Source organism: Globicephala melas, chromosome 2 (genome assembly GCF_963455315.2).
Source record: "Globicephala melas chromosome 2, mGloMel1.2, whole genome shotgun sequence".
In the NCBI taxonomy this organism is placed as follows: Eukaryota; Metazoa; Chordata; class Mammalia; order Artiodactyla; family Delphinidae; genus Globicephala; species Globicephala melas.
This window is the reverse complement of record NC_083315.2, coordinates 166,126,378-166,359,142: the sequence shown is the minus strand read 5'-3', so window position 1 is coordinate 166,359,142 and position 232,765 is coordinate 166,126,378. Positions and strand designations below refer to the sequence as shown.

The following is a 232,765-nucleotide window of genomic DNA, read 5'->3' as shown; positions in this document are numbered from 1 at the left end:
TGCTCCGCAACAAGAGAAGCCACCGCAGTGAGAAGCCCATGCACCGCAACGAAGAGTAGCCCCCGCTCGCCACAACTAGAGAAGGCCGGTGCATAGCAACGAAGACCCAACGCAGCCAAAAATAAAATAAATAAAGTAAAATAAATTTAAAAAAATACAAACAGAAACTCATGAACTTCAAATTAACATTAAATCAGCGTGATGGATGGTGCTTTACCGACATTGGGTCACTGTGAATCACTGGTGTGCGGTTTAATGGCAGAAAGATGTATTTTCAACTTGACCTTTTTTTTTCGGGGGGGGGGCAGGTAATGGACTATTATTTGAGTTACTGACAGTATCAATGTTGATTTTTGGGGGGGGGGTTGAATAATAAACTCCTTTTTAACCGCCTATCCATTATTTTAATGAGCCAATCAGTTTAATTGTGCACCCTGCCAAACATAATACAGGAAATGTTTTGAAAGCATTTAGTGAAATTCTTTTATTGTTTATTTCTACCACACTTAACTGCTAATGCGTATCGTCACTAGTTGGATGGAAAGGAGATGAGAGCTGCAAAATCCATCATCTCGCAGGACCACCCAGTTCTCTTGCCATCTTTCTCTTTTTGAACTCTGGTGAAATATTTGCCTTCAATGATACAGCACACTGATTCATCTGCCATGAACGTGACCTTAATCCAAATGGAAAAGCAAGTTTAAAATGGTGAAGTGGTGCTTGGTTCTGGGGTGGTCATCTAGATGATCCAAAAATGAAACCACAACTTTCAAAACTTTTGGTAGAACCCATAGACCCCCAGTAATATGCCTACAGACCCCAAGATGAAAAGCACCACCCGAAAATAGATAGTTAGTGGGAAGCTGCCGCATAGCACAGGGAGATCAGCTCGGTGCTTTGTGACCACCTAGAGGGGTGGGATAGGGAGGGTGGGAGGGAGAAGCAAGAGGGAGGAGATATGGGGATATATGTATATGTGTAGCTGATTCACTTTGTTATAAAGCAGAAACTAACATACCATGGTAAAGCAATTATACTCCAATAAAGATGTTAAAAAAAAAAAGTACAGTAAAACAAAACAAACTTTGCTTGAGGGAGCAAATTAGAAATACTTTACATAAAAATGAAAATTTTGCCATCTTGTAAAAAACCGTCAAACAGTAACAAAACTTCCTTACATATTTCTGGCGTTCATTCACTTCTGCAAAATCTCACAAATAAAAATATAAATGGAGCTGGAAAAAAGAAAAGAAAAGCACCACCCAGGGTTTCATGGGGAGAAGAAAAGAGAGATTTCTCAGTGGCCACATGCATGGGCTCTGGAGACGTCCTCTGCTGACCTGCAGAAACAGCTTGGGAAGCCTTCAATAGATGGAAGGGCCTGGGGGTGAGTTTCCAATGACAAATGCAGACAGCTCGTATACATTCAAGGAGGAGGCTTGATGCAGTCCTGGTCAGAGTGAGGTTCCTTCTGGAAGTAAACAACATAAGATATGATTGCCTTTCCTCTGTGCTTCTTTGAAACTTGAGCTGCAAATTTCCCCAAGAAGTCTGACATGAGTATGGTCTGAAAAAAAAAAAAAGAAAATAAACAGTTAACAATGCTTACCTCTGGAAAGTAGGAAGGAAGTAGTTAAGGAACTTCCTTTCCACCCTACTATATGCATTTTTCACATAAGCATGTATAATTTATTTTATAATTCATTTTATTAAATAATAAAGAGTGCCTCAACTCTCCAAGACCAATACTGTCCAGAGTGACAGGCAACCAGATATCTTGGATTTTCTGACTCAGCTCCAGTCTGTTCTTCTTTCGATGAAGTAACTTTCCTTGATTATACGAGTTAGATTCATAGTAGAAAATTGGGAAAATACAGTAAAGTGGGTAAGAACCAAACAAATTCCTACTAGTCAGAGATAATCATTACTAACTTAAAAAATTTTTTGTTAATTGAAATACAGTTGATTTACAATGTTGTGTTAGTTTCTGGTGCACAGTCAAGTGATTCAGTTATACATACATACATACAGATAGATGTATGTATGTGTATATATATATATATATATATATATATATTCTCTTTCAGATTCTTTTCCATTACAGGTTATTATAAGATATTTAATATAGTTCCCTATGTTATACAGTAGGACCCTTGTTGTTTATCTATTTTATATATAATAGTTTGTATCTGCTAATCCCAAACTCCAAATTTATCCCTCCCTGTCCCTCTTTCCCATTTGGTAGCCATAAGTTTGTTTTTGAAATCTGAGTCTGTTTCTGTTTTTTAAATAAGTTCATTTGTATCATTTTTTAGATTCCACATATCTGATACCATATATTTGTCTTTCGCTGTCTGACTTACTTCACTTAGTATGATAATCTCTAGGTCCATCTGTGTTGCTGCAAATGGCATTATTTCATTCTCTTTTTACGGCTGAGTAATATTCCATTGTATATATGTACCACATCTTTTTTTTTTTTTAACCACATCTTTATCCATTCCTCTATTGATGGACATTTAGGTTGCTTCCATGTCTTGGCTATTGTAAATAGTGCTCCAATGAACATTGGGGCATATGTATCTTTTCAAGTTAGAGTTTTCTCCGGATATATGCCCAGGAGTGGGATAGCTGGGTCATATGGTAGCTCTATTTTTAGTTTTTTTAAGGAACCTCCAGACTGTTTTCCATAGTGGCTGCACCAATTTACATTCCCACCAACAGTGTAGGAGGGTTCCCTTTTCTCCTCATCCTCTTCAGCATTTATTATTTGTAGACTTTTTGATGATGGCCGTTCTGACCATTCTGATGGGATACCTCATTGTAGTTTTGATTGGCATTTCTCTAATAATTAGTGATGTTGAGCATGTTTTCATGTGCCTGTTGGCCATCTGTATGTTTTCTTCAGAGAAATTTCTACTTAGGTCTTCTGCCCATTTTTCGATTGGGTTGTTTGTTTTTTTGTTATTGAGTTCTATGAGCTGTTTGTATATTTTGGTAATTAAGCCCTTGTCGGTCACATCATTTGCGAATATTCTCTCCCAGTCTGTAGGTCGTCTTTTCATTTTGTTTACGGTTTCCTTTGCTGTGCAAAAGTTTATACGTTTGATTAGCTCCCATTTGTTTATTTTTGCTTTTATTTCTATTGCCTCGGGAGACTGACCTAAGAAAACACTACTATGGTTTATGTCAGAGAACGTTTTGCCTATGTTCTCTTCTAGGAGTTTTATGGTGTCATGTTTAAGTCTTTAAGCCATTTTGAGTTTATTTTTGTGTATGATGTGAGGGAGTGTTCTAACTTCATTGATTTACATGTAGCTATCCAGCTTTCCCAGTGCCACTTGCTGAAGAGTCTGTCTTTTCTCCATTGTATATTCTTGCCCCCTTTGTCAAAGATTAATTGACCATAGGTGTGTGGATACCACTAACTTTTCAAAGTACTTTCCTCCACTTCTTTGTGGTAAAAATGTCCTTTCCTTGAATATAGTTGTAATCACGACTTGCAGTGAGGGCAATTCAGTAGACTTTTTTTCCCCCAAGCAATATTATGACATAAGCGTTTCTCCCATGGTTCAGTAAAGACCAGGAGATCACTAACATTTGAAAATATATTCTGCAGATTCTGTCTTTATCAATTCATTGCCTAAATTAAAAAAAAATGTTTGCATTGAAAGATAATTATAGTCTCACAGGAAGTTGAAAAAATAGGACAGAGAGTTCCATGTACTCTTAACTAGCTTCCCCTAATGGTGACATCTTACACAACTACAGTACAATACCAAAACCGGGAAATTGACGTTGGTACAATGTACAGAACTTATTCAGATTTCACCAGCCTTTTCACACGCTCGTGTGTGTGCGCATGTTTTTATTTTCTTTATTTTTTTATTTTGTAAAGATTTAATTTTAATTTTTTTGGCTGTGTTGGGTCTTTGTTGCTGTGCACGGGCTTTCTCTAGCTGTGGTGAGCGGGGGCTACTCTTTGTTGCGGTGCGCGGGCTTCTCATTGTGGTGGCTTCTCTTGTTGCAGAGCACGGGCTCTAGGCGCGCGGGCTTCAGTAGTTAGTTGTGGCACTCGGGCTTCAGTAGTTGTGGCTCGCGGGCTCTACAGCACAGGCTCAGTAGTTGTGGCACACGGGCTTAGCTGCTCCGCGGCAGGTGGGATCTTCCTGGACCAGGGCTCGAACCTGTGTCCCCTGCATTGGCAGGCGGATTCTTATCCACTGCACCACCAGGGAAGTCCCTGTGCGCATGCTTTTAACCTCAATTTTATTTGTAAAGGTAGAGAAACCTAAGGCTCAGATTGCTTTAGCCTCTGCCCGAGCTGCACTGCTGCTGAAGCTGGCATATAAGCCTAGGTCTGTCTGATTTGAAGCCTGCATATTTCTCACTTATTCTGAGGGGTGGAAGGAGCATCGGGAGACAAAAAGTTTTTAAAGGCACAGCTGAAACATCGAAAGCTTAAACAGTGTCTGAGGATTAGTATCCAGGAGATCCAGGCGTTGTTCCAGTAAGATGTTGGGGAAATCTTTTACTTCTCTATTGGCTTCAGGGTCCTGATCATAAAATAGGAGTGACCCCCGCAGCGCCCTCCTCCTAGAGCTGCTGTAAGATAGACACAATGCCCACAGAAAGACAAGTGTATCACACACACACACACACACACACGCACACACACTGTTATTTTAATCCCCAATTTAGTAGCGCTCCTAAAAATGTTCTGGATGGGAAAACTTTAATAGAAACTTCTGAATCTGGAGTTAAAAGGTTTAAGTAAATCGATTATAGTGTAGTTCCATGTGATGCTCATTTGAATTGTGGAAATCCGAAATAATGGAAGAATATGAAGAAAGCCTGATACTATGCCTCATAATTGAAATACAGAACCCCACCCAATTAAAATATTAGTCAAGAATCCCTTCATGGGCTTCCCTGGTGGCGCAGTGGTTGAGAGTCCGCCTGCCGATGCAGGGGACACGGGTTTGTGCCTCAGTCCGGGAAGATCCCACATGCAGTGGAGCGGCTGGGCCCGTGAGCCGTGGCCGCTGAGCCTGCGCGTCTGGAGCCTGTGCTCCGCAACGGGAGACGCCGCAGCGGTGAGAGGCCCGCGTCCCACAAAAAAAAAAAAAAAAAAAAAAAAAAAAGAATCCCTTCATTTCAAAAGTGCTGAGACTGGGTATTGTACACCGTTCATGACATTGCCACAGGGTGGCGCCACTTCAACAGGTAAACAAATACGTAGGCTGCGTCAAGTGTGGGAACCACCGTGGTGTGAAGGTGTATTGGGACTTTGAGTTCAAGTGGTCTTGGAAGGGCTGAGGCTGAACAGTGCATTAACGTTGTGATCACTTTTGCAGAAAGGTTAGCTGAGATAAAGCGCTATGAAGAAGGCCAGTCACTGTGATAGCTCTTGCTATTAATTCATGTGTGAGAGTTCTGCAAAATATTAGAGATGGTGCAGAGAGCAGAGGTCCAATGAAGGCACAAGACTACAATGGTTGTAAAATCTGTGCTCTGAGGATTGTGCCCCCAACTTTAGAATTATTCGTGTGGGAAAATTATCCTTAGACTACTGAGTTTTTTTTTTTTTTTTTTACTGAGTTTTAAATAATGCAAATCTTTAGAAGCCCATCATTCTCATGACATATGATTGATCAGACTCGGATCCCTAGGAGTAGATCAGCTCAGCTAGAAGGGAAGCTCTGCTCTCCCAACCTGGCCCAGAAAACCCAATTGCCTCCAGGACACAAGTGAAGAAACAAACACTTTTTGCTCCATTTCATGTTAGGTTGTGCTTATTCTCCTTCTCTTATTTAATCCTTATAACTCTACCTGGTTCTAGTACCCACCCAACCACCCCGATGGCTGATCTTCTGTCAGTGTCTTTTCCTTCCTTCAATCATGAGGAAACCAAGGCTCAGAGAGGTTAAGGAATTTGCCCAAGACCCCACAGCTGACAATCAGTGGAGCTGGAATTTGAACCTAGGTCAGGTGATACCAAAGCCTGCTTTGTTCCTGTGCAACAGGGTGACTCTAAGCTATGCTTGTGCTGCACCATCAAAAATTCAGCAGGAGCGGACTTCCCTGGTGGTCCAGTGGCTAAGACTCCACGCTCCCAATGCAGGGACCTGGGTTCGATCTAGATCCCGCATGCCGCAACGAAGACCCGGTGCAGCCAAATAAATAAATATTTTTTAAAAATTCAGCAAGAATAAACAGGTGTCTGTCTTTGATGGAGGCGGAGGGAAGGTATTTCTCAATAAGATATAATTGCTCTTTCGTAACATATTTCAATGTTCAAAGCGTTCTTGCACAGGATGATTTTGAAGATTGTTTAGATGGAAGCAGTCATTCCTTTTCTCCAGACATAATGCCGCTATCTGTAGTTCACATAGCAATGGCATGTCTATCAGCAAACCTCTCAATCAGTGATTCACTTGCGAGATTTTATTTTAGTTGAGTCAGCAGCCTTTTAGTTTCCTGGAGTCAAGGAGAGGTTGATGTAGGCGGGGCAGAAAGGGTAGAAAATTGTGACATAGCAGCAAGGCAGAAACGGCAAGTGCTTCCCAATTCTTTGGGAAATCGTAATGTTAGTTTTTCCATCCACTCACCAAACACCGATGAAGAAGAAAGCATGAGACCCTGGATAATTTACTCTTATTTGCCAGATAACAGCATCTGCCTTATAAGATCAGCATTATTCTGGAAGTCGGGTGGCTGTGTTCCTGATTAAATCGAAGCAGAAATGCAATTGAATTGCCTAAGTATGATGATAGGGGACATACATAACACGTTCTTCTTTTCGAAATGCTTTTACATCCGTTATCTTACTTTATCTCTGCACAGCCTCCCTGCCTTGAACAAACTTTTATTATAGCACTTATCGCCCTGTAGTTAATGTTCAGTGTATATGTCCATCTCTCCCGCTGGTTGATGACCTTCTTCAGGGCAGAAATCCTGCCGGATTTATGCATCTATAAAGCTCGAGCACTAAAGTTAGGGTTTGTTTCGTTGCAAAAGATAGAAACGCACTGGATGCAATTTAAGCAAAAAAGGGGCTTTGTTTCAAGGATCTCCAGGGTAGGGGTGCAGCCACTGCTCGGCAGAACAGGAACCAGGCTCTCTGGCGATTCCTCATCTCTTGCATCTGCCTCATTAACACCTCCTCTCTGTAGAAGTATCTTTCACTCCTTTCTGGTCGCCTCGGCTGAGAACTCGGCTGCCAGCATCTCCTGAGTGGAGATGTAACTTGTCCAGCCCTGAGCCAAGAGCCTTATCGCTCTCTCTGTCCCAACCTCGCCAGTCTCCAGGAGTCAAGACCCTGATTGGTCCAGCCTCGGTGAGGTGTTCACCTCTAGCCCAATCAACTGCGACCAGAGGGGTGTGGTTCAATCTGGGACCCAGGTTGTTCCTAAGGTAGGGCACCCGGTGGGGCAGGAAGGAACAAAGCACAGTTCTCTGAAAACAGTGTGAAGGCGCGGGGCAGCTCAAACTATAGGGGGCCTCCTCTTCGTATGTACTTAGTGCTCTGTAAATGCTTACCGACCTGCCTGGCTCTACGTGCTGCAGAATACTGGCCTTCTTTTAGTTCCCCAAACCCACCGAGCTCTTTCTGGACTTCAGGCTTCAGGATGGCTCTTCCTCGCCATCATGCCCGTGGCCTGGCTAACTGCAGCTCCTCCTCTGGAGCTACATTTCGGATTCACCACCTCTTCATCAGATGGCCTTTCCTGACCCCGCCCAGAATATCCTGCTCTCTTTCTTCAAAACACTCATCACCTTGCAGTTACTTGTTTAATTCCTGCCTCCCCGCCTCTCTCCCCACAAAGACTCAAAGTTGCAGTGTTCCCAGGAGCCCCAGTAGCTCCCGGCCCCAAGGGCAGCCCTACGACTTGGATGTGGGGCAGCAGGGGCGTCAATGCCCCGCTAGGCAAACCTTTGACCAATGGGAGGTGGGAGAAGGGGATAAATTCTTACCCTTTTTCCCTCAGTGGACTGTCCTGAGATGAAGTTTATGAGCTTTTGAGAGGACAGTCCTGGAAGACGAAGCACCCTGATATTGCCAGCGCCCCCTTCTCGCCCACCTGTCTTGTGGAGGGACAAGGATTTCTGCTCTCTGGAATTGCACTCCCTTAACGAGTAGCAAAAGCCTTTGCCTCATGCTCTGCTTTCTGGGGAACCAGGCCAAGTGGCTGACTCTAGCTGGCAGACATGAAAAATTAAGTGTATTGGCTTCTGCTTAGCACAGTGCTTCAACAATGGACCAGAAATCCCACTCTTGCTAGGCTCTGCTTTTCTCCACTTTAGTTGTCTTTTTTTTTTTTTTTTTTTTTTTGCCATGCTGCGCTGCTTGTGGGATCTTAGTTCCCCAACCAGGGATCCAACCCGTGCCTCCTGCAGTGGAAGCTCAGTGTCCTAACCACTGGGTTCCCAGGGAACTCCTCAGTTTTCTTCTTATTCAAGCTTTCTCTGAATGCAGGCAAGGTTGCTACCCCCAACTCCAGCTTGCTCTCATGCAAAGAATGCTTCTTACCTCCTGGCTTCACCTTGAGTCCGGAAGCTGACCCTCATGGTCTCTGACCGGCCCAGGTAGGGTCACACGTCTTCCTCTAACCCAGTCTCTGGGGGCGGGTGAGGTCCAAGCTTCCTCTCCAGGTATTCTTGTCTTTCAGATTTCAGGAGCAGTGATGATGTGGGCAAAGAGGCAAGATGAGGCCCAGGAAATGCCAAATTGGGTTTGGTGTTGGGTAGGGGAGCAACACAGATGCAGATGGCAGGGAATCTATGAACCCTCTCCCCCCGTCCAGTACAGACAGGAGGAGGAGAGATCTGGGCGGACAGCTCTCCAAGCAGTCAGCTGGGGAGGCCAGAGCTGGGGCTAGCCAGGCTCACTTCCACAGCGGGCTGTCCCCAGAACAGGCTCTGCAGTCAAGGCCCAGGAGCAAAGCTCAGGCCCCTCCAACCCTGATGCCCAAGGTGGCACTGGCCGTCTCCACTCCACGGCACCATCAGGTCCTGTCTACCCTAGAGCTCTCAGACCAGAGCTTTCCCAGGGGCCCAGGAACACCACTACCAAGCACTGGGTTCAGACAGAGCTGGGGCCCCCAGCCTGGAGGTTCCTCATTCACCACAAGCTTTCAGCCAGCTAGATCCTCCCCCTTCCCCGGGGAGACACTACCTTAGGTAAGTCACCTTCTAGAGGACAGCCAGAACTTACCCTGAGGCCGGGCCAGAGGCTCCCTCTGGGCCACCTGCTCAGTTACGGGGTCACCACCCCACACTTTGCAGGCCTTCTGGGCCTCAGTGCTGCTTCTCTTGACACTCTTATTCCCACTGTGATATGGAGTGTCTGCAGTTTCATGGGTCCTGGGGCCCCATGGAGTTAGTTCTCAACCCCCAATTCCTAATGAGAAGTGTCAACACTCACAGAGCACTTAACCATACCAGGAACCATCTAAGAATTTCATGATTCTCAAGTTCTGGCCACACCAAGCTACTGTTCCCCACTCATGTCCTGCACTTTCTTGTTTACAGATTTGCACATGGCATTGCTAGAACGACTTTCTTTGTTTGCCTTTCTTTGTTTCTGCTTGGTGAGTTCATCCTTTAAGATCCACTTCAAATTTCGCCTCCTGCATTAGTCATCTATCGCTGTGTAACAAATCACCCCAAAACTTTGCAGCTTAAATCAAAAAATATTTATTATCTCCCATCATTTGTGAGGGTCAAGGATCTGAGAGTGGCTTAGCTGAGTGGTTCTCGCTCAGGGTGTCTTATGAGACTGTAGTCAAGCTGTTAACAGGGCTGCGGTCTCCTCTGAAGGCTTGACTACCCACCTCGCTCGCCTGGCTGTTGGCAGAAGGCTTCAGTTCCTGGCCCCCTGAGCTTTTGCCATAGGGCTGCTCATGACCTGGCAGCTGGCTTCCTCCAGAGTGAGTGATCCAAGAGAGCAAGACAGAGGGGACCCAACACGGAAGCCAGTCTTTCATAACCTGTGCTCAGAAGTTTCCTATCATGACTTCAACTTTATTCTATTGGCCACACAGACCAACCCTAAGGCAGTGTGGAAGGGAACTACACAGCGATGTGAATACCAGGAGGCAGGGCTCGCTGGGGCTGTCTCAGAGGCTGCCGGCCACCACTCCCCCGTGCGGTCCTCAGGGGATCGGCAATTCGAATGTACTTCTGTGAAGCCTGTGTCATGGACGTTTTGTCTCTCTCCCAGATGGCAAACTCCTGGAGGATGGTTACTAAATCTTATTCAACTTCCCCTTCCTTTTTAGCCCCACATATCCTCTAATATAGAGTATATATTCAATAAACCTCAAATTAATGCTGAATGCATGAATAAATGAGTAAATAAATGAATGAATTAGTGATTCTCCAGGTGGATAGTTCAAGACTAGAGGAGACAGCATGAACTATTATATGATTAATTTCCCCTGTTTCCTGTCTCAAGATACCTAAGGAGTTGGTGGCTCAGAGCTCGCTTCCTTTTCCTCTGGTTACTTCTCCTTCCCCAGCACCCCAGACTTGCAGCATCAGAGGGCTTGCTTGCCATCTTGGTATAATGATGGCCTGCCCTCTCATCACAGCTGATTGGACCAGGGCCAAGCACCTGACCCAAGCTGGGCCAATGGACTCCAAGGAATTTGAAATTGGACTAAGAGAGGCCAAGCTTCAGTCTGGCTGGTTTCTTGTCAAGAGGGAAAATCTGGAAACTGTTGGCAGTAGCAGTTCTTTGATCCATGGACTGGGGAGCAGAGAAAGCCAATCTGCCTCAACAGGAGACAAGAGTGCAAATAGAAGAGTGAGAAGGAGGAGAGAGGGGAAGGGTAGCCGAGGTTGCAGAAGCTCTCAGTTCCTGCTTCCAGTCCTATCGGAAACCTGGCTGCAGCTCCAGCTTGGTCCCCATGAGATACACATATATGTATACGTATTTTTAAATTTTTATACAATTTTTAAAGGTTACTTTCCATTTACAGTTATTACAAAATATTGGCTCTAGTCCCCGTGTTTTAAATATATCCTTGAGTCTGTCTTACACCCAACAGTTCGTACCTCCCAATTCCCCACCCCTATACTGCCCCTTCCGCTCACTTATATTCTTATAATAAATGGGTTTAAGCAATGGTGTCCTGGAGCTGGTTCACACTAGCTCCTGAAAGCTAATTGTCCATCTTTCTCCATGACGTCACGTTGGGAGCTCCACATAGGCCACAGCTGCAGTATTTACACCACAGAAATTGGCAAATGCTACAAATCAGTGTCCCCCACTAAAAACTGGTTATTAAACATTAACAAGCACATCGATGGTTTTAAGACAATTCCAGGGGGTTTCCGTAACATACAGTCCAAATAGTCTTTCTGACTATATCATCGGGGCAAACTCCTACTCATGCTTCGTGACCAGTGCATCTTCTGTGAGAAGCCTCATCTGGTGTTTGCGGGAAGCTGATTCTCTGTGTACTCACATAACCTAGGAGACACCATTAGACAATGCAGAATTCTGAGGGCTACGTGACATAGGCCAGGCGTAAGACAGACACCCCTCCTAGGCAGTAATTGCCTATTGGCCTTGGAGTGAAGTCCAGGCTCCTTATCACGGCAGAGGCTCTTCCTCTGAGCAGGGGCCCGTGCCCTCCTCGCATCTTGTTCCTGCCCACACCATCCCCACCCCATCGCCACACCCTGACCTCCTCAGCCTTCTCGATCTCTAGCCCAGAGTCTCTACCCCATGAGTTGTCAATCATTTAGAGAATATGATAAAGGTCATGGACCTTCACCCTGGAGGAAACACACATACAGACACACAAAGATTTGCATATAGTTTCAGGGGATTCATGGACCAAATAACTTCTTTTCTCTGAAGCCCTTCCTGACTCCTACGTCCTGTGTGCCCTGCTTTACCCCAAACATACCTCTCTCTTAGCACCTTCAGTGCTCTTAAACTTATGTTTAGTTTTGAGTCTTTTGCTACACTGGCTGCTCCTTGGGGAAGTATCTATCATTGCCTTATTTAGAGTACATGAGTGACCGAGGGATGGCTGAGGTGTGTCCTAACACCCAAGTTCTAATCATGAGATCAGGGTGTAGCTACAGACACAGCCTACGTCTAAGCACAAATGTACGTCATTGAGGCTGGCGTCAACATTGCTAAAGGGAGAAGATGCCAACCATAGACAGATTGAGACACACGTGGAAAGTGAGAGGCAGGCACTGCTATGGCTGGTGTATTCCCAGCACCAGTGGGGCGAGGCGTGGTTAGGGACCTGGGGGGTGTCTTGGGCAAAGGAAGAGCACCCCAAGTGTGGTACCATGGGAAAAGCCAGAACTCTGGGTCTCAGAGATCTAGGTTCCGATTCTAGCTCTGTCACTCATGGCTTGTGACTGCGAGCACATTACTTTGTCTCTCTGAGCCTCAGTTTCCTCACCTGTCAAACCCTACTTTATTGAGTCACTGCTAAGATTCAAAGAGATGATCTGTGTGATGTGCCTGGGACACAGGAGTTGGTCAATAAAAGTTAGTGTCTCCTTTTCCTGTACTCCTCTCATGTTGGCCACATGCAACAGAAATCAACTCTGTTTAACTAAAGCGAAACAAAGAATTTATTTGTAAGAGTGGCAGAGACTGCTAACTGTCCCCCAGTTCCTGTTATCCCTTTCTAACATGGTAAAGTAATTTTTAGCTAGGTACATAGTTGCTTAGCTAACTACTACATTTTTTTCCACCTGCTTCCCTTGCAGATTGGCACAACTTGGTAACAATGTCCTGGAGAGTGTGATGTAACCAGAAGTGATATGTACGACTTCTAGGTCATGTCCTTAAAGAGGGCAAAAGGCGACAGGTCCCGTTACGTTTCTTCCAAAAAAAAAAAAAAGAGAGAGAGAGAGAAAGGGCATATACTCACCTCTTCTCTCTTTTCTTCTGTCCTTCTGGCTGGAAGAGGGATGTGCTGGCAGGAGATGGAGCAGCCACTTTGACTCATGAGGTAGAAGCTGAGTGTTGAGGATGCGGAGAAAGAAGACAGAAGGAACCTAGGTTCCTAATGACTTAGTGGAGGAGAGGCACCATACCAGCTCAGACTTTTTTTTTTTTTTTTTTGGCGGTACGTGGGCCTCTCACTGCTGTGGCCTCTCCCGTTGCAGAGCGCAGGCTCCGGACGCGCAGACCCAGCGGCCATGGCTCATGGGCCTAGCCGCTCCGCAGCATGTGGGATCTTCCCGGACTGGGGCACGAACCCATGTCCCCTGCATTGGCAGGCGGACTTTCAACCACTGCGCCACCAGGGAAGCCCCCAGCTCAGACTTTTAAGGGCAAAAGAATTAAACTTCTATTTGTTCAGCTATTGTCAATCTTAGGGTTTTATTATAGCAGCCAAACCTATACTCTATCAAGTACTCAGTGCTATAGACCGTATACCGCTAAAATTTGTATGTTAAATCCTATCTCCCATATGATGGCATTTGGAGGTGGGGGCTCTGGGAGGTCAAGAGGACAGAGCTTTCACGAATGGGATTAATGCCCTTATAAAACATACCCAAGAGAGCTCCCTTGTCCCTTCCGTCATGTGAGAACAGAGGGAGAAGACGGCAAGCAGGCTCTTGCCAGAAACAGAGTCTGCCAGTATCTTGATCTTGGACTTCCTGACCTCCAAACCTGTGAGAGAGAAATTTCTGCTGTATATAGGACACCCAGTTTATGGTATTTCTGTTATAGCAGCCAAATAGACAAAGATACTTAATAAACTATTAAGGTGCTCATGGTATCCAAAAAAGAGCCAGACAAATGCTTACATTGTTTTGACTTTGACTATTGTCAGTTTGACAATTATCTATTTGACTATTCGGTTGACTCTTGTGTTACTTTGATATACACACATCATTTTGCTTTTTTGAATATTTCCTTACATTTGGCACAAGATGTTCCAGGCTCATCTTGTAATTTCCATGCCTCAGCCTTGGACTCAACCATTTGAATAATGAGTTTTAGTGGTTTTGGTGGAGAATGGTGATTAGAAACCATGACCTGGGGACTTCCCTGGCTGTCCAGTGGTTACGACTCCGTGCTTCCAATGCAGGGGGTGAGGGTTCGATCCCTGGTCAGGGAACTAAGATCCCGCATACCATGTGGTGAGGCCAAAAAAAACCAAAAAGAAAAACACCACGACCTGTGTGCTATGTGTGCTTATTGATACAGAGCTGACACTGCTTCCAGGCTTTCCGGCAGATAGGAGTAGGAAATACATGTGTATATACGTATGTGTGTGTGTATAGGTTAATACATGCATCTAATACAAACTCCTGCACCTATACATCCATTTAAAAACCATGAGTTTACACCAACATTTCTAATTCCAATTCAACACTCAGGGTTTACTCTAGTCTTTTCCTCTTTTTTTTTTTTTTTATAATTTTATTGCACAGTTAAATGTTACATTTTGTATACTTCAATTATTTCGCCATGCAGCTTATGGGATCTTAGTTCCCCGACCAGGGATTGAACCCCTACCTCCAGCATTGGAAGCGTGGAGTTTTAACCACTGGACCGTCAGGGGAGTCCCCGCCGCCTTTTTTTTTTTTTTACTATGGACCGCTTCACGAACTTGCATGCCATACTTGTGCAGAGGCCACGCTAATCTCTGTATTGTTCCAATTTTAGTGTACGTGCTGCCCGAGCGGGCACTCCCTCTTTTCCATCAGACGTTACTCTCTTCTCTGATGGTGAGAAACTGGATCCCATTGTCTCCACACTATTTCCATGTTTGCTTGGTCTGCCTGTATGTACCAATCCCTTGACCACTCAGGTCCCTCCTCGAGCCTGGCCCTACCATGGCCCCAGCCTGACCAAGGGCAGGGGGAAGAGACCAGATGCACATCTTAAGATATTATCAATCCCTTTACTTCCCCCTGCTCATCAAATAGCCTCCTCATTATAACTTGGCCTCCTGTTTAGCTTGCTTATAGGTACAGAACGAAGTGACCTTCTGGAGAAAACATTTCCCCCTTAACTCTGGGCCACAGGGAAGCTGAGATTGGATTTGCCTTCTGCTTGAAGAAAGAAGATGCTAGTCAAAGGGCCTGGACTGCAGGACGCCTTTGAAGGAGGATGCTGGAAGCACGAAAACTGGATGCTTCTCCAGCAAGAGCCCTGGGTGGGGACTCCTATACTTACTGGGGAGCCCGGCGCCCAGGTAGCTATTCTTCAAGAGCATCCAGCTAACACCCTTCTCGTCTTCTGATCCCATCCTCAAGTACAGCAGCAACCACAAAAGCGGCATCCCTGCCAGGCATTGTGCTGGTGGCTTTGCATGTCTTATCTCTTTTTAGTCCTCACGGTAATATTAGGGGGAGTCGCTGTGATGGTCCTTATTTTACAGATGAGGATACTGAGTTTTGGAGACGTGAGTGAGGACTTCCCTGGTGGCACAGTGGTTAATAATCCACCTGCCAATGCAGGGGACATGGGTTCGAGCCCTGGTCTGGGAAGATCACACGTGCCGCAGAGCAGCTATGCCTGTGAACCACAACTGCTGAGCCCGTGTGCCGCAACTACTGAAGCCTGCGTGCCTAGAGCCCGTGCTCCTCGACAAGAGAAGCCACTGCAATGAGAAGCCCACACACTGCAACGAAGAGTAGCCCCTGCTCGCTGCAACTAGAGAAAGCCCGCGCACAGCAACGAAGACCCAACACAGCCAAAAATAAATAAATAAACAAAAAAACAAAAAAAACCATATAATCTTAGAGAAGTGAGTGAACCTGCCCAAGGTCACGTGACAAACATCAAGGCCAGAGCTTGAGCCGTTGAAGTGCAGCTCCACCGGCTGCATTATCCTGCTCTGAGCCCTTGACCTCTCACTTCAGTGTTCTCTTGACCTCTGACGCTACCCATGCTCTGGCTAGTTCTGTCTTTGTCCAGGAAATAGAGTCCTGGGCGCACAACAGATGTCAGTGCCAAGCTTTTTAAAAAGTACCACTGTGTGATATTTAACAGGTGCCCCCCCCAAAATATGTAACATACATATGTAAGTGATAAGACATAGTAATAAAATAATCCCCAGCCCGCAGACCTACTGCCCAGCTTAAACATATGCTAACAAGTGCTTTTTAATTAGACTTAATTTTTTACATTTTTAGAGATCCTTTGTATTTTCAAAGTGCAAAACTTCTCTCAAATTAATCTCCTAACTGGAACGCTGAATATCCCCTATAGATTAGCCAGCTCCCTCCTTTTGTCACACTTTCTCTGAGGAGTGAGTCCTTGACTACTGTGTGTGTTTTTTCAATCACATTTCCATCAACAAATTCTGTGGGTTTTACCTTCAAAATATATCACAAATCTGACCACCCTGGCCTCCTCGCCTAATCCAAGCCACCGTCAAGGCTGGACCTCTGCAGTAGCCTCCTAGCCACTGTCCATCACGCAACCACAGTGAGCTTTAAAAAAAAGAAGGAGTTAAATTATGTCCCTTTCCTGCTTGGTCCTGGCCCCTGGGACATGTTTGTCCTGCCAGCTCAACCCTGAATCCTCAGCGCTGACCTAGGGCCAGGGACAGAGTCCATGGTCTTTGCCATGGCTGACAAGGCTCCCTTCCATGGGTCTTCTCTCCACCAACCCCCCGCCCCCATTCACAGACCCTGTTGCTTCTGCCTGGAACACTCTTCCCCAGATATGCTCATGGCTCCTTCCTTCCCCCTGTAGGGCCCCTGCTCATTAGCACATTTGCCCCCTTTTATCACATTTTATAAGCATAAAAGAAATTCACGTAAGCATAAAATAAAACCTACCTAAGCACATACTTTTTTTTTTTTTTTTTGTGGTATGCGGGCCTCTCACTGTTGTGGCCTCTCCCGTTGCGGAGCACAGGCTCCGGACGCGCAGGCTCAGCGGCCATGGCTCACGGGCCCAGCCGCTCTGCGGCATGTGGGATCTTCCCGGACCGGGGCACGAACCCGTGTCCCCTGCATTGGCAGGCGGACTCTCAACCACTGCACCACCAGGGAAGTCCTAAGCACATACTTTGAAAAAAATCAATAGAATGTACAATAATTTAAGGGAAAAATAAAAGGAAATGAATATGTAATATGTATTTTAACAAATAGATGTTCTGGCAGCTCTCTGCACTTATACCTAGAGTTCTTATAAATGTGACAGCCACAAAGATACAACGTGTTGACTCAGATTCCACAGAGATGTGATTTCTTAAAACAGTGAACAACTCTTGGTGGAATCCCAAACAAAACATAGTGTAACCTTCCCTCTGTATACATAGTTCTTGAATTCCTGAAGATGCAGTGAGTGATAAATCTGTGTATAAAATACTTACTGCTTATTTATAAAACCAAGTTAGGTTCTAGGTTCATATAATTATAAGCAGGTTTTTCGCCTACATAGATGTCTGCTGGGATATTCCAGAGTTTCATGAAGGAGGTCAGTTTTCAGCCCCTCATTGCTTCACGTGTCTTGTGCACTGCAGGATGTCTGGTGTGCCCGCACCAGCCAGCTAAACACCGGGTATGCACCTGCCCGCCCTTATTGTGACAAGCAGAAAAAGCCCTGGAAATTGTCAGAATGTCCGCTAGTTGGCACAAGAGTCCAGGGTGAGAACCAGAGGTGGGCCCCCGTTCTGATTTTTCCTCTCTGCACACACCACTCCTTGACCTTGTACAGTGGTCTACATTTTTTGTTTCTGTTGCTTGTGTCTGAGACCAGAATGTGAGCTGCAGGAGGGCAGGGCTTTGTTTCTTTCGATGCCACATCTCCAGTGCCCAGAACAACACCTGGCACATGGAGGGCGCTCAGTGAGGGAGTGGATACATGAGTGGTGTCCAAGATCACCCTAATTTCCATCCCTAGAACTCAGCATTAAAGTGTGTGCAGAATCATCTCAGTAGAGAGGCTGGGAAAGGTTCTCAATGTCATGCCTCCACCAGGCGTAAGGCCTGGGTTTTGAGTACCAGGCACTCACCAGCCACATGCAGAGCCACCAGGCTATATACCTCTCCTGATAGACTCTGGGCAGGACTGTGTGTGACAGCAGAAAGAAGGCCGGCTTAGGAGCCAGAGACCCGGTTCAAGGTGTTGTTCCGCCACCCATCTGCTGTGTGACTTTGGGCTGGGTACTTGGCCTCAGCCTCCTTATCTATGAAGGGCAGTGGTAGAACCAGTCCAAAAAGCTAATTTGATACGAGGTCACGTAAACAGACATATCTATCTCAAGGGAAGAGATTTTGACTCTGCCTTAAGGCAGCCAGGCAGACCTAGGTGGGCTCAGGTGAGCCTGGAGCAGGCTCAGAAGAGAACAGCCAGCTGGAGGAAATGGGGCCATTCTGGCCTGGAGATAGAAGACCAGCCAGTGGGTAAGGGTGGGATGACTATCTGCTCCTCCCTGAAGGGCAATCAGAGGACAGAGAGTCTTGTTGGGTGTCCCAACGATGCCTGGTACTCCTGACCAGGGGTCAGAGTCCAGGAGGGAGGTCAGTGCTCACACTGCAGAAGTTGGAAGAGAAGGCCTCCTCAGGGTGACCTCAGCTTCCAGCAGGCTTTTAGAGTCCTTTCACACCAAAACGTTGGGGAGATGGTCCCTGATGTCTCTTTAAGCTTGAACACCCCCCATCCCTCAGCCCCCAACTGTCTGCTTCTTAAGGCTAAGATGCTCTTTTCTCTTTCCACTGGCCTTGAAAATCCATAAGGAACTTTCCTCAAGGACACCAAGGAAGAAGCTGCTCTGACCTATTCCATCAAGCCTTCTGGGGCCAGGCCTGCCTGGATATTTCTGGCTCTCCCCAAAGAAAACAAAACATTTACCCACTAATATAAGCAGGCAAAATCTTTACCCAACAAAACAAACAAAGCCAGCTCCTCTAGGCCATGCCCAGCTTTCTTAATCTGGCATCGGGGAGAGGACCCTTGGCATCCAATCAACAGGGATAGTCCCACTCCCAGGAGAACGGAAGGAACTAACCCCAGGGGGCAGATGAAGGTCACATTCGCAATGAGAGGGCTTCAAATGTTGGATGGGCTCTTCCTGGGTAGGGTTAGATACATCTGGGTAAAATACAGGAGGCCTAGTTACATTTGAATCTCAACAACAAATCCTTTTTTAAAGTATAAGTGTACCTCACAGCCCATTTGGGACATACTTATACCAAAAAATTATTCATTGTTTCTCCGAGATTCCAGTGTAACTGACCTCCAATATTTTTATTTGCTTGATCCGGCAACATTTGGGAGCTGCACGTAAATATGGTAAACAACTGGGGTCTGACTGGTGTCTTAAAAGGGAGTCAGCACCTGTCAAAGAAGGACTTCGTGCAGGTAACTCAGAGACTTAGTACCTGATGTCATTTACATATGAAAACTCAGCCCCTTTGCACTAAAAAACAGCTGAAAAACTGAGCAAGGCTGCTTCTGAGTAGGTATTACCATTTTAAAAGCTGCCCAGGAAGTTTGAAATCAGTTGCAGCCTTTGGGAAATACTTTTGACTTTTTGATACTGAAGGAGTTTGGACCCATTATTCCCCTCATTTCCAAGGACAAAAATCATAAGTAAGCTTTAGGGATAAAGACATTCATCCAGAACTATCTATAATAATTGCTAACACGTTCATGGCAGTGCTGTACGTAAGAGAACTGCTGAATCCTCACAATAAGATTTAAAACCAGAGAATAGCTCAGGTCCAATATCAGGGGATTAGTTACGTGAGTTGATGGTCTAGTCACCAGACAACTAGGCAGTCGTTAAAACCAATGATTCTTAAGGCTGTTACAACATAGAGGATGCTTAAAGTCTGACGACGAGAGAGGCAAAAGCAGGACACGAAATTAAAATAAAAACTTGTTACCTGTTGAGAGAAAAGACACTGGAAGGAAATAAATGCTAATCCTGATTGTTAGGTAATTTTTTCTTCCATAGTTTCCTTTTTCCAAATGTCCTTTAATAAATGTATATTCATTTTATCGTTAAAACAAAACAAAACAAAGCTGAAAAGTCTTCCACGATCCTCCCCATCTTCCCAGGTAGCCAGGCAGAATCCAGAATCTACCCAAGGTTATCTCCCAGAGGCCTACACTGTGATTCTCTCATCTTCCTTCCCTACCTTCTGATGAATTAAAAATATTTAAGAAATGCCTCTCAGGTGCCAGGCAGAGCCCTGCAACAGAGCAGTTGGAATACGGAGCTGAGAAACACACAAAGCCTGCCCTTGAGAGTCTTACAGCCACACTTCTATGTAGTACCTGCTAATTCACCATTCTAGACTCACCTCCTCCAGGATGCCCGCCAGGATATCCACTTCTCATGGTCTCATACAGCTCTGTACATACTCGCCTGATTTTCCCACTAGATCATGAGCTTCTTGAAGCCAAAGTCTGTGTTTCTTTCTTCTGACTCCCCAGAGTATGTAATTGGCCTCAAGAGATATTTGCTAAATGAATGTTTCATATATCCTACAAACACATGGAAATAACTTGGTGGGTACTTCACCCTCTTTAGTTTGTCATTTTGATTTTCTTAGTCAGCTGCTTACCTCTTCCAGGCCTGGTCTAGCCTCTTCCAGGCCTGGTCTAGCCTCCAGTTGCTACATACCCATATATGAGAAAGGTTAAGATTTCCTTTTGTTGTAAATGTTTTTATGGCCTCACACATCTGAACACTGAACACGTTTGTATTCATGGGCTTGAATTCATCCTCCAGAAATCTCAGACAATTAGTTTATTGTTATATGACCCTATAAAAGCTACTTTATACATGCTCGAATTTAGTAGTTTTAGGATAAAAACAGCGCTCATTTAAGTATAAAAAAAGAAAAGCGGAGAATTTATAAACGGGGTAACCATTCAGAGCAGAGGTCAGCAAAGCTTTTCTGGAAAAGGCCAGATGTAAACATTTTCAGCTTTGCTGGCCATACGGTCTCTGTCACAATCATTCAGCTCTGTTGCTACAGGAAAGCAGCCATGGACAAGACAGAGAAGAATGGGCGTGGCTGCGTGCCAGCAAACCTTGATCGGTACACACTGACATCTGAATTTCGTGTAATTTTCACATGACATGAATTCTTCTTCTTTGGACTTTTTTCCCCAACCATTTAAAAATGGAAGAACCATTCTCAGCTCATGGGCTGTACAAAAACCAGCATGAGGCCAAGTTCAGCTCCAGCCTCACCAGTCACACCGACCTTGGGGCAATTCCTTAATCTCCCTGCCCCTCAGCTTCCTCGGGTGTAAAATGGGAGGAAATAAGTGAACCCAGCGTAGGGCTGTTACGAGGACTGACAGTGATCCTGCATGAGCACTGTGTATGTACATATATAAGGAGACTTATAAATGTATGCATAGTAGCTATTATTCTTTTAAACTGTAAAGAACATTGGGTACCTGATTATAAATGATGATGATAATTTTGTGATTCATTTCTTTCTGTATCTTGGTATAGTGTTCAGTCCCCGCGTGCATCCAAATATCTTGGGGAAGACTCTTCTCTCTCTCTCTCCTCTCTCTCTCTCTCTCCCTCCCTCCCTCCCTCCCTCCCTCCCTCCCTCTCTCTCTCTCTCTCTCTCTCTCTCTCTCTCTCTCTCTCTCTCTCTCAGACTCTAATTTCTTGGATTTCTTTACGTCTTAGAGGAATAGGTCTTAGAGGAATAGGGTTTTAGAATTAGACGCTTCGTTTCACTGTACATCATCATCATGGTCTATGCTAGGTGCCACTCATTTATTTTTGAGTCTCACTCTCTCTCCATGTTCCCTTCCCCTCATCAAGAATTCTGATCCATTGGTCTGGGGTAGGGCGCAGACAGAGGTATTGATTGTTAAAATCTCTTCAGCGATTCTAAGTACAGCCGTCTGTGTTTCATTACAGTTTCTAGTGTCTTGTCAGAGTGGCATGTTGACCAGCAGCAACAGCATCGCTGGCTGGAAGTGCAGGGTCTCAGGCCCTGCCCCAGGCCCAGTGAATCAGAACATGCACTTGAACAGGATCCAGGTGATCGTGTGCTCGTTGGAGCTGAAGAAGCACACAGCTCTTGGGTCGTGTGTGTATGCTTCCCTTTCTGCAATCGACGTGTGCTTGGAAGTGGTGTTTGAGACTTGCTGCTGTAGATGGACTCATGTTCTAGACCCAAGGTTGGCCTGGGAAAGCGTCAACTGCTGAGACACGTGGGTTGTGAGCTTGTTTATACTTTTCCTTTTAAATCTTGGGTTCTTGTAAAGTGAGGTCCCTTTGCAGGCCTCTGACAGAGCTCAGAGGGCAGGACTGTGCCAGGAAAAGCAATTTAGGACCCGAGAGGCCACCAGGGGCCTCTTTCCCCATGACCCCAGAGGATGGATGTCACTGGGGCTCATGGGGCTGCCAGGGGTGGGCTGTGGGTGGCATTGCTTAATATAGTTGGTCAATAGCTGTGTTTTCTAAGTGCCACAGAGGACTAAAGGGATGTCGCTAATGTTTGGCATGGAGGTTACTGATGGCTTTGAGAGGGACGTTTCCCAGGCCTTGGAAGGAGAATAGATGTCATAGAAGGGGGGCATTACGGAGACAAATCCCCATGCACAGGCCTGGTCCCTGCTTTTTCACCACTTTGGCTTCGGGCATGACTATAATGGTGTGAGCAGAGAGCTGGCATCGCCCAAGGAGACTTTGGCCTCGCAGTTCTTGGAACTTGGCTTTGCTCAGGGCACAGGCAGAGCTGGATGCTGCTGGCTTTCTCCCTCTGCCTCGGTTTATTGGCCTGTACAAAGGGCATGTCGCTGCAGGTGGCCGCATTGCAAAACTCGATTGCACTGCCTCGTTTCTCTGAGTGTTTCCTTCCTTCTTTCCACCGGAGGTCTTGAAAAGAGGGTTCCTGTCGTAGACCTCTCTGCTTCTTCCCACAGCAACAGGGAATGGTGGGGAAAGCCCAGCAGGAGGCAGCAGGTCCCACTCTGCCATCACTGTGTGGCCTGCAGCTGGGCACTTTGCCCATCAGGGTCCTCATTCAGTATCAAGACGGGGAGAACACACCCTTCTTTGCAGGTGGCTGTGGAAGTCTGTAAAGCAATGCACTGGGGAGTTCTTTGAAAACCAGTTTCATGGTCTCAGTAGCTGTGTATACTCTCTCTTGAATTGAATCGTCTCTCTCCCACTAGACCTGCCATGTCAGTTTAAACCTCTCCTATGCCACTTTTTTCTGGCAGTGAGAGCTGATTTAGAGTCTGATCAGTTCTGCAATCTTCAAGGAAATCAACAATTCTGGCAAAATTATCTATTGGTGTTAAAACCATTAGGAAGTCTATCAGCAAGGGAACGGACAACAAAATTGTGGCATATTCATCTAATGAAATAAGACAATCACGGGGGAAAAACCTTGATACCCACAAAAATATGTGTGCATATCACAGATAATGTTGAGTGAAAGAGTTCATATTATAAGACGCTGCTTATATGGAGTACTGAAGCAGGCCCAACTCATCTGTGTGAAGAAAGTCAGAATAGAGGTTTCCTTTGTGTGTGGGCTGTTATCTGGGAGGGGGCATGCGAGGGAGCCCGTTGGGGAGCTAGGAATGTTCTCAGTCTGGATTTGGGCTGTGGTTATGTGGGTGGAAACATATGTAAGCATCTCAGCACAAGAGGACCTTATGCATTTTCTGGTAAACATAACACTATCTATAATGTATTTCAGCCCAAAGCTTTTAACTTGAATCTAATCAAGATTTTAGATCTAACTTCTCGTTTCCAAGAAATGGAGAGATAGACGGACAAGCTAAATGGTACCACGAGGAAGACGCTGAACAATCCCAGAAAGTTGGTCCTTCTGTAGGACAATCAACTCAGTGTCTTTCACGAGGGGAGTTGGTTGAGGTCAGAAGAACTCAAGAGACATCACAACCAAAGGCAACGCAAGGCCTTGGTCTGGATCCTGGTTTGGACAAACCAGTCATAAAGAAAACTCATAGAGGCAAATAGGGATATGTAAATATGGATCAAGTTTTAGATGTCATTAAGAAATTGTTTACCCTGTTTTTGTTTAGTTTTATTTCTTTGTTTTTCATGTTTTAAAGTATGATAACACTAATTATTGGAAAATGTTATTTTCAAAAGATGCATACTGGCAAAAAATCCGGATTCATTATCATCTTGGTGAAGACAAGCCAACCCACGGGACTGCCTTGGAAGTTTCCCTTTCTGTAAACAAACCTTTCAACAGGAAATGGACATTTACTGGACTTCTGTTATAGGTCAGCACTTTATATATATTTCTCATTTCATAATATCCATGTGTTTTTCCTTTTTATAACTATGTTTAGTTGGAAAAGCAATATAAATTTGATGAAAAATATTTTAATCACTTAACAAATATGCGATGAAATATGATTCCTCTCACTGTAGGAACCTCCTTTTCCCAGTTCCTCTCCCTAAAAGCAGCCACTGCTTTTTGTGTATCTTTTCAGAAAACAGACATTCTCTGTCCATGCAAATATATACATGGATATGTGGTCCCCTACGTTTTTTACTCAGTGGCAGGCTACCATCCACACTGTATTACACCCGGGTGTTTTGATTTAACGTATACGAGACAGTCTTCCATATTTGCTCTTATGAAGGCCACCGATGATCTCCCTGTGTTCAGATCCAAGGCCAGCTGTCAGTAGTCCCCCTACGCCACCAGCTGATGGCTCTGTTCCCCAGCCAGGCATCCTGCACGAGGCTTCCGGGGCTAGTACTCTCCTGGGTTTTTCCTCCTATCTCTTCAGCTCTTTTGCTGTCTCCTCCTCTCCTCCCTGACCTCTGAATATTGTCATGTCCCTGGCCTTGTCCTTGAACTTTTCTCTGTCTACACTCACACCCTCGGTGATCTCATCCGGGCTTTATACCACCCCTATACTGACAACGCCCGATTTTATATCTCTAGCCTGAGTCATGCCTTGAACTCCAGATTTCTTATCAAATTGCTTGCTTGACATCTCCATCAGATGTTTGACCGATGTCTCAAACCGAAACTGTCTAAAACAGAACTCCTGACTTAAGCTCCTAATGCATCACCTCCTGCCGTCTTCCCCATTTCACCCTCATTTTTCCAATTGCTCGGACTCTAAACCTCAGACATCCGTGAGTTTTCCCCTGCTCTCAAACCCTATATCCCACCCACAAACAAATCCCATTGAGTCAATATCTGACCAATTCTCACCATCTTTGCTGCTGCCTGGGTCTGAGCCACCATCATTCATTACCTAGATTATTGCAAGAGAACCCTAACTGGTCCCTCTCTCCTCCATCCTTGCCCCCCCACCCAGTCTCTCCTCCACACAGTAGCAGAGTGATCCTGGTCCTGTATTCCTCCAAGGAATCCTATCTTTGCTCCGAGTAAAAGGCAGCATCCTTGCAGTGGCCCAGGAGCCGCGTGTGGTCTCTTTGTGGACTCACTTCCTGTTCCTCCTCCGTTGCTCATTCTGCTGCAGCCCGTCTAGCCTCCTGACTGTCCCTTGTCAACACCAAGGCGATCTGAGAGCATTTGCTCTTCCTCTGCCTGAGAGCTCTAACCCCAGATATCTGCATGACTTGCTTGCTCACCTTTGACACAGTTTGGCTAAATGTCACCTTCCAGTGGGATTTACCCTGACTACTGGATGAAGGTGGCGATCCGCCATTTCCCATCTTCCTTGTACACTTTATTATTTTTTGGTAACGTGTATCACTTACTAATGTACTAGGTCATTTATGAGAATAGAAGCTCCACAAGGACGGGGGTTGGGGGGGGATCCATCTGCCTCCTATTTTTGCACTGTTTTCATCACTGCAGTAGCCCTAGTGCCTAGAGTAGTTCCTGGCACATAGCAGATACTTAATAAATATTTACTGATTGAGTGAATGAACAGATATTATCCTATTGGATTGTTTAAATGGCCATAGGGGTCCACTTATGGATCATGGTGGCTAACACTCAATAAGGCGTGTCTGATACAGTCCTTTATGAATTTAGACTCATCCAAACTTCTCGCTAACCTTGTGAGCTACATTTGATAATCACTCCCACATAACAGATGATCAGGGCTTCCCTGGTGGCACAGCGGTTGAGAGTCCGCTTGCCGATGCAGGGGACGTGGGTTCGTGCCCCGGTCCGGGAAGATCCCACATGCCGCAGAGAGGCTGGGCCCGTGAGCCATGACCGCTGAGCCTGCGCGTCCGGAGCCTGTGCTCCGCAACGGGAGAGGCCACAACAGTGAGAGGCCCGCGCACCGCAAAAAAAAAAAAAAGAAAAAAAGATCAAACTGAGGTTTAGACAGATGTATTAACTTGCTCCCAGTCACACAGATAATAAATACTCATGCCTCTCACTGTTGTGGCCTCTCCCGTTGCGGAGCGCAGGCTCAGCTGCCATGGCTCACGGGGTCAGCCGCTCCACGGCATGTGGGATCCTCCCGGACTGGGGCACGAACCCATGTCCCCTTGCATCAGCAGGCGGACGCTCAACCGCTGCGCCACCAGGGAAGCCCCACGTTAGCTATCTTGAGCTAGCACATTTAACTTTGTGTCAGACTGTTGAAGAATGGGTTTACTTAACCAGTCTCCTACAAATGGACACCATCTTATGGTTCTCAGGTGAGGCAAGCAAGGCTCAGAGAGGTTAAGAAGCTTGCACAAGGTCACACAGCTAGAATGCTGGTCTATCGGCTGAACCCTACGTCTAAATTCTCCATCACTACATTATCTCACCTCCCAAAGCCTCCTCTCCCAGAGGAAGGATTGGGGTTAGGAGGCCTTCCCTACTTCCCACGTAGGAGGTGCCCTTCCTCCCCAAGGCCCTCTCTCTACTGTTCCTCTCCCCGCTCCAGAATCCTCTCCCAGATGGCCCTAGGCCATGGACACACACTACCCCATTTAATCCCTTAATGGTTCATCTGCCTCCCAAAGGGAATGTAGATGTCTCCAGACTTCCCTTCTGGAGTTTCCCACCTCAGAGAGGTCAGGGACCACCTGGAGGGACTTACCTGAGGTTCATTTAATCAGTCACTTTTAACGAGCACTTCTGCAGGTAGGGAACTGTTAGAGGCAGTTTGGCTTCCTCTAGAATCCAGATAGCGCCCAGCCAGTATTATCTACTGTTTTTTAAAAATTATTAATTAATTAATTAAAAAGTTTTTGGCTGCGTTGGGTCTTCCTTGCTGGGCGCGGGCTTTCTCTAGTTGTGGTGAGCGGGGGCTACTCTTCGTTGCGGTGTGCGCGCTTCTCACTGTGGTGGCTTCTCTTGTTGCAGAGCACGGGCTCTAGGCTCATGGGCTTCAGTAGTTGTGGCACGCGGGCTCAGTAGTTGTGGCCCACGGGCTTAGTTGCTCCGCGGCCTGTGGGATCCTCCCGGAGCAAGGATCGAACTCACGTCCCCTGCATTGGCAGGTGGATTCTTAACCACTGCGCCACCAGGGAGGTCCCAAGTGTTATCTACTGTTGTGTTATGGGAACAATGGTGAGCAGAGAAAAGCACGGTCCCTGCCCTCAAGGGGCTTACAGTCTAGTGGTGAGACAAACATTAGTCAAGTATACCACTCAAAGGGGCAAGTGGGATGACGATCCTCATTGGAGGTGCAGAGAGCTAGATGGTTGAGATGCCAGAGGGGACACCTGGGCTAAGAGCTGGTGGGTGAGTTAATAAGCAAAGAGAGGGAAGAACATTCCAGAAAAAAAAGGGCTGCATAGCTAAAGGCTCTGGGGACAGCAAGGACCACAAGAGGAGGCAGCAGGGTGAGAGGAAGGTGGTGGGAGATGAGGGTGGGAGGCCTTGACCTTATCAGGGAGTTTGGGTTTTACCCCAAGTACAGTAGAAAGCCACTTCAGCAGCGTGGGGTGCGGGGAGGGCAATGGTGCAGTCTGATTGGACTGATCAAATCTGACTTACATTCTGAAGACTGCTCTGGCTGAAGGGTGGAGAACAGACTAGCTGAACTAGTGGGCACAGAGAAGTGGGCAAGGGTTTTGGGGAAGGGTTGATGGGCTCTGTGGCACTGAAAGAAAGGAGAAAGTGGTGAATCTGAGAAATATTTGGCCCGAGATTGTGCCTCTTCCTTAGGTCAGCCCATATTCAAAGTCTGGTTGATTGAGCAGGGATGGGGCAGGCAGAAAGGCCCACTCCCTCGGTCAAGGTGGGACAGCTCTGAAAGGTGGTTCTAGCCCTGGAGCTCCCTGAGGGATGACCAACAACTTAAAACAGAAGTAAAAATATATAGTTTCCCATGCTCAATGGAGAGGAGGTTTGAGGCCATGAACTGCCCAGGGTTCCAGAGAAGTGTGGGTAGGTCCCTGGTCTTACCAATGCATGGGAGGATCCTGATTTACCCTGGGCTGGGGTCCTGGCCCTCAGAACCTGTCCCTCTCCTCTCACATCCCTCCCATCTCCAGAATGATGGTGAGCCATGGGGGTGAGGGGCCTCTTGACCTTGGGATGCTGGTTCTAGCTTTCCCTCTTACCTGCTCTGTGATCTTGGGCAAATCCTTTTCCCTCTCTTGGTCCATTGCTTCATTGCTAAGACAGGAAGTTGGAGTAATCAGTGACTCAGACTCTGAGAGTTTGTTGAAAGCTACGGTCATTATACATATAATTTCTGGCAGCTGCAGGGGTTCTGGAGGGGACTTAATTGGGCCTCAAGTTAAGAATCCTTACATATACACACTACTATATATAAAAATAGATAATCAGCAAGGACCTACTGTATAACACAGGGAACTCTACTCAATATTCTATAATAACCTATATGGGAAAAGAATCTGAAAAAGAATGGATATATGTATAGTATAACTGAATCACTTTGCTGTACCCCTGAAACTAACACAATATTATAAATCGATTATACTCTAATATAAAATAAAAATTAAAAAAAATAATCCTTGTATAGAAGCAACTTAAGTGTCCATTCATAGATGAATGGATAAAGATGTGGTACACACACACACACACACACACACACACACACACACGAATATTACTCAGCCATAAGGAAGAATCTTACTGTTTGTGACAACATGGATGAACCTAGAGGTTATTATGTAAGTGAAATAAATCAGACAGAGAGAGGCAAACACCATATGATTTTACTTATATGGTGAATCTAAGAGAACAAAACAAATGAACAAACATAATAAAACGGAAACAGACTAATAGATACAGAGAACAAAGTTGTGGTTGCAGGGAGGGGGCGGGGAATGGGCAAAATAGGTGATGGAGATTAAGAGGGACAAACCTCCAGCTCTAAAATAAATAACAGCACAGGGAATGTAGTCAATAATATAGTCAATCATATTGTAATCACTTTGCATGGTGACAGATGGTAACTAGACTTATCATGGTGATCAATTCCTAATGTATTGAATCATTATGTTGTACACCTGAAGCTAATATAATATTGCAAGTCAATTATACTTCAGTTTAAAAAGAAGAGTCCTTGGGTGAGACAGTAACAAGCCCCATGTTTGATGACCTGCTGAGGACCAGTCGAATACCCTGTCTTAATCCTCCCCAAATATTTCTCAGGTTCACCACAGTTCTTTAAGGCAAGCATTACTTTCTCCACCCAGAGCTCAGAGGCAGAACTTAAGTGACTTGTCCAAGCTGGGAGGAACTGAACTAGGACCCCCCCCCCCACCTCAAGCCAGGTCTTTCTAAAGCCAAAGGCTGTTCTTCCCATTTCAATGAGAGACATCTCTCCTCTCCTTCTGTCCCCACTCTGCACCACACCCCCTCATAACACCATACATTTTAGACCTCATAGCCACTGGTCTTTTGCAGCCTGAAGTGCTCTCATGAGGCAGGGCTTACCTCCTAAGGTAAGAGGGAGGACCTGAGGCTCAGAGAGGGTGAGTGGACTGCAAGGTCACCCAGCAGGGGTGCAAGGGGAGGGGAGATGGGGGAAGGGTGGAGCTAGCTGAGAGGTGGACACAGAGGACCTGTGTGCTCACTCCTAGTCAGGTGTGGACAAGCTTCACCTGGTTGTAACTGGGAAGCCCTGCAGGAAGAAGGATGGGGGAAGCTGTAATTAGGAGAAGAAGGCAGGCGCCTAGGGCTGGGCCTTAAAGAATGAGCTCCAGTTTGGTCAAGGAGAGTCTGTAACCCCTAACAACGTTGTTTTCCATTTCTCCCTGCCTCTATTCAAGCTATTCCCCCTTCTCAGGCCCGTCAACATCCTCCTTATTTTTCAAGGTCAGCTTAAATGTCTTCCCTGAAAATCTGAGACCCCTCCCACCCCCCATTCATTTTTTCTGCCGGGGCCTGGGGAGAGATGCCCACTTCTCTCAGACTCTTTGAAGGCAGGATGCTTCCCTACCGCCTCACAGGGCTTGGGCAGGCAGGGTGGGGTTAATATATCAAGAACGCTGAGGCTGCGGCCGCCCTGCACCCTGAAAGGAAAGTGTCTTCTGGGAGTGTCCCACCCTGATCCCTGATACTTCTAGTCTCTCCCCTCCCCCCCTCCGTTGGAGGGGGCCCAGAGTGTGATTGGTGGTTAACTTCCTAAGCCTGAGAAGGCCCCTGGGTGTTCATGTCCCCACCCTAGGGGCCCCCATCCTGGGCCTGGGTCTGTCTCCTCCGGGGAAGACAGATGATCTCATTTATTGCATCCGCCGCGCCCCCCCGCCCCCGCGCCCCGCTCCTCCCGCGCCCTCTGCAGCAGTTGGGACTGAATAGTGCTGGGGGTACGGAGATGCTTTTGATGAATGAAACTCAGTGGCTCGATCACTCCCAAAGGACAAGCAGAAAATGCCCACACCACGACTCCTCTTGCTTCTTTAAAAAGTAAAAGCACTTGGCAAGGGCTGCCCTAAATTCAGTCCCGCGCCCTCAGTCCCCAAGTTCAACAGCCAGAGCCTCGACACAAACACGCACCAAAGGACTAGACGGGGGAAGGCGCGGCGCCTTTAAGAGGCGGCGGGCGGTGCTGCCCCCTAGCGGCCGGTGCGGCCGCGCTTCCTCCGCCCCGGCGGGGTCCAGCGGGCCGCCCGGCCGGGTCAGCACGGCGGCGCCGGCGGGCTGCGGGCTAGGCCGAGGACGGGGACGAGGAGGAAGTGGCGGCAGCGGCGGGTGAGGACGACTGGGCGGGGGGAGCGGGCGGCCGCGTGCGCCACGCCGGGGTCCGAGCGCGCCGGGAAGGGCACGCGCCCGGGTCGGATCGGCCGAACGCGCCGCCGGGGACTCGGAGTGGGGACCGCGGGCGAGAGCGAGAGGGAGGGAGAGGAGGAGGAACTCGGGGGCGGCGCGCAGCCAGAGCGCGGGGGCGATCCGCCGTGGCCGCCGCTGGAGGGCGTGTTTCTCGGTCTCGAGCGCCGGGAGGGCGGTGGGCTGGGCGGCGCCGGCGAGGGAGGGCCTCCCTCCTCTCCTCCCCGGCCCGGCCTGGCGCTCGCGAACTTGCGCGCCGGGAGCCCGGCTGGCGGCGGGGGCGTGGGCGGCGGCGGCGCGGGCGGCCCCGACGCGGCGGCAGCCAGTGGAATGCCGCGCTGAGCGCCGCTCCCTCCGCCTGGGCGCCCGCCCCGCCCCGGCCCGCCCCTCCCGGCAGGACTGCGCGCCCGTAGCCCCGTTCCGCGTCCCCGCCGCCGGGAGGAGGTGCCCGCAAGCTCGCGGCGCGCGCCGGGCCGCCAGACTCGGCCTGTGGGCGATTTCCTCCGGACCCCAGCTCCCCGCCCGAAAAGGAAGATGCAGACCTTTCTGAAAGGGAAGAGAGTTGGCTACTGGCTGAGCGAGAAGAAAATCAAGAAGCTGAATTTCCAGGCCTTCGCCGAGCTGTGCAGGTATGGAGGGACGGGGCTCCGGCGTCCGGGGACCCCCGGCCTGAGCCCAGTTCAGCCTCAGCGGCTGTTTTGGGAGGTTAGAGCGAAACGGAAAGGAGCGGTTCGCGGGGACACTGAGTCCGAGTAGCCAGGTGGCGGTGGTGGCCGCCGGCTGTGTTCGAGAGAAGCAGTGGCCAGTATGGGCGGTGTGGCACGGACCAGGGCTCTCAGGTGCACTGGGACCCCGGGTGGGGAGACCCCTGGCTCCCCAGGGCACGGTGGGAGCGCTGCTAAAGGTGGCAGAGGGACCTGGGAAATCGGGGGGTCCACGCTGTCTGCCTGTGGCTGGAGGTTACTTTCGGACTGGAGTGTTTTTCTTCCTTCGTCCGCTTCCCTTCATGGAGAAGGGCACCACTGTTTGTATGTTTGCGGACCACCTACTGTGTGCCCCGCCGGTGCAGCTCTCTTTGCAAGAAGCTGTCATTGCATGTCACCGGATTAAGCCTCTTTGAAGCGAGTAGCAATACTTGGCATGTATGTGATTTGCTGTCTCATTAGAGCCTCGCACCAGCCTTGGGAATTGGCTGGGTTGGTGATTCAGGGCCACGTGTCTAAGAAGGGGAATCTGTCCGCAGAGAGATGGGGTACCTGGCCCCGGGTCCCACAGCTAGGGAGTGGCTGGTGCAGAGGAGGTGCTGGGTAGATGCTTGCGGTGTAGAATGGCTTTCCTCCCTCTGGGCTCCACCCCCCCGCCCCACCTCCCCATGCTGGTCCTCAGTGGGGGAGACTCCGGGTGTTTTAATAAGATCGCATTCTTAGTCCATTACAGATGCATCCAGTCTTGGGTCAGGTATGCCTCACCTTGTTCCACCACGGTGGCTTTGCCTCTGAGAAGCTGTTAGTTAAATCCTGCTCTCAGTGAAAGCCTGAGAGAATCAAGCTCCTCAAGCCTTTTGCAAACTCTAGGGGGAAAACCCTTTTGTTATGCAGTGTCTCCACTTGGTAGCTTTGATTCTCGAAAATGGGTCCCACTTGCATTTTTGTCCCTGTTGGGTCACCAAACATAATGATGAATTGAACAATTGGGTTTCCTTATCTTCTGGTGTGTGGAGCAAGTGGCCAGTCTGAGCTGGCCCGCGCAGGCTGGCCTGGCAGTACCTCTGTGCCCCTCATGCCTGTCCCCCGGGCCTGTTGCTCCTTTTCCTTGTTCCAGCCCCCCAGGAGCTCTTCTCCCCACCGCCAGAGGGGCGCACCTTGTATAAAACAGCTCCTGGCTCTGCATCCCTTGGTCTGGGGATGGAGTTGGCTGCCTTCTCTCATGCTGGCTTCCCCAGGAGAAAGTAAGCTTTTCATGGTCAGTAGGGCATGCCGAGTGGCCGGGGAATTCACAAGGAAACCAGGAGGAACTTGCAGCCAGAGCTTTGAAAGTGGGTCTGAAGACTTTTGCAGCGTCAAAAAGGGGCACTTGAACATTGCACCGCAGATACGCACACTTGTGGAAAATGTGCCCTAGACACTGAAGAAATGTGGAGAAGCCCCTTTGACGTGTTCTCGAAGTCTGGTGCTGGTGTTAGGTGCCCGAGCTCCCCCTGCAGTCATCTAAGACTTGGGAAATCCCCACTGATACCTTGCACCCTTTTTCCTGAGGTCTCTCTGTATTTGTGTCATCCTGTGTCTGCAGCTTAAAGCATGAGGCTTGTCATCTGGTTGGTATGTTTTGCTTGGTAATTAGGAGGCTCTCGCAAAACAGTTCCAGCCGAGACTCGTGGCTGGGTCCTCAGGCTGGACTTGCGGATTGGCTTTCCCTCCCCGTGGACCCTCCTGTCTTTAAAGAGGGGGCTTCAGGGCAAGCCGTGATGTCAACCGTTCTGGGGGAAATCCAGCACGGAGTGTTGATTTCTCTGAAGGGGTTATTGTGTTCAAAGTCTAGTTGCGTTCTTCTGGCCAAATGGGCTTCAAAGAGAGGAAGGGAAACATCTGGGTCATTCTAGAACCTCAGGAAACCCACTTTGTGTTTTCATCAGGGGTGCTTTAGATATTTTGTCACTTAAGCTTGGGAAGGAAAAGAAAACACCAAAAAGAATTTTTCTGTTTCTTCTCTCCTTTATTACTTTCAGGGCAGCGCCCCCTGGTGGCCGCGTTTTTGTACTGGGTGCAAAACACTCCCACCCTCGAGAGAGTGGCCGGAGTCCTTTGCTGCTCTCGTGTTTGATATGAATGCTGGTGCAGTTTCAGTGGCCGAGAAGGGGGTGTAGATGGACATTGTCCTGTGTGTGACTTTCACAATCCGGGGGTGCAGCGCTCCCATTTGGATGGGTGATGAATTGTCTGTGAGTTCCACAGTTAAGAAGTCCAGAGATGTTTGAAAATGGCTTGAGGCTCTGCTCCGAATGTTTGGGGCAGTGGCAGTGGCAGAGAGGATGACCTGAGTGGATCGGGATGAGTTGTTTGTTTAGTCGAATGTCAGTCAGGCCTTGTAAAAATCTTAGAGCAGGAAGGGGTGTGGGAGATCATCTCACCAGCCCCCCCACCCTGACCCCCACCGCTCCCATGCCCCTGTTTTTTTTGGCCACACCGCCCGGCTTGCGGGATCTTAGTTCCCCAACCAGGGATCAAACCCGTGCCCCCTGCAATGGAAGCACCGAGTCTTAACCACTGGACCGCCAGGGAAGTCCCCGCAGCCCCTCTGTTTTACAGATGGGGATATGGCATGAGACGGAGCAGGCTCCATACTTTTGTTCCTTTTGTTCAATTTCTAGAATGGATCCAACCTGGGCACCTTGAGACCCACACGGAAAGCAAGTCCTTTCTCCTTGGGCATCTCCAACAGTTGGGCGGACCCCCTCATTATCTTCATGGGGTCCAGCTGCTGCCGTTTTGTCTTGGAGACACTTCCTTGCAAGGCTGAGATGTGACCTCAGCAGGTGTAATGTCTGCTCTCTGAGGGTCATCACCCGCTGCAGGCATCCTTGGGCCGTTGGAGCAGGTCCCGCTGGGACACCTTAGCAGGCGTGAGGGCCAACCCTTTGGACCCTGGTGCACCTCGATGGGACGGGCTTTCTGGCTCCTCGACAGATGGGCCTTGACTCAGCTTGTTTTTCGTGGCACTGTTTGTTCCGCCCCTCTCCTGCGTGTCTTCCCTTCTCCACGGGGACGGCTCTGGTGTTCTCTTACCCTCCTACCTCCCTTCCCCTTCCCCTCACACTGGAGCACGCTTGCAGCTCCCTCACGTCTCCCTTTGTGCCTTTTTGAGAAGTCCAGAAGGAACTTCAGGTGGGGAGCAGAGAAGTAAAGCTGTTAGTTGGAAATGTCTGGTAATTTTTTTTTTTTTTTGCTGCGTTGGGTCTTCATTGCTGTGCGTGGGCTTTTTCTAGTTGCGGTGAGTGGGCTTCTCATTGCAGTGGCTTCTCTTGTTGTGGAGCACGGGCTCTAGGCCCGCGGACTCAGCAGTTGTGGCGCACAGGCTTAGTTGCTCCGCGGCATATGGGATCTTCCCGGACCAGGGCTCGAACCCGTGTCCCCTGCACTGGCAGGCAGATTCTTAACCACTGTGCCACCAGGGAAGTGCATGTTGGGTGATTTTTTAATTTTTAGTTTTCTTAGTTCTCCACGGTGCCCCGTGTGGAAAGGCTGGCTGACCTGGTTCCCTTTGTCCGCGTTTTCTGTGTCAGCCCTCCAACGCCTCACCCCCCCACTCCTCTTTCCTGCGGCTGAACTTATGTTGCAGGAGGTAGTAGAAAGGCGCAGGACATCACAAAGCATTTTGGTGTAGAACATGGGTGAACCTCTGTCTGTCTTTACTGTCGTGTTACCTTTTTTTTTTTTTTTTTTGCGGTACGCGGGCCTCTCACTGTTGTGGCCTCTTCTGTTGTGGAGCACAGGCTCCGGACGCGCAGGCTCAGCGGCCATGGCTCACGGGCCCAGCCGCTCCGCGGCATGTGGGATCTTCCCGGACCGGGGCACGAACCTGTGTCCCCTGCATCGGCAGGCGGACTCTCAACCACTGTGCCACCAGGGAAGCCCTACCTGACTTTTTAATGCTGGAACCTCATCTCACATCATCCTCCCTGTAGCTCAGGGTGGCAGAATGGGGAAACTGAGGCTTGGGGCATATGAGGGAATTGCATTCAGAGTGGAGGGCTTCCCTGAGCCCAGACCCCAGGTCTCTACACCTGGGGATGTGGCTGCCTTGTTTATTAAGAAGTTCTTTGCCCAGCTTAGGCCTGGGCTCTTGGAGGCTCCAGAAGGAGGGAGCTGGGAGTTTGGTGTTAACAGTACCCTGGCCTCCAGGGTACCCCCAGGCCATCCCTTCCCCTCAGGGCCCCTCAGGGCCTACATTCCTGTCTTTATTTTTATTTTCTTTTATTTTTTGCTGCGCGGCACGTGAGATCTTAGTTCCCCGACCAGGGATCGAACCCGCACCCCCTGCAGTGGAAGTGCGGAGTCTTAACCATTGGACTGCCAGGGAAGTCCCCATTCCTTTCTTTAAATGAAGGAATCCAGAAGGTTCGTTTTTGCTGGGCTGGTTTAGCATTATTCCGTGCCGGGATTCTTTTGGGAGATTCATAGTGGGGAGGATGGAGAACCTTTTCCTAGGTTAAGTGCTGCTGGTCTGTGAGTGGGTATTTTTCTGTTTGTCTTCGTGTCTGGATCTGGCACCGTTTTGGGGGCGTGGAGGTGGGAAGAGGTGCTGACTTAGGTTTTCTTTGCAGCTGTGCATCGGGACTGTCCATACCCAGCCTTGCAAGTAAACACTTTCCAACAGCTTCCGAGGGAGCGAACTGGGCTTCCCACAGGAGAAGACGGCCATCTGGGCGCTGCTGTCTGTGGATGAGCCTGCCTGGGTCCCAGGCCTGGGTCTACAGCAGGCCACCCATGTGACCCTGGGCATGTGCCTCAGTGCCCTCATCTTTAAAGTGAGGATAATGACAGTATTAGCTCAGGGTCATGAGCCTTAAAAACGTCAGTATGCAGATGCATACTGTGCCTGGAGCTCTGTGAATGCTGGTTGCCGTCCTTGGTGAGGGGGGAGTGGGCTTCCGCCCACGAATGCCTTTTTATTCCCAGATCTTTGGCATTTGCAGTGTCCCCGGCCTGGGCAGTTTTTGAGTGACCCTGAAGTCCGGGAGGGATGCTGACTGCTCATCCTGCCTGGGTGTGGGTCCAGCGGGCACGGCTAAGGAGGGGCTCCCCTGCCTGGTGCCTCCCAGCATCTCCCTTCACACCCGGCCTGTGGGACTCTTACAGCCCCTTGGGGGGCGGGGCTGCTGTCCTCACCTATTTTATGGATGGGGGAGCCTGAGAAAATTACATTAATGCCAGATGATACTTCCCTTTTTTTTAAGTTCTGAGATTCAAGAGGAGGTTGTGCCGGGTTTCCTGAAAATGCCAAGAGTCTCCATGAGCAATCATGGTGCTGTTATTCATTAACATTTATTGTTTTATCTTTTTGAATATTAAATACATGCATATGTTAAAATAAAACCCAGAGGATTCAAAATACACAATGAAAAGGACTCAAAATACACAATGAAAAGTCAGTCCGTTTCCTTCTTGTTCTTGAGTTCCGGTCACTCAGGGACATGTGTTCTTGGCAGTCTCTTTCTCTGGAGGTGTATTTTTTTTTTTTCCTTTTTAACTTTTTTTTTTTTTAATTGAATGAAAGATTCTTGAAATTCTGTAGTGCTTTACAACTTTCACAAGTTTCACACATATGATTTGATATAATCCCATAATAACCTTTTGTAAAAAAAATCCCCTACTCCTATATTGCCCCTGCCCCCTCTCTCGAGGTGTTTTGTGCAAAACACAGAGTGCGTGTGTGTGGGGGTCTCTTCCGCCCATATCGTTCTGCCCTCGGCTCCTTTCACGGAACACCATGTCTTAGAGAAATTGAACATCACTGCTCCTTTGGAGACAGTTCTGTATCACTTGCCTCGTTTCTTTAACGGCTCTGGGGTCCAGATCTTAGAACAGTGGACCGTATTTCTTGCCCTGTGGTTGGCTTCTGCCGGTGTGGACAGTGGGGCAGGGAGTGCTCTGCCCCATCGCCCGAGTGCTCATTGCTAGATGAGTGAGCCCTGGGTCAAAGGGCAGAGGCGTTTTACTTTTTCGTGGCAGTTCTGAAACCACTCACCAGGACAGGGCACTGCTCACAGATGGCAGCGCATGGGAGGGCCTGTCACGCACACCCTCCCCGGCGCAGCTCGTGGACAGATATTTCTGATCTTGGCCACACACATGGGTGAGAAATGGCACTTTTGGTTTGCATTTCTCTTATGACGGTGAGATTGAGTTCATGTAGGCGGCGCTGGCTGTGCTTGGGCAGGCGTGGGGCAGAGCTGGGCCCGCGGGTGCATCAGGCTGGGGCCTCCCATCCTAACCCCTGGGCCCTCCTGCCTCCACGGGTTATGTCCCCCTCGTGATTTAGCAGGTTGGGGGCATTCAGTAAGTGCTTAGTGAAGTGCTGCATGAGTGCAGTTCCTGAACAGTGGGATGTCAATAGGGTTTCTGTTCCTACTTGTATTTTGAATTCAGCTGGTAAGCTAGCTTTTTGAGGGAATGTTCTGGTACCTCCTTTATAGAAAGTAAGATTCATTTAGAAAGCAAATCATCATTCAGGACCTGAGCACCTACTCCCTCCCTGGCAAGGCCGCGGTCTTAAACCCCTTCCCTCTTGGTGCGTGAATGGGGCCCATCCCGACCTTTCCCCCTCCGCTGGCCCTCAGGGACCCGGCCTGGGTGTGTGGCCTGCTTAGGGGAGAGTGCCGTGCTCCCCAGGGAAGCCCAGGCAGGGTGCGGTGCCTTGTCCAAGGCGACACAGCGGGATGTGGTAGGGGTCGCGGGAGGGGGCCCTCGCCCCACTCCAAGACCAGCGCGCCCTCCCCGCTGCCTGCTGAAGCCTCTTTTCAAACAGCGCTTCCTCTGGAGCCGTGAATGAGGCCGTTCCCATTGGGCTGTTTGAATTCCGCCTGCTGCTTTGTCTTGCCTGCTCCCAGCTGCCCTCAGAAAGCAGCTGCCCTTGTGGCCTGTGCCTCCCCAGCTGGGCCTCATGGGCAGGATTGCGTCGGCCTGACGGGCTGACAGCTCCCGGGGGTGCCCCATTTTTAGGGCTCAGGGGGGTGGATCTGTCACTGGCTGTGCCGATTTGAGAATCATTCTGTGAAGGATCCCCGGACTCCTGTCCCCTTCCCTCCCAGGCCCGTGGGTGCGGGGTGCCCACCCTGTTAACTGCCCTTGGTGTTCCCAGCAGCCCTGCCGTCAGAGCCCGCTGGGTAGACTCTGCTAAGCCGCCAGCTGCCCCGGAGGGAGAAGCAGGACACACAGGCCAAAGTTCCTCCCAAAGATGGCTTCTGGGAGACGCCTTGTTTTTCTTTCCTTTTGCTCAGGATCCTAAACCCTTAGTGCCCCCTGGCTGCCCGTGTTCTTTCCCTCTGCTCATTGTCTGTCTCTCCTTTGGAAAGTTGGTTCCATAAAGGTCGAGACTTTGACAGTTGTGTTCCCTGCTGAAGCCCCAGTGCTTGTACCAGGGCACACAGTAGGGGCTCAAGAGAGCATCTGTTAGCGGAGGAAGGAACTGACTGGAGGGTTTTGGAAGCCTTTTCTGTGTCCCTGTGACTCAGCCAAAGCTACCTGTGACTCTGGAGTGCTCTGGGCCAGGAAGGAAGACCCAGGGTGAAGGTGGTAGGTCCCAGGTCAGGGAGGAGACCGTTGGCTGCATTCCTTCATTCCTTCATTCACTCAGCAAGTCCCGAGTGTCCACCCTGGCTTGCCGTGTGCTGGTGCCGGTCCCTGCCCCCCTGCGCCTGGTAAGGAGATGAAGGGAAACCAGCCCACAGATACGTGTAAAACGCTGCGAGGTAGAACTAGAGCCAGGAAGCCTGCAGATGGGAAAAAGCCATGACGGGAGCAGCTGCGGCCACTTCAGCACTATGCGGTCAGAGAAGGCCTCTCTGAGGAGGCGACGTTTAATGAGGGTGAGTGCCTGTTCCTCTAGGAGCTAAAGAGCTACAGGGCGGGTGGGGTCTGCTGCCCGGAGGTCACACGCCCTGGCCTGCCTCTGCCATGGCCCTGGGTTCCCTGAGGACCGAGGGCAGCCGTCTAGGGAAGAGCAGGCCAGTTTCCACATTAGACAGGCAGTGGTCAAAGGAGGCAGCAGGGTGTCCTGCAGTAGCATTGTTCCCTGACAGTGTGACAGGGGACCAGGGGGGTGGCCCTGGAACCTTCCTCCACCTGAGGCTGCAGCTGTGCTCTGGGGGCCAGACAGGAGGACAGATGCTCCCCTCTGGCCTCGTTCAGTCCAGACTTTGTGTTCAGGAATGAGCAGTTCTGGGCTTTGGGGGGCTGGGGCGAGGATGGGTGGGGGACCCTATGGCCCTGGTAGGCCCTAGGCCAGCTGACCTTTCCTAAAGCTCAGGTTAGGCCTCAGGTGCCCAGGGAGTGGGGGGAAGGATGCTTGCTCTCTTTTACACTCATTTACCTTCCTCCAGGCCAGTGTTTGCTGAACTCGCCCAACAGAAGAAGCACTGGGGGCACCAGGGAAAAACGTATCCTTGAGTCCACCCCCTCCCCCTTAAAATTCTCCAGGGAAAGGGTCTGGGAGCCTCCTCTTAACAAGTGCCCTGCTGATTCTTCTGGGAAATGGACACTGTCATTTCCCGAACAGTGTTACTAGGCCTCACCCCCGAGCCATCAGGCACGTTTGACGCTGAGTTAAACAGGCAAAGGAAGGAAGTAAGCTTCCTTACTGTGGGGCTTCGCTGGGACAGGGGCTTCCCAGGAGGGCACCTGGGATGTAAAGTTTCCCAGGCTGGTCTGTTCGCGGAGTCCCTGTGCGGGACTCGTGTTCCCCGGAGCCCACCCTGGGAAAGTCTGGTGAGGCACTCGCCATCTGCTGCCTCGTTTGAGCGTCATCACACGGGAGGGGGGCAAGGCAGGGGTACCAGGCTGCCCGCCCAGCTTCCCCGCCTGCTGGTTGCTACCTTTTGGGCAGTGCTGTTTCCCCTTTTAAAAATGTCTCGCCTCTGGCTGCTGGTTTGCACCGAAGTTCCTTAGAGATGGATCCTGAGGCTAGGGAGGAGCTAGTTTTTGCACCGGAGACATTCCTGGGGACCGGCTCAGCCAGGTGCACGCTGAGCATTGGGCCAGGGCCCGCAGCAGAGGCTGGAGCACAGCCTGCGGTGCCTTGTTCTGCAGCTTGGTCTGCAAACCCATGGGCTCCTCATCAGGCTCTGGCCTCCCCGGGTCTTAGAGCCTCTGAGCCATGAAACCAGAACCGGGGGCTTGTCCAGGAGGCCCTCCACGCTTCCGAAGGGCTGTGTTGAAGTTCCCTCCTGTTCCCTCCTGGATCAGTGGCTCATACCAGATTTCAGAGCACAGGGAGAACTTACCACGGGCCGGGCGCTATTGTAGGTCGGGAATCTACTCTCCAAGACAGCATATCTCCATTTGCTAGATTTGAACACCGAGGCCTGGGGAGAGGTGTGATGACTTGCCTACTCACTCAGCTGTGAGTGGCAGAGCTTGGATTCACCCTCGGGGCTCCCTGACTCTTGGAACCCTGCTGTTTCTACCCTGCCAGGTGGCTTTTATCTCCGTCTTGAACGTGACATCTTGGTACCATTGGACTGACACCCAGTTTCAGAAGAAAATCAAGGCATTCTTTTCTGAGCATCCTCTGTGTGCAGTTTTGGGGCCCAGAGGGGTGGTGGGTGGTGAGATGTCTGTAAACTCGGAGCACGAGACTTGCCTGATTGACTGTAGATGACTGACAAGCCATTCTGCCTCCCCAGGCCTCTGCTCCTCCATCTGTAAAGCGGGCATAGTACACCCACCTCTAGGGCTGCTGAGCATGGCAGGTGCTTCGGATGTGACAGGACTCCCCCTCCCCGTGGGCCACCTCCCACGCCCTCCTACCCGGCCAGGCCAGGGTCTGGGGCCTTTGACACATCTCTGGTGGAGTCCCCAGCCCAGGGCAGGCAGAGAGCCTCCCTGCCCGGCTCCCCTATCCTTTTCTGGTGTGGGGGACCTCCAGCGCCTGTGCCCAGGACGTGCCCCCAGCCTCTCAGCTCACTGCTTCCTGGGAGGGGCTGTGGGTGGTAGGTGGCTGCAGAGTGGAGGCCCCTGTGGCAGTTTTGCTTTCATTTCTGCCTCACACCCTTTATCCATGCAACAGTCGAGGGCTGGGGTGTGGAAACCTCTGGAGCCCTCCCTGGGGCCCTCGTCCCAGTGCAGGTTGCTAGGCACCCCGCTTCCCGGTGGATGAGTTCGGGTGCTGTGGACTGTGCAGCAGTGAGCACCCCGGGGGTGGCCCGGGGCCACGGAAGGCTCTTCCTCGCAGTGCATTGGGCTGGGTCCCATGGAGGGGAGGGTGGTAGCAGGGCGCTGCAGGTTGTGTGTGGCTCTCTTTCTGTTCTCTAGGGGGTATGGGGGGGCCTTGGAGAGGAGAGAAGGGGGCATGTGTGTGTGGGGGTATTTGTGAGTCCCCAGGGGCTGCTGTGCTGTTTCCCGTCCTCCCGGGACCCTGGGCGTCTTTCTGAGGAATGTCTCCTGGTTTCTCTGTGGATGGGGTTTCCTCTTTGCTCCCCAGCCCGTGTTACAGAGGCCCAGAAGGAAGATGCAGAGCTAGTAGGTGGGGCAGCTTGGATTTGAACCTGGCCTTGTTGACGCTAAAGCTTATATTCTTTAAGATTTTATTCTAAACGTCCTAACATTCACTGTGGGATCCTTGAAAAGCAAAGGAATTCAGGCCATTCTGTCAGAGATCTGTTCCCGCCTCCCTGTGGGCAGGTCTGGGCAGGGGCTCCAGGGTCCTGTCGGGAAGGAGTTCGGCTTCTTGCGGAATCAGCCCCCAAGCCCCCCCCAGCCTGCACTTTGAACCGGGCGCAGCAAGGCGTGGCCTGTGCCTAAGGAGGTTTGGTTGCTCAGAGCCTCGCTGCCTGAGCCTCTGGGCCTCAGTGCCCCTGCTGGTGAGGAATGTGCTTATTCCCTTGGGGGAGCTGCTGTGGCTGCCCTGGCATGGAGCGGGCAGTGGGGTCCGTGGCTTGAGGCCGTGGATGTCGTGGCGTCATTTCCAGGGTTACGAGAACAGCTGAGCCCTGCGCGTGACAGTAGCTCCCGATTCTGGAGCTCCAGCCACGGGCCTGACCCTGTGCTTTAAGGCTCCCAGTGCCCACGCGGAAACAGGCTCAGAGAGGGTCAGGGACCTTCCCCGGGTTTCATAGCTGGTCACTCCTGGGGGTGCGATTTGAACAGCACTTTCTGTGAATCTAAAGCTCCGACCCTTGACCATTAAGAGTTTCTTTCTTTGTAAACGGAGGCAGAGGATGAAAGGATGGCTTTCCTTTTGTCTGAGCTCTTTTCTAATGACCCGTCCTCGGTGCCCTTTAGTTTTTAACTTTTCTCCTTTTCGTTTTCAATTTCAATTGGATGCATGGCTTGCCTGGAGTCAGGAAATTTAGGTGCTGGCTCCGTTGGTGTCCACTCAGGCTGGGTATCAGCTGAGTCACCTTTCAGCAGCGTTGCCGTCCGTCCTGTGGATGCGGAGTTTGGGCCGCCCAATTTGCGACGTGCTCTATCCAGACAGCGTCATTCAGATTCCCAGGAGCCTGCCATTCCCGCCTCACACGCGCCTCCCTTGAAATCCTCTGAGCCTATGTGGATGAGGCCCCATGGCCTACTCTTCTGTTTAAATTGCCATGCATGTCCCTTTTTGGGGTCACCTTGGTGCTTTTTCTACTGAAGGTAGAGGGTTTTGGAAGCACCTTGGAAAGACCCCAAAAGCCTGGACGGCTCTTGGGAACATTCTCATTGGAGCCATTCCTTGGCTTCAGAAGTGGGGGGATGCTTGTGAAAGAGCTTTGAGATCCGGAGCAGGAACTTGCAGGCTGAGGTGCTGGGTTCTGGCTGTGTGACTTTGGGCCAAGTCACCTAACCTCTCTGAGGCTTTTGTTTCTATACCTGAAATGGGAGTTTTCTACCAACCTGCAGCAGAATAGTTCTGCAGATTGGGTGAGCTGAGGCAGCTTGAGTCTTTTGTAGCGCAGAGCCTGGCTCTTGGTGGGCAACTGGTAACTCTGTTATTCAGAGTCAGCCATTAAGGGGTGATGGAGCTGTTGACGAGGAGCTTATGTCCAAGCAGCCCTCACATCTGGGAAGAAGATGGGCAAGCTGAGTTTCCGCTTAGGAAGCCGCTTAGGTAGGGCTGTGCTGGATTCCTTGTGATGTCCCAGGGACAGTGTGTATCTTGGTCAGTGGTGGGATGTGAAGGCTGACCCAGCCTCTTACTGGATGGGTGACCGGGGTGTGTTTTGGCCCCTCTCCGGGCCTTAATTTCCTCCTTGATAAGAGTCAGCCTCGTGCGTGCGCACAGGAGGGGCTCAGCACACAAACTTGCTCCTTTCTTGTTCAGGCCAGAGGCCATCTCTGACAGAAGCAGGGGAGGGCTGCCCTTCACGCCCCCAACCTGTAGTCACGCCCTCTGTGTCGATGGGTGATGGAGAGTAAACTTCCCCTGCTGGTGAGATGCGGAGGTCCGCCACCTGAGAGGAGGAATTTCCCAAAACCTCGGAGCCAGAAGGGGTCCTTGCAGGTGAGGATTTGCAGCTCAGAGAGTCCAGCCTTGATGGTTCGTGCACACAGGGGATCGGCCCGATGTGCTGGTTCTGAGCCCTGGAGCCCACAGGTGCTTCTCCTCTGACTTCTGGGGAACCGCAGGTCGGATGTGAGGCCAGGGTCTATTCTTTTCTGTTCCATTCTGAACCATTGTTGGCAGACCCCGCCTCGTCCAGGATGAGTTCTTTTGGTTCCTGGGCCCAGGCAGTTGGGGGTAGGACCCCCAGCCTGGTGGTCTTTCCTGTCCTTCCTCCAGCCTTGCCAGGAATGCCGAGAGGGCAAGCTCTTTGGATTTGGGTTGCTCCCCTGAGAAGGGCGGGGGGCTGGGCGGGTAGGCATATGGGACATGGACAGTTCTGGGGTGGGGGGAATGGGGACTCCCCTGGGAGTGAGACCTGAGGACTGGCCAGGTGCCTGCAAATCTGTCTTCACTGCTGGAGGACCCAGTGGGACTGCCGGAGGACCCAGTGGGGCAGCCGGGGCAGCCGTGTCCTCCAGGCTTCTCTCTCTCAATCAACCAACAGACGTGGAGAGTTGCTGGGATGAAGTTAATGATCTGAGCAGAAGAGCGATTGTCTGACTGATTTCTGCAAGTGGCAGCAGTGTCTTGGTTTCGGTAGAAGCCTCAGTGCCAACTGGGTTCAGTAATAAAGGGGCTCCTGTAAGTGGTAACTCCATGCAGAGGTCTGGCTTCAGGTATAGGTGGATTCAGGGGCTCTCGTGGTGTCCTCGGGACCCAGTCTCTCTGGGTCCCTGGCCTCCCTCGTGTGGCTCCATTCTCAGGCCCACGTGATACAAGGTGAGTCCTCACAACTGACCTTTATTCTGAGTGCCGAGTTCCTTGTGTGTTATCTCCTTTGAGCTGCGTTACACCCCATGAGGGTGTGGGCTTTTAGTACCCCTGTTTCCTAACAGAAGGAGTGAAGGCACAGAGAGGTTAAATAACTAGCCCAGGGTCACAGCTGGTCGGTGGCAGGACCGGGATGCAGACCCGGGCTGGTGGCTTCGGGCCCTCCCTCCACCTGGGACGTAGGTCAGCCTGGGCCACATAGATGTCAGCCAGGTGCTGGGGCCGGGGGAGTGCCCCGTTCCCTACCACGTGATCTGCGTGTGGGCTGGGTGGACCCCACGCGGGAAGCTGGGGACTGCCCTGAAGACAGTGGGATTGGCCGCTGGGCAGCCAGGGGAAGTGGGGATACTCCCTGGTTCTGGGCTCCGGGGCCAGGGCACTGTTCCCAGGGGGGGAGTGACGGCCACCTCCACGAGTGAGAGCCTGAGGCTGGGCCCCTGGCTTCCTCTTTCCCCTCAAACAAACCCGAGCTGGTTCATTCCCACGGCCAGTCGGACGCAGGCAGATTCTGAGGGCCCTGAGCCCAGTGGTCACGCAGGGGCATCCTGGAGGAAGGGCTTATGTAACCCTGCCTTGAGGGATGGGGTCTGGGGCCTTGGGCAGAGGCTGTTTTGACACCGAGTGTTTGGGGTGAGACAGTCTTGCGTTACGTAAACACGCCGTCGCCCTGTTGCCGTCTGGCCCTGCCCCATGCATGCCGGGGAATGTTTGGGTGCCTTTTTCCCGGGAGCCTGCGGGATTTCGCTGCTGTGAACTTTGGCCTGGGGGCTCATTCCTCCCGCCGAGGGGAGCATTAGCGCGGGACGCGGGCCCTCCTGCCTGCTCTCCCGCACCCGAGCGGGCCTGCTGGGAGTGGTTCCTCCTGGAAGGGGAGGAAGTGACTGGTGGCCACACACCCAGGCCCTGCACACCTCAGGGCCCCAGTTCTGAGGGCCCCTGGCGAAGGGGCAGGGCTGGAGGCCGGGAGAAGGCTCAGGGTGGTAGGGCCTGGTGAGGGGTTTTGGTCCCTGATGGTTCCTTTCTGGAACCAGTGGGGGAGCAAGGACCCCTGGAGAAGCCGGTGGGTGCCCTGCTCAGTGCCCTTGCCCTGCCTGCCAGGTGCCTCTACTTGGGTGTTCCCCAATTCTCATAGGCCAGCGGTTCTTGTTAGTGGCGTGGCCTTTGGTGGCAGGTAGATAGAGGGAGTGGTGGTGGGAAAACAGTGTAAGGGAAGGCTGTCCCGGGCCCTCCCCTTTGCTGTGGCCACCGTGGACTGCAGGCCTGGACTGACATCTGTCAGCCCCCCGGTAGCTTCCTGGGGCTGTGTGATGAAGCAGCCGGGTCAGGAAGCTCACGTCTGTCTCATTCATTCTCACTGTCGAGCTGTGTGGCCTTCATCAGAGTCCCTGTTTGAGGGCCCCCAACTCGGAGGTCCCAGGGAGCGAATACTTCTGGTTTAGCTGGTCGGACTGCCGTTTGGGCCCGAGTTGTCAGCTCCTCAGGTCTGTTATGTGAGGCTGCGAGGAGGGGTCATTTCAGTTTATCAGCTGATTAAAAACAGCACTTGAAAACAGAAACCAAGCCGGAGCAGGTCAGTGACTTGTCTGCATGAAAATTCCATAGTTTCTTGTGGGCAGGTTTACATCTGACTTGTGAATAGCACTAAAAAGCTTTTGTTAAAAAAGAATAATGTACGTGATCAAAATTTAAACCACACCTAAGAGCGTGCAGTGAAAACTCGGTCTCCCTTACACTTCACCCCAGGCCCTGGAGGCCGCCGTGTTACCACATTCTCGCCTGTCCTCTCAGACACTTGTGTACGCACACACACACACACACATGCACAGCCCCCTTTTTTGTTTCTGAAACAGTGATGGCCATTATCCATGCTCTCATACAATTACCTTTTGTTTTTCGTTTCATACAGCTTATGGGTGATTCTATACTTGTACAGATGTTGAACTGTCATTGCCTAGGAAATACTATATGAACATAGCTTTACTCTTCTGTTTTAGTACAACCTCAGGCTTGAAAAAGACCCCTTGTCAGTTTCTCTTGGGGGTTCCAGGCTTGCCCCGGGGCTCATGGTTTGCCTTCTCCCTTAGTCTGCCTGGGCGGCCGTAACAAATGTCATAGGCTGGGCACCGTAAACAGCAGACGTTTATTTGTCACAGTTCTGGAGGCTGGGAAGTCCGAGATCAAGGTGCCTGCCAGTTTGATTCCCAATGAGGGTCCACTTCCTGGTTCATCGATGGCCACCTTCTCTCTGTGTCCACACGTGGCGGGGAGAGAGCTCTGGTCTTTTCATCTTGTAGGGGCAGTAATCCCATTGTGGGGTCTCTGCCTTCATGACCTCATCTAACATTAAGTACCTCCCCAAAGCCCCCCCCATCCCAATACCATCACGTTGGGGGTTAGGGCTTTAACATGAATTTTGGGGGGACACAAACATTCAGTCAGTAGCATCTCACCTGACAGAGGTTGTACAGGGGTTGCCATCCATCTAAGGCTGGGGGTCCTCAGTGTGTGTGGGTCTCTACCTCCTGCCCCACATACATGTGACCCTTAGTGGAGGTGCTGCCTGGAAGGAAGCCAACAGGTGTGCTGGTCCAGGCCTGCCGCTGGCTCCTGAACCCAGCCCCAGTGCCCAGGGCATGACTGACCTGGGGCAGGTGATGGGCCTCCTTTTCCTCATCTGTAAAGTGGGCACATTAGCACCCAGCTGGGAAGTTCGGGGGATCAGAGGAGGTGATGGCTGAATTGGTGGACGTGGTCTCTGACACGTGATGGGGGATCTGATTATAATTTACGCTCTTCCCCAAATAATTTTTTTTTCTGCCTAGAGATGAATATTTAGAGAGCTGAATATCATCTGTGATCTCAAAACTGGTCAAAGGAAGGGGTAGCTGGTGTGGCCCCTTAAACTGGGAAGGACCAATCTTGGTTGATAACCTCCTAACCCAGCACTCTTGCTGGGGCCGGTTGGTGGGGGGAGGGGGTCCTCTCTAGCTCCGCCAAGTCTGGATTTCCTCAGCTGCTTCCGTCAGAGTCTTCCTCCTTCCCAGCCCCACGTGCTTCTGGGTAGGGTCCCCCACCAGCCAGCCCCTCACTCATGCTGAGTCCCAGCTGAAGGAAATGAAAGAACGTCATCTTTTCTCTTGGCATTTTTGGTCCTCTGTAAAGACAGTGTAACACCATGAAAGCAAAATTTGAAGAGACAAATCATTCCTCTACTCCTCACCCCACCATGTCTAGTTCCTTTTTTGTATCTAAAGTTGCAGAGTTGAAAACATTGTATGGGTAGCTTTTTGAGTTTTGCTTTCTGCACACAGCCTTGTAGTGTAAACTAATTCCATGTTGCTACAGTCTTTTTTAAAAAATAAAGAAATAAACTCATTTATTTATTTATTTATCTTTGGCTGCTCACGGGCTTTCTCTAGTTGCAGCGAGTGGGGGCTACTCTTCGTTGCGGTGCGCGGGCTTCTCATTCCAGTGGCTTCTCTTGTTGTGGAGCACGGGCTCTAGGTGCATGGGCTTCAGCAGTTGTGGCACACGGGCTCAGTAGTTGTTCTCTGCTGACTCTAGAGCACAGGCTCAGTAGTTGTGGCTCGTGGGCTCTAGAGCGCAGGCTCAGTAGTTATGGCGCACGGGCTTAGTTGCTCTGCGGCATGTGGGATCTTCCCAGACCAGGGCTCAAACCCGTGTCCCCTGCATTGGCAGGTGGATTCTTAACCACTGCGCCACCAGGGAAGTCCCGCTACAGTCTTTAGAGTGATCTTTTAAAAATTTTTATGAAATTTTATTATGAACATTTCCAACATGTATAAAAGAAAGAATAATAAAATGAACTCCCTCCCCCCATACCAAGTATTAACCATTATTAACTTATGGCTCATCTTGTTTTATTTATTTCCCTCGTATTATTTTGAAGAACATCTCAGCCATAGTTCATATGTAATTTAGTATGATCCTTAAACGCTAAGGACTTACATAATCAATATGATCATGTATTTATAGTTTAATTTTCCTTTTCATAAACCAAATATCTTAAAAGATAATAAAAGTGTCATCATTCCCTACCCTGTCCCCCGCCTGCTGGCAAAAATGCTAAGGACTTAAAACATAATCCCAATGATGTTACCCCACCTGAAAATAAAGTACAATAGACGATGGTCCTTTTTCATTGCTATGTGATAGCTCTGTTGGGTGTCTACGCTGTGATATATTGAGATATAATCTTATGATTGAATAGTTAGATTATTTCCAGTTTTCTTGCGGGTGTGGATAATGCTGCATTGGATATCATTGTGAATATAATTGCCTTGCTTCCCTTTCTGATTCCATTACATGTAAGTAAGAGTTTTATCAGTTATTGTGGAATAACAAACCAGCACCAGCGTAGCGCCTTTAAACAGTAACCACTTGTGAACTCACTGCTCTTCGGCGCGGCAGTGCGGGCTGGGCTCCCTTGTGTATCTGCGGTCAGCGGCTGGTCAGTCAGGATCTCTGCTTCTGCGGCTTGGCCTCTGCTCAGCCAGGGTGATGGGGGTGACCCGGCCATGAGTGTCTCATCGCCCAGCAGGCTGCCTGGGTGTGTGCTCTTATCCAGGGGGCAGGGGTCCAAGACAATGGGCGTTTCCAAGGCCTCTGGAGGCCTGGTCTCCCCACCACAGTCTGTTGGCCAAACAAGGTTCAAGGCCCACCCGGATTCAGGGGGTGAGAAAAATGAACTTCACCTCTTTCTTTTCTTTTCTTTAGTGTAAAAATGGAATTTCCTCAGGGAAATATTGAGGCTGTCACATAAATCACCTGTTTCTGTAGAACAGTTGCTTCTTAACCTTTCTTAGAGGTTGTGGAGATCTTTGAGATTCTGATGAGAGCTATAGATCCTATTCTGAAGAAATGACATGTGATAATACACATATACCAAAACACAGAGAATGCCACAGGCTCTCTGAAGCAAAGGTTCTATGGATCCCAGGTGAAAGCTGCGTGTTTGACACAGTTGGCCTAGATTTTCAGGAAGGATGACGTGTAAGTATTCTTTAGAACAATTATCTTGTAAGATTTCTACAAGATAACCCACCAACGAGCAGTTCCATGGTCACATAAGTTTGGGGAGCAGTGCATACCTGGAGGTTTAAAACATACAATAGCATATTAGAGATCCTAAGACATCTTGCCAGAAAGAAACCTTATTGTCTTTGACGTAGCGTTTTGCGTTTGACATGTTAGCATCTTAGAGAAGACATTTTGGGAGACACGGCTCGGTCCAGTATCCACTCCGCGACTTATTAGCTTTGTGACCTTCGGCAAAGAGCTTAACTGTGTGAACCTCGGTCTTCTCGTCTGTGAAATTGGGACAGTGATACTAATGCCACTCTGCTGGCTTGGTCGCAGCGGCAAAGTCATTGCAAAGGGTGCGGATGGCCAGGATGGAAAAGGCCTCGTCCTTTGGAGCTCCGGTCCATGGGGGGAGGTGTGTGTGGGCAACAGACATGTCACAGTGAGGTAAAGGGGTGATTTCAGGAGGGAACAGGAAATGAAGTGATAGCAGTGATGTGAAGCCATCTGGGGACTGTCCCCAGGGTGGTGAGCGAAGGCCTTTCTAAAGGAGAGACTCCTTCTGTGACCTGACTGGTCAGAGAGAAGCAAGCTGTGGAGAGTCTGGAGCATCTCAGGCAGCGGGAGGAGCAAGTGCAAAGGCCCTGGGGTGCCTTAGGGCCAAGGAGCTTGGCGTGTTTGTGGAGCAGCAGGGAGGAAGGCTTGGCTGGAGCCAGGCTTGTGAGGTGTGAGGGAGGGAGCAGTAGAGAGGGAGGCGGAGCCAGATTCTTCAGGGCTGCCCACGCCGTGGCGTGCAGCTTGAGTTCTATTTATGTGAGAGGGGACGGCAAAGACTCCCATCCAATCACCCCACAAGATGGCCCTTGAACATGGATGACGCTTTGAAAGCTTTGGGCGGTGTTCAGAGCTCCAGGGCAAGGTGTTGAGGCTGTCTGTGCGTGTTATTCTTGAGAATGTTAAATGTCAGCTGAAAAGCATGGGCTCCTTGCGCCCCGGGGCCGTGCTCAGCCCTCAGGTGGGCGAGGACCTGTGTGTGTGACTGTGTCCTGGAGCAGGCCGTCCTCCTGGCTGGGCGGTCACAGGGACACTTCTTCTGTATGCTTGGGACAGCCTGGGCTCCCCTCCCTCCACCTGAATAACAAAGTGCCCAGAGCTGGCTTTGGAAGGAGGGACCTGGGTTTCAACCTTGCTTCTGCCACTTTCTAGCTCTGTTGTTGAACTTCTCTTGAGCCTCAGTTCCTACATCTGTAGGATAAGCAAAGCACTTTTTAACATTCACGGTTGATGTGTCAGTTGAAATAACGAATGTAAAGCCCTGTCGTTCACCGCCTGCCGCATTTATTTATTTATAAATGTTGGAAGTACCCCATCCCAGGTTCTTTGGTAAACCGGAGGCGGATGGTATGAAAGTTGTGGAGGTGGTGTTATCGGTGGTGCTGTGGGTCTGGGTTAGAGCCGGTACTAAGCTGGGAGCACCCGGGGGCTCAGCTGTGTGCGGGAGATAGAAGCCTTGAAGGGTTACGCTAGTTGTGCTCATGTTCGGAACAGCGGTAGTGGTGGGGGGCGGGGGCAGTTTTCTCCGTCTAGGAGGAGCCAGGAAGGCTTCCGCCTGGTCTTTGAGGGTCTGGAGGAGCTCACTGGACAGAGGAGTGTGGATTTAAGGAAGTCCACGTAGCGAGCCGGCATGTGGGAAGGTGTGATCTGTGAGGTCAGGGGTCCTCAGACAGGGACTCTGGACATGTCGGGTCAGGGGCAGATGGGGGCTGCGGAGAGCCACTGGAAGCCTGGGCTGATGAGCATCTAGAGAGCAGTGAGGTGGGGTACAGGGGAAGGAGCACCTCTGATGCGCATCCCCACTCTGTGAGCGGCAGGTATGGCTGTGCAGGTGAACAGGTGTGGTGAGGAGCCAGGAGCCTGGAGGTTCCCCCCCACCCCACCCCCGGCGCAGATTCTGGCTGCCCTGCTGGGAGGTCCGTGCAAGTCCCTAAGCTTCTCTTGGGGATGGTGACAGTCCCCCCACTTGCAGGGCCAGTAGGTGGACAAGAGGTCCACGGATGGCACTTAGCACATGGCAAGCACTTGATGATGAAATGGTGGCTTTTAAACGGGGTCCTGGAGGGCGAGCCCGTCTGACAGCCTCTTGTTGATTTAGGCGAGGGGTGGTGTGCAGGGCTGGGGGGACGTCCCTCTTAGCCTCCTCTGAGCTGTGGGCACAGATGAATTTCCAGAGCAGACCGACAGATACAGCCCTGCTGCTTGTTTCCTTTCTTTCTCATTGGGAAGCAGCGCAGAGCAGCTACCTTCCTCTGTCTGCCTCCGTCCCCTGCCTGGCAACCCCGCCCCCTGCCCCCCTCCCCCTCCCCCTCCCCCACTCCCACCCCCGGCCTCCGGGAGGCGGGGAGGAGGAGACCCCACAGGCCCTCAGGCCTGAACCAAGGAGGAAACGGAGGCTGGAGGCTCTTGCCGAGGCTAAGTGACCTCTACTGGACCCCTCAGGGTTAGAGCTGGGTGACCCCCAGAGCCTCCCTGCTGGGAGGGGTGGAGCGAGGCCATGGACGCTGGAGGGAGTGTCCCGGGAGCCCAGTGCCATCCAGTCCATCTGGACCTTGGCATTTGGGGCAGGCTTGAGTCAAGGTCAGGTGGCACAGGACCCCGTGAGCCATCCCTGCAGGAGTCTGGGCCTGTCCCGAAGGCTGTGGGAGCCCCAGCAGGCATGTGAGCTGGGCCACTGGCCAGCTCCCATGGAGGACAGATCAGAGGTGGGCTCTGGGTGTGGGGAGGGGGAGGCACCCATGGTTGTCCAGGCGAGAGGTGACGGGGGTCCAGAGGGTGCGGTGGCAGATGGCGGTGAACTGGGCTGGTGCCTGGGGACGCTTGAGAACCTCATGCTCAGGGTGTGGCAGGAGCCTGCTTGCCCCAGGCCCGCTGAGCAGAATCTGCTTTGTGGCGGGGTCCTCGGGAGGTGCCTGTGCACGTTACACACTCACGTCTGAGAAGCACTGTGTGGAAACCTGCTGACCCCTGGCTGTGGGGCTGGGGGAGGGGAGGGAGAGTTAGGCCAAGGCCCGACCATGTAGGGGCAGCAGGGGGAGGAAGTTGTGTAGGATTTGGGGTGTTCATTGCACTCAGGTTCCTCACTGGGGTAGTTGAAGGTCTAGAGGACTTCCTGCAAAGGACTGAGAGCAGTGGGCAGCTCTGCTCTTGGGGCTCCAGAACCGGGGGGCCTGTCCTCTGTGAATGAGGTCGGGCCTGACCCCCAGACTTGGGTGCTTGTTCATCTGCCTACCGGGTCAGGAAGTGGGCATTGAGTCCATAGATTCACGGCTGTGGGTCGTGAAAGTAAAGAGAGTCCTGGGACTTCCCTGATGGCGCAGTGGTTAAGAATCCACCTGCCAGTGCAGGGGACACGGGTTCGAGCCCCGGTCCGGGAAGATCCCACATGCCACGGAGCAACTAAGCCCGTGCGCCACAACTACTGAGCCTGCGCTCCAGAGCCCACGAGCCACAACTACTGAGCCTGCGTGCCACAACTACTGGAGCCTGCGTACCACAACTACTGAAGCCCGCGTGCCTAGAGCCTGTGCTCCGCAACAAGAGAAGCTACCGCAGTGAGAAGCCTGTGCACTGCAACGCAGAGTAGCCCCCGCTCACTGCAACTAGAGAAAGCCCACGCACAGCAACGAAGACTCAATGCAGCCATAAATAAATAAATGAATGAATGAAAGAATTAAAAAAAAAGAAGTAAAGAGAGTCCTGCTTTTATGAGCGTCATTTTGGGGGCAACAGGTGATGGCAAATGTGAAGAGGAGAGAGCTGGGGGTGGGGAGCCCTGCCCTGTGGGGACAGGCTCGGAGGGGCAGATCAGGGGGTGTGTGGAACTCTCTGGGGTTTGTCCTTGTGCCTCTGTGAGCATCTGAATCCAGGATCTAGTCACGGCGTTGTCAGGAAGACATTTGGGAAGGCTGACCTCAGGTCGTCTTGCTCCAGAGGCTTTCAAACCAGAGGCTGGATAGTTAAAAGAGACTCTACATGCAGGGAAGTGTTATTTTTTTATTTTCAGAGGATATAAATGTATTGAAATAGACAGTATAGTCACACGATTCAAATCAAAAGGCAAGAAAGGACTTAGAGTGCAAAGGGTCTCGTCCTAGCTGTGCCCCTTCACCCCTAGCTTCCCCCTTGGAATTGTTTCTAGTTTTGTATGCTTCCAGGATATTCTAGCAAATGCAAGCAAAACACGTGTGCATACCTGTATCCATATTTATATAAACACACACACACACATATGCATATTTATTTATTTGAAAGTCTTGTTGTTTTGAACCAACCCCATGTCCAGGAAGGTCCAAATCCTTGTTCACAGATTTCTGTCGCTCAGGGTTCCTCAGCCTTCGTACGACTGACGTTTCGGGCTGGATCCTTCTGCTTGTTAGGGGCTGTCCTGTGGATTGTGGCAGCATCCCTGGCCTCCAGCCACTGGGTGCCACCCCTTCGCCCCATTGTGACTACCAAAAATGTCTCCAGGCATTGCCATATGTCCCCTGAGACAAAATTGCTTCCAGTGAGAACCACTGCTAGGCTGGCTTTGTTGCCACCCAGCCACCAGGTGTGGGTCTGGCCTGCTCCGGTGGCCGCTCTGGTGGCGCACTGTCCTCACACATCCGTCGAGGCCCGCATAGCAGTGTGCTTGTGGGCACTCCGTGTGGCTGGTTCTCTGGCCTGGGGGTCATGGCTCTCCTGTGCCCTTGTTGGAGACCCTGAACCTATCCCTTTATACTTCTCCAAACCTCGATTTTCTCATCTTTGAAAGGGGGCTCTTAGAGCCTTTCCCTTCCTTGGGTGCTGGTGCGGACTGGGGATGCCGGTGTGGCGCCCGCCACCTCCTGAGTTCCAGGCTTCTCCTGGGTGTGACCTCCCTGTGACCTCAAGTCCCTCTCAGTTCTGGGCCTTGGTTCTTGTGTATTAAATGGGGGGACCCTAGGAGGCAGAGGGCCCAGAGCTAAAAGGCATCCCCTGGGGAGAGAGCGGAATAGTGGAAGACAGCCGCCCAGCCAGAGCCCGTGGCGTTTTAAAACCCAGAGTCCCGAAGAGGGTTGTGTGCCAAGGTTGGGGAGAGCCGGGCTGCGGGCTGAGGTCAGAGTGCACACTGGCCTGGCAGCTCTGCCAGGAGGGGCACACTGAGGAGTTTGGACTCAGGCCGAACTGGGTTTGCATCCCTGCTCCTCAGCCACTAGCCGAAGAGCTCGTGTAGCCTTTCTGAGGGTCAGGTTCCACGTCTGTAGGGCCGGCAGTGCTGTTCTGAGGCTTCAGTGGGAGAGGGAGGCTTGTTGACCGGCTGCCCGGGCGTCATTCAGTCCTCAGCACGCTGTGAATTACACTCCATTGTCACGCCCAGTTTACAGATGGGAAAACTGAGGCACAGAGTAGAGCACCTGGGTATAGGAGGCGTACAGAGACTGAAGCTGTCCTTGTTATTATTAACTGGCTGCTCTTGGGATTTGAGTCTGAACATCAAAGACCCTAAAGATAGAGAAAAAAAGAAGAAAGACACGCCTCTTGCCTTCTCGGGGAGGGCCCTGAGCCAGATGTGGAGGGGAGCCGGGCTGGTTCTGGGCTGGGTTTCCTGGGCTGGTGCTTCCCCTGGGCAGCTGGGAGTGCTTCTCGGGGAAAACTGGTACCCCTGTTGGCTTCGTTATTTTTTGCCTTCAGGGGCCTGAATGATCTGTGCTGGTGGTAAAACATTCCTTGGGCTGACATTGTAACCCCACTGCAAGGGACGCTTGAAATTATATTCGCATTTGGGAAGCTAATTTTAAATAACGTTTTTCTTTCATAATTATATGCAATCAGCCAGCCAGTGTTATTGGGGGTTCTCTTTTTCCCTCAGCCAAGAGACCATCTGCTTTTCTCTTCCTGCCCCTCCTCCCAGCATGCAGTAGGCCACCTCCCTGGGAGAGGGACCACCAGCCCTTGGCTGTCTAGAGGCCCAAATGAAACCTTTCTTTGGTGACTGATGGGACAGCGGGAGAGAAGTGGGACAGCGGGAGAGAAGTGGAGGGTGGTGCAGGCTCTGGCTTGGGCGACTGGATGGGTGGGAGTGTTTGCTTTCAAGATTGAGGCCCAGGTTGGTGGAGAAGGTGATAGAATATGATGTGTTGGTTTGGATGTTGTAGGATTCTGTGGATGCAAGTGACAGAAAACCCAATTCAGATGAGCTTAAGCAGAAAGAAAATTTTTTGGCTCAGGGAAGCAAATGGTACAAAAACAGCCCCTCAGGGCCCCAGACACACCTCCTGCCCCTCTCGATCCTCACCATGGATCAGCCTCCATGATCTTTTCTGAGTTCTTCAGCTGCTGTAAACTCCTTCTACCTACCTCAGGACGTTTGCACATGCTGTTCCTGCTGCTTTGCAGGCTCTTCCCCCCACCACACATCTGGCTGCTCCTCAGCCTTTTGATCTCAGCACAGTCCCCTCTTCTCTGTCAGTCCCTCGAGTGTTCCTTTCAGAACATGTCACAGCTTGTTGTACTTACTTCAGTTGTTTGCTTGTTCACCCTCCCCTCTATGCTGTAAGCTCCTTGAGGACTGTGTGTGTCCACCATGCTGGGCATGTGGTAGGTGCTGAAGAAATAGGCATGAAATAAATGAATGAGTAAAAGAACGCCTTGGATGGAAAGCAAGCCATCAGGAAGAATCTGGTTTAAGAAAACCTTGGCCAAAAAAAAAAAAAAAAAAAGAAAAGAAAAAAGACAGCCTCCTCTCCCCACCTCCTGCAAATTGGACCCTTGAGTTCTGTATCTTGAGTTCTTATCCTGGCAGTTAAGGTGATTCCTGGAGAATTGTCCAGCAGGGTAACGTCCTGCCTCGGGGAAGCGGGCCCCCCACTCCCCACCAAGGACTGGAACAGTGTGCTGTGTGCATTGTTCTTACGTAAGGGGGCACCCAGGTCAGGAGAAGGCACTCTACTGGCCCTTCCAGCTGGGGTTTATCTCCTTGGGCTCCTCAGCCACCTTCTTCTTGGGCTGCCCTCTGTGTGAGGAAGAGGCTTCCAGTGCTGTGGATGGTGGGCAGGGGTGGGGATGTTCCAGCGTGGGCAGGTGGGGGAGGGCACGGAGTCAGGTGTGCTGGGAGCAGACGGGGTGCATGAGGAGGCGGGCACCTGCTGCAGAGGTCTTGAATGCTGGGGGTGTGGCGTGGGCAGCTGAAGGAGTGGGGGGCAGGGAGGGGATGAGTCACGTCTTAGATGTAGAGGGTCGCAGGCTGGACCCCTGGGGGGTGGGCGGGGTCGGCAGGATGGTGGCCCTCGGGACGGAGGCCTGTGTCTCTTGGGGCGGGGAGGCTGCCCTTTGCTGGCACTGAAGCATCCTTCTCCTCTGGCTGGACTCGGGGCTTCCTCTTTTTGGTGCTTCTCACTTCTGCCCAGGGCCCCGGCTCTTGGCTTCGGGTTGGCGGCTGCTGTGACACCCTGCGTGGGGCTCTCGGAGGGCTTTCTCGGGCTGTTTGGGGCCTGTTGCCATGGCTCCCAGCTGCAGAGCCTGGCAGGGTGGGAGGCCGGGCAGGAAGGAGGTGGGGCACGTGCCTGCCTGCAGGGAGGAGGCTCTGGGCTTCAGCTTTTGGTGGTGGGGCCCTCTGAGGCCCCGGACTCATTCTGTCCTCCTCGGGGGGCCCAGAGGGCCAATTGCTCCTTCTCCTTGAGGGTCAGAAACGTTTAGAGATGGGGAAGGCCTCCTAAGACGTTAGCCCCATCCCCTTCCCCATGTACCTGTCTCCCCTCTGTGACACGGGCAGCCAGCCTTGGCTTGAGTCCATCCCGCCACGGGGCAGTCGCCACCTGCCTGGACAGCCTTCCTTGGGGAGCCGGCAGCCTCTCCTACAGTTGAGCCAAAATCTGCCTCCTTGTCCCTCTGCTTTGTAGGAGGGGTTCCTCCTGCTTGGAAAGTGAGGATTTCAGGTGACACAGTGGCCAGAAGGAGCTGTCCGCCCCTTGGAGGGGGGGAAACAGGCATGCCGGCTCCCCTTGCTTCTGGGCCTTGGGTGACCCAGGCGTGTCCTGTCCCCACTGCACAGTGGTCTCGGGATGCCTGTGGCCAGTCACAGCTCCTCAGGCCTCCCAGGGGCCATGACACCCCTCCTCCAGGCTCCTGGAGGTCAGGGGTCTGAGGAAGGATTTCAGCCCAGACTTGGGGCAGTGGCTGGGCTAGGTGGGGGAGCAGAGGCAGGTCTGTCCAGAACAGTTCCTCCTCCGGAAATCCCAGAAGCTTCACCCCTAGCAGACCTGGCTGGACCCGCACCCTCATAGATCGCTGGGCAAGGATGGTCTTTGCTGACAGACCAGACCTTAGACTGTGGTTCTGCTTGTTTGCTGTGAGTCTTTGGGTGAGTTCCTTTTCTTTTCTTTTTCTTGTTGTTTTTGCGATGCATATGCATTTTTCCCATCTTTATTGAGGGTTAGTTGACAAATTGTAATATATTTAGAGTGTACAGTGTGATGATTCGATATTCCACATTGCGGAAGGATTAATTGAGTTAACTAACACATCTGTCCCCTCACATATTTACTCCTTTTTCTTGGTGAAAACAGTGAAGTTCTACTCTCAGCAAATTTCAGTTATATAATGCAGTATTGTCAACTATAGTCACTGTATTATTCATTAGATCCTCAGACCATATTCTTCTGATAACTGAAAGTTTGTCTGTTTACCAAGTTCTCCCCATTTCCTCCTGACCCCAGCCGCACCCCCAGCCCCTGGAAACCACCATTCTGTTCTCTGTTTCTTTGAGTTTGATTTTTTTTTTTTTTAAGATTCTACTTAGGAGTGATGCCATGCAGTATTTGTCCTTCTCTCTCTGGCTGTTTTCACTTAGCATAATGTTTGGGTGAGTTTCTTAACCTCTCTAAATGTCCTCACTTGAAGAAATAGGACAGTCACACCCCCTAACGCAGCCTTTGAAATGAATGCTAAGTGGTCATTGTTGCCCATCTCATAGCCCCTCCTGGCCCCTGCCTCCTACCCTTGCCTCTTCCTCGATCCCCTTTTTCCTTGAGTGGGGGGTGAGGGGCTCAGGAATTACAGGTGTTGCCAATCATTTGTTTGGGTTGTATCCAGGCCTTTGGAACCTTCCCTGAAATTTGAGGGTCTCAGAGGCACCAGGTGAAGCCACTGCCTGTTTCTAGAGTTTGCCGCTCAGTGCATCTGAAGTGGGCAGGGGCCAGGGCCTGATACCCCGGGCCTGTAAAAGGGGGCTCTGCAGGCCCTCTCTGGCCCCGGTGTGCCTAGGTGCTGGGCTCAGGCCCCAAACGCCTGAGTTTGGAGAGTGTCTCTTGCATCCACTTGGCAGCTTGGAGCTGTGGCCTTCGCTGGAGCCAGGTGGCCTTGGAGCGGAGGGTGGGGAGGCCTAAGTGGTCTGGGCATTTCTCATAGACCTTGAGGTGGACCCAAGGGTCAGGAATATCACCGCTTCCCCCAATTTACAACCAAGCCTTCCAGGCCTGGGGCCTTAGGTCTTCGCCACCCAGGCCCTGGGTGCCTCTTCCCATCAGGGACCCATGTCAGTGTTTGGTTATATCCATTGCCCCTTTGGAGTCCTGCGGGCACTGCGCGGGCTGAGCCCCAGCCTCCTCCTTGGTGACTGTCGAGACCCCCAACGAACCTCTGGGCAAATCTTAATCTGCCACCAGCCCACATGTGGGCACTTTGAGAGAGTGTCTGAGATTCCGGAGTGGCAGAGCTGCGAGAGCCTTGTTGTTGGGCTAGACAGAATAATGTCCCCCTCCGCCCAGTTGTCCTCAGAACCTGTGAATATGGTCCCTTACGTAGCAAAGGGACTTTGCAGATGTGATTAAGGTCAAGGATCTTGAGATGGGAGACTATCCTGGATTATCTGGGAGGGCCCAGTGTCATCACAGGGGTCCTTATAAGAGGAAGGTCGGAGGGAGATGTGACAGTGGAAGCAGCGGTCAGAATGATGTGGCCACAAGCCAAGGAATGCAGGCAGCTTCTAGAACTGGAAACGGCAAAGGCATGATTTCTCCCCAGAGCCTCCAGGAGGAGCACGGCCCTGCTGACGCATTTTAGACTCCTGACCTCCGGAGCTGCAAGAGAATACATTTGTGTTATTTTCAGCCCTACTTTGTAGTAATTTGTTAAAACAGCAATAGGAAATGAATATACTGTTCTGATGCACCGCCTTTTTCAGAACCTGTCAGGAGGGACTAGGTCAAGGTCAGAGCCAGGCCCTGACTCCCTGCCCTTAGTCACAGACCAATGGGTAAGGTTGTTACTTGGCTCCCTGGGCCTGTCTTCCCAACCCCCTATCCTGAAAGTAGTTGGGGGTTGGGGAAGTATTTGGATAAGGTGCTTGTGGTTTAAGTTTTCAGAGATTGGGGATGGGGCTAACCTCACCTTTGCTTTGATGTGACAGCAGCCTTGGTGCTTATGGCAGAGGGGCCCAGGGAACCCCAGTGCCCAGAGGCCCTGGCATTGCCCCAGCTGTAGCGGCAGCCTTCTCCCGGTACGCCTTGGCAGCCCCCCTCCTGGCCACCCCTGGGGCTCAGCTCAAGCAGCAGTCTTCAGAAACCTTCCCGTGCTCACCGCCATCGCCCAGGGGCTTGCTGTGTTCAAGGGCCCCGTGGCCAGCAAATGTCTGATGAGAGTCAGACGGGGAGCTCTGTGCTCCTGTGTTTGGAGTTCCAGCACAGCGCAGGGCAGAGATTCCCACCCCCGCCCCAACCATGGTGGCTCAAAGAACCCTTCTCTTGGTCTTGGATTCCAGCCCTGGGGCTGGAGGGAGCTTTCAATTGTAAGGGAGTGCTAGCAGCAGGATCTGGGTGGATGGAGATATTTAATCTGCTCTGGAATGCAGCCTGTGAAAGAGTGTCAGTGTCCCAGAAGCAGTCCTGGGACACACACTTGTGCAGTTATTTTGAGAGCGTGTGGCACCTTGAGGATAGGTGCTAAAAACAATTCAGAACTTCTTGGGCAGGCTTCTCCCTCCCCCAGTGGGTCCAAAGGGCAGAAATATCAGCACAGGGGTTCCTGTCTCCCTTCCTGCTGGAGCTTACCTTGTTCACTGGGCTGATGTTAAAGAGACTTCGCATTCCTGGGAATAAGAAACTGCTCTGAAGAGAACCGACTGAGTCATTAGCCCTGAGGCAGGTCGACTGACTGCTGGGGCTGGGGGTGGGGGAAAGCGCTGGAACCAACCCCTCCTGATGCCCCTGTGGGTCTCCCGCTCCTAGGGCCCATCCTTAATAATGAGAAGGAAAAATTTTAGCACCTGCAAGGGGGTAGTGAAAGACCTAAAAAGAATTTCAAGTAGAGAATTTTTATATTGAAAAGTGGAGGCGTTAAGGGAATTTCAACATTTATTTTCAGATGAAAAGTCAGGGCGATTTCTAATCTGAAACGTGACACTTTGGATGCAGCAGAACACATTCTTGGGTAATCTCCACCCATGCCTCAGTTTCCCCACCCCGAAAGTTGAGGGGGTGGGGTTTTAAAGTGCCTCAGCCCCTGTGCTGCCATGCGCCTCCACAGCAAAGGCCTGTTGGCCCTGGTGGTTCTGTTTTCTTCCTGGAGATGCCGGGAAGGTGAGTCACTAGCTCTGCCTCTTGCCCACATCCTGGGTTCATGAGGAAGAGCCACTTCCAGGCATCCCCTGGGCTCGTTCTAGGTCGGAAGGGACACGCTGACTCATGCCACTGCCGGGACCCTCTGGCCCACCTCCTGCAGGTGGGGCACCTAGTATGGGGGAAGGTCTTCAGTTACCGGAGGTGGTGACTGTGCAATCAGGGGAAGGGTTTTACATTCCCCCTGACCTCCCACCCGCGCCACCCCCCCCCCCAAGAAAAAAAGACATATGCTAGCTTCCAGTTTATCTGGTTCTTTCTTGGAGCTGTCCAAACAATTCAAATGTTTGCACTGGCTTTAAAATTCTCTTTGTATGTTGCCTTTGTATTGGGCCATTTCGATTTCTGGCACTGCCAAGAGAAGACAAATCCAAATTATGAAACCATCGACGAGTGAACCGGGCTGCCGAGGACGCAGACGGGCAGGGACACTCAGGGATGGACTGGAGGCTGTCAGCCTCTTTCATTCAGGAAGTGCTTGCAGAGTACCTGCCAGGTGGGGGGTGTCGGTGGTGGGCACGGGGCACTGGAATAAAGGACAAACTCTCAGACCTCGGGGGCTCACGGCCCAAAACTGAGCACAGAGCAGTCTTTTGAGTGTCCATGGCTGTGTGGCTAAAGAGCCATTACTTCTGCCCAGGGAAGGGGCTGGGAGCAGCCTCTCGGCAGGTATGATGTCTGAGCTTCCCCTGATGGACGAGCAGGACTTTGCCAGAGGAGGAGGGGCGTTCCAGCAGAGGGGACAGCTTGCGCAGAGGCACAGACTTGGGTCAGGCCTGAGTGTTTTTGTAGCATAGGGTCTCTCTTGAGGGGGGTTGATAAAGGGAGGGACTTGTGCCACTCCCCCCACCCCCGATGCCTTGTGTGCTGCGCCTCCAGATGCCTTGTGCTAGGAATTTGGGGTGTAGACAGAGGGCACAAGCCCCGATTCCTCAAGGAGCGTTCATCAGTCAGGTTAGGCCCGGTTAGGCTACAGTAACAGGCATCCCTGAGAGGTTTGCAACAACACGTTTTTCTATAGCTCATTCAGAGTCCCCTCTGGGCCTGCGTTACTCTCCAGGGCTGGTCCTCTGCATCTCGGCGTTTCTCATTCTCGGTGCTGTGTTGCAGATCATTCTCTGTTTAAGGGCTGTTCTGTGCGTTGTAGGGCCTCCACCCTCTGGATGTCAGGAGCACTTCCCCGAGGTCTGACCATCAAAAATGTCTTCGGATGTTGCTAAATGTCCCCTTGGGGCAAAATTGCCCTGGTTGAGAGCCACTGCTAAGCTGAAGGTCCTCTTTAAATAGAGTTTTTTCTGGTTCCCAGCCTGGCTTCATAGCCACCCAGCCAGGTTTCTTTCCAGGAGTGGGTGTGGGATGGCTTTGGGGGCCGTCTGTGCCCCCCCCGTGCCCCCACAGCTGCTGACGACCAGGAGGACTGGCTGGAGAGCCGACCACTGGCCATCGACTGCTTCTCCTCAGGAATGACATGGGGCACTTCTGTGCACATTTCCTTGGCCAAAGCAAGCCACATGGCTATGCCTAGCCTGCTGAGTGAGTGAGCGTGTGTGTGTGTGTGTGTGTGTGTGTGTGTGTGTGTGTGTGTCCAGGGGAGCGCCCAGGAGGAGGAGAACTGTCATATTGGTGGTCACCATTAATGTCCACTTTACTAGCTCTTAGCCTAGCAGGGGTCAGCGGCACGGAGCCAGGCGTCCTTCACATCCATGCTCTGTGCTGGGGCGTGGGGTCCCTGAGGAGGACGGAGCCAAGGAGGGCTCCTAAGGGGCTGTCCTGGAGCGTGGGTTAGGTGGTGGTGCCGGTGTGGCATTTGGGGTGGTGGGGACAGCGTGTCCCTCTGAGCACTCGGGTGAAAGAGAAGGCCCAGCCGCCTATTCGGGGAACCCTGAGTCCTTGGGAGACATTTCGAGGCCCTGCCTTCTGCAGGCTGGGGAGAGGCGGGGGCAGGGGCTTTGCCTGCAGGCCTCGCAGTGCGAAAGGGCCTGTTATTCGGGGCTCCTGAAATCTGGTGATTACCAAGCTGTGCTGCAAATGGCTGGGATGTGAATGTGCCTGGCTTTCCACTTATATAATTACACACTTCCCGTCTCTAAGTGGTTTTTAGCTCTGGTGCAGGTGCAGCTTCTTTCTCCCTGCCTGTTGGCCTGGGGGAAACCTGTGTTTCCGGGTTGATCCCCTCTGCTGTGAAATTGCTCCGAGGCAGCCTGGCCAGCCTCCCTCCCCAGCGGGATTATCCTTCCTCTGCTGTGCACTGTGGCCAGCCCTCTGCTGTGCCTGGGTGGGAGGCAGGTGGCTGTGGCTTTGCATATCGTGAGAAAGCAATTCTTTTTTTAAATTTATTTAATTAATTTATTTTTGGCTGCGTTTCGTCTTCGTTGCTGTGCGCGGGGGCTTTCCCTAGTTGCGGAGAGCGGAGGCTACTCCTCATTGCAGTGCGTGGGCTTCTCATTGTGGTGGCTTCTCTTGTTGCTGAGCAGGGGCTCTAGGCACGCGGGCTTTAGTAGTTGTGGCACGCAGGCTCTGGAGCGCAGGCTCAGTAGTTGTGATGCACGGGCTTAGTTGCTCCGTGGCATGTGGGATCTTCCCGGACCAGGGCTCGAACCCGTGTCCCCTGCATTGGCAGGTGGATTCTTAACCACTGCACTACCAGGGAAGTCCCTAAAGTTTTTTTTTTTTTTTTTTTTGATGTGGACCATTTTTGAAGTCTTTTATTGAATTTGTTACAATATTGCTTCTGGGTTTTTTTATGTTTTGGTTTTCTGACTACGAGGCATGTGGGATTTTAGCTCCCCCCACCAGGGATCGAACCCCTACCCCCTGCATTGGAAGGCGAACTCTTAACCACTGGACCGCTAGGGAAGTCCCAAGAAAGCGATTCTTGATGAACCCAAGGGCCCCCTTTTTGGCAGACTTCACTCTTCTTTGGTCGCTGCTCTGCTCTCTCAGAGCACCTGGAATTCTCCCAGCTGTCACGGGACTTTTCTTTCCGTGTTGGTCAGAGGGTACCGCTGTCTCGGCCTAATCCCCTCTTCCCTGCTGACTCACCATTGCATGTGCTTCACTTGCCCGCAGCCCTCGGTTCTCATACTTGCCCTGGAAGGTCTGGAAGGGTCAGACCCATTTAACAGATGTGAAAGCTGAGACCCGGGGCTGCTCAGCAACACGTCCTGTTCTTGCTGCTGGTTTTCGCGGGCCCCGCTGTGCTGTGAGGCAGGCCTGCTGGTGTCCCAAGGTGTACCTTGTTACCCTTCCTGGTGCGGCACCCGGCAGCTGAGTCTCAGGCCTTATGGTGGCCTCTGAGTGGTTTGGGCTGGTGCCTCTGGATGGTCCTGCCTCCCTGGCTTCTGGGACCTTGCTCTTTTCTAGTCCTCTTGCTTTTGGTCCTCTTCGCTGGACTCCTGTCCTGTATTGTCCCCCCCCACCGACACCGTGTCATTTGGGGTGATTTTTGTCTTCAGGAAGTGGGTGCTGCTCTCACTTACTAAGCTCTGCTGTATTAAGCAAGACAGTGGCCAGTGACAGAAACTCAAAATCCACAACTGAAAGTCTAGAGAGGGCAGGCTCTAGGCCGGCTGGATTGGGGCCTTGGCCTCTGGCAAGGGAGAGCTGGCCTTTTTTCCTGGTGTAGCCTCCTTCTTGAGAGTCTGCCCACGGTGTCCTCTGACGTTTCCGGGACGTGCCCTTCATGCTGCTGACACTGCCCCAGGAGCCGTCCTGGAAAGGCCCCGGTCTGGTCTGGCTGGGGTCCCGCGCTCATCCTGCAGCTAAGTGAGGTGCTAGGCCACGTGCCCACCCCTGGAGGGGCTGCAGCGCCTCAGTTTTCTGTTTGCCCATCAGAATCACATGGATAGAGGAGGGGCAGTTCTGAAAGGGCAGGAAGGCAGGGCAGAACAGAAGTAACAGGCCCCCAGCCCCAGCGTGGGCCCAGCAGTCCTATGCGGTGGGGTCCAGGATTCTCCTCGCTTGACAGGTGAGGAAAGTGAGGCACGAGGTACAGTTGGGTCTGGTTCCGCGTTCTCCTCGTGGGGACGCCCCCCACCTCTTCCACGTCTGCCTGCCTCCCAGACAGGCCTGAACTGTTTGCTCAGCTCAGTGGGGGCTTCTGACCACCTCCTGGCACCACTGCGGTCAAAAAATGGAGAAGTTACTGTCTTCCTGCTACGCTCCGTCCCTGGTGCTGGCGTGTGTTCTCAGCCTGCTGCACCCAGACTGTGAGCATCACAGCTAGCTCTGGTTCTTTCGTGACCTCTACTCCTGTCCCCAAGACCTGGAGGGGCTGCCCCTGAACGAACAGGCCCCCGCCCCTTCCCGGGCATATCTGGTCCTACTGCTCCTCAAGCGGCAGGAGTTGCTCCTTGGGGACGAGCAGCTGTTCCACACCTGGCAGCTCCAGAGGACACCTGGGAGCTGGACGAGCCCCGAGTTCCTCTCAGACCCTGCCCTTCGCCTCCTGAATCAGAGTCTTTGGGACCGGACCTTGAATTTAGTATTTTTGACAAGTTCCAGGGGTGATTCTTAGTCATCTGTCCTGGCATTTGGAACCCACTGGCCTGTGGGGTGACATTCTGGGCCCCTGGGCTGTGCCCAGCCTGCATCTTGTATCCACTTCTCATCGCCCCCGCCTGCCCTCTCAGTGGGGCTTATGCTTCCACACTCCCAGATGACTTTTGGGAAGGGGGAACACTCCTCGTGTTATTCCTCTTTAACTTCTTCTCCCCAGTGTCTGTCTGTAGTTGCCCTTCAGTTTTTGTTCGAATGGCAAATGCCGCCTCCTCCTTGAAGCCTTCTCTGATTGCTGTGTCTTCTCCCCTGAAAAGATACTCCATTTTGTAAGTATTTTAAATTCCCCAAGGGTATGCTCTCCTTGGTCGTCTGGAGAGGGAGGTCCCTTTTGCAAAATGGATCCTCCCTTATGGGATATCCAGCTTTTGGAAAAGCAGGTTTATATTATGAGTTGTGAGGTACACCTCTGTCCAAAACTTATTAATCCAATATTTATCAAGGAAATGACAATTTAGGGCCTGCATTTTCTTGAGATGCAGGTTTTAAGTAAAATTCTTTAACTTTTATTGTTACTTTTTCTATAATTTTAGAGGTAGTATCTATGCTCATTGTCGAAAACTTAGAAACTGCCAGAAAATGAAAAGAACCACACATCAGTTCACTGCTGCAGCCGCAGTTAACACTGCAGTGTGTTCCCTCCCGATCTGTTTTCCCGGTGCCCAAGTATTTAAATGGGCTTAGCATCCAAACTGGGTGCTCTGATGCGTGACAGTCCCGTGGCCCCGGAAGGGGTGTCATGGCGGCTCCTCTTTGAGCAGCACAGGGGAGCTTTTCTAGATAAATCCTGAGCTCCTCTTCTTCACTCCATCAACTGGTCGATTGACCCATGCCTTCACCAGGCATCTACTCTATGCCAGACCCTGGGAATGCTGACAACTGTTATTTTGTAAAAAAATATAAATTTCCCTAGTTTTGGGGCATGCGTTAGAGGCACCTGGCACAAAATTCAAGAAGTGCACGAGGGTGCACAGTGAAAAGGAAGTGTCCTCACATCACCTCCCAGCCACCTTTGCCCTCGCCCTTGCCTAGAGGCCAGGCCACAACTATTTTCTGGTAGTACTTTCAGATTCGTTCTGCATATACGCAAGCATGCCTTTTTTGTCCTGGGTGTTGTGCTTAACCCAAATAACTGTCTACGGCCCACAGGGTTTGCACGTTGCTTTCCCGTAGCAGTGTCTTGGAGATGACGAATGCATTATGGGGCCTGGAGCACTTCCTTGTTCTTTTAACTGCTGCGTAGTATTCCTTTGACCGCATGTAGTTTGTTAGTGGCCCCTCTTGGGGGGTTTAGGCGCTGCCAGGCTTTTGCTGTCTCGGGCAGTGGGGCAGTTAACGTCCGCAGCCTGAAACGCTTTGCCCGTTCAAGTGTGTCTGTGGGGTGAGGTCAGGGAGCTGGGGTTTTCAGGAGGAGCAGTTTACTCAGTTGACGACAGGTTTGGTTTCTCTTCCCTTCTCCCCCTCCCGTCTCCCTCCCTCCTTCGCCCCCTCCTCCCGCTTCTCCTTTGGTGTCATGATTCAATTTCTGAACTTTCTGGTTAGGGCCGGGTTTCAGGAGCCCGCTGCTCGGGAAATGAACATTCTTGGTACCTTTGTTCTGCAGAGGTTTCAGGTGCAGAAGGGAGCCCCGGCAGGTTATACCTTATTTTCCTGGGTGGGCGGCGATGGGGTGCGTGGCATCCCACCACCCTAGGGAACGTGGTTTTCCGCTTGTGTCCCTAGGCTTCCCATTACACCGAGGCCCTGGGGCATGGAGACCAGGATTGCCCTCTTGGCACCTCCTGAGCCAGCTGCGCCACGACTGCGTGGTGTGGGGAGCCCAGCTGCAGAGCCAGCACCCGCTCTCCTGAGGCAGCCGGGCCTCAGCTTGCCGGTCAGAGTAATGGGCAATCACCGCGGAAGGTGCCGTGAGCACTCAGTGGGCCTTAGCTCCTCTCACCACGAGGGTGTCTGGTGTACGTGTGGCCGGACGTGTGTGGAAAGGGGACCCGAGCCCCGTCTTTTCTGCCAGAGGTGCAGTTTATCCTGTTCTTGGTGCTCTGAGCTGCAGAGAAACTGCACGGGCTCCTGGGAGCTCAGCCCCACTTCAGGTTGTCAGTCTGTCCTCGAGACCACTTTTTTTGTTTCTTTTATTTTACGTGTTCCATCTGTTTTCAGAGTTAGAGTCCTGTTTGTATTTTAGGACAGGGGTAAGGAGGGTGGGAACTGTCTGGGCTGATGTCTGATGTGGATGGATCGGAAGTGACCGCAGCTGCCTTCCTAAGGACATGAGAGCCACACGCCGGGATAACCTGGATGCCGAGAGAATTAACTTGGAGGGAGAAGCCGGGCCGGGCCCGGCGCCTGGCCGAAGCCCTCTCCACCTGGCGTGGGTCACGCACACACGGGCCTGTCTCCTGCAGGCCGTCTGTCTGTCCCCGAGACTCGTCCCCTGAGGCTCCCCCCTCAGCTGTTGAAGATCCCCATCCAGGGCTGCGGGTGGGGGCGGGCAGGGTGAGGAGGCGCGCTGCGCCTAACCTAGCCAGTCACGGCCACAGGCCACGTGACCATGGCGGGTTACCGTCACCGATGCTCCCTTGGCGCCAGGATGGTCTGGGGGTGAGTCAGGGGCTCTGGGGTGTCCACAGGGCTCAGAAATGAATGGCGTGGGTTGTGAGCCGACGCCTGGATGTGACATGGGTTCTAAGTGACGCCGTCTGTCCCCCTGCCGTGGGCTCTGGTGGCCCAGGGCGGTGCTGTCGTGTCCAGCCCGTCCCCTCATGCAATCGTGGAAGCAGATGCGTATCGGCTGCCATTCCTTCCAGAACTGCAGAGAAAGCTGAGTGACGGCGAGGACCCCGAAAGCATCAACCACTGTGGTTTTCAGATGGGGTTCCTCGGGGCCTGGGGTCCTGGGAGGTGTCCACAGAGAAAGCTGAGTGACGGCGAGGGCCCCGAAAGCATCAACTACTGTGGTTTTCAGATGGGGTTCCTCGGGGCCCGGGGTCCTGGGAGGTGTCCGCAGAGAAAGCTGAGTGACGGCGAGGGCCCCGAAGGCATCAACCACTGTGGTTTTCAGATGGGGTTCCCGGGGCCCGGGGTCCTGGGAGATGTTGGGTGTGGAGGGACGGGCAGCCGGGCACGTCCTGCAGTGTGACCTGGTCACCTGCTGTGTCCTGCTGTCTTACGTGGTGGCCTCCTTGTGAGTTCCACTCTGTGCCCCGGTGCTCGGAAGGTGCTGGGAAATGCCTGTTGGGAGGGTTGGCGGGTGTCACCCCTGCTGTGCCGTGTGAGGTGCCACGCCGGTTCACCGTGGCCTGGAGGTTCCTCTGGGGCTTTGTGTCGTCTCCTCCCTTAGGCTGTGAGGCTCTCGGGGGCCCAAACCGTGGCTGTTGCATCTGTATTGTCCCCCAAGGGCCAGGCCAGGCACAGGAACCGAGCTGCGGCTCCTGTGTCTATGTTCAGGGGCGTCTGGATGCCAGGCGGGCGCACAGAGAACTTGCCTCAGACCCTGCTCCAAGGAGGGGGTGAGGGCGAGAGAGCCCCAGGCCTTGACCTCGCCTGATCACAGCCTCCTCTGAGTGTCTGTGGGGGCTCAGCCTCTGTTCTCAGGAAAGCGCACACGGCCCGGGCTGTTGGCGTGCTGTCTGCGGTCCACACGCGCTCCGCCCCCAGGGGACAGCCGGTCGGCGCTCCGGAACCATGGGCTGGGAAGCGGTGCCCCGAGTTGACCCGGCATGTGCGGGCCGGGAGAGGACACCGTGAGTCTGGGAAGGCTTCCTGGGAGGGCGTCTGTCAGAGCTGAATCCTGAAGGCTGGGATGGAGGGTGGAGACCGAGGCTTGGAGATGCCACGCAGCCCTGTGTGTCCTGAACCGCTTGCAGTAAGGGCTGTGGGTGGGGGAGTTGGCAGGGAGCCTTTGTGTGCTCCTCTGGAGACACGGACCCCAACCCAGGCTCCACGGGGTGGGGTGAGTGAGGGCACGCGTGTGGGAGCACGGCGGCCTTGGGATTGTGCGGGGAGATACGGGGAAGCGAAGTCCAGGCCTGGAAGGATATTGGCGAGGACCGTGGTGGTTGAACCAGGCTCAGAGGGCGGGCAGGATGTCAGTGGGGCAGAGATGACCAGCAATGGACAAGCAGCCGGGCAGGACTGAAGGGCCTGGGGCCTCTTGCACGTGGGAATGTGGATGGGCTGCGGTGGGATGGGCTGAGGCCGGCCTGAGGGACTGGGCCAAGGTGTCCGACCTGACCTGACCCGGGAGGGAGTGGGGTTGGGGGGTTGGGTTAAGGCCATCGGTGGTGGGAGGGTCTTGGGGTGGTCCAGGTTGGAGCTGTGCCCCCGAAGCCTTGGCCCCGGGATTGGTGTGCGGGACGGCTGGCCGTGAGTGGCCTCTAGCCGGCTTCCTCTGGGCACCCAGCCCTCTCTTTCAGCCGCAAGGTGGCTTTGAGGGCTGGCTAGGAGTTCATAAGCCTCCCCCTTGAAAACAAGGCCATTCTGGGGACCATGGCCTGAGCGGTGCAGCTGCAGTCTCCTCGCTGCTCTGCCTCCAGCTGGCCCTAGTGAAGTTTCTGGAAGGATGCTTCCTGCCTGCTGGAGTAACCTGTGTTTTCTTTGTTTTTCTCCACAGGAAGCGAGGGATAGAAGTCGTGCAGGTGAGTACAGACCACACCCTCGCCGTTGTTCATCTGGGGGGGCCTTCAGCCCTCACTGTTCCCCCCTCCCTGAAGAGTCTGGGCGCTTGGCCTCTCCTTACGTGCTCTCCTTTTTAACTTCTCTCCCCGTGCAGTGGACGTGATTGCCGCCCCGGCGGGACCGAGCTGGAGCTGGCGGTGTGTCGGGGTTGAGGAACTGCTCTGCTTTGCTGGTGCGGGAGTTGTGGCGCCCTTGGTGGGGGCGGGGATGGGCCGGGTGAGGGGCGTAGCCACCCAGCCACTCGCCTGTCCTCAGGCTCCGCTGCGGGAGCTCCAGCCCCCAGGGGCTCTGCTTCGGCTGTTAGAGCTCTGGGGACAGGCCTTCTCCTACCCTGGACCATTCTTGTATTATGGCTGACGTGGTATCGTCTTCTCCACCGATGCTCCTCCCCCTGCCCCAGGGTTCGTCCCCCTCCCCCTTGTCACCCCTTTTCTGCTCTCAGTGGCCATATCTGATCCTCCCGATGTACCCCTGGCCCCTGGAGTGTGGACTGAGTCAGTGGGGGCTCCTGACCCCTGTGTTGCCTCACCCTGGGTTGGACTTGGGTCAGGAGCTCACTGGGGAAGGGAGGATGTTGGAGAGACTCTCCTGGGGGGGTGGGGTGGGGTGGGGCAGGGTGGGGCTTGCCCTGTGGGCCCCAAATAGATGACAAGCTCGGACCGCATTGGACCGCAGCAGTAATGCCGGGAGGTTGGACCTGCCTGAGAGTGGGGAGGCGGGGGGGGGGGGGGGGGGGGGGGGGGGTTGGGTGTGTCACGCCAGGGAATCCCTCTGGCCAGCTGCATTTGTCCTGGCAATGACAACTCATGGGGGATGGGAAGGGGGCCGCTGCTCTCTGTGTCAACGTGACGATTCCCTCAGCTCTTGGTCAGGGGCAGGCTGTGACATTTGCCCCAGAGGTTTTGCCTGCTCCCCAGCAGGTAGCGGTGGGTCTTGGTGAGACCCGAGGGTGGCCTGGTTGTGCTTGCTGTCGCCCTCTCTGTCCCTGTCCAGGATGAGTCTGCCTGTCTGTGCAGCTCGGCGGGCGGCCCTTCTTCCAGCTGTAGCTGCAGAGAGGGTAACCCAGGCCGGGGCTACCTCAGGGCCGATGGGGAGCCTGGCCCTCTGATACAGTATCTGCAGTAGGTTTTCATAACGCCTGCTGAGAAGCTCTCGGAGCCCTCCGTGTTAACTCCGGCCCCAGTCCCCCTCCCCACACCTAGTAGGTTCTGTGGGTGTTGGTCTCAAGCTGCTCTGTTCCTGGGACCACGTGGCCCTGGCTGGTGGGGTGAGGCTGGGGGCCTCTGTCTGGCTGCCAGAGTGGCCGGCTGCTGAGTTCTTCCTCCTGGCCTCGCTCTTCATAGCTTGTGGGTTGAACTTGTCACCCCAAGGCTGAGGTTTGTTTTGGGAGAGGAGGTAGTTTCTAGAAGCCTCTGAGCAGCTGTGTAGTTTTCATCCTGCCTCATCTTGGCTCTGCAGTTTCATGATCTGCACTGAGCTTTTCTGTGGACCTCAGTTTCTCCATCCATCAAAAGGGGGAGGTCTGAAGCCTACTAAAAAGTATGCTTTCAGCGTCATTTCTGATTGATTAGTAGTGGGTGCCTGGAGGATTCTAAAATCCGTGAATGGCTGAGGACAGGGATCGATTGGTAATGCCTGCTAGGGGTCCAACAGTGGGCAGAGGAGGTGCGGTTGTATTTGTGTCATTCTGGAGCTTAGGTGTTTCCTGCTCCAGGATGCTTTGGCTTAGTTTTGTCTCTCAGTCCTTTTTGACGGTTACCTTGGAAGCCCCCAGATCCTTTGTAGATGCTCCTATACCCACCACCAAGGCCTAGACCCATAGTTGGAGCGATCGTTGGAGGTTACCTGTGTGAAGGGCCAAGTGCTTCCCTGAGGTTAGCTACAGCCTCCCATCAGGGTCCATGAGGAAATTTCTGTTGGGAGCTGTTTTTAGAGGAAATGAATTCGCATGCTCACGAACAACCACTGCTTAAAAGGTGAAGAGATACGCTCTACCTCCAATACCTGATTTCTGTTCACACCAGATCCTGGACTATAGCACAGTGGGATGCCACCCCTCCCACGGGAGGGGAGAGGAGGGGGGATGGGGGAGGGTACCTTGGAGCTTCAGGATGTCAGGGACAACCGAGGGGTCAGTGTGTTCTCTTTACATGGCTTCCTGGGAAGATGAAAACCTTTAATCCACTTTGTGGGTGGAATGAGAAACCGAAGCCATTGTTTTAGAATCTACCAGGCAGAAGAAGAGTTATGAAATCCTTTTTGATGGGTCTACTGTTCATTTTGGTGATGCCTTGAGGGAGGGAGGAAGTGGTGGCTGGGGACCAGCGTGAAGGCAGGCTGGAAGCTTTCCATGCCGACATCTAAAAATAAAACCCACCACGACACCTCTCTCTTCACCTCCTCCTAGCATCCCCGAGTGTTTGGAGAACTTGAAATTTCAAGACGTAGAGAAAAGGTTCTTTGCAAAAATTGGAAACCAAGCCACTTGGCTTTTTTTTTTCAAAATCAGCCGAGCCTCTGTGCACCAGACCCCAGGCTGGTGGGCCACTGGCTGCTGGAGATGGGCGTTTGCCAGTCACTGGGTGGCAGTGACTGAAGAGGGTGAGAGTAAGCATACCACCAGCCTCCACCCAGCATTTCCTGTGTCAGGTGCTCTGAAGGCCATTGTCCCATTTTGTGCAGCCACCTGGTAATGTGAGTGGTGTTTCACGTCCATTTTAGACATTAGGAAACAGGTTCAGAATGTTGTGACTTCCCTCAGGGAACTCAGCTGGGAAGCGGTCGAGTTGGATTTAAGTTCAGTTGGTTTGTCTGTAAAGCCCATGGTTTTTCTGATAACTGGGTCTCCCCTGCCTGTTAATAGATGGCTCGGTTTACTCCTTGCTTCCATACCTGTTACTACCTGGGCTTTGGCTACTATTTAAAAAAAGCATGCTGGCACCTAGGGACAGGAACCAAGACTGTAAAATGATGGTAAGACCTGCAGTGTTTGTCTTGGTCACGAGAGCTGTTCTTCCAGCTATTGAATGGCAGTAGTGACACTATGGGTGCTAACATCTATGGGGCACTACTGTATACCAGGCAATGATGCCATTTAATGGAAGGAAGCATTTGTGTGTAACCTCTCCAAGGAGGGGGTGGGAGCACATTTAAGAAAGTCACTCTTGCAGATCTTCAGCCAACTCATGTGTTAGTTCCCACAGCTGATCTGCTTGGGAAGGAGCTTGTAAACTCTCCCGTCGGCCCTCCATCCGTCTCTACAGAGGCAGTGCACGTAGTGGGGGCGGGAGCCAGATGGCCTGGGTTCATGTTTCTGACCGTCTGACCTCGGGCCAGTTTCCTAACCCCCAGGTACCTCAGGCTCCCTGTCTGTAAAATGGGGATAGTAGTGGTGCCTGTCCCCTGGGATTGCTGTGAGGACAAATTGCATTAATTTGGGTAAAGCAGTTGGCACCGCTCCTGGCATACTGGAAGCTGGTTGTCTACAGGAGAAGCACACACTCTCATTACCCACAGGCAGATCTGCACGTGATGTGTGACCCCGGGGCATACATCCTTCTTGGGCAGCATGTGACTGGTTGTTAGGATCCTGGGCAGGTGAGGTAGGTCCAGTTCTTTGCTTGCAACAGAATTGAAAGAGGGCCTGATTGAGTTGTCAGATGATAGAACATTAAAAATGAGTTTTGATAATAAATTACTGTAATTCTTGCCATATAATTCTAAAGGAATTCAGAGAATTTGCTATGGTAAATCTCTTTCCTTTCCATTTTTTAAATTTATTTGAATAGGTGGTTTCAGCACTATAAAAATTGAAAAATGGAGATAGAATTGATAATAAACACTGCTTTATTCTAGCAGTCGGTAATAGTCATCTCTGGATATGTGAAATAATTTAAAAAAAATTACCATTCATCTCTTCTGAGATGTATTTCTAATAAGGTTTAATTTTTATGATTCTTACTTGTACAAATTTATATCTCTGTGATATTGATCAGTTATGTACTAATAGTAATAATAATTCAATCCAGAAGAAAACTTTTGACACTTAGAGCTTTATGGTCACATGAAATTAAAAAATTAAGACATTTATACTCTTTTTTTTTTTGGCCTCATACTACAATAGACTAATCAATGAAAGGCCTTCAAACATGAAATACACTGATAGTGGAAACACCTCTGAGGGATGTGGATTGGAAATTGGGGTTTGAGGAGGCGGAAGGAGCCTTGCTATCTTTCCACGTGTTTAAGAAGCGCCCGATTCTGTAATTTTAAGATGGATGATGGTGGATCTCAAATCGCTATGGTATTTAGATTCCACTATATCCATTTAAAAGAGAAACAGTAACAGTTTTATTCTGAAATGTTAATATTTACAATATGTTGGAAATTACATCCTCTACAAGTATTTAAACTTACGATGAGAAATTTTAGATGTCAACTTGAAAATGTGCAAATTGATATATAGTTTTAAACATTTATTTTGGGAGGTTTGGTTTGAAGGCCACTGCTTTAGAGCGTTACCCCGTTTGCTTCCCAGAACCAGGCTCTGAGGCAGACACCGCCTCGGAGCGGGGGACGGCAGGTCGGCTCTCAGGCCATCAGAGGCCCCGCTGGGACTGGGCCACTTGGCCTCTGGGGCCTGTGTGTCTGAGACTCAGAAAGGCTTTGGCGGTGGGCTTGTCTGCGGGCCAGCTGACCTCTCCTAACGTGGGCCTGTTGGGCCAAGTGATGCTTGATAATAATAAACACCTGCCGTTACCTGCTCAGGTAGCGTGAGAAGGCCCAGGTAAGCCCGAGTCCAGCAGGGCTGGGAGGAATGGAAGTCCTGCTCTGTGATCAGCATTGGGACTTGACTAGAGCACAGGGGGAGAGTGGGACAAGATGCCCTCCACCCCTGTGTCCTCAGGGGCTACCTGTCATGACAGTGACGGTCCTAGGTACCTGTTTGCCTCAGTTGTCTCTTCTGTACTGTTGGATGCACAGGGCCCCTTGACTCCTCCATTTCAGGCGTTAACAATTGGCCTTGCTGAGCCAATGAGGTGAGGGCCCCTCATCACCGGCAGGTACCGATTGGGAAGACTGGGCCCCCCCCCCTCGCAGCAGGATTCAGCAAACCTTCACTGGGTGCCTGCTGTGTACCAGGCTGCAGGCGCTGGGAACTCACGTGGGCCCAGGCCACATCCCTGCAGCTCTCTGAAGTCTGCAGTTGGCAGCCAGGGGCCAAAGTGGTGGGGATCATGGGCACAGGCACGGAGGAGGGTCCTTACCCCGCCTGGTAAGTCAGGAAGGTTTCCTTCCTGGAGGAGGGCAGGGTGAGCCTGGCTAGTGGCGATGAGCCTTGGCCACCTGACAGAGCCCGGCTGAGAGGTAGGTTCAAGCCCACAGCCCCGGTCAGGGCTGGACCTGCTCCCGAGGCCCTGCTGCTCCCAAAACAACTAGGTGCTAAAGGGACCAAGTGTTGAGCACGGCACAGCCGTCACGGCCCTTCCACCCAGTGAACCTTTGTTGGTAGAAAACATTCCTTGGCCACTTGGGTCATCTGTGGCCTGGGGCTCTGCTGAGGGCTGGGCAGGAGGCTTGCATCAGCCTTGCAGGGCGCCTTCCCCTGGGAGCATTTTCCACTCTGACCTGATCTGTGGGGAAGGCTTGGGACGGAAGCCTGTGGGTTCTCCATCCCTGGACCCCATGGCCCCTGTCTAGGACAACCCTGAATTCAGTGGAAGAAGATCCGGAGAGAACAACATGCCTACTGCCCTGCCCGCCTCCAGCCTTGGCATCCTCAGGAACGTGTACATCGCATCCCACCCCCTGCCCGCCAGGTTCCCAGGGCTGTCTTTCACCAGTTCTCTTCAAAGCGCCAGGGGAGAGGGAGATGACTGTTAGCCCGAGAGGGGTTGGAGTCTTAGTTTAAAATGCAAATAAGCAAGCTGTAAGTGTGAGAAGTACAGCTGCTGGTTCGAGATTCATTGTCCTCCTTACAAATTCCTTGAGAATTCAGACATTACGAAACCCCAGTCTCTGGAGCAGCCACTGTTTCTCAAGCCGGTGAGGAAGTAAATACATTTCCCCAGCTTGCAAAAGAGTGAAGGGTGGGCTGCAGGCTTTTCCTGGGGGTTCCTGCAGAGTTGTCGCCTGCTTGAGATGTTGGAGTTCTTTGTGTGTTGTCTCTCCCTTTCTGCACAAAGCATTCAGGGCAGGAGGTTGGGTGGCAGAGGATAAAGCAGAAGAGGAAAGACTAAGAAAGAGAGACAGACAGACAGACGCCGAGAGCAGGCCACGTGCCCAGGGCTGATAGAGGACTGGATGCTGGGCACCTGGAGTTGGAGGGGTGCAGTGACAGGGGCCCCGAGCCCGCGGGCAAGCCTGGAGGGTGGGGGGGCTTGTCTGTGCCTCTGTGGGCCCTGCGAGGACACAGGGGCAGCAGGCATGAAAGTGGGGAGTGGGCAGGTGGGGGAGAAGGCCTTACGGGGACGTTGATGCTTCTCGATACAGGATAAACGAGGCGTACGTGTGGGTGGGGAGGTGAGGTATGTGAATGTCATTTCGGGCAGGGAGCACAGCCTGTACGAGGACCCAGGGGCTGGGAAAGGGGGTCTTTTGACTGTCAGTGGAATGGTTTGGAAGTGCCGAGGCCTCGGCCGTGAGGGAGTCCGGAAGCAGCCAGGTCAAGAGGGAGGCGGGGCCAGCCCACAGGAGGGCCGGGTGAGCTGACTGCGGGATGCTGGGGGCATCAAAGGGCTTCTCATCAAAGGACTTCTCGGTGGGAGAGGTGTGCGTGCCAGTTAGAGGTGATGGGGGAGGGTCCCACTGGGAGGGCACATGGTGGGGGATTAGACAAGCCAGACTGGAGGGTGAAGAGCTGGGTCTTCTGGTTGGAGGCTGGGGCTGGAGCCTAACGGGGACCCTGGGTCTGGCTGGCATGGACGCAGTAGTGGATGGCAGGGGACACAGAGGGCGGGGTGTGGTACCTGGGTTGCGGGGGGCGACAGAAAGTGCGGAGTCAGTCCTCAGACTGGGGGGCTTAGGAGCAGCAGCGGGGAGCGAACGCTGGTCAGACAGGTGTGTTGAAGGCGGGCAGCTAAGTTCAGTAGCGGCTTCCTTACTGAGAGCCGGAAGGAGAGTCACATGGCTGAGTGAGTGGTACGCCTTCCTCCAAGGATTATAGGTGCTGGATTCTCCATTCACCTTTAAAAAATGTATGTTATTTAGTTAATATTTTCACAATTCAAAATTGTTTTAATAAGTACGTTGTTCAAGGTGTCAAATGATTAATCCCCAGCTGGGTTCCCTCTGCCACCCAGTCTGTCTCCAGGGTGCCAGCTGGCTGACCTTGGTGCCTCCTGGATTTTATTTCCAGGTAGTTGGGGCCCAGGTAGGGCTGGACACCTCTGAACATTCTTCCTTCCATCTGCTCCCTCTGCTGGGTGCGCTGGAGCCCAGTGTAAGGGGCTTGGGGAATATCGGTTGCCTTGGTGTTTCTTGGGCCCCTGACATCCTTGCAGCTGGAACAGCCCAGGGCAGCCGCCACTTCCTTATGGGCAGGGGCTTTCTGAAGGCCACCTGAGTATGACCCTGATGCTGACCTCTGGCAGCAGACCCCAGCACCTCCAGGGAGGGTGGCCATGGGACTGGGAAGTTGGCTCTGCACAGAATGTTTCCATGTGGCCGTTTGGAACCATAATTGGGATATAGATTGTTCTTGGCTGGGTTCAGCCTCCACGTGGATTCCAGAGGTCTGGGTTTGAGTTTCCGTTAGTCTGTTTTCTGTCTGTGTGTGATCTCACTTTCCTCATCATTAAATTGGGATGACACTTAGCACGCAGGACCTAAGACGCCTAATAGAAGTGCAAGGATTGTGGGCTTATTCTCCCTGATCCTTTGTTATGAACGGTGTGGTTTATATGTGTGTAGGGCGGGGGATACAGCTGCAGGTGAAACTGTGCTGCTTAGAAAAATATGTTGAGCAAAGAATGTGATCTTTCTGTCCCCCCTGCCAAAGTAACACTTTTCGGTTTCTAACTGTTGTGGATTTTAACTTAATTCCTTTTTAAAAGATAGATTTCATTTTTAAAAAATTGAAACACAGATATTTGTATCATTTTCAAAACTTTGAAAGTTGTTTTTATTCTTATTTACTTAACTTATATTTAATGGAGTTAGTCACATTTATCTGTAAGCATGATCATCAAAGTATTTTTATAATAACGATACATGGGGCCGGGGAAGTGTTATATGTTGGGGAGCGTACCAGCTGTTCATAGTAGCTGTTCATAAGGGATCATGTTTTGGAGGGCAGCGTGGGAAAATGACGATGTAAGTGCTGTCGACGTCGACTGAATGGTTTCAGTTCTGCCAGTTTTATTTTTATTCTGGAGCTTTTTAGACTTGCTGTTACAAATAGCAACGCTCTCCGGCGTCAGTGCAGTCCTGCGTGGCTTCAGAGGGCTGTGAACCTCAGTTCTGGGGTGTTCCTTCCTGGCCTTTGACTCGCTGAGTCAACTTGAGTAAGTCCTTAAACAGAAAGCTCTCCGGCCAGGGAAGCTGGAATCCGGGTGCCTGGGTGGGCTCTGCGGGAGCCAGGCACCCACTCCCAGCCCACCCCCACCCCGGCTGCAACACTGGTCCACACCGAGTCAGGGTTCCATCTCCTTGTCCCTCGGCCGTTGGTGGGCCTTCCGATTTCACTGGCCACCTCGGGGGATACAACAAGTAAGCACGTGAAAGCAAAAGGAAGAAGGAGCGTGGCGAAATAAGAAGGGCTTAAAAGGGACAGGAAGAGCCAGCAGCAGAGGTTCTGCTTTGGAAGTAGTCACCTGTTTTGAGGTCGTTGTGGGGTGAAGTTGTCTAGAGTGTTACTCAAAGTGTGGTGCGCCAGCCTTTGCCTGGGAGCGGCTTAGAGGGCCAGCCCAGAGCTGCCGAATCCACGTCCCCAGGTGAGCCGGCAGCACGTTTCCAGTTGCAGAAGCTCCATTGCAAATAGCTGGTGCCCATTTGAGTTGGGGAGGGTGTGCCTCCTGGGGTTGAGACTCTGTGTGAAATGGTGAATTGACTTGAGGACCCCGGGTGCACAGCTGGCACTGGGAAAGCAGGAGTGGAGACGGGCGTTGCCATCTGCTGTTTCGCGGATCACGAAACGTCCTTAAATCTTTCGGTGGCTAAGAAGCTGGCATCTCCCTCTCCAGCCCCCTCCCCGCTCTCATGTTTCTATTTGTGCTGTTAGACCTGTTCAGATGTCACCTTGCCGGTGACAACTTCCCTGCTCCCCCAGCAGACCCCCTCGCCCCAAACTGGAGCTGCCTGTGGACTCGTGCTCCTGGACCAGAACCCTCCTCTTCTTTTTTTCATGGTATATCTCATTGTATTTATTTATTTATTTGGGTATAGTTTCTTTACAATGTTGTGTTAGTTTCTGCTGTACGACGAAGTGAATCAGCTATATGTATGTATATATCCCCTCCCTCTTGAACCTAGCCCCCCCACCCCCAGCCCATCCCCCCCATCTAGGTCATCACAGAGCACCGAGCTGAGCTCCCTACGCTATATAGCAGGTTCCCACTAGCTATCTATTTCACACATGGTAGTGTATATATGTCAATCCCAATCTCCCAATTCATCCCACCCCCCTTCCCCGCCGTGTCCACACGTCCGTTCTCTACGTCTGTGTCTCTATTCCTGCCCTGCAAAGAGGCTCATCTGTACCATTTTTCTAGACTCCACGTATATGCATTAATACACGATATTTGTTTTTCTCTTTCTGACTTACTTCATTCTGTATGACAGACCCTAGGTCCATCCACCTCACTACAAATAACTCAATTTCGTTCCTTTTTATGGCTGAGTAATATTCCATTGTATATATGTGCCACATCTTCTTTATCCATTCGTCTGCCGATGGACATTTAGGTTGCTTCCATGTCCTGGCTATTGTAAATAATGCTGCGGTGAACCCTCCTGTCTCTGAGGAGGGCAGCCCCTGGCCCTGTGTGTGCTCTGTGTTTGCTGGGTGAGTGAATGAAGGACTGAGCCGAGAACTTTCTATTATGGAAGACTCACGTGACATAGCAGATTAGGGAGGGCAGTATAGGGCACCCTGTGTGCCCATCGCTCAGCTTGCTGTCCGTGACCACCTGGCCAGTATCACTTCCTGGAGACCTCGTTCCCCACTGGACAGTTTGAGACCAGTCTTACCATTCTGTCAGTTCATCCATGAATGTGTCACTGCATGTCTCTGTAAGGTAAGGACTAGCCCTTGTTCTGAACCCTCTCAGTGGGCCATTCAGAGGTGGGTTGGGGTGCTGCCAGGTGATGGGCCCAGCTTCTGGGTCCGGCCCCTGTGCTGTAGCAGTTCCCGGCCCCTGGGAGGCAAATGAGAGGCAGCGCTGGGGCAGGTCCTTGGGGCCCTGCTGTCTTCCTGCTGACTTCAGGGCCACTGGTGGCTGTTAGAAACCCGGGATGTGCGTGAATTGCTTGGGTTCATATTGGTCCCTCCCTAGGGTGGTCGTTATAACGGTGTTGGGGAGATGATCAAAGCAATGTGGACACAGCCTTACTGTGTTCTGGGAACTTCTCTAAGCGCTTACGTACGTTAACTAATCCCCGCAACAATCCAGAGAAGGACTATTATTTAGTGCAATTATTAGCTCTATTTGATGGATAAACTTTTTGTTTGTTTGGTTTTTGTTTTTGGCTGTGCCGCGTGGCTTGCGGGATCTTAGTTCCCTGACCAGGGATTGAACCTGGGCCCTCGGCAGTGAGAGCGCTGAGTCCTAACCACTGGACCGCCAGGGAGGTCCCGGTGGATAAACTTTTATTATCCCTGCTTTACGGATGAGGAAACTGAGTCAGAGAGAGCTTGGCCCAGCCTCTGAGCTGGTGCGAGGCAGAGCCGAGCCCAGCATGCAGGCTCTGGTCCATCTCATAACCTCTGCAGCCCACTGCTGCTTGTGCCTCATCTCTGAAGCCAGCGCTTCCTTGCAGTTCCTTTGCCCGGGTGTCTTGACCTCTCTCCTGGACTGGTCCATCTGCTGCCCAAGTGCTCTTTCCCAGACAAGCTCCATCTTGTCACAGCGTGGCTGCAGGGCCCAGCCTACAGGGTGAAGAGCCTTCCTTGGAGGGATCCACAAAGCCTTTAGCCGTTGGTTCTCACTCTGGGGAGCCCAGCCCGGGCCACGCCCTCACATGCACCCCAGAGCACCCTCTGCAGAGCCTCAGCCTGCTCCTCCGTGTATCCTGTCCCGGCAGCCCGCCGCGGCCTTCCTCCTGTTCCATCTGGTGGACACTCATTCATCTGTGTGGCCAAGCTCACTGCCACTAGCTCCTCAAAGCCTTCCTGGGTACCCCAGGACCAGAGAGCCTCTCCCTCATCTGGGCCCCTCCCCCCTGTGCCCCCAACCTCCTAGGCACAGAAGCGCCCATTCCATGGCATAATCACATATTCTGGCAGCTTCTCCTCTTCTCTGGAAGCTCCTTAAGGCTGTGGACCATGTCTTCTTCTGGGGTCTGTGCCAGCCGGGCGTGCCTTCTGGTTTATAGGCACATCTTACCTCTGAATCTTTGGAAATCAGTGGAAAATAATTAAATATTGTAGAAATATATGCATTAGAAAAGTTCCCTATCATTTTATTCTCCAGAAATAACCACTGCTAAGTTTTCCTCTTTTTTTTTTTTTTTTTTTGCGGTTCGCGGGCCTCTCACTGCCGTGGCCTCTCCCGCTGCGGAGCACAGGCTCTGGACGCGCAGGCTCAGCGGCCATGGCTCACGGGCCCAGCCGCTCCGCGGCATGTGGGATCTTCCCGGACCGGGGCACGAACCCGCGTCCCCTGCATCGGCAGGCGGACTCTCAACCACTGCGCCTCCAGGGAAGCCCATCTCTTTTGGTTTTCTAACACCTATTTAAAAATCTTTTAGTACTTTCAAAACTGGTATGTGAAGATCTAATGAGCCTTTGAGTGGAGGAAGTAGAGGAATAACATATTTGTATATTGTGGAGGGTTCTTAACCTGTGCTTAATGGTGTGTGAAGGCTGAGGCCGGGTGAGGGGTCTTGGAATTTCTTTTTTTTTTTTTCCCCAGCACTAGGATGATACGTCACGTAGCACCACTTTGGAAGGTCAGAAAATATACGTAAACCGGAGAATTTCCCTTGTGCTTATGAAGTGCTAACTTGTTAGTTTGTCATTTTAGCTATTTCCAGAAAGAGAAAACTGTGTTACTTTCGTAGTCTAGGGATATTCCTGCCTTTTAGTGTTCTGCTCTAAACTCTACTGTTTACACTCTTATCTCTTTCCCTGAAGGCAAGGTTAGTAAGATAGGATTAAGTCGAGGCTGAGGAACAGAGGAGGATTAATATTACCTGTCAGGCCCGCTGCTGTGAGGGTACAGCAGGGTAGTTCTGAGCTTCTTGGTAGCCAAAGCGTGCAGGGAAATGAGATTAGCTGCCATGGAGGAGAAGAACTCTTAAGTTCCCAGGAGGGGGAGTAAAAACTATGGAGAAGATTGAACGTTCCTTCCTCAAATATTGAAGAACCTCGTCAGTGTCACAAATAGGAAATTATTCTCTTGACCTGGACAAAAAGGGAGAATTCCAAGAGAAGCAGAAGTATGGTGGCCTGAGTACATCCTCCATGAGTCTGTGGTGCAGGGACATTGTCCTTCTGGCGGGGGGAGGGGGAGCTCTCCTGGGCCACCCCCACCCCCAGCCCCTCTGCCTGGCCAGCTCTCGTCCGCCTGCAGCCTCACTCTGGAGCCATCGGGATTTGCATTCATCTGCCAGCAGCGGATTGGAAATAATGGTGGCTTAAAAGAAATACCATGTTTATTTCTCTCCGTGTGAAAGAAGCTGGACGCAGGAACTTAGAGCTGGTGTGTGTGCTCCGTAAAGCTGCACAGAACCCTTTTCTCTCTGTGCCACGCCATCCTCCGCTCTGGCTTCTAGGCTCCAGATCACCTCCTTGCCGAAGACAGCTGCTGGGGCTTCAGCCATCGTGTTGAGATTCCAGGCCGTAGGAAAGTGGTCAGGGAGTAGGGCACCCTGCCTCGCACCTGAGTCTGTTCTCCCTAGGTGGCCTCCCCAGAAGTCCCACGTTACACTGCTGCCTATCTTGCCTTGGTCACGAGTGTTCTAATAGGCACTCGATCCTGGCGGCCAGCAGGCTAGAAGTGCGGTCTTTTTGCTGGGCATGCTGTCACCTCACATGAACTTGGAGAAGAGAGTGGGCATGGGTGTTGGGCTGCAGCTAACTCTGCCAGCACACTCGGGCTCTGGACTTATAACTGGACAAGTTACCCCCAAAGAGCCGTTGACAAAAAGGCAATAATACTGGAACCGGCCTTGCAGAGTTGTCATGAGATTGAGCCAGTGCAGGGAAGGAACAGCGCAGAGCCTGGTACATAGCCGTCCTCAGAAGCAGCTGTTTGTTATTATTTACTGGAGCCATTATCCTCGTCGTCCTTGCGGCGCATGGAAATTCATATGAATCTAAAGTGTTGTGCAGGTGAACGATTGGGTTGGTAGCTGAGCCACAGTGAAAGGATCTTTCTTGTTTCATTTATTATCACAAGTAAAGAAAAAGAAAAGAAGCCAGAAATGTCTACAGTGTCAGTTACACCTGTCTGGTTTGCTAAGAGCAGGGCTGACAGGGACGATGCTCCTGCTGTGGTCCCATGGGGTCCCCACTCGGGGGTGCCCTCCTGGACGTGGCAGCCCGAGGCCTCTCCTAGACTGGGACGTGGGCAGCCTGGTTTGTGGTGCCCTCTGGGATTGGAGCCGAGTTTGCCCTGGCTGGGGGAGGCTGATTTACCTCCTGTTCCGAGATCTCCCTGTGCCCAGCCAAGGCATCACCTCTGAGGGTTGCTGACCCCTGACCCTGGCTACATAAGCCCTCCTCCCCAACCTGGCATGCTAGCTTCCCCTTGGCTGGGGGAAGCCCCAGGAGGCATGTGCACAGCTGCGATTTCATGGCTTTTCCAAAAGTTTGTGAACCCAGAGCTGCAGCTTGGCTCCCCTTCAGCCATCCCCCCCTTGAGAACCCCCCGGGAACCCCGCAGTCTCCACCTCGCCTTTCTCCCAGGTTCTCTGACGTTCTGTATGGGTGACAGGCAGGGGCAGACCTGTCAAGGACCCAGTCGGCCTGGCTGCCTTGTCCCCCTTCCCCGCAGGCCGGTTTTCCAGACGGACCAGCAGTCTGAGTCTTTCTCTTTTTGAACATCCTGCCGTGCCCTCAGAGCATACCCTATAAGGAGATCCCGGCTCACGCTGTGTCCCAAGAACTTGGCGTGGAGCGGGGCTCACTCATCACTTCCACAGAAGCCACTTGGGAGGCGCTCAGAGGTCCGATGGGAATGGAGGGGCTTTCATCAGGTGTCCTGGGGGAACATTTAGGGCTCCCCGGTTCTCAAAAGAAAGTGACCAGCCTGGGCACCTGGGCAACGATCACCTAGTGATATTGCTTCAGAGCTCTGAAATGCCCACGTAATGATTCCACAGTGCTGTGATGTCTTTGGGCTGCGCTCCTGTGAACCAGCCAAGGTGGCAGCAGTGATAGTCTGGGCCTTGCCCACACTCCCGCTTTCCAGGTGAGAGCGCTGAGGTTCAGGCGGGTGGAGTGGCTTTGCCCTGTGCTGCCCAGAAGGTGAACAGCAGAGCTGGGATTGGGTTCCAGGCTGTGCAGCGGCAAAGCCAGTGCTTGCTCTGCTCCTTCCCACCTTCCCCTGGACCGAGAATTCGGTGACTGGCCCCTGGTCCAGCTTCTCCCCTTCGTAGCTGTGCAACCCTAGGCAAGTGGCAAAACCTCTCTGAGGCTCATCTACCAGACAGTGACAAGACCGATGAATGTGATGAGACCAGGGCAGGTGGGAAGGCCTTCCTAAAGGAGAGCCGTGAGTAGCCTGAGGTCAGGTTGGGGGCTGGTAAGGATCTTCCAGCAGCTCACTGGTTTTCTGGCTCCTGAGATCACTTGAAGGGTCTTCTGAAGCCCATCCCTTTGTCTGATGGGGCAGAAATTTGGCCTCGACTTGGAGTCTCTCCGATCCCTGGTGGGTGGGGCCCCTGGATCCCTGGGCAGGCAGGGTGTGGGTTTCCTGGCCTGGAGGCAGCCCTTGCCTCCCTCCCTTCTCCCTTCTGGGCAATATTTTTGCTGCAGGCCCTGCCACGTGGAAATACGTTATTTACAGTGTTTTGACAGGAGCATCAAAAGCCTGGATGAGAAAGGATGCCTTTGGGACTGAGCTAATGGCCTAGGAGTGTGGCCTGAGGGGAAGGGAGCCTGGCACAAGAGGAGGGGGAGATACACAGTGGAGGGCTGGGGGGACCCATTTATTGAACTTGATAAATGTGAGGCCCAGCCCTCCCCTGAGCGCAGTGCTTAATAAGAGTATGGACCGAGTGAATTTATTTATTTGGCTGCACCGGGTCCTAGTTGCGGCACGCGGGATCTTCACTGCGACATGCAGGCTCTTGGTCGCGGCCAAGAGATCCCTGAGCAGGGATCGCAGCCGGGCCCCCCTGCGCTGGGAGCGTGGAGTCTTAGCCTCTGGGCCGTCAGGGAAGTCCCACAGACTTGTTTTCTTAACGGCTGCATAATGTTCTCTCTGTCGGCAAAGTTACTGAACTCTGTGGTTCTGGTTTGTCACTTGTAAGTAGTGCTGTGATGAACATCTGGTTCTGATGTTGTTGGGGCAAGTTGGTGATTATTTCTGTGGGCTATATGAATAATAAATCATATTTGTTGTTTTCACAGTTTATGAAAAGTAGTATGTAGTCCTTGGGGGGGAAAAAGCCAAACATTATAGGGAATTGTAGAAAGGGACATTGGTTTTGGAGTTTGTCCTGCTGGACTTTGGGGTGCACCCAGGTTCTGTTTCTCTCTCAGGCGTCCTCTCTCCCCTCCTTCAGTTCTCACCCACGCCCCGGAGCCCCCCTCTCTGTCCTTCATGGCTGGAGGCTGTTGCCCATGTGTGTTCCCGACCTTGGGAAAGGGACGGAGAGTGTGGACACATGCTGAGGTGTTGGCCCCTGGGTGGGTGGTCTCCAGCACCGCCGGGCTACAGGCTGCTTCCCTGGGCCATCCACCATCTGCACCATGGTCTTCCCGCCCTCTCTGCGACCCCTCCTGCTTCCAGGTGCTTTGCTCTTCTTTGCACATACCCGCGGTTTGCTAGCCAAGCTGAAGTTCAGACCACTTCTGAGAGTGGAGCGCTCCCGTCTCCCTAACACCAACCCGCGCCCCCCCCCACCCCCACCAGCAGAGGCGGCGAGCATCTCCGTCAAGGGACCAGCCTTATCCTCACAAGTGCCGGTGGGCGAGTCATTTGCCTTCTGGTCCCAGCCTCCTCATGTGGAAGGGGATGTTCACGGCACCTGCCTCTGAGGTTGGGAAGATTCACTGAGCTAGAGTCAGGACATCTACTACAAGGCCTGGCACGGAAACCGCGTTCAGAAATCTGTGGCTGGTGCGGGTGTGTCAGGATCCACCCCTGTCCTTCGGCTGCCAGTTAGTTTTCAGGGAACTGAGGACTGGAAAGTTAGTTTTTGAAAAAGAGTATCAAACACCAGCTTGCATGTCAGGTTCCCTTCGGGGTGGGCAGTGCTTCTGGGGTGGAAAGGGCCCAGCCCAGACTTCGGAGGAGAATTTCTAGTGTGGATGTGGGTCACTGTCCTACGGAATCCTGACCACGTGACTTCGAACCAGTTCCTTGTCATTGCTGAGCCTGGGTCCCCATCTTTCTTGGACATTTAGACTTTTATCTTGGTAGTTCTGGGAGGTGGGAATCTATTTATCATTCTCCCTATTGTGCAGATGAGGAATCTGAGGCTCAGATATGTCACTTGCTTAAGGACATATCTAAGGCCACAGAGCTAGCAAGTACCAACCACTGGGGTCTTTGAACCAGAGAGACCTGACTCCCATAGGCCTGGGCTTTTGCTACTCTTACCATTCTCCCCGCCTGCCCCAGTGCTAACTGGACCTCCCTGGTTTCCCATAAAAACCTATTGTGCCCTTCGAGACTTTTCCGAGGATGCCACACACCCAGCCCTGTTGTCTTGCATGGGCCTTTGCAGCAGAGCAGAGTCACCCCCATTCCTGAGCTCTGTCCACTGTCCCTTCCCTCCCCACCCCCACTGATGCTCGCCTGTTCTAGCCTGTGACCCCTTGTTGGGAGAAGGCCCGCACCTGCCCGCCCTGCTTGGTGGTTCTGCACTCATCTCTCCCACCCAAGTTTGTTCCCGTTGTTCTAATCCTGTAATGTTCGGTGACCTGGAGAGTCTGACCAGGCGGCACCCGCGGGTGTTCCCAAGTTGTGTTCCCCGGGCTCATTGCCCTCGTGCAGCCGGGCCAGCTTTGGTTCCTTCTCTGTGGAACAGGCTGCTGGCAATGATGCAATCTCTGGGGTTCCATCTCACCCTCCCCTCCTGTGAATCTCTGACTCTTCAGAAAGCTGGGTAGAAAACCTCCCAGTCATTCTCTCCATCTGTGCCTCCTTATTTCTTAGCCTTTCATCTTGAAGACAGCCTGGTGAGGTTGCCACGCTTGCACTGCAGAGTTGGAGATCTGAGCCCTCCTGGGTGGCGCAGGAGTGTGAGTGAGAATGCGTTGATCCGTTTGAAACAGGCCCCTTTGATGGTCTTTAAATAGGGCAAATTTCTAGAGAATTCAGCCAGCTCCCCACATCAGACCCCACTCGGGTGCACTTGCTGTGGGTGTGGCACATGCACACGTGGCTGCCTCTGTGCGCACAGTGGTTTGGAGTCAGCTGACCGGGGTTTGCATCCTCTCTGACTTTGACCAGCCGTGTGACCTTGGGCAAGTCACTGTGCTTCAGGCTCATCATCGTAATGGTGTCAGTCAAACTCACCCCTCTGGGAGGACCAGATGGGCGACCGCAGGCGCAGGCGCTGTATAAACTGTAAAGCGCCCTATGAGGTGAGCAGACGTGCGGATGCCCTCTCCCCAGCAGCACCCAGCTTCAGAGGCTCAGGAAGCATTCCTGGCCAAGCCCAGTTTTCAGCCTCGCAATGTCACGCTCGAAAAATGCTCGCACGTGGTTTATTCAGCTTTAAGTGGGGGCAGATTCTGCAATGGGCTGTTTATTGTCCGCGTTGGATTTTTAATTTCTTATAAATTCCCCACAAATTGCTGTAGTACATCTCTATTTATTGAATCTGTCAGGATTGTTTATGGTGCTGAGGCCTGGGCTCCCGTGTTTGTGGGCTGTTGCCCTGGTGACGCCAGGGTCTGAGACTCCGGAGGGGAGGCCCTGCCCCAAGGTGGCGTGGAAGGTTCTGGAAGGGCTGGCAGTGTGAGGTAGAGAGAGCCACGGCTGTTGCACGGAGGGCCAGCCTTGGGTCAGGCAAGGTGTTCAAGACTGTGGATTCCATGCCAACTTTACCTCCTTCCTTCTGGCTCCCGCCTTCCCATGGGGGGTGCACTGCTCCAGCCTCCTAGCTCTGCCCCTCCAAGCCCTTGCTGCTCCGAGTGGGTCTGGGGACGGGCAGCGCCTGCACCGCGGGGCACCTGTGGGAAAGGCATACACTCCCCAGACTTGCTGGCTCACAGCTTGCGGTTCAGCAAGATGGCAGGTGCCCTCTTGCCTGTGCCCGACACACTGCCATCGGGTGACCTCTTCAGGACACCCCTGGGGCTCCCGGTCCTTAGGACAGAGCCCAGGGGCCTTGGCCTGGCAGTCCTTTGTCTCCACCCACCACCATCTTACCCTGAGATCTTTCCAGCTCCATCTCCCCCATCCCCCTCGGCCCTGCTGCATCTATGCCTCCACCCCTCCAGCTCTGCACATGCCCATCTCCACTTGCCGTGGCTGCCCCAGCTTTCTCTCTCTGGGGATTTATAGGCATCTCGGAACAGGCAGCTCCTGAGAAACCTCCTCCTTGAAGCCCTCTCTGCTTTCCCTGGACTGGGTCAGGTCCAGCTTCTCCGGAGCGCTCCTGTGATCCAAAGGCCTCACCTGCCTCAGCCCCATGGGGCTGCTTGACCCACTTTCCCGGCTCTCTCCCCTCACTACCGGGTGCTCTGGCTGCCCCTCCTGACTCCTGCGGGCTTGGCCTGCAGCCGGCACTCAGGAATGCACTGCAGTCAGCCGGCCTTCACAGGACCGAGACTTGAGGCTGGGCTTTTCCCAGGAGGCTGGATGCTCCGTCCTGGGGAAGGGACGCGGCATGGCGTGGATTGCCGGGAGCTCTCGGCCTTCAGTCGAGTCCTGATCGGCATCTGGGACTGGGGACTGGATGAATAGAAAGGCAGCTGCGGGAGGAAGGGCAGAGGGACAGCTGAGAGGTGTCCCGACGCTTGTGTGCAGGTGAGAATGCAGAAAAGCTCAGAGGCTGGCCTACAGGTGTTTGTTGAGTATCTTCTCTGGGTCAGGCAGTGTCCCCAGAGGCCCTGGGGACTTAGCAGTGAACAAAAATCCCTGCCCTCATGGAGCGTCGACATCTAGAAGGGCAAGAGACTAAAAAGAGATAAACGTCTGAAGTGAGTGAGATGGTGCAGAGCGATAGGGAGAGAAATAAAGCAGCGTAAAGCACTGGGGATTGGTGTGGGGTTTTGGAACATGGCTTGATTAAAGCTGAGCTATCCCTGCCCTTTGACCCCACAGTTCCACCCCAGGTATCTACCCAAGAGAAAGGAGTGCTGTGTCTACCAAAAGACAGGCATAGAAGGTTCAAAGCAGGAGTAGTCATAATAGCCTCAGCGTGGAAACAGCCCAGATGCCCATCTGCTGGAGGCTGGGTACATCAGGGTGTCATAGTCACATATGCAGCGATGACAGCGAACCAAAGACCACCACGTGCAAAACACGGATGTCCCGTTGACATGCTGCTCAGACCTGGAAGAGCACTGATAGTAAAGTTCCTGAACAGGTGAAACTACTCTGGGGCGGGGGTGGGGGGAGCTGGAAGGCAGGCTGGCGGTTACCTCTGGGGACAGGGACCCGGGGGACCTGACGGGGCTTGCTGGGGTCCTGCAAGTGTTCTCTTCTCAGTCTTGATCTCGGGCATCCTTCTGTGAATCTCCGTCACACTGCTCACTTGTGATACGTGCTTTTTCTGTTACCGTGTGGTATACTTCAGTAAAAGGCTCATAAAACATAAAAGGCAAAGAAAAAAAAACCAATGGGAAGCAGAGGGTGTGCTGTTTTCTGTAACACGTACCCTTGGGCTCTCTCTAGAGCATGGGTTCTTAAGCAGCAGTGCCTGTCGGGACACAGGCATCCCTCCGGAGGCTCCCTCTGGGGAAGAGGCTCCCCTCGCCACAGTGACAGGCTCCAAGGAGAGACCACCTGGTGGGAAGCCAGCAGCCTCAGGGACGTCCTCCTTGCCCTTCATGGAGGGACTCGAGCCTCCCTGGAGTCAAAGGGGTGCAAATTCTGTACCCCCAGCCTCTGGCCCGGAGCAGGCACTAGTGAGCATTTATGGAGTGAAGGGTGTTCGGACGTGGGCTCCAGGCTGTAGCAGCTGCGTATTACAACCTGCATTCCCTGTGGTGTGTGCTTACCCTGTGCCCTGCGCCGTATCCCACTCCAGCCTCTCAATACCCTCCATGTGCAGATGAGGAAACGGAGGTCAAAGCAGGTACACGTGGTGACTTGCTCCAGTTCCCCACCTAGAAAGTGGGGACTGTGGTTGACTCCGAGTGGAGTGACTCAGGCCAGCGCTTGATGTACTGACTACACCAGAGGGAGGGGTCAAGGCGGATGTGGGGAGGGAAGACGGTGAAAGCTCAGTTGGATGAATGAGCCATCGGATGGGCTACAAGAAAGTGCTTTCAAGAAAGCCCGCCTGTCCCCACCCAACTTGCCCTCTGTCAGTTGTGACTGTTAATTCCCTCCTTTCGGTGTCTTCCCTGTGGTCTGACCTGCCGACTCCGAAACCTGGCTGTGCTGCCCTCCGCCCGAGCATCACCCCCGGCTCCACAGACCACCTGCATCACAATCACCTTCTTCTTCTTTTTTGTGTTGTATTTATTTTATGGACTACTTTTTTTTTTTTTTGCGGTACGCGGGCCTCTCACTGTTGTGGCCTCTCCCGTTGCGGAGCACAGGCTCCGGACGCGCAGGCCCAGTGGCCATGGCTCACGGGCCCAGCCGCTCCGCAGCATGTGGGATCCTCCCGGACCGGGGCACGAACCCACATCCCCTGCATCGGCAGGCGAACTGTCAACCACTGCGCCACCAGGGAAGACCCTTTTTTTTTTTTTTTTCTTTTTCTGCCGTGCAGCTTGTGGGATCTTAGTTCTCTAACCTGGGATTGAACCTGGACCCTCAGCAGTGAGAACACGGAGTCCTAACCACTGGACCGCCAGGGAATTCCCAAGATTTTTTTATTTAGAGTGGTTTTAGGTTCACAGCAAAATTAAGGCGAGGGTACAGAGTTCCCAGGTACTCTCTGTCCACACACACACACGCGCGCGCGCACACACACACACACACACACACACACACACACAGCCTCCCCCATTACCATCTCCCACCAGAGTGCTGCATTTGTTACAGCTGATGAACCTACACGGACATGTCATCATCTCCCAAAGTCCATAGTTCACACTGGGGTCTGCTCTTGCTGTGGCACAGGATAATGACACGTGTCCACCATTATAGTGTCGTATCACAGTATCAGACACCATATAGTATCATGTCGTTTTACTGCCCTAACAGCCCTCTGTGTTCCTTGTATTCTTTTTAAAGTATTTGAGGAAAAAAATTCGCACACGTACTGTTGGGGGCAGCATTAATTAAATCAAAATCTCGGGGGTTGGGTCCTGAGCATTGGTTTATGTTAAAGTTCCCCAGGCGATTCTGATAGACAGCCAGGGTGAGGCTCAGTGGATTAAAGCCGTGGTTCTCAAACTTGAGTGTCACTAGAATCCCCAGGAGAGCGTCTTCCACCGGGTGGCCAGCCGCACTCCAGAGTCTCTGAACCGGCAGGTCTGAGGGGCCCGAGAATTTGCATCTCTGATAAGCTTCTGGGTGTGTCGACGCTGCTGGTCGAGGACCCCCGTCTGAGGACCACTGGTTTTAAGCAGTGGTGGTGAAGAATGTGGCGGGGCCATGGAAGCTCCTTCTGAGTCCTTTGGGGGCACCCAGGGGATTGTGCCCAGGGGCCCTTCCCTAGACTGCGCTGCCTGCTGGCAGAGTGGGGGACTGAACCTGGGAGGGGAGAGGCGGCACCTTTCTTCTGTGCCTGAGCTCATGTACTCCGGTCGTCGGCCCCTGGGGATCCTGGGTTTGGGAGGAGGGTGGTGAGGCAGGCAGGTATTACGTGAGTGCAGGGTGGACCAGGACAAGGGGTGGTTTGCTCGCAAGCCGGGAGGCTGGTGACGTCCAGGCCCCTGGATCGCTCTCAGGCAGGCTCTGGGCATTTCTTTTTACGCTCCCGCCGGGACAGATGGGACCCCCAGGATAAGGACAGCCCAGACTAAGCCTCCCTGGGTGGGGGGGTGTCAGCCAGTGTCTGACACCAGGACGTAGACTTTATACAGAGTCCAGGATCATGGGATCCTGGTGGGAGAAGCAGGCTGCCGTAAATCTGCCTGGCATCTGTAATAAAAGACCTTCAGGAGAAACCCAGTCTGCTCTGCTTGGCCTTTAGAAGCCCAGCAATAAAATCAGTGTAAATATAGCTAACATTTGGGAGTGGTTTATAAAGCACTTGAAAAAAATCCCCATGTAAACCCCAAGACAGTCCTGTGAGCTGTAGAGATGATTAATCACCCTGTCTTTTAGATGTGTGAATTTTAGGGTCCCAGAGCTACTAACTGGCAGAGCTGGGATTTGAACCCATGGTGCTTTCTGTTCTCTCAGTTCTCCCCTACCCCCATGTGAACCCTCAGGCAGAGGTTAAGGCTCCTCCCAAGCAAGCTCTGGTGACCAGGGTGAACTGAAGATACTGGTGCTCTCAGGAGTGGAATGTGCTGGAATTTCTCATGACAGAGCTGTTCTTGACAGTCCTCACTCAAAAGGTATAGAAACCACTGCCCCATGTGTGCTACAGTGGCAGGGACTGGCAAGGTACTCAGCTTTCAGATTGAAAGACTTCTGCTACATCTGCTGTTTTCCATTTCCCACGCTAAGGAATTGCGAGGCACAGGGTGGTTGCCCAAGCTCATTGGATTAGGGCTGGCAAGAGGGGCTAGCACAGTTTGAGCAGAACCCTCCAGAACCTGCTTTCTGAGGGTGGCGTTGCTGACCCCTGCACACAACAGGCTCCCTTCAACCGTAGCTGCAACTCTTTTATCTACGTTTGATTTGTGGGGGATTTCCTTTCAAGCAAGACATCACAGGTCAGAGAAGGTTTGAAAGTCACTGGTACAGGGAGCAGAGTCGGGAAGATGGGGATCGGGTCCAAGAAAGCCAGGGCCCTGGACCCCGGCAGCCTACTCCCCCCAGGCCTCAGTCATTCAAGGTACTGTGTGTGCAGAGTACTGTTGAGCAGTGAGGCGAGCGGGATGGCCAGGGCGGTGAAGCCCTGGGAGTGGAGTCTGGCCGTCATTGGCTTGATCCATTCATCAGGCATTCGTTCATCTGTGTGCCAGGCCAGCTGGGCTCTGTGCCGAGCACTGGGATATAGTTGAGGGCAGAGCTGCCCCAGTCTCCGAGGAGCTTCCCATCAGTGGGAAGACAGAACCTGGCTTTGGGGAGACTCTGAATCTCTTTCAGTACCCTCTGGTCACCATCATTGGAGAGCGTAGCATTTTAATCTCCTGCACAGGTACTGTGCACGTCTGGTGTCTGCTGACTCCTTGGCGTCACTCACTTCCTCCCAAGACCATGGTGGCGCCACCTACTGGACACTGTTGGTCATGGCGGGCTCTGCAGTGGGTCGGCTGTGAGGTCTATCTAACCTGTCCCCACCTGACCCCATCTTTCAAGAATTACGCTTGCCAGACCTCTCCAGGACTGTGATTTGCCACCTGAGTGGGTGAGGGAATAAAAGGAGGAAGCGTTAGTCATGCGAGGAGAGGAGCGGGAGCTAAGAAGGACCTCGCAGCGTGGATGGAGGGGATGCTCTCAGAGACCAGCTGCAAGAGACGCCCCCTTGAGACCCCTGACTCCTGGTGTCAGCCTTTGCTCCCTTCTCTCTTGCGGTGGACTTGGCAGAAGTAGCCAATCGGGAATCTTGGAGAACCATTTGGAACAAGTGATGCTCACGAGTGCAGGGCTCCGTGTGCAGGACAGGGACCTGGTGGATCACAGGGCGGGCTGGAGTGGAAGGACCTACCTCTCCACTGCACAGACGCGGACAAGATAAGAGGGGCTGTATCCTGCCCACTCGAGGCTCTTGGAAGACAAGCCTTTTACAAACACAGTTCACTTCTGATTCTACACACTGGCAACACGGACGAGAGAAGTAGCGTAACCACTGGGCTTTCTTGAAAATGTGCTTTGTGGGGGTCCCCAGGGCAACCCAGCCCTCCTTGTGTCAACTTGCAGATCAGGCAGATCTGCTTCTATTTAAGGCAGTGAGAAGCTCTCCTGCAGCCCGCCGTTCCCCTGGCTTTTGCTTTGCCCCAGGAAGTCTGATCCTTGCATGGTCTTCTGCAGCCGGGTGAAGCTGAGTGGAGCTGTACTTGTCTGCCCCTACCCTCGTCAGGCCTCGAATGTCTGGGAAGCATCTCTGCCTGGAGGCACCGTGTTCTGTATCTTGACTCACCTCCGTCCTCTCCAGACTTGCTTCCTCTCCTGTTTTCTTGAGTCATAAAGAAGCAGTGCCTCCCATCTCCCACCCAGGCAGCCGCCAGCCCACGTCCCTCTGTCCCTCCACATCCACAGCTCGTCAGTTTGGGGCCCTGGTGGTTCTCCCTTTGGATGTTTCCTCGCCGATCCCTACCTCCGCCCTTCGGTCGCAGGTCCCCCGTCACCCCTTACCTAGCACGGCCACACCTCTGACCGGCATCCCTGCTTCTTGGCCCAGCTTCCACCTTGTGGCATCGTCTCTCATCGGGACTACCTGAGTCACTCCCCTGCTTTCCTTCTCTTCAGGTGAAAGTCTAGCCCCCGAGAACCGCTTGCCATGCTCCTCCCAGGTTGGGCTCTGCCACTCCCCGAGTCAGACACGGCGAACCCCTAACTGCCCCATCTCTGTGCCTGCACATGCCTGTCGTGACCCACCTTGGCACACCGTTTTCATCCTAAAGATGCAGGTCAGGTGTCACTTCCTAGTGGCAGCCTTCCCTGACTTCCCATATGCGCCCCCCACCCCCAGGAGACGGCTCACTCCTGGGGGCTGCCGCGGGCCTGGCCCAGGATCCCTGGTCTCCCTCCAGACGCTCTGCCGTTTAAGGTTGACCAGCTCCTGCCCCCCACTCCCCCTCGCCCATGAGGTCCTTGAGGGCATTCGTCTAAGTACTTAGCAGAGAACCTGGCACGTGCGGGGGTGGGGGGCTTGATAATTGATTCTTCCTATTTGTTGACTTCACCCTAAGGTCACGTAGAAGCCACAGAAGTGTTTTTTTAGGATTTGTAAGGGGCACGTGGACTCCATTTTTCTTTAGCATCTGGGAAGTTGCCTTCCTGGCACACCTTCACTCTCCATCTTCCACCATTTCTCTTTTGCCCCAGGTGGCATTGGTGATTGACTTAGGCCTGTCATGACAACATAGTTCCCTTTGTCCAAGACTTGCATCTCAAGCCTCCCTTACAGCTAGAGGCACCCATGTCTTGCTGTTCTGACCAGTAAGATGTAAGGGGGAAGAATATTTCCTGTGTTACATGAAGGTAGCAGTTTGACCTTTGTCCCCCTTTTCTTGCCTTCCAGATGCCCTCTGGGGACAGGGTACCTAGAGCTATGGCAGCTGTTTTGTGACCAGGAGGCGAAAGGCATGAGGACAGAAATCTGTCATAGGAAGCATGGCAGAATAAAAACCTGAAAAGAGCCTGGGCTCTTGCTGACATCAAGCTGTTGAAACCCTCTAGAGACCCACCTCCCTCTAAACTTTCTGTCCTCAGGTTCAAGCCATTTTCAGTCAACATTTCTTAAAATCAAACACATCTTCACTGTTTATTCTGAACTTGGCTGAGCTGGTTTTTGTTAACAAAGATCAAGTGTACCTTTGGGATGAGTCCTGGCCATCATGGAAACAAAACTTTGAAGGTGGAAGGCACGTGCCAAGGAGAAGGACACCAGTGCTGTTAGTGTTGAAAGTTTAGATGCCCAAGGGGTTGACTATTGGGGCTCATGTTTATTTGGACGTACGTTATGTTAAAAAAAAAACAAATTGTACTTCGTGTATGATAAAACTTAAAAGCTCTTTAGGTAGTTAAGTGACAGATTTTCAACTTGAAAGGAGACTTAAGGAAATGTGAATAAATAGAATTTATTAGCACGTATGTCTGAAAAAGTCTAGGTTGATGGGTTTTAGGCCATCAAGGACTCGAATTTATGTCATCGGAAGCATTTCTTCACATTTCAGGCTCCTTGTGTGGGTTCCGTTGGGGCAGGCTTTGCCAGGTCGTGTGAAAAAGGTTGCCAGCAGCTCCATCCCATAAGTTTAACAACTTCATAGGAAGCGAGTATGACTTTCCTTTTGCCCTGGGTTCCAGCAGAAGTCCCTTGGCTGGCTGACGCTTGCTGGTTCTGATTGGTCCGACTGGGGTTACATACCTATTATATTAGTTACCCGGGGCTGCCGTAACAAATTCAAACAGCAGAAATTTATTCTCAGTTCTGGAGGCAAGGAGTTGGAGATCAAGGCGTTGGTAGGGCCACACTCCCTCTGGCTCCTCCTTGCCTCTTACAGGTTCTGGAGGCCCCTGACCTATGGCTGCACCACCACAACCTCTGCCTCCGTCTCCACCTGGCCCTCCTCTCCCTGTGTGTCTGTGTCTTCGCATGGCACTTTTCCTCTTCTTATCCGAACACCATTATACTGGATCGGGGCCCACCCTAATGGCCTCATTCCAGCTTGATTACCTCTACAAAGACCCTGTTTCCAAATAAGGCCACATTCACAGCTGTGGGAGTTAGAACTTAACCTATTTTGTTGAGGGACACAGTTCAACCTGTAACACCTGTTCTTGAATCAGACACAGGTCTGGATGATGCGATGTTCTGATTGGCCAGGCCTGAGTCCCATGCCCATCCTGACGGAGGAAGGGGTAAACCCCTGGGAATTTAAAGTAGGCGAGAAAGGTTCTCCCCTGGGACCCTGTGGAGGGTGGGCCGTGGATGCAAGGCTGGCAAGAGCAGTCGGTGGTTCACCAGCAACCTGCCTCGCTCGAGGACCCAGGCTTTTCGTTTGTGTCTTCTCGCCCGCTTCAGTACCCGCCCCTGCCCTTCCATTTTCTGACTTTGGTTAGCTGAGTTGGGAGGAGGATGGAGAGAGAAGGCAGAGGCCATAGGGATTTCCCTACTCGCTGTTCACCCTGGACAAAGGCTTATGGGGGGCATCTGATGGCGGCAGGTGGCTGGACGCCAGGTCGTGTACACTGCTTGCCCGTCCACCCTCTGGGTAGTTCCGTTGACTGCTGCTGATGTGGGGACCCGTCTGCGTCGGTTCCTCAGCAGCCGAGCTTTGACGATAACGACCGATCCGTTTGCCGGTTTTGTTTGCTCGAGAGTTTCTCAGCTGCCGTGAGAGGCAGTGTCATGGCGCAGGAGAAGGTGGTTGGAGTGTCCCGTCCATGGAGAAATGGAAAAGTACTGATTCCCTGATTCTGCCCCTGGCTTTCCTGGTGACCACTCACTTGGAGGTATTTTGTTTTGTGCTCTTTTCCCCTAGTCTTTTGGGCTGTCCCTCCCTACCTGGCCCTTCCCCGTGGGTCCCGAAGCTGCAGAGCACCCGGGAGCCTCTGGGCACTAAATCGTGTCCAGCCGTTTCACCACTTCCTGTAGGCAGGTCTTATCTCTTTTATGACAGGGACATGGTTCATGGTTTCCTTTTATCAAGAGCACCCGGTGGGGGACACGCTGGGGAGGAAATTCGAGCCAGGCGGTGGGAGGCAGCACAGATCCTGGTGCCCCTGCCCTGGGGCCCTGGGTTAGCACAATTCCTCCTCGACAAAATAGGAAAGGAACTAGCCCGAGGCTTGCTCAATGGTTGTGACTTTCCTGTAAGCGACTTCCTGTAAGCAAGTTTGTGCGTGTCTGGGACCCTGAACACAGCCCACAAAACGGTCTTAAGTTGAGTTTATGGTCGGCCTGGGAGGTGAGATCAAGATGGCCTGAGAGTTAAGATTTGAGTTGTGTTCAGACCACACACAGGCAGAAAAGAGCCTGGTCAGGGAGGGGGTGGCAGGGGAGCTGGGGATGTGCAGGCCACAGGGCATGGGGCCAGGTTCAAGGACCCGGAGGGGCCAGAACAGGGAGCCGCTTTGGGAGGCAGTGAGCTGGGAGTGGGGAAGGAAGGCGGGGGCAGTGCGGGTTTGTGTAGGGGCACTGGGGAGCCATGGAAGGTTTTTGAGTGGGTGAGGAGAGCAGTTCAGGAAGGATGCTCTGGCAGTTCTGGCCCAGGGCGGACTGAGTTTCTCCCAGGCTAGAGACTGGACTCAGAAATAAGTTCCGAAACAGTGAAAAGTCTGAATTAGAGAGTTCAGTGAAAGGTACTGAAAACATAACTTAATTTTAATTACTGGTTCTTGTTAATCAGTCCCCTGATTTGCCTGTAACCAGGGCCTCTAACTGGCTCTTGAGTGCTGTAGTACCTTTCAAGAAGACACAGCATCTCCCTTCCTCTAACCTTTGCCTCCATCCTGGTGATTTGTTGAAGAGCCTTGTTATGAGGCAGCGCAGCATACTTCAGGCCTTGTGCTCTGCAGCAGGGCTCTTTGGGGTCATTAGATGAGTTGAATTCAAAGGCTGCACTGAGGGCTTCCCTGGTGGCACAGTGGTTGAGAGTCCGCCTGCCGATGCAGGGGACACGGGTTCGTGCCCCGGTCTGGGAAGATCCCACATGCCGCGGAGCGGCTGGGCCCGTGAGCCGTGGCCACTGAGCCTGCGCGTCCGTCCGGAGCCTGTGCTCTGCAACGGGAGAGGCCACAACAGTGAGAGGCCCTCGTACCGGAAGGCTGCACTGAAATCCGCCCCCCAGCACATGCACACACACGTTAGAGGAGTTGAATTCAAAGGCTGCCAGAGGAGCCTGAGGGTTTGCCCGGAGACATACCTGGCCCATCTGCCTATTTCTGAGAGGTGAGGCTTGAAGATTTGATCTGATCTTGAAATGCTCTGCGTGCAGTGGTGAGGACCCGGCGCCTGGTGAATCATCGTCATCAGACCTGGAACTTCAGACGCAGACTTTCATCTCAGGCTGAAAGGCCGCCTGGCCTGGGCTGTGAAGTCAGGGTTCTTTAGGGGACAACTTACAGGGATGGGGCCCTTAAATGTGCCTTCCCCCCACCTCTCTGGCTCCATAGCTGGACTGGTGCTGGCCCTGGAGCCCCAGAGCCTGCCCCTGGCTGGGGTCCCTGGGCTGGACCCAGTTGGCACAGTGTGGATTTTCCTCCTCCTTCCTTCCTAACCAGCCTGGGTACCTGAGGCGGCCCTTCCCGCTGGTGTGAGACAACGCCCCTCGTCCCACCCCCACCCCCCCGCACCGACCCCACGCCCCCGCTTTTCCTCCTCCAGAATCTGAGATCCCCATGGAGTTGGGGGGTGGTCAGCATTGATCTGTTATCGCATATCATGAACCCCAGGCCCTCTGTGGGCAGCTTTCAGTCCTTTATCTGGAGGCCCTGTGGGTTATCCACGTCCCAGTTTCCACCTGCTGCCAGCCTCGTGCAGCATCACTCGCCAGGGCCGTAGCTCAGCAGGTGGGGGAAGGTGGTTAATTAGCACTGGCCTAGGCTTCAAGCTCAGTGTTATCCTGGACTCTCAGTAATTACTGCCTGACCTTCATTCCGTTCCCCCCACTCCCTTGCGGCTGGGCCTCAGCCTCCGCAGCTGTGTAGAGGGGGTGGACCTGGGGACTTGGACAGTACCTGGCCTGCAAGTGACACACTTGGCCCACACAGGACATTTACGTTTTTCTCTTTGAATTCGTTGCCACTTGCCCGCAGTCCCCGCTGCTCCCTGTTACCCCGCACCGGCCGCCTCGTTGTTTATGTTTCTTGTGCTCCTCCATTTGCTCATAGGCTTGTCCCCGTGGAATTCCCCTGCGGCTGGTGGCTCTGGCCTTCCTGGGTGATGGGGCCAAAGGGGAGAGCGGCGAGAGGCTGGTCCTTTACAAGCCAGATTCCAGAATGATGGGAGCAGAGAGCTCTGGGGGAGGGGAGAAGGTTCCCCGTGGGCTCAGAACTCAGGGTGGGGATGGGGTCTGCATACTGGTCTCTCAGGCAGCAGCTGTGTCAGGGACAGAGTTGAGAACAGAGCTGCAGGAAGGTGTGGGTGGGCCGTCAGGGGTCGGGGGTGTGGTGTGGGAATGGCCGTGGGCAGCTCCCTGCAGGATGCTGGGCAGGGGCCAGGCCTGCCCCTGACAGGTCATGGAGAGATTGTGGTTTGAGCGTGGCCCCCAGAACCCTGATACACTCCAGGAAGAGGCACCTGATTATAGTGCCCCTGGCCTTAGGGCTTAAAGATCTTGGAAATCCAGTCTGGCTTTAATCGGGCTACAGATAAGAACTAGCCTCCTCCCAGCCCGGCTGGGGCCGGCCCAGGCCGGGGTGCACAGTCCCCACCGGGCGTATTTTGTACTTTGCTCTTCCAGGCGCGTAGGGCTGGGCAGGTGGAGCTGCCTGTTGGTGTGGCCTCAAGATGGCATTGCCCCTGCTTGACAGGGTCGCAGGTTTCCTGCTGGTAACAGCCCCAAAGGGAAGAATGGTCAGTGGGTTGACCCACACGTGTGTTAAATGTTTCCTGCAGTGACCCAAGAGAGCATGTGGGCTTTCGTCACCTCCATCCCCACTTGTGCTTTCCCGCTGGTATTCCTGCCTTCAGAAGCCCACCTGGCCTGTCTTTTACCTGCCTCCCCCAGGGAACCCTTCCTTACCTCTCGCCTTTCCTCTCGCCTCTCTGCACACACTGGGGTGGATTTGAATCCTGGCCTCTCTTAGCTGTGTGATCTTGGGCAAGTCATTTTACCTCTCTGAGCCCCAGCTTTACAGCTGTGTGTGTCCTGAAGCCACCCGTGGCCCAGGTGGCTGACCTGGGTTAGTATTTTGTGCCAATACCAAGCTGTTTTTAAATTAAGACTTTTCTCAAAGTGTGGGCCTCGATGGGCAGCCTGGCTTTCTTATCCTGGGAGTAGCTGCGTGAGAAAGGTTTTAGGGATAGGGCTGAAACTTTAATTTTCTTCTCCTTGTCTGAGGCTCCTTTCCCTTTCTCTGCCCACTAGCATCTCCCTGTGTTCCTGAGCCCCACAACGTCCTGAAGCCAGGACCTGGGTCACCCCACCAGCCCCAGTTCCCCCTGAAATGAAGACAAGGCAGACAGAAAAGGGACTTTTCTTCAAAGCCCTGTTAGGGCCCAGCTCTACCTGGCCCAGTTCCAGCCACGTCCGTGGAAAGGGTGTATGCTCAACAACCTCAAACCAGTGAGATCGCAGCCTCAAACAAGTCCTTTTGCCAAATCCTTTTACACGTTGCAGGGGGGCGGTGACCTGACAAAGTAACAGGCGTTTTCTAAAACTTCCAGCATCCAGGCCCACCCAGGGACTGGCATTGAAGGTACCTGGCTGAGGAGAGAGGGACTGTCTTTGTTCTCAGCTGTACTTTCTGTTCATTTATGGCTGTCATTCATTCAGTGGACGTTTATTAGAATATCGGGGCAGCAGTAGGAAAAACATGTTTCACATGTGTTAGATCTGTGTTTCAGTCCTGGCTCTGTTCCTCTGAGACCTGGGACATTTATGGTATTTGTACTCTAGAAGGTTAATGTCCTTAACTTAAATGACTTGAGCTGCCCCCGCTGCGGGGGGCGTCCTGAGGGTTGAGATGGGCCTGAAGGTGCCCGCACGTGGCAGGTGCGCGGTAGGCCACCACCGCTGTTGTCATTTTGTAGATGGTGTGCAGTATTAGACACCGTGGGGGGCACAGGCCGGGTGAGATGGGGTCCTTGCTACCGGAGCTCATGGTCAGAGAGGGGCGGCCACAGTAGAGCTTTGCTGTATTTTGGGGGTTTCCAGCATCTGAACTTCTCAATTTACATGTCTTCCCGTGGATCACGGAGGCCAGGCCATCCTGCACTTGGACGTGGACACATGCTGGGTGTGGGCACATGCCAGACCACCTCCTGGCCCTGCTGTCCAGGAAGCAGGGACAGGGAGCATTCATGGCCGCGGAGGCAGGTGCCAGCCGGACGGGGAGGGCACATGCCTGGGTGTGGGCCGCGCAGTGCGTCCTCTTCTGACTGCTGCAGGGCCCGCTTTGCTTGTGCTTCAGGGTGCAGCCTCCCTTGCCGGGGTCCGGTTTCCGGGCGTGGCTCTCCTGGCTTCCTGCCGACTCTGGGCTGCACGCTGGCCTTTTTAGTGGGGCCCTGTTCATGGCAGGCCTGGGGCAGTTCTGCGCTCACACCCCAGAACCCACTGGTCTCTGGGACTCGGAGTAACACATGCTGAGAGCAGGGAGGGGGAGAATGATTGCCATGCCTACCTGCGGGGAAGGGTCAAGGAAGACTTCTTGGAGGAGGGGGCATTCAGAGGGAACTTTGTGGGATAAAAGGCCTGCCGGGAGGAGGTTGTGGGCAAGGTTTGGACAAGTGTGACCGTGAGGAGAGAACATAGAATTCAGTTATGCAAGGGGTTCCTTCCTCCCTCCCTCGTCTTTCCTTCCTTCCTCCCTCCCGCTCCCCTTCCCCTTCCTCCCTTCCTTCTGGTCAGCCTGCCTCATTCAAAGCCCAGCTCTGCCACTTGCCAGTACAGCCTGGCCCTGGCCTCATAGCCTCTTAGAATCTCTTTCCTCATCAATCAGATGTGAGTGACAGGAGTGTTCACCTGCTGGGGTCTTTGAGGAGTAAAGAGTCGAGGACAGTGCCTCGTGAGTGAGTGAGTCGTGCTGGAAGCCAGGACCGTTGGTAAGCAGGTAACCCTGACCTCAGGCCTGCCATCGGCAGTGGTAAGAAAGGCCAGGGCAGGCACAGAACCCTGTGCCCCTCAGACTCCTGCCCAGGGTTCGTCCATGGCAGCTGTGCAGGATCAGCTGACACCTGCTGCCCCGACTCTGTGTTGACGGGGAGGAGAAGTGCACGCGGAGCGTCTGCCCTGCGCTCTGTGCGGCTCGCGTCCTTTCTCCTTCCAGCCACTCGACACCTTGTGAAGCAGGTACCCTCCTTCCTTTCTAGCAGGTGAGGTTAAGTGCCTCGCTCCGCCCCAGGGCCATCCAGCAGGTGGGCCAGGACCTGCCACCGGCTCCCTCTGCCTCGCAAGCTTGGCTGTTTCCACAACCCCATGTGCCCTCCGCGCCGGGGGTGGGGGGAGGCAGGCTTGGTGGGGGACAAGGGCAGCACGCCAGAGTGGCCACAGAGCCACGGCCTGCCCGGGCCCCCTGAGGAGGGAGTGTGTGAACATCCCCTCTGGGGAAGGCTGGGAGCTCACCAGCTAGAGGAGACGGAGGAACGGGCCCCCGAGACCTGACCCAGCGCTGACCTTTGACACGTACTGCGTTCATGGTCGGTGGCGGGGAGGGGGGAGCGGGCACGGGCAGTGTGACAGGGGACCCTTGTGCTGTGGCCGGGGGCTTGGACCTCACTCTGTCCTTGGTGGGAGCTGGTGCAGGTGGGGGTGGCATGGTGGGCAGAGACCTGCCTCTTCCCCTCCCCCTGCTCTGTCCTTGTACCTTAGGGCCACGCCCGGGACCCTGGGCCCAGGCCCTGTTCGTAGCAGGAAGCACACCTTGGTTCGTGAAGTCCCAAGGATGGGCCTCGGGCTTAACATCTGCCCTCACGCAGACCCTCAGAGTGCTCAGTTCTCTGGTCTGTAAAATGGGTGTGGAATCACCTGACCGTTCTCTCCTCCCAGGGGAATGGTAAGGATGAAGAGCCTGCCAGATGTGTGAATAGGTAGGTTTTAAAATTAAGGCAGTTTTACCCAAAAGGAACAAAACGTTTCCTGAAACCATGGGAGATGCGCTGGGCGTTCCTTGGGTAGCCTGTGTTGGAGGTGGGGGGACCCCAGTGTGTGCTCTCACCCCATCCAGAAGAGAATGGTCATTTGGGGGTCTGGGGAGCTGGATGCAGAGGCAGTGGGTCTGCAGAGCAGGGCCCCCTCTGGAGGAGTTGCTGAGGGCAGAGAAGGTCCTGGAGGAGAAGTGAAAACGCCCCTTTCCCTCCCACCTCGGCTTCGTGGACGGCGACGGTACCAGCCAGGGGCTGGGGTCAGCCCATCCAGTGGTATTGAGGCCACACACCGGCCCGGGCACTACCGGCCTGCTGGAGGTGCCAAGTGGGCAGGGCACGTTGATCCCGAGAGGCCACCAGGTGTCAGGAGCCGCTTCAAGTGACCCTTTCCGGGGCTGGTGCCTCCTTTCCCCCCTTCAGTGGTAGCTGAAGCACAGGGGGGTTGAGTGGCCACCCAGGCAGGGTCTGTGGGTCTTAGGTTTATAAAGAACTAGACACAGAGCGAAGGAGGATTCTTACAGAAGTTCATGGGCCGATTAATTGAGGAAATCCTATTCCAAACAAGGAGGTGGGGATGCAGGGTGTTCCTCGGAAGCAGTGAGCAGGAAGGGGTCTTGCTTGGCCGACAGGAGCCTGGGGAGGGCAGATTGGGGCCGGACCCCAGCTGGAGGCAGGCACTCAGGAACTCTGGGCTTGGGCTTCCTTTGGTAGCATAAGGGGAGTCATGGGTGGGCTTTTGTCGTGGCTGGGCCCCCTCGGGAACTGGGTGCAGGAGGATGCCCTAGCAGCCGAGGGGGGCGGTCAGTAGCACAGGGAACTTACTGCAGAACTTGGGAAACATCTTTTGGGGCTCAGTTCAGAGAAGAATTGAGCAAGAAACAGGGCACAGGTAGCAGGAGTAGTTGTCGAACATCTTATTTTCTGGCAGGATCAAGAACTGAGGTTTCCCACTAAATGCATTGTTTTAGGCAGTTGCTTGGAGCTTACCTCTTTGTCTTCTGAAAAGTGGTTTTACAGGTTTAACCATATATATTCCACTCCTCTTTCCCTTTTTAAAAAAGAGTATATGGGATACAGTTTAATCCTTTTTCTTACGTTATTGTACAATTAGAAACAACCAAATGTTAAACGGTAGGGAGCTGGTGAAATCAATGATGCTTTATTGGCCTTTAAATGGCAGTGACTTAGAAGAACGTGTAATGCCATAGGAGAATGTCCATTATAGCACTTACTGAAAAGTAAGGTCCAAATCTGTTTATGTAGTGTGACTCCAATTTGGGGAGATATATCTGAAAATTGGAGGGATGTATACCAAGGTAGTATTGGCTACCTCTGAAATCGAGGAAGAATTATCTGGTGTGAATAAGTAACCATCTCTTACAAGGAACAGCTATTCATTTGATCAGGAAGTCGCATTTCTTCATAGCCACATCTGATATCTTTCCAGTCAGCCTGATTTTCTTTGTCTCCGCTGTGGAACACTCTAGAACCTGAGCTCCTGGCAAGCAGAGGAGCCCGAGTCCCATCTGGGCTTCGTGGGGCGCCAAGTGGCATTACTGTCTTGGGCTTTCAGACCGCACCCTTCTGGAAGCTGTGTTTGTGTTCCAGCCCCGCCATTTCTAGCTGCTGTTCTTGAGTCCTGGGCCCGGCTCCCCTGTGTGAAGGGGCCGAGCCTGCAGGTGGCTGCGAAGGTCAGGCTGCTCTATCCTGGAGTTAGATCGAAGCCTGAGCTGGGCCTTCATCTGTGGTTGCCATTTCATTCCAACAGTGAGACCCAACCTTCATGCTTCTTGAAATACCTTAAAGAATCCTTGCTAAGTTTTGAATTTTTGTTAAGAGTCAGTGTGAGTTTGACCCCCGGGCCTGTCTGAAATAAAGGCAGATGCCCCCTCCCCGCCCTTACGAGCAGGTGGGGTCTGACCTCCTGGGTGAAGAAGTGCTCTCCATCTCTTTTCCTGTCATTCTTGCCCTGCTGGCCATGTGAGGGACATGGAGGTGGCTTTGTCCTGGGGCCAGGGGCTTGGCGGGGAGATGTGCTCTGGTTGGGGGGTTGCTTTGCGGCCCCCAGGGATTGGGATTGACTCAGCCAGGCTCTGCCCCAGAGCAGGGAGCCACCCAGGGAGCAGGGGACAGCCCTCAGGGCCAGCCTTGTGCAAGAACAGCCCTGACATGTGGGGTCACTGCCCAAGAAAAAAGGAGCATTGTTGAGTGGATGAGGGTGGGGAGAATATCGGGGTTTTCACTAGCCGGAGGCTCTGTTCTGGGGTTTTCCCAACTCCCCCGCGATCCCCACTGTGGTCTGGGCTGCACCCCTGGCGGGTACAGCCTTTTTCTCCCCTCGAGGTAGCCTTGCTTTGGTAGCTGTCCATCTCTTCCAGCCCCTCCTGGCTCTGCTCCAGGGAGATTTTTCTTAGCATTTCCCAGCTCTGAGAGCCATCCTCTCCCTGCCCCCTGGTACTGAGATGAGTGGGAGAGAAGGCAGCTCGTGTTCTGGGTCATGATCCCAGAGCGGAGAGAATAGGGTCAGTGTTCCCAGGCGATGGGTCCGAGCTTGGGGGGTGGGGGCAGGGGGGAGAAAATATGGAGCCGGACAGAGGAGCCCTCTGCCCCAGGGACCTGCACTGCTGATTTGGGACCTGTGGGGGGAGCAGTGGGGAGGGGCCACCAGCCAAGAGAACAAGTCTGGAGGGTCAGATGGGCTGTGTGCCCCTGGCAGCGTCTTCGAGAAAGCCGTGTTTATTAACCGTTGGTGACGTCAGAAGAATGTGTCATCAGCTGCTTATAAGAGGAGCCTAAGTCCCATTTCTGTGTGTTCTCTCCCTGCCTGGAGTTTATCTTAAACCTCCACGAGACGTTTGCAGTTTTTCTCATTGTGACCTTGACCGTATGCCCTTTGGACATTGCGGTCCTCCGCACCCTGCAGGCATCCTGGGGCAGGGCTGCCAGCAGGAGGGGACAGTGTCTGTCCCGTGTCCTCGTTTGTTCCCCGTGGCCCTCTAGGCTGCCGATCGTGAGCTCCTTGGGACGGGGCAGATTTCACTCATTTCGTAATTGAGGCTTGGGGAAGGGGTGGCCTTGGTGAACACGCCCTCCTACGTGTTTCCGTCCTCTCTTAGGATGCTCTTTGGGAATTAGAGAACCATGAACTAGTTATCAAAAGTGCTCAGGCCAAGGCTGGGAAGCGGGTAGCCACCTGGTACCACATACTTCTTCCCACCAAGTTTTGTCTGGGACATCCATGCCCATGGTTCAGTGCCGTGGGCCCCAGAACGTTATGGACCCCTGGCCGGGCCACGCTCAGGGTCCAGGCCTTCAGGTCCCGGGCTGACTCAGGTTTGGTTGAACCCTGGCTTTCCTGTCTTCTAGTACCAAGGAGGGTTAGACGGGTGCGGCGCTGCAGGGCACTAGTCACCGCTCAGCCTATGGTTATTGCTGTCCTGGACGGCCTCGGTGGTGCCTGGCGGACCACTCCTTCCCATTCCTGGTGTCAGGTTCAGCCATGCCGGTTTCCGCTGCCCCTTCCAGCAGCCCTACTCTTCAAGCCCTGTGTCCGAGGCAACGCTGCCTCTTTGGCCATCTGCTGACCTCCCATTCTCCCTGGATTCCAGATGCAGGATTTCCCTGGCGCTTTGGTCTGCACTGCTGATTTGGGACTCCCTGGTAAATGGGTGCAGATGTGCGCCCTCAGACATACCTTCACGGCTCAGCCCACCGGCCACCTCCTCTGAGTGGACTTCCTGACTGCCTGCTTGAATAACTGCACCTTCATTTGCATCCCTGCCGCACTCTTGGTCATTCTGGAAGAGCTGCTGTTCTCTTATGCCTCACTGCCCCATGGTGCCTGCGTCTGCCCCCGAGAGCCTTCCCTGCCACCCTGGCCTGGGGTCAGGTGCATACACAGCGAGAGCTTGGTTCCTGTGTGTTGAATGAATGACTGTGAAGTAGCCTGGCCAGGTCCCCGGCATCAGCGAGGGGATGAGACAAGGGACGGTGCGCAGGGGCGAGCAAGGCATTGTCCTGGGAGATTCCAGGGGAGAGAGGCGTGTGCTCAGCAGCAGGCTGGCAGGTAGGCCATGGATGCCCAGAGAACCAGCCCCTCAGTGCTGCCTGCGGTGGGGCGGGGAGGGAGAGGCCTGCGAGGAGCCGCCAGGCCTGAGAGGTGAGGGGTTTGCAGGAGGGTGGGGACGTCCAGGCGGAGGGGCCCACCGAAGCCTGGGCCCAGTGGAAAGGGCCCGCTGCCCCGTGTGCTGCAGCTGTCCTCTCCCCCCGGTGAGTTCACTGCCGTGGCTCTCATCTCAGTTTCTGACTTGATCTTGCTGGGCGGGTCAACACGCATCCATTCAGCCAGCAGGGACGTTTGCCGAGTCCCCACCTCACACGGGTGACCAGGACACGCCCCGCCCTCTGAGGAGGAGAAGCAGAGCAGACAGATCATCTCAACCCAGGATGGTCAGTGCTACGGCAGAGCCCACCTCCCATGTCCATTCCTGGCAGAAGGTTCTGGAAATGCACACAAATAAATGAGTATAGGCATAACCGGGCAGAGGGACTGGAGTCACCTTCTGAGGACGCTTGTAGGCTCCCCAGAGAGAAGTCGAGTTTTCTGGGTCAGGATCAAGGAACTCAAGGGTCTCCTTGCCTTCCAACAAATCCCGCTGCTTTACCTTTCGGTAAAGCAGAGACAGGAAGGGGTGGTTGCCGTAGGAACTGCTGGATGCTGCGGGATCTCCCTCCTAAGTCAGCCAGCCTCTGACTGACTGGCTGGGGCAGGATGCTGAGGGAGGGCACCGCAACCAGGGTGTTGGATCAGAGGTTAGGAGGGACCTATGGGGAAAATATTAGATCGCTCTTGGGGACTCACACTTTGGGGGTCTGGGACCCCGGTGTCAGAGCCCACTCTTTTTTTTTTTTTTTTGGCTGCTGGTTTTTTTTTTTTTATGTTGGGTCTTCGTTGCTGTGCGCGGGCTTTCTCTAGTTGCGGCGAGTGGGGGCTGCTCTTTGTTGCGGTGCGTGGGCTTCTCATTGCGGTGGCTTCTCGTGTTGCGGAGCGCGGGCTCTAGGCGCGCGGGCTTCAGTAGCTGTGAGAGCCCGCTCTTTTCTTCCACTCCTGGCTTTGGAGAAAGGCTGTGGGCAGCACCCCGTACCCCTACTGCTTGACAGGCATCTGTCCTGTGCGCACCCCCCCATCCTCGGCCCCCAGCCACTTGGTCCCTGTGCGTTCCTGCTTCTTCCCCCCCTACCGCCATTACTGCCCTGGTTGTACACCTTTCTCTTTGCCCCCGTGCAGCCCAGGAGCCCTCCTGTGCCCTGGTCTTATCCTGCTGCACACGCATACATGGCCTTTCTCTCCCATTACAAACCCTCCCTGGCTCCTGAGACCCCGAGGGATCTGTGTGACCCTCTTTCTGGCTTCTCCTCTGTCCCCAGACTCCCACCTCTTCTCTGACCTGAGCCCCTTCACACGCGCTGGCCCCATCGCCCGCTGCTCAGGATCAGTTCCAGTGTGGCCTCTTCCCTGACGAAGCTTGCTCTCTTTCGGTTACACCCCTCACCCCCGACCCTGGCTGTCCTCACCCCTTGCACGGTCCTCCACTCCTGCCCGGGCCACCCCTGTGGTCACTGTGTACTGATTCCTGGTTGGTTTTCTCTCTGCCTTCGGCCCTGGTCCTTATGCCTGTGCCTAGCAAGGGGCCAGGCCCAGAGGAGGTGCTGGGGGATGTTTGACGGGAAGAGTGTCCCCTATGTGCAACATTGATAAAGGCTCCTGCTAAGATGAGAAAAAGTAACTGCGCGCTAGGCTTGGCAACTCTGTGCGTTGATACAGTGGCTGTTGCTTCGAGTTCCTCCGAGGTGCAACTGTGCTAGTGCAGTTAGTTTAAACTCGATGTCACCCCCTCCAGGACCTTTCTGAACCTGGTACCCCCGCCCCCCAGGCTTAGTTTGGGTGACCCTCGGGTCTTCCTCTCACCTGTAGGACTGCAGTTAATACCAAATTCCACTTAGTCACAGGCCTCTGAGCAGAATCTATGACAACACTTTTGCATTTGCTGATTTGATTTTTTTTAACATCTTTATTGGAGTATAATTGCTTTACAGTGATGTGTTAGTTTCTGCTTTATAACAAAGTGAATCAGCTATGCATATACATACATCCCCATATCCCCTCCCTCTTGCATATCCCTCCCACCCTCCCTACCCCACCCCTCTGGGTGGTCACAAAGCACCTAGCTGATCTCCCTGTGCTATGCGGCTGCTTCCCACTAGCCATCTATTTTACATTTGGTAGTATATATAAGTCCATGCCACTCTCTCACTTCGTCCCAGCTTCCCCTTCCCCCTCCCCGTGTCCTCAAAACTACAGTGAGGTATCACCTCACACCAGTCAGAATGGCCATCATCCAAAAATCTACAAACAATAAATGCTGGAGAGGGTGTGGAGAAAAGGGAACCCTCTTGCACTGTTGGTGGGAATGTAAATTGATACAGCCACTATGGAGAACAGTATGGAGGTTCCTTACAAAACTAAAAACAGAACTACCATACGACCCAGCAATCCCACTACTGGGCACATACCCTGAGAAAACCATAATTCAAAAACTCATGTACCACATGAGTAGCCAGGACATGGAAGCAAACTAAGTGTCCATCGACAGACGAATGGATAAAGATGTGGCACATATATACAATGGAATATTACTCAGCCATAAAAAGGAACGAAATTGAGTTATTTGTAGTGAGGTGGATGGACCTAGAGACTGTCGTATACAGAGTGAAGTAAACCGGAAAGAGAAAAACAAATACTGTAGGCTAACACATATATATGGAATCTTAAAAAGAAAAAAATGGTTCTGAAGAAGCTAGGGGCAGGACAGGAATAAAGATGCAGACTGGAGAACGGACTTGCTGATTTAATTTGTAGACCCTGGGAAAAACCTGCGACTGATTTCATTCCTCCGCCCCGCTTTAGGAAGTGGAGCCTTTGCCGTGCTCGCGGGCTTTTTCAGCTCTCCGCTTTCACTCTGAGTCTCTTCCGGGCGTCTCCTTGTCGAGGCCTCCTAAGCGCCTCTGAGCAGCTGTTGCCGCAGTGAGATGGAACTGCCAGGCCCTTTGCGGAAGGCCCGGACGCCGGCCCACCCCCGGCCAGAAGGGCTGGCGTCGCAGGGTGCGTGAGCTGTCCTGTCACCACTGTCACCCGCTGACCTGAGCTTAAAAGCTGAGCTTAAAGACAGCTGCCCAGAGCCGTCGAGTGCATTGCAGTCTCCCCGTCACGAGTCTTAGCAACCTGTCAGGGTCACCACGTGGCACTCCGGGAAGTTGCTGATCAGAAGTGCATCAGGCTGCCCCCTCCCGTGTGGTGTGTGGTGATCCTTGGGGACTTTCTCCCATTGCAGGGCAGGGGTGGGCAGATACATTGCCTAGGATTTTCCGTGGTGGTTTGGTCAAGTTTCTACATTTCTGTGACCCGGCATTCTCTAGAATTCTCCCAAGTGAGTTCGGGAAGGGTTCTAGCGCCAACTTTCTCCCTCTGTCAGTGGCCAGTGCACACGAGCATTTTAAAATACTTGAGCCCTGCGCTGAAGATGCCAGTTTGACTTGATACTACCCAGCGCCTTTTCAAGCGATTTGGAGAGCACTGAACTTCTCTTTTCCATGGGATGTGTTTAATTTTTTAAAAATGCTTTCATTAACATTATATCAAATACCAGTTTGGAAACTGCCTCAAGGAATGCTCTTTTTGGACTGGAAATAAATGACTATAGAAAGGATACTGCTTTGGGGCTTGAAAAAATAATCTTTGCAGGCTTTGTAGAAGTTTGACTCAAAGTTTTCCTTTCTTATTGTTAAAGAGGAGGCACAAAGAGTGTGTATTTTTGGCCTGGAGAATTCTTAGCCGCTTGTGACGCGAGCTGCCAGTTGCCGTTCTGCAAAGATCGTGGAGATAAAGGCAACATTGAGATGTGTTTTCCGTTGTCAGCAGGAAAAAAAACACCCTGGGCTGGGAGCCAGGGCTGGGCAGGGAGCAAGGGGGCATGGTTTGGGAATCCCAGCTGGGGGTGGTCAGCTATTCTCATCCCACCAGCTCTGGGTAAGAGCCCCGGGGCCCTCATATTACAGACAAGGAAAGTGATGGCCCCCCGTTACTCGGCCGGTCAGTGCAGGCTCCTGACCTGCCCTCTTCAGAGTATCCTGGTTCTTGAAGTTCTTTCTTAAGCCCTCTGTTCTGTGAGGCCATAAAATTGACAACTGTGCATGTTAAGTGCTTCCAGTGTGTTCGAGGCCGGCTGCCGACCCCTCACAGGTGTTAACTTCCAGAGTGGTCTCTTCAGAGAGAACGGAGAGTAACTCCCTGCCCAGTGCCCTCCGGGGGCTTCCCCTCCCTCTGGGGACACCTTCCCAACTCCCAGTCCCGTCCTTGGCAGCTCTACACAACCTGCGCCATGTCCTTGTCCCCCTCCCCCTGAGACTCCCCACCCCCAGTGCAGCCTGTGCTCGGGGCCCCACCCGGCTTTCCCCGTTCCTCCTCCATCATTCCTGGGTCCTTCTCCTTGTTCAGGTCTCAGCTCAGATGGTGGGTCCTTGGGGAGGCCTCGCGTTAGTTCCCTGGGCTGCCCTGTAACGAATTCAAGATTGTGCGGCTTAAACAACAAATGTATTGTCTCACAGCTCCGGAGGCTGGAAGTCGAGATCAGGGTGTCAGCGTGGTGGGTTCCTTCTGAGGCTGTGAGGGAGCGCCTGTGCCAGGCTCTCTCCTAACTTCTGGTGTTACTGGTGATCTTGGTGTCCTTGGCTTGTAGGTGCATCCCCCTGATCTCCACCTTCATCTTCACGTGACATTCTCCCTGATGTGTGTCAGCACCCAAATTTCTCCTTTTTATAAGGACACCAGTAATATGGAGTTAGGGGCCCACCCTACTCCAGTATGACCTCAGCTTAACGAATTACACCTGCAATGCGCCAGTTCCTAAATAAGGTCACCTTCTGCGGTACTGATGGTTAGGACTTCAATCTCACCTTTTTGCGGGGGCGGACAGAACTCAACTCCTAACAGGCCTTCTCTGATGAGTCCGTCCCACCCTCCCCACCCCGGTATGCTCTCTACACTGATTTTATTCATGGTGTGACGCTTGATGGCCACCTGAAATTATTTTATTTATTTGTTTATTGTCCATCTTCCTCCACTAGAGCATGAGGTCCTGAGACAGGGACCTTGGCCGTCCTGTCCACTGTTGTATCTTCAGCACTCAAGCAAAGCCAGGCACAGAGTGTTCACTGCTGAGTGAATGAACGAATGCATGGCTGGATGCACGGGTGGGTGAAAGGATGAGCGAACGGCTGAAAGAGCGGCCCTGCGAAGCAGGTACTCTCATCATCCCCACACGCTGAGATTACGAGAAAACAAGGCCCGGTTGAAGAACAGTCTTTTGTGTCTGATTCGCGAAGCAGTAGCGGTTTCTCTTTTATTTAAATCTTAAAGAGCAGAAGCAAGGCTTGCTGTGATCGCGTTCTTGATGTTTTGAGAGTTTGTCAAATGAGACACGTCTCACCCTATGTGCTTTTGCACATCCTGCAGTCACGTTCTGCTCCCTGCAGACACTCACCCCCGTGGCCCGCGGAGTGCCGTTCTCTCACACCTCCATCACCTTGTTGGCCGCGCGTGTCGTTCGGGTGGAGGATGCAGCATGCGTTGGGTACCAACTTCAAGTCTACCACCTGGGAGGGAAGTTGGCGTCCAGGTCAGTCAGTGCTTGATCTGAAATCCTCGGTAGGAAGTGCAGGGAGAAAGGTGAGAGCCAGTGCAGGGCTGGGGTCGGGGGGGCTCTGGAAGAGGGATGGTGGCATTTGAACTGAGCTGGCTGAGAGCTCAGATGGAGAGCCTCACCCCGTCTCAGCCCAGGCTTTTAGCTTTGGGATGGTCACATGAGGTGAACGGAAGCCTCTCTGTGGGGACTGTTGTCCCTTTGCCTCTTTTCCTCATCCACCCTCTTGGGTTCTTGAGGGTCAGTGTCTGGTGACTCTCCGATCCTGCATTATACTTGGTTGTAGACAGGCACCGAGGCAGGGGCCCTCAAGACGCTCATGGTCTGCTTGGGAGGGCAAGACTCAAGCCCAGGAAGCCATGCGGGTGACCGAGGGGTGGCTCCTCCTTTGCTCTTTTGTGCTGTGGTTGGAGCCCGGCCTTTCCAGCCCCCGGAAGTTCGTGGCCTGCTAGCTTGGCTGAGAACTCAGCTACTGTGAGGCCTTGGGCCTCTTGAGCTCCCTGTGGAGGCCAGGCCTCCTCTCTGCGGGGTGCACGACCTAGTGCTGGAACTGGGGTGTCCACATCACCCTGCTTGTCCCCTGGGCATGTATCCTTGTTTGCTCTGTGGCCCCAAGGCACCCTCGACTTTCTCACCCTGCCAGGCTCGGGTGTCTGCAGCCTGTGCCTGGGGCCACTTGGACTTCTGCAGAAGACTTCGACTGGGGGTTCCAGTGGGCCCTGTGGAACCCCCCTCCCTGAGCACCGTGTAGGCATACTAAGCTAGGGGGCCTTGGGGGTCCTGGCCCCTGGGAGCCGGGACAACGTGCTGAAAACAGAATGAGGGCGATGGCTGTGGGGAAAGGAGCAGGTAAAAGACTGGGGTCAGAAATCCCTTGGGCCTGCCCCCCGCTGGCAGTGCCCTTGGGCAAGTTACCTTGTTCTTCTGTCTTCATTTTCTCAGTGCACAGTGGGGATAACATTTACTTGGAGGGGTGGCTGTATAAGTGCTCAATGAACATTGTGTGAATGGATGGGTAGGCTGATGGGTGGATGGTCTGAGTCTCTAGCCTCAGGGAAGCATTTCAGCACATGTTAGCTGGTCTCTGGCACAGCCGGGCACTGTGCCAGGCTATGCAGGGGTCACAGGGAGGAGCAGGACACAGTCCTGGACCTCAGCGAGGGCACACAGGCCAAGGAGAGCTCTTCTTCTGAAACTCACCAGTGGTGTAAGCGTCATGCCTGGGGCCCAGAAAAGTCCGATCTGAACCCCAAGGGCAGTTACTGGTTGGTCTCGGAGGAAGCGGGTCCAGCAGGCACTGTGCCTGATGAGGGTCTGGAGGGCCCGAGAGCAGAGAAGCCTCCAGGAAGGGAGAGCTGACCCTGCTCCTTGGCACCGTGCCTGCGGAGGGCCTGCTGAGGGCTCAGCCCGGCACTAAGGCTTTGCCAACACTGTCTTAAATGCTGGAGGCAATGACTTCCCTGGCTGTTTGAGATAAAGTTGGCATGCAGATGCCCAGAACTTTGGAGCTGCACGCAAGGGACCTTCATCATTAGGCCGTTGAAGGAGTTGGCCCTTCCTCTTCTGGGGGAGAAGGGTTATCCACGTGTCTGCCTTAACCAGATCGTTGTTTGTTATGCTAGTAATTGGAGACCAGTTGCTGAGAGATTGGGGCATTGGGTCAGGGAGTGTTGGGGCAGAGGCTGCCGGGGTGACCAGCCTGCAGGTCTTGGTGGCTAGTCCCACGTGACCCCCAGCTCCTGAGGTCTCTGAGGGCCACTTTGAGCTCCTTTGGGAGGGAGAGTCGCTCTTGCTGGGAAGGGCCTTCGGGCTGCTGTCCCCTGTCATCTTTTGGAACCAACCCCGCCAAGAAACACGGGACTGGGGCTGCATCCTCCGAGGCCAGGCACCCTTTTGCAGTCTGTCCCTGAGGCACCAGACCTGACTTTTCTCTCAGGAGAGCCCTACTTCTGCCCGGCAAGGCCTTTCCATGTTGCATGTGGCAGTTCTGTCCCCGCTCCTCAGACCTGTGGAGAGTCCAGGGGAATAAATCAGACTCCTGCCCACTTGCCGTTGATCAGGGCCATTGAGTCTGGACCTTGGCTGGGTCAAAAACTTCATCTAGTGACTTGCATTGGAAGTCACAGCTGAAAACACGCCATCCGCAGGGGTGAATTGAGGGGCAGAAAAGGGATGGAAGGAAAGCCCCAGGTGCACGGGGCACCCTTTGGCTTAGTGGCTAATTGTCTGGCTTTGGCAGGAGAGAGACCAGGTTCCCATGCAGCTGTAATGGGATGACCTTGGGCAGGCTACTTAACCTGTGACCCAGTGTCCTCATCTGCACCTCCCGCGGTCAGTGCTTATTAGCTCGTCTGCGGCCCAAAGTCAGGACTCTGTGTTACTTATCATCATTAACAATGATGGTCCATTTTAATGTGGCAGCGTGAACACGTTGAGGAGTCTGATATGAGCTAGGACAAGTGACCTAGCTTTGCAGAATCCAAATTCTCGTCTGCACCTGAGCTCTTGTTAACAGTACGTGCGGGAAATTTCCACTGGTCATTAGTAATGTGAAGACCAAGAATAAGGAAATGGAATAGCTGATCTTTTTGAGTGCACAACTGAATAGGAAAAGCATACCTCCTGCAGTTCTCCTTTACTGTCACCATTTTACACACTCACCACGTCTGATAGCAGGTGTCGGGGGGCTTTTCCCACACCACGCAATCCTGCGACACCAGCTGGGTGTCCCACGGTTTAGCTCAGTTTCGACCCTGACCACCTGGAGATGAGTGTCAGATGCCACAGGGTAAGGACTCAGTCCCACTAGATGAATCCTTGCAGACTTACCAGATGCTGATTGCGAGTTTAGCTTGTTACCTGTGCTCCTGACCCCTCACAGGTTCCCATGACCCCCTCCTCTAGTTTGATTAATTTGCTGGAGTGGCTTCCGGAGCTCAGGAAAACAGTGGACTTACTATTTACCAGATTATTACAGAGGGTTATGGGAAAGGATACAGTTGAACATCCAGGTGGAAGAGGTGCGTCAGGGAAGGTGCGTGGGAAGAGGCTTCCGTGCCCTCTGAGCAACCCAGTCTCCCAGCGCCTCCATGAGCTCACCAGCCAGGACGCTCCCTGAACCCTGTACCTGCGGAATTTTCTATGAAAGCTTCATCACAAAGCCATGATTTGTCGCGATTTCATTTTCCAGCCGCCCCCGCCAAAGGATAGGGAGTGGGGCTGAAAGCTGCAGTCGTGGCTTGATCTCATCATGCCTCGATCTTTCTGGTGACCCGCCCCATCCAGCCCTCCAAGTGTTGCCCCATCAGAATAAAAGACACTCCTGTCATCCAGGAAAACCCCATTTGAGGACAGGCCTGTGTGGCCACCCCCCTCGGAACCTGAGTTTTCAGGCCAGAAGCCTTGTTGTCCTGGCACCAGTGCATGGCTCCTGCACACTTGCTCTGGGTTGGGCTCCGTCCTAAGTAATTTACACACGTTAACTCGTTCAGTTCTCACAACAGCCTGAGTGGGGACCCATGAGAACGACACAGAGCTTCAATAATGTGCCAGGCCTCGTAGCTTCACAGCCACTCCTAACAAGACCCGGCTGCCGAGCACGGTTGTGAAATGGTAACCACACCTGCCTGATGTCCTCACTGGCCTCACTTGCGGCCTTTGCAGTTGAGAGGTCAGTTGCAGCCTGTCTGGGTGTTCAGAGAAGTGTAGACTTTTTTTAGCAGCCCAGGCCTCTGGGTAGAACACCTTGCATGTTGCATCCAGAGAGGATGAATGGCCCCCAGCGGGAGCAGGTGTGGGAGCCAGTTTTCCCGAGTCCCCAGCCTCGCCGATGAACCTGCTTCTTTTGTATCTAGCTGGTTATTGATCATGTCAGGGAAGCACGTGTGGGAGTTTGGGAGCGAAGGGAGAGCTGGAAGTACAGCCCAGAGAACCCTCCAGAGAGCTGAAACCCTGCCTTTGATCTCATCTCGGCACCCCACGCCCTTCCCCCATCCACACTCTCCCCTCTGGGGACTGTATCAGGGCAGACTAACTACCAAAGCCGCAACCCCAAATTCTTAGCGGCTTAATGCACTGAAGATTTATTAGTTGTTCATACCACAGCCCAATTCAGGTCCCCTAGGCATTGGAGTCTTCTGCTGGGTCCTCGGCTTCCAGCCTGCAGATCAGGCATGAGAGAGGGGCGGTTATGGGCCACCCCTCACCCTACCCACCCCCGCACCTTGCCCAAGGTGCCATTCAGGGGCCAGTGCTGTAGGAAAAGCTCTTTCGGCTGAAGTGGTAGCTTAGGGCACCTGAGGCATTTGGAATTGATAGATACAGGAGAGGATTTAATGCAGGTGAGTCCTGCATCTTTGCAGCTGCCCCCTCTACCTGGATTACACCTTCCTTCTGCTGCCCATCCCTGGAGGTCCCATTCTTCCTTCTCCCCTCCATGGCTTGATCTGGACACCTCCTCCTCTGGGAGGCTGTTTCAACCCTCTTAGCAGAAAAGAGTCACCCTGCTCTACGGAAGGTCCCTCCTCCCTGGTCTGCGTTGTTCACTCTGTTCTTTAAAGCTGCCAGCGCATTCAGCAAACGTTTACCGAGCTCTTGCCTGGAGCCCCAGTTCTAGGTCCTGGGGATGCCAAGCCCCAGCCCTGGTCTTTGGGGATCTCACAGTCTTGTGGAGGAGACAGAGGGTTAAAGAAATGCCTTTATACTTGGGAGTTACAGTGCAATCCTGGAGGGATGTGCAAGAGGGTCCTGGGGACACGGGTGAGACGAGGGAGCCATTAATTCTTCCTGTTTGGGGAGGGGTGAGTTCAGAAGTCTGGAAAAGGATTGAACTTCTGAGCTGGGACTTGGACGATGAGTAAGAGCTCACATGTGGACAGGGGGATGCGGGCTGGGGGACATCCCAGGCAGAGGGCTCGCTCTGGCAGAGGAGCAGAGCACCGCCCTGTGCAAGGTCTGGGGCAGCCGGGGCTGCATCCAAAGTGAACAGGTGCTCCTACGGCCGCCTGAGGCCCTGAGTTGAGGGGGCAGGGGTCGTCGTTTGTGCCTGGTGCACAGGTGGGGTCCAGAAAATACTTGTCGAATTAACAAGTGACCAAGCAGAAGCAGGAACTTGTCTGGAGGGCTCATGTGCCACATCTCTAAACGGAATGTTCTCATCCAGCCCTGGGAAGTGTAGTTACGACATCCTCATTTTATGAATAGGGAAACCGAGGCACAGAGCAGTTAAGTGACCTGCTCCAGCCCAGAAGCCTCTGAGCCTGGAGGGGTTTCCAGGCATCTGCTGTGCCCATTATCCCATCCTGTCTTCCTCGACCAGGTGGTGGGGAAGGCGGGGGTAGGCGGAGCCCAGCTCACCTTGGGTCCGGGCCTGGGCATGATGGGGTTGCTTGTTTTGGAGGTCAGAGGTGACTGTTAGGCCACCGGGGTCCGCGGGCCTTTGTCCCATCTCCTCCCAGCCCTCCCCCCACCTTAGTCTGCCTCACTGCCTTCTTCGCTGAGGAAACAGGGGGCCCTTGTTCCCTCCGAGTTCTGAGTGCTCACAGAGCAGCATCCAGCGTTGGCCTCACAGGAGGGCGTGAATTGGAAACGTGGCGCCTGCAGACCCCCTCTGGCCACGGCAGGCGGCCCTTTCATCGGGACGCCTTGTGACTGGCTGAGAGGGACCCTTTCTGAGGAAGAGAACAGGTCCCTGGGACAGTTCCCTTTTCTGCGAACGGAGTGGGGTCAGAAAAACAAAATGGCACAACTGAAGTGAGTTCACTTCCACCCGAGCCCCCATCCCCACTGCATCTGGGAAACGAAGCCTCTGAGGTGCCTCCCCTGCCCCAGGGTTCCCTCCTGTGCAGCGTCCTCCATCTGAGGGTCCCTCGGCTCTGACACCCCCCCTCCTGAGGGTCCTCTCTGCTGCGGTCCCCCTCCTCTGCAGGGTCCCCTCCTCTGTGGCGCTGCCTCTCCCTCCTGAGGGTCCCTCCTCTGCAGGGTCCTGGGTTCTCTCCCACGTGCGCCCAGAGCCTGCTGAGTACCACTCCTGAGGATGCAGCCCCAGAGGGCCTTCTCCCCCTTCCCAGCCAGTGGAGAGAGACTGCCGGCTCCTTGGGGTAGACCCCCTCAGGATGACCAAGGCTTGTCTGGTCCATTGAGGAAAGGCAGTGCTGGAGGGCCATTTATTTATTTTATTTTATTTATTTAATTAATTAATTAATTTATTTATTTATTTATTTATTTTTGCGGTGCGCGGGCCTCTCACTGTTGTGGCCTCTCCCGTTGCGGAGCACAGGCTCCGGACGCACAGGCTCAGTAGCACATGGCTCACGGGCCCAGCCGCTCCACAGCATGTGGGGTCTTCCCGGACCGGGGCACGAACCCACGTCCCCTGCATCGGCAGGCGGACTCTCAACCACTGCTCCACCGGGGAAGCCCTAGAGGGCCTTTTAGAGCCACTGACAGCACTGCTTGTGCCCCAGCAAGGATGCTGCAGCGATGCTGAGGGAGACCATCCAGGCCTGACGTGTGTCCTGATTGCTGTTCTCGTGAAAGGGTTTCACTGGCACAAAAATGCTTGGAAAATACACAAAGGAAGGTGGCCGGCTTCCAAAACTCAACTGTTTACCTTCAGTGGGGCGGCCGGGAACGTGGGGAGCTTATTTTCCAAACAGCCCACGGTTGTCAGGTCTACAGGCCTTGGGTGATGCCAGGCGAGCGTGAGCTGAGGGCATTTCCTGCCCACCTCCTTCCCCAAGCGCACTGGGGCCCCAGGTTCCTCTCAGGGGCCGACTCTGTCCCCTCTTGCTGCATGGGAAATGTTCTCTCTGGGATGGGGTTTCTGAGGCCCGGGGCGCCCTGCCCAGCATCACCATGTGACCCAGTTCTCGTCCATCCGTGCCTGTCTTGGTCTGAAAATATTGGCTTCTTGTTTTGGTGCCTGTCACAGCGGAGCCGCGGTTACAGCACAAATGGGCTTGTGTCTGTGGCATCTCTGAGAATGAGCTATCCTTTGCCCGTGTTCCCACTTCCCACCGGCGGCTCTGCCTTCCTTCCAATTCTGCTTTATTCTGGGAAGTGGAGTTGGATGGGAATGTAATAATGAATCCGCGGACAGAACCGGAAAGGTCCTTGGAGTTTCCTGTTTTTTATCCAAGGGGAAACTGAGGCCCAGGGATGCCGCTAGGCTTTTGCACGGGCCCCAGGACACCTAGCAGCTTGGCTGCGGGCTGAGCCCATTGGTGTCACTGTGTGTCCAGGCCCCAGCCGGGCCACCTCCCACCCGTGAGACCTTGCCCGGTCATTTTTCCTCCTGGGCTCTAGGTGTCCTGGTCTGTGAAGGGGGACCATCACCCCCAGCTCCTGGCTGTGCTGTGAGGACAAATGCCGTTTCCCTTCCCCGTCCAGGAGTCCCAGAAGATGGGCAGCTTCTCAGCTGGTCTCATTTTTGCTGTTTTGTACACAGGCTAGTCACCACGGGGAAGGATCGGTGTCCTTCGGTATTTTCTTTCGGTGAAGTCCATGGGATTTTTTTTTTTTTTTTTTCAAATAGGTAAAATCCCTTAACATCTTTCCTGGCAGACAATAAAAAAGAGGAGTTAAGGATATCAGCAGAAAAGAGCTGGCACATTCCGAACCCTTAACGGAAAAAGAGTTTAAATGAGGGAGGATGGCAAGGTGTGGGCAGGGTCAAAGGAGCCAGCGGGAAGTGGTGAGGCACCCCGAGAATGGCGGGCTGTCACCACCCCAGGCCTCAGGGGACTAGGGGAAGGGAGAGCTTAGAGACAGTGGTGGTCGTGGGAGAGGGGCTGCCCTGCGCAGTGGGGACGGTGGGAGCAAACACCCAGGCTCCTCTCCCCTCTTCTGCTGGTGTCTCCAAATGGCCGGACTCGGCCAGCAGCCAGAGGACAAGGCAGCTGGGTGGTCGTGGCTGTAGAGGACAGCGTCCCGTGGCACAGGGCAGGCATGGGGCGTGGGACAGGCCCGGCGGCAGTTCTGCCTCTGCCCTCTCACCGTGAGGTCCCAGGCAGGTCTCAGGAGTCTGTGTCTGTGGAATTCCTTCTCACTGTGTGGTTTGAAAATGAAAAGAAACGAACGGACATACGTTTTTAGCACAGTGTCTGCCTAGAGCTGTCACCGTGATTTCTTTATGAACGACTTTGAAACAAACAGCCGGGAATCCCGGAGGGAGGGAGGCCCCCCTGGGGGTGGGGCTGAGGGCAGGGATGGCGCTGGTGGCCGTCTCCGGCCTCTGCTGAGGCCACCCAGGGCGTCAGCCAGGTGCCGGGCTGGCGCCGTCCCCTCCAAGGGAGCGGGCCACGCAGCTGGTGGCGGCCGCGTGCCGGGCGGCAGACATCTGGCCAGTCAGGAAGCTCGGTGTCAGGCGGCCCCGGCTGTTGGCAGGTGCTCCTGTCTTGGGGGTCAGGTGATGCCGACTGTCTGTCAGCCAGCAGCTCTGGCTCCCCCCGGGGCCCGATCTTCCTAACCCCACGCTCTTGAAAAAATAAACACGCCCCCCCAGTGGAGCCGTGCCTCAGGGACCCCAGGCAGCCCGCTGCCCCCTCACTTTGTCATCATAGGCCCTGATCTCAGTGTGAAGTACGAGCTTCTGGTCTCTCAAAGCAGCAGCTCTTAGATTCGCGCAGATCACAGCTTTGTGGAGACTGTGTGTAGTTTTGTGGAGAGAGCGTCCGCTTGCATCTCAGTTCAGGTCTGGCCGTGTGACTTCAGTCGTTGGACTTGACCTCCCTGAACCCTGGTGTCCCCACCTGAAAAACCTGGGTGGTAGGGCAGCTGCAGTGTGGCCAGTAAATGCTTTCACAGCGACTCTCCCTCGATCCACAGAAACTTCGTCACCCTGATTCCACGTGTGTATTTTCTGTGTCCCGGGCTGCTTGGGGCTCGGGGACAGAAGTGTAAACACAGGGCCTGCCCCGGAAGGGCTCCAGGTCCTCAGCGAGTTCATCCCATTCGTCCCGTCCTGTCCCACGAGTGCCAGCCCTCCTCCTGCCCCCTCTCCGTGCCGCGGGGACGTGCAGAGGAGACGGGATAGATGGGGCAGCGGGCTCAGGAGCTGAAGTTGTTCTTTTTCTCTGTGTCTCCCGCTTGTAGCTGAACCTTAGCCGGCCAGTCGAGGAGCAGGGCCCCCTGGACGTCATAATCCACAAGCTGACCGATGTCATCCTCGAAGCCGACCAGAACGACAGCCAGTCCCTGGAGCTGGTGCACAGGTTCCAGGTGCGTGGAGGGTGAGGCGGAGGCCGGGAGTGGTTCTGTGCATTTACAGAGCCGTGGAGCCGCCTTGCCGTGTACTGTGTACACACGGCTCTGCCACCGCCAAGAAGACATGGGCTTGTGGTCGGGCACTTCCCTGCCGGGGCCTCCGTCCCGTCGGGGGCGAGACGGGATTGAACCAGGGCACGGTTGGCACCCGCTCTGCCCTCTACGCTGAGAGACCTGATTTACCCATCTGAGCACTGCAGAGTGCGCACGTGCCTGTGCGTCCTCAGCGACACACAGCCACAGCCACAGGCGTTGAGTTGGCACAGGGGCGGAACCCTCTTGCCACCCCTGGAGAAAGGCACCCCCAAGGGCCTTTGAACTGGAGCGGCTGCCCTTGGCCCCTGAGTCCTGCCGTGGTGGAGAGCCCCTCTCCGAGCTCACGGCTTTGACCCTGAGTGCCCATCTCTGAGCTGGGACCAAGTCTTCTTGGCTTTTCCCTTCTCCCTTCCCCGTTTCCCCAGCAGCCTGGGTCCTGACCCCACGGTAACCCGCCCGCCACCTTGGGGGGGCTGCCATTGCCGCCGCTGACTTGCCCTGTGTTTTCTGTGTTGTGGACAAGAGCGTGATTCATTCCTCAGGAAAGCGGCTCGGGGGTCATGAAAAACAAGGTCATGTTATCAGTGAAAATGCAGCTGAGAGAGAGAGGGCCTCCCTGCGGGAGGGATGCTCGAGCCAGCGCTTTGCAGTGTGTGATAACCGGAGGGTTGACGTCCTGTCTTTCTTTATCAGGACAAAGGGGACTCTCATCGCCACATAGCAGCCCTCCTGCTGACAGCATTTTCTTCCCCCATGTGTCCAGGGTCGGTGGCCTCAGCCTCCCTCACTTCCCTGTGGCTCTCGCCCCCTTCTTGACGGACTCTGGCAGATTCCCGCTTCCCATGAGCCCTGGTGGCCCGTTTGTGGCCCTGCTGGTGTCCTGTCCCACTCCCCCACGCAAGTGGGGAGGTGCGCTGTCCACACGTGGTGCCCTCAGGGCCTTTGCCTGGCCAGCAACCTGAAGTCTCTTCCGCTTCCGTGGGGCTGGGAGGCCGTGGGGAAAGGCGTGTTTGGGCTCCTCTGTGAGCTCACCAAGCCTCAGTTTTCTTAGTTGTAAAATGGTGTTAGTACCAGGAAAACCTCATACCGTGTCGGGAAGAGTAAACAACACGATGCGTATGAAGTGCTTCACCCGGTGCTCAGGCCCCAGCCAGTTGGTGGTCGATAGCAGTGTGATCACATGACCCCCTCGAGCCTCAGTTTCCTCTTCTGTAAAATGGGGTTGCTGCTAGGTCCTACTTCTTAAGGTGGGCAGGTGGCTATGAGAAGTAAATGTCTTTGAGTATGTAGAAGTGTCTAATGTTTGCTGAGTTCTTACAGCTGCTCCCACCACTACTGCCTGTGTCATTACTTTCTTAGATAAAGGACTGGGAGTTAGGGAACAACCAACCCTGGGGGGCCTCCCATCCCCTGCTCCCCGCAAGCACACCCACAGCCCACGGCGCAGGGCAGGTGGTGGCTGAGCACTGAAGGGGAACTTGGTCCCCTGTGTTCCTTTTCTTGTGCAGAGAAGGTTGGAGAGCATGTCAGGCGGCATGTGGGGACGTGCAGCTTCAAGGGTTTCAGCCACCGGCTGCGTTTCCCAGGGAGGTCTCGGCTGGGTCCCAGGAGTCTGTCCCACCCGGGGCACACACAGCAGCCGGCCCTCAGATGCCTGAGGTGACCTCAGGATAACCTTCCAGCCTCAGTATCTCCGGGATAAATTTTCACTGCCATCTGTGCTTGAGCATGAAGTGGATATCTGCTAAGGCCGGGACGTTTCCTCTTTTGCGAAGAGCACGCTCCTTTGGGGAGAAGGGTGACAGGCTGCACTTTGCACAGGCCCCGAGAAGAGAGGAGAGGGGCAGGGGCCGGTGGAGAGAGGGACTGAGAGGTGCCAGGTGAGGCCTGCTCAGCAGCACGCAGGCCATCCTCCCGCCACGGGGCCCCGGGCTGTCGGCGCTGACCGACAGGGTCTTCCCACCCTGCGCGAGATACGAGATTCAAGTTCAGAGCCAGGCCATAGACTGACACTTGACCTTGACCGTGCCGTTGTTTTCAGATTCCTGTTTTAATATTTATTCTCGGGACATGAACAGGGAGGCACGGGCTTAGGTGCGGGGAGGGGCCCAGGGTCAGGAGAGGCAGAGGGACGTTCAGATTTCAGAGACTGCGAAGCAGTTCCCCGGGCTTGGGTTTGCAAAGCTGGCCTTTCTGCATTTTGTTGTAAGCAAACGGAGAAAGGTGGTTTGCCCCAGAAGGGGCTCAGCTCGAAGGGCCTTCACCAAAGGCGATACTCGGGTCCCTGGGGAAGTGGCTTGGGGCTGTGTGGGTCAAGATAGATGAGTTTCTGAGATGTTTCTGACAGCCCTAGAGCATTCCGCCCATGGGATGCTTCCATTAAACCTCCAGGACCCAGGGATGGACAGGAGTTCTCAGAGCTGAGAGGTTATGCTTTTTTTCTGGCTGCCCTTGTGGACAGGTTGGGGGTTGTGTGTCTGGAGCTTATGCAGATCACTAAAGCTGGTTGCCATAGAAATCAACTCCCAAGCTGCCACCTCCCCCCGCCCCCCCACCGAAAGGAATACTGGCCTCGAGAGGGCTTGGCGTGGAGAATGATCCGGATGATTCAGTTGTTTTTCTGCGCCAAGGTTCTTGTGGAGCCGACGGCTTGGTGCCGCCGAGGCTCTGCCCGAGATTCAGTTTTCAGGGAACAGACCTGGACAGAGGCCCCCTGGGGTGGTGGGAGGGCTTCCTGGCCTCTAGAGCTGCTTCTTCCGGGGAGCGACCAGAACCTCCTCACTGTGGCATCCAGGGCCAGCTGTCAGGTGTGGCCCGGGGGCCGAGGGGGGTGGCCCTCCTGCTGCTGCCCCAGAATCGTTCGAAGTGTTACGGTGACTGTATTCCATGAGTCAGGTGGCGCTGTCTGGGTGGGTCTTCCTGGGGTTTCCCTGAATGAGCTCGGAAGGAGGAGGTTTGAGTCTAAACTGTCGCCTCTCCTCCCCATCTTCGTTAGCTGGAAGGATGTTAAGTGTCCCCCAGATGGTCCCTGGACCCCCTGTGTGACCACAGGGACAGCTTCCTCTGAAGTGGCGCAGTGCTTGCTGAGCTCCGTCCACAGGAGCCCCCAGCCCGGAGGGGAGGCCTCGGGAAACCAGGAACTGCACTCGCAGACCCCAGGGTGATGCAGTAGGAGACGCGCAGACCTGATCGCCGCTCATCCTGACTAAAAACTCTTTCACACCTTTTCATTACGATGATAGTGAAGACTGTAGCCTCTGACGTGGCCCGTGAGGCCTGCGGTCTGGCCGCGGCCTCCCTCCCCCCCTCCCCAGCCTCATCTTGTCCCACCCGCCCCTTCCTTGCCTTGCTGGCCCTCCTGCAGCAGCTGCTCAAGCTCTGAGCTCTTTTCCACCTCAGTGCCTTTGCACAGGACGTTCCCTTAATTGGAATTCGTCCCCACCCCCAGCTCTCAGCTCAGGTGTCCCTTCCTCAGGGATGTCTCTCTGATTACCTGACTTAGGACACATTCCCTGTCCCAGGCCCTTAAAACTTTGCACCTTTCCTTCCCTCTGTTTGGAAGTTTGTCATTCTCTACTGGTTGCTTCTGCCAGTCTCTCCATTTGGGGATTATAGCTCCGCAGGAGCGGAGATCACGTCTGCTTCAAGCTCCCCGGGTATCCCCTTTGCCGCACACAGTGCCTGGTACGTAGGAGACATGTCTACGTGTCTGTGAAGTGGAAGAGCGTCGTGGGTGCGGGGCTGGTGCAGGGCGCCCGTGCGGGTCAGGGGTGGGAGAAAGTGGCTCCAGTGGGTAGCTGGGCGGGGGCGGGGAGGGCTCACGAGGCAGACAGCACCGCCTTTTGGGTGCATGTGGACCTCCCTTCGGATGTGGGGACCTGCAGGACCATAAGAGTGGAGAGAGTGCTTTTCACACCAGGCTGTGGGGCTTGGACTTTATCCTGAAGGCTCAGGGTGGGAGCGATAAGATCAGATTTAACTGGAACGAGAGACCCTGCTTAGGAGGGGGAATTACCAGTGCAGGATGAACTCCGAGCAGTGGGGACACTGTGGTCATTGGAACCTGGCAGTTTTCTGAGATGGAGAGGGACTCATGCCATTGGAGGCTCAGCAGTGGCCCCTCCTCACTCCAGGGCCCCTGTGGTCCTGAGCGTTCCTTGCTCAGCCGTGAGAGGCCAGCCTCTGAGCGGTCCGGCCCGGCCCTCTTGGGCCGGTGCAGGACGATGCTCCGCCCCCCTCACCTCTCGGGTCCCGTCAGCTGTTTGGTTGTATGAAGTGGATCTGGGAGGGTGCTCTTCCCTCGCCGCGGGGATGTCGGCAGAGAACGCACACTTTGCACGTTGGGTCTTCGTCATCATTACCTGAAAGGAAGTAGCATTTCAGTAGCCCAGCTCCCTACCCCCTACCCCTTATCCTTTTAAAAAACAAGTTTATTGAGATGCACATACCATACAATTCACTCTTTCAAAGTGTACCATCCAGTGGTTTTTAATGTATCCACAGATGTGTACAACCATTACTACAGTCAGTTTTAGAACATTTTCATCACCTCAAAAAGAAACGGTGTACCCTTTAACTGTCACCCCGTGCCCACCCCAGCCGTAGACAACCACCACTTTCTGTCTCTATAGATTTCCCCGTTCTGGACTTTAATATGCATGGAATCGTATAATACACCATCTTTCGGAATTCCCTGGTGGTCTAGTGGTTAGGACTCCACGCTTGCACTGCCGAGGGCACGGGTTCAATCCTTGGTTGGGGAACTAAGATCCCACAGGCCACGTGTAGAGGCCCCCCCCAAAAAAAAGACAATACCATCTTTTGTGACTGGTTTCTTTCCCACAGCATAATGTTTTTAAGGTTCATCCATGTTGTACCGTGGATCTGTGCTTCTTTCCTTTTCACGGCTGAATAATATTCCAGCGTATGGCTAGACCACACTGTGTCTGTCCAGTCATCAGCTGGTGGACATTCGGTGGTTTCTGTCTTTTGCCTGTTATGAAGAACGCTGTTGGAAACATTCATGCACATGTTTTTTTTTTTTTTTTTTTTTGCGGTACACGGGCCTCTTACTGTTGTGGCCTCTCCCGTTGCGGAGCGCAGGCTCCGGACGCGCAGGCTCAGCGGCCATGGCTCACGGGCCTAGCTGCTCCGCGGCATGTGGTATCTTCCCAGACCGGGGCACGTACCCGTGTCCCCTGCATCAGCAGGCGGACTCTCAACCACTGCGCCACCAGGGAAGCCCTCATGCGCATGTTTTTATGCGTACGTGTGTTTTCATTTCTCTGGGGTATACACCCAGGAGTGGAATTGCTGGGGCCGGTGGTCGGTTGAGGAACCGCCAGACCATTTTCCCTGGTGGCTGTACCATTTTAGGTCCCCACCGCATATAAAGGTTCCAGTCTCTCTACATCCTTGCCAACATGTATCTGACTTTGATTTTAGCCATCCTAGTGGGCGTGCACTGGTATCTTGTAGTTTTGAATTGGTTTAAAATTTCCCTGGCAGCCAGTGATGTCAGGCATTTTTCTGCGTGTCTGTCGAACACTTGTATATCTTCCTTGGAGCCCTCCTTATACTCGGTGTGCAAATGTCTAGAGCCCTCAGATTTGCCTTTTTCCTCCTCCAGACTGTTGGGCGCCCACAGCAGGGTGGTTAGGAGCGCTGATAACTGGAGCCCTTGCCTGGCCTCAGAGCTGGCCTCCCCACTGCTTGCTGGCTGGCCTTTGGCATGTGCTCAGTTCCCTCATCTATAAAAAGTGGACAGCCATCGTCCACACCTCGCAGGACTGTGGGGGGACTGAGTATGTTAACACGTGTCCAGCCCTCAGAGCACTGGTGATCCTCGAGGCGTGAGTTGAGAATCTGCTGGGGCCCGGCCCCGGGGCAGGAAGCGGGCCCGCAGGTGGCCCACTGCTCCCTGGCGGTGTAGCTGCAGGCTCCAGTGTCCTCCTGAGATGCTGGAGGACGTCGGAGGGGGTGACTGTCAAGACCCCTCCCTCTCCATTCTGTGGGGACTGGCTCGGCCGCGCCGCAGTAACAAGCAGCTCCTGGGACCCAGCACAGGCCTCCTTCTGCCCTGTACCGCACACCCTCCGAGGGCTGGCTGAGCTCTGCTGCACGTCTGGGACCCGGATGACGGGCAGCTGCTGACGGGTCCTGGTGGTCGAGGGAAGAGACCTCAGTGAAGCTCGTCCTGGCTCTTAGCTTCTGCCCCAAAGTGACACAAGCTGGGGACTCCTAACATTTCAGTGGCCACACGGGTCCTCCAGGCAGGGATCGGGGAAGTAGGAGCCGCCTGCAGGCCGGGGAGCCGAACATGGTGAACAGCAATACACAGGGCCCTTTTCTTCTAAAAAATAAAAAGGACGCTTCAACAAGTTAACATGCACGATGCCCTCGGCCCCGAGTGCGTGCAAGCGTTCACCACTCTTACTGTTAGCGCCTGGCGTGTGAGAACACGTGTAAAACACTCTGCCCAGCTGGAGCACTTAGTGACCACTCAGTTGTGTCAGCTTGTTCTCATACCATGACGATAGTCCAGCAGCCGTATCTGTGACTGTCGGTTGCAGCCAACTTGAGAGTGCTTAGAGAAGTCAGTGAGACAGTGATTATGAAAGTGTCCCCAAGTGAGAGTTGTGCTCTGTGACAGGGGGGTGGAAATATGGACTGTCCTTAGAGGCAGGGCCGGGTGGCCTTCAGGGGGACTTTGGATACTGTGCCTGGCTCCACCGCTCACCAGCTCACCCACCTGGGCCTCGGTTTCCCCGCCTGCCACGCCAGGAACACACCAGGATGCCAGCAGAAGACGGTGGCATTGAGAGCAATGGTACCCAACCCCAAAGGCCATTGCCGTGAACAGCGGTGATCACCTCCAAGACCACAGCTCCGTTTTACTCCGAGACCCCTCTGGCTCCGAAATGATTTCCCAGCTGTGTTGACTCAAACCCTGTCGACCTCAGATGTTTACTGAGCAGCTGTCAGCATGGGGCTCTGTACTGTGTGCTGCAGGCGCAGAGGGCAAGGAGAAGAAACAACAGTTTTTGTTGTTGGAGGCTTTCTAATCTGATTAAGAAGATGACGTCTAAACCTATCAAAAGTTAAGTGAGTTTCTGTCTGTCTTGGGGGCAGTGCCTGGTGGCATGTGGGCCTTCTGGACGGGGGTCAGAGCCCTGAGCACCAGGGAATGATTCAGGCCGTCACCATGGAGCCACGGGAAAGGCCACCGTTTCCCGAGCACATCCCAAGTGGCCCTCTCTGTCTTGGGCACTCCACATCATCTGTCTCATTTGATACTTCTATATCAATCCATGGGAAAAATGGAATCACTTCCCCATTTTTTTAGATGACAAAACTGAGGCCCAAGGAAGTTAAATCACTTGCCTACAGCCAATCAGTAAGAAGGCGGCTTGTGCCCTGTTCAGATATGCTTCAGAGGGGCTTTGGCCGGCAGTGGACGGACCCTGGAGGGTTGAGAGCCAGTGATTCCCGGTCCCTGTCTAGCATTGCTCTGACATCGGTGGTGCCACACGATGATAAAATGTTGGCCGGCAGAGGCGAGGGGAGGCAGAGCCGGGCAGATCTGGTGGCCCTGGCCTGAGGACAGATCCTGTCCTGGGAGGCTGTGAGGTCAGCCTCCCCATGACTGCTGCCCTGGGTCACGAGGCCCCTCCTCCTGTGGCGGAAGTGGCCGCACAGTCCACCCATTGTGCGTCCAGGCCAGGCCAGCGGGCAGTGGCTGAATCTCTCATTCTGCCCCAGGGAGCTTGGGGCCATTTAGGGCCATTGAGTGTCTGCAGGGCCTTTCCCTGTGGCGGGGGAGGCCAGCCCCCCAGGAAGACGCACAGCTCTATGACCCTGCCTGTTACCTGCCCAGAGCAGAGATGGACTTTGTACAGCACTGGGTGGGGCGGTGGGAGGAACGGCCACGCGAAAGCCTGAGCTCACCCGGCGCACTGGCCGTGGTCCCTCTGTGTGTGTGCGTGGACAGTCACCATTTCACAGCTCAGGGTTGGAGGTCTTCTGGGTTTTAGCAATACTCATGTTTGCTACTAATACATTTTCCCAAAGTCATAGGGAAAACCTGTGTATACACATTTCAGGGTTCCTGAGTTCGGCCCTGTGGACGTGTTGGGCTCCTCGAGTACCAGTATCTGGGTTTTGGAGATTGGGATCTCCCACCAAGAGGTCTGTAGTCCCGTGGGTTCTTTATTTCAGGAACGTCTACGGCAGGAAGGTGTCTTCCACTCTCCTCCTGGCCTCTTTGGGGCCATGACTTCCTGACTTGCTTCTGTGCCACCCATGTGGTCTGTGTGCCCACGATAAAGGCCCATGTGGTTTCTTTTGACTTTGTGTAATAAATCACAAAGTCTCTCACCAGCCGAGAGTAAAGCTGCTCTGGTGGGCCACGGGCTGGGCCTCCGCTGACCTCCGTCCTCTGGAGACGGACAGAGTGAGCCACGAGGACCTTCTGTGAGCCCCTCCCACACTGGCTGGGGTCCATGCCCCCTGCCTCAGGCCTCACACACTCCCTGGCTTCTAGCCCCTGACCTGGCCAGTATCTCGCAGTCTCTCCATTGATCCATGAGATCATTTGTCAAATAACCACTGTGTCATTCATTCCACAAGTCTTAATTGAGCACTTGCTGTGTGCCAGGAATCCTAAAAGACATCGCAGATACAAAAAATAAGACATGTCAGGTGGATGCAGCCCTTTCCCCACGGAGTGTGTGTGTGTGAGGGTGTGGGTGGGTGGGTGTGAGTGAGGGTATGTGTGGGTGTGAGTGTGTGGGTGTGAGTGAGGGTGTGTGTGAGTGTGTGGGTGTGTGTGTTGCTATAGGGGAGGCAGGGTTGATGCTAAGAAGACACAAGTAAATGGAGGAAAAGCACCATAGTCTCCATTTATGGTAAGTTCTAGGAAGAAGAAAAATCAAGACCTGTGGTAACAGGGAGGGTGTTATCACCTCTCTGAGGAGGTGACACTTGAGCCAGGCCTAAAAGGCCTAGTGAGCAGGGGGCGGGAGTGAAGCAGGCGAGGGGGCTACGTCTGCCAGGCCCCTTGGCGAGACGGGCGCAGAGGCCTGTGGACCTGGAATGGGCTGGTGCAGCTGAGCACAGCAGCGGCGGGAGAATGTGCGGACCGAGGGTGCGCTGGCTGCCACTTCGAAGAGGGCTGAGGGTGAGTGTGCAGCAGGAAGCGAGACAGTTGTCGCAGCACTAGGGGTCATTGCCAGGGTCACGGCCGGCAGCAGTAGCTGTCTCTGTTCTCTGTTCTGCTGCAGCCAGAGGCTGGGAAGGCGGGGTGGCCTCGTGCAGGGGTGAGGCGCCCAGGCCTCCCCCGGCCCAAGTGGCCCCGCGTCCCAGAGTTCAGCGGCACACTGCGAACTCTGCTGTGGCTCCAGACGGCTCCTCTCTCCCCGCCAGCGGCGCTGGGGTGCCCCAAGTCCTGGCTGTAGCCTTGCTCACCCAGCAGGGCAGGAGCGGGCGCCTGCGCTTGCTCTGGGCACTGGGAGTCTGACTCCGGCTGGAGGGCTGTGGCCCCGGCTGGGCGGGCAGAGCCGGCCTGTGGCCGGGGTCCTGGGAAGCAGCCTGCAGGCAGGGGCCACTCCCCAGGCTCACCTGGACAGGTGTGTGGAGAAGGCGCGCATGGTTAAGACCGGTGCTTAAGGAGTGAGGGGCTGCTGCTGAGCCGGGGCGGAACCGAGCTGCTGGGACCAGGCAGCCCCTGTCCACTTCTCACTTCGCTCAGCCGTTGGCTGTGACACCTGGTCACATAACCACTGGGACCCCCTCCGGTCCCGACAGTGACCCCTGAGTGGAAAGGCCAGCCTGTCCTGGTTTAGTGTCAGGTGGTGAGGAGATGCCTTCTCCTGGCTGGCACCCAGCCCCGCAGATCCCTCCCCGCTCCTGGAGGTGTGTGGCCGAGGTCTCTGTTTGCCTGAGGACCTGAGCAGTGCCGTGGCAGTGTGACAGGGCATGTGACATTTGTCAGGTGCTCAGCCTGGCCAGGCACCTTGCCAGCCTCCCGCTGACGGGAGGTGGAGAACACGTAAGTTTGGTGCTGAGGTCTGGGGACAGAAAGGGAGGTATTGTTCTCGTCGGGGGCCTGGAAGCGGGGGAGAAGGTGTTTGTTGTCTCAGATGGTAAAGTGTTCCGTTTCCTCCCCGCCCCCTCTTCCTCAGCGTTCGGGGTTACACTTTGATGGGATTGCTTTTCTTCATGGACTTATTGTGAGCTCTGTCAACCACAGTGTGTCGTCCCCACGGGGACCCCGGTTTTCTCTCCTAGATGGCTGAGCGAGACGCGTGTCACCGCAGACCGTCTGGGAAGATGACTCGGGCGGATGGACAGTCGTGGGTGGCATCCGGCCTGGAGATGGGATGGGGGTGCCTGTGACCCGGGCACACTGGGGCGGGTGTGCAAGTCACACACCCAGGATGCTGGGGCCCAGCCCCGCCTCCACAGGTGCTCTGCTTCCCTCCCCCCACCCCCCATCTGGAAGGGGTTTCCCTCTGCTCCGTCAGTGGCGCAGATCGCATCCAGTTCATTCTAGAGCCTGGCGCCTGGGTGCTCCAACCTCTTCTTGTCTCTTCTGAACCCCTGGTTCTGTGACTTTTGTTCACCCGCAGGGACAGTGGGGCGTTACTGCTGGCGTTCTGCTCCCAGGAAGCTCCCCAAACGCTCCAGTGTTTCTCCCACCTTCTGCCCCCGGGACAGTGAGTTTAACCAGCCTATTCATGCACTGTGGTTCTGGTGGATTCCGTAGGCATGGCCTTGCCCATGTCCCCTCCGTCTGGCTCTCTGCCGTCTGACGTAGGTAACACATGCACATGCAGCAAATTCAAGGAGCCTTTTCCCACCCCTGCTGCCCGTCCAGCGCATCCCCGTGTTGGGGGCAGCCATGGTTGCAGCAGCCTAGAGCCTTTTTAGGTGAGTTCCGTGTACATGAGCAAAGACGGTCTTCCCGTCCTCACACAAAGCCATTATTCTGTGTGATCTTTCTTGGAAATGATTTCATATCAGTCCTTCCTTCATGCTGCCTTATTCTTTTTAATGGCTGCATAGTATTCTGTTAAATGGCCTTAAATCCTTTTCTTAACCATTTCTCTACTGATAGACACTTAGGATCATGTTTCTGATCATGTTTCAGAAACATGCTGCAGCAATTAAGTATCTTTGTACCTATATCTTTGTGTGCACGTGTATGGAATTATGTGGGATAAATACCTAGAAATAGAAATGCTGAATTTATGTAGTCTTAATTTTGGCTGTTGCCCAATTTCTCTCCATAGAAGTTGGGCCAATAACACTCCCTCCAAGCAAGTGCTGGCCCACGTCCCACCACTTTGGGAGGTGTTTCTAATCGGTTGAATTTGGCCAAGTTGCAGAGAATCGGAGAGTGCCGGGACCCTAGCAATCACCTCCTCATCCTGTTGTTTTTTTCCGTGGGGCACTCAGGGCCCTGGGAGGGGCAGTGTCTGGGCCACCTTGCTCCTGTCTGGTGCTCGTGCACACCCTACCTTTCTCCTCTGTACTCCCTGTGCTGCAAGGGCCTGACCTCCCGGGCCTGAGCTCGTGGGTTTAAATAACGGGTCTGAAAAGCAAAATAGGCCGAGGGGCAAATTGCATCGTCCTTTTCCTTTCAGCAGCTCTGCCGGATCAGAGACAGCATCGTGCCAAAGGTCGGGCGGCATCTCTGTCCTTCCTGAACTGCGAAGCCCGGCGCACGTGCCCCCAAGGCCGGCACTGCGCCTGACGCGCTGCCCAGGCCTCGTCCCTTCCAAGCTTGGCCCCTTAGCCTTGCACACCTCTAGACGGGTCACCGCCAAACTCAGAGCTGGTTCGTCCCTCCCCGCCTCAGGACCCTGTTGCTTTAGGATCAAGTCCAAGCCCCTTGGCTGGTCTGTCTCCAGCTGCCTCTCCCGCCTGTCTTCACCTACGTCCACCTAGCCACGCGGGCCCCTCCCCCCATGCCTCTGTCTTTGGAATGTCTTTTCACGCGTCCCACGCCTGTGACCCTTTGTGGCTCAAGGTCATTGGCTTCCAGAAACCCTCTCTCCCCTCCTCTTCCCCGCTCTCCCACCCGCTCCCCCATGTGGCAACCCTGCCCTACTCTGTTATCACCAGTCACCCCCGCATCTCTGTCCACTTACGAGCCCCCAGTGAGGGTGGGTGGGATGTGGCCGCTCTGAGGCTGAAGAGGTGACCCCCTCCCTCCCAAACACACAGACACACCCATCACGGGCTCTCACCCTCCCTGGTCTCATGCTGTCTGGGAGGCCTCAGGCTGGGGGCACAGACACCTGAGATCTCTCTGGAATACAAACGAGGGTTGATTAAGACCAAGGCATCTGCTGGGTGGGGAAGCCCCCGCTCTCGCTGGGAGCCATTTGAGGAGAGTTAGAGAAGCGGCAGTAGGTGAGGACAAGCCGTCTAACTTGCCAGGCTGAGTCTGTGAGGGCTGGAGAGTCATCTGGTGACTGCAAAGGACAGTCTCAGGGTGCGTATGGGCTTGGTTGGGCTAGTGAGTGGGTGTCTGTCCCCGACATGGAGCCATTATCTGTCACGCGTGCGCCCGTCCTGCTGGCCTTCTTCCCTCTGCTGTGTCCTACCCCCCTGCCAGAGTTGTCCTGTGCAGTCACAGTGCTGTGCACCTGCATGAGGGCAGCAGGCCCTGGGCTCCCATGTAGCAGTCTGGCTCCATCAGGCCCAAAGAGCTTTCTTTCTTTGTTTATCATGTCACAGAATCAAAGAATCCTAGAACCTAAAAGTCAGAAAGGATGTTAAAAATACATTATTCTGACTCTCTTGTTTATAGACGAGAAAACTGAGATACAAATAACTTGTGACCTTCAGAAGTACATGTAAAGCTAATGGTGATTCCAGGACTTGAACCCAGATTTCTAGACTCTGCCTTTGCCTTAACTTTCACAGTGCCTCAGGGTCCTGGTGCTGGGGTCCGGACTACCCTGGTGCTGCAGCTGGCCTGAAAGGGCTGGTCTGCCAGTGATGGGAAGGCAGAAGCCTTGGCTGGCTGGCTGTCAGGGACAGTTACACAGGTTGCACACTGAACAGCTCAGTAGGCTGCAGACGGCTCCCTGTGTGGCTGGACTCAGCGGTCCTGCCCCTAGTATGTACTGGATGGTGCCACAACCTGCTCTTGGCTCCTGGGAGCCTGCTCTCAAGGTTTAGCGGCAGGAATCTCCAGGCGCAGCCCTATGCCAGAGCCGGCTGCCTCTTTAGACCCTCAGCCTATGATTCTTGAACAGCCACGGGTGGCAGGGTTTAGCTAGGGCTGTGGCTGCCTGGCGCACTGTTACATCAAGGCTCTCGGGCCTAGTGTGGGTTCCTCAGGACTGTCCACGGTGTGTGGTTTTCTGTGAGCTCTAATGAACAGGCAGGTATTCTGAGTGGTGCCAGGAAGGCTTTGACTCAGAGACATTGGGTCCTGGCCTCAGTTGATTACAGGCTTCGGTGGTCTGCCCAGAAGATTTGTTAGTTGTCCACCCGGAAAACTCTGCTCAGCCCGGCTCATGACCTCATCCTCACCTGCGGCTGCCCTCCCAGCGACCGGTCTCGCTCTCGGCAGAAGCATATACTGTGCCTCTGAAGGTGGGATCGCTGGCGACACTGCTGCAGTGTTAATCCTCCCTCCACGGGGCCCATTCCTTCACCCAGCAGTGTCCACAGTGGCCCTTCTGTGCGTCGGGCACGCGTCCTTCCCTTGACGCCACGCGGATCCTCCTCCCAGAGGCCGCTGTAGACTCCGGCGTCCGGCCATGCCATTTGTGTGCTCTCCTGAGAAGTGTCTGTCTTCAGTTGTGTTAGTTTGTCTTGATCCCAGATCGGGGACAGATGCAGACTGGCCCAGTGTGGTGGTCCCTGGGGGCCTTTGAGTGAAGAGTGAAGCGGGATGCAGACCCTGGGGTGATGGGAGAAGCAGATGGGCCTGCAGCCTTTCCTTTTTTTTTGCTTTTCCTTGTGCTGCCACCAGGCGCAGTGTGCCTGGCCTCACGGGCTGAACCATCAGGCTAAAGGCCTCTAGGCTAAAGACTTGGCCTGGCAGAACATGAGAAAGGCTTACTTTTTTCCCTTTTAACATAAGTTTTAAAAGAAGGTTTTTAGATCTGAGAAAATGTAAATTTTTTTCAAGTCACAAAATTATTTAGTGGCACCAAGATTCTAAGCTTCTAAGGCTTCTGATTCCCAGTATAGTTTTCATTCCACTAAACCTCCATGACTTGGTGCTTAAGGAAAGGTTCAGCATCACCACATGGTAACTGTGTGCCCACGTAAAAGTACCCAGTCTTTTTTGTTTTATGTAAATAAATAGCTAATGGAAAATTAAAAAAAAAATTTTTTTTTAAAGAATGAACCTGAGTGATCCTGGCTAGAGCTAGAATTGAGATGCTTTTCTTTTTACCCAGGTTTGCTATGCCTGTTTCACTGACTACAAACTAGAGGGCTCTGGAGCCAGATGGTGTGGGCTCAGGTCCCATCCTGGCTACCTCCTAGCTGGGGGAGCCTGGGCAACGTACTGAGGTTCTCTGAGCCTGAGTTTCTCTGTCTATCAAATGGGGCTGCTAATAGGACTTACTATATAGGGTTGTTGTGAGGAATATAGTGTCAGTTGCTGCAGGTGTAGGACATCGTCCTGCACTTGGTGAGCGTTTAGGAAAAGTTAGCTGCTATCATTATTACTGTTGTAATTATCAATAATAGTAACACATCCTAGCATCTTGCCAGGACCTCCATCATGGTGTCAAGACTTGAGGAACTAGAAGCTTCCCGGCTTTCACCTCCCACTTGGTGTGGAAGGAGCTCGTTAAAAGGCCAGCCTTTGTGCCATCAGCTGAACGCTCTGGGTGCCGGTCATGCTCTCAGGAAGAGCCAGAAGGAGTGAGATTATGCTGAGTAAGCCCCAGGTCACCCCCTTTCCTGTGAAAGCCCCCACGAGTCATTTTTAACAGCTACAGGAAGTCATTTGAGTTCTTCCTCAGCACGCGCCTGGTGGCTGAGTGTTAACTGAAACACCCTGATTCGTGGGCTTCTGGGAACCTTCTTGGAGAGTTCTGTGCGTGGTGTGTGGGGTTCATCTTGAGTGCCCATGCTTCTCTACTTCTAGAACCAAGTGATAATCAGGATTCTGAAGTCCCATTGGGGTATTTAGCACAAAAGGTGGTTGTAATTCCCAAGTGATCGCCGCCGTGATCGGTGGTGGTGGCTCCCAGGGCCGTGGAGGTGGTCATGGTGGAATTGGGCCCCGTTTTCCACTTTATTTATTTATTTTTTGGTGGTACGCGGGCTTCTCACTGCTGTGGACTCTCCCGTTGCGGAGCACAGGCTCCAGACGCGCAGACTCAGCGGCCATGGCTCACGGGCCCAGCCACTCCGCGGCATGTGGGATCTTCCCGGACCTGGGCACGAACCCGCGTCCCCTGCATCGGCAGGCGGACTCTCAACCACTGCGCCACCAGGGAAAGGCCCCGTTTTCTACTTTTGATCCACTCCACATGGGAGGCTGGAGTCCCGGACCGGGTAAGCACAAGGCAGGCCACACTGCAGAGCAGGGACTGCAACCCAGGGCCTTGCTGTTTAGTCCAGTGCTTGCTTTCTCTCCGTGCCCACCTTTTTTTTTTTTTTTTTTTTTTTAAATTGAAGTATAATATATACAGAGAAAAGTGTGCATATTGTGAATAGCTTGATGAATTTTTGCTACACACAGATACACCGTGTACCGAGCACCCGATGAAGCAGTAGAGCAGTGCCGCTCCCCTGAGCCCGGCCCAGCCCAGCCCTGCCTGGCTCTGCCCTGCCCTTTTCCTCTCCTTCCTCAGCCTTGGGCAGTGGGCTCCCTTCCTACTAGTGCAGAGCTCCTGTCCTGCCCCGTGACATTCTCTTCCCGGGGTGGGGAACAGGGCCACTGGAGGGAAGGAAGCCAGTTACCAAACCAAGAGATGGACCTTCTCCAATAAACTGGGCGCCGTCAATTCCCTATTCCATGAATGGCTTCCAACCTGGTCCCCACCCCCCGCCACTGGTCCTGGCCAGCAGGATTTTGGTGAAATTCTCCCTCCAGGCTGCAGGTTAACGCGCAGAATGCTTGGCAGGGAGCTGGTGCTGAGCTCACCCAGCCCTGCACGTGCCCCTTGTTAGCATTCGCCGTGCTGTTCCCTGCCCTGCCTCCGCCGGAGACTGACAGCACCCCAAGAACAGGGCATCAGGCTCGCTCCCGCTCTGGGGCTTGCATAAGCGCCTGCTGGATGTGAACCCACGAAGCCATCTTTCAAACAACCGGCCACCCAGAGACCCAGTAGGAGACTCTGCTCGTTCGTGGGAGGTCCAGGCAGCTCCCAGCCTCTCCATCCTCCTCCCACCGCTGGCCCCAGGCTTCGGTCCTCTGTTTCCTATTCTAGACCTGCCCTACTGAGTTGTGGACAGATGAGGACTGAAGCTTACAGAGGCCCCACATAGCAAGTGGGGAAAGCAGGAATTTACGCGGGTCTGGTGGCCTCCAACTCCTTCCTACACGTGAGACCTCTTCCCAGCAATGGCCTTCACTTGGCAGAAGAGGAAGCTGAGACCCAGAGAGGAGATGGGGCTCCCAGCACTCTGTGTGGTGGCCCTTCCTCCATCCTAGCTCGCCTTCCTCCAGAGGCGTAGATTTCCAGAGCCGTCCATCAAACCTGAATTCCCAGTCCTGCCGTCAGGGTTAGAGGCTAGGCGCTGCCCGGCTGGGCTCTCAGGGGCACACGTCCCAGCAGGCAGCCTTCCAGCTGCTGGGTCCCGAGCGTGATGAGGTGAGGCCGTGCCCGGGCACTCCCTCACTCCAGAGCACCAGGTCCAAGGCAGGTGGCATCCTGGACCCACATAAGCGCCTGCTGTTAATGCTGGCCGGTTTACCTATTTTTTCTTGCTTGTACTTTTGGTATCATGCCTAAGAAACCATCGTCTAATCCAAGGTCACAAAGATTTACACCAGTGTGTTCTTCTAAGAGATTTATAGTTTTAGCTCTTACCTCATAGGATTTTTATGTTAAAAGAAATAGTACTTGCCCACCGCTTTACCCAGTGGCGTGCGTGTAGCCAGTCCTGGGTAAATGGTAGCTGCTGCTATTCTAAATTATTATCAATTATGATTATTTATTATCATCTTTACCATGAGTAACTCTCATTGTGTTTCCCATCTGGGTGGCGGCCTCCTGCTCCTTCCTGAAAGATAGTGTTGCTGTTCGGACTCATTTCTGGCACAATTGTGGGTGCAGGGAGTTGAAGAAAGGGAGGACCTCATTACTTTCCCCACTCCCTCCATTTCCCCCCAAACTTTTTGTTTTGGGAAATTTAAAAATGCTTGAGAGGATGCTGCAATGCACTCCCCGTACGTCACCCAGCTTCACGAGTCAGCAGCTCGTGGCCGCTGTGCTTTCACCTGTGCCTCACCTACTTCTTCTTCTTCTTTTTTTTTTTTTTTTTTTTTTGCGGTATGCGGGCCTCTCACTGTTGTGGCCTCTCCCGTTGCGGAGCACAGGCTCCGGACGCGCAGGCTCAGCGGCCATGGCTCACGGGCCCAGCCGCTCCGCGGCACGTGGGATCTTCCCAGACCGGGGCACGAACCCGTGTCCCCTGCAGGTGGACTCTCAACCACTGCGCCACCAGGGAAGCCCCCTCACCTACTTCTTTCCCTGTGCCCGGTTATTGTGAAGCAGATGCTAGACATCATATTTAATCTGTAAATTGTTTTAGTACACATCTCTGAAAAATGAGTCATCCCTTTTTTTTTTTAATTGAAGTGTAAGTTGATTTACAATTTGTTGATCTCTGCTGTACAGCAAAGCGATTCAGTTGCACGTATATATACATCCTTTAGTATTCTTTTCCATTATGGTCTATCACAGGATATTGAATATAGTTCCCTGTGCTACCACTTCCTAGAAAGAGACCTGCGGTGTTTTGGGGGAGTGGGCCAGAGCCCTGTTACCTCCTGAGGATCCGGGGGGTGGATGCTGGGTGCCTTTCCTGCTTCCCTGTGAGGAGCGGGCTGGCCAGCTGCAGCTGGGCTCTGTCAGGACCTGAGCCGTCTTGCAGAGGGTTGCTCGCTGCAGCCTCGGCTGCCCTGGGCTGGGGACCGTGTCATGCTCCGGTTGCTCCCCGCAAGTGCAGAGGTGACCCGCCCCCCTGTCTGCCAGGCAGCGGGCTCAGAGATCTTAGGTCGGGTTGGGCCCTAAGGGTCTGTGTGCTGTAGAACCATGAGAATCCTTTTTGCTTTTGTATCTACCAACTCTTCTCTTTTTTTTTTCTTTCTTTCTTTTTTCAAAATTTATTTTGGCTGCACCGTGCAGCTTTCAGGATCTCAGTTCCCCGACCAGGGATTGCACCGGGGCCATGGCCGTGAAAGAGCTGAGTCCTGGGGCTTCCCTGGTGGCGCGGTGGTTGAGAGTCTGCCTGCTAATGCAGGGGACACGGGTTCGAGCCCTGGTCTGGGAGGATCCCACATGCCGCGGAGCAACTACGTCCGTGAGCCACAGCTGCTGAGCCTGCGCGTCTGGAGCCTGTGCTCTGCAACGAGGCCGCGACGGTGAGAGGCCCGCGCACTGCGATGACGAGTGGCCTCCGCTTGCCACAACTAGAGAAAGCCCTCGCAGAGAAACGAAGACCCAACACAGCAAAAAAATAAAATAAATTAATTAATAAATTCCTACCCCCAACACCTTAAAAAAAAAAAAGAAAGAGCTGAGTCCTAACCATTAGACCACCAGGGAACTCCCACTACCAACTCTTTTCATATCTGTCACTGTCATCTCGTTGTCCATGGCAGCTCCCTGAGATAGGTTTTATTCACAATGTACGTTTACACACAGGAAATGAAATGTCAGAGATTAATTCCAGTTTCTTCTTCACAGACATAAGGTGGCAGAGGCAGGATTTGAACTTGGGACTCCCACCTGCATTTTCTATTAGCTGAGAGCAAATCCTTGTGTCCCACTCCTTCTCCTTTCCTGGCCATACATGGAACTGCAGAGGAAATGGTATCTCTCATGTTCATCTCGGTTCATCTCTCATTCGGCTTAGATTCTCAGTGGGGAAAACTTGACCTGCCCACTCCTCCCCAGCCCAGCAGAGGGCCCGGTGCCCCCTCTTGGCGTCATCACCCCATGGGCCTCGGGGGGCGGGGGCACCTGGCCCATCTTTGCTCCTTTGTCAGTATTCTCTAGACTTCTTCCTGGCCCTGCTGACCCCGAGCTATATATCTCTGCGTTTCCCTTGCTTTAGCTGCTTAAAGCCAGACTCTTCCTTGTGAACTTCCAGGATCCCTTTCTAGGTGTTTCGAGGCAGGCTGTCTAAAAGAACATGTGTTTACCGTTTGCCATGGAGACGGTTTGGGCCTTTCTTCCTCGAGTGGTGATAAAACGGTAACAGGGCTCTCACCCTTCCAGCAATTTGTTTGGCAATTCTAAGAGACCTGTGGAAAATGCATGAAGCCTGCGATACAATAGATAAACTGAAAGGCTCGGAAGAAAACCCGCTTGAGGATGATGGGGCGATTGGAAAAACTCTTTCTTTGCCCTCTCCGTCCTCGTCCCAAAAGAGATCATGTTTAGGAATAATTCCTCTGTTAATTCTGATGCTTTCATCCCGGGTCAAAAGCTTGTTGGTGCCTGCTTGTCACATCTTCCCTCCTTTGGTTTCTTCTAGCTTCTTTGGCTTCAATTCACGTCTTAATGAGTCTGAGTTCTCTCAATAAAGGCCGCTGCCCTAATGCACAAGAGTGGAACCAGAACCAGCTTTGTGTTATCTGCCAACCATGTGGACATTCTTCTTGGTACTGCGGTGGGGACATCTGAGGGCGGGTCGTGGTGTACTGGACCTCGGTGGCTGGGGGAGAATTGGGCCAGCCCGTCGAAGCAACGTCTCTGATGTCGCCTTCCTTTTGAAGGAAAGCAGTGAGCTTGTGTGTGTCCCTGCCATTACCTGTAATGCCTCTACCGGTGGCTGCCCGTCCTGTTCTAGAACAGCCCCATGTGTGTGGCCTTGAAGTGTGTCTCCTAAACACTCCTCCTAGGTTTCTCCAACTTATACTCGCAACTCACAGACAAGGAAACCGAGACGAGAGAAACCCAATGGCTCACCCGAGGTGACAGCGGAAGGTGATCACAGCGGGAGACTGGGTTTCTTCTTTTCTTTCTTTCTTTTTTTTTTTTTTTTTTTTTTTGCAGTACGCGGGCCTCTCATTGTTGTGGCCTCTCCCGTTGCGGAGCACAGGCTCCGGACGCGCAGGCTCAGCGGCCATGGCGCACGGGCCCAGCCGCTCTGCGGCATGTGGGATCTTCCCGGACCGGGGCACGAACCCATGTCCCCTGCATCGGCAGGCGGACTCTCAACCACTGCGCCACCAGGGAAGCCCTGAGACTGGGTTTCTTGACTCTCAGTCCCTTGTTCTTCCCTCTGAACTGCACTGCTTCCTGGCAGTGGGTGGTGAGGGCATTGCAGTGCTTTCAATTCATAGCCCAGAACGTGAATTCATTGGCCAGATCCGGTAGGGGAAAACCTAGAAGGCTGTCGTTCGTCCAGTGTTGTTTGCACCCTGCACGATGCCCTGAGCGCTGTGGATGCTGTGAAGTTTGTTGAGTGGATGACCTTTTAACATGAGGACATTAACATGATTTCAGTCGTATATGTCGATCTTGGTGTCTCACGAACGACATGCTCTTGTGGCAGTGTAGATCTGGTTCAAAGGAACAAGCTCCGGTAAAGGAACAGTGCCGATGGGGAGAGTTGCCTCTGGGGAGCCCACAGCAGAGAGGTTCGGTACCCTGAAGTGAGGCTGTAGGAGAGAGAACCTATCCAAGTTATATCCTTGGATAGACCTTCCTTACAGACATCTCTCACCTCGTTCCCACGTCCCCTGGGGGTGCCAGACGTGGGCCCTCCTGCATCGGCTGCCTGCTTGTTCTGTTCGAGCAGGGCAGCGGGCCAGGCTCTCAGGAGGAGGAGGAAGTCGCGAAGGCAGCTTCTGTTCTGCATTTGGGTCTGCAGATGCACGTGCTGGGAGAGGACCTTCTGCGGCGAGAGCGTGTAGGCCCTGTGGCGTTTACAGGTGTGAGGACGGGAAGAAGGCCTCCCCAGATGCGTGCACTGGCCACCCCTCAGGGACGGAGACTTCTTTTAAACATCCAGAGAAAAAGACACCAATAAGCTCATAACCAGCTACTTTGGTATGAAACATAAGGCAGGAACAGATTTCAGAGAGGTAGATATGAATCTCTGGCTTTTGTGTTGAGAGCTCTTAAAAATGATTACTAGGAACCAAAATAGGTTCACCAGGGGAAAAAAAATCCCAAATGGAGCGTTCTTTTTTCTGATAAGGTTTACTAGAAGAGAAGCATTATGGCTTTTGCTCCTGGCCTCTGCTGACCTTGCTGACAGATCTTGTGGAATGGGCGGGGAGGGGTGAATTAAGCTGGTGTATTTATTCCCTGGGGCTCCCGTAACAAAGTTCCACAAACTAAGTGGCCTAAAACAACAGACATTCATTCTCTCACGGTTAAGGAGGCTGGAAGTCTAAAATCAAGGTGTCTGCAGGATTGGTTCCTTCTGGAGACTGAGGGGGAATCTGCTGGTGGCCGGTGGTCCTTGGCCATCCTTGCCTTGTAGCTGAGCTCGGTCACCGTCTTCATCTTCCCACAGCCTTCTCCCTGTGTGTCTCTGTGTCCAGATTTTCCTCGTCTTGGAGATACCGGTCAATGGATGAGGGTCCGTCCTAATCCTGTATAACCGCATGTTAACTCGATTCCATCTGTAAAGACATTTCCAAATAAGGTCATGTTCACAGGGACCCGGGGTTAGGACTTGAACAGATCCGGGGGCGGGTGTGCACAGTTCAACCCACAGTAACAACAGCTAGTGAATGGCCTTCCCTACACCCAGCCTTGTCTCTGAGCCCCTCTCCTGTTCCAGCATCCCCCATTTGTGTCCATAGACTCATGGAGTTTTAGAGCCAGAGGGATGGTCTCATTTACTCTGTCTTCCCGACAATCTGCTCTAGCCCCCTGTTGTGACTTGGAGCTCTTGGAGTCACAGAGGTGTCTCATGGCGGCCCAAGATCCCTGAGTTCTTTTCCTGGACACATCTTGCTCTGTCTTCTGTTGAATTACATTGCAAATAATGGTTTCTTGTTCCTCATGTGCCTTAACGTTATTTCCCCAAGAAGATTGTAACTTCCTTAAAGACTAACCTTATCGTAGTTCTGCTTGCATTTCCATGGTCTACCATGAAGCTCCTGGGTATTAATAAGCACTTACTGGGGTGAGCACCTGCGGGCCGGGTGGCTGCCCCATGGCGAGTGTCTCATCACCTTCCCACAGACCTACTGAATCCTGGCGTCCCCCTCTCCCCAGCCCTGCCTCAGAACCCTTCTCAGCGCAGGGTGCTGGCCACTCACTGAGCAAATCCCGCCGTGGAGCAGATCGGGTTTTAGGTGAGGCTTTATCCAGGAGTTGAACCAGCTGACCAGAACCGAGTTGTTCTCCTTTTCTCGGCTCTGTTTTCTCACTTTGGGCTCCATCAGCTCTCTCTCCTTCAGATCCCAGGATGACTGCTCCCAGCTGCCCGGTCTCCCCGCTTCCTCTTGTCCTCAGGGAGGGACAGTGCTCCTGTCCCAGCATTTCCAACAACAGCGCTGAGCCTGCCTCTGATTGAATGGACTCGGGTCACATGTCCTCTCCTGAGCCGGCAGCCCCAGGAGGTGGAACGTGCTGATTGGCCTGACCAAAGTCACGTGATCCCAGTGGGGCTGAGTGGGTAGAGGCAGTTTCCTGAGACCAGGTGTTGCCTCAGCCAGAGGTCAGGGCTGGTGGGGGGATGGAGAACAGAGAGGTGGGTGTGGGGATGGCGCGCGGGATGCAGTCTTGCTTGTCACCCTCGTTTCAGCATCAGTCTTCCCTCTCTAACCGGAAGGAGTGTTCTTTCCTCTCAGGAATACATTGATGCCCACCCTGAGACCATTGTCCTGGACCCCCTTCCCGCCATCAGAACCCTGCTTGACCGGTCCAAGTCCTATGAGCTCATCCGGAAGATCGAGGCCTACATGAAAGGTACGGACGTGAGTGGCTCAGCCTCCGTGGCAGTCGGCCCAGCTCGTGGACACAAGGTGGTCGTTGCGTGGGGTGGGAGGAGGGACGGGGGTCCGGCCTTTTTAAGCACTTTGACACAGGAAGCAGCTGTACGTTCTGGGGAGGGCCTTTCCTTCTCCCTCTGTGGCCAGCAGAGTTAGGAAGTAAAAGTCCTAGGGTGCTCTCTTTGGGAGACTGGCTCCAACCACTTCAAGTTTTGTTGTCTTAAACCCACGAGTGCTGATGAAGTATCCAGATAAGACAGTGGTTAGAGAGCAGAAGTGCGTGTAGAATAGCTCAGCGGCAGGCGGGCGAGTGGAGTTACGTAACCGGGCGCAAGAGACAAACAGAGAAATTGAAGGGCCTTTGATCAAACACATGGAGATATGTAATGTGGCGGCTGGACCTTGCGGGGTACGCTCTGTTCTCGCAGGCGGGAGCCCCCCTCTCAGCTGCGGGAGCGTCTCCTGCCAGCTGCGGGCCCCTGCCCCTGAGGACTCATCGTCCCCACGTCCCAGGGCAGGGCAGCTCCAGAGAAGTCAGGCTGCCTTTCCAAGGTGTTTGTTTATGTGAGAAGGGCTTTTTGGAAAGATTCACGTTCACAGTAACCTCCTAGCTCTGCCCCCTGGTCCAGGCGTTCCCTGCTGAGAGTTCTTGTTTCACTTTAAGAGAAAGTGCTTTGCCTGAGCCTTGGGGCTGCGTGAGAATCCACCCTAGAGGCAGGAGAGGCAGCCCTTGTTCCTGCCATCCAGGCCACATGTGTGTGACCTACAGGGGCTGCCTTGAACCCTGACCTGGATGGTGACTTGGGCCCAGGTGTTGTTCACGTGATGGTTGGACCAGTGGGTGCTTTGCCTCACAGGACCAGCATGGGGATAATGAGCGCAGGATTTACTGGGTACGTGCTGTGTGCCCAGCACTGGGCTCAGCCTTCTTCTTACAGTCTCTCTTCGGGTGCTTATTTATAAAGGTGGGCCAGATCATCCGTCCTCCCTGTTTTGCACGGGAGGCTCTGAGAGGTTAACAGGTACGCCAGCATCACCCAAGCCTGTAAGCTGCAGAGCTAGAATCTAGCCACGTCTCTCTGACTCAGGCTCCCCAGCTCCTAACCCCTAAGCTTGACTTTCATGTCCATAGTCAGAGGGCCCCGGATCTAGCAAGCACCTGGCATGGATGCAGTCATGGACCCTGGTCAGGAGAATTGGTGAGTGCTTGGTTCTCTAAGGAACCTGCCCTGTGCAAGAGCTGGCTGGTGGACCTGGCTGTCCTGGAAGAGGTCTTGAGGCATTTTGCCCTGGGCGCCTGGCCGTCACCAGGAGACAACATGGACATGACATTCTTGGGGGGCCCCAAAGCAGGCAGCGTTTTTCAGCATGCCAGCATCCTCCCATCCTTGGGTCTGGAGTGGTCAGTGACCGTGTCAACTTCCGTTCCCTTTGCGTTCCTTCCCTGGGTTGAACCAGAGCCCCCAGATGAGAAGGAAGATCTATAGTGATGTTCTGGCGGAACGTTGGTTCTGGAAAGGAAATCCACCTTCTCCCAGGAAGTGTGTGTGTTAGATGCCAACTATCTGTGAAGGGACAGGAGATGACAGTATGGGGCCACCCAGGAGTGGGAGCCACTGTTCCTGCTCAGCACTTTGCACTGGAAAGCGCTGAGGCATCTGGATTGGATCTTGGAATCTGTCTCCATTTTCATGGGTAGAGAATCAGGGCTGGGATCAAGGGTGAGCTCAGGTCTAGAGTGTGAGCATGCGTGTTCAGCGGGCTGGACTGCAGGGTGCACAGGCAGCAGGGTTGTCGCTGGGGGGTGAGTACTGAGGGGGCGAAAGCCTCCCAGACAGGCCAGGGGTGTGAATGAAGCAGGGAGGGAGCTGAAGTGGGGTGCTTGTGTGGAGTTGCAGACCATCGGTCAGAGGGGGGACTTCGAACACCTTGGGCAGTTGGGAACTCCATTCGAGAGCAGCCTTTGAAGGTATGGGAGCTGGTGAGTGAGGAGATGAGAGTACATTTCAGACAGGCAGTGCAGACGCGGCCTAGAGGTAGATTTTGATGGTCGTTACTGTTGTGAGGGTGACCTCCCACCCAGCCACAGGTGTGAGGGGCTGGTGACTGGCCCCCAGCGGGGACACAGACAGACCCCACTCAGCTCCAACCCAGCTGAGGTCAGCTCAGGGGCTGCCTGCTAGGGGGCCCAGTGAGAACTTGTTGACCAAACTCTCAAGCCCGGCTTGGTCCTGGGCCAGCAGGAATTGTGTGGGTGGGCCGTGACCGCTGCACCCTGGGCTTTCCTTATCGTGCACGCCGAGCCGGGCTGGTATTCTTCCAGGAGCGCAGGCAGAGGCTGGGACTTCCTGGAGCCTTTTCCTGCCCACCTGGGGCGGTACATGCGGAAGCACTGCTGGCTCCCACCTCCCATCCTCCCAGAGGCCAGGCTGCTCCTGGCGCAGATACAGAGAACCTGCTCTGGGAAGCGCATCCCTGGCGCTCCCCTGCCGCACTCCTGCGATTCCTGGAGGCTCGCAGCCCTGTTAGTCCTGCTGTAAAGGGCCGTAATTACCCTTTCAGCTCCTCAGGTACAGCAGTCCAGGTGACACCGCTTTTGTGTTGGGAGAAGGGGCTTGGCAGAAACTCCTGGAGCTGTCGCCACCCCTGTGCCAGCGTGGCTCTCCCTGTCCTCAGAGAGCCTTGGTGGCTGCACAGAAGACAGGGCAGTGGGTGGGGCTGCTGCAGGGAGGTGACAGGGCTCCCTGCTCTGCACTGGGGGTGGGCTGGTGGGCTCTGACACATGGGGAGGGTCTCCCGGGGCTAACAGGCAGAGCCCTTGGACCGAGGGTCCACGCTCGGGCCATCCATCGCTGCACAGAGCATCAGCTGTGGGGGACAGGTGAGGCCTGCTGCCCGGAGCTTCCAGCCTCACCTGTCTGAGGACCTGGGCGGCTCTGTGTGGTTGACACCATCTCAGTTCCACGCTCCCAGAGCTTATCTTTTCCTAATTCAGAGCCTGGAGGGGAGGCAGGGTCCTTACGGCTGCAGACGTGTCAGCCTGAAACCCGCTGACAAAGTTGCTGCCATAGCAGAGACCTGGAGGGTGGATTAAATGAGATGGACTTCGTTTCTCTCGCACGTAAAAGCCCAGAGGAAGGCTGGCCGGTGCTGGCGAGTGACGGCGGGGACCTAGGCTTCCCCCAGCTCGTTGTTCTTCTGGCGTGGCCCTCCTGGTCCAAGGTGGTGCTGAAACTCTCACCACCACATCTACAGTCTAGACGTTAGGATGGAGAGGGGACTAAGAAAAAGGGAGCAAAGGGAAACAGCCCTGGGTATCTTCTAAGGAAAAATTCTGGAAGCTACAGTAATGTTCTTTCATACCTCAGTGGTCAGAACCGAGTTACGAACTGAGCTGCAAGGGAATCGGGGAAAGTGGTCTTTATTCTGGCAGCCACGTGGCCAGCTAACATTTGGGAGCCCCGTCACCATGGCAGAACAGGGAGGGTGAGTTTGGGGCGCAACTAGCTGTCCGCCTTCCCCTCCGGGGAGTGGGTTCCTGCCTGCGGCATCCATGGGTGAATGGCTCTTGGAATGACCTTTCCCCTTCCAGCTGGCCAGGGTGGGTGGCCTCAGCAGCACGTTCCTTCCACATAACAGCTCATACGACATGAGGTCAGTAGGCTGACGGGGTGATCCACCCAGAGTGCCTGGGCCCCAGGTTTCCCTAACAAGTGATTGCTTCTGGGCGGGGCTGCACCCACACCCTTTAGCCAGAGGCAGAGATGGCACTAAACCTGGATCCAGTTCAAACCAAGTACAGGAGCCTCCCGGAAGTTGAACACTGCCTGCTGCCGGCTTGCGGGGAGCAGGAGGCTGCGTCACCAGCCGAGATTGCTGGACACGCATCTGCAGGCCTCTTCTCTCGTGGGCACCTGCTTTCCGCATAGGGCCGGGGTTTTGAGGTGGAAGCCCCGAGACCAAGGCCTGGCTCTGCCGCCCTGGGACAAGTGATCCTGGGCAAGGCTCTAGCCGACTCCTGAAATGGCCGGAGCGATGGGCGAGAAAGCCGGGCTGTGATTGGAGATTGTGGGTTTGTGTCCTTGGCCCTGGGGGCAGCAGGTGGTGAGGGTCTCAGGCCACAGGGCAAAGGGCTCAGAGGCCCTTCCAAGACGGCTGCTGATGAGGTGTGGCTGCCCCGGCAGCTCCCACACACGCGCTCTGGGGGTGACAGATGGCCGTCCGGACGCCGGGCCTCCCTGGGGACGGGGGGGGGCACACCGCAGATCGAGCGTCTCTGCCTGTGGTTTTCTGGGAGTTTAATCAGGGCTCATCTTGCCGCGTGGAGGCTGGATTGAAATGAGTAATCTAGACACCAAGCAAAGAGAAAAATGACATTCCGCAGAGCCTGGGAGACACGATCCCCGCACAGCAGCCGCCGCGGGGTGGGGGTGTGTGGTCGAGTCGGGGGGTCTCACTCAGAGGTGGGGGCCGGCTGTCCGCCCTTGGTGAGCTGCGGAGGGCCGTGGGTGGGAGAGGAGAGAGCGGGAGGGGCCTTGGAGTCAAGGCCTGGGCCCCAGGTCCGCCCGTGTCCCCAGTGTTGTGGTGCCTGCAGGTCACCGTTCCTCTAGGGCCGCTTTGTCAGCGCTCAGGGGGCACCCCGACTGCATGCCAAGCACTGTGTTCGCTGGTTTAATCCTCACCATGACCCTGTGAGACGGGCGGTACTGTCACCACCCCCTAGCGGTGCGGATGCTGTATCCATTGAATCTAGTTGGTTAAGGCTGCAGAGCTACTAGGGGCAGAGCTGGGGTTTGAACCCACGCCATCTGGGTGGGTTCTTAGCCAGTGGTTCCCGAATCCGGCTCCCGGCCTGACGAGGAGGGGTCGAGGCCACAATGGATGCAGTGTGGGCTCCGGCCCTGCTGCTCTTGCTCCGCCAGCTGGCACTGCCCCCAGGTGCCCTCTGCTGTCCAGGCGATGGCATTGTCCAGACAAGATCCCTGCTTCAGTCATGGAGTCTCTGCCCCGTGTGGTTATTGAGGAAACAAAAGTCCTGTCCCTTTTGAGAACAGCGGTACATTGTAATGGAAGAGAGCAGGCTTCGGCCCTGACAAGCCTGGGCTGAAATCCCAGCCCCACTGGTGCGGCCTGGGCAGTCACTTGCTCATCTATGATGCGCGGTTATCATCACCTCGGGGGAGGTGTGGGGAAGGTCTGGCCCTGTCCACTGCAGCAGGTGTGGCCCAGAGTTGGGCGCCCGGTGCTCTCAGCTCCTCCCCTTCGTCCCACAGGATGCCCTGGGTTTGGGTGGGAGGCACGTGGCCGAAGCTGGTAGTTAGTAGCAGGGCCTGGAGTCTCGGAGGACAAAGAGGAGAGGGGTGTAGCCCCCCGAGCACTGTTACTCCCGAGTCAGGATTAGCTTCCAGCTCCGATTTTGTGCAGGAGGCTGGCGTTTTGGAGTAACCCACCAGGACGATGCTTCACACACCTGTCGGGTGGGCCTGTGAGGAGCTGGCCCCTGTGGCACCTACCTGCCTGGGGCTCCCCGGGTGTCAGCCTGCCCACGTCACGGGGCCGAGGGGTCAGGTGTGAGGGAGGACCGGCACCAGGCCAGGCCTGGACACACTGCCGGAGCGGGTGGCCACGGAAGAGGCTCGGGCCCCGTGGGCTGACAGGGAGGCGGGGGCCTTTGCCTGGGTGCTCCGTGCCTGATTCCACTCCAGGACTTCGGGGCGTTTGGGAGAAACATTGTCCTCATTCCCACGTCAGCCACTTCCAGCCATGCAGGCAGAGACCCCGCGTCCAGATGGAGGTGCGGGGTCTGCAGAGCAGGGTGGTAGTGGAGCACCGCCTGTCGGCCAGGCCGAGGTGGGCCCCGTGTCAACGTTAGGAGGCAGCTGGTCCTGAACCTGGCCCTGCCCCGGGCCCTGGCGAGTCTCCCATCTGTCACCTGCACGGAGGAGGTAAACGCCCTCGCCCAGGGTGTCGTGAGGAGAGCACGTAGGGCCGGCCTGGCCCTGGGTGGGCGGCTTCTCCTCCCCTTGTTGCTAACCCTCCCGAGGGGGCTGTAATGATCCCCTTTTTCAGTTGAGAAAAGAGAGGCTCTGGACGAGATGCCAGACTTCCTGCTCATCTGCTGGCACACGGAGATGCTCGGGCCTGGCCGGCGCCTTACACAGACCCTGCTGGGAACCCCTGTTTCCTCCTGACCCACAGACCCGCCCTCTCAGGAGGCACTCCCGAGTGACCCCCCGCACCAACCCAGGCCCTGATGGCTCCTCCAGGCCTGTCCCTGCAGCCCCTGCCTGTGCAAGGCTGGCCTGGGCCAGTAGGTGAGCCAGACGCTGTCTTTGTGACCTCTGGCTCCCTTTCCCCTGGTTGAGTTGACTGACCCCTGCAGACTCGAGATCCCCAGAGCCTTCTTCCCCCTTCACACGCAGTCTCCCAGTGCCCAGGTGAGAAATCTCAGCATCTCTTCCCCGGGACATGATAGGGCAGACGGATGCTCAAACACACCTGTTGGTCAAGGTTGATCAGAAAGTACTAGACACCAGTCACTTACACTTCAGTGTGAATGTAAGACCCACCTAGTGTCTTTCCAGCCGAAAGATTTTTTTTTTCTTTTTTTTTTTTTGCGGTACGCGGGCCTCTCACTGTTGTGGCCTCTCCCGTTGCAGAGCACAGGCTCCGGACGCGCAGGCTCAGCGGCCATGGCGCACGGGCCCAGCCGCTCCGCGGCATGTGGGATCTTCCCGGACCGGGGCACGAACCCGTGTCCCCTGCATCGGCAGACGGACTCTCAACCACTGCACCACCAGGAAAGCCCCCGAAAGAGATCTTGAGCTCTTGATGCCCCCAAACTGTTCTCCGTATCTTAAAGATGAGGAGAGAGGCCCAGGGAGGTGGGAGGACTGGCCATTGGCCACTCTGTGCCTCCAGCTCAGTCCAGGGGACACACGCCTCTGCAGTAGTCTTTTCTACAGAAGCAGTGCTGTAGTGAATCTGGACTGGCCTGGCTGTGTGCATTTAGGCCAATTATTTAACTGCACCGCGGAGCCTCAGCTTTCCTATCTGTATAATGGGAATAATGATAGCAGCCCCTTCCTCACAGGGTTGTTGTAAGGATTAAACGTGGTTATGCATTTAAGGCATAAATACTCAATAGATGGTAATTCTCCTGGGTGACACTGGGTTGTGGTGTTTCAGACCACACGTGGTGTGTTGTGACCCTATGAGTCCTGGGTTCCTGAGATTCTTTTTAGCACCAAATCCATGCTGGCATCCTTGATCGTGACCTCTGTGACCCTGTGACCAGGCCCCTTGGACAGCACTCCCCTCTCCATCCATCCTTCCTGAGCACCCACACCCATGTTTGAAATGCATCATGTGTGTTTATTTTTAATTATATCAGTTTTATGGATTTATTGTAAAGTTCACATTAGCATTCCTCATATCTGTGATGGATTGGTTCCAGGACCCCCCATGGATACCGAACTCAGGATGCTGGAGTCCCTTACATAAGACGGCGTAGCGTTTGCACAGAATCTACGCACATCCTCCTGTATACTTTATTTTTTTATAGCATTTTATAAATTTATGTATGTATGTATGTATTTATTTTTGGCTGCATTGGGTCTTTGTTGCTGCACATGGGCTTTCTCTAGTTGCAGCGAGCGGGGGCTACTCTTCGTTGCAGTGTGTGTGCTTCTCATTGTGGTGGCTTGTTGCGGAGCATGGGCTCTAGGTGCGCGGGCTTCAGTAGTTGCGGCACGCAGCCTCAGTAGTTGTGGCTTGCGGACTCTAGAGCACAGGCTCAGTAGTTGTGGCACACGGGCTTAGTTGCTCCGCGGCATGTGGGATCTTCCCAGACCAGGGCTAGAACCCGTGTCCCCTGCATTGGCAGGCGGATTCTTAACCACTGTGCCACGAGGGAAGTCCCAGCCTATATACTTTAAATCATCTCTAGATTACTTCTAATACCCAATGCAATGCAAATTATATGTAAATAGATGTAAATACAATAAAATGCTGTGTAAATATTTGCTGGCACATGACAAATTCAAGTTTTGCTTTTTGGAACTTAATGGAATTTTTTTTCCTGAATATTTTCTATTCGTGGTTGGTTGAACTCCGTGGATACAAAGGGCTGACTGTATACAATTTTTTTTAGTATAATTGTTATTTTTAAGTAATTTTAAACTTACCCAAAAAAGGTGCAAAAAATGCTACACAAAGTGCCCGTCTGTATACCTTTGCACAGCTGCGTCCAGTGTCAACATCTTGTGTGACAGTTTATAGTTCTCTAAGCCAGGAAATTCACATCAATAGCAATACGGTTATTAAACAATTTTGCAGCTGTCCCACTGCTACCCTGTTCCTGGCTCAGGATCCAGTCTGGTTGTCCATCTGTGGACTCCGTCCACCTAGAGCCGGGCCGCAGGTTGTTTGTCTTTCATGACCTTGACACTTTGGAGGAGGCTTGACTGTTTATTTTGCTGCGTGTCCCTCAATTTGGGGGTATCTGATGTTTTCCCGAGTAGGTGGGGATTCTGCATTCGGGGCAGGAGCGCCACACCAGCAATACTGTTCCCCCCTCCGGTCAGGAGGACATGACATCAACGTGTCTTCCCACTGGCTAATAGATTATTTGGTCAGAGTTGTGTCTGACATGGTTCTCCTCTGCAAATTTCTGTTTTTCTCTTTGTGTTGGCAGTTATCTCATAAGGAGACACTTTGCAGTCATCCTGTTTCTTGTCAGACTTTTACCCACTTTTTTTTTTTTTTTTAAAGCATCCATTGATGGTTCTTGATGACAGTTGCTGCTATTACGGTTTTTGCCAAATGGTCTTTGTATAGAGTTTTTTTTTTTTTTTAATAAGTTTATTTATTTATTTATTTTTGGCTGTGTTGGGTCTTTGTTGCTGCACGCAGGCTTTCTCTAGTTGTGGCGAGCGGGGGCTACTCTTCGTTGCAGTGCGCGTGCTTCTTATTGCAGTGACTTCTCTTATTGTAGAGCACAGGCTCTAGGCGTGCAGGCTTCAGTAGTTGTGGCACGCGGACTCAGTAGTTGTGGCTCGCAGGCTCTAGAGTGCAGGCTCAGTAGTTGTGGCAAACGGGCTTCGTTGATCTGCGGCATGTGGGATCTTCCCGGACTAGGGCTTGAACCCGTGTCCCCTGCATTGGCAGGCGGATTCTTAACCACTGCACCACCAGGGAAGTCCCTATACAGAGTTTTAAAGAGTGAGTGTGCCTCCCTTCGCTCCAGTTGCACTGGAAAGTGACAGGGACTCCTCGGCCTTCTCAGACATCCATGGTGGGGAGGGGCATCCATGGGGCCCCAGCATGATCGCATTTGTAAACAAAGGCAAAGGCAAAGATGAGAATTAAGAAGGAAAAGGAAAAGTTGGGGGTTGTGTCAGATATGGTGGAGAAATCGGGAGTAGACACGTTTCTTTGCTGCAGGACTTTTCAGAGCCTTTATGTGCTAATATGAATCTTCAGTCTCTCAGAGGCAGGCAAACTGAATTTTACCACCGGTGGAAGTTGCGCTGATAGCTTATATTTACAAATAGAGAAAAAAATGCTAATTAAATTCTGACACACCATAAATGATGAGCCACATCTTAACTTCAGAGATGGAAAATGAAGAAAACAAAAGAAAACCAAACCCACGCCCTAGAATCGATGAAATACAGCAATGTTTACCCTTTTCCACTTAATCAGTTATGGGCCCTCATCTCGTTTTTGTTGCGCTTATGGTAAGAGGCCTGGTCCACCCAGCACACCTCAGGAATTGCTGGACTGGATGCCTCCTGAGGGCCGCTCACCCCCAGCCCTGCTCAGATGTGGTCCTGAAGTCCCTCTGTCAGCAGGCAGGGCCCTGATTGCCAGTGGCTCAAATCTGTGTGGCCCGCACCTCTCTTCCCAGAGGCAGCCGCTCTTAAGTATGGAATCCATCCTTCCAGGCTCTTCTCATACATGTACAAATACATGTGTGCTTAAAAAAAGAAAGAAAGAAAAGAAACAGTGTCCTACTACTTGTGTTCTCCTATAACTTGCTTTTTCTCCACTGAACATATGTCTTGGCTTCTTTCCAGGATGAGGACAACTGGGTCTGATCTGCCCTTTTTGATGACAGCATAAGATTTCAGCATGTGAATGAAAAAACCCATAATTTACTCAATTATACTGGCTCATAAAGTCATTCCAGTTTGATTTGGATTTTTTCTTTTAACTGAGCTGCAGTAAACACAGGTCTTTGCATAGGTCTGTAAAATTAATCCCTAGAAGTGGAATTTCCCGAAGACCGCTATAAACGTTTCTCACTTTGCAGATATTGCTGGATTGTTCTTCAAAAGGTGTGAACAGGGCTTCCCTGGTGGCGCAGTGGTTGAGAGTCCGCCTGCCGATGCAGGGGACACGGGTTCGTGCCCCGGTCCGGGAAGATCCCACATGCCGCGGAGCGGCTGGGCCCGTGCGCCATGGCCGCTGAGCCTGCGCGTCCGGAGCCTGCGCTCCGCAACGGGAGAGGCCACAGCAGTGAGAGGCCTGCGTACCACAAAAAACAAAAAAAAAGTTTGAACAAATTTGACTCCTTATAGTGTGTGGCTGCTGGAGAAATGATAACTGTCCTACCTTCATTTGCATTTCTTCCATGATTGACAAGATCATGCATTTCTTCTTGTGTCTGTTGCCCCTTTGCATTTCTTCTGTGTATGAATTTTTTCATGTTAGTTGCCCATTTTTCTCTTGGGTTGTTGGTCTTTTTCTTATTGATTGGTTAGAGCCCCTTTGGGGGTTAAGGAGATTGTCTTATTGTTTAAATATATGGACTGTTTCGTTGCTGGAAGCTTCATCTTTGCACTGGACCAAGCTAACATTTTCTATTCTGCTTTTAGAATATGTATGGCCAGAGAGAGCACTTCAAATATTATTTTTTAAACGTCTTGAAAACAGCAAAGGCTGCTGCATTTTGGGAGTTGGAGCCGAGTGGGGCAGTGAGCCTTTGGGTCCGGAAGGGGCCATAAATCAGTGCAAACAGCTGCCACAGAGTTAATCCGCGTTTCCAGCAACCGTTTCCACAAGCTGGAATGGGACTCAGGAATGTCCCTGTCTCCACCGGGGCCAGTGTCTAACTTCCACACTCCTGGCCTCGAGCACACTGGGTGCAGATAGCACTCTGTCCCCTCGAGAAGAAACAGGTCCTTAGCTGAGTCAGACGGGATGGAAACTGGTCCAGCTGACCAGGGCCATGTCAGACTGGGGACTGTCAGACCTGTGGCCTGTGTTCCCCTCTGTCCCTGCCCAGAAGCCGCCCCCTCCCCCAATTTCGGGCTGGTTCCCCACCTTCCAGTGTTTTCGCCAACAACACACCTGCAGCTGGGGAGCTGAGGATCAGGCTGGTAGCAGGGAGGTAGCAGCTGCAGCAGGGCCTTAGGGGGGCCCCTCAGAAGCCTCCAGGGAGCAGGGTAGGGGCTGCAGCCACTGCTGAAATGCACCCATCCCCCTACCCAGTGTCTCCAAATAACACAGTCAAGGTCCCCCTTTGAAAACTCATAATAACGAAGCCTATTAGTTTCCTATTGCTGCATAACAGGTAACTACAAACTGAGTGGCTTTCAACATCCCCCCTTCGTTATCTCACAGTTCAGTAGGTCAGAAGTCTACCTGGTGTGGCTGGTTTCTGGTCTCAGGGTGTCTCAGATGGGAATCAAGGTGTCGGCTGGGCTGCGTTCTCATCCGAAGGCCCCGAGGAAGAGCCCGCTCCCAGGCTCATGCTTGTTGGCAGGAATCACTTCCTTGTGGCTGTAGGACTGAGGTCCCAGTTTCCCTGCTGGCTGTCAGCAAGGGGCCACCCTCTGCTCTTATAGCCCCCATATTCCTTCTCATGGGCCCCTCCATCTTCAAGCCAGCAAAGGCTGTCCGGCCCTCCCTGTGCCTCAGGCAGCACCAGGCTGGGCCTCTGCACGGCCCACCTGCCGAGCCCTCCCTCACCACGTGAGCGGCAGGGACACAGCATGAGCCTGTTGTGAGCGGCAGGGACACAGCATGAGCCTATCGGCACTCAGGAAGTGCCGCTTCTCTCTGCCTCCCCTCAGGGGGTCCTGGGGCCGAGCACCGTCCAGGCTGGCTCCTGGGCCCTGAGGCCTCCAGGTTCACTGCCTGGTCTGTGTGGCCGTGGGCCTGGGTGGATGGAACCCTGGCCTCTCCTCACATCCACTGTCCTCATGTGACCTTCTGAGGTGTCAGGCCCTTCTTCCCCTCAGACGCCGTGGGTGAACTGGACGGTGAGTAGTGAGTGCCCGGTCGTGCCTGGGGAAGGCTCGCCCCGGGCTGCCTCAGCGCCCAGCTCCCGTACACCCTTCACTTTCGGCCGCGCTCAGCCTCCGACTCCGTCTGAGCCCCTTGGTGCCTGAGCCCCGGGCAGGGCCTTCTCTCCTCCCTTTTCCCAGAGAGGGGAGGGTACCTCAAGGGCCACCTGTGTCCTGAGCCTGATACTCATGAGACAGTCCAACTCCTGGGGAGCCCTCACCCCATCGTGGGTTCAGAATGGATGCCCAGGTTGTTGACTGGGCCTCAGCGTGCAAGGAGCAGACGCAATGCCAACTGACGGCAGCCAAGCCGTACGTGGCGCTTCCCCCTGCACGGCCCCTCGCGGCCCCTCATCTAGTCCTCACATCCTCACAAAGAGCCTAGGGTGTAGGTGTTACCCCCATCTTGCAGATGTGGAAACAGAGGCACAAAGGGCGGCCAGCCCAGGGGGAAACAGTGGACCTGGGATCGGAACCCAGGCACCCAGCCCACCACTGCATACACCCATGGCCTACGAGGGGCTACGCGGATGAGGATCTGCCTCTCCCAGGATCAGCCCAAAGCCCTGGCAGATTTCCAGGTGGTTCCCATGAGTCAGGCTCCCCAGTCCCCACATCTCCAGGGCATGCGGCTTCGAGGGCTGGAACTTGAATGACTTAAACAAAACAAAACATATTATTTCAACTTCATGTCATCTGGGGCTGTGAATGGGTCTGAAGTGACAGGATGATGTCACCGTTGTCCAATCGTTTCCACCCTTTTGAAGCCCGACACAAATCCCCCCACGAATCCAGCCTCTGTGCCTCAAGGGGGCCTCGGGCTGTAGGGAGAGATGAGTCACCTTTAATAAAGGCAATGCAGAGTGAACCGGAAGTAGGTGCTAGGGGATGCGCGGGGTCAGAGCAGGGGACAGTTCCCGAGTGTCACTGGGGGGAATCAGCAGAGGTTCTGACTTATCGAGGTGGGGCGGGGCGGCTTGGGGGCATCCCAGGAAGATGCCTCCTGAGGAGAGAGGGGAGGCGACGGTAGAGCACTGCCTTGGGGAGCCCTTCCGTGGCCAGGCTGGTGGACGGGACATTATACTGTGGACCGGGGGGGCGGGGGCAGGAGAGTCAAGGTAAGGACGCGAAGCGCTCTCCTCACGCCCAGGCCCGGCTCCACTTCAGAGACCACTTCCATCTCTTCTCGTCCGTGGGCCGTCCGTCCAGGCCTTTCCTGGCCGCCACCTCCTGATCCGGGCCTGCGGCTGCTTTCCCTCCCCGACTTGTCTGTTCTGCATTGCTGGGTGGCTACCGTCACCACGAGCCAAAAAGCCACTCGGTTGTTTTCAGAGGGGCTGTCAGGCTAAGACTTGGCTCGCCCAGGATGCACAGATGTCTTTCCCCATCTAGGATTCGAGAACACGTGGCTCCTGCCCCTAACAGGATGACGGCAGGGGGCAGGTGACTTTGGACAATCAGGCACCAGACGAGGCATGAACACTGGAGTCTGTGGGTTGGCGGGCCAGGCCAGCACTCAAGCCCCATGGCCACAGTCACTAGGGCTGTGCCAGACCAACAGCGCCGCGTGGTGGCCAGTCGAGGAGTTGCAGGCCACCTCCTTTCTTTCCCTGTGCTGGTCAGTTGTGTTCCTCCATGCCCCCCCCTTTCTCCTTTTGTTTCCGGGCTCACAGCTCACGCTTATTCAGTTCATCTCACACACGTGCACTTGTCAGAGAGTTTCCACTGACGGCTGCCGTCTCTGAGCAGCACTGAGCTAGGGGTCAGGCCAGGTCCTGACCCCAAGGAATGTACTGCCCGGTTGCACAGTCAGAACCCAAATGTGTGGAAATTTACTAGGGGACCAGGGATGAGCAAGCAAACAAGGTAGCGACGCAGGAGAGAGATGGTAGTGGAACAGGTGAGACTGCCAGTAGGAGATGCTGGGGAGGTGTCATTGTTAGGAGACAGCTTGTTCCCAGGGGCTTCGGGGAAGCTGAGTGACACCGGCTGAGCGGGTTGTTGCCGACTGGTGGGAGGAGGGGCGTCCCCGAGGCTTGTGGGGCGGGGGGTGATGAGGATACCACTGTGCGTGGAGCCAGGCTGTGGCTGGGAATGGTCTTGGCTCTGCATCTGGGAGGAGCTGGGAAGTGAGTTAGATTCCCAGGGCTGCTACAGCAAAGCGCCACAGACTGGGCGGCTTAAATCACAGAAGTTAATTTTCTCACATTTCTGGAGACTGGAAGTCCAAGGTCCAGGTGCCGGCAGGGCTGGTTTCCTCCGAGGCTTCTCTCCTTGGCTTGTAGGGGGCTGTCTTCTCCCCGTGTCTTGTCATGGTCTCCCCTCTGTCTCCTGTCTCCTCTTCTTAAGAACATGAGTCAGTTGGATTAGGGCCCCCATGTGACCTCGTTTTAATTTAATCCCCTCTTTAAGGGCCGTATCTCCACATAATAGCCACATTCTGAGGTCCTGAGCGTTGGGCCTTCAGCATATGAATTTGGGGGGACGCAGTGCAGCCCGTGATGGGAAGGCAAACAGAATCATGTCGCAGGAGCCTGGAAAGGCTCTTCGCTCACGTCAGCCTTGGACAGTTATTGAGCTGAGAGCTGCTTCAATATATAGGTCGGAGCTTTAGGAAGATGACCCAGGATCCAGCCGCTGTGTGTAGTTTGGGGTGGATGGTAGGTGAGGTGGGCAGGATGCCAGGAATCCAGTGGTTTGAGGGTGTTGCAGCCACAGTGGGGAGAAGATGGTTCTGGGGTGAGAGTACCAAGAAGGGGGCTCCTTGGTTAACAAACGCCAGCAGCTGGGAGGAAGCCCCAGCCCTGGGCCGCCGCACTTGTTCTGTCCGTCCCGGCGAATCGTCCAGGGCTTGAACCTGGGATGGGTCGTGCTGGGCAGGCTGGGGCCACTACAGCTACCCAGACGCCGGGGTGCAGCCGCCCTTGCTGGAGGGAACTGTTTCGTAATTTTAAAATACATTTTGTAAACGTGGGGCAGTGGGAGACAACCCTGTGAAGTCGGTACTATTTTTGTTGTCCTCTTTCCCGCGAGGAAGCTGAGGCCGAAGGAAAGTTACTTGGCCAGCGTGGCACAGCTGATATGAGCGGGAGCGGGGGTTCAAACCCAGGCACGCCAGGCCCTGGTGAGCCCACAGGAGAGGCCTCCTCCGAGGTGTGGGAGAAGAGGGTGCTCAGAGGAGGGGGGTGGCCTGACCCAGGGCTTGGAGCACGAGCAGGAGCTTCCCAGGCCAGGAAGGAGCTGGAAGAAGGGGCTTGCAGGGCCGAGGGACCGGCATGTGCAGAGAGGCTCCAGGGCCTGTGAAATCAGGGGGTTAGTTTTCTCAACTCTCAGAAGATTGAGTGAGAGCTGGGACCCTGCCCACGCCTCCCCGCTCCCGTGCCTGCTGTCAGTGACACGGTGGATCTCCTCACTCTTCCCTCCTGAATAAGGCTCTTTCCTGCCATACAACACAGACCCCGGGGAATGGGGAGTGGCCCAGGGAAGCAGGGCCGAGCCCAGCTCTGAGAGGCAGCATTTGGTGCCCCGAGCTGGGGGGTCCTGGGCCGAGACGTGAGGGAACCTGCCTTTTTTTTTTTTTTTTGCGGTACGCGAGCCTCTCACTGTTGTGGCCTCTCCCGTTGCGGAGCACAGGCTCCGGACACGCAGGCTCAGCGGCCATGGCTCACGGGCCCAGCCGCTCCGCGGCATGTGGGATCTTCCCGGACCGGGGCATGAACCCGCGTCCCCTGCATCGGCAGGCGGACTCAACCACTGCACCACCAGGGAAGCCCGAACCTGCCTTTTGATAAGGGCCACCTCCCTCCAGCCAGGAGAGCTGGGAGCCCAGGCCAGCGCTTCGTTCATTCACTTGTACACTTGTTCGTTGGGGATGCAGCCATGAACGCGGTAGACAGGGCCCCTGCCTGAAAGGTGGAGCCCCAAGTCGAGGCAGCAGCTCTCTGACTGAGGAGGGAGGGTTTGCATGGACTGAAATTTCCGGCCTTCACCGAGGCCCACCGGGATGTCGCCTTCCCCCGAGAAGCCCTCCCTGGTTTCTCCAGGATGCAGTTAGAAGTCTGCACGCGATCCCTAGCGCAACCCCGCTCTCCTGGGGGTCGGTCTGCTGGCTCATACCTGAGTCACACGCTCCCTCGGCTCTGCCTTCAGCACGCAGGGCTTGGGGTGCACCTGTTGGGAGCCGGGTGAGGGGCCCTTCGCCACCACCCGGCTCCCGGAGGCACCTGTGAGCCCAGAGCCTCCCCTGTCGTGTCGTTTGGGGGTGGGGGTGTGAACAGATGGCAACTCCAGGCCCTTGCCCACCACACTCCCTGCACCCCCATCCCCGCCAAGGGGGAGCTGGCTTCTTTAGCTGGCATTTCGCAGCACTTTTTCCTCATCCTTTCAACTCCAGCAAGTAGACAGGAGTGATTCATTATGACCCCCGGTCTACTGATAGGAGCCCAAGACCTGAAAGGCCACGTGGCTTGCCTGGGCCCAGAGGAGCTGCCGGAACTTGCATGCACGTCTCCGGGCCCCCGTCCAGAGCTTTCGCTCACTGGGTCATGCACGGGCCTCGCCCCCAGCCCCCCACGCCAGCCGGTGTCTCCGGGCCTCGCTCCCTCTGCCGCGGGGCCCGCTCGACCCTGAGTGACCGTGTGTGCGGGGGTGGGACCATTCACTATGTCACCCGTCATCCTCCCTCATGAAAGTACTGCCCAGATTTCTGAAAAAGGGACTGCCTGGGGCTGGGAAGGCATGGTCAAGACCCAGCATTGCTGGTGCCCCAGGAAACTGCCCCCGTCCCCCTGGGAAGCAGCATGACCCTGTGGCAAGAGCGCGGACCCCCTCCTGGGAATGCGGCCTGTGGAAATGACTCATCACAAGCGCAGAGCCTTATCACGCATGAGAGGTGTTCAGTCCATGGCGGAGGAAGATTGGCACAAACATGAATGTCTGACCCGAGGGGAAGTGTCGCCAGTCAGGTGACCAGGAAATGCAAAACCACGGGAAAATACTGGTGGCAGCAGCATTCAGTAAAAACAATTAAAAAGGAAAGTCCAGTCACAGTCACAGCAAAGTAGATAAACAAGATGCTTCTGCAGGGGAAAGTCCTCCAGAGAAGCCAGTGGCCAGGCTGAGAGGGGACAGCTGTGACAGCTGTCGTCTTTTCAGATGGAACAAACCTGGGTGGGCAGGCCTCGAGGGAGCGGAGTGTGAGGACGCAACGGTGGCCCGAGGGCCCAGGTAGCAGGCAGGCGGCCTGGAATGTGGGACATTGGCGCCCAGGCACACTGACCATAGGCTCCGCGTCTGTCCAGATGTGGCCTAGATGCCCGAGGAGCCGGCCTTGTGCGGAGGGCGCTGTCAGAGATCGGTCCCTTCACTCAACAAGTACTTGTTGAGCGCCTACTGTGTACCTCAGTGTTCTAGGCACTGGGCCCACAGCAGTGAATAAACCCACCAGCCCCTGCCCTCATGGAACCATTGTTCTAGAGAGGGAGACAGAGCCCTCGAATGTAGTAACTCCTCCCCCTGGCACGTCCCAGGTGAGTCCTCCCCGCTGCCTAGGAGCACGCAGCGGGCTCCAGGCCCCCGGAGCTGCTTCTCTGGCCTGTCTGCAGCTCCTCTCGCCTCAGCATAGCCCTCACTCGTGGGTGTCATTCTCTGGGGCCCCGCCCTGCAAAGGATTCCCACTCTGCATGTCCTTGGGGACTGTCCCTGCCCCAGGTTTTGTTTCCACTGGGTATCATCTGGGTGAAGAAGTTATACCTGTCTGGGAGAAAAGAACTGAAGCAGAGTCTTGTCACAGCTGTCCCCAGGCCCTGCATCGCCGGGGCCCCCCCAAGGCTTCCTTCACATCTGTGTGCAGAGGGCCCGTTCTCCTGGCACCATGCTGGGCACAGCCAGGGAGCCAAGGAGGGTGAGGCCCGGGGCCCAACATCCCCGGTAGCTGGACATGGACCGGCGGCCACGATTCAGAACCTACCCACTCTCCAGGTGGCCTTGCCCAGTGTAGTAATAGAAATAGCAGCCACTGCTATGTGCCTATTAGGTGCCAAGGCCTCCCAACAACCCTCTAGGGAGGCATCGCTCCCATTTTACAGACGAGAAGAGCAAGGCCCAGCATTGTTCAGTCATTTGCCAAAGGTTACAGCTAGTTTACCCCAGGTTCAGTCAGGCTTCAAAACTGCGCCTTCAAAGTGCTGTCTCCGCCTCTCCCCTGCCCCGAGTTGTCCTCTTGTAGCACCTGTTTGTCATTGTGTCTTGTCCTCTTGCTAGCTCTGTATCACCTGCCACCAGTTGCATGGGAGCGTGGCCACCTGCCAGAGAGGACAGGGCAGTGACGTGACTCGGACACCTGGATTCTCACCCTGGGCCTGCCTATGACTTGTGTATGGTCTTGAACTATTCTCTTCCCCTCTCTGGACGTGATAGGACTTGCCATCTCCGAGGACCTCTGGCTTCACGTTCTCTGATGAGGGTAGCAGAGAGGGAAGAGCGGGTGTTTCAGGTTCCCAGGGGCTAATATTTCAGCTCTTAACAGAACACAACCCACCATCTGACTAAAAAAAAAGCCTCTTTCCAACTCCCATCCAGAAATAAAGACGACAAATAAATAAGCGGCAGTAGCCTTTTTCGGGGAACCAGAAATAGCGCCCAGTGCTGACTGATAGAAAGAGTCTTATTCTATTTGGGGGAGAAGAGCTGTTGGCACTGTTGTGATTTTCCCAGGGCGGAGCTGGAGGGAACTCTGCTGTCGCTGTCCCTCACATGGGGCGGGGCCGGCTCCACCGCTGCAGGGCCCGGCTGCTTCCTCGACACTCCCACTCAGGAGACCTCTGTGTCCACGAGCTAGACTGATGTCACCGTCTTCATCTCAAAGGCTGGGTCCATTTGTATGACCAGACGGCAGCGTGTCCTCAAGCAGGGCCTTTGCACTGGCCGTTCCGTCTGCCAGGAGCGCGTTTCGTTTCCCCCAGATGCCCAGGCTGACCGCTCGCCTTCCTGTGTCTTTGCTCAGCGAGGCACATCTCGATCACACCTCCACCTCCACTGGCAGCCCCCTCGCGCTCCCCGTGTCGCCTGCCAGCACCATCTAGCTGTCCATTTTACTCATCCATCGGGCTTATTGTCCGGTCCCTGCACCTGGAATGTCAGCTCCACGAGGCAGCGTTGCTTGTGTTCCTTCATTGCTGGGTCTCTAGCTCCAGGGATACAACACATTTTTTTGTTGGTGACCGGTTGTTGAAACCAAAATAGAAACGGTAGTAGTTTCTAATTTACTGGGATTTCACAGGCGTGGCAGGGTGATTTTGGCTACAAGCAGCCAGAAATTGGGTCAAGCAGTAGAGTCATCGTGGCCTGCTGTACCCGAGTCCAGCGTTGGGACAGGCCCCGGGCGTGTGGCAGCCTGCAGCCCAGTGAGGGACACAGGTTCCTTTCCAGCCTCTGCCCTGTGGGCACAGGACTGCCTTCCCCCAAGGCTGACCCCCACAGACTGAGCTTGGTCTGTGGGCGTTTCAGGCCGCATGATCAGGGAGGTCTTAGTCCCGGGCCCACCCTGGAGAGGGCGTGGGGTTTGCAGCTGGTAGTGCCTGTTGCTCAGGGTGTGGTCAACAAGCTCCAAGTTAGGATAAAGGAGGAAGAGCATGACGCTGTGCCTGGGCCCCTCTTTCTTGTCACGCTCGGTCCTTGGCCTCCTCTGCTGGGTCCTGCCATCACCCAGGCTACCACCTCAGACCCCAGAACCTGAGATTTCAGAAAGGTGTGGCTGTCTGGCCTAATGCTGGATGCAGCCTGTTCATTGGAAGTGTCTCGTCTCTGCATTTCATCTGGACCCCAGATCTCTCCGGGAGAGCACTCTCCTCATCCTTCTCTGATTCACCCTGGCCTTGGCAGGGGCGGGGCTGGGGGACGGGTCTCTGCAGGTTTTCTGGAGGATCGAAGGAGACACTGTACCCGAAGCGTTTTTAGCCCAGTTTCCCGCAGGGAGCGAGTGCTCGCTGGGTGGCAGCCGCTACCGCTGGGGTTTTTTCCTTATTTTTCTTTTTCAATTGGTATAAGCCACATACCATAAAATCCACCTTTTTAAAGTGTAGATACAGTTCAGTAGGTTTGAATATATTCACAGAGTTGTACAGCCATCACAATTATCTAATCCCAGAACATTTTCATCACCGCAAAAAGGAATGTTCCCGTTTGCAGTCGCTCCCCATTCCACCTGCCCCCCAGGCCCTGGCAACCACTAGTCTCCTTTCTGTCTCTATGGAGTGGCCTATTCTGGACACTTGGGATAAATGAAGTCATATATTTTGTGGCTTTTCTAACTGGCTTCCTTCACTTAGCAGAATGTTTTCAAGGTTCGTCTATGTTGTAGCATGAATCAGTGCTTTTTATGGCTGGATATATTCCATTGCATGGTTATATCACATTTTGTTTACCCACTCATCAGTTGATTGACATTTGGGTTGTTGCCACTCTTTGGCTGTGATGAATCACGCTGTTATGAACATTCCTGGACAGGTTTTTTGTGGACATATGTTTCTGTCCTCTTGGTTGTATAGCTAGGAGTGGACTGCTGGGTCGCACTGGAACTATGTTTAACTGTTTGAAGAACTGCCACACTGTTTCTCAGAGCAGCTGGACCATTTTACATTCTCACCAGCAATGTCAGGACACTTGTTATCGTCTGTCTTTTTGGTTGTAGCCAACCTATAGGTGTGGTTTTGATCTTCATTCCTCTGATGGCTAATGATGTTGAGCATCCTTTCCCGTGCTTATTGGCCATTCATATGTCCTATTTTGAGAACTGCCCATTTCAGATCCTTTGCCCTATTTTTTTTTTTTTTTTTTTGTGGTATGCAGGCCTCTCACTGTTGTGGCCTCTCCCGTTGCGGAGCACAGGCTCCGGATGCGCAGGCTCAGCGGCCATGGCTCACGGGCCCAGCCGCTCCGCGGCATGTGGGATCCTCCCGGACCGGGGCACGAACCCGTGTCCCCTGCGTCGGCAGGCGGACTCTCAACCACTGAGCCACCAGGGAAGCCCTGCCCATTTTTTAAATTGGGTTATCGGTCTTTTAATTGTTTGGTTGTTAATAGTTCTTCATATATTTTGGATAGTAGACGCTTATCAGATATATGATTTGCAAATATTTCCCCCCATTCTGTGAGTTGTTTTTTCACTTTCTTGATAGTGTACTTTGAAGCACACAAGTTTTACATTTTGATGACATCAAATGTGTCTATTTTTACTTTGGTTGCTTGTGCTTTTGGTGTCTAAGAAACCATGTCTAATCCCAGGTCATAAAGATTTATACCTGTGTGTTCTTCTAAGCGTTTTATAGTTTTAGCTCAAATGCTTTTCCTGCACCTATTTTTTTTAAAGGAATAACTGTTTTTTGTTTTGTTTTTGTTTTTTAATATTTATCACTGTGTTGGGTCTTCGTTTCTGTGCGAGGGCTTTCTCTAGTCGTGGCAAGCGGGGGCCACTCTTCATCGCGGTGCGCGGGCCTCTCACTATCGCGGCCTCCCTTGTTGTGGAGCACAGGCTCCAGATGCACAGGCTCAGTAGTTGTGGCTCACGGGCCTAGTTGCTCCACGGCATGTGGGATCTTCCCAGACCAGGGTTCGAACCCGTGTCCCCTGCATCGGCAGGCGGATTCCCAACCACTGCGCCACCAGGGAAGCCCTTTCTGCACCTACTGATAGGATCGTGTGGGTTTCATCCTTTTTTTTTTTTTTTTTTTTTTTTTTTTTTTTTGCGGTACGTGGGCCCCCCACTGTCATGGCCTCTACCGCTGTGGAGCACAGGCTCTGGACACGCAGGCTTCACGGCCATGGCTCACAGGCCCAGCCGCTCCGCGGCATGTGGGATCTTCCCGGACCGGGGCACGAACCCACGTCCCCTGCATCGGCAGGCGGACTCTCAACCACTGCGCCACCAGGGAAGCCCCTAAATTCTAGAGCTAGACAGGGCCCAGCCGCTCCGCGGCATGTGGGATCCTCCCGGACCGGGGCACGAACCCGTGTCCCCTGCATCGGCAGGCGGACTCCCAACCACTGCGCCACCAGGGAAGCCCTTTCTGCACCTACTGATAGGATCGTGTGGGTTTCATCCTTTATCCTGTCGATATGGAGCGGGCACTTTTTCTACTAGGGAGGCCGTGGTCAGTAGCATGGACTTGGGAGTCAGCTGCCTGGGGATGAGCCCCCAGCTGCACCCCTTACTCACTGTGTGACTCTGGACAGGGAGCTTCACCTCTCTGTGCCCCATTTTCTTTATCTGTAAAATGGGGGTGACAGCACCTCTTTGTGGGGTTCTTGTGAGGGTGGATGATGGCTTTGCAGACTGTGTGAAGTAGTGTCTGGCACATAACAAGTGGGGTTTATTGACTGTTGGCCGTTAGCCGTGACATTACTTGAAAGCTTTGGGCTGGGGTGGGAAGGGCCTTGAAGGCAGATCTAAAAGCCAGGCAGATTCACCTGCTCTGAAAACTCCGGAAGCTCTGACCGGAGGTGGTCTGTTTGACTCCAGGGATCTCCGAGTCTTCCCATGGGAGGGCTGGGTCCAGGGTGGACCCCCTGCCAGGCCAGGTGGGCAACTGACGCAGACCGGCCTGCTGCCACACGCTCCAGTTTGTTTGGCCTGGAGTGTCACGCCCTGTTAGGGCTGGGCTGGAGGGGCTGCAGCAAGGAGCCTTTGCGCAGAGCGCTTCCTCCTTCCACAGCCTGCCAGCCCCTCACCAGTGTTTCCACCCGGCTCTGACTCTGGGCAGGGGGTGCAGAAATGGGGCCTGTTTAGATAATGGCTTACAGCTGAGAGCCAGGACACACACACACCCCCGCCCCGCCGCCAGCCCTACCTCCCTGCTCTGATGGCCCTGGCTTCTCTTCCCCTGGCCTGCCATGTGAGCCTGGCTCCTTGTCCTGGCCCTGTATGTGGCTGTCATGACCTTGGGCAAAGACTGCCTCTTTGGGCCTCTGTTTCAGCATCTGTCCCTGAGGAATACGAGTGCCCCGTGCAGAGGGCCTGCCTCGCCGTCTGCCAGGGCTCCACCCTCCCTGGGTCCCCGAGAACCTGCCATCACTCTGCGCCTGTTTGGAGTTTGGACTTCGCTGGCGGGGGGCGGGGAGGGAAATTAAAACACTTTTAATGTTCCCTGTGTAATTCTTGGCACTGGCTTTTATGAGATATGTGAAGCTGGATCTTACCTTGGTTTCAGTGTTTTAATGTACTGACCTCCTAGCCAGCCAAGTAGCTAGAAGCTGTTGGAGACAAGCTGCTTTACTGTTTGCTTTCGGTTTGGTTTCCAAGTTTGTGGCGGGGAGGGGGGTGTCACCCCCATCCCACTAATGCTCAGCCTTTCCCAGCTCCTGTGCCCAGAAATACAGGGTGGTCTTACCTCCTGGGAGCTGGTGCCCTGAGTGGGGTTGGAGGTGGACTGAGTAGTAATAACAGACCAGTCATGCAACTTAACAATCAGTAGAGAGATTCAGAAGACACTTTGTTTTCCCACGAATAATCTGTTTTGCCCTCACTCGGTGTCTGGCACCAGGAGTGTCCTGATGAACAGAGCACACCCAGCTCCCAGAGCTTCTCAGAAAACCAGACACGCCTGGAACCCACAGGGTGAGCGAGCACCCCTCCAAGAGTGGGGGCTCAGGAAAGCAGCGGCATGGGGGTGGGGCCGGGGCTGGAGTGTGGTGGCAGGAGGAGGGCGATGCCTGTGCTCGCGTGTGGCCCGTCGGGGTGACAGAGGGGTCGGGAGCCGCCTCTGTTAGGTGGCGAGAGGCTGCGTGCCACGGGTCCCTGTGTGACTGCGAGCCACTCTTTAATCCCCCCACCCCCCTCAGCGTCCTCCCCACGGGATTATTTGCAGACTTCAGAGGCGCTGTACGTAAAGCCCTTGGCAGAGCTAGACCTGGGATAAGAGCTGAAGGGCTGGTGTCATTCCTGTGATTATCATTAAGCTGATACTGCCTGTGGAGGGGGAAATCTTTTTTTTTTTTAACATCTTTATTGGAGTTTAATTGCTTTACAATGGTGTGTTAGTTTCTGCTGTGTAACAAAGTGAATCAGTTATACGTATACATATATCCCCATATCTCTTCCCTCTTGCATCTCCCTCCCTCCCACCCTCCCTATCCCACCCCTCCAGGGGGTCACAAAGCACCGAGCTGATCTCCCTGTGCTATGTGGCTGCTTCCCACTAGCTATCTATTTTATGTTTGGTAGTGTATATATGTCCATGCCACTCTCTCACTTCATCCCAGCTTACCCTTTGGAGGGTGAAGTCTTTATTGCCCCAGAAGTGTTCATAGTTGATTGAGTGAAAATTTGAGTTACAAAACAGTACCTCGTTGTGGAGCTGTGTGTGTGTGTCACATGCCCAAGTGTGGGCTAGGAGGTAATCGCAGTCGTATCTGTGACTGTGTCTAGTTTTCACTTTTAGTTGATCTGCAGCCTTTGCCGTTATCATGTATTGGTTCCGTCACTACAGAAACGCTATTAGAAAATGTAATGAAAGTCTATGCTCTCATTCCCGGGGCATGTGGGTGACTGCGGCGGCGTATGGGCCATCAGATGGGGTGGGCAGGGGCTCTGAGGGGGCCCCGGGGAGAGGGCGGTGCTGACTCGGGCTTCTCCTCCACCCCCAGATGACAGGATCTGCTCACCACCCTTCATGGAGCTCACGAGCCTGGGCGGAGACGACACCATGCGGCTCCTGGAGGAGAATGGCCTGACCTTCCCGTTCAGTGCGTATCGCGCCCTGGCGCGCCACGTGGGGGCCGGGTGGGCCTTAAACTTCCCGAGGGTGCAGGCAGGCCTCGGCTGCCGGGGAGGGCATGGCCCCGGGTCCCTGGCTTCCTGGGTGGTGAGGGCCTGGCCTGGCGGCGTCCGTCCAGCTCACCCGCGGGCAGGTGCTGGCCCTGGTCGAGTCCGCGCCGCCCTCCAGCTCCCACCTGCCCCTCCCCCGAGGGGCTGCGGGAGTTGTTAAGAGTTTCTCCCTGTACCTGCAAGGCTGGGCTTTGTGGGTGAATAACCTCGCTCACCCTCTTTTTCTCTCCCGCACCCACAGTTTGCAAAACCAGAGTGGCTCACGGTACCAACTCTCACGAGGTGAGTGGAAGACGTGACGACTTGACTGCACTGTCCCCCGCCTCCCCGCCCCGGCCATCCCCCTGCCCCCGATCCTTTCGGCTCGCGGTGTCTCTCTGGGAGCCCGCCTAGCCTGCTGCTCCTGAGGTTGTGGGTTTGTACGCTCTCTCCACCCACACCCTGTGCCTGTCCTGTCCCCGAGGCCGCGATGGCTGTGCCTGCCCCCTTTGTGCCCATGCGAGCCAGGCCTCCATCTGACCAGTCCTTTGGCCTGTCGGTGTCGGTCACTTCCTGCTCCGTGCCAGGCACTGGCCTGGGCCCCACTGAAAAGATGCCATCGCTGCCCACAGGGATCTTCCAGGCCTGCTGAATTTGGGAAGGGGGTGAGAGGAGGAAGGAGCACCCTACCTGCCGTGTATGTGACTGCCCCACCCTCTCATTCATTCCTGTGTTCACCTGGTAGTCCTTCCCGGCCTTGGGTGCCCCGGGAAGGATGTAAGATGTGAGTCCTGGCCTGGTGGGGAGCACAGAGTCCCGGAGGCGGAGGGCACCAGCGGGGTGTGGTTGGGAGACTGAGCGGAGGAAGCCTTTTGGGAGCTAATGGCCGGGCAGGGGCTCTGCTGGGTCTGTTGCCGTCCTTAAGAACCATGCCTGGGACATTGTCTTCAGGGGCACAGCTCAGCCTGGGGACCCCCTCATTAGGTGCATGGGAGGACACCCTGGGCTGTAGACATTTGACCCACCCAGAAGGCCCTGTGGGAGAGTCTGTGTCAGGCAGCCCTGCTGTCAGAAATGCTCCCCCAAGACCTATGACTAAACGTGGACAACCCCGGCGTTGCGCCCTGGAGAAGAAGTATGTAGTGTCTTTATCCCTGGCATGTATTTATGGGGAAATGTCTGTAAACAGCTGTGTCCCTATGGTGTGGTACATGCCGTGATGGGGCTGCAAGGCCGAGGAGTCCCTTTGCTTGTGGGGGGAAACGTGAGGGCAGGAAATCCTGGCCTGTAGCAAAGGTCAGCTGTCTCCCAAGGTCAGGAGCCCTCGTGGAGCCAGGGGTGTGCACCTGGGCCGGGCCCCGGGAGGGAGCAGGAAGGCCTCAGAGCAGCCAGAATCGTGTCCCCGGAGCCCACACTGCCCTCGCTGGCACCAGCGCCCGGCCCTTTTCACCACCAGACGGTTCCTCTGTTGGTCAGTGTCTCGGGGTTTCCAGGACAGAAAGGCGACTGCAGCCATTAGTGTGATTAGACTGGCCTAATGCAGAATAGGTCAGCCTGCCAGGAGGGCACCGCTTCTGCTGTTGACGTAAGAACTTTGGAATCACACCAGCCTGGGACCAGGTCTGGTTCTGAGCACCACCGGCTGTGTGACTTTGGGCAGATGACCCAGCCTCTCTGAGTTTCCGTCCCTCACTTGTAACTGGGGATATGGTGGCTGTTGTGAAGGATAAGGGAGTTGCTGCGTGTGCTGCCATGGGGCCTGGCCCAGGGAGTGTTTGATACGCTGTCGTGGAACCAGTTGCCCTGGAGCCCGCTGGGTCATGGCTGACGGGGCAGGGGTTCCGGATCGAGGTGGCCACCCTCCTCCAGGGGAGTCTTGACTCCATGGGGTCAAGTGCCTTCAGGGGAGGCTATTTCACCCCTCAGTCCAGTTATCCAAGTCTGGGTCCAAGGTGTGTGCCACGTCCCCCCCCCGCACTGCCCCACCCCTGGGCCTCCCCCAGCCCGCCATGCACTGTTTCTGGGAGGGGCTCCTCTGCTGGGTGGGGGTCAGGGACAGAGCCCTGACATTGGGATCTGGGGTGTTGCAGATTCCCAGGGGGCTTGTGTGCCGCGGGCCATCTGCCTCCTGGGAGGCTGTTAGCATCAGAGGGACGCCCCCTCTGGTGGGGCGCCCTCCGTGGCGTGAGCCTGTGGGTGGGACGCCGAGGCTCGTCACCCACCTCAGGGGTGCCCGGGGATGCCGAGTGCTGCGAGGATGGAGGACATCTCCGTGCACGTGATGAGCTCTACACAGGAAAGGGGGCTTTCTGACCGGGGTCCTCCCCTGTACCCCAGTCTGCCCGAGCCCTACCCCTCACTCAACTGAAATCGGGACTATTGTTTTCATCTTAGGGTCACACGATGGTTTGGGCTCTTGTCTTGGCTTTAAGCTGGTGTAAGCACGCAAGTGTGCTCCACTTGGAGTGTGTGGAATACCACACCCCCTCCTTTAGAAACAAAAACCAAAAACCCCACTGAGCCAGAAGCTCGGAGGACCCCAGAGCCACCCCATGGTGGTTATTTTATCTATTTAGTTATTTTTAATTTTTTTGGCCACACTGCGCGACATGCGGGATCTTAGTTCCCTGACCAGGGATCGAACCCGTGCCCCCTGCAGTGGAAGTGCGGAGTCTTAACCACTGGACGGCCAGGGAAGCCCCACCATGGTGGTTACTGATGCTATTTCACAGGTGAGGAAGACGGAGCTTAAACAGGGCTTACGCAGCAAGCGCCAGTGCTGGGTCTTGAACCCGTGTACGGCTCTCTTACTTTCGTCAGATGGCTAAGGAGATAATTCATTGTGGTGCACGTGCACGCGCGCACACGCGCGCGCGCACACACACACATGCACACACGCATGCACACACACGCACGCACACACACACACGCACTTTTCGTTTCCCCGTGTGGCCTGGATCTCTACTTCTGCCCCACCCAGCTGAGCACCAGGCATATCGTGGTGGTGCTCTGTGACAGTTGCTGGGAGAGGCAACAGCCAGTGTGGCGGCCAGCTGTCCAGCCCCGTTACCCCTCCCAGCAGCTCTGGGCATCTGGTGGCTCCTTCCTGGGGCCCCGTGGACTTGAACGAAGCATTAGCCGTGGCCCCGGCACTGGCAGCTGGCTGCGGTGGGCCTGCCTCAGCCAAAGCGGGCAGACTTTCTCCAGCCGCCCCTCTTCCCATCTCGACCTCAGTCCCCTGCCAGACCCTCCTGGTGGAGGCCTTTGTCCCCAGAGGATTCAGGGACGGGGAGCGGCATGTTCCCGTTCGTCAGCTGCTCGTGTGGCTCACTCAGTGTGTAAGACGGCAAGGCTGGGGGGCTGTTGGACCCCAGCCCATTCCGGGCTCTGTCACTTTCCCGCAGCCACTAAGTGCCTCAGGGCCTCAGTTTCCTCATCTGTAAAAGGGGCGTGGTGTCGGTGCCCACCTCGGGGGTACATTGTGAGGGAAACACCAGGTGATTCATGTAGAGTGGTTAGAACAGGGCCAGGTGTGTCATGAGTACTCAAAAGGCAGCGCTTGTCATTATGCAGGCTTGGACCCAAGGCCTCCCAAACCCTGAGCCATTGTCTTCCGCTTCCTGGCCGAGCCACCTGCCCCCCTCCCCACCCCCCATCTCACCCGACCAAAGACTTTGTGGAGGAACCTCTAGGAGGTCATAAGGGTTAAGTAGTGCACAACCCAGGGGGTCCCATTCCCTGGGTGCAGTGTGAGTAGTGGAATTATGCAGTGCACAGCCAGCTCATCCTTCCATGGTGGGCCTGACGGTACAGGATTTCCAAACCCTCACAGCAAGCGTGGATTGATCCCCAGGTGTTCTTCTCAAGTCCCTCTCCACTCACCCTGGCTTGAAACTCTTCTTGGGGAGCCCTTGTGCTACAGGACCAGGGGTGGGCCGTGGCGGCAGTGCTCTGGACAGGTAACACACCCCGTGCCGGAGGCTGAGGACGTGGTGGACCCTGCCCAAGCCCTTGGCCCCCTGTCTCCCCAGATGGCCATCGTGTTCAACCAGGAGGGCCTGAGCGCCATCCAGCCGCCCTGCGTGGTCCAGAATTTCATCAACCACAACGCCGTCCTGTACAAGGTGTTCGTGGTCGGCGAGTCCTACACCGTGGTCCAGAGGCCCTCGCTGAAGAACTTCTCCGCGGGCACCTCAGGTAACTGAGCCCGCGCCGTCTCTGGATGCCCTGAGCTTAGGGGTGTGGCTGGAGCACGGCACCAGCCGCCAGCTTCTGGAGCAGGGAGAGGTGATCTGGAGGTTGGAAGAGCTGTGTCCAGTAGCTAAAGAGGTCTTGGGGCACGCCAGGCCATGGTAGGGGCTCCGTCTGTCTCTACCATACATTGTAGGAAGAACCTGAAAGCTCTCTGCCCCCAGGCCGCTTCCCGGGGCCCCGTGCGGTCCTGAGGCCCACAGGGAACACGCTGGAATGGGTGATGGTCCCTTCGGCGAAGCCAGGGAGGGGGAGGGAGGGAGGGGCCCCTCATATATTGAGGACCAGAGTGCTGGCTGCTTTATCACGTCTCCTTTTTCCAACTGGGAAACACTAAGTTACCTGCTGCTTCTGCAGCTGCTGAGGTGGATGCATGCTCTCTTCGGAGTCAGCACACAGGGTGCAGGACTTCCCGGCTGTGGGACCCCGGGCAGGTCAAAGGTGGCCACAGTCAGCCTGCCGGGTACCCCGCAGGGCTGAGGAGCGCATCCATGAGCGTGTTTTGGATCAGTGGATAATGGTCCTCCGTGTCCCTCAGATGTCACGCAGTGGTGGCATTGCAGGGTTCTGCCAGCGTTGGGGCATCTGAGGGGGTCCTCTAGGGAGGCTGAGGGGCTCCACGCGCTCAGCTTTTCTTCAGCTGCTCACCAGCTGCAGGTGACCCTTGGCCGTTTCAAAAACTGACACTAAGATAAGGATTTGCTGGTATTGGGGCCGCTTAAAAGACTGTTCTAGTGGTTCTGGAGGCATCTCTAAGGCAAGTTCCAGAAACCTTTGGAACAGTGGCAGTGTCTCTGGAATAAGCACTGTTTTCCAAGAGGACCTCTTGGAGGATGTCTGGTTGCCCTGGTGTGTTTTGCTCTCACTCACTGTGTGTTTCTCTCTGGACGGGAAACCCGCCATCACCAGATGAAATGTCCAGGCTGCGTTATTTCCCTCTGAGCAAACAGATGTGTCTTCCTAAAATCCCTCTGTGGGACTGCCTGTCACCATCCGCTCCTCATGGCTTCAAGCCACTCCTCTGTTTTTGTTTTTTTAAATAAATAAATTTATTTATTTATGGCTGTATTGGGTCTTCGTTGCTGCGCACAGGCTTTCTCTAGTCGCGGCAAGCGGGGGCTACTCTTTGTTGCAGTGCGCGGGCTTCTCTTGTAGCGGAGCACGGGCTTCAGTAGCTATGTCACGCGGGCTCAGTAGTTGTGGCTCGCGGGCTCTAGAGCGCAGGCTCACTAGTTGCGGCGCACGGGCTTAGTTGCTCCGCGGCATGTGGGATCTTCCTGGACCAGGGCTGGAACCCGTGTCCCCTGCATTGGCAGGCGGATTCTTAACCACTGCGCCACCAGGGAAGCCTCAGGCCATGCCTCTTGACTGAAGTCCAGCTGTTCGCGTCCTGTCTCAGCCGCTCTTCCCATTAACGCAACCCAGAGAGCAGACACTTTGGAAATGTGTGTCTCCCTCCACTGCCCTTCTGAGTCCTGGCGGGGCTTTCAGGGCATCCCGGTGCTCACGCTCGTCCTTCCCTCTACCCACTGGGCTGATGGAATGATCTGGGGGTGGGGGACCGATGTCAGGAGGGGTCTTTTTGTATGTGACTGTGTACTGGCAAGAGGCATTCTTATCAATTGTGGGCAGGTTGAGGCTGATGGTTTTTTAAGCCTGTTTATATTGTTTCCTGATTTTTAAACATATGTTCTTTAAGTCTACACAAAATGTATTAAAGGAAGAGTAGGTATGCCTTTTTATTTATTTTACCAAAAAATCACTCCATCTCTAAAAGAAATATACCACGTGGTTTCCTTCCTTTCCACATGAAGAGTCCCTCTTTTCCTTCCCTTTTTCTCCTGGTTGCAAAGGCCTGGGCCAGTTTCCATCTGGGAACCACTAGTGGCTGGGCGTGAGCTCTGTGTCCCGTGTCTGAGGACAGGGGCTCCGCATCTGTGTCTTCTCATGGCCATTCCAGGTTGCCAGTTTACCATAATATGCAGGCTGGGGCCAAGTAAATCAGTGGAGAAACATAGAGCTAATGGAGAAGTGTTTATTATGCCCAGGCGAGCTGACTGATTTTCACTGTGTCCATCCCTCCATCCCCAAAAACTGATTCTGTGTCCACTGTCTTCAGGGCATCACAGCAGCTCGTTGTTCTTTTCACGCGTGTGTTCTCTTTCTGGATGAGAAGCACAGTGTGACAGCGGCTCTTTAAGCTGGACCAGTTGGGCAGGGGGCTTTAGGGCTCTGGCTTCTTTCCAGCCCCCTCCCAGCTTTCTGGTTCCCATGGCCCTGCGTGGTGGGCTCGCCGGTCTCCCCTGTCCATGCAGGGAGGTGGAGGCTCCTTGAGTGGGATTCTTTGACCTGCAGTGGTGATGAGGACACCAGCTTTCCCTCCACAACTACTGTGTTCTTTTGATTCTCAGATGTACTTTTGGTTTTCACCTGTTAGCACCTCTGAAGTCAGGTGTGTCTTACGGCCACAGGCCTCTTGCAGTCGCCTCTGCTGGAACTGAAGACACGTTTTTACAGAGAGGGTTGAGGTTGGCCTGTGCCAGCCCCAGGAACACATGTTCTCTGCCCTTGGTCCACGGTCTTGGGGAGACTGCTCCCCTCTCTCCACTAGTTCCAGAGTCGCAGTGGGTGTGTTTCTCTGCTCCCCTTTCTGTGCAGTGGGTTTATTTCTGTTTCTTTTCCTCTGCGGGCACAACGCCTTTCTTAGGCTCTACACGTGGGCCTTCTTTTCCTTAGGGGTATGTATATAAAGGAACGACACCGCTTACCACATAGAGCAGGGGTCAGCAGGCTTTTTCTGCAAAAGTCCAGAGTAAGTGTTTCCAGCTCTGTCATAATTATTTAATGCTGCTGTTGTTGCCTAAGAGCCGCTGTAGACAGCATTGTAAGCGAATGGGCGTGGCTGCGTTCCAATAAACCTTTATTTACAAACACAGGTGGCGGGCCAGATGTGGTGATCTTGCATCGAGAGGCCCTCAGGTGTAACAAATGCCCTGTTTCCTTGCACCTGCCAGGCGCTCAGCCCTGGGGTCCAGCAGGGAACTAGATAGTCAGCCAAGTGTCCTGCCCGCGTGTGTTCATCTTCTAGCGGGAGAATCTACACACCAGGGAAGAAGAAATGAAAGGACGAATTGTGGCAGCACAGATGAGGGACCGCAGAGGAAACAGTGGGTCCTGGGACACCGCTGGGTGAGGGGAGCCACTCGGGCAGGGCAGCCGGGGCCCCTCTGCGGAGCTGATGCTTGCGTGGGATCTGGGAGGAGACCTGGGCCACCGTCTGCAGCGCCATGACATGCTTTATCCCCCGCCCCCCGCCAGAGATGTGAAGATTAAGCAAATGAAGCTGAAGAAGGTGTGGCCACAGCTCACAACTGCACCTCAGACCCTCTGGGATATTTGGGTGCTAAACTTGTCACTTACTCCGCTTCTTTTGAACCTCTTTTGCTTGTCTGTAAATTGGGGACAGAAATACCCATATTCCTCTTATTGCCTCCCCTCTCCTGTGGGCGTTCTTGGTGTTCTTCCCGGGGCTCCGTGTGACTCAGGACTAGTCCAGGAACAGAGAGGGGATGGGCCCCCCAATCCAGGGTGCACCTGTGATCAAGGTGCAAGGGCCCAGCCAGGCTTATCTTTAGGGAACTCGGTATCCTGAAGCTACCCAAGGAAACTGGCACCAAGGGATGCTCTGACCCTTTCTGACCCATCTCGGCTTCCACAGTCTCCTGGTTCATCAAATGGCCGGAATCCGCTCCCACTCTGTCCGGCCCCTACTCAGGCCGCACATGGGGAGGATCTGAGTAAAGGGCAGCCCTCCCCTCCCTGCTGAACAGTCCTCTGGCCAGGGCTCCCAGGTCAGCGTTAGCCAGGAGGAGAAACGAGTCTCCTTTGAAATGGTCCACACTTTCGATCTTGCCACAGGAAGCTGTTGGGCGACAGCTTGGCTGTGTCCACCTGCTCTGGGGGGCCTTTCTCTCCCCAGGCCTGCTCTGCCATCCTGGCGATTGCCCTTGGGTCCCACAGGGTGGGTGGGAGGCGCCCTGAGCTCAGTAGGACTGGGCCAGGCTGGGCTACAGGCTGAGAAGGTGGGCAGTACCCACGGAAGGCCGGAACGCCCATCCCAGCTGCTCCGGGCTCTGGCCCGTGGAGCTTGCCACCCTCCGAAGGCTCACTTTTCTTGGCTGTCGGCGCCCAGGAGTCGAGGTTGGTGGGGCTGCTTGGCACCAGTCCTGCAGGGTGTTTATTTTCCCCAGGCTCCTCCCCAGGACCGTCTCTCGTGCCCCCCGTCTGGACTGGCTCTGGTCGGAGCGGTAGGAGGACTTTCGGGCACACCAGGGCGGCAAGGGGCCTGCATGCCCCGCTAGCGGGAAGGATGCCAGGTACATCTCAGCGCCTGCCTGCTCGGCCTCCGCCCGAATCACTTCCTCATGCATGATTGTTGCGGCGCTGTAATCCTGGAGGTGGTGGGGGCGGGCGTTGGCAGCCAGAGCAGGTGCCGCCTCGGGCTGGCCCCTGGCACACGGCGGTGCTGAGCCAGGGCCCTTCCTGGGCTGCGCTTAGAGGCCTGGGTCCCAGGGATGCGCAATGTGTCCTGGGGGACGGGAGCCGTAACGCCCTGCCAGGAAGGACTAAAGCAGAGGCCGCTGGGGCCACGTTGCGGCTCGTGGCCCGTGCCACTCTTGGGGTGGGGGGAGCACAGTGTGATGACGGCCTTTACCAGATCCCAGCCCCGAGGCTCGTGGTTTTGTGCCTCGTGCATTCGTGTGCCACACTTCCAGCCGCTGGAGAACGTGTTTCTGACCGACTGACCTGCCTTTCCTCTCCAGGGGGTGAAGGAGCAAACCAGCTGCTCATCACTCCCAATAATCTTGGGATTGATCTGCCTCTCGGGTGCCCCCATGGGACCGAGAGGGCCCAGGGGGCAGTGGGAGCAGAGAGGGAGGGGGTGGGAGTTGTGGAGGGTATTTCGTGGGGCTGTGCTAACTTCCAAAGCCGAACTGTATGCTTTCTTGGATGGGTCCTACAGAAGCCCATGCTCTGATTTCCGATTTTTTCCTTAAGTAGTGGGGAAACAGCAAAACCCTTTGTATTTTAAACACTCACGTGCCAAGTGGCAGCCTAGCCGTTTCTCAGCTGCTACCCTGAAAAGGCATTCCGTGGGCAGAACTGGGAGGGGAATGCTGGATTAAATGGCATCAGCTGACCTCTTGACTCTGGGCCTTTGATATGCACATATGCAGCATTTCCCACTCACTTAGCCCCCTTTCTGGTGCCGTGTCCGTAAGACACTCTAGACACGCTTTGGGGAGTGGGGGGCCTCGGGTATTGGGGAAAATCAGGTATGGTTGTGTAAGACGAGAGCAGAGGCAGAGGTGCGCTCATCAAGCCGTTCATTTTTACACGGGAAGGAAAATGGACACAGGAGCCCTGCCTGGGCGTGCGGGTCTCCGTGGCGTCCTGTCTTCCTGGGGTGGGTAGGGAGGCCCAGGTGGCTGCCGCTGGACGCTGAGCCTGAAGGCCACTGTGGCCTATGGCTGGGGTGGTGCTGTCCCCTGGTGCCGGGTGCTGGAATCACCGTCCCTGCCTCGAGCTTCTAACTCCGGCTTCTTCCTGTCTTTGCTTTTTCAGACCGTGAGTCCATCTTCTTCAACAGCCACAACGTGTCCAAGCCAGAATCGTCATCGGTGCTGACCGCGGTATGTCCCTCCCGCCGAGCCCTGGGTGTGGGGTGCTTTTGACTGTCCAGCGGGGCAGAGTGGCAGGACCTTCACCCCAGGCCAGGGGCCCAGGGCAGTTCCAGAGACCCCTCTTCCTCGCGTGCTTCGGGCCTTCGTGCCAGTGGTCATCACAGCCATGCCCGCTCGTTGCTGGGCTACTCCAAGTGGATGATTTTCTAACTCTCCTCCTACATGAGGAAATCCCCCCAACCGTGAGGAATTTGAAGTCCTGCTTTCTAATCTGCCTTTTGCCTGATTTAAGAAGAGGGAGCAGAGCACCACCTCAATTTTCCTTTTTCTTTCCTTGCCCACGTGAGTCCAGGGAGCGTTTGTTAAGAGCCTGCCGTGTACATCTGGGGCTGCTGGGGTAGTTCACGGTGGGTAATGGGCTCGGGGTTGCTGTTCAGCGAACGTCGCTGCGTGTCAGGCTCCATCCTCGATGCCCTGCGGCCCAAAACAGCCTTGCAGGGGTGGACAGACATCCCCACTTTCCTGAGGCGGGAGGGCTGTGCTCTGAGGGCTGTCCCTGAGTGATCAGGGACAGAGACGAGATTTGAGCCCAGATTCGTCTGATGCCAAAGCTGGGTGTTCCGGGAATTTAGGATTTCTTATCTCCCTGGCAATTGCTGAGCAGTTAGAAGTCAGCGCTGGGCCACCCTCTGCTGTTCCTCCATGTGTCCTGAGAGCCAGGGGTCTCTGCTGCCACTGCCGCTGAAATGAGCCCTCTGCCAGCTCTCCGCTCCCCTCCTGGCCATGCTCGGAGGGTTTGCCAATGTCCCGTCCACAGCAGACCCCCACCTCTAGGCCTCACTCCCCCTCGTTCCAGGTTAGGGCTTCCTGTCCCCCAACCGAGGCTGCCTGTGCTTTTCTTGTCTGTTTCTGGTTCCTTTGAGGAGCCAGCTGTGTGCTGAGGGTTCGACAGAGCACAGGCGTGGAAGGGACCTGGAAGGAACACCAGCGTCCCTCAAGATGTTAATAGACATTCCCCGGGAACAAGTTTTGTGGTCAAGGATGCTTGGAGAACAACCAGATTTTAAACAGAACCCCTCAGCGCCTGGCTGTGCACATTATAAGACGTAAATAGGTGTTCTGTGCAAGAAAACGTTCTGGTCTCTTACAAGCTGCAGAAACTTCAGGCTGGCCCAGCTCTGCAGGGCATCTTCCCTGCGAGGCTCTCAGACCGTATTCGGCCTGTGACTCTTGGAGGGGGTTGGCATTCTGCGGACTTGCCAAGAGGCTGTCCCTGCCACTCCCCTGGCACAGAGCAGCTCTAGTCACCGCTGGGCTGTTACCTGATGCCAGAGGGTCACTGTGAGGGCCAGAAGCAAAGTCACCTTCCTGGCTAATCACCCACCTGCCATTCAGCCTGCGTCTCTGTCTGCCACGTGGCAAAGGTCGGCCTGCAGACCCTGCGGGGCCTCCTCTCCACCTTTAGGCCCCGCTGCCATCTCCCCCTTCCCCCCAGCTCATGACTGCTGTGTGGGGATTCCCCCAGGGCTGGCAATGTGGAAAAGAGAAAAGGGAAATGCAGGCAGCCGTCCCTTTCCACTCGGGATGTCAGGCCCACATGCACAGACAAGGCCATCCCCAGACCTGGGTGTCCAGACAAGCCCCTTAGCATTCTCCTGCTCGCTAAGGTCCCTCCAGTCCCCATCGCGGCCTCGTGCAGGTGCCGGGAGCCCTGCCCTGGCCTTGAAGCCCCCCCTCCCTCCCTGGCTGGAGGCTCCCAAGAGTGGACGCAGCTCCCACACCCAACTGGCTGCCCCCCCATAGACACAGGGTATTGGTTAAGAGTGTGACACTGACAGGACTGCCTGGGGTCAGACCGAAGCTCCACAACTTTCCAGCTGTGTGGCCTCGGGCAAGTCACATTGCCTCTCTGAGCCTCGGGTTCCCCGCCCCACCCTGTAGGGTGGTGGTGGTGTTCAGGGAGTCCCTAGATGAAAAGCACCATGGCAGTGCTGGGTGTGCAGTAGGTGCTCAGTCAGTGTCAGCTGTGACTGGTGACGGGTGACCCCGGGGGTCCACCTGAGCACCTCTTACCACCTCCATCGCCTCCGTTTCAGACAATCAAAGGGCTCCAGAAGGACTTCTGAGATTCCTTAGCTGAGCTGAGAAAGTGCTTTTATAAACAGCGGGGTCACGAGGCTTTGTAACAGAGCAGCAGCCATTGGTCCCCTTGCTGCCAGGCCTGAGCCACAGGCCTTACGGGTGAGCTTCGTGGATCCCCACCACGGTCCCGTGGCGGCAGGGGTGTTCTTATTACCCCGTTTCCTGGGGCGAGAAAACAAGACGCGGCAGGGCCCGTTATGGCTCAGGGCACGCAGCGGGGACTGGGCAATGCCAGGCGTCCTCCCAGGGCTGTGACTCGGTGAGGGACCCGGGCCGCAGGACCAGCGGCCAGGCTGCTGGTCTGGGCTCAGGCAGGTGCCTGTCACGGCGAAGCTAACGCAGATGCTTAGACAGCATCTCCCCTGGACGAGACGCCGAGGCAGCGGGGTCATGGGCGCTGTTGGGGGTCGCCGCCTGCTATGCAGAGCCGGTGGATGTGGCTTTCACAGTAGCGCACGACGGTGCCCAGTTGTGGGGTCCCTGCCCTGCACGTGTCTGGGAGTTCCCCATCAGCCATGCGGCTTCCTGAGCTGGGGGTAAGCACCACGTGTCCTGGGTACCCAGGGCTCTGTCCCCAGCCTACCTGACACAGCCTCGCTTCGTGTTAACATTAGTCGTTTTAATGTGAACCGTTCAGTGGCGTTAAGTACATTCACAGTGTCGTGCAACTGCCACCTCTGTCTAGTTCCAGAGCATTTGCATCACCCAAAAGAGAATCCTGTGCCCGTTAAGTGTCACCCCCCAGTCCCCCTCCCCCCAGCCCCTGGCAACCACGAATCTGCTTCTTAGTCTCCATGGACTTACCTATTCTGGACCTTTCATATTAAGGGAACCGTACAGTGCGTGACCTATTGTGTCTGGCTTTTTTCACATAGCCTGACGTTTTCAAGGTTCATCCACGTGGTAGCATTGTGAGAACAATACTCCATTGTGTGGGTAACCCATTTTGTTTATCTAGTCATCTGTTGATGGACATTTGGGTTGTTTCTACCTTTTGCCTATTGTGAGTAATGCAGCTATGAACAGTGGCCTACAAGTTACACACCTGGGGTGGAATTGCTGGGTCACATGGTAATTCTCCATTTAGCTTTTTGACCCAGCTTCTGTTTTATTTCTGCTGGGTGAGCTCCTGGGCTTCCCCTTTGGCCCCGAGCCCACAGTCCATAGGACTCTGCTATCTCCTGAGCACCACACGTGAGCCCTATTCCGGCTGACGTGCTGCCATCCATGCCCTGAAATGCAAGTGGAGCGGCTCCTCCAGCCAGGCATGTGCTGTCCCCATCACGTCAATGACCTTGTGATTCCTCCCAGCAGTCTGGGATGGAGGCCTCATTGGCCCTGTTTTGCAGATGAGCGGGCTGAGGCACACAGAGGCCAAGTACTTTCCCCTAAGACCACAGAGCTGGGAAGTCACGGTCAGGATTCAAATCCGGACCCCTCGGACTTCAGTCCTTCCCAGGGCGGTGTTCTGCTTCCTTGGAGGCCCCGGGCCAGGGGCCACGCTTGAGCCCATGAAGACTCGTGTGCCTGTCCCAGGCCAGCTGTGATTAGAGCAGAAAGCGAGCGGTGTCAGCGGGAGTCCAAGGGACGGCCCCACGAGCCCTGTGGAAGCTTCGCTAAAAGCTGAACTTGGACCCGGGGGTTGGGCCGCAGCAGCAGAGTAGACTCTTTGGGGAAAGGCCCGCTGAGCATGAGTTAGTGTGGTCACACCAGAGTTAGCGACTCATCCGGAAGGGGAGAAGTGTGAGCCCCACCCAGGAGCCCTGTGACCACCACCCGCCCCTGCCCACTTCCAGCCAGTAAATGAAGGCCGGTCCACGGAACCTATCAGCTCACAGCCTTGAGGCTCCGGCAATGGTGGGCCAGTGTGGTGATGCTGACAGAAATTCCCCCTGCTGCCCGCCTCTGCCCTAACAGTTCCAGCTGCTCCCAGCTCTCTCCTGTGGGTTCTTACCTCTGCACCTTTGCTTCCACTGTGCTCTCATCTGGGTCCCTTCCCCCCACCCCCCTCAATCCTCCCCATCTTCAAGGTCCAGCTCACAGGCTCCCTGAACCACACAGTCTTCCTGGGTTCACAACAGACTCTCCATCCCCTTCCTCCTTGCTAAGAGGCTTGGGTTTTACAGGCTTAAATGCCTGGGTCCAAATCCAGCCCTGAGCTGTGTGGCCCTGGACCGGCCCCTGAGCCTCTCTGAGCTTCAGCTCCCCTGTGTATAAAATGCTGATAACGGTGCTCGCCTCCCTGCTGGTTATGAGGACTAGAGGTCACGTGCGCTGTATACCTAGCAGCTGTCCAGCCCTTGGCAGGATTTGGAAATGGCCGTCCTCGTGCCGACTCTGGTGGGTCTGTCCTGCCTCTTGCCTGCGGGTAAGGCCCGGCCTGTGCCACCTCCCTGGGGGGGTCTCTGTGTGTGGCGAGGCGTGGAGCCTCCGCACCCGGGGCCTGACTCGTGTGTGTGTGTGTGTGTGTGTGTGTGTGTGTTGGCAGCTGGAAAAGATCGAGGGTGTCTTCGAGCGACCGAGTGACGAGGTCATCCGGGAGCTGTCCCGGGCCCTGCGGCAGGCACTGGGCGTATCGCTCTTTGGGATCGACATCATCATCAACAACCAGACGGGGCAGCACGCCGTCATCGACATCAACGCCTTCCCAGGTGAGCGGTGGGGCCGGGCGCCGCCTTCACCGGTCTGTAGACTGGCAGCCTTGGGCGGGTGGTGGGGGCCGGAGAGTCGGGCTGACCAGCTCCATCCCTCACTGTCTGGGGCCCGGGGTCGGAGCAGCCCCCGCTCAGCCGCAGCCCCACCTGCCAGTGGGTTTACAGGGCACGTAGTGGGCCTGCAGCTAAACGCGTGTTCTTTCCGCTGCCTCTCCTGGCCCGGTGCCACCAGCAGTGGCCTTTCCGGGCCAAATCTCAGCTGACCTCTTGGGCCCTTGTAGGTTTAAAGAGCTGAAAGGACACTGGAGGGCATATAAATCCCAGTTTACACGCAGGGAGGGAGGGAGAAGTTGTCCCAGGTCATACGGCAGGGTAGTGGCAAGGCCATGCTCCTCCCCCCGCCCTGAGCCACCATGCTGGGGACACGCTCGGATCCGGCCAGCTCCCCGCGGCTGGGGCGTCTGCTCCATGCTGTCTGCGGCAGCCCTGAGGCGGGAAGCACTGCCGGGCCTGCTGCCCCACCAGGCTCTGCCCTGCACCCCTCAGATCCCAACTCAGGGAGGGGCTCAGCGGGAGACATCACCCGAGAACCCTCAAGGGGACTGTTAGCTTCAGCAGTGATGGTGGTGGCGGCCCTGGGCTGAGCTACTTCACAGAGACACGTGCTGAGGCCAGGCGACTCCCCATCTCACAGCAGGTCAGGGACAGTGCTGCTTCACTCCCTCTGGCCCAGAGCAGCCTGGGCGCTTACCCTCTCGCTGGGCATCTCTGTCTCAAGGCCGTGGCTCTTGCCTTTGTTAAGCACCTGCCCTGGAGGTAGAGCCATCATCACTGCTCAGTGGATATGAAGAGCGGAAGCGATTCCCGCCCTTGGGGAGGCTAGCATCTCACGTGAGAGCCCTGCTGGCAGGAGGGCACTGCACGGTGGGCGTCTGCAGGGAGCAGAAAGCCCCCGTGCTTGGGGAGCATCACTGGGCACCAGGCTGGGTGCTTGACGCGTGTCCCCTGCACTGAGAGCATGCGGGCCAGGCCCGGCCAGCACCACGATTCACAGCCAAGGAAACCCAGGTTCGAGGGAGGCCCCTGCTGTCTCTGTCATGCAGTTTGCCGAAGGCCCACTGCATTCCCCAGCTGCTGCAGACAGTGCGGGGCGGCGGGGGCCCTGCCCTCGGGGGACGGGGGTGCCAGGGGCTCCTCTGTGAAGCGGGAGTGGGAGCAGGGCCTGGCAAGAAGGGAGGGAGCCACCCCTAAGGATCCCGGGCAGGGCCTGCGGAGGGGGGCCTGTGGCCCGAGGCCTCGTGCAGCAGGGAGGTCAGAGGTCAGAGGGGAGCCCACCGTGTGGCCGTTCACTCTGAGCAAGGTGGCGCGGCCATCTGAGGTCTGTGTTCGTGAATAGAAATTGAAACCCTTTGGGACAATGGCCTATTTCTCCGTAGTCACCGTGGGTGCAGCCTGGACGGAGAGGTGGGTTTTTGATGAGCGAGGCTGACGGAATGAGAGAGCACAGGGATATTGAGGCTGCATCAGGGGAACAATTAGAATAAATCAGAGGATCTAAATCAGGGAGGACGTGGAGGGAACGACAGCGAGAAGGCGGCTGAGTCAGTGGATTGGGGGGACCGGGCAGGGCAATGCCCGGCTGGTGGGGTGGAGGTTCTAGAAGGATGGGGGGGGGGCGGGGAGGAACTCTGCAACTGAGCTGTGGATTTGTGCTGGGTCCTGAGTTGGACCCGCCCAGCCAGCACCTGTGTGACTCGGGCCGGACGTTCTGAGGGCGTCCCGGGTGTTCAGAGAAGGGACGGCCACTGTGAGCCAGCGTGGATGGGGGAAGCCAAGAGGAGGCCCCTGGCGGGCCAAGCCTGAGTGATGGAGCCGAGCCCCGAGGAGACTGTGAGGCAGCCCGGTGCTGAGTTAGGCCCCGGGAGCGGGTGGGGCTTTGGGCCCAGAGGAGGCGGTGTCCAGGAGACGGGCCGCCTGGGGCCCCGCCCTCTCCCTGCCGGGTTTACGGGCCTGGATCTGGAGTCCTCATGGTCCTGGGCCACCTCACCCTGTGCCTCGGGCCATGGGTGTCCGGTAGCAGCCCCGCCACCCAGCCTGCGTGCTGGGCTCTGGGCAGTGGTGACAGCAGTGGCCACCAGTGGTGCCCAGCCTGCCTGGGGACCTTTACCCCCAGGGTTTCATTTCATTCTCACAACCACACAGCGTTCAAGGGACCATCAGGATCCCATGTGCTGCCGGGCATGTGGAGCCAGGGGGCTGGGCGACACGTCCAAGGTCCCATGGCTACCAGGTAGTGGGGCTGGGCCTGGGCCCTGGGCCCCTGACCTGAGGCTGCCTGCTTCTTAGCTTGAGTCGTGGGTTCAGATCCTGGCTGCCCTCACCATCTGCTGAGGCGAACCTCCGGATGGGGCAGCCTCAGTGTTCGCTCGTGCACAGTGGGAACACTTCTCCCCTTCTAGCAGAGGAGATGGCGTGTGCACAGTGCCTGCCCTGCAGCGCTCCTTCACGCCTCAGTCCGCCCTCCCCAGGCTGCGAGGAGCCATGGGCCGGGCCTCGTCTGGGGGCGGCAGAGCTGTTGCTGAGGGAACAGCTTATGTTCCCTGGTGGCCTGTCAGCGGATCTCAGCTCTTCTCCCCTGCTCGCATCTCTGCCCTGGAAACCCAGCAGCACGTCTGCCGATGACCCGTGACTGCCCTGCCCTTCACCCCCGGCCCCAGGGCCGAGGAAGTGCCCAGTCCTAGAGTGGGGCACCCAGCACCACATGTATTCAAGGCACGGGTGGCACCAAAGGGCCTGGTTCAGATCCCAGTGCTGCTACTTAGAGCTTTGTGTCCTTGTCTGTAAAATGGAGATAACCCTCAGGTCCCGCTCCCCGGGGGCTATCAGGATGCCACATGTAGCCGGGGGCCAGCACTCGGTGAGCCTGGATGAACGCTAGCCCTGGACGTTGTCACCATACCCACCGTCACAGTGAACACGTGTCCACCTGCTGATGGCTCTTTTGGTGTTTGGCGCTGGTTACTTAACTCTGTGCCTCCATTTCCTCATCTGGAAAATGGGGACAGAGGGTTGCGATGATCAAGTGAGGGCGTGTTGAGCAGGGCAAGTGCTGTGCATGCCAGTATATACCCAGTTTTGTTTTTCCCCTGGGCGCCTCTGCTTGCCCCTCTCAGCCTCAGGCTCCCTCAAAACCACAGCACTGTTTGCTGGACACATAAGAGCGTGCACAGTGAGGCAGCCCCATCTGCCTGGCCCCTGGGCAGCCTTTTCTGTACGAACTAACGCACCTGCCCAAGTCCGAACCTTCATTCTCCTGCAGCTCGTGCCAACGGCTGTGAAGACCATCCCAGAGGACGTGTGAGGGGTCGGCACCTCTCAGCACCAGGCCTGGTGTCAGCGATGGGGTCACATCCCGGGGCCGGGGGTGGTACCTGGGCCCCCTCCCGATGCAGGCACGCTGTCCCTTTTTGGGGACCTGCTTCCTGTCCCGATCACTGTTCTTGCAGCTGTGTGCCCGGTTCTCATTGCTGCAAATTGGTTCAGGCAGGCGGGGGCGGGGGCGCCCACCCGTGTCGAATTTCTTTCGAAGCAGCTTTCAGAAGTCAGCAAAATCCTCGAGCCAGATCCGAAATTTGCTCGATGGGTGGCTCCGAGGACTGCTTGCTGACATTCGCAGTTGCATCTGTGATGGGAAACGCAGGCCCCAGGTGGGTCCCGGCGGTTTCTGTTCAGGAGATCCGGGCCCGCTTGTTAGGGAAGCCGTGTTAGTGCGGTGGCCTTGTTGGGGGGTGCGCAGAGTATGCAGCATGGCGGGCCTCCTTGCAGGTACTGATACTTTGGGGGTGAGAGGGAAATGGACTCAGTTCCAGGAGCAGCTGCTGTTGCTCAGGGCTCACCCACGTTCCAGCCCTCCCAGTCCTGCCCACAGGAGCCCCCCTTCCCCCGTCCTCAGTTTACACACAGGGAAGCTGGAGCTGAGCCACGTGGAGGGGGAGGGGTGTTTCTGATTCAGAGCTGGAGGAGCGGGCCTTCTGTCCTGCCACCTCTGGCCACTCCACCTCCCCCGCATGATGGCATCAGACCACGTCGGGAGGGGGGTGATTAAATGAGATGCCGAAGCTGTGCTCAGCAGGGACAGGGCGCCTTCTCAGCGGCTTCTCACCCTCCGGGGGCAGCCGAATTCAAGGACTGGCCCCTCGGGGCCGCACGCACGGGGCTTGGAGTCCAGGCTGTGTGCACTCGACCAGCCCTCGAGGGCCCGGGAGACCCTTCGCGCCCCCCGCACCCACCTGGCTCAGCGTGCTGTCTGTCTCTCCCACCCCCAGGCTACGAGGGCGTGAGCGAGTTCTTCACGGACCTCCTGAACCACATCACCACCGTGCTGCAGGGCCAGAGCGCGGCCGCGGCAGGCACGGGGGACGTGGCCCCGCTGCGGCACAGCAGGCTCCTGGCGGAGCAGGCGGGTGGCCTGGCGGCCGAGCGGACGTGCAGCGCCAGCCCCGGCTGCTGCAGCAGCATGATGGGCCAGGAGCCGCCCTGGACGGCCGAGGCCGACGTGGGCGGCGTGGGCGCGGGCAGCACGTCCAAGCTGCCGCACCAGAGACTCGGCTGCACCGCCGCCGTGTCGCCCAGCTTCCAGCAGCACTGCGTGGCCTCGCTGGCCACCAAGGCCTCCTCCCAGTAGCCACGCACGGGGCCCGGGACCCTGAGGGGCAGCGCGGGCTGCAGAACACACACACGCTGGGCGAGCAGCTCCCGACGGTGACGCTACTACTAAGAATTCCCAAGGATCTGATTCTCCTTCTCCTTCTTTTTTTTTTTTAATTTTTAACCTGATTCTCTGATGTCATGATCTACATGAGGGGTGGGGGTGGGGACGGAAGAGAACCCCAAGTGGTCCAGCCTCGCGGAAGAGGGACAATCCCGCCTGATTCCTGCTGTGCAGATCTCTCCACTGAGTTTACACACGCTTGTGTTTTCAACACTAGGTCTGAATGTGAGGTGGGGTGTGCATGCGTGCGTGTGTGGGGGTGTGCGTGCGTGTGCGTGGTCGCCGTGCGTGTGTGAGTGCCCGAGCACGTCCACGTCTGTTCTTCTCAATGGCTGCTGTGGCCCAGGCCTCGGGGACCCTGGAGCAGGCCATCCCTGGTCAGGCTGTCGGCGGCTGAGCAGAGCCAGCAAACAGTTGCCCGTCTCTTCTCTCCAAGCCGCCACGCCAGGCCCGGCCCCGTTTCCCTTACCGCTGGCTTAAAGCCCCATCCGGTGTGCAGCTGCCCCCTCCCGAAAGCAGGAGGAGCCAGGGGAAGCAGGAGGCCCCAGCTACCATTTCCTTGTGGATTCCACGCAGGGAGTCTGGGCTGTGGTCCACCTGCTGCCCGCTCACGAAAGCAGAGGAGGAGGAGGCTTCCCTGGGAAGGCCACAGCCCTGGGTCGGCTGCCTTTCTCCACGTGCAGCTCCCTGGAGTCCACTAGGCCCGTCAGCACGTGTCCCACACAATGGGGCCTCCTTCCCTGACCAAGCGCCACTGCTCCCTGGACCCGGGAGGAGCCTGCCTCGCTGGGAACCTCTGGGCTGATCCTGCTTGTGCCAAGGATTTGTGCTGTGACTTTGGGCCAATCATTCCAAGAGTCGCCGGGCAGTCATGACCAGGGAACTCAAGGGCAGGCTTGACGCCCTAGCCCCTACAGTGCAGCCTGTGTCTCCGTGACGTCAACCCAGATGAGCGTCTCCTTGGCATCGAGGCGATTTGGGGCTCTCCCCCCAGGCAGGAGGAGGCTGCACGTTGCTCCACACCTGCCCAGAAGGCCTGATCCACCCCTTTCATGCTCGCTGCCAGCCCCAAGCACTAAGCCAGCCAGGTGCGAGGGGGCTCGCAGCCCCAGAGGCAAGAAAGCACATTACCCGCTTCTCCTATTAGAGTCACCCCCGCCCCTGATGGCAGCAGACAGACCACCAGCTGATCAGTCCAAGCCCGAGGTCCAGGCAGGCTGGCAGCCCCCTTTGCAGAGAAGGGGGTCAGTCCTCGGGCCGTGTGACCATCCGGCGGGATGCATGGGGACCCCTGAGCATAGCCTTGTGTCTTCTCTCATCAGTCCCTCTTGAGGAAGAGGAACAGGCCTCTGGGCTGTCCTGCGTGGTCCAGGGAGGATGGACTGAGAGCGGCCGCTGAGCTGGGCGCTCAGACACCTTCAGGCCTGGTCAGCAGGGACGTGGCGGTTGCCCACTTTGGGAAAGGAAGGGCTGGGGGGAGGGCGGCTGCCATCAGAAGTGCCCAGCTGTCCTAGAAACCACGGGCCCTCCGACCACCGTGTTTACACGACTTGAGTGTTGAACCCTGATTATAATGTCTGTACGTCGCCTTTCCTAGCCTAACCCCAAGCGCCGGGGGAGCAGGAAAGCGTGGCCGGCCTCTTGCACTGCTTTGTCTCCAAAATAAACTACTGAAATCAAACTGCATTTCACACGTGTTTACAAAACGTTGCTAAAAGCCTGTGCCCTCTTCCAGTCTTTTAATAAAACAGCTTTACGTTTTTGAGTAAAATTCCAGTCCTGATCGAGTCAGGACAGGTCGGGAGTGCAGGGTGACCCGGTGCCAGGCGGGGCCCCTGGCCACATCGTGTCCTGTTTAATCGATGCCTCCCCTCCAGCTCTCACACGTCAGCGTCCAGGGCCCGGATATCAAGTAACTGTTTTGCAGTGACGTGGCACTTTCCACCAGCCTCGATGCGGGTGGCCAGCAGGGTGGGGAAACCGAGGGGCGGGGTTAGGCTTCATAAAGGCCCAGGAGCTGCGTGGTGGGTGGTGGGGAAGGGACTGGCCACTCTCGAGGGCATGTGCGGGCCTCTCCCCGGGCCCAGCGTCTCTGCAGGGGTGGAGGGAGCTGTGTCGGGGAGCGTAGACGGGGAGAGGGTTGCGAGCAGCAATGAGGTCTCACCAAGCGACCCCCATCCTCAGTGTCACCTGATGCACACTGACCGGGTCCCAGGACACCGGCCATGGAGTCGGTCTCCTCTTAGGTCTCCGTGTCCCTGGCCCTGGGGCTTCCGCATCAGGGGAAGACAGACCCCCTCAAGGCCCTCAGCCTTTGCAGTCTCTTCTTCCCCAGGGCTTGGTGCTGCTGCCTCCGGCCACTCTCAGCACCTTCGAGGGCCCATGGGGAGGCCCTGCTGTGGTGTACACGTGTGGTGCCTGGACCCTGCTGGCATCCCGGGGGCGGTTGGGACTCTCCTCCCCAGGCTGTTTTGCCAGTTGGTGGGCCTGTTGGGGGCCGTGCCCTGCGGCACCTGGGTGGTGGCCAGTGGCTGGGGCTGCCGAAGGGCTCCAGGAGCAAGTGGCAGGGCCACGTTTCGCCTGAGGCCTCGGGTAGGTTCCGAGGGTCACTTGCAAGGTCTCTGCCCTCGGCAGCCTGGAGCAGAGGCTGCGGGCCGGGTTCTGCTTGCAGGTTGCATCATGATGTGGTTCCACGAGCACTCAGCCCCAACTGAGTATAGGAGCTGGATGTCTCCTCCCCACGGGAGCGTGGGGGGCGGGGGATTGCCCTTGGAAGCACGGGTTTGCAGCGCGGGGTGGGTCGGGCTGGACCAGAGATCCTGCAGCATCACCTGCAGGAGACGGACGCAGCTGGAGTCCCCGGCGAGTTTATGTGGGGCATTGTCTGAGTTAATGCCATCAGTGAGGGAGAAAACAACCTTGAGAAAGGATTCCTCTTTACCCAGAGGACTGCCATGTGCGCTGTATGGAAGGTTGAAGGACCCTGGCAGGAAGCCATCCTTTAAGCCAACTGGGAAGAGCAGCTGTTGTCTGCCCTGCGGCCCCTCTAGGACCGAGGGACACTGTGGCGCCCTGTCCTTGCTGGAAGACTGGTCCTCAGCTCAGGGACTCGCAGGCCGCTGGCCACACAGAACCATTGAATGGCTTCACTGGTGTCCCTGGGGTTTGCATCTGCCCTCCCCTCTCCACCCTAGAAACTGACCCTTCACCCAGCGGGATCCCCGACAGCTCGTCTCTCTTCCCGGGCCATGACTCAAGGGCCCCTGAGCTCCAGAGACCTTGAGCGGCGTGCTGGCTGTCCTGAAGGAGCACAGCCCCTGCACGTGGCTTACCACGAGGTAGAGGAGTACATCCACCCTTGACGAAGGTTCTGGCCTCCTCGGTGAGCCTGGCCACGCCCTGATGCCGCACACACCGCCCTGCCCGTGCCGGAGCCTGAGCGTGAGATGCTGCGGCCGAGGCCTCCAGACGGGCGGTTCTCCTGTCGGTCCTGCCCTCCGTGCACAACGCTCTGCCTCTGCCCCTTCTCTGCACAGCCTTGCCAGTGTGATCTTGGAATGGCCCTCCACCCACATGCTGTTTACTGGAGAGCCGACTGTTGGCATGGAAGCACCCGGGCCCTTTTCCTTCTGGTTCCGACCACCAGGCCCCACCCAGACCACCTGGGGCCTTTTCCAGAAATGGTTGCATTTCCCCTCTACTTCCAGAGCTGCCCATGACCTGGCGGCTTGGAGGGCCTGTCTCTTTCCCACAGCCAGACCAACCTCGGCTTCCAGGGCTGGCGTGGATCCCACTTCTGTGAAGCTTGCTTTCTCTTCCGAAAAGCTTCTCCCACAGTGATTTCACCAAGACGTTGGCAGTTCCAGTTCCGGCGCTGACACCTGTGCTTTGTGACAAATGTTTGTTTCAATCCTGTTCACGAGCCACGTTTGCCAGAACCCCAAGCTGGCTCGTACTTAACGTGTGTGCATACGTGTATATGACGTTTATGTGAATCTATATGTACTATGTGTAACATCACAGCTTCTGTAAAAACCAGGAACCTCTGGCTCTCTTGACTTGGTTGCACTTCTGCCCCGTGTGTTTATGAAAACACAGGTGGCCCATCTCTGGGATGGGGTATCTCAGGGACAAGGTGTCCTGTGTTCTCTTTATTTGCGAAGTGGTCTTGGTGGTGGGTGTCCTGATAGCTGACTAGTGGAATACAGTTAGTGCTGTGTTTGTTATTTCGGTCATTGTTGGGGATGGGGTGTAAACCTGCCCCTTTGAAACGTGTGAATAAACACCTTATGGCGCCAGCTCTTTGGAGGGTGTCCCTCTGTGCTTCAGGGGGTGAGAGGCGGCAGCAGCCCCCTCGCCGGACTCAGGAGAGGCCCAGACTTGCCAAGACCCCTCAAGTGACTTGTATCGCCATTGTAGTGGTTTTCTGGTCCAGGCTGTCTAGACCCTCGAATCCTCACCATGATCCGGTGAGGAGGTCATAAGTATTGTCCCCATTTTATAGATGAGGCTCCAAGGGCACCAGGAATGCTTGTCCAAGCTCTACAGCCAGGCTGGGGATTCCAGGCCCACATTCTCTGGGCAGTGTGTTTCTTGAAGTCAGGGCTTGTCCGGGCCATTTCTGTGTGCCCAGTCCTGCCGGGCCCATAGCAGCTGCTCACGGGTGTTTGTTGAATGACTGAATGATCGGCCCTGATATTCAGCTGGTCCACACCGGTCCAGCACACCAGCCTGTCTGTTCCGGTTGCATAATCCTGCAGCCCCCGTGGTTAAACGTTTTGGGCATCATTCCTGCCTGTGACTTCGATGAGTCATGTCACCCTGTGAGCCTCAGTTTGCTCATTCTCAAAACTGCGACTAAGACTGCCGTGCTATAGTGAACCATTAAGTTCAAGAACTTCAGACGCCCCAGAGTCCTGTGCACGTATCAGGTCAGAGGGGATGACAGATTTATGCCGAGGGGGGCCTGCAGCTCAGAGGCCCAGGTCAGGAACTCCAAAGCTGGCTGGGGCCTGTGGCCTTGGTGACAGTTACTAAACCAGGGCTTGTCAGGGCTTCCACCCAGCAGAGAGAGAACAGAGGCTGTTTTCCCAAACTGGCCCCGCCCCTGCATGGCCCAGTTCATGTGTGGCTGGGAGATAGGGGAAGAGTGTTATTTAATCCCACACATGCTTTGGGGCAGGTGTCAGCACCATTTTACAGATGAGGAAACTGATGCTTCAAGCAGCAATGTCACTTGCCCACGATCCCCTGGCTGGAAAGTGGCCCAGAGTCACCCCAGGGGAAGTGAACCTCACCTTGTCCTTTTGCCTGAAATCCAGTCCATCCTACCCCACTTGGAGTCAAGGCGGGGGAAGGTTCAAAGAAACAGGAAAGAGCCCAGAGCAGATTTATTTATCCTTAGATAAATTTTGTACAGAGTATGTTAGAGTCAGGAGTTCTCAGCTTTCACCCAAGAGTCAGAAGTTATTGCAGTTGTGCCCAGTGGCTCTAATGGTGGAAGGGAAACTTCGAGAAAGCTGCCCGTGTTCAGAGAGAGGAAAATTGTTTAAAGTCAGGGGTCCGCCCTGCGGGGGCCACACTGGGGCAGGGGTCAAGAACAGGAGGAAAGGAGCGTAGGGGCAACAGGGTGGCTTGGGCTTGGGCAGGTTGGGGGCGGCCTCCCTACCGGAAGCAGCGCCCGGGCCATCTGGCCAAGACCTGCAAAGGGGACAACAGAGCCAGGACCACAGGGTGCCTCGGGGCCCTGGCTGGTGGGGCCAGCCGGCGCCTCAGCCCCGCCGCAGCCCCTGCAGCTCGTGGGCCACCTTCTCCAGCTCCGCCTCAATGGCCGACAGGCTCTCCAGCTCCTGGTCCTAGGAGAGAATGTGAAGAGTCCCACGGGGACTGGCCCAGGGAGCCTGTGCCAGCAGCATGGGGCATGCAGACAGACTGGTTGTGCCCGGGTTAGCTGTGTGGCCTTGGACAGGTGGCTTTGCCTTTCTGGGTCTCAAGGGCCTCATCTGTTCCATGGGGACAGTGATGCCACCCTGCGGGGCTGCTCTGAGGGGCACTGGGCACAGAAATGTGCCTTGGGGGGGCGCAGGCCCACTGCCTCCTGAATGGCTCTGGGCAGGCGCGTGGAAAACGAAGCCTCCGGTGCCCCGACCCCAAGGCCTAGACTGTGACGATGGCTTCCTGGGTGAGGCCGTGCCTGGGTTTCCTGTCTGCCACGGGCCTTCCTACCTGAGGAGTCAGCAGTCTGTGGCCCAGGTTTCAGGACGTGAGACCTGCCTAGGGCTGGGCTTGCATCCTCAGTCCCAGTCACTGGGTGCCCAAGCTCCAGCTGCCAGGGTGGTCCAGGGCAGCAGGGGACCCTCTGGGACTGACACCCAGAGAGCATGCCCTCAGACTCTGAGCAGGGGTCAGGGAAGGCCACGCCCCAGCTTTGACCTGAGAGGGGTGGTCTTCCTGGGGTCCCTGCCTGATGCCAAGCAGAGGGCACCCACCTGGGGCCCAGTCAGAATAGATGGATGATGGTTGCCATGGAAACAGGGACCCCAGAGGCCCCCATCTTGGAGTAGCCCCCGGGCAGGAGTTCTGTAACTCTGGGGCTGTTTCTAAGATCTTTGGGCTGAGTGGATGGGGCCCTGCTCCGTCCTGTCCACAGGACTCAGGGGTCCCCGTTTCTCCGCCCTGCAGTCCAAGGCTCTCTCTGCCTGTGGAGAAGGGAAGCTGGAGGGTGCCCCAAGGCACCTGGCTCTGTCCAGCTTCTGTGGGTGGGGAAGGCAACGATCAAAGGTGCCCAGCCTTGGGGAGGGGGGGGGGCAGGCTGCTGCTTCCTGGAGCCCCGTCCCCTCAGTCCTTGGAGACATAGGCAGGTGACCTCTCTTAGCGCCAGCTCCCAAGAAGGAGGCTTCTTCCTCTCAGGCTGCTGGGACCCTGGTCCCAGGCCCAGGGAATGGCTCGGGGACCCAAGGAAGGGACCACATCCTCTTCTGGGTGGGCAGAGAAGAGCACTGGGGCCAGAGCCTTAAACATGTCCCACCCCCATAAGGCCCCGATTCCCACCTGGGCACTGAGGCCTGAAGACCCCCTCAAGGCCTCCTCCAGCCCCAAGGTGGTGTCGCCAGCCTGCCCCAAAGTCCCATCCCATCCCCTCCTATGGGACCATGTCCCTGCACCCCACTAAGCTTCCCAAGCAGCCCTGGGCATGGCCAGGTTTTCAGAGCTCGCGTGCATTCTGGTCATGATAATGAGGTGAGCAGAAAAGACTTCTTGCCCCCTTTTCACAAATGGGGCAACCGATGAGGCTCAGAGAAGGGGAGTGATTGGCCCAAGGTCACCCAGCTAGGAGGCAGGACCCAGGTCTTCTGGCACAGGTCCGTGCCTTCCCCACCCATCACCACCAGGCCCTGAGGTCCAGCTGGCCCTGCCCCTGCTGCCTTCGCCATCGGGGTGGGAGGCAGGGCCTGAACCTGGGAGGAGGGTGTGGTTGGGCTGCACGGGGGCCAGGAGAGGACATGGCTGGAGCAACAGTAGGGCCTTCCCAGGATGCCTCCAGTGTCCCCTCCTGCCGTGCCCTCCCAGCTCTCAAGGCCAATGCTGCCCTGAGCCTGGATCCTCCAGGCAGCAAGTGGCCCTCCCCAGGCCAGTCCCTGCCAGGTCTTTTTAGTTTCCAAGCTCTCTCCATCCAAAGCTCCAAGCTCCACCAGTCAGTCACTCCCTTGTCCTGCTCCCAAGCCTGCAGAGGCTCCCTATTGCCTTCAGGACAAAGTCCCTGCCCAGCACCTCTGGGAACAGGCTTGACTCACCAGCTCTCCAGCTTCTGTCTCCTGTCCGCCAGCTTTCCTGGGTGCCCCCCTCCATGAGCTGGGGTTCACTTGTCCCCCTGACACACCCTTTCCCTTGTCCCTTCCCAGCTTCCCAAGAGCCCCCTGTCTGAGTGCCCCTCCAGTCCCAGACTCCAAGGGGGACAGTGTCCCCTTAGTGGTGCAGGGGCCACATGTCTGGTTGCAGCTGACCCCCAGCTGGGCCCATACTCCCGGGGCCTGGCCCAGGGCCGGCTCCCCCCACCCATACCAACCTCTGGTCTGCGGTTGGCGCTGCCCTCCTCCTCTTTCTTCTCCTCCGGGTAGCCACGCACCGGTAGGGGCAGGCCCGCCTCGACGCTGTCCTCCCGGGAGGATGGCCTCCAGCCTCGTGGCAGCTGCAGCCCAGGACCGCTGAAGTCGTAGCCCCGGGCCCGGAAGGAGAGCTTCATGGCCCGGTCAGGGTCCTCCTCCGCCGCCTCCCCCTGCGGCCGCCTCTCGGCGGTCAGCTCCTTGTCCAGCTGGTCCGTCGCGCTCCGTCGCTTGGCATCCTCCCACTCCTTGGAGAGCCGCCCCTCCCCCTCCTGCTCCGGCTGCGCGCTCTTCCCGCCCCGGAAGAGGCCTTGCGGGGCCCCTGCCGTCGCCTCCTCCTGCAGGCAATGGTCCCGCTCCCCCTTCCCCTTGGGGGACGGCGCCTCCTCAGCCCCAGTCTTCCCGGCTCCATCCACAGCCAGAGCCTCGGACCAACCTGGAGCAGGCGGTGGACAAGAGCAGGGGAATGAGGGAGGCACCGCCACTTTCCCCGGTCCCTGCCACTCCCCGGGGCCTCTTTGTGGCCACGGTTGGGACCACAGACCCCGTAGGCGGGGTCCAGCTCAGCCCCTCACAACGGATTCCATTGGGAGGGAAAAGCCATCTTGACACCGTGCTTTTCAAGACCCACTAAAGCTCTGAGGGGTGGGTTGGCCAGAGTCTGCCTCTTCCTTCGGCCCTCTCACCCCAGAAGCCCTGACCCGGGGGTCACCCACCTGCGGAGGGAGGGAAGACCCTGAGCAGGGCCTCACGAGGAGCCAGGGGCTTTCCTAAACCCTGGGTGAAGCTAACAGTGTCCCCAGACCAGCCTGTTGCCACCTGTCATGCTGTCCCTCTGTTCCCAAAGCCCACCCACCCACGCTGCAAAGTCCCTCTCCCCTCCGGGGGTGGGGTGGGGGTGCTGGGGAGGGGCTATGTGGAACAGTGGGAGATGCAGGGTTTTGGAGTCAGACGAGCCTGGGTTGGAATCTCAGCTTTTACACAAATTAGCTGTGTGACCATGGGCAAATTACTTAACCTCTCTGAGCCTTGGTTTCCCATCAGGCAAATGGAGATAATACCTACCTTTCAGGGTTGTTGTGAAGGTGGAATGAGATTGTGGGTGAGGCCCCCCTCCGTCCCATCCCCCTCTCCCCGACACATTTGTTGGTGTCATACATACTCTCACCCCTCTGCATCTCCTTGTAGCCGAGGCTCGGGTGGGGGTTAAGTGCTGCGGTGGGGGCGCTTTCTTCCTCCGGGACAGCCTCCTCTCCAGCCTCGGCCTCCTCTTCTCTCTTTGCCTGCTGCCCTTGCTCGGCACTCAGGCCCTTCTCTCTGCCCACTGGACCCTGGGAGGGGCCCTCACTGTCCTCCTCGGCCTGTGGGCCTGGGTGTTTCTGGCTGGAGAGGCTGGCTAGGGGGTGGGTATTGGAGGAGGCCTCGTCCTCCCCTGGGGCCTGGTTGTCCTCCTCAGCCTTGGACCCCTGCCCAAGCTCCGGGGCGGCCTGAGGCCTGGGTCCATCCGCATCTTCACCATTCCTCTCCACCTCTTTAGAATCTCCTCTTTTTTCCATAGCATCCTTGGAGGACATCTCTTCTGTCCCCTCTACAGAAACAACAGAGCAAAGTCAGGCCCTGAGGACCAGGCTGCATGTGGGATCTCCCCAGAGACCAATTTCATATCTTAGCCACTGTATCTCTTGGCTTCCAGTAAGCCCAGCCCAAGACACCCATGAGAGAATTAGGGTTGCCCTCTCCATGTCTAGGTTTGACCTGAGCGCAACTGCATTATGTTTCTTTCTCTGTAATTCTACCTCTCGAAGCAAGATGTGATTTTTTTTTTCTAAAAAGACCTTGAAAATGACCCCAGAAGATAGAGCCTTGAATTTAAAATTAAGACAGCAGTTGAATTGCTGTGTTATCTTGGGCAAGTTCCTTAACCTCTCTGTGTAAGAGGCACCATTACTGCAACTTCATTCTCCCCTCTGTGCAGGTATTCTCTCGAGCATCCTGTGAAAGTGCTCAATTCCTCAATGTTTGTCAGGTTTCATTAAAAGGTATTTTCTTGTAGCTGCTTTGAAGACAGCCTTCTAACTAGTAAAAATCCCTCGCACTGCTAGAATGATCACTGTGGAACAAGACACTACCAAGTACATTCCATCATTTGACTCCAGGACTCCAGGTGGAAAAGCTCCCATCCCCATTTGACAGAAACTCAAACCGATTCTCAGAAAGGTAAGGTGGCCTGTCTGTGCTCACAGTCAGCAGTGCTGAGCCTCGAACCCGAGCTTCCAAATGCCAAGTACCGGGTGCTCTTTGCACTGACATGTGGCTGCCACCCCCATTCATGCTACACTATTCCCCTCCTACAGCCCATGGCGGACATCTAGAGTCAACCAGACACTCATTTCCATGGAGCCAAAATGTGGGAGTCCCTGCTGTGCCCCAAGCAGCCACTAGGGTGACAGCCCTGGCCAATGCAAGGGCACCTCGGCCACACCAGCAGGCTTCCCCTCTCAGCCCCGACAGAAGACCACTGAGATCCCCGCTCTTAGGAACTGGCCCTATTCACTCACCTTCCACATGCAAAGAGCAGGGCTGCAGGGGCAAGTGTGTGGCTGTTTCTAGGCAGAAAGGTGAGTAACAGAGCATCCCCTTGACCTAAGCCATGATCCGTGACCCCTAAAAGCTCTCTGGTTTCAAGAAAGATGATCCAGGTTCATTTAGTGTTTCAAACCTACCCCTCTGGGATCCTGCTGCCACTTGGCTATGCTAAGGCACCACTAATTCCCAGGAGGGCAGGCGCTGGGGGTGGGGACCCTGTTGCGGTGGCCACTGGGAAGAGTCGAAGCTGCCCATCCACCAGGCCAGAGACTTCCTGCCCGAGAGTGTCAGTCCCTGAAGTGGGCAGATGGGACCAATCAAGGGCTTTGGAGTGAGATAGACCCAGAGTCACATCTCCAATTATGCCTTGGGAAGGTACTTCAACCTCCCTGGGACTCAGTTTCCCCATTTGTAAAGAGAAGGAAATATGAGCTACCTTACAGGGCCTAAAGAGGGCTGCTGACTCCCAGGAACCCTCGATCTATCATAAGTACTGTTATTTTCATCCTCCCTCCCCTGGTCCCTGGCCAGACTGGTCGGCACTGACCCTTCAGCTCGGCCTGGTCATTCTGCTTCTCAAGAACCTCTGAGAGTTCATCCTCGTAGCTGCTGTGTTTCTTCTGCTGATGTGCCCTCTCCTTGGCCCCTGTATGAAAAACGGAGAAAAATGTCCCATTTGGTCTGAGCTCCACATGTTTGTCTGTGAGAGGGAAGGCCTCTGTTTCCTCATCTGTAAAGTGGGCACACCATGTTCTGGGCTTGCCCAGTGAGAGACTGAGGGGGTAGGAGCTGGTGGGGGGTGGTAAGGGCTGGCCCCCCCCTCCTGGCCCCATCACCTCTCCAGACTCCATTTCTCACCTAAAATAAGAACAAGCCCTGCCTGCTGGCTCATGGAACAATAAAGGCGCAGATGGAGCAGATGGTCCCAGGGGCAGAAGTAGAGAGCGGAGGGCGCTCAGGACCTGGCTGGTAGCTAGGGGACCCTGCAGCAAGAGGTGATAGTGACTGCTTGTCCCCTCATGGGGGCTCTTGATTCAGGCAACCCCTGTTCCCCCGGACCCCGTAAGCCCAGGCTGAGCTCTTGTCTGCATCCGAGCCCAGGGTCAGCACCAGAGACCCTCCTCCCTGCATCAGCCCCTGCATCAAGCTATGCTGTCTGCTCTGTCTCCACCCATCCCTGGTTCTTGATGGTGGCCCGGGCCAGGCCAACTCTGCAGCTGGTGGTGATTTTTTCCCATGATGAGAATTTCTGGGGTGGCCAGAGCAGGCTGACATGGGGGCTGTGGGCCGGGGGTACGTCCAGATCTGGCCCCCGGCCGACTGGGGTCCACACTTCTTGGTTAATTCCTTGCTCTGTGACCTTGGGTGACTTGGGCGATCCAAGACCTGGTTGGTCATCTATAAAACAGGGTTGCTGCATGGTAAATGCTAGGATAGAGATGTGCAGAAGACATGAGAGTACAGAAGAGGGAGTGGGTGGATGAGTGGATGTATGGATAGATGGATGGATGGATGGACAGACGGACATATAGACCTATCCCATACTCTTTTTTTTTTTTTGCAGTATGCAGGCCTCTCACTGTTGTGGCCCCTCCTGTTGCGGAGCACAGGCTCTGGACGCGCAGGCTCAGTGGCCATGGCTCACAGGCCCAGCCGCTCCGTGGCATGTGGGATCTTCCTGGACTGGGGCACGAACCCGTGTCCCCTGCATCAGCAGGCAGACTCTCAACCACTGCGCCACCAGGGAAGCCCTATCCCATACTCTTTTAATAGAAAATAATAATGTACCTGTATACTGGACACTGTTTATATTAGACACACACACACATATGTGTGTGTATGTGTGTAAACAGATGTTTCAGGACACATTCCCTATAGTAGTCTCCATTGACATTATATTTAATTATTTAAATGCAGTAAGTCAGTCACTCAATACTTAATTTAAAAATTATCATACTGCACTCCTAGCAACGATATGCAGTGGATGTTGTCTTCCAGGAGGACGAGCGAGTGAGAGAAAGAATGGCGTGCTAACTTGGGGAGGGTCTCAGGGAGCCCTCCTGCTGTGGTTATTTTCACTTGCCACCTCCCCAGATCCCTCTCCATCCTCACACATGGCCCAGTCTGCCCCAGAAGCCTCAGAGTGGGGGCCTTCCCTAAGCCCCAGCAGCCTTCATGCCCTCCACCCTAACCCCATCCAAGACACAAGCCCAGCCTTAAAGATGGGCCCTCACTTTCTTTGGAGGGAGACGCAAGATTCATCCTTGAGGGCCATTCTCAGGGAGAGGCACAAGGGTACCTATGGCCCTGCCCCAAATAAAAGCCACTTCCCACAGGGAGTCAGCCTGGGGCAGATGCAGGGCCAGAACCCATTGTTTCCAATTTGCCAGGGAGGCCTCTGTGCCTCACATGAACCCAAGATGGAGCCTGGGGCTGGGCAGAGCAGCTAACTCTGTGGGATGACATCAGCCTAACCCTCCTTCCCAGCATCCTATCCAGGCTCTGCTTGAACATCCTCAGTGACAAGGAGCTCACTACCTCACAAAATCACTCCATTCCCAAGAGCATCAGTAGATTTTCTTAACCTCTTGGAGAAAGCCATGTCTCGCTCTGAAAGCACACTGAAAGTCTGGTCTGTGTTTGGGGGCAAGCAAGACCCTGCTTCTCCCATCTCCCCCTTGAGCAGAAGCTCACGAGGGCAAAGGGGCCCCTCCTCTCTCCTGGAGACCAATTTTCTTTTCTGTTAACAGAGAAAAGGGATCCTCTCTGCAACCTAGTCTTGAAAGTGTCCCCTCTAGTGTCCCCTCTAAAGTGGCTGAACTCCAGAGACCGTGGGGTATTAGAAGAGCTGCATCTGGTCTTGGGATGTCCTTAACTTACTATGTGACCTTGGACCAGTCACTCAACCTCTCTGGGCCTTGATCTCTTTAATTACATAAATTATAGACCGGACCAGGTGGCACAGAGGACCCCACCTTGCCACCCTATAACTGAAAGGCAATAACTGGGTATCAGAAACAAGACCTTGCTCAACCTTCCACCGTGATTTTCTGACTCTCGGTTACCGGAATTTACTCAGATTCGCGTGCAGCGGTTGGAAAATACCTTGGAGAGCGAGGTCTTGGAGCTCTTTCAGCAAATTCTGATGTCGCAGGATTGAGAGGATCCGTTCATCTGCAATGAAAAAGAGTCGTTACGGGTGGTTTCCAGAGAACAGCCCAGAAAGAGATTGCCATCAATATTTTCAGCTGAGCACAAGGAATTTATTCTGGAAACTCAAAACCTGGGTGGTAGCAGCAAGATTGGGTCTTGAGATAACACTTCTGAAATGACCTCCCTTCCAAGGTATCTCTCCATCTGCTATTGTATCAGAAAGGTCAGCCACAGTCCCTGCACCCAGACCTTCGCCAAGAGATGGCAGCCCCTGAGGTGATGCAGGGGTGTCTCTAAGCACAACATGTTCTCTCATCTCCATGCCTTTGCCCGTGTTGTCCACGCCACCCGGGGTGCTCTTTCTTCATTTTTCTACTTACTGATTTTCAACTTTTATCTTAAAGCCCAACCCCAACGCTAATGTTGGATCTATCCAGCATTGACTGCCTGCTTGGAAAGCTTTGTCCTTCTCATGCCCACCCACCCACAGTGTTCTTTTATTCATCGTACATCTAGAGGGTATCTACCGGGTGCCAGGGGTTGTTCTCGGCACTGGGGATATAGCACACAAAGCCTTGTCCACAGGGACCTCACATTCTGGCGGCTTGCTGTTCCAGCCCTGGTTTCATTCTGCCCAGGATTCTGGTTAATTGTGTTCATATCTGTCCCTTCTGCTAGTCTGTAAGCTCTGGGCTCACAGGGGCTGTAAGCCCTTCATCGCTCTATTCCACCCTGCACAGGCCTGGCTGAGGCACGCACTTGGTCAGTGACTACTGAATTCCATCCGAAACCACACACCCATGTCCTTGCCCCCCAGCCCAGCAGGCAGCAGCCCCTCACCCCAAGCCTGGCCCATACCTCCTCGGAGTGTCTCGAAACACTCCTGGCTGACAGGCATGGGGCTGGGCTTGGAGAGCGTGTCAGAAATGACCTCCACGATGCACTTCATCACCTGGGAAGAGATTGGGGCAGGTTGGGGCTGCTTTGGGCATGGGGCTCAGTTCCCTGAAGTTCCAGGGTCAATTTCTATGGAGGACATAAGGACATTCTCTTGTGTCTTTAGGAGTCCATGGACACCTAGCTCAGGGGCACAGCTCTGCTTTCTTAGCTACATAGTAACAGCAATAGTAATAATTAAAAACAAAACCAAAAAACCTTACACAGTGCTTACCAAGTGCCAGGCACCCCAATCACCAGGCCGGCAGGAGCCCCTCTAAGGTGAGGGTGGGTAACCTGTACCCTCTCATCCCAAGGGTTTCTCTGAAGATGGGGAAGCTGCTCCTGGGCATTAGAGGTGTGTCTTGCAAAAAGTACTTTAGACTTGCAGATGCCCAAAAGGTCAGCTATCTCCAGGAGGCCTTTCTGGACCACCCAGTGGAGAACAAAGACCTTTCCTGGCTCTACCCTGTCTGGAAACAAGACTTGGAAAACTCTCTCTAGATATCCATGGTGTTGTCACATGCAGGGAGTGACAGCCTCACAGTCTGACTCCATAGTCACCCACCAGGTGAATCCCCTGGCTGGATGTGGGCACACATCCATCTGCTACATCTGGGTGTCCATCCCAGGCCGACAGCAGCCATGTCTCTGAAAGTCTTGTCTAGTGCCCAGCAAGGTGCTATGGGTAATCAGGCAGCCAATAAGTGAATGATATCTGAAGATGGTGCCAACTGTAGTGTGATATCCTAGCTGTGTGATCTTGCGCAAGCGACTTGACCTCTCTGAGCCTCAATTTCCTCATCTGTAAAATGGGAGTGAGAAGACCTTCCCAACTCCCCTCCCAGGGTGATGAGGCACAGATGGGAAAATACTCTATAAAGTGCCACACACACCCAGGGAGGGAATCACGACTCCCAACCTGCTTCAGCTGCCTGGAGTTGGGCAGAGGAGCAGGAGGTGTCAGACACGCAACAGGCAACACTGGTGGGGAGTGGGGGGGTGGAAGGCTGTGTCTACGGGATGCCAAGGCAGCCCATCCAAAGATCCAGGATGGCAAACCGGCAAACAGGCTCTACGGTAGCCATGGCATCCTAGGTTAAAACATGCAGGTCTTCACCAGTTGCTCCGGTGTCTCTGACCCCAGGCTGCTGAATACAAAGTGTGTCCCATAAGGGACCTGGCAGGGAGGAGCTTATAGCCTGCACCCTGTATCTCCCTGCAACCAAAAGTCTTGCACTGGGGAAATCAGGTAACCACCAGTCCATGAGGACAGATTCTGGGAGAGAGGAATTGGTTATGGGTCCCAAGAGTGATGGGGAGGTCATGGAAGGAAGCTCTAGGAATAAAAATGCTTATTTACCGAGGACCAGCTATGTGCCAGGTACTTCACATGATTCCAATTCCTTACAACTCCCCTCAAAGGAAATATTATTATAGACAGGAAAAGGGGAAGCTCAGAAAAGTTAAGGAATCTTCCCAACATCACACAGCTACAATGAGTGGTATAGGTTTAAATTGAGGTCTGTCTGTAACTAATGAATAGGAAATGAGCAAACTGAGGTTGAAATCTCTTTGATGTTTTCGGTTTCAACTACAGCCTCTCTGGAATAGAAGAAAACAGCTCCTGAAAAGGCAGGGAGTAGAAATTTCTCTGACTCCCAAGTGGAGGTATCTGTGAACATCAGAGACTGGAAAAACAGCCCCAACTCAGACATGAATGAATTTTGAGTATACACCCAACACAGAGTGTCTTTTGCTGGCCACAGAAGCCCCCATCAGTGTCTTCTAAGGCCCTTTCCTGGGTGACCTCCACCAGCAGCCCCAACTGGCTGGGACCCTGGGTGCAGGAGCCATGATCAAGAGTGTTCTCACTGTGGCCCTTTGGGAGAGCCAGCCAGGGCTTTAGTGACTGGGGGACGGGGCGGGTGTGTTGCTGGCAGGGCTCCGGGGAAGAGCAAAGTGGGAGGCCGGAGCCAGGCAGACGACTGTTCCCGCAGGTCGGTGGACAACCACAGCCTCAGAGAAGTCACCCCCGCCAGCCCGTGGCGGGCCTGTGAGATTCGGAGTGTTCAAGACAGGGGGCCTGGCACCTGGGCCCCGCGGGTAAGACACAGGCCCCATCGGGCTGCACACCCAACTCAGAGGAGGCGGGGGAAGGCCCCACAGGAGGAGAACAGGGAAATCTAGCAGACTTTGATGTCTTCTTTCGGCGAAGCCGTCCCCAGGCTCAGCAGCCGCAGTGCTGGCTCTTGGCTTTATGCTCCTGGCTCCCATGCCAGGGCATCCCCGCACCCTTTCTTACCTCAGTGTCCCCTTTATTTATAGGGCTGTTCACAGGGAGGGCAATGACTAGGAAGAAAAAGAGAGAGCTGGGGTCACTCCTCTGCTCCGAGGGGAGAACACGGTCCTTCCAGACTGGTTCCATCAGGCGCGCTCCCTCTTAAGACCACCTCCACCCAAATGAGATGCTGAACTGATTTTATTTCCCTTCCCCAGCTGCTGCCCCACCCCCCCACCCCGGAGGTGGCTCCCAGAGGCTGCACTGAGAGCCCTAACCCTTCCCCTTGGGAAAGCTCCTGCTCTGGACGGGGTGTGTGAGCTGAAAGCAAGAGCTGTGCAAACAGGCCAATGGCTGAGTGGGATCGGGCTGGGGGAGGATGAGGGAGAGGCAGAGAGACCCCAGAGGTGACAGAAAAGAGGGTGAGGGGAGCGGAAGAGATGGAAGAGGAGGACTGTGACGGGGGATGGGAGAGGTAGAAGTCAAGGGTAGACAGACGGGGGCAGAGGGAGGATGCAGGGGGAGGCAGGCGAGTGGGGAGCCCGCAGCGTTCCTCCCACCTACCCCGATGACCTTGGTCGGCCACGACGCAGAGCCGGCGCCGGCCCTGAAGCAGCCCAGACACGGGGTGGGGACGTCAGGGGACCCTGCCCCGCGGGGTCGGGAGTCCGAGTCAAAGAGTCAGGCCTGCGGGATCAGCTCCCGGGCCCCTTTGCGGGGTCGGGTGGGAGGCGAGGCGCTGTCCGTGGCGCTGAAAACTCGCCGCGCCGGAGGGAAGGCATGGAGGAGCGCGCGGCGCTGCGCGGTGCCCGGACCTCAGGGCAGGCAAGGCAGGAGCAGGCAGGGGCGCCCGGGACCCTCTCCCCCAAGGCTCCGCGCTCGCTCACCTTGCCCGGCGCAGAGTAGAAGCGCTAGGACCGCTGCGGAGCGCATGGCGAACCCGAGGCGCCGAGCAGCTGGCGGTCTGGGGCCGGGCGCGGCGCGCACTGGGGCGAGGGGTGGCTGGACTGGTCGCTCCGGGCGGCCTCGGCGACACAGGCGCGGGGATGGGGGTCGCAAGGTCTCTGTGTGCGTCCGCCTGTCGATTCGCCCACCGCCTTTCCCGTCTGGGCTCGGGCACTGCAGCAGTGGCACCCTCGCGCCCCACTTATATACACCCCGGACCCCGGAAATGACGTCACAGGACCCGCCCCTACCCTCCGGGGGTCTGGCCGCAGTTCGCAACACCCCCAGCCTCACGGCTGTTGCCGATGGCCACCGCCTCACACAGCTCTTGGGTGAGGCAGCGAGGCGGATATCTGGCTTCCAGGAGGCGGCACGGGGGACTCAGCGGATCGTCCACCCCTCGACAGCTCCACCGACTTGCTGTGTGTCCGTGGGCAAGTCACCTCCAGTCTCTGGACCTCGTGGGCCGCCGAAGTGCGCTGACGTCCTGCCAATTCTAGCGCACCACTCCTTGCTCCTGAGGGCCCCCTCCTGAGGGGGTCTTGCTTCCTCGATCCCACTGGCTGGAGGCATGCTCACCATTCAGGGCTCCCTCAAATATCTAGGAGGCCGTCTAGAGGTCCCCGACCCCTTGTCGGAATCAGGCCTCTCTCTCTGGCAACCCAGTTTTGTGCTTTCACGATTTCTAATATGCATTTATTTATTTGAATAACATTTAGTCTTCATTGCTTTCACAGTCCTGAGCAGGGCACCTGACAGAGTAAATGCCCTTAACTGATAACTGTTGAATGTACTGATTGAAAGTTCAACCCACAGATGAGTGAATCCTGGGCCTTGGCCATTGTTGGACAGCGCTCATGGGGCGTGGGGAGGGAGGGGTAGGGGACAGTTCTTGATATCAAGCCGAAATAGAGGTCTTTGTAACTTGTACTCATTAGACCTCGTTCAGCCCCTTAGGATCACCTTCTTGTGCCTGATAGCCCATTTGTGTGTTTGAGAACAGCTCTCACATCCTCCTGAGTGTTCTCAAAACCTGGATGGTTTGTGTGTAAGGCTGGTTTCCTCGTTTGTTTCTCTCTGCCCTGAGGCCCTTATGCTCCGGCCACATTACTGTTCTCACCCTTTGCCACCTGACCCCACTGTCATAGTGAAGCGTGTATCTGGGCAACAGTTTGGCATCTGCTGGCATCGTCCAAGAGCCCCTCCTTCTTCCTGTAACAGTCCGCTCCCATCTGCTGCTACTTCCCACTTCCCGCCCCTAAAGGAAAAGCTGGCAGAAGCTCAGAAGAGACTAAAAAGGTCCTGTTCATGCAGGTATTCATTCATTTAACCACTGTTTGTTAATCACCTACTATGTGCTTAGGACAGCTCTTAGCTGCTGTAGGTATGCACGGTATGTCAGGTGGGGACAAGTGCTGTGGACAAAAATGAAGCAGGGAAGGGGGATGGGTGTGCTGGGGTCAGGGGTTGGGTTATATTTTAAAGAGGGTGGATCTAAGGAGGCCTCACCAAGGAAGTGACATTTTAGCAAGTCACCTGAAGCTGCTGGGGGAGGGGGTTGCATGTGTCCAGGGGCAGAGGGCTCCGGGCAGAGGGACGGCAAGTGCAAATACCCAGAGGGAGGAATGTGCCTGGTGTGTTCAAGGAATAGTAAGGAGGTAGAGGGAAAACAGCCTGGAGAATAGAGCTGAACAGTAACATGGAGTCTGTCTCAAAAACTTGGAAATGCACAGAAATACAGAACATCACTTGTACTCACACAACCCAGAGAGAAGTACTGATCACTTTAAAGTGTATGTTCTATAGTCTTTGTGGAGCTGACTCCCTTGGTAAAAGACAGTTCCCAGTGAAAAACTTCAGTCAAACACTGAAAACATAAGCGCCCTTCTGATGTGGGTCATCCTGAATGTGGTGCAAAGGTTTGCAACATACAACCCTGTACACAAACCTCTGTAGCATTTGCAATTCTTTCATGTCATTTCATATAACAGTAGGTGAACGCCTCAGTCGAAGAAAATGGACATTTTAAGACACTTGCTGTGCATTGCCCAACTGCCGTGGAGAAAGTTGAACCACTTTCCAAGCTGAGTGGATTTTTCTCCTGGGAAGTTTCAGAGCACCTGCCACCTTCCCGGGAGCACTAGTTCTCCAGAAGCCTGATCCTGTTTGCCCCGTGAAGCTACGCATAACCAACCGGCAAAAGTCTCCCAAACTAGGTTTTACAAGTGACGACGCCAGTAACTAGCACTTACACCATGCCGTATAGCTCTTCAGAATGTTTCATCACTGAGCCCTCACGGTAAGCCTCAGCCTAAGTTAGAGCAGGATTGTTTTTATCCTACTTTGCAGATTTGGAAACCGAGACCCAGGATGCTAACATGAGCTTCCAAGACGCCACATGGCCAGTGAATGGTAAAGTTGGACCTAGAGCTTGTTTTGCTCAAGTGCCCATGTTTCCCCCCATCTCATGATTTCTCACATGCTGTTACCGCTCCCTGGAATGCCTCTCATTATCATTCCGCTCCCTCCCCTAAAGCCTGGCAAATGCTCCCATCCTTTTGAGGACCTGAGGTAATTGCTCCCTCCTCTCTGCCTCCACAACATTTGTGTGAGTGTTTATCACACGTGGTCGGCATTTTTTGCCTCTAGATCCTTCTATCTCGTTGCACTTTGAGCTCCTTGGGATTTGGTCTGCGTCCTGCTCATCTTTCGACTTCAGTTTCTGGCATAGTGCTGGGCATGTGGTCGGCACAATGGAAAATTGAAAGAAGGAGAAAACTCACATCCATCGATCCCATCTTTGGCTTTGGGCTGGATTGGTTAGGTAAGGATGAGCCACTGGAACAAAAGACCCTAAAATACAGTGAAATAAGATGGGGTCTTATTTGTCTCTTCCACAACAGTCCCAGAGGGAACAGTTTGGATCCACGGGGTGGCTCTGTCATCCTCAACAAACATTTTCCACCTTTGATATCAAGGCAGCTATTCTGGGTGCCACCATTTCTCAACCATCTCAAAGGGGGCAAACGGTAGATGGAGACGAAGCAGCTTCTCTGTAAGGTTCTGATGCAGACCTTGCCTGCAACACTTCTCCCAGCCCACTGGCTAGGACTTAGGCACGTGGACACACCTAGTTGTAAGGGAGACTGGGCAGCCACGGGGAGGTTCTGATTACTAAAGGAAGACGGGATACTGGAGGACGATGAACATTCTGTACCACACAACCCATGGGGGTGATGCCAACAACTAACCCTTGTGGAAAACTTGCTAAGAACCAGGCACTGTTCTAAGAGTTACAATACAGCCCTATGACGTAGACACAATTATTATACTTGTTTACGGATGCAGTTTTACAAGAGAATGAAGCCCAATAGCCTAAGGCATTCATCATGAATTAGTGTCTCTTGCATGCGTCTAGAATGGTACGAATTATGCACCAGGAGCCAGGCATTGGGTTAGATGCTTGTCTTTGTTTTTAATAAATTTATTTATTTTATTTATTTATTTTTAGCTGCGTTGGGTCTTTGTTGCTGTGTGCAGGCTTTCTCTAGTTGCAGCGAGCAGGGGCTACTCTTTGTTGCGGTGCGCGGGCTTCTCATTGTGGTGGCTTCCCTTGTAGAGCATGGGTTCTAGGCGTGCGGACTTCAGTAGTTGTGGCTCGCAGGCTCTAGAGCACAGGCTCAGTAGTTGTGGCGCACGGGCTTAGTTGCTCCACGGCCTGTGGCATCTTCCTGGACCAGGGCTCGAACCCGTGTCCCCTGGATTGGCAGGCGGATTCTTAACCACTGCGCCACCAGGGAAGCCCCAGATGCCTGTCTTTGATTGGGTTTCCCCAAAAGCAGACCCTAAGCGAGGATTTGGGAGTGCTTCATTTGGAAGTTATTCCATGAGCAAGGGAGTAGGAAAGTGAGACAAGGAAAAGAACCAATGAAATGTGTATTGATAAGCAAGTTACCACTCAGGGCAGTGGAGACTCAGTCTAGCTGGGACTTACTGAGAAACTGTGTAGGACACACCTCGGGATTTTTCCACTGGGGTGAGGACGCTGGGATACTTACCTGTCGATTCCTTTCCCTCATTGAGGGTCTCACCTGAAGACGTTGATTTCCCCGCACTTCCTGTCTGCTCTGTGAAAGGGCCAAGCAAACTCCCACTGCCAGATAATACCCTCAGACAGAGAAACACCGGAGCTGTTGGCATGTATGGGAACTGTCTACAGGTAACCTCCGAGGTGGTGCAAAGGGACATAGGTGGAACACTGACATCTGCTACAGGGCTTTATACATGTTATTTTATTTCATCTTTACAATAAACCTGTGCCTAATATATCAACATCTCTGTTTCTCATATGCAGAAGCCAAAGCTCAGAGAGATGGAGGAACTCTTCCAAGGTCACACAGCTAGGAAACGGTGGAGTGTGGGGACCAGTCGTCTGACTGTGTCACCTCCCTCTCTTTCCCATGCCTTACGCCCTCTACCAGCCTTATGTTTAACTGATCTTCATCATCAACCCCCACCCAAAACTACTGCCTTCAGGCTTTCTAAGGTTTCTCATCTCTGAGAAAGACAATTGATGTTTTTCCAGCTTTAGGTGGATGAAACATGGTGAAAGACTCTATTTATTGCTCCAAGTCTATACAGGCAATCTCCATAAAAAACCATGTCCTGGCTTTATATATAAAGTTTTGAACAAGTTCTCTAGCCCCCATTTCTAATCAGGTCGCTGCCCCTGAGCTCCTCTTGTCTTGACATTCTGGAGCCGCTTCTGCTTAAAGCAAATACCTCTCATCTGGTGCCCATGGTCAGGTCCTTGTTTATTTTGTTTGTTTGTTTGTCCCCCCCCCCCCCGACAAATGTTCTTTCTGTGAATCACTCCTGCTGAAATGCAAAAACCGAAGGCCAAGATGTGGTTAACTCTCCATCAATTATGCAGTAAGAGGAATCAGAGAGAAGGACGGTCTGCTCTGAAGGTGGGCTTAGCAGCCCATCTTAGGATCATGTTAGAGTACTAGGGAACCAGTATTTCTCAGTCTACCCACTGCTCCTGGCTCCCCCTGACAGTTTCCCAGATCTACTGCCAAATTTTGACCCACGCACAGAATGTGTTATGATTGTAGCTAAGTATATATACTGCCTTGGTTTTGTATGTTAGATGAAGCATTGAGCTGAGTAGGTGGTGGGAGCTATAGCATAGCTCACCGAGAGCAGGAGGCAGGGGGCAAAGCAAAGTCAGGAGTTCTTTCCCTTGTGAGTATATGGAGGACACTGTGGATTAGATTGTTCAACCTCCATTCCAACCCTCTCCAGGTGGGCAGAAGTAGGAAAACTAAAAACTACATTTCCCAGAATCCCTTGCAGCTGAAGACTTGGATGTGATTTAGGTTCCACCAATCAGAGGTATTTGCTCAGGAACTGTGTGGAGAGAGACAGGGTGCAGAGCCAATATGTTGCTCCTGTGGACATGGCAGAGGTGGGTGGCTCTCGAGTCAGTGGCTGTGGTAGTGTTCTGACGTGGCAAGAAGTTTCCTGATCCTGGCATGGGCAGCTCCCGTGGCAGCTCAGTTCTGGGGTGTGGCTTTGTGAGCTGTTTCTGGAAACACACTACCGTCAACTTCTTCAGTCCTCCCAGTGATTCTGTAAGTCATTTACTATCCTGCTTTCTGCACCTGAACCCCAGCTGAAACAAGGAAATAGCCAATAAGGACGGTGAACAGTTCTGACAACAAACAGCAGCACTGGGGTGGAGGGCGTCCAGGTGAATAGGTGCTGCTGGTGGGAGTGTTTATAGACCCCTTGTCACTATGTCAAAGGAAAAGGACTACTCAATGCCAGGCACTATTTATTTCCATATCACAGACAACACCATTTAAATTCATTCAAACCATGCAGGCTTTATAAAGGATGTCAACACTTCAGGGTTTGATCACGGGCATAGAAATCTCCTGGTTAATGGGCAGTTGTCTGAATTAATGCCTTAAAATGATCAGTTTCCAGGTCTGTAAGAAACTCAGTGAGTGACACTGGTATTGCCAAGATTCTAGTCCCATTCCTGAGGTTCAGAGATGGAAAGGCACTTACCTAAGATCACACAGCAAGTTGTAAGAGCCAGAACTGGTTCTCCTGGCCCTCAATTGTTCCATTGCTTCAGTGAATGAAAAGAGTGAAGAAATGGATGAAAGAGGTATGGGACTGGCAGCCAAAATGCTACCCCCTAACTCCAGAGTCCAAGGGCCAACCTGGGGTTGGTGGGGAGGAGGAGAGAACAGAAGGCAGATTTGGGCAGTGAGAACAACACTGAAATGCTTTTTAAGGACTCACTCTTTAGTCAAATTCAGAGACAGAAAATAGAATGGAGGTTGCCAGGAGCAGGGCTGGGGAGGGGGGATGGGGGTTTGCATTATGGGAACAGCATTTCTGTTGGAGAAGATAAAAAATTATGGGGATAGATGGTGATGGTTGTGCAACAATGTGAGGGTACTTAATGCCACTGAGCTGTAAACCTAAAAGTGGCTAAAATGGTAAACTTTATGTTCTGTGTATTTTACCACGACAAAAAATTTGAAAGCACTCTCTATGGCCACTGCTGTGTGAGGATACTGGCTGCATGAAGGTGGCTGTCTTCTAGTCTGAGGAGTGAGAGCAGGGGGACAGAATCAGCATCCTAGTCTCTCTGTGGGGCAAAAGCTGCCCCCCAGCTAGCATCCCTGGGAGTGCTCCAGGCTCTAAGCTGGGGGAGTGGGAGTCCTGCTGGGGGTGCCCACTGGGGAGGGGCACCAGAGCCCCCACCAGAGCTGGTCTCCCAGGACTTCGGAGGTGCTTCTCACAGAAGTGAAGTCCCCCAGAATACACCACCAAGGGAGACCCCAGAGGCAGCCTGTCTGTGCCCATGGGGAGCGGCAGGCTCGGGGCTGGCTGCAGCCCCAGTTGCTCCCCTCAAGCCAGTGAGCCTAACTCTAGCAGACGCAGTCCAAGCCCTGCCCATGTCTCTTGGGCCTCTCAGGGTCCTGGGCCACTGCCCACTGCCAGGATCTACCCCTTGGTGCCCAAAGGGTTTTCACAGAAACCCAGAAGTCTGCTCTGCTCGCATTCACCTGAAGCTGAAAGCTCAGGGACTTGCCCTCAGATGTTCATTTATTTATTTTTTCAACAAGAGAAAAATAGTTTATTAATGCATGTGGTGCACCTCACACAGGAGAAATCTCGGTGATGAGTAACTCAAAGAGATGGTTAGAACTTGGGCTTATATAGCATCTTAACAAATAAATTTGTAGAGAAGTGACAAGAGAAAGGAAAAGGATTTTAGCCTTCCAGGGGTGTCAAAATATGGGAAGGTAAATATTTGGGGGGAAGCCAATGGAAGACAAGTGTCAGAGGTTCATTTAGAAGCACCCCACCTTCCTCACCCCTGGGCGCTATTCCAAGGAGGGGTTTTTTGTACAGCTTCTCATTGGCTCCCTGAGGAATTCAGCTGGTTCCTCACCCTGGGGTCGGGCTTGCCTGCACACACTATTGCTAGCACACTCCTTATTGATTTCCTTTCCTCTCCTCGCCCCCTACCCCCCACCCCCGGTTCCTTCCCACCCCTCCACCAATTCCTCGAATCCTTGACCCTTGACTTGCAGAACCCACGCCAAGTTGCCGACTGCCCCTTCCCCCGCTCCCCCGTGCTCTGTCTGGGGTGTGGGTGGTCTGACAGCATCCATCCCTCGATCCCTTGATGGGCCTCCGTCCTGAGCCACGTGGAGCTCAGAGCCTCTAAGACTCCAGCCCTCTGTCCCCTGATAGGTTTCCCTCCATCCCTGGCTCTGGAGCTTGACTGTTCTTCACATTAATTTGGAGGGTCGCTCTTTAGACTCCCGTCCTACCCAGGAAGTAGCTTGTCAGCTCTAGACCACTTCCAGGCCTCTGACCAAGGTGAGGTCCCGATGGTGAGGAAGGGCCAAGGCCAGAATCCTCTGGGTTGGGGAGCGGACGTTGCATCAGGCAAGCTACAGCGCTGGAAGGAGGGGGTGGAGAGAGCCCTGGAGCCAGATGCAGAGTCTGCCCAGGAGCTACCAGCGAGTCTCCAAGTGACCCTGGTTTGTTTCCTACTCTCTGCCTCAGTGTCCCCACCTGAAACGTGGCTGTGAAGATGCAGGGCACACAATTGTGCTGAGTGTAAATGAGATCTGAACCGCAGCACCTGACCCTTTAGCACACAGTGACTGCTTCACACACCTGTGATGAAACCCTACCATTAATATCAGGAGGTGGAGGTTCAGAGAGGTCCCAAACATGCCTAATACCACACAGCCTGGTGAGTGGCAGAGGCAGGAGTCGACCTCAGGCTGTCGTGTGGAAAGCCAGAATGTGGAAGTTTACTGCTTTTAGATAAAGAAGGTAAATGTTAATATCATCTGACAGTAAATTGAGACTCAGAGATGGGCAGTGCCTTGTCCCAAGTCACACAGGGCTGTAATGGGAGCCAAGTGCTCCTGGCGCCAGGCCTTGGGTTTTCCTTCCTGGACAAGACCGCCTTCCCCTCCCCGCGAGGTTGCTAGTGGTGGGGCTATGCGGGTAGGGCTGCCCCAGGCCTTCCCCAGGGGTGCACAGTTACCTCGGGAGGTGCACTCTGGCCTCTCTGGACCCAGCCTCTTTCTCCCCAGTTCTACCAAAGCTGTTAGGGGACAGGGAAGGGGAGACCTTCATTCAACAAACATTTATTGAGCACCTACTGTGTTCCAGGCTTCGTTCTCAAGGCTTGGAGTATGCTGGTGAAGAGAAGAAGAAAGACCCCTGACTTCTTGGAGGTTGAGGAGACAGGCAATAAACAATAAAACATAAGACAGAGAAAGACAAATATTATATGGTATCACTTAGATGTGGAATCTAAGAAAATGATACAAATGAACTTATCTACAAAACAGAAATAGACTCACAGACATAGAAAACAAATTTATGGTTACCAAAGCAGGTAGTGAGGGCAGGGAGAGAGATAAATTATACACACTACTATGTATAAAATAGATAACAACAAGGACCTACTGTATAGCACAGGGAACTCTATTCAATATCTTGTAATAACTTATAATGGAAATTATAACCTATAATGGTTATAACGTAAAACCTATAATGTAATAACCTATAATGGAAAAGAAAAATAGATGATAGATAGATAGGTAGATAGATCATTGAATCACTTTGCTGTACACCTGAAACTAACACACTGTAAATTAACTATACTTCAATTTAAAAAATGGTTAAAAAACCCAATAAAACCTAATAAATAAGCACATTATACAGTAGGTCAGAAGGTGGTGATGTTGGGAAAAAAGAAGGAGCAGAACAGAGTAAGGGGCCTGAGAATAGCTGAGTGGGAAGTTGTGACCTCATCAAACAGGTGGTCAGGGTAGGGCCCCATTGAGAAGGGTCAAGGGAGAGAGCCATGTGGACATCTGGGAGAACATTCCAGGCAGAATGAACAGTCAGTGCAAAGGCCGTGGGACAGGACTACACCTGGCAGATTTGAGGCAGATTAAAAGGCCAAGGTGGCTGGAAGAGAGTGAGTGAGGCAGAGATTAGTCGGGGATAAGACAATATTGGGCCAGATCAGGTCGGCCCTCGTGGGCCTTGGTGAGGACTGACTTTTACTTTGAAGAAAACAGGAATCTGGGAGAAGACGGGCAGCAGAAGGTGGGAGGAACCCAGAGGCCCCAGGGTGTTGTGTAGATGTGCCCATCAGGCCTAGCTAGCTCCCAGCAGCCCAGACACCTCACTTCCTTCCAGAGGGCCTGCAGAGATGCTTCTGAACCAGGAGTCAGGGAGAGAAGAGGAAGCCGTTGCCACCACTGCCCCAGGTGCCCTGAAATGTCCCCTTTGAGGAGAACCAAATCCCAGGGAGTGAACCGCTGCTCCTCTGGCTCTGGGGCTCAGGACACCTCCAAGTGAGGAGTCCCTGCCAGGGGGGTCCTTCAGAGCAGCCTTCTGCCTGTACCCCAGAGAAAGTGGCAGCTGCTCATGTGATGGGGGAGCCCAGGGCATTGGGCAGAGTCAACATACCCTTGGCCCTGCCTGCAAAATCACATTTTCCAAACACACAGCTCCTCTAAGCCCCTTATCGGGCCTCCAGGTAGCAAAGCTCTGTTGCTGGGCAATGGTGTTTTATCTGCGAGTTCTGCACAGAGGTTGTACGAGGTGATTTCATTAGATCCTCTACCATCTGTCTCTGCAAACGTCCCCAGGGGCCTCCAATTAAGGTTTTGCTTTTCTTCTTTCGCAGATGTTTGCTTTAATCTAATAAAGCAGTTTACAGGCTTCAGTGGGCCCCAGCCCAGGAGGGTGGTGGGAGAGGCAGGGGGAGGTTGCCATGGGTGCCAAGCCCTGGACGCAGAGGCGAGCTCACGGGGGCTCGAGGCACAGCAGACTGGAAAGAAGGACCCGGCCTGGGCCAAACTGCGACACGAGAGGTCTTCCCCTAACCCACCTCTCCTCCTCCTTCCTGCACCCAGATTCCCACAGGGGGCCGCAGCGACACTGCACTCCCAAGCAGGATGTCTTTTCTAGGGAGACACCTCTGGGCCAGAAACTTCTGGATCCAAGGGGGAGATCACCTGGGAGGTGGATCTGCAGAGCCTCCATAGAGACAATGCTGTGGAAGAACTGCTTTGTGGCGTGCAAACCCAAAGTCATGCCGAGGAGACCAGACGCAGGAAACCAGGGGTCTGGGGGAGAGAGGATGGGTGAGAGGCAGGCTCAGGGCAGAGGAGAGGAGAGCAGCTGGCCTGTTTGGCCGAGGCACTGCGGTAGGGAGAGAGGCGGGAGGCACCCCTGCCCTCCCAACAGGGTCAAAGCAACGCAGGGGGCTTCTGGGATGGGGCCCCGCGGCCAGGACTCCGAGGGAGATGGGACCCCAGACCCCAACCTCTCAGTTCTACAGGCCCCCAAAAGGCTGGCCTCCAGAGCCTCCCAGGGAAGAGTCTTCAGGTGATTTCAGGGCGATCCTGGTCCCCAGAGCCCCTGACCAGCTGGCGGAAGCCAGTTAGGATGGTGAAAAGGGCTGCACTTTAGAGTCTGGTCTGGGTTTGAATCCTGGCTCTTCCTGGTACTACTGTGTCACCTTGCAAAAGTCACTGAACCTTCCTGAGCCTCTGTTCCTATTCTACAAAATGGCCAAAATAATTTTTTGCATGATTTCTATGAATTGAACCGAGAGAATTCAGTCACCAACATCTGTCAGTGCCAACTATGTCTGGGGCGTCTCGGGAGCTGATAACAGGAGGAAAAGCCCCAGCACATTTCCTGGGTGTCCCAGGTGGCTCTCGTAGCTCTCTCCCTGTCCTCTCTCCCTCAGGCTCTGTCCCCTGGGGGAGCACTTGGTTCGTGTGGTCCATTTTGTATTGGACTGACTAACGAGCCACGTCCTTCACTCTTCAGCATTGGCAGGGCTGGGCAGCTCAAGGTCTGGGAGTGCCTCCGTTTTCTCATCTGTAAAATGGGGGGTGTGGATGATACGACTTACCTCCTGGGGCTACTTCCCTGTTGGCGCAGTGGTTAAGAATCTGCCTGCCAATGCAGGGGACACGGGTTCGAGCCCTGATCCAGGAAGATCCCACAGGCCGTGGAGCAACTAAGCCCGTGTGCCACAGCTACTGAGCCTGCGCTCTAGAGCCTGTGAGCCACAACTACTGAGCCTGCGAGCCACAACTACTGAGCCCGTGCGTCTAGAGCCCGCGCTCCGCAGCAAGATAAACCACCGCAAGGAGAAGCCCGCACATCGCAACGATGAGTAGCCCCCGCTCGCCACAACTAGAGAAAGCCTGCGCACAGCAACAAAGATACAACACAGTCCCAAAAATAAATTAATTAATTTAAAAAAGAAAGGAGTTGCTGTACAGTTGGGTGCTTTGACACAGGGCCTGCCCACAGTGAGTGCCACGTCACTGCACCTGTCATTGTAGTAGCTTTAGGATGTGGTTTTCCTTCAGGTGACTGAGTATCTCTGATGTTCAAGCTCCTCACAGCTGCATCTAGTGCCCTGCAAAGTGGGGGCCCGGAAAAGGGGTGTTAGAGGTGGGGTGCTGGAGCCCCGAGTGGTGCTGATTCTGCTCTCCACAGATGGGCAGGTGGTGAGCAATTTCTCCGGCGTCAGGCCCTGCCCCTCTGCAGGCAGCCCAGCTGGGGAGCACCGGCCTGGATGGATGCATGGGGAGCTCCTAGCCGGCCGGGGCCTAGCAGGCCACTCGAGCATCTTCTCTCCGGCCAAATGCTTTCAGAGCCAGTTAGCTGGGCAGCCTTCTCCCCCGAAGAACAGGCTGTTCTCTCCCCTCCTCCCCCAGCCCCCGGGCTCAGAGACCACGAGCACTGTGGGCTACCCTTCTCCCCCTGTGTCCCCGCCCTGCAGGAGCCCGCAGGAAGTCCTGGACTGCGTGGGGTTTAATCAAGGACCTTCCCTCCTACCGAGACCTAAGTCCAGGTGCCACCCTGGAGTCCTCAGCTTTGTCCACCTGCCCCGAATACCCCTCTTCCTTCTCAGACTGGACTCTGCTTCCGTGCTTCTTTGCTGAGGTCAAAGCTCTGCTCTCCCACCTGCACCCCCAAGCGGAGGTACCACAGTCTCGGCTCTGTCAGGCGTTTACTCTGCGGTATGGGGGACCCACGGAAGTGGGGTGATGGGTCACCAAGCACAGGGAGGTGAGGAAGTATTACTCAGGGGCAAGAGGAGCTAGAGTATGAGGGCGTGCCACAGGTTCACCTTCCAGCAAAGGGAGGAATTCGCCCCCTCAGAATGGCCCCCTCATATTTCTTTGGCCTCCTCTCTTATTATTCCCCTCCCCTCCCCCATCAGCCATACTATACTAATTACTGTTCTCACCCCTCCCCCCTCCCCTGTGTCATACGTACTGTCACACACACTCCTGCCCCCATACCTTTTTCATGCATTCCCCTGCCAAGAGCGCCTTCTGCTATTGCTTGTTTTTCTCAAACTTTAAGGCTCAGATCAACTCCTCTCGACACCTTCCACTCCAGAAAGGGTTTCTGACCAGCCCAAACCACTCAGATCTCACTATCCTCAGAGATCTTTTAGCCCTTACTATTTGACCATCATCAGCTACCGTATTAGCCTGGGCATTAACCTCATGTAAATATTCTATCCGCTCAACTAGATTTCAAGCCTTTGGAGGAGAAGGACATTGCTTCAAATCATCCTCAACCCTACAATCATAGGAACATGACCTGTGTTTTGTCACGGAGATGAAAATAGCTTAACCCAAATACAAGAACGATGGTGGAATTTCTCACAAGGTGGGATACTGGTCGGGGAGATGTCTGGGGGACCTGGGTGCTTTCAGAACCCTAAAGATGTCATGTCACCCTGTGAACATACTCGCCCTGGCTCTTCAGGTAGAGGCAATTGAGTTCAAATGATGCTCCACAAACTCTCTGATTACTCTGTGGCTGTAGGGGAAGGCAGTGCTCTCTGAGAGGCACAGATGAAACAAGATTAAGGACGGCTTCGTGGGCCGCTGTCTATGCTTCTGAACCGTCACCTCCCTCCAGGGAACCCAGGACACTGGTTAATGATTTTTGTCTGACAGGTCCCAGGGGCCATAGTTTTTAAGATCGTTTTCCCCCCCTCCCAAGCTTGTTCAAGCTTTTGAAATTTTTAGATAATTATAGAATAATTAGAATTGTGGTTTTGTTTCTCAGTTGATGTAGTTGTTCTTTTTCATGGCATCTTATTCCCGAAGAGTTAGACATTTTCCGCCTCTGAGAAGTTGGGTGCTAGGGGAGTCGTGTGCGTCCTCCGTCGAGTCCCTCACAATGTTATTTTTGTGGTTAAGGACCCTCCTTACTTCATGGGAACTAGTGCAGCCCCATGTCTTGCCTCATTTTAGAGGCATTGTCCCAGCTCTACCTCATAATGACTGGATGGCCTGGGGCAGGTCTGTTCACCTTTCTGGACCTCAAATTTTTCCTTTAGAAATGGTTGAAATGATGGAGGGAGGGCTTTGGACTTGATTTTCTGAGTGGTCCCTTTCTTTGCTGAAATCATGCCTCCTGAGTCACTGGCCATGTCTCCCACATCTCCATGAATACTTCCTCCCAAGCTCTTTAAGATAAACAAGAAAATCTAGGACATTTCCCACATGAAACGCAAGACAGTTTTTTTGTGGGTGGCCTCACTTCCGATCACTAAGAATAATGGGAGGGCTCAGACTGTGATACCCACTGCATCTTAGAAGGACATTTGAAACACCCATTCTTCCACTCTTACTTCCAGGTGACTTTAACCATATCTCAGCTTTCTCTGATGGAAGACACATGGTGAGAAGCATTTGGTCCTAAATGTAACCAACGAGTTTTGTTCCGTGCGTGCCAGCTCTCTGGAGAAGATCTGTGCCTGGACAGAAGGTTTGGGGGGCAAGAGCCCTCTGACTTGGCCTCAGAACCAGGGAGCCTCCCAGCGTGGAGGGCCTCTGAGCCCTTCAGCTGCTGTCACACCCCTGACGATGGTGCTCTGAAGAAGCCATGGGTCCCACCCCAGACCCAGTCCTCTTGGCTCCCAGCTCCAGGCCAGGTGGTTCAGGCTACCCCACCACCTCATCCTGGGATCCCAGGATCTCCCAGGGAGAGAGATTTATTCCCAAGGCACTGAATGCCAATAAATATTAAACACCCAAGTGGACATAGGACAATGATATTGAGAGGCCAGAGAGTTTTTACCAAAGTTGAGAGCTTGGTTTCAAGTACGTTTGTCCCAGAATTCCAAGGCAGGAAAGGTACTTGGGAGGTCACCGTGTGTCCCCAGCGGCCTCTCCAGTAGCAGAAGGGAAGAATGAAAGGTGCACACAGAGGACTCCAGGGGTCCCCACGCCCTGCCTCAACTCCTAATTAAGAAAGACAACCTGGCCTTGAGCAGGCGGTGTGGACACGCACGTGCTTCTCTGGAAGACGCACTGCAATGAGATACCACCACATGCCTATTGGAACACCTAAAATTAAAAAGACTGATTGTGTCAAGTGTTTGTGAAGATGTGGAGGAACTTGAACTCATATACTGTTGGTGGGAACGTAAAATGGTACAACTATTTTGGAAAACAATGTTTCATTTCTTGAAAAGTTAAACAAACACCTATACCCTATGACTAGCCCTTCCACTCCTAGGTATTTACCCAAGAGAAACGAAAGCATTCAATACTTGTACATGAATACTCATAGCAGCTTTATGTGTAATCACCCCAAACTGGAAACAACTCAGGTATCAACAGATAAATGAATAAAAATGTTGTAGCATATCCGTTAATGGGTGATGACTTAGCAATAAAGAGAAATGTACTGTTGAAATACACAATATGGAGGAATCTCAAAATAGAAGCCAGACAAAAAAAATACATAGTGTATAATTCCGTTTGTATAAAATTCTAGGACGTGCAAATGAATCTATAGTGAAAGGAGGCAGATGAGCCGGTGGGTTGCCTGGAATGTGGACGTGGGGAGGGGAAGGAGGGATCACAAAGGGTCAAGAGGAAATGTGGGGAGGGAGTGGATGTGTTCACTATCTTTTTTTTTTTTAATTAATTAATTTTATTTATTTATTTTTGGCTGCATTGGGTCTTTGTTGCTGCATGCGGGCTTTGTCTAGTTGTGGAGAGAGGGAGCTACTCTTCATTGCGGTGCACGGGCTTCTCATTGTGGTGGCTTCTCTTGTAGGGCACGGGCTCTAGAGCGCAGGCTCAGTAGTTGTGGCACACGGGCTCAGTTGCTCTGCGGCACGTGGGATCTTCCCGGACCAGGGCTGGAACCCGTGCCCCCTGCATTGGCAGGTGGATTCTTAAGCACTGCGCCACCAGGGAAGCCCTGTGTTCACTATCTTGATTGTGGTGATGGCATCCCAGGGGTACACATATGTCAAAACTTACCACATTGTGCATTTTAAGTATGTGCAAATGTATGTCAATAAAGCTATTTTAAAGAAAGAAGCTACCACAAGAGTCTAGAACACACTGAGAATACATGGAATCGATGTCTCCCAGCTCCAAGCTGGCTTGAGTATCATGGGGGAAAGAGTCACTGTCCCCATCTGACCCAAGAAAAACCTAGAACCCAGAGAGGTTAAGTGCTGGGCCTGAGGTCATACAGCAAGCCTAGGGCAGAGCCCACGACAAGATTCACACTTCTACCTCTGGATCCAGCACTTCTTCGGCAGGGCACTGGCTATACTCCCAGGAGTCATCCGTGGCCTGTCGGCACGTCCTGAGCCAAGGGACAGTGTGTCCCTGCCACCCGGAGATATAATCTCCCCTCCACAACTCACTCCTCCCTGACAGTGGCCCCTTGGTGTGTGCTTGCAGCCAGGAGACTGACCTAATTTGTGGAGGCCGTGGTTATAGCATCTCCTCAGGGAAGTAATAAAGAGTGAGAGTGAGATAAGGGACAAAAGCAATTACCTGTGGCAGAGAAGGACACAGGCCAAGCTGGTGATTCCCGTCCCTGTCCCAGCATCCTGGAGAGGCTGACAGGGACACCAGCCCAGGAGAGCACCCCAGGGCACGAGGTCACAGTTAGGGGGTGGAAGGAATGGGGAAGGAGTAGGAGTCGGGGTGGGGATGGGGTGCTGGGCTGGGCCAAGCACCCACTTGGTTTCTGTCCATGTGCTCTCCTCCGGCCCCGGGCACCCACACGGTGTCTGGAGTCAGCGCCACAGAGGGATCCTGGCTGAGCTGAATGAGCGCCGGCCTTGAGCACAAACAGGCCTGGATGTGAAGCCTGGTGCCAGCAGTGCCTCAGTGACCCCACCTGTGAAATGGGGGTCACGATGGTCCCCGCCTCCTACGATAATGACCTCCCCTGGAAGGTGGGTCACCCTGCTTCCCATTCCCTTGCTGTCCTTCTGGTTTATTTTCTCCTCATACTGTGCAAACCCAAGACTGGACCAGCTGAGGCAGGAGGCCTTGCTGCCCCTGGAGAGTGGGTGGGAGAGTGAGGTTGTGGAGAACAGGCAGCAGCCGCATTTACTGGGTGCTACTGTGTCCCAGGAGCTGGACTGAGCACTTCACAGGCTCGTCCCAGCCCCTAGCCCCACAAAGTACTTACTGTAACGCTACCTCACCAGCAAGGGCATTCAGGCCTTGTGAAATTAAGTCACTGCCCAGGGTCGCAGACAGTAGAGAGAGGCAGAGGCAGGCCTTGAACCCAGGCAGTCTGACTCCTGAGTCCATGGTCTTGTGGATGAAGCTCGCCGCTGGGTTTCTGGGTCTTTTCTGAGTCCTATCCCCCCGGCTGAGAGGTTTACTCCAGCTGGGCTCCAGGTTCAAATTCTCTCTGCTACTCCGGCCGTGTTTGTGATCCTCACATGTGCACTTCACTCTACAGTTTACAAAGGACTCTTCCATCACTTACACCACCATAAGTGGTTCCAAATCCCTTGAGAGAGGAGAGGGCTGCTATCATCCCCACTTCACAGGATCTATAATGAAGTTTCATTGCCTCCACCCCTGGCAGAGAAGGTGATGGGGGTAAGAGAACACTAGGTCTACTTTGACAAAAATCAACTTGCTAAGAATCATTTTGCCAAATAGCCAATTTGGCAAATTGACCCATTCACTCAAAACTTGTTTCTTTTAACAGTTTATACTACTGACATAATTTGTATTGAATAAAACAATTTTAAAGGGGAAAAAAAAGATACGGCTCCCTCCCCGGGGGGCAAATGGCTTTACACACCTTGGACAATTTTGTTTGCACAGCATCCCTGAGAAGCAAATATCATCAAGTCTAGTTTATAGATGCTGAAACTGAGGCCCAGAGAAATTAAATAACTTGACTATGTTTACAAAGCTGGGGCATGCCTGAGACATTTCCTCCCAGATTTGATGGACCCCAAAGTCCAACCTCTTCACCACTTTGGAACTGGACACAGCCTAATCCGATTTCAGTGAACGGTGAACATCTAATCTAATCCAATTCAAGGGGTAATAATTAACCCCTGATTCCCCAGTCCCTCACAGGCCAAGGCTCTGAGGTCCTTTATCGAAGGTTTAGTCCTGTCATTTTCTGAGTCAATCAGACAATATTCATTCATTCATTCATTCATTCAATACAAATTTGTAAGCACATGCTCTGTCCCCGCAGCCATGTTGACACTTGGTTTCGGAGTGCCTGTAAGTCATGGTCCTTGCCTTGGAAGAGTTTACTGTCTGGTAAGGAGAGAGATGAGCAAAATGGGTAAGGAACCTGCCCACTTTGTGGGTTGCAAAGTGCAGAAGCCCCGTGTGTACCTTGGTGTACTCAGTACAGAGGAAGACTGTCTATTCTGAGCCTCCCTATTCAGCAGTTTCCCAGGATTCCAGATCATGATAACGAATCAGACCAAATCAAGTGTCTATTTCAAACTTTTTTTTTTTTTTTTTTTTTTTGCGGTATGCGGGCCTCTCACTGTTGTGGCCTCTCCCGTTGCAGAGCACAGGCTCCGGCCGCGCAGGCTCAGCGGCCATGGCTCACGGGCCCAGTCACTCCGCGGCATGTGGGATCTTCCTGGACCGGGACACGAACCCGTGTCCCCTGCATCGGCAGGCGGACTCCCAACCACTGCGCCACCAGGGAAGCCCTATTTCAATCTTTGATGTCATTTGCTGCCAATATTTTATCCACTTGCATTTATTTCAATCATTCATCCAACACAAACCCTTACTTATAAGGCTCTGGGCTTGAATGAATGTATAAATAATCATCATCGTAACAACAACCACCAAAACATAGCTAACATTCATTGAGAATTTATGATGTGCCAGGCACTGTTCTAAGCACGTCCCATTATTCATTCATTCACCCCACAACAGCCTTGTGAGGAAGGTACTGTTATTGTTCCCTGTATAAACGAGGAAACGGAGACAGAGGAAGGATGAGGATTTTGTGCACTACAGATGGTATTGGACAGCTATCAGTCATCACTGGATCTCTGGGTGATCCAAATATGACCTGATCTGAGAGCTAAGACCCTCCCCCAGTGCAGGTCACCTCTTGCTCTCCCTGGTCCCTGGCTCCAGCATCAATCGTTCACATCCTTGTGTGCTTTATATAAGGCTCCATGAGAACAAGCATGGGCCCCTTGTCCCAGGGCTCCAAGGCATAGGCTTAGCTGGACTAAACGTTCAGGATCAAGGTACATGGCACTGTGGGACCGTCCAGCAGCCCCAGGACGGGAGGAGGTCTCTGAGAAACATTCATGGTGGACATGTGACTCCTTTCCCCTCCAACCTTGTCCCATCACCCACCACACCCCTTCCCTCCTGCACATCGTATGGAAGGTAGATGCTGAGTTGGTCACGGGATGTGAGCAGGACGGGGTGCCAGGAAACGCTGCTTCTCATCCAGATGTGGTGGAAGTGAGAGAAGGAGCCGGTGGGTCCTCGCTGCTGAAATAAGCCTGGACTCTATTCACTTGTTCTAGTTTCGTGAGAGCCCAGGGGACAAGGATGCCTTCCCTCCCCCCGACCCGTCCCACCCCACAGGTCAGCTCCCCTTGGAACCTCCCCTGACTCTCCCGCGCTCACTGACCTGTCAGAACTTGTGGACAATAAGATCATTGACTCCAAAAGGGCCCTAAAGCCCACCTTGATGGAAAAATCTAGACCAGCCCAAGAACAAGATTCCTCCTGCTCTTTGTGGCCCCAAGTCACTCCCTGGCTCCTTCTGAGACCCTACGAGTCTCCTGCACTTTTCCAGGAACATGGCCTAGTCATGTGATCATCCCTCCTGCCTCACCTCGCCCTGGGGTCACATCGCCAGTGCAGAGGTCTTCCTGTGGTGTCCCCACCTGGAGAGCTGGCTTTGGGTTCGTTCCAGAAACGTGGGATCGGAGGAGCTTTGGATTCACAGGGACTCAGGGGGACCTGCTCTGATGCTCTGAAGGACAAGATCTGGGGCTTTCTGATTTCAGTTGCCTCCTCTGCACAGTGGGGACCGAGCCTTGCTCTGGCCGTGAGGATCAGTGACCGCTCCCACTGCTACTCTCAACTGTGTGCTTCACACACAATCTTCTGATCTATCAGCCTTGGTGGGTGTGCAGTTAGTGGCGGTGTCAAGACTTGAACCCAGAGGATCTGCTTCCAAGGCTGGAGCTCTTCCATCTGCACCGTGCTGCCTCTTACCATGGAAGGTTCTCGAAGAGGCTGGAGGCTCCAAACACAGGGGTCGTGTCTTCCGACTCCCGGACATGCTGACTGCGGGAGGTGCCCTGATAGACCTGTTTGTGTGTCCTTGTTGCGTCCCATTCACATTTTTCTGGCCTCTGGACAGGCTGTGTCCAGGCCAGCATGAAACCTTTCCCTGGGGCACCTGTGGCTGCCGCCGTCCTGTCCCCACGCCCGAGTCAGTTGGCACCACAGTGCTGCTGTTTCCCCTCGTTGTTGTCATGTGGAGGAGTTACCTCCTTCCAAATTGGGAAAGGAGGTTAGAAGAAAATATCTCAGCAGCTGGCCCATGAGACATGCTCGCCCACATTGTTTGGCCAATGCAGGGCTGTTTGTGTTGGGTTTCCATATGGCTTCATGACGGACATGGCTTTTCCGTCAGCATCTATAGTGGATGCTATTGGTGCCCTGCAGCTCATCCCACAGCCCCCATCGGACCTCAACAGCAGCACTGTCCCCAGTGAACTGGGGGATTCACTTCCACAGGAACAGCCCTCCCTCTGTCAGCGGGGCAGTGGTGGTCAGTGGGTCTCCAAGTCCAAGCCTCCCCTCACTCAGGACGGTTCTGAGGTGTGTTTTACACAGTTCCTCAGAGGATCCCTGGTGGGATGGAGCCCCAGTTGCCCATGTCAGTGACCAGCTCACTCATGTGCACGTGGTTGGCATCCCTCCTGCCCTGTCTCTCTCTTTCTCGCTCCCTCACTGTAGCTTCCCAGGCTCACCTCCCAAGTAAACTCCTTGCCCCCAAATCCTTGTCTCAGGCTCTGCCTTAGGGAGAAGCCAAACTAAGACCAAAATGTGAGCCAGGCTGGCAGAGAGCTTGAGTAGGAGGACGGTGAAGCCCTGGCTTAGAAACGAGGAGACCCAAGTTCCAACCCTACATCACTGTTTCGCCAGCACCTTCCCCAGTAAAAATTAGTGTGTTGAATACGTAAATGTATGAATGAGTGAAGGCATGATGATAGATATTACTTTGCCTATTTTGCTGATTTGGAAACAGTGGTTGGCAGGTTTAGGGCTTGCCAACCATTTCTGGACATGCACTGTCATCTTCCAATGATCCCAGACCCCCTTCTTGAATTGTGTGACCATGTGACTTTCTTTGGCCAGAGAAGTGTGAGCAGAAGTGATGTGTTTTACTTCTGGATGAAAGAAGTATGGGCCAGATACTCCCTGTTCCCTTCCCTGCCCTGGCCAACCCTGAAGCTGAGTGTTGAGAAGTAAGTGCCGGAAGATTAAAGCAGTTTGGTTAGCTTGGGTGCTGGGTCACCTCACAGGGGACGGTGACCCTGGAGGTGCCCAGACTGGCAGTGAATTTGTGTGTGTGTGTGTGTGTGTGTATGAGAGAGAGAGAGAGAGAGAGAGAGAGAAACTTTTGTTGTTTCAAGCAGAGATTTGGGGGGATGCTTGTTACTGCAGCATAACCTTCAGTCATCCTGACTGATACACAAATCAAGCCCAGAACTGGGTTGGAAGCCTGGAATCCAGGCATTTCTTCTCAGTCCAGGTAACTCTTGTCCCTGATAGAGGCCTCTACTCACCTCCCTATGTTTGAAAGCAGGGCAGTGTGGTCAAAAGGGTGGCCATTTCCATTATATTCCACTTGGCCAATCTCAAGTGAGCTCCTTAAAGGTTCTGTCCCTAATCCACCATCTGGCCTTGGGTCACCCATTTCTCCAAAGAAGAGGTTGGACGAGCTCAGTGGTTCTGAAACTGTACTCTGCAGAGGCCCTGGCTGCACAGACGTGTCATGGGTTGGGGCTGGTGGACACTGGCCATGCTCTGTCTTCCTGCTTCAAACAAAGCAGCTCCTCTAGTGTCTGTTTTGCTTTTGGAGGTTTTCACATTAGAGAGGATCCATTGATAGCAGTTTGATAAATGCAGCCTGGATGATCTGTGACTTCAGGATAAGGGCATTTTACCTGCAGGCGCCTTAATTAATCTATCCCCACTCAACTCTGTCCAAATGTAAAATTCCAGGGCCCACATTCCTGACTCCCAGCCATCCTCAGATCTCCAGTGAGAACGGTACAAAGAGGACACTTTCTGTGGACATGGCCCGTGTGTCCAGGGTGTGTGAGCCACCAGATCCCCACGTGGCTCCTGATGGGTCAGTGAAACACAGAGCCTCCCCTTTAGCTGTCAGTTTCATCCCCTCTCCACAGGCAGGGTGAAGAACATGGTCTCTAATCTCAGCTCCATCACTCTCTCACTAGGTGGTTCAGCTTCCTTTTCTGTAAAAGAATAATAGCAAACAGTTGAGAGCCAGGCCAGCACTGTGCTAAGCAGGTGACAGGCCATAATAAAAAATGTGTCACGTGAGGAGCCGAAGAGGGAAGGGTGGGGGCTTTTGCCTGCAGGAGAAATTCAGAGTGGGGATGAGAGCTGGCTTCAAAACTCCGTGAGACTCTAACAAAGAGATGGATCAGACATTATTTTCCATCATTGCACTTATCACAGCAAACAATGTTTTCTATTTGTTTATATAGAACATCAGCTCCATGAGGACAGGTGGGGACCTCATCTGTCTTGTTGACTGCCATGTTGAGAACAGAGGTGGTACACGGTAGGTGCTCACTAAATATTTATTGAATGATTAAACTTGTCCTGTGTGGCTTCCAAGGGATGGAAGTTCCAGGGAGTCCATTGATTTCTCTCTGCCTGCCCCGCTGCCAATAGCTCTGCACCTCCTCCACCTCCTTGAGTCGGCCACTTCCCCTCCTAGGTTGAGTCCAAGCTAGACTTCCTGTTG

At 54.3% G+C, this 232,765-nt stretch overlaps 2 protein-coding genes, 1 long non-coding RNA gene and 1 other non-coding gene across 8 annotated transcripts; 2 read left to right on the top strand and 2 right to left on the bottom strand.

Annotated features, from left to right (window-relative positions):
• Positions 1 to 14,582: 14,582 nt before the first annotated feature.
• Positions 14,583 to 14,686, bottom strand: LOC115867408 (U6 spliceosomal RNA). The gene has a single exon (XR_004045117.1). It is a non-coding gene; the product is annotated as a U6 spliceosomal RNA (small nuclear RNA).
• A 16,239-nt stretch (positions 14,687 to 30,925) lies between these two features.
• Positions 30,926 to 193,520, top strand: ITPK1 (inositol-tetrakisphosphate 1-kinase). 4 transcript variants are annotated; one of them, XM_060295211.1, is made up of 12 exons: positions 30,926 to 31,032; positions 31,505 to 31,736; positions 71,017 to 71,041; positions 123,926 to 124,051; positions 147,105 to 147,222; positions 172,178 to 172,276; positions 172,600 to 172,640; positions 176,369 to 176,534; positions 180,839 to 180,964; positions 182,214 to 182,281; positions 186,903 to 187,065; positions 191,394 to 193,520. In XM_060295211.1, exons 2-12 carry the CDS (start codon positions 31,642 to 31,644, stop codon positions 191,750 to 191,752), a joined length of 1,386 nt encoding a protein of 461 aa, XP_060151194.1. In that variant the 5' UTR covers positions 30,926 to 31,032; positions 31,505 to 31,641; the 3' UTR covers positions 191,753 to 193,520. The 4 variants fall into 4 exon arrangements, with proteins under 4 accessions (XP_060151194.1, XP_060151195.1, XP_030739369.1 ...); XM_060295213.2 differs by lacking the exon at positions 31,505 to 31,736 and adding an exon at positions 71,176 to 71,253 and having other exon boundaries at positions 30,931 to 31,032; XM_060295212.1 differs by lacking the exon at positions 123,926 to 124,051.
• A 3,672-nt stretch (positions 193,521 to 197,192) lies between these two features.
• On the bottom strand, positions 197,193 to 210,067 carry CHGA (chromogranin A). 2 transcript variants are annotated; one of them, XM_030883513.2, is made up of 8 exons: positions 209,785 to 210,067; positions 208,922 to 208,968; positions 206,539 to 206,632; positions 205,633 to 205,701; positions 203,075 to 203,173; positions 201,110 to 201,529; positions 199,905 to 200,377; positions 197,193 to 197,694 (listed from the first exon to the last, which is right to left on the bottom strand). In XM_030883513.2, exons 1-8 carry the CDS (start codon positions 209,828 to 209,830, stop codon positions 197,611 to 197,613), a joined length of 1,332 nt encoding a protein of 443 aa, XP_030739373.1. In that variant the 5' UTR covers positions 209,831 to 210,067; the 3' UTR covers positions 197,193 to 197,610. The 2 variants fall into 2 exon arrangements, with proteins under 2 accessions (XP_030739373.1, XP_030739372.1); XM_030883512.3 differs by having other exon boundaries at positions 201,104 to 201,529; positions 209,785 to 210,064.
• Positions 210,068 to 215,357: 5,290 nt separating this feature from the next.
• LOC132596782 (uncharacterized) lies at positions 215,358 to 225,058 on the top strand. The gene is made up of 3 exons (XR_009562785.1): positions 215,358 to 215,478; positions 222,985 to 223,123; positions 224,103 to 225,058. It is a non-coding gene; the product is annotated as an uncharacterized lncRNA (long non-coding RNA).
• The last annotated feature ends 7,707 nt before the right edge of the window (positions 225,059 to 232,765 follow it).

Bases quoted from the DNA above. Each gene is read 5' to 3' on its own strand.
- ITPK1 (XM_060295211.1), top strand. From the start codon at position 31,642: ATGCAGACCTTTCTGAAAGGGAAGAGAGTTGGCTACTGGCTGAGCGAG. The intron at 71,042-123,925 runs GTGAGTACAGAC...TCCCGCTTGTAG, and splicing joins GAGGGATAGAAGTCGTGCAG to CTGAACCTTAGCCGGCCAGT. The intron at 187,066-191,393 runs GTGAGCGGTGGG...TCCCACCCCCAG, and splicing joins CGACATCAACGCCTTCCCAG to GCTACGAGGGCGTGAGCGAG.
- CHGA (XM_030883512.3), bottom strand. From the start codon at position 209,830: ATGCGCTCCGCAGCGGTCCTAGCGCTTCTACTCTGCGCCGGGCAAG. The intron at 208,969-209,784 runs GTGAGCGAGCGC...TTTTCTTCCTAG, and splicing joins TCTACTCTGCGCCGGGCAAG to TCATTGCCCTCCCTGTGAAC. The intron at 205,702-206,538 runs GTATGGGCCAGG...TTTTCATTGCAG, and splicing joins TTTCGAGACACTCCGAGGAG to ATGAACGGATCCTCTCAATC.